The 213,562-nt window shown below is 40.1% G+C and overlaps 2 protein-coding genes across 7 annotated transcripts; both read right to left on the reverse strand.

The window, feature by feature from the left end:
* Positions 1-6,104: 6,104 nt before the first annotated feature.
* Positions 6,105-26,560, reverse strand: BFSP2 (beaded filament structural protein 2). Of its 2 annotated transcripts, XM_021531285.3 has the most exons (7): positions 26,105-26,560; positions 18,715-18,797; positions 16,713-16,869; positions 13,081-13,242; positions 7,819-7,950; positions 7,136-7,356; positions 6,105-6,343 (listed from the first exon to the last, which is right to left on the reverse strand). In XM_021531285.3, the coding sequence occupies exons 1-7, from the start codon at positions 26,558-26,560 to the stop codon at positions 6,340-6,342; spliced, it is 1,215 nt and encodes a 404-aa protein (XP_021386960.3). In that variant the 3' UTR covers positions 6,105-6,339. The 2 variants fall into 2 exon arrangements, with proteins under 2 accessions (XP_021386960.3, XP_077642971.1); XM_077786845.1 differs by lacking the exon at positions 13,081-13,242.
* A 3,075-nt stretch (positions 26,561-29,635) lies between these two features.
* TMEM108 (transmembrane protein 108) lies at positions 29,636-192,354 on the reverse strand. 5 transcript variants are annotated; one of them, XM_021531250.2, is made up of 6 exons: positions 192,216-192,354; positions 184,438-184,568; positions 114,550-114,631; positions 39,866-40,978; positions 31,387-31,538; positions 29,636-29,979 (listed from the first exon to the last, which is right to left on the reverse strand). In XM_021531250.2, the coding sequence occupies exons 3-6, from the start codon at positions 114,587-114,589 to the stop codon at positions 29,857-29,859; spliced, it is 1,428 nt and encodes a 475-aa protein (XP_021386925.2). In that variant the 5' UTR covers positions 114,590-114,631; positions 184,438-184,568; positions 192,216-192,354; the 3' UTR covers positions 29,636-29,856. The 5 variants fall into 5 exon arrangements, with proteins under 5 accessions (XP_021386925.2, XP_021386922.2, XP_021386923.2 ...); XM_021531247.2 differs by having other exon boundaries at positions 31,387-31,541; XM_021531248.3 differs by lacking the exon at positions 192,216-192,354 and adding an exon at positions 191,957-192,040 and having other exon boundaries at positions 31,387-31,541.
* Positions 192,355-213,562: the final 21,208 nt, after the last annotated feature.

Here is a 213,562-nt window from a genome sequence, read left to right on the forward strand (position 1 = left end):
TGGGTGCAGGCCCTTTCTGTCACGACCCCTTCCAAGGAGGCTGAGAGACCTGCTGGAGCAGCCCCAGCAGTCCTCAGCTGGTGCCTCAGGCTCAGGGCATTGCTTGGCCAGCCCATTTTCCCCCAGCCCTTGAGGAAAGGTGACATTCATTCCCAGTGTGGACTGTGGGGACAGAGGCACTGCCTCCCACACCCCAGCAGGGCTTGTGGATTTACACTGTCATTGCACAGGATGCAAGGAAGTCATTTAACTTTCAACTTGGGTCTGTGTGGTTAAGTGAGTAAGTCTTGAAACACCGCTCTGTCTAGGATGTCTGGATGTGTTGGCCTGAGCTTCCTAGCTGCTTTTCTGACTGGCATTGAAGCCTAGGGAATATATGCTGGAAAACAAACTTCACAGTTGGTGTCTGCATCTTGTTACATCTCACTTTGGATACTGTAGTGACCTTTAACTCTGGAAAAAAATATGTGTGTTTAAAATGTTCACTGTGGCTTCAAATCACGTCAAAAGCTTTGAGGCAGGACATTTGGAAAAACATCCTCAATCTGTCATGACTCATAAATAATTACATGAAACACTGTTTCCGATTCCTTTCATCAGCCATCTAAATGAGATAGAAGTTCCTACTGGTAAAGTGTGAGCCCAAATGAGAATTACCCATCAAATATGTATTGATTTGTGTTACAATTGTATAAAAGTAGGCATGTTTGTATTCTGGAGCTATTTAGTATAATTTTCTGCATGTTGTATTTTCACTTTAAATAATTATGTATGTGTGTATTAGCATATAAATTAAAAGTTTTTCCACTCTTTGGAGGTTGACAGTCTCAACTTATGTCCATGACAATGCTGTTAATTACTGTTTTCCATCTGTATTTCTCAGGTTGTTTGAAAGAATAGGCAAGGTGCCATTGACATTGCAGAAAGAGGTTAAATACACGATGTCTTCATGAAATGTTTTGTAGCTGTGAGTTACCAAGTCACTGTAGTGAATCATTCTGCCTTTTGGAAATGTGTTACAATCCTCTTTTTATGTGTCACCCCATATCCTCCTTGTATTTTTACTACCTGTGTGCTTAGAGGATTTGAGCCTGCATAGAGCAGGCCCTAGAGAGCTAAAAGTTGCAAGCATAACAATTCATTTGGTTGAATTGGAAGAATGTCACGTGATCAGTGACACTTTCCATTTGTGATAGGAGTCATTACTGAAGTAGGGAGCAAATTTGGTAGTAACATCTCATTTTTCTGTGCCTCCTGGGTACTCTCTTCCTGCTGTCCCCTTTAGTGAGTAGAAGGTCATGTGGAAGGTGTGACAGGGAAAAATGGCTGGGTGTGGAAGAGTGTTTGGCATTCCTGTTGTCAAAGTGCACATTCCCTTGTGTTCGTGCTCCTTTATTTCCTGGGAAGCCAACATACCTCCAGCACTGCCCCATGCTGGGACTTGCAGGCTCAGCACTGCGGATACCATTCAGCTAAGCAGACAGTTTGTGTCCCTCAGCTTTTGTGGTAGATAACATAATAGTGTACTAAGCACAGTGCTGTGCCTGATTCTAAGCCAATCATTTCTTGAAGTTCAGTAACTGGTAAAATATTTTCATTGTATTATGACGGATAGTCCCATTATCAGGGTGGAGAATGTAAACCCGACGCCTTTTTGCAGCTTTTAGCATCTGCGTCACTTTTCTCTTGCAAATACAGTACTGTAAGGCTGGAATGCCCAGCTCTGGATTAGAAACTTAATACCTGTCAGGAGCAGTGCACCAAGAAACATTTCAGCTGTTAAATCTGGAACAGACTCAGCAGAAATAATGGAAAATAGCAGCAACATCTTATGCCTCGGAAGGCTTAGATCCCGATTTAAAGACATATCTCAGTGCCTTAAAGGAAGCATTAGTTATGCAATTATGCTTGTATTTACCTCCCACCTCTAGTTTTATTTTTATTTAAAGTTGTGAAAATGTGCTGATGCATGACATTTGTATTTCTATGCAAATGCATTGCATCAGCTTTTACCATTACAATTTTTATTGTGTACAAAAGTTAGATGCAGGGAAAAGGTCATTTTTTGTGGTTTTCTTTTCCTTTCTCAAATTCAATATTCCTCAGTACTTGCACAGAGAACACTTGGCTGAAGAATGGCTCGCAGGCACAGACTGGCAGAAGTGATGTTTGTAATGCAAGGAATGAATCCAGAGCAGCACACTGCTGTGCCGGGAGCATGAGCTCAGCACACGGCTCCCTGCTGCGCTGTACATCACTGACCTGTATGACCTGCCTTTGGCAAGACACAGCGCTCTGAATGCCTCTGCTCAGGTACATATTTACCCCCAGAACTCCAAGGACTTTTTCTCTCCTCCCTGTGAAATGGTGCTTGCCCGCCTCTTCTCCATTCCTTAGCTATAGCAAGTCCTGCCAGGATGCTGCTCCCTGTGCATTTTGGTGCATTTTATAAAGCCTGAGGCATGAAGCACTACTGCATGTAGGGGAAGTGATGCAGCAGCCACTGTTCACTTGGAGGAGCTGAAGGAAGGAAAGTTGGAGTGAGCTGTGGGTGATGCAAGAGTTAGGATCAAAATTCCATTTCCATTTCCCAGTGTTTCATCTTCCTTAGTACCCAATTATCTCCATTCTGTGACAAGAAGGTGACAGCACTGTGAACTGCTTTGACTTTTTCAGAGCACAAACAGAAGAAAGTTCAGTAACTCCTGGTCTGATGCCTGCTTAGGGAAATTGGAGAAGGCAACCTTAGGTGCAGAGCAGCTTGCAGAAGGGTTCTGGTAGAGTCCTTGTCACGTCATGAGCCCACTTCTCTTTAGGAGCTTAACCTTCCTTTAAGCTCAGAGTTAGCTGTAGCTTCAGACCTCTACAACCAGAAGGAAGGAGTTTTATCATGCTCATTTCTCCACCACTGATTGTCATATGAATGCAGGCACTGGTGCCAGCAGTGCATGGTGGTTTGTTAAACTGTTAAATTTTAGACTATGCCAGAGTGAAAGTGACCTTAAAAATAATCTTTTAATCACAGAATCAGTATAATAGTTCTTATACTAAATATAAACAGTAGAATGATAGCTAGAATACCAGTTTTTAGCTGGTGTGCTATGTTGCTGCTCAGTGTGAAACCTTAAATGAGGCAAGGGCTCACATAGAGCTGGCACCCTCTCCTTCCTCCAGAGATGCAGCAGTGTGGGTTCAGGCTGTGGTGCAGAAAAAGCTTTGCCTGGCTGGGAGAAGTATATAGTACACATCTGGTTTGATAGCACAGTTCATCTGACCTAGTGAGTAGCTATCACCAAGGGGGTGGCTGTGCTTTATAGTCTGGACTAGTTCCTCTCCCCCTTCCATCCCTGTGCTGTCATTGGTACATGTCTGTCCCTTCAGTGGCTGGATTCAGGGAACCAAGTGGCAGGAAAGTTTTCCAGCATTTTGCAGGGCTAATTTTCTGCTGATTTTGAATCTTAAGCTGTCTCCTGAGACATCAGACAGATGTTGGTGCTAACACGAGACAGTGCAGTGGGAATGCATAGAACATGAAGGGGAGCAGAGATGTCTAACAGCAACTGGCTGTTAGATTTTATTATCTGTGCTCTCTGATTGCATGCTGAGTGTTCATAACAGCAAATGCCACAAATTCCTTCACAGGAATATAGGTGTGAGAGATACTGCAGTGAGAGATAATAAAATCTATTTTCTGATGCTGATTTTCTGAGGAAAACCAGTTGGAAATGAAAACCAGTTGGAAACATGTTTATGTGTATTTAATAAAGCAACTACCAGACCAGAGGATAAATATAAAGCTAAATCAGTTTATGAACTTTAGTGCTTACGAATAGTTGTGAAAGCCTTTAGTCTCTCATATTCTCAATATCACATCTTGCACAGTGAAGACTGTCAGTGCTTAGAGAGCATTCAAACAGCCTGGAAGGGCTGCATAGCCAGCTAGGCACTCACAGGAGTCTGTGTAAAAGTGCAGAGAGCTTGCTTCAACAAGACCTTTAGCACTTAATATGAAAGCACTTTGATTTAGAAGGGCCAGATGTGCTACATTTGACTTTTGATGGACTATTCACAAAAATAATCTTTTCTGTGGTTCTTGGTCTGTGCTAGGAATAGAGAGAAAAGCTGCTGGAAATTCATTATTTATGCTTAGATGCTTCCTCCTTTTCCAGACACTTCTCCATGCTGAAATACCTTGATGATTTAGAAAGCACTTATTACCATTCCAATGAATAAACATCTTAGTATTAATCTAATTTATTTTTTTATGGAGAATAATGGATCATGGCATATAAAAAACTTTAAAAAAATCTTTATTTCACATCTGAATATAACTGTAGACTCAGAATTTCATCACGTTTATCTCTATGAGTGACATTTATAAAGAATAGTTTCACAGTGGGAAAGTCAGTTGCTTTTCATGCCTGAAAAGCATCACTAGAAGATGGCAAATGGATCTGAATCGAGATTGCATATTGTTATGTTTTTAAAATTCCCTCTTCACTTTCAAATCAGAGGGAGATTGTTCTCTTGTGTGTCAGGAATGAATGGGAGGTTATGTTTTGTTAATGCCAGAAACTGACCATTCCTAGACACCAACCAGTTAACCCCAACCCAAGGGTGTGTGCCATCTAATTTCTTGTATCACTGTTGTGTGTATTTTCTCTCATCATCACTGTCCTTGATGGAGTATCAGCTTGGTAACTTCTGTCTGCATCAATGCATAAAAAGGTATTATTGCTGCTCTGAGGAGCCTACATTATATGAGGAAATAAACCCAGAATCTGCCATCGTCTGCCTTTATATTTATTTTGGTTGTTGTTGGATAATCTTTTAATCCAGTAATTTTTTATCAAAATCTTGCAGGTGGTATATGCCAGATGGACTTTCTGCAGAGATTAAATGAAAGATCTTTTATCAGGCAGCTGCATCAGGAAGGATTTTTCCTGTGTGTGGGAATGTACAAGTAAAGGCATGACAACACTTGTGTCCCTATTCCTGTAATTCACTGGTGGATCAAGTTTAGTGGATTTAGAGAGTATTTGATTTTCAGTCATTACAATCTAAGTAGCTTTTTTAGCTAATGTTTCAATTGAAAATTGAAATATCTAAAGTCTTCCTCTCATATGTGCTGTATGCCACTGTGTTCTCTAATATATGCCATTTCTCAGTAGTCTTTGAGTCCATTCAATGAACTGTGTTGTCATCTAGTGTAACTGTTGGTCTTGTGAAGTCCCAATCCAACAAACACATGTATGGTTAACTTCATCGCTGTGTGGAAACCTATGAAGGAAAGCCAACCACCTGCCTAAAATTTTGAGTGATAGGAGCTAAGGTTCATTATGTTTCTCTCAAAATGCAAGCTCCATCTTGGCATTTTATGTAACCATACTGCACATGCAATACAATGAGGTTATCGATGTTTAAAATATTCAAGAAAGTCAAAAGTGAAAGATAGAGAAATCTTTTCCCTCATGATGCCATCAAAATACAGGCAGCGACCTAAGGTTAGCCATCAGGTTGATGCTATGTGGATTCCTGTTCAAAGGAAGTGTGGCTGACCTGGCTTGGAGGGAAGTGATATTAAGAAACAGCAACCATATAAAAACAAATATAAAAATAGATCAATATATCAAAAAGTGTCAAATTTTCACAAACTGATACCCTGGCTTGGACTTTCACTATACAGTAAAAGGATGTAACCTTCATGCAGGTAGAACTGCTGTTGCTCCTGCACCTTCATCTTTTCCAGAAGCTTAGTCTAGACTTAAAAATGTGTTTGTAAGGTACTGTTAGGATGCTTAGATTAATGATTCTGCTGGTTTACATATTACAAAATTATTCACGTTGAGTTAACAGTGCACTTAAACTCCTTTGGCATTATTTGAATTAGATTTCACGCTACTGAGCTGATGGTCTTGTGACACAACAGAGCACTCATCATCTCCATCTGGGTGCTGTGTGGAAGGGTAGCTCAGTCTTGATATATTTGTACTGTGAAAAGAAAGAGTTTACTTGGTGGGAAGTGGAGAGTTGATATTCTTAATCCAAACCCCTCCAGCTATCGCAAAAAAATACTGGAAGGAAATAAAAAATGAAACAAAAGCTTGATATTCTTTATTTTTATTATAATTTTAACACCATGAGTAAATTGAAATCTGTAAGCAAAGCAATTATATGAAGAGGGTCTAATAAAGTTGTTCAAGCTACAACCTACTTTGATTGTTGAATCAAACTGAATAAAGCAGGCTGCTTTGATGGGTTTTTAGCTTCCACGAACATAATTGGCAGTGACATCTTTTGCTTTAATGGCAATGATCTTCTGTGGGCTAGGAGTAATAATCAGCTGAAAGTCAAAATAAAAAAAAAAAGATAAAATTTTACTAGAAATAGGAAAATTGCTGAACTAAGTCCTATCCTCGGTGAAATCTGGTGAAATCTCACCAGCTTCAGCAAGATTTGTTTACTTTAAAATTCTCCCTGTCCTGAGCAGAAGAGCAAGTCAAAATCTGTGGATCAGATTCTCAGAGGTTCCCATGGCTAGGAGGGATTAAGGATTTTAGGAAAGCCCAACCAAGCAACCCAACCACTGTAAAGGTGTTTACAGGTTATTCCCAGAGGAAAAATCTTAAGAGTCAGAACCACATTTCTTCACAAAAGGTACAGTCAGCGGTCCAGATTCTGTCCTTGGACTTCAGGGCAAAGTTACAAGCGTAGAAAGTGAGTTTTCCCAAGATCTCAGCTATAATACTCAGACTGTATTGAGGGAGGAAGAGGGATGGCATAATGTATTCAAATCAAGAAAAAACAACACATCTACTTTGCAGCCACTAATGTAGCCCCTTGTAGTAGTTTTTTAATATCACATCTCAAACCTCCAGAGAAGTGAAACTCATGGCATGTTCCCAAACCATGTCCTTCTGTAGTAGTGGTGGAAAGTACCCAAGTACCCATTTCCAATACATTATGAGTCTCTGTTTGATGGGATTTGGTGTGTTCTCCCCCTTTGGCAGCTTCTCCAAACCTCATGATCTGCCAGCCAGCCTTATGAAACATGAGAAGCACCCCAGTCCTGCTTCCAGCATCCTCACAAGCCCTTCCCAGGGAGCATGTTCTCCACCCTTTTAAGGACAAGTACCTGCTTTGCTCTCCATCCAGGAGGCAGTGATATGCAGCAATGTCTTTCTCCAGCTGCTGTTTGCTAGTCAGCAGATTTTCACGATCCCTCTGCTGCTGCTCGGTTTCTACTTTGATTTCTCCCATCTCTGCCTCCAGCTTGGAAATGACAGAGCCTAGGTTCTGCAGTTCGATGTCGTGCCAGTGCTTGGCATCATATAAAGAGTTCTCCAGACCCCTCTTCTGCAAGGGCAGGACAGCAGACAATAAATCAGTCAATTTCCATGTGCTTCATAGTGATTTTTATTCAGGTTTGGCCAATATCTCTATTGACTATATGTATATTTTGAGAAATCCTTTCTTTTACCTTGATATTAGGTATTATCATTACAAAAGTTGAATATCTGCACTTTTACAAGGTGCAGATATTCCTCACATTGTCTATACTACACTACCAAGCAATCTTGGTGAGACTGAGTACAAATACACTGAAGATGGAAATTTGGAGCCTGGTTGTCAAATGTGGTACACTTAGAACACTATTTCAATCAAGAGGAGTCCAGAAATGTCTGGTACCTCTAGAAACAGTATCTGGTGGAAAATGGGATTCATTCTTAAATCTGCATCCCAAACCAGGAATGTTCCCCTCAGAAGATGCATTGAGTTCGCAGAGAATACACCCACTGAAAACCCAGCTTTCCTTACCAAGGTTCTCAAAGATTCAGTTTCTGCTTGCAAGCTCTGTATTTTGCAGGCAATTTCATGGAACTCGGTTCTGAGGCCCTCCACCAGCTCTTCCTCCTGGGTTCGCACGGCAGCCATCGTCTCAGCCTGTTGCTGGTGAAAGAAGGCGACTGTCATCACAACCTACGCAAGTTATGGTCTAGCTTCCTTACAGACCAAACTGACAGTAATATCTTCACAGTCTGTGGCAATTCTGACTATAAGTTTGATTCCTGTGCATTAAATCCCTTGGTTGAATAATTCTGGATACTTCTTAGTGTCAAAATTATCATATTTTCTAGGCATTTACTGTAAAATGGCTTATACATATGAGCATATTTATGTTATCTGTGTCAACAACAGCTGTTCAGAATTCATACTTGTATGTTTAAGATTATCTCTAAAGAGAAAACATTGCTGTAATTGTTCATTTTATAACCATACTATAAGATTTCTTAAAAAGTTGTGTGTCTTCAGAACTACTCACCCCTTAATTTTGCACATAAGATTCTATGAGTCAGAGAGCAAATCATATCACAGGGATCAAAAAAAAATTCCTGTTAATTAAGTCCTAAGTTAATTATGCTATTTCCTGCTCTTATGGCTTGGGGGATTTTATATGTGTTTATTCAGGTTCCTTGAAAATAGGTGAAGGAAAAAATACCTTAGTAAAAATAGAATTTCTGTACTTTTTAATAAGGGCTGAGATCAATGTTTTTCAGCCCAGAGCTGGGCTCTCTAGAAAATACAGTGCTTCAGTCAAAACCTACATTTCTTGTGGCTGATGCTAAAATTAAACTATGCAAAATACTTCCATCCCACTCTGAAACTTCATCTTGACCCTGCTCTGATTTTCTTTTCTTTTTAAAAGTAAGATTGAATTTTAAAAAATCTAGGACCATCCACCAAAAATAGGTAGGTTTTTTTTTGTTGTTTTTTTTTTGTATTACCATGTGAAGCCCAGACCTTGCACATTGTGAATGAAATAGCCTCAGAGGAAAAAGGTCATTTAAGACCAGTTAAGACTGGTCATTTAAGACCAGTTAAGTCTCAAACAGAAATTTAGATTTAAGAACCTGTGTTGCAGAGGGCTGAATTTCAATCCAAGCACCAAACCTGTCCTTTCCAGCAAATTGCAAAGAGCCTTTGTTTTCTGGAAATGCTTTGTTTGGGCTTGTGCTTCAGAGAGACATAATTCTACCTGACTATTCCTGGTAAACCAGTGATCAAGGACCTGCCACTCTTCAGTGAATTGTGTCTCCTAAATTGTGCTGAGAGAGTAGTCTGCACCTTCTTGGGCTATGAGGACTGCAAATGACTCTTTTTAAAGAGATACACAAGAAGAGAAGGTGCCTTTGCATCCCTATTTACAGCCTACACTCATTACCTGAAGCCTGGCTTTTGCATTTACCCTGCTGGTGGCCCAAATGCTACCGATAAGTCCAGCTTGCCGTCCCCACAAGTGGCATTGAAACCCTTCCAGGAACTGTGAACCTGCTCGTAGAGTTGTGAACAAGAGAACAGGCAGATGGAGTAGATGGAGATGGCTGCATCAGATCCTAAACATTGAGGAGGACACACTGAATGTGCTCTAAAACTTTTGGGACATGAGAGGTTTCCCCACCCTCCTTACAAGGTTATCAGCCCCAAGTGTCCATGTGTGGGGTGCTGATGGGCATGACACTTGGCCTCAGCTTTGGGGTTCCATTTGTGGAGAAATGCAGAAGTAGTCTGTGTATCCTCTTCACTAGGTAATTCATGTTTTCTGGGGACTTTTCCTGTTCCTGAGATGCTCTATATGGGGATGGCTATACATATGGTGACCACAAAAAATTGGATTAATGGAGGGAGAGGATGAAATCATCTTCCTAAGTCTTTATCATGTCAGTGCTTGAGTTTCCTAGGAATCTGTGGATTTTGAACATCTGTACAGCTCCGAGTCAAGCATTGTGCATGAGTGCAGAATTCCTTATTGGTCTGCTTTTCATGGAATCCAGATAATGAAAAAATGGTTAGGAATGGAACACCAACACCCAGAGTTGACCAATGTGGTATCTAAATAAAGTTACTTTGAAAAGCTCTTGAGTATTGTTGGAAAGTTTTAGCAAAGTAGCAAAAAAGGGATAAACAACTGGCATAATTCACAAAATTTTTCAGAACTTTTTATGTGGTCAACTAAGAAAGCTGCGTGTTTGTATGCTCAGGGCAGAACTTCTTCATGGATCAACAGCTGTTCAAGAGACAGAACATGAAGATGAAAATGGAGGTCTAGTTACAGTAAGACAGAAGCTTAACAGCTTGATGCCTCAAGGTCTACTGCATTGGGAATAAAGCATGAATTAGAAGGATTTATGGATGACAGATTAGCAATGAGCAGGGGTGGATGTTTGGAATCAAACTACATGAATGAACAGCACATCAGTAAGTAAAGTATCTTGCCAGGAAAAAAAAAAAAATTAAATAGCATGCATATTTTGCAAGGGTTTGAATTACTTGTGTCAATTTGGGGAAAGATTTTGACCACTACAGACAAAAATGTGCACAGGTGAAACCAATGGACTTGAGTTTTGAGGTTACTCATCTAAAAAAGGCTCATGTGAAACCCCATTAGGTATGAATGTAAATTGGTGTGTTTTGGTGCCTAAATATCCTTGAAAAATTGAGCCAATACTGCTCAAATGCAGTAACAAGGCAAAGCAAATGAGGTAAGGTAATTAGTCAGAAAATAGCAAAAATACTAAAGTAGTGCCATCATGTCTAACTCAGTGCTAGGATATAATTTGAAACACCTTGGTCTGAGCTGGTCACAGGTACACCAGAGAGTAGGTGCAGAAAAAGGAAATTAAAATATTAGGGGCCAAGGAAAACCTCACAGAGAGACACTGAAAAAATTGGTAATGAAAAGCCAAGGAGTGCAGGGAACTGCCCTCCCTCCTGTGATGTCACAAAAGAGCAAGAGGAAGTTTTTCACTGTGTGGATAACCAAATGATACAACTTAACCACAAAAGATGATTTAAAACCACAAGCTTAGCTGGTAAAAGCTAAACTCTTGTCATCTGTATACATAGTAGTAATCTGAATTGATCTGTTGCTGTAGGAGGTAAGGGACACAAAACTGAATTATCTGGGTTTAATTTGTGAAAAAAGCCCCTGAAGTGTCTTACCAGAACCTGTGCAGAACCAGAACTGATTGCTCCAGAAATCTGTGATATTCTGTTTCTTTGTTCCATTAAAAAAACCAACCAAAACAGGAACAACTGAAAGTAGTAAGATGGCTGAGTATCGGTGGGCTGCATATCAAAGACATGATAGAACAGTGTACTAGGAGCTGTCAAGTTTCTCCCAAAATGGTATCTCTGAGCAGCTAAAAGACCAGATATTGAAGGTATGAAAGAAATAGGAAGAAAGAAATTGTAAGGGTGTTTTTGCACAGGAGGAGAAGAATGAGGAACAAGCAGGACAGGGGAGTGGGAACACTGAAGAATTTGGTGCCATCAGAGTCATGCTAATTTTGGAGAAACCTGGCAGTGGGCCAGGAATTGATTTTTCTGGGGAAAGCTAAAGAAGCTACTGAGGATGCCCTAGCTTTTCAGGGCTACATGTGCTTTCCATGGAGGCACTCTCCAGGCTCATGTAGTTTATTAATGTGTCACTTACTTCCTTTGGACTATATGAGCTCAAAATCAGGCTCCACAGACTAACTTTATGAAGAAAAACTTTATGAAAACTTAATATGTCTGGAATTTTCATAGACTTGATGGGACCTCTGGAATAACCCCTTCTGCTTGGCTTCTTGTATGTTTCCTAGCGCTTTTGGTATCACTGTTGTCACAGGATTTTTCTTCTTTATTTTGAAAATTAACTCGGAGCTTGCACATGTGTTTACATATGAAATATGTGAACATATGTTGCATATGAAATATGCAAACATATTTCTTGGTTTTGTTGTTTTTTCTTACTGTATGCCTTCGATACCCCCTACACCTCTCATGGCAGCTCTTTTCCTAGAAACAGGGGGGATATATTTATATGGTTTTGCTAAGTATTTCAACAGCACTGCTGCAATTATGATTTCACAGTATTACAGAATATGCTGATTTGGAAGGAGCCCACAAGGATCATTGCATCCAACTCTTGGCTCTGCACAGGATCATACCCAAGAGTCACACCATGTGCCTGAGAGTGTTGTCCAAATGCTCCTTGAACTCTGTCAGGCTGGTGCTGTGACCACTTCCCTGGGGAGCCTGTTCCAGTGCCCTACCACCCTCTGGGTGAAAAATCTTTCCTGATATCCAGCTCAAACCTCCCCTGACACAACTTCAGGCCATTCCCTTTAGCCCTGTCACTGGTCAACACAGAGAAGAGATCAGTGCCTGCCCCTCCTTTTCCCCTCACGAGGAAGTTGCAGTGTGCAGTGAGGTCTCCCCTCAATCTCCTCTTCTCCAGACTGAACAAACCAAGTGACCTCAGCCGCTCCTCACCAGGGTTCCCCTCAAGACCCTTCATCATCTTCATTGCTCTCCTGATTTACTCTGTCATGCTCTGCTGTAAGAGCCAGCTCAGAATGAGATGGCTTCTAACATACAGGATTATTCACTGAACTTAATGCTTCAGCTGCGCCAAAATACTTGCTTTGGAAAATGAGTATCCTTCATGACAGAGAAAAAGCTGTATTAAAAGGCTGTCTCAGCCTCAGCCTCAGGAGAAGAGAACCCATATTTAAAGGGAATGGCTATTCTCAACACTTTTAATTTCTAAGTTAATATCTAGTTTTCCCACTGCTGCCAAAGGAAACAATATTGGGGAGAAACCAAAGAGTCTGTAGTGTAGAGGGCAATGTGTTTTGCTCTTATTTATAGACCCCTGTAAATTATTAAGTGGAGGAACAGCCCTAGTAAGAAGGGTAATAATAGTGGCTTATCCTATACAGAAGGTATCAACTGATTAAGTTTGTTTTCCTTAGCCAACATTGCAGAGCCCTTGGAAAGCTCCCACAGATACCAGCGATATGAGCAGGGCCATTTCCGCCAGTGCTTAACTCTGTGCATCCCAAGAAAGCTTTAGAAGTGCATTCTCCTTTGGACTTGGACCAAAATACTTTAATATCTTTTAATATCTTCTGTTTAAAAACTAAACAAAACAGAACAAAAAACACCCAACCCTCAAAGATGTTGCAGAATATTTGAAAGATTTTGTGTTTTCTTGGTATTTTGTGATGTTGGAGTGGGTTACAGAGTGCTGACCTTGGTACGGAGCAGGGCACCAGTCTCAGCACGATTCTTTTCAATGTCTCTCTCCCAGTGGATTCTGATTTTTTCCAGAATGTCATCCAGGCCACTTCCCAGGGGAACATCAAGTTCTTCCAGCTGAGATCCAGCAAGCTGCTTGTATAATACCTTCACATCCTTGAACAAAAATAACAAACATAAAGAAAGTGAACTGGACAATTGAATGGTATCTTTAGAGAAGCTCAATGAAGAGCTCTTTTGGTGCCACAAACAGAGAGTAATTAAATTAAATCCCAAAAGGTGTCTCTACATTAATGATTTAGTGCATGGAAGGGTTTCTTTTTCAGATGTGGATTTGCCTTGCTTCTGCATGGGGTCTCTTCCTGCAGATCTAGAGTACTGGAAGAGTTTTCCCCTTGGTGGAAGGAGACTGAAGCCCTGCACCAAGGCAGTGCCTGGAGCAGCCCTCTCAACAGTGGCAAGTTTCTCCAGCAGCCAGTGCTTGACACGTGCACGCTGCACAACGGGGACCTGAAATCACTACAAACATTGCCAGTAAAGCTGCAATGTGGACTTTGGGCCAAGGAACTAACAGCTTACAGGATATCAGAAACTCTTCCCTTGCTGCTGCACCATGCAGAAGCATGGGCCTTCCAGCAACTACTGGAAGCTACAAGATATGCAAAGCAGTAGGGGCTCTACAGCCTCGAAGCTTGTGTGGGACAAGTGTGTTTTATGCATGTGCATGTTAGATGAAGTGGATTCTCCTTTGTGGCAGCATTCTGTTCCTTCTTTAAATTTAAGTGCTCCAAAAACATGTAACCAGTAGAGAATTAGCAGGTTTAGAATTGCACACTTAAAGGTAGTTGTACATTTTGTTCAGGAATGCAAGAATTAATGAGATTTTCACATGTATCTTAACTGTCTGGCATTGCAATCCTTTTGTATCAGCCTGTTGATCTGTGTTATTGGCACACACACAAAAAAAAGGTAGTGTAAAATCATCTGTGAGTTATTTTTTTAAGCAATGACCCCTGACAGTGACAATACTGGAAAAAATAGATGGGAATTATGTGAATTATGAACCTGAAAGAATGCAAACCTCAAAATGTGCCCACTCCAAATTCACAAAACCGTTGAAAGGACCTGGCATGGATTTGCTAGTGGAAGCATGAATGGAAAGAAAGGTTTGTTAGTTCAGGAAAGTTCTTGGGACTGTATTTTGTCGGAGTTCAGCAATAGTTGCTTCTAGCCTTTATTCTGTGACTGGTCTTAAGCAGCTTCCCCTGGTCCTGATGCCATGGGAAACCCAGGCCTGTGCTGAAGGGGTTCTGCAAATACTCAGGTACTCCCAAAAGGTAAAGAAAAAAGCATCTTTCCACTCTGAAAGGCCTCCTTACTGGCTACATGAGGATCAAGATGGAATAAGGTGGTGTTCTTACTATGCGATAGACAGAGAACAGCATCAGCACCAGTTTTTCTGGTTTCACAGCAGTCATTGCATTACTTGGAGGTTTAAACAGGATCTTGTTTATTTCTATCATTTTTCTCTTTACCCTTTTATTTAAAGCAACTTCAATCTTCTCCTGCCATGCACTGGTGATGAAGCCACTGGTTATTTTCTGCAAAATCCCAGCCTTGGAATTAGACTGATGCAGGCAGGGAGCTGGTGTTGCATGCAACCTTATCTTGGCAAGCCAGTGTTGCAGAAATCTTGTGGTTGGAGGAACAACTGGTAAGAAATATAAGGTAGGATAGTACCTTGCTTTTGTGAGCCATCACAATTCAAGCTCTATCTTACTTTTGAGGCACCAGCACAGTTGTTTGCTCTCCCTTATGAGGGATTAGCAACAGCTCCACATTCAAGTCCTCATGAATAAGGATGCTGATTTGTGTTCAATCCTGAAATCCCTGCTGAAGGAAGTAAACCACCTTCATGCAAATAGAATAGTGTTGGTGAATGCAGTGAGTAAGTGGAAAAGTATTGCAAAATTGGATAGTGTGGGCTTCTCTTCTGGCTGCCTGTCTGTGGTGGTGCATCCTCCCCACCCACAGGGGCCTCCCTGTGGGTTCAGGAATTCTTTATAGACCTCACCCTTAATCAGTCAATGGTTCCTGGGCAATTAAGCTTGCCTTGAATTTATCAGAAACACTGTCTGTTCCTAGGAGCTTCTGGTGCCTAACAAAGGAAGGGGAAGAGACAGTCAGCTATCCTAGCATAACCTTGGAATATTAGTTGCCCAAATCATAGATTGAGTGGAACAATATTTTTGTTACCAGACTTCTGAGGATATCTCTGGTAATTACCATTTTGGATTGCAGCCAGGATGGAGATTGAGAGATGACTGGAGCCAATCATCTCAGTACTCTATAAACAGTTGTCCTGAGTGAGGACCTTGAGATCTGGACTGCAGAGGGTGTGAGCAGCAATCTCCCTCTGACTGGGACACCTCTCAGAGCTAACAAGCTCTCAAGTTTGCAATACTCAATACTTGTTGCCAAATGCTGATTGTGGGGCTTGGGATATCCCCACTACTCCTCAAGGCTCAGCCCTCACCTTCTGAGAGATGCAGAAGCATCTGACTTGAATATTGCACTGAACTTGAGGGAAATTTTTAACAGGCACTTTTTTACCAACTCCCTCATGTCAGTTTGTGTGCTAAATACCCTATAGCAAGTATAGTATGAATAGTGCCATCCCAGATCTACAGTTAAGTTACTGCTGTGCTTACAGGAAACCCTATTGGATCATTTTGTAAATGTTAAATTAGTCAGTGATCAGGTGCTGACAAATCCTATAGCTATAAACTGTTGATAAACTCTGAGGTAAAGTTTGGGCTCAGCTGCACCTAATCTCCATCAGAAGTTTAGAAAACAAGGAGGTCTGCTCTGAACCTCTTGACTCAAGGGGAAGGCCTCCCCTAACCCTTTTGACCTTTAGCACCCTCTGCATCCCCAATTTCCATGTAAATTATTTTAGATTCATTCTAATCCAATTTTTTTTGTGAACCTCATTATATAGTAAGTCATAAAATGAACCTTGCCATCAAAGTTAAATTGCACTTTCACATCTCATACTAAACCTACTTTTGCCAGCACCTTTGATGATGATTCTTTAGAGCCACTCCTTCTTGCCACTCTCCCTGTGACTTGCTTCAGTGTTGTGCTTCTCAAGAGAGACTCGGTTTTGGGAACCAAGCGCCTTGCTAAGCCAAACAGGGTATTTCCATAAGAACCTGGTTAATGCTCAATATTAGTAGTGCAGTAGGACCAGAACTGGTGCCCTGCACGTGCACTTTCTCCTTCCATCAGATCTCACTGTTGAGATGTCCACATGCATGACTGTGCAGCCCCTTGACCATCATGTGGTGTCTGACAGGAAATGAAGGGATGGTGTCTATTCCATGTCACATTTATCAAACACGAAAGGGCTAACACCTACACGTAGGTAATTTGATAATGTCTCAGGGGTTAGTCCTCTGAGTTAAAAGAGAAGGAGGAAATAGGAGTACATCTCAGGAAAATTCCAACCTCCTACCCAGACATGGCAGGTGGAGTTTTTAATATTTGCTTTGCACTCGATATATGATACCAACCAGATGAAACAGGCTCACATTGGCTTTGCAGTGTCCTGAGTCTGCACTTACTTCTTCATGATTCTTTGACAGCAAAGTTAGTTCTTCCTTCATGCTTTCTATCTGACTCTCCAGATCCATTTTAGTTAAATTAGCATCATCAATCACTTTATAAAGGGAATTAATTTCATCTTCCACTGCCTTTCTGAATGGCTGCTCATTTTCATATCTGCAGAAAAAAAAAAAAAGGCCAAACTTCAACACAGCACAGCTCAGCAAGTAAAACCTTTTTTTTTTCTAAATGATGCTATTTCTGCTAATTGGCAAATGTGTCCCAGAGGCACAGAAACACAGACAGTATACTTTGCTCTCACCTTGTCTACTTGAAGTTGACTGCCTGAAGTGCCCTGTCATTAATTCAGAATGTAAGAAAACAGGCCAAGTTAGCAGTATGTGCTATGGTGGTTATCAACCTGATAGGATTCCAGAAAAAGCATGGAGAGGCTCATAGTTTCTTCCTAAATCTGATATTTATATACAGTATCACCATGGGTGGCTTTTTCTCAGTTGTCTTGGCTGTAAAATGAGAATACCTACTCACTTGTCTACATAAAAACCTTTTAGAGCAATTGTAAAGAAAAAACATCAAGCATTACTTAAGGGCATGGGAAGTCTGGGCTATGTTCCAGAGTCCTGGCCCATCCCTAAGACCAAATCCCAGTAGTATCAAAATAAAGAGGAAATTTCTGTGGTTGGTTTGTCAGCTGGAAGTGCTGTTGGAACAAACGCCTCATTTCCAAACCATGGCTGCAATGGTAGGGAGATTTTGGCAATCAATTTCCAGAGCACTGCTTGATGCATTGCTCTTGTTTGTAAATTTTTGGTTTGGGCTTTCCATTGAAAATGTGCATTGCATTGTGAATCTCCTTGGATGGGAGACATGTGTGACAAATCTGTCCAACCTGGGGACCTGGAGGGGCTGGCAGATTCATTGGGAACCTGCTTCATAGGCACTTTGCTCCTTTATAGCCACCTTCATTGCTGGGAGTTTAAAGCTTGGGAGAGTGGCAGTTGATCCCAGGAGCTTTCACTATGCAGTACATTAGTCAACATTGTTTTTGTTATGTAGAATTCATGTCCAAGTCAGCTGACACTTCTAAAAAGTATTTTTTGAAAACTACACAAAATATGAATGTAACTTGCTGGACGTAAAGCCAAGTGAGTATCTCAGAGTTGTACCTTTCTGAAATAAAAGGCAAACTTAAGAATGATTAACACATTTTGGTTTTATGATTAAATAAAATAATGCTAGAGAGATAGAAAAATAATTTTAAGGGATGATAAAAAACCATAGGAGGTAAAAATCAATTAATTTGAAGTATGGTTTTTGTGTCAGAGCTTGCAAAAAGCTATTTGTAAATGAATGAGACAATTATGAGTATAAAAAGCTAGAAAGATCACAACACCAGAGTAAAATCTAAAGAGCTCAATGCACTCATACACATGACTATCAGGCTTTTAAAACAGAAAGGCAATAAAAAAAGTAGTTTGCCAGTGTTTAAAATCTTCTTTTATTTCCTATTCTTCTCAGTAAAGGGAAATCAGCACAGCCCATTTCTGTTTTCTTGTCTAACATTTCCACCCTGATGTCTGTAGTGGTGCAGTTTTCACTTTGTGGCTGTAGCAGAATGATTGTTACTTCCAAAAATCACTTAGTTTTGGCACTGAAGTACTGAAAATTACAACTACAAAGCACATGGAATTTCACCTTTATAAAATGCCAACTCAATTTTGAATGAATACCGGCCTCTCAGTGAGAGACCAATGTCTGTGTTAAGACTAGCTTAGGTCATTTTGCTTGTGCTTGTGCACATTTTTGTTACTATGAATCTTCAAAATCTTCCAAAATAATGTTAGCACCATCATTATTTTTCTGCCAAATCAGGGTTGAATATGAATATGCTACTTAAAAAACAAGCCCATTCTACTCCCTAGCATTACACCCTTACAAATTAAGTGTTCACAATGGCAAAGTTTAAAGAAAGTGTCCAGCTGTGTGTCACCACAGGACTACCTGTCTTTAAAATCTTCAGCACAGGCTTGAATATTCTCGGTGTGCAGCATAAGACGAGCATTTTCAAGGACTGCTTCACCCACCTAGAAGAAAAATACAACAGAGCTCAAGCAATGAACAGCTTCAGCACATGTATCTTAAGCTTTGATTTTGAAAATAATCCTTCATCTTAGGACTGTTCAAGTGACTCCTTCCACATAACTTAATCAATTATTTTTGTATATATAAGTTCACAAATTCTCAGCAAATAGGCGGTAATTTGTCATCAAACTGCTCATTCCTCCTAAGCCCTCATCTTCTTGTAGCAACACATTTATTCTGATCATCAGCTCTTTGCAAGGGGAAAAATTCATTGCTGTGCTCAAGGTATTTTCATCATTTAAGTCCCACTTATACCTTCTAGATACAATTTAAGCAGCACTTATGCAGTTCCTATTCTACTCCCCATATTAGCAGTCCTCTTCAGGGTCGTCCTCCTCAGGGAGCCACGGAATACTTGTTGCTCCTGCCGCCTGCGAGCCCTCCTCAGCTCCCAGAGCGTCGTTTTCCTTCTCCTATGGGATCCTCTAGGCTCTTGCGATAGATATGACACCTGAGAAGCCTTCAAAGATTATTACACTGATTGGAAAGATTGTGCAAATCAGACTGTGGTATCATTGCTACGGCTCTGGGGTGTATCTCTAATGTCCGAGAGGTACTTGAGAGGTAAGTAAACCTGAAAGGCTTGTGACTTGGCAGCTTGTTGTGATTCAGGAAGGTTATATAAAATGATAAAAAGGAAAAAAACACCGCTTCCTGCTCTGGAGTCACACGTGAACTGAGTTATGGAGATGACCATGCAGAATTCAGTACCAGGCTTAGAGTGATCACCTCTGCAAGTAAGTGTCTGGGAGCTCCAGTTACCCCATGATCCATGCTGTCACTCTGGAAAAGCCGAACTGAACATTTCTTTGGTCTTTCTCAAGAGACACCCATGAAGGTTTGCAGTGAAAACTAAATGACCTCATAAATAAGATCAGATTTTTAAGCTGGCCAGGAGAGTTCTTTAAGCAGAAAAAAATATTTCCTTAAATAATTAAGTCTATAACTAAAATTGCAAGTCACCCAAAGCATTCTGCTCCTCCAAGGTGAAACACACCATGCAATGTGGAAACATCAAGGATGCACCCAGACAAGTGAATCTCAACTGGATCTCAAGTGGTGTTGCCCTATGTTCCCACCTGCCCTGAGACTGCTTGGTGATGGGCTGGAGGTGGGCATGCAAGGCTGAAGCATTTCTGGCTGGTAATTAACATTTACCCTCATGGAGAGTGTCTTACTGCTCCAAATGTCTTACAAATGTTTGGACCAACAAGTATGTAATACTTGAAGGCACTTGATAAGGAGAAATGTGGAGAAATAACCTGTTCTTCACTATCCATTATGTCCATAATGGATCAGGAAGTTAAAAGCACTCTACATCTTTTCAATCTGATTAGGAACAACAGTTAAAAAAATGGTTTTCTTCATTCTCACCTACTGTTAGGGAAAAACAGAGCATGTGGCTGGGAGTGGAGCTTATTTCACACCATCGCATAGGAAACCTATTTTTCTTCAATAACTGCGGGATTTTTTGGCCAATTCCAAACAATATGATAGAGGGATAGGCCATCTCAGAGACATCCAGTTCTAACACATTTCATGAAAATAGCATCTGGACAGAGGAGAAAGGTTCTTTAAATACTGTCACTCACGGGGGGCAGTATTTACATGCCTCAATTTTGGCATGGGAAAGTTGGGGAGTACAGCAAAAGTGCAGGACTCAGAGATGTCACAAAAGCCACAGGTGTGGGCAAAGAGATGGTCACTCACCACCCTCCAGCCAGCCCTGTTGTGCAGCACACAAGTACAGAAGAATTCTCTGTGCTCATTTGCGCACAGAACTGGCTGCTATTCATTGTTCAACCCCTTAGTTCCTTTCCCCCAGTTTTTTTTGCCAACCCACTTTGCCAGCACTATCCTAACTCCCCAAACCCTGGGTTGTCCACCTGTGGCATTTCAGAGCAGCTGAGCAGAGCTGGGGCTTTTGGGGACATGCTTCTCTTCTGTCCTCAGATTCTCTTGCAGCAGGATGCCTGAGTTTCTCCTGAAGAATGGGAAATTGGCATTTAATCAGCACAGAAGTAGAGGGACCTCTTTGACACAAGCTCTGGAATCTTGGTTCCCTCTGATTTGCATGAGCTGTGGATACCCTTTCCTAAGCTCCAGAAGAAGAGATCTAAGTCTTCCATCCAGGGGCTCTTTTGTTTGATTTAACTCTCCTATTAATCAACAGCTGGATGCAAACACACAGCATTAGTGAGATAGATTTGTACCCACTTTGCTGACATGTGTACTGAAACACATGATGCAGCAGTTTAGGAAACACTCCCTTCTTTGTGTCCATAGGGAATGAAAGGCCTTGCAATGCTGCAAGCACTTAGATATTGCCTCCTCTGCTTGTAAAGCAGAAGGCAGAGCTGTTCTGCCTCACAGAGCTTCTGGGAGGCTTAAATCACTGATGCTCATGTGACATTCAAAGAGCCAAAATTGGGAAAGTTAAAAAACTGAAAATATTATTGCTAACAATAGCTCCTTTCAGTCACACATTGTCTTTCAACACTCTGTTCTGTGATGCACATACACCTTTTGATCACGATTTTTTTCAGCTCTTGAATTAACAGTGAATATTCATGGTATTAAACATCTTAACCACAAACCAGGACCAATTTTCTTTGATTTCATTGTGATTTTGTGAACATGAAAATGCAATGCTATTTTTTTTGAAGAAAAGTCTCATAAAAATCTGCATCAACATGCTGGCCCATTTGCTGTGTTACAGCTGGCATCAAGGATAAAACAGCTGCTTCAACAGAGTGATCAGATGCCAGACTGAAGTGATAGAGACACTTATAGAGAGAATTTACTCCTTATCCCTGGTGACTAACAACTTCTGATTTTTAACAGAGATTTGGCCAAGTTTGGCATGGCAAGATTTACTACGCCTTTCAAATTCTTAGCTGTGCTTTGTCTGTAGCTTTGTATATTTTTGCTATTCTTACAAAAGTCTAAATCCTATCTGATTGCTACTAAATTAATGGTCTCATGTGTGGCCTGTGATAATGAAGCTCATGGTTTAATTATTCATGTAGTGGAAACTTCTCTGGCTTTTAAGTTCACTTCGGTAAAGCAAACACCTCCATGGGGAAAGATCAGAAGATGTCGATCTAGTCTTTCCTTCCACACACACAAGGAAATAGTTGATATTAGACCATTGTTTCCAACAGGTTTTAATTCACAACTACAATCAGGCTAAAAGCCTGCAGCCCACTGCCAAGCAATAAACTCTTAATGGTCTTGGTCATGCTTTCCATGGTGAACCCTTTCTCAGAGCCTGAAGGAGGAAACCTCAAAGGCAGCAAACAAGCCATTTGTTGCATGGCCTCAGGAAAGGTAATACCTGGAGAGAGGATTAGATTGATGGCTCCTTTCCTGATTCCTGTTGCATTCAGGAAAATTCAACTTCATGTACATATCAAATATTTTATAAGTACACAGGACTGCATCAAAGAATGCCTGGTTCTCAAAGCAGGAGATACCTCTTCAAGAAATGATCTGTAAAACTGTAATGTTGCACAAGCACAAGGAGAAAACCTCACACTGCCTTACAGCTGCCTGTGAAGGCAGCCCAAATTTATGCTATTGGAGGTGGCTGAGAGAACATGATTAAAATTAATTCACTGCCATCCTCTGTAGGGCAGTTGATCAAGCTTTGTGCCATTTTGTGGGAGTTTGTTATACCCTTAGATGACTAGCAGAGTGCTATTTCACCCATTTACAGACACTGATCATGCACTGTATTGTGCTAGAGTGTATCACAAGTAACACTCAGAGGCTCTTCTGACCCTGCAGCAAATACATTAGTGCATGTGAGTCCAAATGTGGCAATTCCTCAGCTGTTAGACCTGCATATTCTCCAGCCTTAATAATCACACTGATTAAATGCTGCTAGAAAGGCCAAGTGCAAATAAAAGTAGCTCCATAGGAAAACTCTGGAGGTCTTTCAAATGCTCCCAACCACACACAGGATGTCATGATCAGTCACAGCAGTGACAAAATTGGTCCAGGATGTTGATTCCTTCTTTTGCTTGTGTGTTTACTCCTGTGATCTGAACTGCACTATGTGTCATCTCATAGACAAAATAAATCTCTGTGTCTCCCATCAGCTGTAATTGAGCAGTCATGGAGGCTGATCTACCCTCTTTTCTCTGTAAACTCACTCAGATTGTTTCAAGCATCCACTTCTGCCAGGTGCTGCCCTGTTCCCTGGGAAGGAATTGCCATTGTAAAGAGTCTCCTATTCTGCAGAAGAGACACATTTGATTAGAGAGAGAATTTTACACAAGAAGACCAGGATGAAGCCTGGAGAAGAGTATGCACAGGGTAAAGTTTGTATTTCTGTCATGAATCTGTAATTCTGTCATATGAATTCCTCTTGGCAGGGATTTCTCATTTCCCTCTTTTTCTGCAAATATCTTCTCACTTTGTGCCTGTCCCAATTAGTGTGTGTCCACCTGCTCTGCTAAAAGCCAGCTGCCCAAGCAGATAATTAACCCTGTGAGCTGGAGAGTGGCTTTCCATCATTCAGCTCCCACTAGTGATCCCCTGCTGCAGCCATAGCTCTGACAATTGCAAAGAAACACAAGTGGTTTTTCTTGAGGGATCCTGCACTCACACACACCCTCTGAGTCACTTGCTGACACCTTTTTTCCCTTAGCTCTGTGTTTAGGAGATATGCTGGCACCGAGCTGGTTTTGCTGGCAATGCAACTACCCAAAATTTGGGATGCTGGAGCACATTCCAGGAAGGGCAGGAGGGAAATAGGACTTCAGGTCTGCTGGTGTCTCTCCTGTGCCACTGCAGAGATGGGCCTGTCACATTTGTGATTTTGAGACCAGGAGAGTCCTTTGTGGCCATGTCCTTGTCTTCTCATTAGCAGGGAAAGAGGAAAGGGCTCCTGCTTAGACCTCCTCCCAATTGTGTAATTTTCTTTGCTGTTTCTTGTTAAAAAACTGTTCCTATCATGAGTGCTTGGGCTAATACAGGTGCCTGCTTGAGTGTTTTTTTCCCCCAAAACTTTCATAGCCGCTTCATGCAAATGGCACTGAGGGGTTTTATGACTGCTGGGCATTTCTCCCCACTGAACCCATGGGCCTGGCATCCAAATGAGTGCTCAGATTTTACAAGAAGCTTAAAATGAGGTATGCCACTTTTAAAGAAATCAAGGTAGATGTGTACATCTGCAGAAAATCTGAATACATTTACAAAAAAATACATTTAGGAATGTATCTGCCAGGTTTCTCTCATTTCTGCTACACCTTGCTCTGAATGCCTTTTCCTTTTCTGTTTGGGATGTGTTGTGGCAAAAGGGTTCGGATTTCATGTGATTTCCGCTGTTTCTGCCACAACTGATTTTGACATTATTTTAATATATGTGGTGGTTTCAATGTTGATGCTGGCAAAATTTTACCAATTAGCTCCAAGACGAATGAGCTAATTGGTGTTTGGGCTGGATAGGGTCCTACTTTCATTTCTGGTTAAATGCTTAATAAAAAAAGCAAAGAAATCTATTAATCAGAATTGAACATAACAGCTTGGATCACATCCGTGAAAGACAAAACCCACTAAGTGATGCCTCTTTTATTGATTTAATTGAAGCAATTCAGAAGATTTCATGTGTTCTCTGATGTGTTTTGATAGTTAAATAGATACGGATGATGCTAATCTTTTTCTCTTCTTTTCTATGCAACTCACAAATGCTATTACTACATGGCTTTATTTTTCTGATTTTCATATGGGAAGAGCCTGATATTCAGGCTAGATTTCATTATGAGATGCTCTTATTAATTTATAAAAAAGAGGTAGAGGCAAGGATGACCACAAAGGAAGGTTGAAAGGAAAGCAATTTGGATGAAAAATTAATACATTTGCAGGTTCATCTGCACTGCAATGCTGGAGGTTTATGTAATGAAAAATCAAACAGTCCTTCCTAAATGGTCCTTTCCTATGGTCCCACATTTTTGGGCTTAACCATAAATCCTGGTAGGATTTACAGATGAGGTCTACAGCTACAAAATGCGACACTGGTCTGGAGAACATGGGATGGCAGCTGCAAAGGATTAACTCCCTGTCACCTATCAAAGTCCCTATCTTCCCCAGGGAGGGAATAGGTTCAAGGAGATGGCTTTTTGTACCCCAGATTCAGAGCACCCCTTTACTTCAGCAGCTGCTCCCTTCAGGAGGCAATAATGTCATTTACCAATAGCAACTTTAAAAGCTGGTGCTTAAGTGGGTGTTTCTGCTGACACGATCTTTGTACAACAGCTTATGCCAACACATTCAGGGTTCAAGCAATGTTTGTGGTGTTCTGGGAGAACACCTGCCCTAAAAATGCAAAGTAAAACTGGCTAGCCCAAGTTTAAACACACAATTGTCCCAGGCAACTTAAAGTTGGCTTTCAGGCTTTGTGAAGACCCAGTGATGCCATTTTCTGTGCCTACAAAAGCGCTGCTGGGAGAGGTGTGTGAGATGCCAGATTCCAGGTCTGTGGAATCCTGTCTGCTCCCACTGGATGGGAGTTGGGAAGCCAGGCTTGTGTGGTGCACCAAGACCTCAGCAGACAGAGCCTTGTGTTTGCTGCAAGCAGGACATCAGCCTGTGAGGCCTTACTGACAGCAAAATTAAATTTTTCTTGTCCATGAGGTCAATACAGACACTATTTCACTATAAAGATTTGTGCTGTATGGAGAAGGTGGGAGTGAGGGATGGTGGGGGTGATGGCAAAGGAAAGGAAGGGAGTCACTCATTTGTAGCAATGTAATTGCTATTTTTAAATAAATAGAGCTTTTGAAAATGTTATTAAGCCAACAAGGGAATGAAGTAAAAATCTGAATTGCTGATTAAAAAACAAAACCCCTCAACGTGCTTGTAATATCATGTTGAGAGATAACCTAATTCAGTCCTAGTAGGTTTCTTTCAATAATTTTGATACTCAGTGTAATAATCACAGACATAAAATTAAAAAAAAAAAAAAAAAAAAAAAAAGGAAAAAACCACCACCCGTTCTAATCAACCCAGACTTTGGCGCCTTGGGGTGTATTTCAATCGCTCCCATGCACATGACGCCTGAGGCAATTCTCCCGCTTAATAGGCATAATAATGCTAATTATCATGAAGATAGATTTTAAACGCTCTGTCTAGGCTCCTCGCCTCGGAATCAGACGGCATTCATGGGCAGCCTGGTCCCTGGCCGCCCGGAGCTGCTGATGACTCCCTCCCGCCCCGCCGGCTGCCGGCGGCGCTCCGCGCTCACCTGGTGGTAAATCGCCTCCCAGTTCTCCCGCAGCGCTCCCCAGCTGCCCACGCTGGCCGCCTTCTTGTCCAGGTAGACTCTGATGTGCTCCTCCAGCTCCTGGTTGACCTGCTCGAGGGCTCGCACCTTCTCGATGTACTCCACCAAGCAGCCATTCAAGCTTTCGTAGGAGAGACCCCTGCCCTTATCCAGCCCCGGGGCCAGGGGCACGGCGGCGGCGGAGCTGCGGAGACCCTGGAGGAAGACGCTGCTGATGCCCAGGGCCCTACGGGACACTCGGGTGCCCAGGCTGCTCACGCCGCCGGTGGGAACGGTGCCCACGTAGACGCCGGGGGGTCTGGACAGGCTCCCTCCGCCTCCGACGCTCACCCGGCGGCCGGGCGGCCCCGAGCTCTCCGCCGTGGAGCTGGAGGGCTGCTGCCCCAGGAAGGAGGACCGGCGCCTCGGCAAGGGCATGCTGTCGCTCCAGCCTGCCGAGCACCGCCGCTCAGCCCGGCCGCCTGGCCCCGCACTGGCGGCAGCGATGTGCCGAGCCCAGCAGGTTGGGGCTCGCCCGGGATTTCGGCTTTGTGCGGCGGCTTTCTGGAAGGGGGGCTTTGTGCCGCCTGGGAGCACCCGTCCCATTGTCCGGACGGCTGCTGGGTCAGCAATCCCATTTCAGGCGAAATCTCCCTGCTGCTGCTGCTGCAAACGTGGCAGATGAAAAGCACAATGGTGTTTACGGGGACAGCGGGACGGGGATTCAGTACAATGCACGTGTTAAAATACCAGCAGTGTTTTCTACGCTGACACCCGGGCGATTTCCTTCCCTTATAACACAGGTATCCAGTTATACACTACAAACGCGTCTGCTTCTCACGCCAGTGCTTGCTCCAGACATAGTCTACATCAGCAAGATGTTTCCTAACTTAGCACAACCCAAACCTCCGTGGAGTCAACTGGGCCACAGCTGAGCAGAGCCGAGCCAGCCTTTTGCCACTGTAGAACATTGAATGTTCCCTTGTGTCTGCTGCAGCTTCTGGGTTTCTCTGCAATTTGGCTTCACCACCCACCCAAGGGATATTGACACAATCTCAGCAGATTTTATAGGGACAAGCACCCTCATGTCCACCCCTTCTCAGTCAGTTTAACTTCACATAATCAATTGCACTTTATGTGCTCAGCAAGGACATGTTTCCCTTCTTGGCCTGTGTAACGTGGTGACAAAGTGAGGCAACTGTGAATTAAAAGAAAAGGGCAAAACAATCCTAGAGACTTATTGCAAGGAAAGAGGGATATTTCCCTTGCTCTTCTTTTTATGTCACTATTATTTAGCTACTAGCGATCAGGTGGGTTTATAGGTAATAATAAGTAATAAGTAGGATGTGGTCCTGGTACAGCGCAATCCTTCACAACACAATGTTAGGTCTGGCTTTTTCTACGTACACACAGGGATACTTCACATCAGGATGCTGTTCCAGTGCAGGATCACCATGTGTGCATCTTTGTAGGCACGATTGTAATGTGCTGATGTTGGGCATTGCCCTAATGCAGTGTAGGTTTGTGCAGGGGCAGTGGTGAGTCTTTGGCGAGACAGGATACAATCAGAAATCCCTGTCTTCCACTGGTGCCTAATCCTGGCTCACTGGGTTGATAGCTGAGTTTATTTTGCTTGTTTTTTTAAGTTGGAGAATTGAAAGGCTGCTTAAAGTCAGGTCACCATTTCCAGGTTGTGTGAAGACTGGGAACAGCACAGCATCTCTCAGCTTTGCAAAAACTTTTGTCTAGTTTAGGTATTCTGCCTTTAGATTACCAAGCAAACTTTTCTGGTTAAATGGGAAGCATCCTCCAATATTTCTTACACAGTATTTTCAGTGTAGTTGCTCTGTGTCAAATTAGAAAATCTCCCTTGCAAAAGTAATACCATGTACAGAAAACAAATGTAATAATGTGGACTCTTTTTTCAAAGAAATTAATTTAGTTTTTTGTAACCTTGTTCTCTCTGTCCACTTCCCTCTTTAAATAAAAACAAAGATCCTTGTGGGATTGCTTTTGCTCTTGGCAACACTCTCCTATCAAACAGTGGTTTCTAGGAGGTTATTTAGTAATTGATCATGAGGATCACAGGTATCATATTGCATAGCACTTATCCCATGGTGAAAAGATACATTCCCAAAGTGCCCATCCATGTTCATACACAGTCCTGTCATCCTGCCTGCCCCATGACCTCATGAGAAAGGCCTGCATTACTCTCTGATGCTGAGCAGAGAAACAAATACACAGGAGAGTCCCTGTAACATTTCAATCTTCCAGTTTCCAGAAGCCTGTGGTCCACATTCAGGTTTGTGCCTTGGCACAGCAGAAGTGCATGTGTGGGATGGGGAGAGGGGAGGAGCAACGAGGCCTCTGTGGCCCCCTCAGCCAAGTCTGGGTCTGATTCCAACCATCATTTAGTCAAGTTGTCATGTTGCTTGACAGTCACTGGGACCCTGGCGGCAAGTGGGAACAGCTGGACCAGATGTGCCACTGCTGTAAGTCTCTTTTCTAGTAGCAACTGTGCCTCACCTTGAACAAGGCATATGGTTAATGATGCTACACTAACCCTGTCCTGCTCCAGCTTCCCTTTCATGCAGCCAAGTGTTAAACCTGAGCAGCCAGTGGCAAGGAGCAGCCAGCTGGAGCAGGGGCTAAAGTGCCCCTCACTGTCAGCCTGCTCCTGATGAAGTGAGGAGTGACGGCAGAAAATTGTCTAGCAGAACTGGTGGCCAGAGGTGGGGAGAAGGAGGACGAGACCTCAAAGGACAGGAGTAATTTCACTTGCTGAATGAAAAAGGCATTTTGAGAAGCAAAACTGAGAATTGGTCCCACAGTAACAGTTCTGGATTACTCAAAGAGAGAGCATCGATTTGGGCCAAGTCATTCCATGTTCTATCTTATTCTTGCCTTGCAGCAACCTATTTTTAATCCATCATTTAAGCTTTGTTCACCCTTACTATTCCCCTAACGCTATTAGAGTCTGCAATCTAGCTCTTAACAGGGTAGGAAAGAATTGCCATTTTGCTCCAAAATGCTGTGTTTTCCTTCATAAGGGGGGAAAGAAAGTCCCAGAGAAGAGAAGAGGGTATGAGGAAACTTGATTCAGTGGCACCAGCAGTCTAAACACAAAAAATAAATAAAACAATGGAGAAGTGGAAATGTGGTCAAAGCCACAGCATTCAATTGGTGGTAGTCCCTAGTCACCAGATTGCAAGATTTTTGATAAATTGAAAGGAATTTTCTGTTCTTTTGAAGGGAGCACTCTACATGCCTTCTTTTGAGGCTGTTTGATGATCAGGAAATAATTCTAGGCTTATTGGGCTGAAGTGTAGCAGCTGTGAGTCCAATGTGTAGTGTGGTTAACATATTTACACAGGAAAAAAGGGCCATTCTTGTTGTTGCTCGTATAAAAGAGTTTTGGAGCTCAGACTGGAAGTGGGACAGTAAGGGGCTCACCCCAGCTGGTGCTCAGGCAGTACTGGAGTCACAGAAAGGATTCAGTCCACTTGACAAATGTTTTGCTTAGAAATACCTTTATTTTATAAAGCCACAGTTTGTTCTGTAAAGTTTTACCACACTTATAAAAAAGGGGCTGACAATTCTGAGGGACAAAAGAAAAGCTGAAAACATTTCTTGTAGTTCAGGGTTACACAAAGGTTATATTTATAATATATATATATTTATTTATAATTTGGAGACAGTAGAGATGAAACTGCAGTACGGGGGCAGGTGGGGGGTCATATTTCAGAGACTTGCTCGTGTCCCACAAACAGCGTTTCCTGACAGAAGGGGTTCACCAGGACCATCCCACTGTCACGGTAGTCACCGTTGGCCGGGGAGCGCGGCTCAGACAGGTGGTCCTGAAGGAAAAAGAAAGAAGCAGATTGAGCATTTCACACCCTTCAACCTCCAGGAGCACACAGGGCATTCCTCTCGATCCCCCAAAGGTGCCTGAATGTCGTGGTCTGTGACTCTGGAGAGCCGGGTTTGGTGAGCTGGTTTTTCCCTTTGTCAGGCAGGAGGAGCTGTGAGTGAAAAGTTCCTCTGAGGTTCTGCTAATTCTCTGTGAGCCTGGGGACCCAGAAGTCAACTGCACCAAACTTCCAATCCCTTTGGAGCTTTCACATTTCTTGGTTTGTTGCTTTTTTGGTTTGGTTTTTTTTTTTTTTCACTTTGTTGACTCATTGCATGTGTTTCCTATCTCTCAGCAGGGCTTGACTCCTCAAAGATGCATTTGCAACTTCTTTTTACAGTTAGAAAGCCACACATAAGGGTCCACCTGAGTATGCTCCAGTTCAGTCATATTCTGATGAGGTTTAAATGAGTCACCTTTTGAAGACTATCCTGTATGTGAATAGGCCTGACATTTGATTCTGGGCAAGCTAGACCAGGTCCTGCCTTAGTTTGAGCAACGTGATTGCCAGCAAAGTGGGGTTAATGAAGTGACTGTGACTGTCTAATCACATCTTAGAGGTTCCTTTCTAAACTTTTTTTTTTTTTAATTTAGTCATATGAGCTAGTCAGATAGCTGATCTGAAAATCATTTTATCATAAACTCAGACTCTCCACTGTTTCTAGGTTTTAATTATCTTTGAATGAAACTGAATTATTCTCTGTCTCTGAAGCCAAGGAATAGATTTCTATCAGTAGGATCACCTGCTCATGTGTGAATAATCCCACCAAACCAGTCAGATCTCTTAAATAAAGGCTGATGAGTGTACACCACACCACCACACTCCCTCACATACTGATGTTCTGATTACTTTTGTATTGGGAACACTAATTCCCTGAACTGGTATTTGAGAAGTTGCAGGCAGCTCCTGAGACATAAATGTACAAAATTTCTTTGTTTTATTAACTTCCAGCAGCCTCCTATTTTTATGCTGTGTGGCACATGCACAGTAGACTGATTGTCAGTAATAAGCCAGCCTAAAGAGCTCTCCTTAAGACATCATGGCATGGCTTGACATTGGCTATAGGCTCACAAGGAAGAGAAGCCCAGGAATAAATTCACCTCTTGGTGGTTAACGCCCGTCACCACGCAGCAATGCAGAACACATCTGCAGTGGCTGGGAATAGGATGGCAATCCAGCTTTGCTGAGATGTTTATCCCATCCAATACATGTGTAGGAGTGAGTCCTTCCCTAAAAGCTGTACCCCTGAACATCTGTGGGGATTTCAAGGCTTTATTAATATGACTTCCTCTCCCCTCCTCCCAGCATGGCATCAGTTACATTTTCCAGACACCAGTTCTGCAAGCGAGGTACCTCTGAAGTCTCCAGTGACTGGATCTCTCTTGGTAGCTCTACAGCATGCCTGTTGAAGTAGTCCATGGTAATAGCATTATTCCAATAGCTCAGATTGTTCTCTGGGTTAGATGTCTTCTTCTTCCTTCTCATGCAGCAGACTGTCAGCAGAACTGCTGTCAATAGAAACATGTCAAAAGTCTGGTTATTTCCTTTCAAAAAGAACTCATCAGTACCATGGATTTGTGCTTTTTGTTACTTATGGAGAGGGCTGGTGACCTGCATTCATATACTTCATTCTCAGTCAGTCCCATCTCTCTGCTAACAAACCCTACACAATTATGTCAGAATCTGGGCCAAGCAGATGAGGCTTTGGGCTTGGCAGAATATACAGTTTTTACTTTCTTTTTGATGTGAGTGTATAATCTTCAAGATGTGGCTGCCTGATTAATGAAAAGCTTTTTTGTTGCAGCTGATGGCAATTTAATACCTAAGCAGGGATTGCCAGACCCTCTAGAAGAGAGGGCATTCCTCAGGGACTAAGATGCTTCTGTGGGGACCTTTGGTGTATCTGGTGTGTTCAGAGGCTGCAGTGTTGAGCACATTAGCAAGTGGGCAGTGAGAGATACCTGTTCTATTTCAGATAGAAAAGTCATAAATGCCACAGTTGTGTGGCTTCAATACCAAAAGCTTCTGTCCTGAAGTGCCACTGATCTCTGCCTCTGTTGTCTGCCATTTGTAACTTGGATTTTGTTTTGTGACCATGTTCCAATGCATCAGCAAACAGCCAGAAGAACAGATGGATTCCTGAGTAGGATGAAAGAGGGGTAGGGTGGTGTGGAGATACCCTGTGGCATGAGTCTCACACACCTTACACTTCCAGGATAGTGTTAATGCCAGAGCTGGGGTTTTTCTGCCTGTCTCCATCAGCCATGGGATGTGGAATCTACTGATAAGGGTAACCTGTTCCCCAACACTTGTCTGGGCATTGGGTAATGTCTGAGAGTGGGTTTTTTCTCTCTCACCTGTGGAGAACACTTAAGCTTTTACAATCTGAAATATCTGAACTTAAAGCAGAGCAGTTAGGCAAGGCAAAGTGACTAGCAAGTGAAACTCCTGATGTTCAGGAGTCTGTCTGGTCCCAGGGTCACAAGAATCCCCGGGCCCCAGAAATGCCCAGGTAATTCTCTCCCAGCAGGCAGTTGAACACAAAGCTTTCTGAGTGTTATTTTCTGGAATTGCTTTTAGTTTATTCATCTCTGTTGGCATTCAGATGGGTAATCTTGGGAACTTTACAAGAGACAGGCAAAGCCACAGCAGCAGAATTACTGCTCCCACTGGACCTTGCTCAGGCACAAGCTGGGGCTTGTGCAAGGGTTTGCTCAGAGCTGTAATGTGTGAGCTCTGTCTGCTCCCCTTACACCTGTGAAATTCATTGACCAGTTGTGTTTATAATCTACCTGATTTATACGGACAGGTAGCTGCATATGTACTTGTACCTGTGAAATAGGAAATACCTGCTGTAAATTCCCTATATCATTTTTAAATCCCTCATGGTAGAAGAGAAGAGAAGAGAAAATATTCATGAAGCAGAAAAATATATTATTTCCTCAGCTACAGGTAAAATTATGTATTAGAATGATAACTCAGAGGAAAGAAAATATTGCAGAGAGATCACTGCTGCTATGTATGTTTTGACAAACATGTATGTTTTGACAAACATTGCAGCTATCCATGTGCCATGGATCTAATTCCTTATCCCATCTACCACATGAAATTAGCAACACAGAAGTGCAAGTCTAGAGCTCTACTAAAAAAAAACCAAAACAAAAAAAACCAAACAAAAAAAAAAAAAAGAAAAAAAGAAAAAAACCCCCACAATGTTTTTCAGTTCAGGCAGTTCTGTCACTAACAACTTAATTTTCTCATAGCCCAATAGTCTGAATCCTGCTGCTGCACTTCATGGCCCCTCAGAACTGTTCTCCCTGCCTGGGGAAATGCCTCTCCTCCTGAAGGGCTGCACCTTTTTTCCCTGCTTTGGCTGCTGCCTTCTCCATGTCCCAGCCCAGCCTGCAAGATTGGGAAGATTAGAAAGTGATGCAGGACTTGCATTTAGTCCTCACCACTGCTGGTGAGACCCAACAGTCCTGGAGCTTTTCAGTACTCCAGCAAAATGAGATCCATCCCTAAGGCACAGAATATTTCTGAAGGTGCCTGAGGATGTGAGAGCCCCAGTAAAGTCAACTCTATGCAAATATTTTTTCGAAAGCCTGAGGTTTTACAGCTTATAAAATATTGTGGCTGCTGACAGAGAAGTATCAAATTTGGGGTTTAACTTCTTCCATCAGGAAATGGCCTTGCCACATGTAGGTACATACAGCAATAATTCTCCCTCTCTTAATTACACTCTTGGCCTCCAACTATTGTGCACACACAAGAAAATGGATGGAAGAGCATGGAAAATGTGTTCCTGAGCTTCCACAAATATGTATTTCAGCAGAAGGATGTCTACCTAAGCTGCCCCAATTCAAAGCAGAGGAGATCTTATTTAAGAGGGTGGCTGAGGACAGAAGGGCTGGAATGGTGCTATTTCCTCTTCATCTTATATTAACTGCCCTTTTCACAGAATCATAGAATCATTTCGGTTGGAAAAGACCTTTAGGAATGTTGAGTCCAACCATTAACTTAACACTGCCATTAACTTAACACACCACTAAACAAAGGCACTAAGTGACACATCTACCACATAACATACCATATTTGGGGCATATTTTAGTGAAATTAAAGTAGCCAGCTTAGGACATCCCATTTCCAGAATACTAGGACCAGGGTACAGCTTTTATATTCCTAGATATACTTTTGTTCCCATAACTAGAATTACATGTATATCAGAAAAACTTTTCCAGACAGACAACTCTGATGGCCAGGGAGGCCATATTAGGTGAATGAAATACACAGAGGGCTGAGATGGTTTGGAAGGCACAAATGGCAGTAATGACAACAGAGCTGAAGAGAGAACTAGTAGCTGCAACACCCTGCTTATCTATCCTATATTATGTGGTTAACTGTTCCCTGGTTTTCAAGCAATCCTCTGGTTGCTTTCTGTGAGTCAGAAAATCTCAACTAACTTTCCTTTGTCTGCTCAATGTTCAAGTCAACAGCGAGTGCCATGAGAAGGACATGTCAGTGTTGTCCCTTTGTCAGCCTGCCTTGTACAGAGACTGTGACACATGTTAGGAAATATCAGGTGTCTCTGGAAGTTCAGAAATTCTGGATGCATCTCTAACCCATGTCTTTTCATATGTTAAGGGGCTGAGCTGCTGGTGAGCTCCAGCTCTGACACCGGACATTTTTTGGCCATAGGGCAAGTTACATCTGCATTATCTATCCCCACACCTATGAAACAGGACATAAAACATCCCACAAAGGGGGGAAACAAGATTCTCACAGATTTATGAGTTCTAGGCTGGTGGGAACATGTCCATCACCTACTGTCACCCACCTAGCACCTGCACACCAGGAGACTTTAACCCGTCACATTTACCATGATCTGTACTTAAGATACAGCACATCTCATAGGAAAATACTCAGCTTTACTTAAGGATACAGAGTGACCAGATATGAATCCCATTCCCACAGATTTTGTTGCGATGTTTAATTTCTGTTGTGGGGACATGCTTACATTATTCTTGTGTAAATACTTTCACCTTCAACCATAATTTCCTCCATGTTCTTTTGCCTTTTTTATTAAAAACTTCCACCATGCTGTCAGAAATCTCTCCTATATATGTAGGCTTCAGCCTCTTTTTGTGCTACATCATGGCACAAATGGAATTATGCCGCATTTCCCCACTCCTAAGTAATTCCATGTCTCTTTTCTAATATTCTAGTGGTTTATTTAAAAAAAAATATATAACCCACTATGATTGTATACCACATTCAACCCAGCTTCATTAATGCCGTGTAATGAGATTGTACCAATTCCCTACAGTTTTCTGAGTATTTCCCTTCAACTCACTAAAATATGTTACCAATCTCACACTGCATGCTCCTTTCCCCCACTTTTGAAACAGTATTAACAGATCTGAAATTGTAAGCACTTAGAAGTCATGCAATATTCAGGGTGAAAGATCTTCATTTACTACTCCCTACACCTGCAGATCAACATAAATATAAGTTTCAACATCAACATAAACTAAGTTTAAAGAAACTTTCCCTCAATGACCAAAAGTGCTTTTTCCATATTTCTTTTTATTTCCCTGGTTTCCTATATGTAGTAGCACATACTTAGCTGTGATAAAGGTATCAGGATGGATTTGGTTATTGACTACAGTCACTTACATCTGGAGACAGGAGACAGAAGCCTGAGTTCACACCTGGGGATTAGGCTCAGGGCTTGGGATCTCTCTTGCTTCAGACTGGAAAGCAAGCATAGGTTTTGTGATGGAGAAGGTGAGTGAGGTAATTTTGGAAAGCGTTCCAGTGCATGAAATGTGAGCTAAGTGAGGTTAGGCCCAAGGCAATTCTTTACATATTCTCTGAGTTTTGCTGATGCCTGTGTTGAGAGGCTCAGTCTTTCTCTCATGTTCTCCTGTGTCAGCAGAACTGACTGGATAAATCGACTTCTGTGCATCTGATTTGCAAGTTCCTGTTCTTCCACATTTTATTGTGTCATTCTGGAGTTACAGTGACGCAAGGACCAGGAGCCCAAGGACTGGAACAGTGGGTTTTAAAATGAGCTCATATTGTTCTTGTTCTGCATTGCAGACAGAGGCACCTACATATGTACAACAGCACGTGCACAAAAATGTTCAAGGCTGCCTGAAGGACACTGCAAACCCAGCTCAAACTGTGACATCAAGAAAATAATGACATCACTGTTATATATGATTTTGCTATTCTGGGAAGGGAATGATACAGAATCCTTAATTTTTGCAGCCCTCCCATGGCATTAGCAACATTACTCTCATTATTTATTTAATGAAACTTAGCTGCCAAAAGGTGAAATGATTTCCCTAGGTTCATGCAGCAGACATAGCTTGTGCATTTCTACTCAAAGCATTACTCTTCTGGCTAGCAGTGTCGGGGGCTAGCAGTGGGATTCAGAAATTTGACAGGTATTGTAAGGGTGGGAGGCTAAATCCCAGCTCTTATTTAAGCAGGGGAGTTCTTAAGGCACAGATCATCAGGCTTGTGTTACAGCCCCTGAGCTGTGCCACCAGCAAGGCTGGTGGGACCTGCCAGTCCTCAGTGGGGTCAGAAGTCAGGGCACAGTGATGCTGAACAAACACTCTGCTTCATCCTGCTCTTTGATGCAAATACCCACGGCAGGGGTGGGCCAGCAAAGAAACCCCAGCAGGGTCTGTACTCTGTGAGGAGGAGTGCAGCATCCCAAGCACTTCTTCCAGTGGTGCTGAGGAGCCAAAAGCTCCTGTGATTGCTCTCTAGAAAGTCACTTCCCCTGCTATAGAAGCTGAAATGCCCACAGGTTTTCATGTAACAGTTGCCTATCACTAGAAGGTGTGACAACAAGCAGCATGTAGGGATCAGAGAGGGACAGAGACATCTTTGCAGTATCGTGATATGTTTTCCCTTCCAAGGATTTTTGAGGAGCACAAGCTGTGCCCGGAAGTCCTCCAAAGAAAACTTTTCCAGCCTCCTTGTAACTCCTCACACAGAGGAGAAATTATATAGAAAGACAAAGGGCTCCTGGCAGAGGAGAGATGGTCTGGACACTGCACAGCTCTTCAAAGGCTCTGGGAAAACAGCCCGGAGGTCAGCGAGCTGCCTCGGCTCAGGGGCACCCCTCATTAGCAGGGCAAGGCAGCTGAGTTAATTGGATTTCTGCAGCTCTGCAGCCTCATGCACAGGCTCTGGGCTGCCTCTCCTCACCTCTTTCCATGTCTTTCCAGGGTGTGTGGCTAACTTCTTCCCTGCCTTGAGGCTATCACTCTGCCGAAAAGTGCCAGCCTGAGCGCAGAGCCACCAGCCCCCAGCTGTAACCTCCCGTGCCAGGGGTCCGCAGTGACTTTTCCTGTGGCTTGATCCCTCCTCAGGCAGCTCAGACATTCAAGAGCACGGGATTATGTCTCTAAAGCCTTCCAGCATCCCAAGGCAGGAGCGCGACAATATTTTTTCCCTCAACCCGTGCCCACAACAACTGTGAGAGCCTCTCTTGGAAAACTTCTTCCCTGTTTGAAGATGAAATGAACCCGAAATGTCAGTTCTTGATCCTTGTCCCGGCGCCAGCCCGCCCTGGGGCAGAGGAGAGGAGCGTGCCGCGCTCAGCGCTGGTGCCGGGAGGTGGCGGCAGTCGCCTCCGCGCAGCCCCTCCGGAGCGGCCCTCGGGCAGCGGAACCCCGCACTAAATCAGCTTCCGAGGCACTAAAGCCAGATCGCCCCCCAAAAACACCATTGAAATGCCTGCCCGCCGTTCATTTCCACTCTGAAATACATCCGAGGATTCCCGGATTTTAAAGGGAGAGTCTCGATGAAGGCCATCCTCAGGAATCTTGTCTTGAAAGCAGGACTTAAATACCTGAATCGTTTAAACACTGGATTAGAGCTAATATAGATAACTTTCAAAATAGCATTTGGCTTTTTAAAAAAAGGTGTAGCTTATGGACACAAGAACCAGAACAGGCAGTCGCATGAACACATGGTACAAATGAAAAGAGGAAAAGTGCTAACACCTCTAATGAACAGTGGGTTAGCACTCCTGCTGTCAGACTTCTCATATTATTATTACTATTGTTATTGTTACTGTTATTATTGTTCACCTCATCTATGGCACTCTGCGTGCACAGACCAGTTTACCCACTGGCTGTACCTCCCGTGCTTGTGTTGTATGGTTTTACACTTCTTACTTTGTATTTAGATACTTTCTATCCATCTCAGCTGTCTTTTTGGATATTGGCCCAAAACGTAATTCTTGGAAGAATTTATTTGATCTTGTAGTTCTACTGATGGTCACACAAGGCATAGTTCATCAAATCATCAAATATTGCTGCTTCTGACCACATGCTTGCTAAGTCCCACTTTCTCCTCTACATCTTGCACAGAAATGCACATGCAAATTCTGCTTTGGTTTCTCTTTGATTGCCCATTTTTTAGCCTTAAGCTTTGTTCTCACTTGTGGTTTTAACCATATTGGCAATAGCAGAATTGATAGTCCCGGAGGTGTGAATCTAACAAATATGCTGACCCAACCCAATAATTTGCAGCTGCTGAAAGGATTAGTATGGTCCTCTCTCCAGGTCTGCATTCCTGCAGCCTCATCCTTTCTGGGTCTCATGCTCATCTGACTCTGTGGAGAGCTGATTCAGCTCTCTGGGTGGACAGAAAGTACCAAAGAGTAAAGTGAATAATTTTTGGCTACTTTAACAATCTGAAAGTGTCTCAAGGAGGTGAAAAGTCAGGCCCAGGCAGAAGGAGAGGGGCAGGATTAGGTTCCTGCACATGAGAAAGAGCAGGAAAGACCAGCACTGTCCTTTTTGGCTGGAGTAAGCTGGGTGTGAGACTGTATCATGTAGCTCATCTAGCCTTGTCCTCAGTGCAGCTCATAGCCATAAATAACAGCATTAATACTCAGTATTGTTAGCTGCTACCCCTTTATGTTTCCTCAGGCAGCAAAGGCTGGGAAATATTGGGTTTTGTTTCACTCCAGACTGCTCAGAATAATCCCACCCCATGATAGTGAGACCCCAGAGAATATGTTGTCCCATCAAGCTGATAAAACCAAACTAGGCGCTGGACATCCTGGGAAGCATTCACAAGCTTGCTTATAATTTCCCATGTGTTTTTTGTAATTGAGTCAAACAACAAGACCCTGAGCCAGCTCTGGAAACCCAGCCTGCCCTGGTCCTGCAGGTGGCTGACTCAAGGTGTCTGAAGCCCAAGGTTTGTTTCTCTTCCCTTGGCAACTGTAAATTGGAATTATAATGGAGGAAACCAGCACTTTGGTCATCAGATTTTTAAATTGGATAGTTCACGCACTACCTGCAATGAAATATTTTATTGCACTGGAAAACTGGTGTTTCCTGAATTATTAGTCATTACAGATGTTATTAATCCTTTGGGTTAGCAATGGGCTTTTAAAATCTAATTTCAGGGCAGCAAATACTAGTTCCTACATAAAAAAAAAAAAAAAAAAATCACTGTTTGAAAATATCACTGTCTTTGTTCAAGTTTTTGATCACTGTCTTAAACACTTTGGAGTAAAGCTGCTTCACATTCTGGAGTCGTTCAGGGTAGTGTTACACCCGCAAATGGAGAGTTACCCCATAAGATTTTTAATAGCAATAGAGCAAGTGTGCTTTGACTGTAACATTTTAGTCCTGCATTTAGAAGTTAAACACTTTGGTCAGTAGATGTGATGCCTGTGCATCTCATCCATCCCAAGCTGACCTGCCTCTGTTAGGTCTCCAGCTAGCCCTTGAAGTGTGGGCAAAATCTGAATATTAAGGAAAGAGAAAGCAAAATAAAGTGGCAATTAACTTACAACATGAGGATATAGGGACGCTGATAGCCAGAATGATCCAGGCAATGTCCATCTTGCTGAGACAGATGGTTGCTCTGTGCTGGGGTTTGTCCCCCTCGGTGACATGGGAGATGTTTCCTTGCACACCTGGTTTCCAGGTCCCGGCAGGAACCAGTCTGTTCAGGAAGTTCCCAGTGGCGGTGGAGCCAGCTGTGGAAGTGGAGCTGGACAACCTGGTGGCAGGCACTGAGGAGAGGGCACTGCCCGGCGATGTGGCATTGGTCACCGCGCCGTGCTGCGTCGGAGTGAATCCCTCAGGTTCTCCCGCTGCCGGGGACGAGATGCTGACGTCAAAACTGGTCTGAACTGAGTGACCAGCTGCTGCTGTAGCAGATCCAGAGCCAGCAAACAGAGGGACATTTGTACTGAGATTCAAGGTTACCCAAGAGTTGTTTTTGCTCAGCATATCCCACATGCCATAGCGGGTGGGTTTAAAAGGCACCGACACTGCTTCAGGATCAGTTGATGGTCCAGCAGTTGTGGTGGCAAAATCTGCCTCCTGCACTGCTACCTCGGTCCCATCCCCTCGCTCTGCTTCCCTAAGGCTTCCCGAGGTGTTGCGGTGGGGAGAAGGGTCTGAATGTGTAGTTCTTGCCAGCCCCATTCCATTTGGATCGCTGGATGCTGTGGTCTGGGACTGAAATGGGTGGTCTGTGAAAGGGCTTCTCAGGGTAGGGAAGGGAGAGTGCAGGGTCGTCTTTAGGTAAGGCTCTGATGACTCTGAGAAGTTGCCTTTGAAAACCTGGAATATTTTCCCCTTGGGGCGAGACCGTCCTGAGTACAAAGCACTCTGGTTGTACAAATGATAAGTTTCCTTCTCGCCGATGCGAGGGCCACTCTCTTGCTCTTGCCCGATGGAAGGGGCTTTCTCCACCAGGCTGATGGGGTGGGACATGGCTTTAGCAGACGTGGGAAGGGGCTCTGCCGTGTGGTGGTCTTTGTGGTGAGGTGTTGTTCCCATGGCTGTGATAGTTGTAGCGTTCATCGGGAAGCCCTGAGAGGAGGAGACAGTGGGAGACAGTACCTGAACAGAAAACACCAGCTCTTCTGTCAGTGCCAAGATCAGTAAAACACCTGAGGAAAAAGCACAAAAAGAGGATTAGATACTGGGGAGGAAGTGGTGGATGGGGACATCATGGCTTGTGTATCTGGCAGGAAGAAATACCTCCCATGTTCTGCAGAAGGACAGAAGAGTTAACATCCAACTTTGTCTACTTCTCTGCAAAAGTAGGAAGAGAAAGACAAATCTGCAGGGGCTGTGGTGACCTTATGGCCATGAGAGCGATGAGCAAGATTACAGGGAATTTCTGTGGCAAAGAAAGAGTAGTATTGACCTTGCAGTATTGACTCGTGAAACTTTAAAATGCCATAGGCAAGTGATTTCCCTGGAGAAGCTAAAAAGCATCCTGCATTTCAGGGGCAGAAACAACAGACGTCCTCATTTTCATCATGGCCAGGAGGTGTCCAAATGAATGTCCATATCATTATGGGAAACCTTACTCTGCTCGCTCCTTTGGATGCAAAATCCTAAATTTGGCTGCCTCCAGTCTTGGCTGCCATTAAGCAATCTGTTTTTTGAAAGAGCAGCTGCTTAGGCCTTGCTGAAAATTAGGTCAAGAAGGGATGTCTGATGAGAAGGCTACTTGGGTTATACATGCTGTGCTTTACTTAGCAACTTTGGAAAATCTAGTCACTCCAAATGTCAAAAATTAACATGAAAACACAGCTATTCCAGCCATTTTAAAAAACATTGTGATCATTATGATCTAACACAACTGCCCTTTGCACCCATAACCAAAGTTTGGTTGTAACCTGTTCTGTGCTGTTCTGTTCTGTGTGCTGTGGGGTTGAATTGTGTGAATTTTGCCTCCCACCTCCCTCAGCGCTGCAGATGATTTCACGAGGTGCCAGATCCACACTGCTGGGAACATCAATTCTTTCATTTATTCCTAGTTCAGATAATGGAGGTGGGCAGCTGCAGTAGCATAAGCCTCCCCGGGATGCAGGGCTAATACGCCGTGAGTTAGTGTGACCTGCAGGGACCACATCAATCACATGTCACCATTTCCATATATTGAAGCTGTCGAGTGTAATGTGGATCTCTGCCTACCAGGAAGCACATGGAATAAATCCATTTTGCACAGTCCACTGAGCATCATCAGATGGCACCATTAGCACTGTGCTAGTGTGAATTTCAACCAGCAGCGTCGAGGTGAAAAATGTTGTCATGGTCTTAACAAATCAGGAAGATGAGTTCGTCAAAACTGCAGGACTCCAAACTGGGTGATGGTCAACTTCCAGCCAGGACTGTGGAGTGCCTTCCTGCCCACTGCTCTACCCTTCCTACCTGGCCAGCTTTCCCCATGAGTGTTGTAATGCCATTTAGTTCTACACTCTTTGGGAATGTCTCTTAAGGGACAAAGAAAGACAGGGACTTGGGAAAATGAAATAAGATATCTGATTAGGTGTCTGCTAGTCCTGATTCTGTTTCATGTTGGGCAAATGCAAATACGATGAAATGAGTTTATTCTGAATCCTGAGTATTGTTCACACCCATTCATGATCATTGCAATACATGTGGCAGAAACTCAGCAAAAGAGCAGTATCTGTTCCTCTTACCCAGTTAAATGTTCTACTGTGATCACTACCCATCATTTCTGAACCAGACAAGCGTGGAGCTCTGCAACCAAAAAATTCAGCTCATCTTGCCCCCAGCAGCCTCCTGTTACTTGAAGAGTATCCAGAAGATGTAAATACTGACTAAATTACATGGTGAGAGCCAATTACAAGTAATGCACTTTCCACTGCCTGATGCTAAAATTAGCTCTCATTTCTTTCTTTTATTTCTGGAATAAATATCTCTGCCAAATAAACCATCATCTGGGATACTGCTTCCCAGTTCGTAGCCAGCCATAGACAATATGCTTTTAGCAGAATACCTATTCAAATTAAAACTCATGAATTCTCTACACTGAGATGCAACCAGGAGAGCAGATTGGGCTGTACCCATGGAGCATCACTCTTGGAAATAAAAGGCAGGAGTTGTCCTCACATATTTGGCAGCACTTATTCTGAGGTCAAGGTCAAAGCAGATATTCTAGTGTCCATATGGCTAATATTTCTTGCCAAGAGAAGTTGCTGCCACAGAACAAATTCAAAGAGGAAAGGATGACGATTTATTTTGGATTTGGTGTGTGGAGATAATGGTCCAGGAAACTTTGGGCCTGCTGTTCTGAGGTAAAGTGCTTTGGCAGATATTATGAGATACTAGATTATAATGATTGTACTGCCTATTAAAATTTTTGGATGTTCTTTGTGTAACTACCTCTCTCACACCTCACACACACAAAAGACCCATCACTATTGGATTAATGTTTTTCTCCAGGATATTCCTGAAAGAATAAAGAAGTTGTCAGCTTTTCTGCATATCATACCCTGGGGCTAGAAACCCTGATCTTTTGCTGAAAACCCACCTAATATCCATCTCCACTTCTTGAAATACTGATAAATCTGAGGCTTGCCCCTATAAACATTTATAGTCTCTCCAGGGCAGTCTGTTGTGGTGGCAGGTCACCACACATCAGGCGTGGGAAACCAAATGCATTTATCTTGTACCTTTAGGTGGATAGTAAAGTACGAATAAATATTTATAGGAAATACTACATCAGAAGTAATTTATCTGACAATAAACAATAACTCCCGTGACATTTGGCTATCTCAGGTTGTGGCAGTCAGGTTTTGCTCATCTGCTACTCTTGCTTCAAAAGCCTCTGCAGAGCCACTGTGGCCCTATAAGCTACAGTTTTTTAGGACATTTTTTCTGCTGGTTGGATGGCTCACAGAAATTCCTTCAGCAACCACCAGAGCTAATCTTTTCCCCTAACTACTGGAAAAAATATTCAGCTTAGCAGATAATTGTAAAAATAGCCAGTGCTGTATATTTAGAGAGGAACAGCTGATGATAAGGACGTCACAGTGGGTTTTGTTGGCCCTTTTAAGTAGAATTAATTTGCTGGAAAGTAAAAGTAAAGCTGGAATTGGTATTTTTAGATGCTCTGCATCATCACCCAAGCATACTCTGTCTGGATTTGCAGTGACTTGATTGCTCAGAGCTCCCACTTACATTTCTATCATTGAGGATAGGCAAAGTCTTACAAAGTGGGGCTCTTACTGAATTCCCTGACACTGGACTGCCCTTATCAACAACTTTGGCTTAAGCCTGGGAAAATTACCTTCTAAATTTCTGTAATCAGGCACAGGAGGTATTTGTCCCAGAAATGGACTTATCCAGCACCCGTGACGTTCTTTCCTTTCCCCTGCTCTGTCTGTGCTTCACAAATGCACCTGTACTAAGTGAAGGACCATGGTGGGTACACTGCCAGTTGTTCTCTGGTGCCTCAGTTTATCTTCAATTCTACTGCCATTGAAAGAAAGCCTTCCGGTTGCTATCAAGTCCTCCTTGCCAAACTTTGATATTCCAGGTAAGATAGCAAATGTTCTTGTTTAGTTCAAAGTGAAGCCCTGCAGTCTTTGCCTTAATTTTTGGTTGCCTAAGGCTCTTAGAGCTGATTTTACTTAGAGCATGAGCCCTTTGGAGTAAGAACTGGCAGTCCTTATGATCTGCTGGCACAACAGTAATGCAGACTGATGCAAGCACATTATAGCAAACAATAATATTTTCAAAGGTCAGCTCACACCATTAAGTTTTTTCATAAGGGGCCATTTCTAAGGTACAGGAGCTCAGGGTCAGAACAGATCAAACTGGTTTGTGTTTTAAATGCTATGTGTCAAATTCATGCTTTTAGAACCTAATTTTATGGCTACATTAAATCCATTCAACCCTAATAAGAAGGCTGATAGACCTGACATCTCTGTGGTGTGAACTGTGGTCTTGCATAGTGCACAGTGCACCAGGAATGGCATATTAGGTACAAAATGAATTAACTCAAGGATGAAACACAGCAGAGTGACAGCAGAATGTAGATAGAGGGTGTGGATGTGCATTTAGCCATAAAAACTTCTTCCTGACCACAGGGTGCAATGGTTCCAATCTCAACAGGACCTCCCTGCAGTGCTTATTCCCACTGTACACTCACATGAGGAGCCTGGAAATGGTGTGTATAGTTGTGTATTTGAAGGAAATGAAGTTCCTTTACAGCAGTGTTTTAAAAGACTGTTTTTTTATGTCTTCAATGAGTCTCAGAAAAGTCTGGGGTTAGGAGTACTTCACTTTCCTAGACTATGAAATCCTCAGGTTCTATCTACCACTTGGAAACTTCCTTGTGACCCTTTTATTTGCACACAAGTGACATAACTGTGTCCCTCCTTATCAGAAAAAATAAGCAATTCAGGCCTCAGCAGCTTATTTGTTTTATCTCTGGACTTCGGGAGGCTCCATAAGGAGCCAGTGTCCTGGCACAGGACAGCATTAGAGGATTTTTTCACTCAGGAGTTAATACTGCCTGGTGCTGCACGGGACACTTGATGGGCACTTCGAGAACAGCCTTTCTGCATGACATGGCAGAGCAGGCATGTGGCTGTCGAGTCAGCTCATGCGTTCAGCCTCCCTGGGGCACCCCCTTTAAACAACACAAACTTACGTAACTCCTGTTCTAAAGCCCATGGAAAGGTTCCCAATGACTTTAGTGAGTTTTGGATCAAGTCCTAATTGCCAGAGATACAGTGGAAACTGTTGAGCTGCACATTTATGTTTTCTACAGCAAAAGAAAGTGCACAACAAGCTCAGTCTGTTGTTTGACCCTTTCTGGCCTCTGCTACCTCGGACCTTGCAGCAAGATAAACAGAGCCAGCCTGAGCAGTACTTGGCAAACATTTTTGCTCTAGGAAGTCAGGGAGAGCTTTTTGTGCAGAGACCTACTGCTGGACTCATTATTTCAGACTGCCGTGGGCAAGGAAAGCAACGGGAGCTGTCCTACAAAGGACCCATTATCAACAGACCCAGGGCTTGGGTGCACATGGCCACAGTGAGGGATGCTGAAGCCGCTCCGTGCTCCTGTATTGACTTAGTAATAGCGAGACAAGATCGTGCAAAACCTCTTCAAACAACAACAACAAAAGCTTTTTTGCAACAAAAGCTTTCTTTTTCTCAACACTAATAACTTCTCACGTGTCTCTCAACAAACCTAAAATATTGCAGGGAGCAAAATGAATCTTTAATAGGTGGAAACTGTGTACAAAGTGTATATTATTACTTCTGTTACGGTCATTTCTTTGTGGTCTGTCTAAGCAATACAATTTTCACCCACAATAAAGCAGCCTTTGTACAAACAAAGAGTTAAGCAAATTTAAACTCCTTGATTGGTTGCAGAACTGAGGGGGAAAAAAAGTAGACTACTCTGCATAAAAAAATTATCTTCTCTGAAAGTCTATTTGTTATGCCAGAAGTCCCAGATATTAACTTACAAGTTATTGTCTGTTTTCCTTGGTATTAGACAAGTGATCAACCTGAAATTCAGCACACAAGCATTTGGTAAAATGCAGGGAATGAGACACACAGAGTAACAGCTCTATTTACAGTAACATTAAACAGCATCAGCAGAAGCTCTGGAAATCACATGTACAAACAGAAATTAAGCAGCTCTTGCTGACACTCCCTGTGCAACAACAGTAACAGCACTTACGGTTTTCATGTGGCAAGAAGTCATGGTCCTTTAAAGATACAAAAGCATTGCAGACTACTATTACTGCTTTAAAATGCACTTACACCACAGGTTTTGAGAGAGTGAGCCTGTGAAACAAAATTAATTTCTGGCCCTCCAGAGAGTTAAACAATAGGTGATACAAAAAGAACAGTGTTGAGTAGTCACAGAGCAAACAGTTCCCTATTCGTTCTCACACTGCACTAGAGACTCACAGATACTACAGGGATAGGTGCTTTAGAAATAATTTAGATCCCCTATTCAGCTAAATACATACAGACATTGGAGCTGTTCAAGCTTGTGAAAAGGCTACTGACAATCAGGGCAACAGTAATTACTGAGAGGAGGGTAATAAAATGAAAGAACCTGACTCTAGTTGCTCGTTCAAGGTAAGCACTTACCTGAAAATATCATTTGGACTTGTCAGCAGACATCCTCACCTGCTCACATCACAAGGATTTGGAAGCTTCATCTCTCAGTGGAAAAAGGAAAAATACATCTCTCTAATGAGGCAGTTGCATGCAGGAGTTGCTGTTATTGTTGGAAGTGGTTTGAAGGAATGAGGACAGAGAAAGCCCAGGCAGGCGTGTCTTGCAGGGCTGTGCAGCGAGAGGGCTCACTCCTTTATGGAGTACCTTTGCAACTGCAAGGCAGATTATTTACTGAGCCAGTCCCCCTCTCTGCCAGCAGATCGAAGGGCTGCTTGGTATTCCAGCTTGGTTTCCCATCAAGTCCAGATACAGTTTGTCTGACACGAGTCTATTCAGATGCCAGAGGATTGCTGGCAGTCCTCGTTTTCCGGGAACAAAACAGCAACAAGCACCCCAGCTGCATGCCCTTGTCAGGCTGTTCAGTCCCTATTTCAAGGCAGAGTGCCCTCCCTCCAGAGCACTGCTTAGCTTTTTGTGTGTGGATAGATTTTACAGATCTACCTCCTGCTTCTGCACCTCCAGCAGACTTTCTATTTATTCAATTATCTCTAATGATATTCATATTTCTGTCAGAGGAAAATACAGGGAATGAAATCGTGATCACCCTCTCTCCTTCTCCTTCCCTGGCATCAAAATGCTCACTCTGTATTTTATTTCTTCACTCCTCAGTGGTGAATGGGCAATTTCAACTTGTAACCATAAAGAAGTTCACAGATCCTGTGATTACTGAAGTCATAATCCTGCCTCTCTTTTTCAATTTATTATTTTTTTTATTTTATAAATTTGTTTAGTTTCTCTCTGTCTCTTTGGCACAGCTGGTTGTCTGGAAGAACACACTGCCTGAAGAGCGCAAAAATGTGTCCTGGGCAGCAAAATACCTATCCCTCAAAAGGCACAGGAAAATGTAAAGAGAGCAACAAGTTGGGGGCTTCTTGAGGGTTTTTGACTCAGAGTTCCTGCTACACCCAAGGGTGCTGCAACAGCCCAAGCAGTTTGTTACATGGGCTCCTCACAAAATATATTCCTAATACTTTTCTAGAGAGAAAAGGCAGTTCTTTCTTCTTTCTTACCATACCAGGTGAGAACATCCTAATTTTTTCCAGGCCTTGGAAATAAGTATGTTTCCACCAGACTTCTTTTTTGATGCTGTGGCCAAACGTGTAAGAAGTGATGTGGTAACAATAGGTTTGAGATCCGGCAGCATTAACAGCTATGGGGACTCTGACAGAGATGCCAGTGCTAATTTTTGAGGACAAAAGTCCCTATCAGGAGAGTAGGCAGGTGCATAACAAGCATATTTCACCCACAGTTACACAAACTTTGTCTTCACAGGTTTGCTAATTTCATGAAGGATGTGGAAAAACAGAGTATGAATAATAATCTTAGGTCTGCTTTGCATTTCTGTGCTTTTGTGATGATGCTCCTTTTCTCCCTGCCATTTGCAGTTCACTTTTTTCCCTTACTGTTTCCAGTCTGAAGGTTTTTCTAAATAAAGGTATTTAGTGCATTATAAAAAAGAAAAAAGGTCCTTAAAAATATCAGCTTGTTTAGCAGTTTCTAGAACTCAGGGCTGATTAAGAGCTTGCTGCTGAAACAATGATTTAGCACGAAGCTGCAGCTGGCGTAACAAGAGAACCATGCCACGTATTTTAACCTTTACTGGGGGATTTGCCACATCTGTAAGTAGTAATTCACCACAGATTTCTTCCCTGTGTGCTGTCATGGATGGAAACATATGGTCCAAAACTGCAAAGACTGTCATCTGGAATTTCAGATGAAAACTCTTCGTAAGGACAGAGGCGCTGTGCATTCCCTTGTCCAAAAACACATGGAACAAACCAAAAATATTTTTAAAAGCACATGAGCATTCCTTGGTCTGACAGCTCCCCCCTCACACAAAGCTTGTCCAGCCCCAGCTTTGCAAATGCACATCCCTTCCTCTCCAGCCTTGACTTGGCAGCAGTTTTTGTTGGCAGGATGCTGTTGCCAAGGGAGACAGAAAGGATGTGCAGCTGGCTTTTCTTTCACCTGCACTTAGTGCTGCTGATCCTATTTATGTTACTGCAGAACCTTTGGCTTCTAAGAGACCTACCATCAATGTCACCGGACCTTTTGACAAAGACATTTGACAATGACACAAATAGCTGTGGACTCTGATGAAAAGCTTAAAATAGGACCTTGGCAAAGTGGGGATATAGTTGGTGTCACTGATACTAACTCAAGTCAGGGTGTCCATTTCCCAAGCAAAGAAAGGGGAAAGGAGGATTCAAAGCCATCCTAAAAAGATTTCCAAACACTCCCCAAACAGTGAGTAACTTCACATATGTAAAAGTTACGTGCTTGGTTGAAGGTAGCTGTGGGTCTTGGCAGGCAATTCACTCCATCCAGAGGCTGACTAGTACCTCAGAGAGGCGCCTCTCCTACATTAGAAAAAAGAGGTCACATTAAGGATGATGAGTTCAACTTGATGTCCATTCTTCAGGTGATGAAAACTAAGTGAGAGGAATCTCACCTCATATCCCTCTATCTATTTAGATTGCACCATCATATATCAAACCATGAAGGGATAAATAGGAGTGATGTTTGAAAAGGTGACATACAGTTCCCATATTGTGATACTTTCCAGGAGATGAAATCACACTGCTTTAGACATTCAGAACCAGATTTTACAGAACACCAAGTGAGCAACAAGCTCTATAGAGCAACACTACATTGGCATAAAGAGTGGACTAGAACAAGGCCTGACAGTTTTTCCATGGTGATGCATTAGGAAGCATTTTTCTTTCACATATTAGAGGGTAAGTGGGCAAACACTAATTCAGCTGAAACTGGAGCAGCTGCCTCTCAAAGAAACAGCACACTGTGGATCAGCTGCTCCTGGCCCCTGCAAGGCAAGATGTCTGGTGCCTGCTGAACTGGAAAGTGGTAGGCAGCATGAGGAAGTAGAAGCCACTTCTTCATGCATAAACCTTTTTCCAAAACCACACAGCTCTTCTGCCTGCTACACTCCTTTCAAAAGCCTTCCACTTGCTGTTGGAGGCAACCAAATCCAAGTCATTTGATTCTAGTACCAGATGATATGTCTTTTCCAAACCTAATTTCTTCAGGACTAAACCTCCAGCTCTAAGTAATTTACACTGACTTACCTATCAATCAAGGATGCTTATTCTGGACTCAGGATACTCTTTCATTACAGCACAGTCATTTCAACTTGTCTTTTCTAAGGAAACATTTAAAGGAACAGACCCTATCTATCCTCTATCCACCCTATGTTTATCTTTCCCACTAACTCCTGATCGTGATTTCAAATATTGTAACACACTGTATGACAATTGGTGAAGCAGACCAGAACACCCCTCTGCTTCAACAGTGCAGACCTTCTTCTCCTCTACTTGCAAAAGCTTAAATTCTCCAGCCGCAGGTACAGAAACACTGATATTGCAGCCAGGAGGAATACTCAGTAATGCACAGGCTGACTAACTTCTATAAACCCTGAAGGTATTTCTGTCATTTCATCTGCTCACTGAAAGTAATTTGGATGATTTATTACTTATGCTCCCCTTCAAACACATTATTACTTCCAAGTGCCTGGTTATCCTTGTGCTTGATCTCCAATGAGAGCTGGTAAATGAGGAGCATGCACTGATTTGCTATATGAGCAGGTAAGACACAATTAGAAAGTAATTACTGTATTTACCTGCAGAAAAGCTTTATTCTAATTTTTTGATCATTCCCAGTTAAAGAGATACTGCCTCAGAATGAGTAAATGGGCAGGGGACAGGGGAGGAATTGTACAATTATTCATAGTCCCAGGTTATTATCTGGGCAAGTGAAAAGCAAATCAGGTCAGGATCAAGGAAGTCAGCATTTCTGGTATGAGGAACTGGGGATTGGTTTGGAGATACAAAGGGTCAGATGTAAATGGAAATTATTCCCAAGATGGACTTGGGATATAATAGGGGAATGAAAGTTGCCATGTCCAGATTTTCTCCTGTGAGAATAGCACAAGGATGTAAGGTTGCACATAAATCAGACAGAAAGGCTGTAACGTGCTGTTTTTATGATCTAATTTTATTATCTGCTGGATTATACAGGCTAGCAAGGCCTCTGGAGTGGATGTAAAGTTGCTAGGGAAAGAAGTGAGCTCTTACTTTTCAGTTCTATTCGTCCTTCCTACAGACTAGAGACAGCTTTCCTTTGGCTTCTGGGACAAAAATTTGTTTTGCCTCTTTGCAGTCTTGAATTGAACCTGGCTTCAGCTAAGGCTTATTTCAGAGTAATCTGATGTTCATCATGGTCCATCCACACTGAGCCACACGGACGATCTGTGAGCCACTCTCCAAGGTGCTCTGCTTTGTGCAGCAAAGCCCCTGCACAGAGGTGCATGCCTGGAACTCCAGAATGTCAGAGGTGTATGTTACATTAGGACATACAAAGATAAAAGGGGAAGATCAAATTCCCTTCTTGAAAATATCAGCTGCTGGCTGCAGAGATGAAGAATGGGGTTTTTGCTCCATTAGGTGAACTGCAAGACTGCACAGGTATTGAGATATGGATTTTTTTGCCATGCTTTGGAGCTGGGTATTGGTCTGGAAGGAATGATGGTTCAAGTTGGTGTAGTAAATCATATGTACTTATAAGTAAGGTCACAGCAGGAACTGGATATAATTTCTACTAATGAGAGCAGAATTCCACTGCTTGCATTTCACTCAGTATTATTGCTTCTGAATTCAAGAGGTGGAGATATGCAATATCATACATGAGGATCAGAAGGGTGAGATGACACAATGACAGAAAATATTTGATTAGTCAGGGGATGAGTAATGTAAATGGAAATATATGTGAAGTTAGGAAGAGGCTTTCACGTTATAAAAATCTGCTCTATCAACCCTGAAGTTCATTCACTTCTGTAATTCGTATTTGCAATTCAGCATGAATGCAGTTACACAAGAAAGTAAAATGTTTCACTTTTCTGTGTGGATGGCATCTTTTTACATTTGCATTAAAAAGAAATAAAAGATCCACCACCAACTATGTGTGTGCTGCTTTGGAATGCAGTTTTGAACATGTGTTGGTCTTGTCTTTTCACAGAAGTATATTGCATGTCTGAAGCATCATTTACCTTTAACGTTTTAAGTGTTCATAGTGGACTAAAGTCATCCTGCCTTACAGATGGCTGGCACTTGACACCGTCAACATAGAATAACTGTTTGCAATTACAGCAATAATAATGTGCAGGCACCTACTGCATTATTATTCACATAGTACTTTACAGGTAAGATATTATATTTGTCTCTCCTTTCTGGTTAAACCTGCCTCTATTTACATTCAGGAAAGAATTTACTTTAGCCATTTCTGAAATGTCATCACCTCCACACTTAATTTTATTTTGGAAGGAAATTGGACTGACAACCCTAACAACTTCTGATTATTCACAGAACAGCCCTTGTGAAGAGATTAAGTGTACCAGCTTTTCCGTGTTGCCCTGTCAGCACACAGCCCTTGGGGATCTTCTCTTGATGTGAAAGTTAGCTCAGCCCCAATGCTCATTCATCCTTGACTTCTGTTTTGTTAATACCAGTTATGTTGTTGGTGATACGACGTGGACATCTTATCTCTCTCCTTCCCCTTCCAGAAACTACACTCATTTAATTTCAGTCAGGCTATAACAGAGTTCCCAAAGCACAGTGCTTATTTTTCAGCTACTGCTGATGTGAGCTGGCATCAGAAGGCAAAATAAAGGGCAGCTGCTCTCCTATCTCTCCCCTACACCATCTCCCCATCAAGAGCATGGTGGCTGTGCAAAGCTGTGCAGCAACCTTGGGTGGCTACCGAGAGCACCAAGTGCTCAGACACCTCTGCCTTTACAGTCCATGGGTGTCCACGCTGAGATAGCACTGCAGGAGCCAAGTCCTAGGTGCTTGTCCTAATGCTTTGCAGGGAGATGTGCCTCTGCCCTGTGACCCAGCTGCTCTGCTCTTGAAGGCTATTGATATTTTTTCTGGTGGGAATGCAAAAATGCCAGCCACAGAACAGGAACATTCGATTTCTGGTAGTGACAGTGCCTAACTCAGTGGTAGCACCTGGCTTCACTGCACTTCCCTTAATATATGTGACTGCTTGGGCCTCAGAGAGGGCTTGAGATTTGCTGGTGCATTGGCAACAAACTTCCAACACAGCTGTGAGTTGTTTCCTTAGAAACAGTGCAAGTGCAAACATACCCAGAGGTGTGTTTGGAAAGACAAATTAATCTCTGAAATAGATAATAACATGTTTTTACTGCCTACACTTCTCTTTTCCAGGCTTTCCTTGGTCTGGACCTAATTTATTAATATGCAAAACATAATCTTGAAACTAGGACACAGTGGAGCTGTTGACAAACAAAGAACTTTCTGTTCAAGCACTTTGAATGAACTACAATTAAACATCACTCTGAGTCCTCACCAGACAGATGCTGGAAGAGCTGTGTGGCACTCAGATGTTGCATTTCCATGAAATGCAATGATAATACTGACAGAAGTGTCTTGTCACAGTTTTGCCTTATTACATTTTCCCCCTCGCTCTCTTTTTAAGCATTCTCAGCTGTCATTGTACCCGAATAGCAAAATCACTCCCACAGTAAAGTGCAGTATCAGGATGCAATTCTGTTTGAAGACAGAGCACTAAGTGTGGCACATCAGTGTTAAAGCTGAGGAGAGCATTAGTGCTTGCATTAGCATTAACTACGGTGGCTAAGAGAATGTACTGGCAATAGCCTTAGCCAAGGTCAGGACACCAAGAGGAAGGAATGTCAAGAAGCATTATACAAAGGACATAATTTTAAGTGCAGAGGTTCAGCCCTGTTCAGTATGGGTTCAAAGGACTGGATGGAAATATAAATAACAGAAGGCTTGCTTGAGGTACCCAATTCCAGGATCACAGAGAGAAGTGTCAGGAAAAGTCCCCTGGGACTGATGGTGGCTTCTACTGCAGCAGTGTAAATCCAGGACAACTCCTGGGCAATTAGGAAGATTATTCAACATATAAATGACTCTCAGAGGAGAACAGAGGAAACAGTAAATGGACCTGAAGAAGTAAAATACAGCTGGGAGTTGAGGACCAGTGACCGAATTAGGAGTAAGAAATAATATGAAGATAAAGGACAATTAAGAATTTCAAGTAGTAGTCAAAGGAGTGGAAAGGCTCGTCTTTTGTTCTCTTCAAAACTGGGTGCTGGGTGGACCATCTGAAGCTATTGTGATAGCTTAGCACAACCTTGGTTTGGTGCTTGGGTGCTTAATTTTCTACTTTACCTTGTTTGTTGGAAATCAGTGTTTCAGTCAAATAGGAGATTTAAATAAGATGTGTAAAACAGCTGCTCAGCCCAAGATTACTCACAAACAGTAATTTGTATATAGTGGCTAAAAACAAATGATCTGGCATGAACCAAGGTCAGTGGCTGAAATCCCTAAGATAACCAGAAACCTGCCTAAGGTTGTATCTTCATGCAATCAGAATCTGACTTCTTGATTTGAGCACTGCCTCAGAAAGGCACAGGAGCCAGAGCTGCTTCCATCTGATGTCAATGGCATCAGCCAGATGCCAGAAGCATCACGCATGATCACACTTTGCTGAACTGGGACTGGGGTGGGAGCAGGCAGATAAAGCAGGGGGAGCAGCAAAATTGACATATACCTCTGCTCTTACAGGCCTAAAGAAGAGGCTTTGGGGAGATGTACAGAATACAGCTCTTTATGGAGACACATTACTCTCCCATCCCTCTGTGCTTCTTTATTGTATATTTATTCAAAAGTGTCCCTGCTGGGAGCTTCTCCTGCATGCTCACTCACTGTCAATTACATTGCCAGAAACACAGCAGCACCTACAGCAATGTTTCTATTGCATTACAACTATTTCCTGAAGATGACCTTGGGTCCAAGATATTTATCAGATGTGTAATAAAACCAAAAGAGGAAAAAATGACACAGCAACAATTTTCAATGATTTGTTTGTGAAGGTGGTGTGATTTGAACTTGCAAATTACAGGCAAGCACTTTGTACTTGCTGTGGTAATAGAAAGCATCTCTTACTCAGAGCTCCATGTCGACTTCTGCCTCTAAATTAATGCTTCCAATTAGTCTTGTGTTATTGTGCATCCATCATAGAACATTCACTGTTTGGGCTTTGAACAGTACAAATCCATATACTGGTAATTATGAAAAAATACATTTTGTAAGACACAAATGTTCCATATTTATCAGCAGCACCTTGGGCACTTTACAGGCTTTTTTTCTGACATATTTTTAATTTCTACAGTCAGATTAATCTTTGGGTTTAGTTACTAATTGAAGCTCAAAGGCTTTATAACTCTTTGTACTGGGTTCAGGCTTGGCTAACTCCATTTTTCAGCATGTCCCTTGAAAAATCATCAAGCTACCATGCATGTGTCCAAGGCACTAAATGATCTTCCAAGCTACGTGGCACATACCATGCAGGAGGAAAAAAAAATCCAGACTTATTCCCTGAAATTACATCATATTACCTAACTTATCCAGTGCTGTTTCCAAACATTCTCTCTTTTCCTATGCAAAATTTTTGGCATGTGTTAAAAATGTATGTGGAATAGTTTAGGAAGGATTCAAAGGAGGGTAAAAGGGAAGAATGTATCTAAGGCACAGACCAAAATTATGGTTCCCTTATAAGCCTGTGGTTTCAAGAGACATATAACTGTCACAATAATTATTTAACAGGGCTAAAACATTTCAGGTTTGGAGTCAGTCCAGAGGCGATATTTCCAGAAGAGAGGAAAAAAAGGAGCAATGCAAGACCCATTTCTGAACTGACACAGAGGCAGTGCTGTCTCTGCTCACTCACTGGGATCTTGGAGCAGTTGGACACAAACACCCTTTCACCTCTGGAGCAGCTGCTCTTGGCAGAGCATGATTAAAAGTGGACTATGATGACAATTGTTACAAGCTACTGTAAAAATTATCCCTGAAAACAAAAGAGATATTTTTTTTTAATATATATATGGTGTTAATGAAAAGCAAAATATCTGACATCAAGCTTTTATCTGAGCGGGAGATTTTGGCTGATTCTTTACTGCTCTGTCACCTATACAGCATCTCTGGAGACACAGGAGGAGCACAGCCTCCCTCAACAAAGCCCTTCTGATATAAGAGGACTGTCTACTTAGCACTGATTTATCTGAACAGCTCTGTGGTGCCGCCTATGATGGACCTTGATGTGAGTGTAGGACAGGGATGGGGAGGCTGGGGAGAGGATGCAGCTGGAGAGCTCTGCCACATCTTTTCTGGAATGGCAGCAAAAGCCATGTGCCCAAGGGCAGGCTGAGTCACTTTGCAGAGAGCTGCTGTGCTTCACTGCTGCTTGAAAGGAAAACATTTTAAATCTTGCACCCTTTGTGGCTCCCAAACAACTGTCTGGTGAGAAAGGGAGGGCATCACAAGCTCTGGTGCCAGCTGCACATTGTATCAGGGCTTTCCTGCTTGCTGCCATGCAGCCCATATGGGACAGAGTCACAGGGAAACTTCGCAGGGATGAAACCAGAAGGTTGCACCAGGAATTATTCATTAGAGTCCTTTAAGTTTTAGTGAAGATTCAGATCTTTCTCTATAGCAGGCTGAAACTTGTGATTCCATGAATGCTATTTAACTCTAGAGGGTATTAATTATTCACAAGAGGTGGAGCTAAAGAGCCAGCGGAACACAGTTCTCTGTCCTCCTGGATGGATGAATGGATGGATGGAAGTGGTTCATTTGCATCAGGACCTCTGGGATGAGCAGGTCCCCTGACCCTTCATTTTCAGTGTCTGATCCAGTCAACACACATATCAACTGTCTTGCAGGCTCTGTAGAGCATCAGACCTGACCCTGAGCTCGTGTGGGTCATCTGGCCCTACTGAAACACAAAGGGCAATGCCAAGCTGGAGCCATCCAGGGGCTGGCTCTGCAGCTGGACAGCTGCAAGGCCAAGAGCACTCTGTCATTACCACACCCTGAGAGCCAGCAGTGCAGACTGGCCCCTCCAGAGCTCCAGTCTTATCTTGGTGGCACAGTTCTAACAGGACTATGTCAGTGCATGCTTCTCCCTACACCTCCCTCCTGAGACAGTGCTGCCACTAGCCTCAAACAAATGAGCTGATTGCAAGGGGGAAGAAAGGAAAGGGAGGACACAAGCGGATGGCAGAAAGGGAATAATATTTTTAGATCATAGGACAAAGTAACCAATTGTAATCTGTGTTTAAAAAAAAAAGAAAAGACTCACCCATTCATTCATTCATTCGTTCACAGGCATGAATATGATCAAACTCACCCTGCAGACACTAGGAGTTGCTGGTGGCAGCTATGGAAATCCATTCCTAACAGTTACCTCGTGGGATGTATTTACATGTCTTTTCATGATGTCTGTATGATTATGCTGAAGAGTTTTCTCTGCCCCTCCTGTGCACCCACAGGTACAGGCATGTTATAGCAGCAGGTGTGAGGGAATAAGTCTGGGCATGACAGTGTTAGTTATAATTAACACACACATTTATATTTCATGTCTATATTTTGTTCATGTTTTTATCAATAAACAAATTGGGAAAAAATGCAATCCATTGTAGTTTAGTGTGGAAGAGGTTTTCAGTGACTTCTGTGAGCCAGAGAGAAGTTTGATAAGAGGATCCATGTTTACTCCTGAAAGAATTTTCTACCAAGGTCGTTAACATAGAAACCAAGAAAGAAAGAAGGATAAATAAGAGAAACCTGCAGCTGCCTATTCCAAAGAACACTTTGTTTACCTTTAGTGACCAATGAGTAAACTTCTGAGTTTTGTAAGAATGTATAAAAACCATGCATACTATAATAGAAACTGGTTTGAAGCCTTCTGAAAATGGAGTGTATTGTATTGTTTCTGTCTCAACTCTGACAGTTTAGGTCTTACCTCCTTTTACAGTGCACATATGAAGGTCTTTTATTTGTTGGAAGTTAGAAAAAGCTACTGACACAGGGTGCCCAAGGAAGGCAGTACTGTGAATCAGATGGAGCATTCTGAGGTGGGTCTGAAGTGTCCACACAGCATCATCTCCAATAAGAAGAGGAGATAAAAATCCAGGCATGTGTGTCTCCTTGTCAGTCTCTATTATAGTCCCTGAGAAAAATTACTCATTTAGAGGCATTATCTCTACATCTTCAAAATCTTCAGCCATGTACACATGGCATGCAGCCTGTGAATATAAAATCAATTTAAAAGGATGCCTCCGAATGCAAAGTGATGACACAACATTTGCTTAACCCCAAATATATGTCATGACAACTGACACCCAGTTGAGGTGTAAGAATGGAGTGTCTGCTGAGGGACATCTCTGTCACACTAAGCAGAGATTTGTGTCATAAGATGTCAGAGGATGGCTGGGTCATTTGTGGAGGTGTCTTTAGACACTGGTTTAGGAGTAGGAAGATTTGATTTCATAACAGCTGTTCGTTTGCAGTTTGCCTGATACAGCAGGTGACAATTCAATAAAGGCAGAAAAAATCCACTTTCTGTAAATATGTTATGGGTTTAAGGGGTTTTAATATGTCTGGTTTCTTGAATGATTTGCAGTCTATAGTGGTTTTCCTTAGGTCAAGAAGCTTATTTGAAGATGAAGAGGGCAGATCTGGTGGAATTTTATGTGGAATTTCACACAGGTTCTCAGCTTGACAGAAACAACAAAATTCACCCAATGAAAAACCCAAGTCAAAGGCTGATTCAAACTTACTCAATGGATTTATGTGAACAATGCTTCAATATTTTGATGAGATGTTACCCATACCCGTGTTCTGGGTTTGCAAAAATGGAGTTTGTCTCTCTCTACTGCCACCAACATGTGGAGTCAAAGCCCCAAAACGACACTTGAATTCCAGCATTAACTCTTTACTACTCCCTGGAAGATATTAGAGAAACCTCTGAAGATAGCAGCCTTAGAGAATTGCTCTAAGGAAGAAAAGGAAGAAGGAAGAGCACAGGAGATACCCCAAGACAGGGAGTAGGGAGAAAGACAGAGGAAGGAAAAAAGGGAACAGAATAAAGAAAGAGTGGAAGATGGCATATTTTCTTGACAAGCAATACTGGATGTAAGAGCTATGTTCAGAATACATAATGTTATCTGAAAAAGCTAATTGCTTGTATATGTCAAAATCCTCTTTCTGATCATTACACAAACCACCTATTGACATGGCTGAGATATTTACTCCTTGCTGAATGAACATTACTTATACATTGGCCCAGAGTTTGGCATCAGAGCTGGAACTGGGCTTTTCATGCAGAATAAATCTGACATTCCTCCCTTCAACCACTGTTTGACATTCTAGGAAAAATTAAATTCTTCATCAATATGTACAAACTGTGCCAGGATGAGCTGTGCCCTCAGACTGGCATTTCAGAAGGGCTGTGCTGCAGTACTTCAAAGCAAAATTTGGCCTTCAATTCTAATTGCTCCCAACTCTAGTAATATTGAATTGATTTTCTTCAGACATGAACTGTTTTCTCCTTCATCACCGAGGTCTATAAAACAAGCTGGGTTCAAATTTCCTAGCATCAGCTCTTCTTGAGTTATGAGGTCAGAGAAGCTGCAACTGGAACAATTAGGAATAGCTGGTTTCTCTTCAGGCCCACATATCGTAAAAACAGCCAGGCTGCTTTTGCTGAGCGTTCTCAAAATATTCCCCTTTAGACTGAGCCAACCCTGAAAGGTACATTGCTACCCTTCAAGGAACTTTCTTGAGAAAATTAGGAACAAGTGAAAACTGGGGAAGAGTCTGGAAAAAGAAATGTATAGGAAGCAGTAACAGTGGTTTTGTTTCCACAGAAGTAGTAAACAATTCCCACATCTCCATCATACCTTAGCTTTGGAAGAGCCTACATGCTCCTGAGTGGGACTGTGGCTTTCTTCTTTCCTAGAAGAGACATTTTTGCTCTTAGAATTACATAACTGTAGGTTGTTTAGGGAACTTTAATCTGTTCCTTATGTGTCACAGATAGGAAGCCTGCCACGATGACGATTGGGAACGTGTGTAAGACTTCCCTCAGACCCTTGCTCAACACTTGCTTTGGCAACCCCCTCTTTCAAACTGAGCCTTGAAGCCCATACCACAGCCAGAACTACGCTCACAAAGCCTGCCCAGGGGCTTTAGCATAAAACACGTTGGTTGGATGAGAAGCCTGCTCCATGTTAGGCATTGCAGGGACATTGTAATCCTCTGGTCATTCTCCCAGGAACATTTGTACCCGTGTTTGCTTTCTGCAGCTTTGATAGGATCAAATGAGATTTATAAAAGTCCAAGCCACTGGAAGCAAACCCCACAGCTCCAAATGCTGTTGGAAGGTTCAAGGAGGAATTTGAGTTGGGTGTTTACAAACCAACTTGTTTTGTTGCATGTGAGATAACAAAAAAAAAAACAAACAAAAAAAACCAAACAAACAAACAAAAAAATATTGTTTCCCTCTAGTCTCTTTTTAGCTAAAAAATTCTTTGCACTTGAAAACCTTCTGACCAGCCTAACTGCATGCACATCCTTAGCCAAAGGCAGTGGTTATGAAACACCAAGCAAGTGCCCTGTTTCACATGTCATTCCCTGGAACAGGGAATCTCTAGTACAGCATGAAGATGCTGTGGACATCACGCGGGGCCACCATGTGAAAACGTTATTACTCAGTTGTCACGCTGTCAAAAGCTGCAACCACTCACTGCTCTAGTGAGCCATGAATGACTTGTTTTGCTCCTTCTCAAGCTCTCCTGACAAATACAGAAATACTGAGACACAAATGCCCATATCTTGATCGCCAGAAGGAAGGGTCACTGAGATGCTGAAATACATTTTTTATGATGATGAAGGGCAAGTGCTGTGGGCAAAAGCCAGCTATTTCTCGAGGATGCAGGTACCTGCTCTGCCATTTTTGCTTCATGCTTCTAAGACAAAAAGCCTGTGCAGTCCACCTGTGCCACCAGGCTTCCCATCAGTTCAATCTCACCCTGGTGCTCTGACAATGATCAGGGCAAAACAAGACACGAAGATCTGCCCATCCATGAGGCACCTGCAATGCACTGAAATCACAGGGGTTACAGAAACAGTGCTGAGGACCACCTGGACCCATTATCTTCTGGCTGTTTTGAGAAAACAAGTGTAATAGTGCAGCTGTTCTTCTTTAGAAAAAGGTTACTGCGTTTGCATGTTTATGGAGATTTGCTCCCTAAGGTGCATCACACAACTCCCATTTAGCTAAAGTGGGGGACATGGGAATGCTGAAAGGTGGAGAGACAAATTAATAGGAGGTTTGCCATTCAGCCTGTTTCAGTGAGAGTACAGCATTCCTATTCAAAAATAATAGGATAGTAGCAGTTACAAACCATCTGCAATTCAGCATTGAAGAAAACAGTAAAAATTTGAATAGAAAAACATTTCAGACCCTGAAAATAATGGTACATTGCAATAGTATCAATGATTTTGTTGTACTGTATATGAAACAAGTTACATTGGTGGTCAGGTGAGCCAGTGCTTCTCCCTGCCTTTCCAAAGGGCAGGTGATTTAGCACAGGCTCCGCTGCCTGGGATGTGCATGTGGAGTAGCTGTGTTCTGGCCAGAACTAATCCTGGAGTGTGCTTTTGCTGTCCATACTGCAAAAGTAAGAGCACAGGGCTGATGTCTGCACCATAAGGAGCACGGATGCATCATTCAGGGTTAATGAATTTTATGGATCCACTTCCTGAACATGTAGTTAATGAGTCCAGAAACTATAAGCACCAAGCCTCAAACATGCCCTGTTGCACTGATAGACAGGCGACTGTGAGGAGCCAGGCTTGGACAAGTGGATGTTTCTGATTTACTTCAAAAGGAACCTCAAGGCTGCATGCAAAGAACATCAGGGAACACATGGAAGGTTACCCAAGTCTTGACATTAGTCATGCTGCCCTGCACATCCCTGCCTTTCCAGGAGTTGCCAAAGGAACCTTCTTATGAAGCTGCAGAAGGGCTGTCTGCAGCTCCTGGGAGCGCAAGGACAGAGTCTGTTGTGCCCCCATGGTGTCCTGTCCTCTTCCCACTCAAAGTGGGGCAGGACACAGCTAATCCAGCCTGTTTATCCCTCATTATGGCCCTGCCATCAATAGAGCAGGAGCTTAAATAAAGGGTCTTATTATGGCGTGTTGCAACCAAGTGGCTTTGTAAGAATATAATAACAGATCTATTTGTCTGCCTATCTATCTATCATCTATCATCCATCTATCTATCTATCTATCTATCTATCTATCTATCTATCTATCTATCTATCTATAACATATTCTAGATAAAAAAAAAAATATATATACACACCACTCTAAGATATTACGTTGTTACAGTAGTTCAAAACATTTGATGCCAAATTTCACTGTTGCTTTGCATAGCCAGACATCCTCCAGTTGTTCCAAAATATTTTGATTTAAACAATTTTGTGGAGAGAGAAGTTTTCAGGCAGCATCTTTCAGGAGCTTCTTTTCACATACAGGCACAACCAAAGGGGAGCTCACAGTGGCATGGCAAAACAACTTCCCTGAGGCTTCTGCTCCATTTCTGTCCTCTAAAGGGTTGGAGCCCCTGCTGACAAGCTTGCTACTGAGTCATAGCTGGGATGGAAATTAAATAGCTAGAACATTTGCCTGTATGTACAGAGGGGGCAGATAGGAATGGAGGGGGAAGCTTTTGATATATAGCAATTGTGTAGAGCAGTAAATATTAGCATTCATTTTGCTCATCACAACTGCCCATTCATTACGGTTTTCCACATACCAAATCCATAAGTCTATATGTGCTGAGCCAGTGGCATGCCATAGCAAGCAGCAGATAATGTATGATGTATTACCTCCCTTATAATGGGTTGGTTATTTCAGCCTTGATGTGATGAAATAAATGACAGCAATTTTGCTAATACATGTGTTTTCAGCTCTCCCCCTCCTTTCGAACAGGGCAAAAAAGGTGTCCTTTAACATTTAGAGACATGGAAGAACACAATATGTATGATGGTAAGTGACTATAATGTAGTATGCCATAAACTCTAAGCACCATCTGGTTCAAAAAGAAGCTGATATGAGGCATAAAAAAGGAATTTTGCATGCAACAGAGGTAATAAATTTGGTGTTTGCTGGAGGATTTAGACCCAACTGGAAATAAATCCATTGCAAATATTTTGAAGTATTGTATAGATAAATTAGGAAAAGATTCTGCCACTGAGCTGAAAGTTCTTCTGGTTCATCTGGTGACTTTAGAGCTTTGCTGGTCAAATGCTGATCATATCAATCCATATTCTGTTTCAGACTGATGGTGGAAAATGTATGGCATGAGCAATGCATTGCATGAACAATGTTTCTACATTCTCCATTAAAATACCAAATCCAATAGCACAGGATTGCTGGTTCATGTCATCCTTGCCATAAAGAAGAAATTGGATGGGGGCATCGTGGTCCTCTTCCTTCCCTATATTCTGCCTGCCCATGTTCTGCTTGTTTATGAGGCCAAGCTGTGCCCAAGAAATTGGAAAAAGCAGCCAGAAGCAAGTTTCCATGAGCCTAAGCCCCTACCAGCACATAGCAACTGAAAAGCCTTGTCCCAGGGAGCTCATAGCAATTCCACCAATTCAGCCTGCACAAACCCAGAAGAAGCAGGTGCAGCTGGAGACTCCAGAGTACAGTTCAGGGCTGGGAATACTGGCAAATTATTAGGATGAAATAAACCCATATTAAGAAAGATTCGTGTTTGTTCAAGGCACGATGCAAAGATTCAAGGCCTGATCTTGGGGCTACTGCCATCAGAGGAAGGATTTCCACCAGTCTAAAGTGGCTTTAGCCAAAACCTTTAGCTTGGCTCTCATTTTGTACAAGCTCCTATGCCCTTCTCTGTCCCTAGAGAATGGCAGAGACCCTGCACTGCTCTAATCCTTGGCATGAGCATAAAATCATTCTGGGAACCCAAATAACTCCCACAATGTGAGGACAGCTCTGCCCTTTGGTAGGGCTGGATGTTAAACCAGCTGTTAAACATTTCCTGCAGCCAGATGCATAGTCTCCAGCTGTTGCTACTCTCATCCCTCAGAGAAGAGGCACCACCTCTTCTGAGATATGTCAGCTCCCCCTTCTTTTTGCTGGATTGGACACAGAAGTCCCTGCCACCCTCAGGCTTCTTGACCCTCACTGAGTTATTATTTTTCCAGCACTCCTGTCGCTTACTGGGGAGCTCCCAGCTCTCAAAGATTTATTAGATCAAACAGACTGTACCCAGAAGTAGTGGGAGTTGTTCCTGATGTTTATAATCCCAAATATTACTGTTTTACATCACAGATACCTCTTTCCCTGATGTATGCTGACTGGTCTCTTTCCCTTCTGCACTTTGCTTAAGTCACATTTGCCCTTAGAGGAAAATGTGTCAGAGTCATGAACAGGAATGGAAAGCTCTCTCATATGAAGAGACTAGGATGCAACGTGATTATCATGTTAACCAACTCACTGCTCTTTGGATGCTTGGCCCACATCCAGCACAGTGACATCAATACAGTGCTCTGGGCACACGCTGCAAGGCATCAGATTGTACCAAAATGTCAAGCAGCGTCCTGGAAGCTGTGGGATTCTAAGAAGCTGATCAGCAAAGTGCTGCACATCTGGCCCTATCCATACATCCTTTTGTTGATGTGCAGGTGAGTGCTGCTCACTCACCCTCTTGGAAACCCACTGAAACCATCATGTAAACTCATGGGGCCAAGCATACCCTTCACAAATTTCTACAGCAAAAGTTAGGTGCAATAAGACAAAACATTAAATGGATGCTTGGCCTTGCCTTGCTAATAGATATCTTCTTATTGAGGATTTCCACATGACCTTCCACTGAAAAGCAAGTATTTCAGAGAGCCTTGTGTGCTTCAGCTTGGTTAATCAAGAATTTACAGCCATGTAGACCACTGGAGCCCTAGTAGTCCTGGGTCCCAGCAGGGGCTGATGAAATTCTGGCATCTGTCTGCAAGCTACAGAGATGTGACCCACCTAGAGTGGGCAAAGGCACAGACTGAACCCTCTCCTCCAGTACTAGGCTGCCAGGTATACCACTTTCCTGGTGCAGTCACATATGAGCTGGTCAAGAGCTCAATCCCAGGCATCATGTAGCAAATCCAGAGTCAGGACTTGGCTTTCAGCAGCTTCCTCAGACTTGGGAGCAGCACAGCCACAACTGGTCTTGCCCTTCTAGCAAATGACAGTTCATTTTGTTGCCAGATGAAGAACTATTTGCTGGTAGGGAAAAGACGATAATTATTTTGCAAAACCATTAAGCCTCTGAAACCACACAGTGAAGTTTCATGTTAAATGTTAACCAAGGAGAGGGACGGGAGAATACATTTTGTTGATCAAGGGTCCCAGAGTCATGAACTAAGCTAGTTGTGCCACCTCAGCTCTGTATTTGGGCAGTAATAAGGTCTCATCAGGCAGTGAACTACAACTTCAGGGTCGGTGACCACCAAAGCCCACCAGAGAGACCCCTGGGATGAGAGAACACCTGCACTGAGGAGGGAGGAAATACACTGATGACTTCGAGGAAATTATTACCATATGTATGTTTCTTCTGGGAAATCAATGAATATGTATGTAAACTATAGTAGATAAACAAGAGCCATTTCTGTACTCAGCATGGGCAACATTTTGGTGGAAATATCCCCTCGCACATCTAGCACCAAATAAAGAATGCCTGCTTATTAATGCCATGTTGACGTAAAGAAGTTTTATTTTATGGATTTTTAGTAATTGTTTTCTATCCAGTCTATCTTTTGTCTTCTGCCTAATCCATCACTGAAGTTACCAAGCTGAATTTCCATGGCAACAGACTGTGAGGTCAGAGAGAAAGTACTAGGCTGGATCAAGCATCTGATGTGGAACTGTGAAAGGGAAAGAACAAAATTACTTAGAAAAATTAGCTGTCATAATAAAGGGAGTAAGAAAAAGACAGATCAGATAATCTACTAGTTTGAAGACTCCGTTTGGATTCTGACAAAGCTGTCAGCAGTGAATACACCCTCTTATACACACAGAAACCCAATTTGTCTCTTTGCTTCCTTTGAAGTCAACAGCAACTCCAGCAGGTAAAAATATGGAGATCCAAGGAACTGCAGGGGAATTCCCAGTCATCAGGAAAATTTCTTGGTATCTGCTTCTTCTTGCTTAGTGAGAGCCCATCACATATTGTCACAGGCCTCCATTGAAGGAACACCTCCACCTCCACATATGGTGGGACAGACATGGAGACTTTAGACATTTTTTCCTAACTGAGAACACACCAATGCATATTTTCTTTAATCCTCTTCTCAAAGATGTAGTGATCACAGCCTACAGCCATTTATAATTAGTTGTTTGCTCCCTGGGATAGCCCTAATGGAGGCTCCTACCTCCTGACTAGGAGCTCCCAAGGGACCACCTGCCAGTTCCCCCAGCATCCACATCAGACACTCCATAGAGACAGTGGAGTCAGTGGGGTGATTGTAAAGATGGACGGCACAACTTCAGTGAGGGTGAGGAACTGGGGAGCAAAGTGGGAATGTAGATGTCCCCCAGGGATGCTGGCATCCCTCTGGGGTCAGATAAATCGTCACACAGGATGTTGTGCAGTTGTAGGAAGACTGGCTGTTTTCTCCTATTTTTAATAGGGTCTCCTGCTGTGCCTGAGATGCTGTCACTGACATGGGCTCCATCATATCACAGCAGCCACATGAGGCTGGTGCTGAAACTGTCTCCAAGCCAGCAGCTTCCCTTTCCTTTAAGCCACATCATACCTTGTCTGTCCACATCTGTTACCACTTTCCCCTTCCAGGCAATGGTCTAGGACTTGCAGTTCTTGAGAGAAATCCAATTAAGGAGTTGTGCAAGCCCCTCTTCAGATGAGGGCTGCTGATTCATTAAGCTCCAGGCTTGCTGCGTTACCCAGGAGTGCAGCACGCGCAGCGCTCCCTCCCTTCCTTCCCGCGCCATCGGCACCTGCTGCACATCACAGGAGACAAGAGGCTTTAGGGTCTCTGCTCTCCACCCACACGGGATTTTTCTCTCTTGTTCAGGAACGATAAAGGCAGCAGGCAGTATCAGACCCTGAAAACATTCTGGTGATGTTTGTGGGGGGAGGGAAGCAGATATGGAGAGAAACCTCTAGTGCCTATGTGGGATTTATAATGTGACTTAAATTACTGCTTTTTTTCCGCTGCTTGATCTGAGAGCATATTTGAGTAAATCTGAATATCAAAGAAATTCAGAAAGACAGTGGGGCAAGGAGTAGGGCAGAGACTGACAGGAAAATAAAGAAACCAGGAGGGCAGTAAAAAGATGATATTGCAGATAGACCAGATTAAAAGATGTAAAAAAGAGGTGACCTCCCTGGCCACCAGGAAAAACCACTCAACATAAACACAGGGCTTTTTTTCCACCTAGTTTTCTCAGACATTTTATGGGTTGTTCATAGGTTACATGTACTATCTCTCTCTCTCTTTTTTGTTTGTTTGTTTGTTTTTGTTTTTGTTTTCTGACAGTGGGTGACAGAAGGACCATGATACAGTTTTACACCAAAGTACTATGGACAAAGCGCTGCTTAAGTCAGTTCCTTGATGCACATTAGAATAAATCCAGAGCTTGACCTGGATCCTGGGGGTGTGAATCTAGTGCACTTGGCCAGATAAAAGCATAAACAAAACCTACCAGACTGAATGGTCCTCTGGCACCCTGAAAACTGAAGGGGAATGTACGTGTGCATGGTGGGACAGAGCAGAGCTACCGAGACTCTCCAGCCTTCTTCATGTGCTATCAGAGGTGGAACACATTCAGCTCCTTAAAAAGAGCAGGGAAAGAATGTCCACAACCTTTCTTCAAAAGGACCACAAAGCAGAGCTAACCATGCCTGAAACACCAAATCACCACTGCTTTTATTTTGTCCTTTAACTAAGAAAATACTTGCTGTTCACAATGTCACAAAAAACCTAGGAGATAGTAAAAGAGAGCATGCCATCTCCACAGCATCTTCCCAATCACTCTGATTCTGTAGAAATCCTTCCCTGGAACACAGAAGCAACTCTCACACATGAATAAGGCCCACAGCTCATGTTTAACACCTAGGGATTAATCAGCAATAATGGAAACATTGCCAAGAAAGGGATGGCTGTTTGGAATCCTTCTTACCATTGGATTAAAGGGAGTAAGAGACACTTGCAGCTGTAAAATTTTATCCATGCATTTTATATGTCTGTGTGTGCAGATATGTACACATGTACACACAAACCTATAATTGGTATTTTCACACTCATAAATTCTTATTCTGCCCCTACAATGTAATTATTATTCAAATAATTACAATATTTTGCTATCTTTAATTTTAAGGTGGCCTGTATTACTGGAGAATAAAATAATCAGCCTTTGTTTAAGTCAGAGCTAAGATTCAGCTCACTTTTCCCCACATGCCGTTTTGAGGATTAACTTTGCTGTGATTTCCTTCCTTCCCTTATTGGTATTGAAATATTCTTTCTTCTGATTCTTCTTTCATTGCTCCTATTGTTTTCACACATTTTCTTCACATGTTCGCAGGTACTTACTCTTTTTATAATTTGCACATTTTCACCCATCTATAAATTGGCTGTCATAAAAGCCAGTCTGAGTTGGATTTTGATTAAAAAAGACATAACAATGTAATTTTTCCCATCCAGTATTCAGACTGGTTTTGCAATGAGTCAGTTAATGAAATCTTGACTTGCTTTTATGTAGTTTACAGGTTGGGCTATAGCTGCATTTGGGGGGCCATTTTCTGCCTCTCAGTTTTGTTAAAAATCTGCTCCAAACTTGGCAGCTACTGAAAAGCTGTGTGCTCTTCTAACAACTTGTCATCTTCCATCCTTATTCAGGCATTCAACTTGGCTACTTCTTAAGGCTTAAAATTAACATGTTATTATTGTCTCTGAAGACCCTTCAGGCTTTGATTCCTACCTATTGGAGAAATTTTGATTTCTGTTTATGTACTTGCTCATAATTTGGGTTCTGTTTCCAATCTGTCACTTGCAAAACCATCTGTGCCATCTGGAATATGCCTGGCCTGAATTTGGTGGAATTCTCTTTCTTATGAAATTCATGAGATGCAGCCTGCAGATGCTTTCACTGCTTCCCTGACAAATTTACTTAATTTGGCAGCTTTGAGGTTTGCATTTTTGTCAGTTTCTAGGCCTGCATCTTGTTCTTATTATTGTGCCATAGATGGTGGAGGTATATCCAACATGGATACATATGGCATGCGAGAATCCTTCCAGTTTCAACAGCTTTGACACACAAGTGAACACAAAGATTTGGATACCCAAGATCTTTATGAGCCATTTTTTCCTCTAATATACCATAAAGTTACAGGCACTTGAGAGTGCAGGGGTAAGGTAAGAAATTCACAGTTGCACAGAAGGTCACCATCAGGTTTATATTTCAGGGGTACTGCAGAGAACAGCATCTAGGAAGAACAGGATTAGCCAATACACTGTTTCAAATATTGCACTAACATGAAACCACATCTTTGCCACCAGTAGATAAGCCCTTCTGTTTGTGAGAATTTTTATCTCCTCAGAGACAAAAACATCCTAAAGATTTTGGTGTTTTCTAAAAGGACTAGGTGGGTGCAGTAGGCTCACAAAGACTGATGAAACTGGACAGACTTTGAAAGGATTATCTGAATGATCCCTGGATAATCAAAATATAGCTGGCTCAACCATGGGTAAAATGAAGGCAAACAGGGCCTATGTGCTTCTAAATTTGACATTATGAAGGTTAATCACTTCTCAATGTCCAGAATGGAATAACTTACAAAAAATACCAACCTATTTTTTTATTTGCTAACTCCTTTTCTGAACCAAATTCAGCTTTGAGGAACTAATGCGTTGACATACAGTGATGAAAAAATTTGGTCCAAAGACCACAGGTCTAAAAAAATGGCTGAAATTATAAATGTATTAGATTTTATGTGAGAGAGAAATGAACTTTTCCATGAGTTTTCTCCCACATCCATTCAAACTGTGAGTTCCTAGACACAGATCACCAAATGTGAACACGTAAAAATAAGTATGTTAATATGTATTCTAGTACCTAACAAAAAAGAGCTCATTTCCAGGGGGTAGCCCCTCCTTAGCAGAAGTAATTTGGAGAAAATGAGAAAACCCAGGTAATGAAGAGCTCCTGAAGCCAGATGGTACCCAAGTCCATCCTGCTGTGCTTACCTGTTTTTCTCTGTCACTCCCCATGGCTGCTGGGGCTCAATTAGATTCATATTATGGCATTAAACTAAAGTTTTGATGGTTAGCATTTATCCTGCTAGACTGTCATCAGAAAATATTCAAAGTGAGCAGGTGGTCAAGGAAGAACCCCACCAAACCAGGTGGCTCTACACTGAGAATGAGAGGACACCATTCCCAACAACCTCCAGTGAATCATTTCCTTACAGCTTTGTGTAGCAGTAGCAGATCTTTGGAAAAAACCCAATACAGTTCGATAACAACAAATCGAGAAAAGGAAAATAAACAGCCTTTGCTGGCTATGTTCTCTTCTTCAGTGTAGGAGTCATGAAGCTGTAAAGTTTTGCATTATTAAACAGCAGCCCAAATGCCACAGCTTGAAGCTCCCACTAAGCTCAGATGATCAACCCGACACAAGGCTGTGGAGGTGTCACTGTATTTCTGTGTCCTATCTTTACTTCAGATACGTTGTTATTGTGATTACTGTTGTGTTTTGTGATGTTAAACCACACAGAGTAAGGCTAAAAGGTGCTATCTGAATTTATATTTGTTAATGTCATTAGTGTAAAATACTCTTTTGGAAGACCCAAAGCATGGTGGTCTTGATTGATGCTAATGGGCAGCAACCCAGCAGGAAAACGATGCTTGCTTCATCAAGATGCTGGAAGGAGTTTGTCTGCTAGCCAGAATCTCTCTCCTACTGTTTATAAAGCAGCATCTCACTGAACTATCCCACTTTTTACAGCTCATTACTGAGTGGTCTTTTAAAGGGATTGGCTGCTGTTCAATTTCATAGCTTCAGAGTTGCAGAAAAACACCTTTCAGGGTGTCTAACCTTCCCTCCAATCTCATGGCTACTCAATGTGCTCATGGCTACTCAATGTGCTCATGGCTACTCAATGTACTCAAATATTTCACTAAGTCTCTCACTCAGGAACAGCCAGTTTGTTGCTGCTGTGAAAATTCCAAGTGAACATAAAATCCATCTATCTGCAAGTACTTAGATCTGTTGCTGCACATCACCCCTGTGAAGTTGTTCGAGTCATGATTTTAAACATTAAATGGTTTTTGGTGAATTCAGCACTTGTTCTCTGAATAACGCAGTCTATAAATGAAAAGTGCCTTCAAAAGACTTTTTTTATTCCTTATTGTCCTCAATCAGTGTTGCTATAATTTTTCAAAACAAAGCTGGTAACTCTGTTGTTCATTCTATACTAAGATTGTGGTGACAGGAATCACATTGTTTGTTGTAACTTTTTAATTCCCCTAACAAGTTTTATGATTCCATTCAAACAATGGATCTCCCTTGTGTACTCGTATTTTCACTTTGATTGTAGGCAATGCATTTTTATTACCATAAAAAAGCCCTCTGAAATTCTTTTATTGTGAGGTTGTTTTATTTATCTAGTCATTAGCCTGTGATGAAAGTGGCACCTCTAACGACTCAGTCAAAAACCTTCCACTGGCAACATACACAGATCTGCTGTGATGCATTAATCTTTTATTAGATTACAGTTATTGTAAAAGCTAGAATTCAATTGTTTAATAGGTTTTCTTAATTCTAATTTTCTACACTCTAAAAAATAGCTAGAGGTAGATGCTAAAAAAGGTCTGAGGCTCTATTCCAGTTGAATGGTTTCCTAGGCATGAACTGGTAATTACTTACAGGCTTTTTAGAAATTAAAAATACTTTTATTTCATTTCCAGTCAATGACATCACCATTTTAATAAAACATTTACACATTACTGAAAGCAACAAACAATTTCTCAAATGAATTGCAAAATTCAGTTAATAAAGATGTAGATGTCTCCCAGAAGCTGGTGCTGGCCACCAGCAATTTCTGCCACACCTCTGGCAGGAAGGAATTTATTTGAATTCACAAGGTAGCTTTGAATGAAAAGAAAATGCACATCCTTTTGGGATACCTCTCAACTGCAGATAAAGACTATTCTGATTTCTGTGAGCGCTGGTGAGAACCATTAATAGTCTGCCTGACTCGCACTGGCATTGAAACACCTAATACAATTAGTTCCATCTTTACAAGATGGAAATTTTGTTTGTGAGAGCACGTTTGACTTGACAGTGCATGCTGTTTCTGGGTGGACTCCATCCTGGGCCTTGAGTTCTCAGCACCAGGTGGGACTTAAGAATAGATGAATCAAAAATCTTTGCTGCAGCCTGCTGGGAGTGTAAATTCAGGAGTGTCTTTTTGTGGCCTTGGTAGCTGCTGCAACAATAAAATATTTTTGCTTATTCACGGTTTGCAAATTTTGGTTAACACTCTCATGTACTGCAGCATGAACACAAAAGGACACTTGTGGTTGTGGAAAACATAGTAAAGAACCCCAGAGAAAACAGATTATAATTTCATAGAACAGAATATGTTAAGGACTGAAAAAGAATGCTGATTCCTGAGGAATTTTCCAATTTTCTTTTTAAGCTTTTTCTAATGCACTTACAAATGCATAAATTGTTCTAATGTTCTTTAGGTCATAAAAAGCAAATTGGTAGGGTAAGAACTGTTTTTCCTTGTCAAGTTGGGCACCCTACCTAGTTACAGAAATGAAGACAGTCTGCTTCCTTCTCACCATGCTATCATGATCAAAGGAACAGGATGCAAAAATTTCCCCCACCGAACATGCTGCTGTTCTAAGCCCTTTGTAGGCACCTCAGAGCAAAACACAAGTGTCTGGTTTGAGATGAAAAGAGAGAGCTCATGTATTTATTTATTCAGGATGGCATTTTGCAGCCCCAAAAGAAATGTAAGTATGCATGTATGCATGCGTGTACATCTGTAAATGGGGGTCAATATGGAGGAGAGAGCTGTCAGTGGGGCTCCCTCTCTCCCCTGGGCAAAACCTCAGACTTGAAAAGGACTCACTGGCTCCTTGTGAGGCTCTGCTACCCCTTCCTCTGTTACCAGGCAACATTATCAGCGACGCTGCACATGTGCACTGGACACTAATTACCACTTTCTGCTCACTGTTTGTATTTTCATTTATGCATTTTCCTTTAGAATCATGAGGCATTCTTGAGTGAGTAAGATTTTCATTTAAAGGATGTCTGCACCCATAAGCCAACTGGCCCAGTGGGTAAAACAATGCCCCAGTTCAGGGAAAGAGGAAAATGCCTGTGCTCCTGTTCATCTCCAGACACTCTGGATGCAGCCTCAACCCCAGTGTGGCTGGGAACAGCTGTGCCACCATTGCCTGCAACCCAGGGCTTTCTGGCACTGGCTCTCCTGGCTGCCACCCAGTGTTGCAGCTGTTTATTATGTTAAGAAATTAAACCTTCATACTCCCAAAGAAGAGTTGCCTTGGGATCAGTGGCAATTTTACCTCAGCTGAGTATTTCAGCATGTGAATGCCTCACCATTCAGATGGCTAAGGTGTGATTTGTCTGGCTTTGCAAAAACAGATGTCAAGAATCAGACATGTGAAAAAGCAGGCGTAGTAGTTAAATAGTTACTGAGTATATGCTGCAGAGAGTGCTTGGTGGTCTATCCTCCTGTGCAGGACAGACAGGCACTTGAGGAGCAGGAATGGTGTCTCTATAGGAATATCTTGCACCTCAGTCCTGATTCAGGAAAAGGCTGTTATTCAAACCAAAGATATGGGCAGGAGACATCAGGGCTTGGGTGAAGTGCATGGTGCCCTCTCCATGCAAGGCAGAGCCAAGGCACTGGCCAGTCCCTTGCATCCTGCCCAGAGACCTCATTCCTCAGCTCTTGTTTCAAAGCCTGATTTCTGCCAGCTTTATTTACACATTGCTGTTCCAGGGAGAAGTACTGGTGATCAGTGGAAGTTGCACTGGTGTGGGTGGGCAGCACAGAGCTCAGCATGTGGGGAATAGTGGCACTGAGCTAACTTTGCCTGTGGCAGACACTGGCAGGGGGCTGAGGGCAGGAACACATGGCATTGCCATCACCTGGCTCCTCCACTACCCTGCACAAGTCTACATGCTGAACAGAAACGCTGCACATGAAGAGACTGCAGTGTGTGAAGAAAAATGTGGGGAATAAAAGTAAATTAACTTGACAGGTACATCCACCAACCCCTTATCTGGATATGGATGCCTCAATTTCCAAGCATCAGTGTCAGAAACATCAGACCATTCTGATTTTGAACAGGCTGCTACTATCTGTCCTCTAAGAAATTACTCCCCAACCTGCCTACTTCTTTAGATTGAAGTGCCCCAAATAATTATTCCATTTCAAAGGCAGGCAATATTTTACTGTAGGAGACTCTCCCCACAGTAAGCAGCATCCCTTTCTTGCTTCAGAAACACTCTTCCATCATTCCTCCATGCCAGTGCAGTCTCTGTGTCTATGGGCAGCCTGTGCTCTCTTTCCAACCATGCATGAAATAGATGTAAAAATGTTCCAGAAGACAAAGGACATGATTTCAGAAAGGGAGAATCATCTCTCTGTCATTACCTTGCCTCTGGTTTTACTACATTGACACAATACTTTCAGTCTCTTACAAGAACCTCCAAGAACAAATTTAAGGTATATGGCTCTTTTAATCCTCATAAATCTGGAATTACCCTAATTACCAAGAAGAGACATCATTAAAAAGGAATGACTGTGCAACTACCTTCTCAATGTCACTGTCACCACATTGACAATTTAATTAAAAGTGCTGTGAGTTTGGTTTGTATCAATAAGAAAGATGCAGAATTTTAAAAATTCTTAGCCTGCTCTTATCAAAATGTACCCTGGTGCTGCTACTAAGAGATTACACCAATTAAAAGATTTTATCTTTCTTGAAGATACATTAATATCTCAAAAGAAGATACTTATTTTCATATGGGATCTTCATGCCAGCATACAAATGGATTGGCTAGAAATAACCACCTTTACTGTAAAACACATGACACTGAGTATATGAAGGGCATGTTCATTACACAGTAGTCCACATTTTTTGTCCTGTGCTTTGCCACCTGACATAGAAAATTAAGATGTGTGTGAGGTAATTAGAAGGCAACGAAGGAAAAGACTAATCATAAATGTATTGTACCATTTTTTGTCAGCTGAAGTCTACTTTGTCTTTGGTCTCATACACTCAAGTGTAAATCTGGAGCGGCTGCCTTGGCACCTATGGAGTTAGAGGAATCAAGTACCTACCCATTGAAAGCTGATGCTGCTCTCCTCCCCAGATCAAAAACTGAGGAAAGCATTTCAGTGAGTTCTGCCACATTTTATTAATTTTTTCAAACATGGAAGCAGCCTAAGTGAAAATCCCTGCTTCACTTTTTAATAAAAATATGTTTGTAATCTACATGAGCTCTTAATGTTTCAATATTGAAAAGCAACTACATGAACCCCAAAACCACTTTCTAATCTCATATTATTTAAGCCAATTTCAGAATTTCTTGGAGCCTGACTAATGACTTTCAAGCACTTAGGACTGCAATAACTCCAGCTGGGGATGTGATATCCATTTATTTTATTTACTAAATTACTTTTTAACAACCACTTGCCTTTTCACATGTCTGATCCTTGACATCTGGTTTTACAAAAGCAGAGCCAAAGCCCACTGCAGTGGGAAAGCTGTGGCACTCACTTCAGCCTGACCCTCTGCAGCTATTTTTTCAATCTGGATGCAGAGCACTGATAATATCCTGCCTTCACAAAGCACAGCTTAAGATGACTGTAAGGCACACTTGGTCCAAGGTAGGAAGATACTGGCAGAGTGAAGGAAAACCAAGCAGTGATGAGAAAAGCCAGATCTGAAGTCAAAGATCTTGAAGCACACTGGTGCCTTTGACTGCCTGCTCTTTTCTGAAATGCTGGCCTCTCTGGAAAGATAAAATCTGTATATGACCTCTACCTATTTTCTTGGCATGCTCCTGATCTGCAGTCCTTAGCAGACTGAGGGGAAGCAGGGGAGCAAAGCAGCTTGACTAGTTTGCATACAATTAGTGGGAGGAAGCAGGCAGTGCTTTCAGCATCAGCAGGTTGTATCTGCTGCAGCAAGCCCCAGCTCACAGGAGCTACTGTCATGACACCTAGGAAACAGAACATGCACTGTGAGACCTGGATGCTGTGCAAAAAGCCACTGCTAGGTGGAAGATCCAGAAAGGAAAGCCAACCAGCAGGTTAGGCTGTCGTGCCAGCCTAACAGCCTAGAAGGATGTGGCTTACAGCAGCATACTTTGGCCACTGCTCTCAAAGCCAGCAGCCTGTGTTCCAACATCCCTTGCTGTGTATGCAGAGCATGGCTGCGTGTCCTGGCCACGGCCCTGAGCTGGTGGATGCTGCTGCCTTAGAGCTGTTGGACTGCTGGATCTGACTCGTAGTAAGGGCAAAGCAAAGATAAGGTGGTCCTGGCACCTCTTTCCTACAGGATGGCAGCATCCAAAAAGGCCAGCTTCAGGCTAGACCCATGTCTGTAGCCTGCCAAAAATTTTAGTAAATGGTAAGGAATTACAGTGGAAGATTGCTGAAGAGAAAGCTTCAGGGAAAAGGGAAGGTTTTCCACAAAAATAATAATAATTTGGGAGATTGATTCCCTATTGTGCTTTGTTTCCATATGGAATTTTCGTAAAAATGTGTTGTTGCATTCCAGAATTATTATTTTTTTTTTTTTTTGAAACAGCATGTGTTGTCTCCCAGCTGTGTTGTTTATGTTCTCCTCAGCTTGCACACCAGCTGCATGGCAACACGCTGCAGGTTGCCAGTAAACACAACTGGAAGCCAATGAGACAAGATCATCTCTGAAGATTCAGGCACAGTGTTCTCCTTGGGATGACATGCCATGCCAGATTAAAAGTTCTCCATACATCCAGGCACTGGCAACAACATGGACACTTCACAAATGTTAGATTAGTGTGGTCACATCCTAGTGCAGGAATCTTGAGGTAGCTCAGCTTATGGAGCTAAATAATGAGTACCATAATTTGACTTATATTCTCTCTCAAAGCACCATTTCTTGTGAGAGTTTTCAAAATCATTCAGGGTTTTGTTAAAGTGCTGTCTGGTTTGTTCAACTACACATGCCATCTATAAGGCCACCCAGTCATTTCATGCACGTACCTGTATCTCCACCTCAGACTTTCCCTTTCCCAGTTCTTCTCTTCCAAAGAAAGCAAGCAAAGCCCTGTGACAGCTTATGGCACTAGATGCAAGCTGGATTTGATCTTAGCTAGATGTCTCACTGTGCTGGGTATCAACACTAGCCTGTTCCAGACTTGCAACTGTGCTTATGATATTCATCCATGTTCAGGAAATTGATTAATTAAATAAATATACAGCTCATGTAAAAAACATATCTCAGCAACTCAAAATAATTATGGAGTAATCACAAACTGATTTTTCATGTAGAAAATACAAATAAATTTGAAAAGACAACCACTGTTCCCTCAGTCTCATAAATCTTACTGCCACAAGCAGAAGGATCAGATATAGAGAAGACAAAAATACAGAGCATTTTGATCTGACAAAATACTCCAGCCACTGAGGAATATACCTGGCTGTGGAAAGCCTGTGCAAAGCCATGATGGCATTGGGATTGGACCTGGTTCCTGATTTTAGCATGAAGCTATGCTCTGATGATTGCACTCGGCAGCATAAAGCCAACAATCCCTCACCAGGACGTGCCTGCTTTGCAGTGCAGCCTGCTGAAATCTCTGGTCTGCCAAAATGTAGTCCATTGCCCAGAACACAGCACTGGCATCCACTGGCATCTTCAGGACCTTGCTCTTTTCTGGATTTAATCCTGAGCTTCCTGATCACAGGAACTCCTGGTCAGATGCTGGCAAATAATTCCTGAAAGAAACTGGCAAATAATTCCTAAAAGAAATGGGGGATTGGCTTTGAATTGCCACTGCATGAAATATGAGGTTTTTTGTGCATTCGTTTGTTTGAATTTTAACAGTAAAAAAGCAACTAGATTTGGGGATCTTCAAACATCATAACAAAAATCAATTTAGTTTTGGTTTCCTTAAAGACAAACATCCCCCACATTTCCCTATTTTTTCAAAAACCAGTATGTTTTCAGTGTTTTCAGTTTTATATAGATCAGTACATGCTTTTGAAGTAAATCAGTATTTTCTATTAAAAATATGTTCAAAGCCCCCATTGCTATGAAAGAAAGCTATCTGAAATATAGGCCTTTGCACCAAAACACTAGATTCTCTGTCCACCATTCCATGCTTGGTTTGAGGAGAATGAGAAACACTGCTGTGGTTTTCATATCAGGAATCAAGATACAATATAGAGTAACACAGGGATGTGTGCTCTCAAAGAGCACAAGATCAGTAGTGGAGCCTCATGCAGACAGGTTTGTGTCACTCCCAGAAGAGGTCATCAATCATCCACCTGTTTTTCCTCTTAAAGGAGGGAATTCCAATCACAGTACAACTGCAGGTATTCAGATTAATCTGGGTTGCAGCACAACTGTATCTCTGAGCTGCAGACTTCTACTTTTGCTTCGTTTCCTCCAAATTTCACTAACATTGCTCAGCCTTAAGAGGCAACATCCTTCACTTTATTTTACCCTAAGTAATCCCAAATCAGTCACTGGGATAGCATGTGAGGTGAAACCATGACCATGGTCACCATTGCAAGTCAAACCCAGTAATGGCCATGAACAGTTAAACTTTATATTTCCTCTAGTCCGGTGTGAGTTCCTCAGAGCTTACTCCTTCTTCCTCCAGTAATGCCCCTGCCTCCATTTTTGCCCCTTTCCAGTACCCCCTTCTTACAGACTGGTGGATCCAGGGATAATATAAGGCACACAGTGGATCTATTCCAGCTAAATCAAGACTCTGAGAAATAAACATTTTTTTCATGCAAAACATTTTTTCTCGTGCCTGCACTAATTCCTCAGTGTTGTGGAGGAGCAGTGTTCAGTGTTGTTGGTTAATTTTTATTAATGTGTTCTCTCCCTCTTCTTTCATTGGTTACATATGGGCATGAAGTTGATTAGCCAAGGGAAAAGTAAAGTTACACATCATTTGTCTTCTCTTACATTTCCATTGATCAATCCATTCAAAATTATCCATTTCCCATTAATTTTCTATTTGCAGCACACCTTATTTTTAGAACTATAGTTAGCAAATTGATTTGCTGCTCTTAATCAGCAGTTTCCATTTCCAGCCTGGGAAGTGGGATTAGCACAGCACACTTGCCATTTCATCTCTGTCAGTGATACCTCACACTAAATAATTGTTACAATTGGTACATTTGGCTGATTGAGTTTGCTTTCTGGAAGAAGAACAAGCTATATGAAAACTCAGCCTACTCACTAGATTCTAGGCCAAGTCTCTAGCATTTATTACACAGATTATAGGTTGTTCCAGTAACATTGACAGGGTGCATAAAAGTCTAAGGAAGAAAAAATATTTCTATTCAAAGTCACAATGAAGTAGTGATAACAACATTGCCTCTGACATTCACACTGCCTTCACCCCTCAGACTTTAAATGCAATGAAATTAGATAAGAAACTCTGATTACCTGATGTTATTGTTCTGAGTGTCAGGAAGGTAGGATGGGATTTTTTTTAAAGCATCACAAAAACTGTTTGACTGAATTAGGAGATAATCTGTTAATTCATCAGATTGTTCAGGCATAACACCCACAAATGATAGAATAAGAAACATTGCTGTTTTTCTATTAACAGTTTCACATAATGCTGCCTTCCCTCCTGAGAGTTGATTAAAATGTAATTTAAATTGCTCCTGTCTTAGAGCTTCATTGTCTATTATCTTGAACGGAGACAGAAGCTCCCTATTGAGAGGATGTTTAACACCAGAGCATTAATGATCTCCTCATTTTTATTTCATTGCAGAAAAATTTTCCACCTTTCTCAGCTGATCTTGTTTATTATGGAAAGATGAAGAACAGGTGACATAAATGACAACATCCAAAAGAGATGAGCTGATCAGAGCAGCTTTCTTTTTCTTTATTCGGCAGAAACCACTACCAGCTCCTGTTACCATATATTTCAGCGGACCAAAAATGCAACACAACAGAATATGATCCATTGCTGCTCTTGCAATTTTTTTGCCAGATTAAATAAATATCAGTTGATGTATATTAACTTCAAACAGGAATGCGCTTTATTACAATACATCATGCAAAAATAAAAAAAAAAATAAAAGGAGTCAGAACTTTCTGTCTCACAATGTACTCTTTCATCAGTGGAATCTATTTCTAAAAAATACACTGTATTAAAATAGTGGAAAGGGAGAACTATTTGCCCTGATTTATGTTTAAAAACTTTTTTTCCTCTCTCTACTGAAAATAAAAATTATTTGACAACTAAAACCATTACTTAAAGAGACCGAATGAATGCAACCTTTTTCTCATTATCTCAGTGCAAACTGCCCATCCAAGAGATAAATTTTTACGTGGAGCTCTCTTACCACACATTCATTCAATATCAAAGGTGATCATAGCACTGCAATAGAAGACAGCGAACAGAGCTCCCTTATAGAAATCAGTGAAGTTTATTATATGTTAATTTCTCTTCATTCCTTGATTCTGGAACAAAGACAGAAATTTTTCTGTCTCTCATGCTGCGTCATAGCATAGTTCATTATCACAGAAACTGGGACTATAAGTTAGTTAGAAGGAGTAATTCCATACCCATTTTCTACAGCGCAGCACTGATACTGATCTCCAAGTCTAACGTTTCTGATTTTGCTCAGTACTAGAGTGCTCCACAGAACAGCCATGCAAAACCTCATCTCACTTCAAACCCCTTTACACCATTAGCACTTTTTCACTTGCATGACAACCAGGTAGTATGAATAATTTTAAATGTTTCTTTTAGAAGTGCTGTGAAATCTCCCCATCTCAGAAAAAACATGATTCTTAAACTGTAAATCTGACTTAGGAACTTGTATTTGCTAACTTCCTTTTAAGACAGCACACACGCCTTGAATAAAGCTATGCCTGTATTAGTATATTAAGTAAGAATTGGGAAGACCCCCTGGTCCTGGGTTGCAGTTGTCCATGTCATCCAACAGCAAAAGGATTCTCAGACACAGTACTGGCACTGCTCCTGTGGGGCTACCAAACTGCTGCCCAGTGCAGTGGGGACCCAGCCACCTTCTTACGCATGCTGGGATAGTTGCCCAGCCTAGGGATGTCAGCAAACCCCAGCAGCCCACTGATTCCCACTAGTTGGCATCAGCTCTTAGGACTGTTCTTGGGAACACGTAATTTACTAGTGTAGATACCAGCATAAACAGTTTGAAGTGCCCATGAGAGATGTGGAATAAGATTAACACCAGCTGGAACCACTTCCAGAGGTACAATGTCAACCACATGCTGAGTGGGAGCAAGGCTGGGGAACACAGGACCTGCTTGAGAAATCAATTTCACAACTATTTACACAGCTTGAGAGTATGCAAATTCTACACTTGTTTATTTGTAGCACAAAAAGATAACTGAGAACTGGACACTCCATCTTGCAAGGGACTTAAATACAATATCAGTGAAAAGTATGACAGGGTAGCAGTTTTGCTGTATACTCCAAATGCATTTCTTGATTAAGAAGGGATGCTATATTTCCAACAGCATAACCACATACATACAAAACATTTCTTTTTTTTTTTTTTTTTGACAAGTCACAACTGAGCTGTAAGCCATTATGCATGAAAGAAAGCTTACAGAAGCAAAGATGTGAGAGGTAATCACACAGCCACAAGCACTGAAAGAAATCTGTATAAGGGTAGAGTTGTGTTTATGGTTGACAGAGCTAGTAGAAATCTGTTAAGTAGATTAAGTAGAAATATGCAGTCAGATGAAGATAAATTATCTCATTTGGCACAGTATTAAATCTCAATTGTGGTTTAAAACATAGAATGATGAAAAAATCAGAATTGCTGCAAGGGAAGCTGAAAGAACCTAGAATTTCATCACAATGAAAGGAAGTTTTTTTCCCTGCTCCTTCAACACCCATTATGTTGCATTTCTATTTTGATCACTGGATTTGAAACCATTTGCTTTGAACCTCTGTATTCTGCACTTAAGAAAGAATTTTATTCAAGCATTTACCAAGTCAGTTGTACTGCATTTCCTATCATGGGCAAAGGGATTTGAAGTACTGTGTCAAGAGGGATATTAAAAATGTTGTGATTTGGTTCTTCTGACCGAACCTTCTGAAGTAATGACACCTGACAACAAGACACTCAAAATCTGACAGTATGGGAAAACTGATAAAGAAGTAACTTAAAATAAATGTAACATGGGCTAAATGGATGTTTTCCCCACTTGGTGGTAATTATGACTTTAACATGAGTAGGATGACTTTTGAATTAGGCATCCAGTGTGTCAGTAAGAGCTGCACGTTCATTCATTCATTATCTTGTCAACCTGCTTTGAAAGATAAAATGGTAATCTTCATTTGACTTTATGCACATATATGTAATAAACCTCACAGCAGCAATGCTCTTGCTATGGAATGATAATGGGTTTGGTGTAGACATGAAGTTAGGGACTGACTTATTTGAAGTCACCTGGCTCACCTGGAAATGCTGTTCAGAGCAGAGAGCACACTCAGTCCAATGTGACTCAGAGCAGCAGAGGACTCCAGAAACAAGCACCAACATCCACACTAGCAAATAGTGAGGAGCAACTGGTGGGAAGCTCTGGAGTGGAGCTGGAGCTGTTGAATACCCAGCACCTACACTGTGGATGTGTTTCTGGGGGCTGCTTCTGATGTTCTCTAGCATGCATCAGCAGCTGGGGCACAGCAGTGTGCTCCCAGGTGAGGACTTCAGCCTGGTTTCACCCACAGGGATCAAACTGCTGCATGCTGTTAAAGCTCCCTGATGTGAACCAAAGTGTAGCTATCAGGACAGGCAGGAGACTCACTTCAAAAGTATCATTCTAATCTGAGCAAAAATGCTGACCTAGCGCACACTGGCAGGCTAAATGAGATTCAGCTGCTGAAATCCATAGTTCTCTTGGGCAAAATAAGAGGACACAAATTAAATACAGTACTTTGAGGCCACATTAATGCAGTCACTTAGGCTTTAGGCACCCAAGAAATTAAGAAACTGACAACACTACTTGCTTAGTTAGAAGACTTTATAGGTAGACTAAAGAAAAATAGACAAAGGAAAAGATACTAAATAACATGCAAGAATTTTCACAGAAACTACCAGCTTTGGGTATTGTCTGGAAAGGTGACAGCAGGAAAACTGTAATTTCCTCTTCCCACATAAAGATGTCAGCAGATCTGGTGCCTCTTCATGTACAAGATGTGGGATGAAAAGCTACCTGAAAGCAAACAGCATTCATCCTTAATGTTTATACACTGCCCTATGTACAAATTTCAAAATGCTTTGCATAGTTTCAGGCATGCAGCACTGAGTTCAAATGAGTTGTGCATGACTGAACGACCATGAGCTTAAAAACCACTGCCCAGGGTCTCAAGCAAAAACTCATTGTTTAAGTGTTGACTATTATTTTTTCTCCACTGAGATAAATTAAGATCTTTAAGGATCACAAGGGAAAAGAAGAAAGAGAACTTGTTCATCAGGTTAGTTTTTCCATGTATGTGCAGCTGATTTTCACTTGTGGCTGAGATAAACTGAGGAGTCATCAGACACGTGTGCTGGTACCCATCTAACCAGTGTGCTTAAGGTATATCTATCCAGCTAACAATGTTGGTTACCTGGGAGAGAAATTAGAGCTGAGAAATCATCAAGGCATTAGTTACAAGGCTCACAGACGCTTCGATGAAAACCACTAATGTCTCAGTGTCAGGCAGATGGACACTAAAAACCACTTAGAAAGTAAGAACTTATGTTTTAACAGAAATATATTCATGGAACTGCAAACTATCCTTTGCTATCTGCAGATCTACTTTCCCTGCAGGATGAAGTCTACCAAATAAAGCAAAATGAAAGAACAAAATAGTTCTTTACTGCAGTATAAAGGAGGCAGATCTGAATTTACAGCATTCCCCTAGACATAGCAATCATGTAGTTTTAGTCCATCTGAGGTTCTGATTATAGAATTATACTTCATGTCTGTAAATCAGTGCCGGAAAAACATAATTTAAGCAAAACTGCAGGTTAGAAATCAGTATCTAACCCTTTTTCCTCCCATAGGGCTGATTTGCATGAGACTGATTTAAAATGCAGAATAATACATGATCTGTGAACAGTTTAAAGGTTTATAAAAGATCATAATTCTCTCTGTATGTAGACAGCTAATTTAGAATTTTGCTGTGGATTAACTCACAAGCAGCCCAAACCCATCTTTCCATTAACCCATCTTGATTAGCCCAATCCTGACCGCCATATGGGGGCTGAGCTCCATCTCAGACATATTCATTTGGATTCAGAGGCTGAAGTTCCATGATTACTGTTCTCTTTTGTGACCAAGAGTCATGTTAAATGGTTTTGCTAATCCAGTGGATGTGTTAGATGAGGAGAAAAACCTTCAGTCATATCAGTTTAAGAACTAACCATCGTGATTTACATTAATTCATGTGGTGCACACTGTTATGGAGGCAAAGTCATAGTCCCAGACAGACCTGGAAGGGCTACATCTCCTCCCTCTTCCTTAGATGCAAATGCTTGTGATATGGCGTAGTCAAGCAATGAAAAAGTCCTCTAAATATCCAGTGGAGGAGAGTTAAAACAATAAAATCCTATTGAAACAGCAGTAATGGCTGCTTACAGGAGCATTCAATTAATCAGTTCCTGTGCACCTGAAGTAGCATTAAATAATGTCTCAGCAGGGTACCCAGTAATTTGTTGAGTAATAATTACAGCTCCCAAACAGGACACAGCAGGAACATTGTTTATCCATCAGTGTGCTACTGTTTATACGTGACCATAGGATAAGCTGTCCTGGGCTGAGGAGGAAATACTCAGGGACAATAGCTTCAAAGCTGGTTCCAGTGCTCTGATAACAACCCCAAGATTAATAGTAGAGCTACTTTCACCCTTATAAAAAACGCACCATCTATCCGTAAGTTTCAAAATATTTTGATATGGGCCTGACCAGAACATAGTGCTAAATGGATCATTATTTGGAGGCAATATTGCCATTTTATCTGATGATACAGCATAGTCTATATGAAGAATATACAGCTGGCAGCTGTGGACAACTGGTGAAATAGAGACCAATATTCAGAAGCACTCCAAGTTTCTGGCAATCCAATTTGATAACAGTCAACACAAGTAACAAATAAAATCTTGTTGTCAGTTTTCCTATGAAGAACTGCTTGGGTATTTTCTTTTTCTTATTTTGAAAGAAGCCAAGGTGACACTGGGTGATGAGTGGTCTACCTGTTCCCACAGCAGACCTTCTAGATTGCTATTGAGATTAACAGTGTCAGGAGACTGTGCATCACTGCCTGTTAGCTTTTCACTGTAAAGGTCAGGAAAGCACGTCCTTCTGCAGAGGTGACAAACAGGTATGCTCCACAAAATACTGATATGAGCAGGGTCTTGAAGAATCAAGCAGAGATTGGGATTCCAGACAACTGGCCTCTGTTTAGTTTGATGTTCGAGCACATCAGTGTTGCTCAACAGTTCTGTCAAGGGCTTTGGCTCCTCTGAGATGGTTATATTCTTGTAAGTCTGCCTTGCGTTTGCATGGCAAGGTTTTGGTAGCAGGAGATCTACAGGAGTGGCTTCTGTGAGATGCTGCTGGAGGTTTGCCCTATGTCTGTTAGAGACAATGCCAGCTGGCTCCAAGACTGCTGCTCCAATGCCACTGCTGGCCAAGGCTGAGCACATCAATGACAATGGCAGTGCTTCTGAGAGAACACATTCAAGGTGGGAATACAAGGCACAACAAAACCTGCAGTCAGAGAAGAGAGGAGTGAGAGTGTGTGAGTGAAACAGCTCTGCAGACACAAAGGTCAGCAGAGAAGGAAGGGCTGGAGGTGCTTCAGGTGGCAGAACAGAGATTCCCCTGTAGCCTGTGATGAAGACCATGGTGAGGCAGCTGTCCCCTGCAGCCTGTGAAGGTTCCACTGAACAGCAGAGATCCACCTGCAGCCCTTGGAGGGACCCACACTGGAGCAGGTAAATGCTGAAGGATGCTGTGATGCCAGGGGATGCCTGCACTGTGGCAGGTTTGCTGTCAGAATTTGTGACCCTGTGCAGGACTAATGCTGTAGCAGTCTGTTCCTGTTCCTACTCTGATTTGATTGCCAGTAAATTAAACTCATTTCCCTAAGTCAGGTCTGTTTTGCCTGTGACAGTAACTGGTGAGTGATCTCTCTGTCCTTATCTCAACACACAAATCTTATGCTATATTTTTTTCTGTCCTGTCCAGCTGAGGAGGAGAGTGACAAAGCAGCTTTGGTGGGCACCTGGCTTCCAGCCAAGGTCAACTCACCACAAAGTCAAACTCTGATTTTCAAATACTCACATACATTCAAATTCTTCGCCATAAACCTCACCATAGACAAATTTATAGACATGCTACAGTCTTGACTGCAACAGTTCAGTGGTGGCATGGCTCAAGCTCTACTCAAAGTTTCTAGATATACAACATTTGTGGGACAGATGTACATTATTTAAAATAAATGACTGTTGTACAAAGTAGGAACAATAATCATCATTATTGTTGTTTATTTTAAGAGACAATCTGCTTTTATTTATACTGCACTGCATTTTTTTCAGTGTTTCAATTTGTGCTTTTGTTCCTAAACATGTAAGTAAGGTGGGCTATTTGCTCAAAACCAGTATTTCAGGCAGAGATAAAGCCCACTACACAGACCCTGGAGTCAGTTTTGAGTTGTCTCAGTTGCACATTTTAGCTGACATTTAGTTGACATCTAGAAGCTGTAGGGTGCTAGAGCAGAAGACACATATTATCTCAGGTGTTCCAGAACCACTTTTCTAACTGGCTTCCAAAATGTAGATCAGACTGGCTTGGAAGGACCTCAATAGCTGGTTCTTAATGGGTGATGAGCAGTGAATGGTGGCTCAGTTCTCTTGGTTTAGGTCTCTGGCCCTCAGGAGAAGCCGGGCACCTTGGTGGCTGCTGGAAGCATTCAACTCCAAATGAGCACAAGCCCAGAGCACAAGCCCAGAAACTGAGCCACAGCACACCAAGGTGCTGCTGGGAGATCCTGATTCTGAGAGGTCTGGATTTTGTGAAAGGAGCTGTCTCATAGCCCCTGGTAATTCAGGAATTCAAAGAGGGATGGAAACTGGAAATAGCTGCGACTCTCAGAGGTGAGATCTTGTGAAAGTGAGAAAGACAAACACTGATTGGTGAGAGCCATTGGCCAGGAAACCTCCCTGGTAAAGAATAGTGAGCAAAATGCACACATGTGCATCTGTTGGAAAGCATCTGCATGGGCTGTGGGGAGGCTGCAAGTAGGGTCAGCATGCAAACTGGGAGTGCTTCAAAACATCCCAAAACAGAGCAAGAGATCAACCACCTAAAAGGCTTGTCCACAATGAGGTGTCCTGTGACACTGAGGTCACATTCTTGAGCTTTTCCCACAATTTTTAAGGCTATAAAGTTTATTGGAGAACTAAGTTGAGCCCCAGAAGGATAATTTTTTGTGGGTGAGGGGAAATGCAGCTGGTGGTGAATTTGCTCACTGAAATGTATGCTAAACTTAGAAAGAAACTGCCGGCTGAGACATGGGTGTTTGGACAAAATCTCACTACTCTGTCTATTGTCAGGTATCACCTGTTCCTTTTGCACTTCCAACTAAAAATAAAATAAAATAAAGAAAACACCTGAGAGTAGAGAGTAAAATGAAATTAGTTTGCCGCTAGTTTAGAGAGGATAATAATTTCATAAGATGTATCTGTTTAATGATTTGGGAACAAAGAATTGACTTGGCATGGGATGCAGGGCACCTAGCCACACCTGACTCCTGTTTGGGCAGCATTTTGATATAAATGTGTGCATTAATTGCCAAGAAGATGGAAATATATATTTAAATTTTACTGGTGTAGAACAGACTTTGCTGAGGATTAAATAAAGAATGCAAAAATGCAAATTGGGCACCCCCAAAATAATCTGTTTTTTCAATTCAACCAGTAGCTGGCACTGTTTTCTTTTTTCAGAGCTCTGAAGGATTATGGCCTATAATATGACAACAATAGCAGAACTTTTTCAGCTGATATTGGTGACTTTGCAGCAGGCATCAGCAGTAGCATTTACTTTCAGCAGAGATGAAAGTGGCTTAATAAACTGTGTTTGTGTCAGTGCTTCATGATGCATGTGTACAGTAATGCCATCCAGAGAAAAACAGGCAGCTTGGGAACTGGTGACTCAGAAAGCAGAATTATGGTTATGCTGAAGGAGCAGGACATTCTTCAAACAGAGGTCATACATCCCCTGTTATTTATAAGTTTAAGTTCAATTAGCTGATGATGGTTAAAATGTCACTTCTTGGAGTTATGGTTTGTTTATATAATTATCAAGTAACATTACAACAGGCCTGGTATTCCTTCTTAATTATGTAGCCAATATTCTGCTACATAGGATGAAGCAAAAGTATAGATGTAGGGTTCAGGAACAGATACAATCAAAAGTATTATGTTGAGCCCCAAAATTATCAATACCTTTCCTGGCATGAGCAAAATGTGAATGATGTTAAAAGTAATTAAAATTGTTCAGGATTATCTTTATGGATAAGTTGAAGAGATGAAGATTTAAGGCTTAGAGATGACATGCACAAAAGGGATGCTGAAACAGTTCTCCACACTAATAATGATAAAAGGTAAATCTGATGTGTCTGTTTGCTGTGTCTGGAAATCCAATAGTATCTAGACTTGTAGAATAGTGAGATGTGTGAAAACAGAAACTGTAGAAATAAACTAGTTTGGTATATGGTTCTGAACAGGAGAGAAGAACATAAATTGGTCTGTGTTATTATTGTAGAAAAAAATTAATTTAATCAGAATCATCAAAAGCCAATCTATCTCTACCTAAGGAAAAAACATAAAGAACAGCACACTGCTAGTCTAGCTAGCTTAAAATGGAACAATAAGCTCTTTTGTTTGAGGACAAAAATTAAGCTAGCAGCTGTTGTCTAGGGAACCTCCTGTACTCTGGTCCAACATATTTGTCATTCTCAGTAAGATAGTATCAGATTAAATATACTCATATCTAGGTGTTGGATGTGCCAAATTGAATGAGCTGGTATGTTCCTGTGACATAAGACCTGTTCCCTCATTGAAAAGAGAAAAGGGGAGGGGAGGGGAGGGGAGGGGAGGGGAGGGGAGGGGAGGGGAGGGGAGGGGAGGGGAGGGGAGGGGAGGGGAGGGGAGGGGAGGGGAGGGGAGGGAAGGGAAGGGAAGGGAAGGGAAGGGAAGGGAAGGGAAGGGGAGGGGAGGGAAGGGAAGGGAAGGGAAGGGAAGGGAAGGGAAGGGAAGGGAAGGGAAGGGAAGGGAAGGGAAGGGAAGGGAAGGGAAGGGAAGGGAAGGGAAGGGAAGGGAAGGGAAGGGAAGGGAAGGGAAGGGAAGGGAAGGGAAGGGAAGGGAAGGGAAGGGAAGGGAAGGGAAGGGAAGGGAAGGGAAGGGAAGGGAAGGGAAGGGAAGGGAAGGGAAGGGAAGGGAAGGGAAGGGAAGGGAAGGGAAGGGAAGGGAAGGGAAGGGAAGGGAAGGGAAGGGAAGGGAAGGGAAGGGAAGGGAAGGGAAGGGAAGGGAAGGGAAGGGAAGGGAAGGGAAGGGAAGGGAAGGGAAGGGAAGGAAAGGGAAAGGAAAGGAAAGGAAAGGAAAGGAAAGGAAAGGAAAGGAAAGGAAAGGAAAGGAAAGGAAAGGAAAGGAAAGGAAAGGAAAGGAAAGGAAAGGAAAGGAAAGGAAAGGAAAGGAAAAGAAAGGAAAGGAAAGGAAAGGAAAGGAAAGGAAAGGAAAAAAATAATTAAGCACATTCAGCTCTTAATCATGTAGTTTTAAAAGTGTCCATTAAAAATAATGAATAGAAGCAGTCAGGGGAAAAAATGGAATGGATGGATGTGCTAAGCCTGAGGGTTTGAGGGCAGTATATCCAATATGACTTGACTCTTTTCATTCAATACAACATGATTGTTAATGAGGAACAATCAATAAATGTTCTTCAAATAAAACACCAGAGAGCTGCACATGAGATAAGCAAACAACAGTAATTTGCCAAGAGGGGATGCACCTTCCTTTGTTGTTACAATAACCATTGCTAATGCCTGAGACCCAAGGGACACCTGTAAACATTGTTTTCCCATTCGTTGCATATATTAGTTGTAAATCCTGTTCTAGGCATTCCTATCTAAAGGAGATCCAAATTAATTAAACTCCAAATGTTTCAGTGAAAACAAGAATCAGGGTGGATTTTCAGTGTAAGTAAAAAAATCAAAATTCCAATTGATTACCTGTCTATCCCATAATTACAGAGAGATTATAGAAATTTCAAACTGAAAGATGTCTCCATTTTGTTAAACAGCTTCATTTCAAATCCATATGGAAAATATGAGGTTTTATTGCTCATATTATTGTTAATTTTTTTTTGTGGACTTGGTGTGTTGAGCAATTTTTATTTTATTAGAACAATTTAATCTTGAAAACTTACATCTTGACTCAGAAGTAAGCTCTCATTCTTTAAAATATGTAAGGACTATATATATACTTCTAGACAGACAGATGTAATCCTTTTCTTCTGTATTCAGGGATGTTTAAGTGAAAGTCTGCAGATAAATCTCTGGCTAAAAATTAAATGACTTTACCAGCTGTCCACAGCAGGGACAGTCTGTAACTCATCTATTATCTCATCTGGTCTCACCAGCTAAGTATGGTTTAGTCTAGTGAATTCTAAGATGATAGACCTCTAAAAAATCATAGGTTTTGGGTACTGCTGACAGTTTGTTATTCATTCCCTTCCCACTTTATCACTACAGCATGACTTCTAGATGCTACTAAGGAGGCTATTTTTTTTTCAGATGAAATATAAAGCAGGAGAATAAATATGATTTGCAAGGGTGAGACAGGGATTTTCTTTCAGTTTTCGTCAGCAGTAATAATTAACAATAAATCTTTGTTTGAAGTTCAGGGTTTTTTCTCTTCATATCTACTTGTGTTTTAAGTCCCTCCAGATGGAGGAACTGTCATGACAGACATCTAAAATTTTTTGAGCTGTTGGATTGCTCCAAAACAACAGAAAACTCTGTTGGAAGGGCACACCGACTATTGGGTGAATACCAAAATTTTTGAGAGGTTCTGGATGGGGACATTAAGGCAAAAAACTACCTGTTCTTCCTTGTAATGCAGGCTGACAATATCAATTTTCAACATGAACATACTCCCAGGAAGTACATAGAAGATCAGTCTATAAACTCTTCCAGTGCCTCAGACTGTACAGAACATCAAGAAAAGCATTCAACATTCATAAATGGATGCAACTCAGCTGGATTTTTTTCCCCTCCTCGGTGGTATATAAGTTGGATCACTCAGCAGTACTCAAAAATATCAAACTGGTGCACACACACTACCACAGCCCTTACCCATGTGATTAATTGCTGGGCTTTTGGGACTCAGCATGCAGAGCTGGGCTGTGCTCAGCTGGGCTCCAAGTGCCTCAGCACTGGGGAACACTTAGGACAGCATGCCATGCTGCTTTTATTTTAATGTGGATTAGCACCATGCCATCATTTTTTTTTTTTAAGTCTAGAGTGGCACCTGCATCATTTCAATGACATACTGCCTGCATGATTTCACAGGTAGGGTCAGCCAAGCAGGTCCTGTCAATGCAATGGTGATTGGTCCTACTGAGCTCTTGCTGTGCTGGGCACCATCCTCTTCCTGCCACTGGTGGAAGTCACTAAGAGCCAAACGGCAGTGCTGAGCTGTGCTGGAGTAAAGCAGGAGTTCTCCCAGGGCAAAATGCCTCTTGTAAAGCCTGTGACTAGCTCACAAGAGAAGTATTAGGTAGGCATGAGTGCCTGCATGCACACAGGTACACAAGGAGCCCTGTGGTTTGTCCTGTTGTGTGGTAAGAACACAAATAATTTAATCTACAGCAACAGCAGATGTGGATGAGAATTTTAAGACAGCACTTGAAATCCAGGAGCAGCTGGAATCCACCCAAAAAATCTCTCCAGCATATCTTCTGGAGCTCTGGTGATTTGACTCCAGAGCTGCCATTCCACCCAGCACCACATGCTGCTGCTTTGGAAACCTCAGCCTTGTCATTCACATGAAAGGGAAGCTAGTCCTGGTTGTTGGAAATACCTTTCCCCATGCCCACCATGACACAAAAATTTTTAATGTTATAAAATAGGATGATTTGCAGACTGCATGGAAAGCAAAGTAATGGGATTCCTTGGGGTAAATGATGCCATATTTTATCCTACACATCCATGCTCAGTAGACATGTCAGTCTGCAGAGCACATGATTTAGAAGTGCCAGGACTCAAAGATTCCTTCTTGTTAGAAAACAACAAATCCCACACATTTAGGGGCTTTCAGGAAAAAGAAATCTACCAACTTGGTATTGACTGTCATTTAACCTACAGGCAAAGCTGTCAAGACCTCGTAATTACAACTACCTGAATTATACTGCAGGTATTGATCCTCCATGGTGTGGAACAAGGGTTATACTTTGACCCCACTATTCCTTTCCACAGAACAGCTGGGGTTTGACAGCAACAGAGAATCAATGTCTGGGTAAACCATTGAGGAGCTTTTTTCCCTTCCAGTGATAATTCAATTTAGCAGCTATAAGGAAGAAGTTAATTCTTTGCCTGATAGTGTTTGGGTTTTCAGAGTCTTTCTGCCCCACTGTTTCAGAAAATATCCCTGTCTAAAATGGCCAGAGCACTTCATTCAAAATCACCAATTCCCTCCCATCAGTCTTCAGTGGGCCTCATTGTTATAAGCCTCTCTAGGATATTTAAACTGAAAAATCATATTTCTATTCCAGTTGCCATGGAACAGACAGTCTCTCCTGGTGGAAAGAAGAGCTGGCACTACATTGTGGAAAAGAAATGTCTCATAAATGTATTCTTTATGACTCATAAGAAAAGCTTGATTCTGACACGTTAACAGAAATCAACTGGCTGATTTTTATGGAAGTACTCTGCTTGATGAAGGAGGGGTGAACTGGTACAAAATAAACAAATAGTAAATAATAATTAAATATAAAATAAAAGTTCTAAGAATATTGAGATTTCAAATTTAGACTCACATCCTGCAATCTGCTTTGGGTATACTTCAATTTGACTCCATGAGGAACAGCTTGGATGACTGTCGCCTTAAATTGGACGTAATTGCTTTGCTATCTGTGCAGGGGAATCTGTCCATGTATGATCCCCCGTTCCCTTGCCAAATTCCAAGATTATTTTCTTGAAATGTCTAGGAAGATGGGAGGTGAGGTATTTGGATGGGAATACAGACCACCTATTTCTCACTGTAGAGGCAGCATTTGGTGCCAGGGACTGTGCTCTTGTTTGGCCTGTAAAGAGGCACCATGGTCATTTTGGCAGGTACACACAGCACATTAGACAGCAGTGAATCCATTAGAGGGATTTCACAGTCTGATCATTAAGTGTGCAAGGAAATAAAATAGTCAAATTCCTCTGAATGTAGGGCTATGAGAGAATGGAAAGAGCCATAGAAATGTCTCATTTTTAAAAGTTCAAACCTTAGATTCATGCCCTTCTGAGATTTGATTTAAAATTGCTAGTGCTTCAAGTATAGAAAATGTAAAAACACATAAACAAACACCCCTCCTAATTTCAACCAGCACAATGCATAAATATCAGTTCCAGATCTAGAAGTGGTATTTTATGATTTAATATGAAGTTCTGTTCACTCTGAATACTAATACTGACAAATTAAACATCTTCATTCTACCATGTTCATGGTCTCATCAACGCAAAGTGCAATGTGCTTTTTCCCTGGCAGTAGGCAGCAGTAATCATGATTGTATATTAAGCAATATTGTTATTGTGAAAGGTTCCCTGAGCATACTTTCCAAGCCACCTTCAGCTTTGTGTTAAGAAGGAACAAAAGGGAAGATTCACTCCAATCAGGTTTTTGATCAGTGTCAGGAAAGACTGCCTGACAGAGCCAAAGCTCCAAAATATGTATTCTATTTACTGGAACCTTTCACTTTCCCTGGACAATTTCTGCAGTGCACTTGAGTATTTGTCATTTGCACTGGAGTATTTGTCCATTGCATTTTACATCCAAACAAGAACAAGGCACCAGGAGTGGAACATTTGGGTTAATGGGAAATACATAAAGCTCAACCAAACCAAAGGTATACAGACAAGAAAAGGAGACAACGAAAAATGTTGTGGCCTTTCCCACATAATTCTAGCTCTGCATCATAAAAATTAGGTTTCATGTCCTGTGTAGTCATTAGGTATTGGGAGAGATAAAAACAGACCTTAATTGTTATTCCTTGGTAATTTCTAGATGAAAGGTGTGACTTAAGAGAGGACTGCATCAGGGCTAGAAAGTATGAGGTGGGAACATCTGGAGATAAGTGGCAGAGTAAAAATAAACTGTATGAAAAAACTAATTTTTTTCTGTTTCCAGTGTCTGTGATTATTTTGTGCTAAACAAGCAGTTTTATAAAATCAGCTTTTAATAGCAGAGTATCAAGTGAATAAGTGTGACTGGGCTTGGCAAGCAGCACTGAAGGCTTTGTAAGCACAAGGTTAGGAGCAGCATCCCTTCCCTCACAGGTATAGTACATGCTCATCTCCAGTGCAGACAAACATTTTACACTCACATATTCACCATGCTAAGCATGTCCCCAGAAGTCACAGACAGAGCAGGACACCCCTCCTGAGCTGATAAGCCAGCTCCTGTTTTTCTCAATCTCTCTCTTGCATGTATATATGCAAAGTCTTAATCATGCCGCTAACTCTACACACACATGGAAGAAAAAACAAAAAGTCTATTCTTTGGTTTATAAGGTGATTCCAAAAGTTCAGTGTGAAAGCTTGTTTAACTGCAATTTGCAAACCAAAATGAGCAAGAGAAATAGGGCAGGGCTGAGTCTGCTTTGCAGAGGATGGTCTGAGTGGACGAAATCAGCTCTTGTTTTCTTCAAATATTCTCTTTCTGAGAAGCCTCCAAGGCACACTAGGGCTCACACAGAATAAATGGTTCCTTTCTTGCTAAAGCTCACCAGCACTTAAAGACCTTTTCATCTGTGACTGCTGCTGGAGGCATTTGGCTTCAATTTAAAAAAAAAAAGAAAACCCACAAGATGACAGTAAATCACATTACTTATGGCCATGAGTTCTGCTATGTTTGCACATCTTGGTCTCGGCACCGGACATGGGCTAGGCAGGGAGCAGGGATGGGGAAACAAAAGATGGACCAAGTCTTTCAAGGTCAGCTGGGAGACTTAAACATGGAAGGTGGCAGTGGAGCCAGTTATTCAGAGCAAGATCTCAGCCCTGCTTTGCCATGTTTGAGACAAGACATGGGTCCTAGCTCCTACTCAGTGACGTAATGCCACTGGCCATGTTCAGCAACCTGAGTAAATGCTAGAGAACAAGAGAAACTGCACAACGAGTACAAAAATACATAACAAATAAAGAAATGGTTGAAAAAAGTACATGAGACAGTAAGAAAATCCAACATAGCCGAAACCACTCAACATAAACAAAGAAGATTTGGATCTGTGATCTTAATAGAATGTGCAATCTCACCTCTTCCAGGGAAAGTGAGTAAGGAATAGGTGCACACAAACTTTTCAGTGTATGCTCAGTCTACCCACTGAGTACTATGATGATATGAGACACAATGTGACTATTCCGCATTCTTGGTCAGCTTCTAACAAAGATGCCAAGCAAAGACAAGGGGCAGAGGTTTCAGTATATACTAAAAAGTGAAAGAAATACACCTATTTCATTGTCCTGTGGAAGGAAATTATGTCCTACCATGTGCTCCACAGGCACTACCATTTCACTGTAGTTTATCCATTTGGGGGATAAAGACTCCCTTTATACATATATCCTGCGTGTTGGTTTTTTTCCCTCCCAAAACCACAGTGATTATGGGGAAATAGGGGACTTCTGCCTCCCCTGAAGATAAGTTCCCTATGTGAGCAGAGTGCTTATCACACAGCAACTATCTGCAGAATTTACAATTACAATGCAGTTCTGAGTGAAATAAAGATCAAGTTATTTACTTTTTGCTGCTATTTTTAATTTCTGTGATATTGAAGATCAGAAAGAAGAGAAATTAACACAGGATCAATTTTCCCCCTAATTCAGTAAGCTAGCCTGGTTAACAAACTAAGTGAAGAACATGCACTAAAGCACTGAGTGGACCTTGAAAGTAGAGTTTAGAAACATCAGCTCTCCCTACAATCCTGAAGAAGCCAGTTCCTACATTGTTTCAGTTTTCCAATGCTAAAATAATGCTTTTGCTCATCTTCTCTCAGTTCAGATTTTAAACACATTAGGATCCAGGATGGTATTGCACATATGTGCACAGGGTTTGAAAAATGAGTCCTTCTCCTGCTTGAACACAAAAAGGCTATTATTATCATCAGAAATAATAAGCTGCAGAAAGTTTTCCTCAACTTTTGTGCCTTTGACCCTGGCATTTGAGGAGTACAACCTTGACAATGGCTGTATTTGAGAGAAACTCTACTGGTAGCAGTAACTTCACCCTCCTCACCTTAAATAGCCTCATTTATCTCTAGATACCAATTTCTAGTGGCTCCTGAAAGGTGTGAGAGGGAGATTGATGGATCTGTTCATAGGTCAGAGGAAGAAGCTTCCCAAAATTAGGGTTTAGAGATTAGACTGGTCTCTATACCCAGGCTGTGCAGTCACTTTGCTGTATCTAACTTTTAGCTGCTTGCTGGCTGAGGCCAAAAAAGGAAGAACTGGGACCCTACCTACAAACCACTCAGCTCTTTCTGCTACAGAAGAAGACATAAAAGCCTGGATTCATTTTCTTTCCATTTTCCTGTTATATGAAATGTTCTCCATGTAGAGATTAATGTCTATTCATGATCAAGCATTACTTCATCCAAGAAAGAAGAACTATTCAGCCATCACTCAGAGAAATAAAAGCAATCTCAGGTCAAATCATCACTCTCCTGCTTTAATCAAGTCACCCTCTGAGCTAAGACCAGTCAAGAAAAAACAAATGTTTTGAGGAAAACTTCAGAATCTGGGCAATGTTTACCAAAAATCTTCCACAACCAGGAATTACACAGAAAAGGTAGCACTCCAGCTCTGTTCTACCAATGACTTTCTCAGGGTCTTCATATAATTTACATAGTAAGTAATCTCAATTAGCAACCTACCATAACTACCCCTGTACAGATTTGGCTTCTCACCTGCAAAACAGTCAGAGAAGGTAATTATGCACATGCTCACAGTACCTATTTCTACCCACAACAGGTATTTATAGCACACGGAGCACAGAAACAGTTACAGGTGATTTATTTCTGGATCTCACTGAGTTCTTCAGTTTATCCATGCAAGACACCACAAGACCCTCAGAAGAAGAAATAATGGACAGCATTATTCTTGCATAACCGTTCATAACTGTGTCTGAAGTACCAGAGAAGCACACTGCACCACGTAAAAGTGACTCACAAGACTCCTGTCTTAGTTGCTACTGTACACAGTTATGTTGAGGGTCAAAGGTACCTAAAATCCCATGTCTGGACATTACCCTGCCTGCCATCTGCTCCTCCTGCACCTACAGCGAGGTTAACCAGAGGCATCCATCTGCCACTCCACTCAGCTTTCCTCCCTGCACTGTGCATAGCTGCAAAATCGGTACACTTCAGGGCATCATTTTCTTACAGAGCATCCTACCCCAGCCAGATGTCCACTATTGGTCCTTCACGTGACAACCAGCCAGTCTAGATAGCTGTATACCACAAAAAGGCAAAACTTATAACAACTACAGCAAAGAAGGGATATGAAAATATTAAAATAGTTCAATAGATTGGTTTTCTCACTGGAACAGATGTTGAGTGAACCAGATCACATTTAACATTAGTATAAATCAAAAGATGAGCTATTGAATTAATTTTTTCTCCTCAAAATTAAATTATCAGAGCAACCAAGATGAGAATCTGAAGCTGTGGTCTGACAATGTATAAATGATGTATTAGCAAAAGAAATAAGTTATTAAGAACCAGAAAATAAATGAAGAGATGCTTGATGGATTTAATTTACAGCATTTGTGTGAATAGCTGCATGCAAAAAAGGGCTTGCACAGACCTTACATATATACTTCTCTGAGACTACACTAATGTGGAAAGCAGTAGGAACATCCTTAAAAAGATGTTTGAATGAATATCTACTAGCTTTAGGTTTTGCAGATAACTGTTCTACTAAATCTATGAGTTTGAAATACAGTATCAATATTTGATTAATTGAAGTAAAGTTGTGCCTAAAAGATCAGTATTACCTGACCAACTCCTGAAGAATAGACAGTGTTCAATAACGTGAACTTCAGCAGAAGGACACAAGAAAGCCAGACAAAACTCTCATGCTTGCTTTGTGACTTATTTCCATGGAGCAATAATGACTTAAACCAAGGTAATCACACCCTTCTCTCTGTCCACTAAGAATCTGATTCAGTGAATTAAAGAAATGCCAGTGGTCTGACACTGCTGGAAATATAGAGTATGATATTTAGACTTGATAGAAGTATTGATAATAAAGTACTTTTGTTTGTTCCTTATGACAATTAAGCAATTTGGTATCAAGAGGCTCACCTACTGAAAGATGAACATTTAGAAAGAAACCTGAAGGTGGTACTGAGAGCAGCAGAAATCCTAGGGTGATGTATTTCTTCTTGTTGTGGAGTAAGTGCAGCATATTTCAGTCTCTTGCATTCTTGTTCATTTTTGTGAGGTATTTCTTAAACAATACTAAGAACTAATCCTCCAATGCATCCACAATTTTGATTTCCAATGCATCCACACTCCCATTATGCATGCATACTATTGCCTTGTTACTGACTTGTACTTGCTTGCAGGTTAATGATTTTAATCTTAATTTTAACAATGACCTTTAGAGAAGTTCAGAACTATTTTTTTTTCCTTCTTCAAATATTCTGGACTTCTCTTCAGCTGGAACTTCTGGTCTCTTGTTCAGGCTAAGTATTTGATGCAGTGACTGCCAGCATAGACAAGGTCACAGAGAAATGGACAGACATTCTTTTTTTGAGGGAAGCAGCTTGGGTAGCCACAACTCTACTAAACCTTGCAGCAGTCTCCTCACAGTCTGATTAACTCCTGTTCAAATGCTAGGAAATAAAATTAAAAGAATGAAAACTGCAGGTGCTCCATCACTGCCAGCAATGTTTTAGAGTATTGCAATCCCAACATGCATTAAAAACAGCCTAAAGGTTCTTTTAGCATACTGACTTAGAACTAAGCAAAGCTCCTTTAAAAACGAGACCCATTAATCCCCTCCATCACAAAAACTGGCTTTAGAGAGGAGCCATCACAAATATAATTCCATTCAAATCTGAGTAAATAGCTAGAAGGCTGCTGATATGAATAATATAGAAGCATAGCAGTCAGACATACATTTCCAAGGTCTCTCCTTTACATCATCTCCAAACTGTGCCACAAAGCACTCTTTTGGGGTGAAGATTACCCATCCATAACATAGTTTAGCTTCTGCCTCTTCTATGAAGGCTATAGGAGATGTAGTTTGGTAACTTCAGTGTCTCCTCATGAAATACTTGAGAAGTTCTGCAACATTTTTGTGAAATGCATTACAGCAATGTTTTCTCGAGACCACAGAGCAGTAGAGGATACACTTCACTTACACATATCTAGCACCTCTATGTTTGTAGAGCAAATTCTCATATGTTAAACAATGGACAAATGGATTAGAAAATGAAATAAAAATAAATTAATATTTTAAAACATTGAAATATGTGGCAAATTCAGTAGAATAGGAGGTACCTTTCTCCCTCTGACACATACAGTTCCGAGTCCATTATTCTCACAGTTTATTATAAATGACAAAGTCCCAGACTTGTCAGAAAAAGACATCTTCAATAGTGACCAAAAGCCCTATGAATATCAGTGAACATTTAATACAGCTACTGATTTTACATATGGAAATAGCAAGAGGTGCTTATGACTGGTGATTTTTGTCTTCATGAAAACACTGTCCCTCAAACCAGACTGTAAAATTCATTGAAATTAACAGGGTCTTGAGATTGGAATGCATATTACAAATGAATGCAGTTTTGAACTTACATAACACTATTGGCATCCTATCTTACCTGCACAAAAAATATTGCCTCTGCACAAATATATATAGGCTTTGAAAAGCAAACATAAGGATGTCAATCTCTGAAGCTCATTTACCAGAGGCTACCACAGTGTCCTGCCATAACCCAGTGCAAAGCCAGGAGTTTTGAATTTTGCAAAACTGAGACGCTCTCAGTTCAGTGGCTTGTGTATTTCAGGGCTGTCAAATGGAAATGTTGCAGCTAATAACTTTATAAAGGCAAAATGTTCTCACTGCCAAATTCATAACTGTTTCCTACTCTTGCACAGATGCACTGTAGAAAACATGTTCTGCTGTGGAAGATCAGCCACAGATGACTGGCCTCCTGGAACAACTTCATTTTCTTTCTCACTACAGCTTTGAGGTGCAGGGTGCCACACAGATCTGAAAGCAATCTTCCCCTTCCCAAAACTCTTGCTGGGGGATACACCCTTGCCCACACCACTCTTCTCCAGTGGTAGTTTCCGAAGGATTCCAAAAGGGACAGCTCTGCCAGACTCCTTTCTCTGAACTTCACAAGGACCATTCAGAAGTGCTGCAGTAAAAAATTCAAGGTAAGGGTCCTTCTTTAGTGGCTGTAAAGGAGTTAATTCTTTTGGTAACTCATCCCTAGCTGTAGATGCTGAGCAACAAAACATATGGATCTGCAAGCCTGGGCAGGAGGCAATGTCAGCGTGGTCAGCTGGTGGATCTTGTGAGCATGAGGGGAGCAGCTGAGGAACTGCCTGACACCGTAAAGCAGAGAGAAGAACTTTCCTCATGACAGAGAAAACCACACGAACCCGAGTCTTTTCTCACATGATTGTGTTATTGCTGACTGTTCTTGGACTCCTCCTCTAAAAAGTCTTTTTGGTTTTGGTTCCCTCATAGCACAGGAACTTATGGATGCAGAGGAAAACAGAGTACTTAACATGAAATTGTGCTTCATTTGTTTCCTTATTTTAGCTTGCTTTTGTCCACCTGTCTTTTCTACAAATTGCACCTATTGATGGAAGCCTCCAAAACAAGACGACAGCCCCGCAGGCAAAACTAGAATAGTAAATTTTCCTCCTTTGCTTCTTTCAGAAGTCTTTTATAGAAATTTCCATTTCTGATTGTCAGGCGCTCTCAGTTGCAGAAAGGCTGACTGAGTATTTTTTATCAAATGTAATTTTTAAAAGTATTTTTCATGTTTACTCAAATTTTATTTTTTTCAACAGCAGAAATTTACTGCAAGTTTTAGAGTTGTGTTCAAAATCCATGAACATGAAGGATATTGAAACTATACAAAACCGTGCTGCTTTCTAAAGTAACATTAATAATACATTTGTAGGTATTGAGAACCACTCTACACTAGCTGAGACAGAGTATGGATGTAATGTATTCACAAGCACTGTGGATAAATCACCTCAATAAATTCTCCATGCTATACTGTAATCTCCAGAATCTCTCTGACTGGTAGGAATCAGCCTTGCTGATCCAACTGCAGTTCTTCACACAATCTTGTTATTCATCTGCCAGCGACACCTGGCATTGAAACAACCAATGTCATTATACATCTGCTACCACAAAACAACTTTACTTCACAAAATAACATCTTAGCTGTTTTTTAAAAAATACTAACACAAACCTGCATTCTTCTACACATCTTTCCTGTGTTCCCCCTCAGCTTATCAGATCACACTTTAAAAATATACTTATCTGTGCTTTTATTCTCAAAAAGGCAGTAATCAAAGCTTTTCAATAATTTCTACTTAATATTTAAACAAAATAAATAGTTCTGATATTGTCAGTGAGACAGCCACACTATGTTAGTCTTCTCTTATCAGCAATAAGCATCATATTACACTCACAGCTGAATTTTAAAGAAATACACTTCTTTAAGCTCATTCATAACTTTAAAAATCTGCTACTTTGCTGATTTAGGTACCATGGTGACCCAAGTCCTTGGCTGTGTTTCCTGTTGTTTCCTGCTGCCCAGTACAAACACACATGGATGCATGGATGCATCCTTTGCACCAGATCAAGGGCTCAGTAACAACTCTGCTGTCAAAATATCACTGAAGAGAAACAGAAGCTTTTGTCGTAGCCTGTGACAACAGGCCTCCAGTCCAAAAAGTGGGACACACAGAGGCAGTCTGGAGATACACCAGGACCATGTGTGATCTTCATTCCTCCATGGATATAAAGCTTGAATCCCTTCAATCCATAGGACAAAAGAGGCTTTACACTTGTCTATGCCATGCTAAAAAGGATCATCTGTACCAGACCTAAAAATTTAATCTTGAAACACTGAAGACTGAGATTTCCCAGTCTCCCATAATTGACAGATGAAGTAAGAGGGATTCTATCATATTTTGCTACACTGTATGAAAAACAGAACACAACCTCGGAACTGAATTTTGAGAGTAACATGTCTCTAGTCCATAAATTTCACATTTGTGGTTAAAGATGGTAAAACCATAATCAAATACCACCTGATGTCCAAACAAGAATTTGGATTCATTAATTCATTTGGATCCATCTCCCATCCTCTCACATTTTGAAAGCAGGCACCTGAGGATGCAGAGAATGTTCCCCTTGGGGGACACATCCCTTTGAGGATTAAATGTAGGATTATTCAACCAGAAAATTTAATTTTAGAAGACAAGTACTAGGAAACTGATTTCTTTTTTATTTGCTCTTCACACTTCTTGTAATAATCTGAATATTACTAAAAATAAAAGCAGAAGGATGGCATAACCAATGTCTGTTAATACAAAAATAATTGGCTTAAATGATGCACACATTCATATGCACAAAAAATAAATGGTCCAAGAATTCTTTTGAGAGTTACAATATTTTTAGCCATATGGTATTTCTTATTAATTGTTATAATTACTAAATAAGAGCCAAAAGTATGTTCAGCACTGTATAACACATCCAAATACTGTCAACCTCTAGTCTCAAATGATTAAAGTTGAATAGAAAAGACATGCAGGAACAGGAGATACTGAGAAATTCAGTGACAAAAACAACAACCCAAAGTCCCCTGGATATTAGGAGGTGCTTTTGGCCCTATTCTTCCAGCTGCATCAGCTACATCCCTCCTCTGAGAATGACAAAAATGGGCTCTAAACTTCTCCTCCACAGAGTCAGCAGAGAAAAAAGAAGCGAGAAAAAAGAAGCATGAAAAAGGGAACGTGTTTGGAGGTTTAACAATCCACACTGGCTCTGCAACATATTTTGGGCCCTTAGCAATTTATGCTAATTGACTGTAACCCTCAAGCTGTTCTTTCTGTGATGGGGCTGCTCTGGAGCACAGCCAGCCCATGGTCCACAGAAGCACAGGCTGCTGTGCTGAGTTGTGCTCTGCAGTTCTGGGCTGCCACAGAGCCTGGGAGCCAGGAGAATGAATCTGAAAAGTTTAGTGCAGCAGTGAAAGCCACTGTGGAAAAGGCATGTTGCTCTGGTAGAACTGAAGTGCCAGGAGCTGGGAACATCCACAGGTGGGGACAGTGGCTTCCTCAGGGCTCAGAAGAGCTGACAGAAGTCATTAAATGGTGTCACCATTTTCTGCAAGAAAGAGGGATTGTTTTCATGTTGGAAAATACTGGTGAAGGCAGGTGCCCTGGAACTGAGAGAAGCTTATAGCTAGGAGCATTAAGAGATGTTCCCAACAAAAATTCAGACCAAGACTTTTCCTTGGAACTGCCTTTCATTCCTGAAACAAATTTTCCTGAAAGAAAAAGTTAGTCAAGTTTATGTACAGTGAACTCCACTCACTCCAGGTTTTCTGCAGCTTTGTAAACTACAAGAGGACCTTCCTTTTTCCTGTAGGAGCCCTTTCTTTGACGATGCACACTAAGCATTCTCTGTCTTATCCTGTCTCCAGTTCATTCACTTCCACCTCAGAGGCTAGAGGATTTATATCTGATTCCCTGTCAGTTGCATACATGCTCAGCAGTGACTTTGAAACTAATGGTCCCAGTCATAAATGTCCCAAGGGCAAGAACAGATGCACTGCAGTGTGCATAGCTGAGGCCCAGGGTTCTATAACTCCTATCTTGTAGATGATCTCTCCCATAAGGGATTGCTCTGTATGAAAAAAAAGGAAAAAAAAAAAGAAACCAAGAAGAAAAAAAGAGCTGCTACTGTCCATTCCTAATAAGCTGTAAACACTACATCTGCACATCCACCTTATTTGCTCCTGGGAATCAGCCTTGGAGGATCCTCCTTCTCTAAGCACCTATTGCCCTTTCTGCTGCACAAACCTCATCCTTAATAACTTTCAGGGCACCTCTCTGCAGTACAGACTGTAATGTGATTAACTTTATGCTTCACAACCTCAGCATTAAGAAGTAGGTCCCGGGGCAGGGATTTAATGTGAGGCTTTCAGACATGTACAGAACCTTGATCAGAAAAACAGCTCTTCCTTCCTGAAATGGCACAACAAAACAGCTTTGAACTAGGTGAAATGGCCAGGTTCTCTAAGGAAAAAATAGTGTCAAACCTCAGCACTGTTGAAGTGAACAACAAAAAATGGGAGATAATTGATCCATTCTACCCCAAGACAAAGCTGAAAGTTCACAGGATTTTAAGCCACTTTTCTTTCTCTCCCTGTGCTTTAAGGCAAAACTAAATCTGTCTACACAAACACAAGTGTTTTGCCCTGCAAGCATGCTGTTATTAATTTATCAGGTTCTCTCCTTGTTTGTTATCTTTACTTTCCTCTCTGATATCTTCATTGTGGTGTTTGTATGTTAATTGTTAATGCCCTCAGCAATGAGAAGGTGCAATAGCCTAATGAATTTGTAGCGTCTACAGGAGCCAGTGAAATCTAATGCTTTAGAAGATACTTCAAAGTCATCATCCTTCCCCTGCAATACTAACTTTACCAAGCAGTGCCTTTTCCAAATGCATAAAGAATGAGAAACTTTATATTAGAAAACTGAGCATCCCTCACAGGCTGTCTGCATGGGAATTCCAGCAGCAACAAAGCCATGGGTTTTACAAAATGGATTTATAATGTGTCCAGAAATCATACTGCTTTTCACAGTTTTACATCAAAGTCCTGTCCATAATAGTCACTTCTTCACTCTGAAAGTCACAATAAAATGTGATATCAAGTCATCTGTGAGTGCACAAAAATTTCAAACTCTTTCAGGGTCTCCTGCAATGACTCATAACAACTGATGACATTGGTCATCACCTTATTTAAGACCAGTATTCCTCAGGGATGAGAAAATTGCTGGTTCTTTTTCTAGCAATAAGGAAGGTCTATGGGTTAATCTCATGAGACAGAGTTTGTTGTGTGGTCTGAACATTTAGCTCTAAGCGATATTTTAGGTTTCCATGCAGAGCAGGCTTTATTCTGCCACAGCACACACATTTCTACTGATGATGGCAGTGGCTAGAAAGATATTTACATGTTGATGCAGTAGAGAGTTAGGGAAAACAGTCCAGTGAATACAGAATAGGCACACAATAAATCCAATCAGCACAAGTGTTTCAAATGGGTATGTGAAGTACACCTAAAGATTGCAATTAAACCTGATATATTTACTTTATTATGAATATATTTACTTCATTGTTAGGAATATCCATCCATCTCTCTACTCATCCACACTGTTTTACTTCCTTCAACACGCCTTCTTTTTTGTTTTTCCCCCTTCCTTATAACTTGGTCTTAGCAAGCACTGAATATTACTCATCAATTCTGAGGCAAAATATAGTATTACATAATTTTGAAACAAAGTCTGCTCCCTTAAATTCGAGGCAAAGGGCAAAATATCTTAGCACTCTGTATTAGAAAGACATGCCTCATGCACTTCTTCAAGCCACCTGCAGAAGATTCTCCCTCCAGCCACCAGGAAGAAAGTAGGTTAATCTGCTTAGGTACTTAGGAAAATTCACTGAGTGCCAAAATCAGTTATTAAGATTTGCTAATATGGGAAACCTGGCCCCAGAAATCTTGTCCTTGGCCCTGGATATGACCAGGAGCCTTGTCTTCAGCAATTGGAATAGTTTAGTAATGGGAAAGCTGGCCAGGCTACACTGCACTATTCCCCCAAAACCTGAAGTGGTGGTTCCTCCTGGGCACTCGTGGTGCACATTATGACATACACACCAGCCAGAGTGGAGGCCCAGCACCTCAACCCCAAAGAAACATGGCCTCAAGGTCATGGTTCCCTAGCCTTCTCTAGCTGAAACACTGTGACCTGCTATAAACTTTTTCTCCTCATTTCCAGAACCTTTTGTGAACCCAGAAGAGGGATAGCTATAAGTTACCAGATCAGGGGTGGAGTACTTTTCTTGCTAAAATCACTTTTCAAACCTCTTGTGTAGGACATATAACAAACAGCTTCCTCTTATCCAAAAATAATATGGGGAATAACATAATATGAAAGGAAATTGTGGCTTTTCCCAGACTTTGAGAGCACATCCTGCCCTTGAGGTTGCAGACATTAGAGGATACACAGTGTTTAAACCAATAATGTACTACAAAACAATACATTCATACCAATTATGTACAGGGCCTTGATTTGTCAAGGAAGTTTTGTAGATGCCTGTCTTCAAATAAAGACCAGATAGATGCACTGCTTCTGGAAGCAAAGGCTTTGTTCCAAAGGCTAACTTGGATGATGTTTCACACCAAGTTTTTTCATAGGTTGAGTTTTGAAGTCTTCCATTGAATTGAATGTGCTTAAGTTTTGGTACAGGCTCAAGTTCTTTGGAGAATTTTTGTAGATCCACAGAGGGCATTCATATATTTTCAATTTAGGGAAGGGACAGGGATAATACCCATTGCATGCTGCTGAATTAGATGACACTTTGATGTATGTGTATTTCTTCCAAACTTTCCACAGCCTGCAACAAGCCTGGTTTTACAAGTAAATTATTTACACAGCCTGCAGTGAGCTACAATGGACACAAAACTAAGCAATGAAAGATGCCATAACATCCACAGTTAGGTCTTTCCTGCTCAAAAATAATGGAATGTAGCATGCCAAAGGGTGGCTGGAGGGAGAAAAGTTCAAAGGCATTGCAAGTAGTCAAAGGCACTTGTAACATATGAAAGTTTCAGCACCTAAACACGGGAGTCTAAATATTGCTTTGGTACTGATATAAGTGATACAAATCCTTGTGCAAGGCAGTTCCCAGGTGGGGAATATCAGATAACAAAGTAACAGAGAATCCAACAGCAATTTTTCGGTCTTTCCCACAGGAATACTGTCACAGGCATTGGATAATTCATGTACATGAGACACCAGTGTGCAGGTTGACATATAAATTTTCTTATTTCAAATTATTCGAACATAGTTCAATGGCGATTCAAGCCCAAGGCTAGTGGCTGCTGTCTGGTGCTAACAACTCAATTTACATATTTAACTGTCTTTGCTGAATTAGGCCTTGATTGCAATATTATCAAAAACCATAACAATGTTTCTTAGGCACAGCCAGGAAGAAAAGAAGGCTTTGGGGAAAGAAATAAACATTTGACAGGATATTTTTGTTTTATACTGCAACATATCAAAGCAAGCTGGGAACATGAAGGTTGGGAATAAAATCCCAATTCTACTAATGTCAATGGGAGTTTTGCCATTGAATTCAATAGAACTGATATTTCATGGTTGCTAGACCGGCAACATTTCTTCCTCCACTTGACACTGGGTCTCAAAACACACACATGAATTTGCACAGGCTGCTAAGTCTTTGTTCCTGAAGTTTCATTTCTGTTAAGAGATGGATGAATAGAGTTTTGAAAGGGAAAATAGAGGAAAGTCACATTTGTACTCCTGCCTATTCACCCTCCCTCTAAAACATCTCTCTCAGGGCTTGAGGCAAACAGCACTGAATCTAAAGCAGATTAGACAGATATGGTGCCATACAATGGGGATCACTTCAGGTCCAAAACACAAACAATTCACAATGTAAGATGGAAGTAATATTGTGGGTTTATATCAGATTATTGTTTTAACAAGGTGGTAAGGAATTTTAAAACCAAATGCAGCATTTTCAAATTTGGTTAAGCATACATATTTATATGTATTTACTTAATATCTCGGTTTTTTAGCATACTAATCATGGACATTTTTACCTGAATGTCACACAACTGGTGTGTGAATGCTTGATGAATATAAACACTGTTAAGAATCCGTACTCATTAATTTTGAAAAATCTACAGGGTTCTTGTGCAAATAACACCAATATAAGCTTAAAATTGAAGGTGCTTAATAATAAGAACATACTCAGACTATCAAATGATATGTGCAAAGGCATGAAGCACTTGTTCGCAAATACAAAGAGCAAATATAATAATGTAACTGCCTCTTGGCTTTTTATCCCAAATTCAGTGTCAAGGATCTAAACCATGACTTGAAATTCTACAGCCCCAAGCCTATTGCACATCTTTCTGTGTTTCAGCAAATCTGCAAGAAAAGTGGAGAACTTTACACAATATGTTAGTTGTTTGTGTTGCTATGTCCTGAATTTGTATCTGCTCTTGGCAAAACAAGGCAGAAGATCCCCACCCCACAGATGTACCTCAAACTCATTAAAGAGTTCACATTACTTGTAAAATCCTAACAGACTGTAAAACCTTTAAGGGCACAGTTCATGGAACGAGCAAATTTTAAATAAATACTGCAAGCTATTCATGGGAACAGTCTCAGTTTTGGAATGGCAAAAGCCACCCGATTCACAGAGCTTTGCTTATTCTGGCAGCAAGCAGGAACCCTCTCTCTTGTGTGTGTGTGTGCAGCTGAAATCTCAATAAAGGGCACATCAAGGACATTGGAGCCTACATCTGATAATAAAATGTATATTCTATTTAGCTTCTTTATAAGGTGCATTGGTTTGCTTATAAAGTCTCCTTTTATACAGTCTGTTTTCCAGGACAGGATTGCAAAATGGAAGGTTGCAGCTTTTTTCAAGAAGGCAGTTTTTGCTGCGAAACTGAAGCAACAACCTTTAATTGAATTCTGGGAAAAGAAAGTGTTGAGGGACTGCTCGCTGCGAGCTGCCCGATGGGCAGGCTGTTACCAAGCCACGTGACTCTCAAATACAAATGCCTCAGCCCAGCGAGTATCCCAAAAAGCTTTGTACATGATACACTGCATAGCCAGAGGCTGTGTACCTTTCTAATTTTTAAGCAAACCAGATGGAATCTGTTGCTGGATAACCACTCCCTGCTGCTGTCTTTGCTCAAGCTAATACCTGCCAATCTAAGAGAGCACAACAAAAATGCTGTTTTCTTTCCTCTCTGTGGGTCCTTGTGAATGATAGGAAGACACTCTCTGCTGATGTGTATCAAGTGATCCGCTGTACTTTTAAGCCCATGTCAGCTATGCATCTCTAGCAAATGGATTAATTATACATGGCTAGTGCAAGCTGAGAGCTCTCTGTGGAAGCAAGCAGGCTCATTTGCACTAAGGACACAGTACCTAGTGGCCACAGGAACAGCGGGTTTGATGGGAGCTTTTGAAATCATCTAGATGACCTCTGTCTCCCCTGAGAGATGGTTTTTTTTTTCCATTTGGTGCTTCAGTGGCAGACTTAAATCCTCCTGACTAGCCTGTTCTAAGGTTTCAATACCTTAACCTGATAAAGCATTTTTACCTGACACCTAATGTCAAGCTACCTGCTCTATAAATCCATTTCTTCACGTCTCATCTACTACTCTGGGCAGAGGAGAGGTTATTCCCCTGCATCTGGCAGCAGTCTTTCTTGTACTGTTACCATGCCTCTTCACTTGCACTAAATGAGCCATGTGTAATTGTATAAACGAGCCATCAGTGCATACCATCTTATTAATAACACATAATTATTCACAGACAGCACTTGGCAATAGAAATAAAAGCTGGTAGGTATGGGTTCCTACCAGAGGCAAGAGGCATTAGGAGGCTGCTCAACACCTTTCAGAAGGTACTTAGGACTGGGTCTTCTTTAATACAGGAATTTTACAAACTCACATTGCTTATCAAATATTTACAAGAAGAGGGATGAGCCCCTGGACTCACTTCAGACTGGAATGGAGTGCAGGCTTGTGCTAACCCTTTCTACAGGGTGAACTTCACTGCAAAGACCTGACTGAGAGGCAGCCAGGATGCCAGTTAACACTGGGGAAGACGAGCTGCATCCACAGGAAGGGGATGCGAGACTTGTGACCCCCTGTGTTACCAGGCACGGCCACTCGCAGCCATTTCTGCTCATTTTACTACAGAGAGGGGTACATACTTGCAAACAGGAAACTCTTTCTATTGATATTACTGGGCATTGTGCCAGGCTGCTGAGATGAAAGAGTGATACTCGGGAACGCACTAAGTGATAATGACATGAAGAAGCACTCAGATGGCCATTTATTTCAGATGCTGTGGTGACAGGTCCTCACACAGATCCTAGTGCTGTAAGTAAACAAGAAATAAAAGTCCTTGCATTTTTTCAGGAAGATATATGCCTAATGAAGAAAGCCTCATATAAAGGCTGTGCACCAAGAGCCTCACCAGTTACCTGTCCCTGCATTTTAGCTTATATGCAACTTATAAGCCCTGATGAACAGTGCATGCATGGCAAATTATAATGTGCATGTTTTACTACAGAAAATGCAGACATATTGTGGCTCATGCTGTAGGGCCTAAATCATCACATTAGCTCTTTATAAAAAAACAGCCTCATGGGAAAGACATTTGCATCTTCATCATTACAGAGGCAACAAACTTCATCCATAAAGATGTGCCTTGAACAAATGGCAGCAAATTGTGGACACATGTTTTGCTTTAATTGGTCCTCATCAACTCAATCTAGCTAGTGACTTCAAAGAGCTCTTACTAAGAAATCTTCCAAATTTTTTGTTTCAATCTTTTTTTGGGTTTTTTTGTTCTTTTAATGTCTTAAGAAATTTCAGATTAAATTGAATCTTTGAAGATACAGTATGAAAGCACTACTTCTTTACAGTTTTATGTCACATGTTTAATTACTCATTCATAAATTATGAATCACTAGAGGTAAAGTAGCATCGCCCGGAGCCCCTGTCCTGGGCCAAGTGTAGTGCTACAATTTTCACAAACTCTACCCCTTGACAGCTGGGATCAGATTTAAGCCAGCTACAACTCTATTCAAAAGAGCAGCTGTTGCTAGTGCCATTTTCACATGCTACTCTTGATCAGCATGAATGGATGGAATGTGCTCTTTTTGGAAAGCAAAAGAGTATGGATGGCAATAGAATGCTTACATAACTCATGTGAAATTCACAAAAAAACCCCAGACATAAGCTACAATAAAATCTTATTTATATATGGGTCTGATTTTAAAAATACAGATAACAAATCCCACTGTTTTGACAATCAAACCAATATCTACATAAGTCTTTTCCTCCAGCCCCAAAGCCAAGAAGCTCTCTAGAGTAAAGAGTCCTACTGTCTCAGACACTGCACAAACACAGCTGAACACAAATGAACAGAGGTGGAAAAGAATTCACAGATCAGTGCAGCCACTACTGGTCCAGTAGTACAGCTGGGACTCCAGCAAAATGTGGCAAGCCTCATAACAACACACCAGTTAGGAGGTGAAATTGCTTCTTCCTACATTTCCTTGCCACAGGCACATCCACAGTCATGTCTCTCCAGATGATCACTGTTTCTATAAAGCCCACCAACACTTTGTTCCAGCTATCCTAGATTTTCTATGTTTATGCATTTCCTATGTTCCTATTTGCAAGAATGCATACATAAGGCCATTCTCTCTATAGCCTTGCACCTCAACCATTCACTCACGCCACAGCAGACAAGAGGAAAACACTGCCACGTTACCAATGCAGCACCACAGACCCACTTGTTGCAGTTGCAGATGAGGAAGGCAGGCAGGTGGAAGACATTGGTGAATCAGCCAAAAGCAGAATATCCTCTTTTGTTACTTTCTCTGAAAGTTTGTTTTTTCTTCAGCTGTATAGTAGCAGCAATTTTCCTCTTTTGTCCAAATGAAACAAATAGGACCATGCTGCAGGCCCTTCTTATACCATAAAGAACAGTCACAGGAAACACATTAAAGTAATTTCCTCTTCCTTGGACAGAATGCACTCTCTTGGAGTTTGTTTTTAGCACTGTGATGTAACTGGGGGAAAAGTGAGCTTAGGTAACACACCTCAGTGCATCTAAAAGCAAGCTGATATAATAGAATTTAGTAACTTGCCATAGGCATTTTATAAACCAACCAGTGAAAAAAACACATTCCAGATGCCCAAAATACCTCTTATATAGCTACAGTTGCTGCTGCACTTGTTAATGAAAACTACATTTATTACAAGTTTTTCCTGCACTCAGAAAAATAAAGCAGTTTTTTGCCTGTATTAGAAGTAGTAAGTTCAGAATCCATCTTTCCAAATTACATCACAGAGTTGGAAATATTGCTGCATACTCATACTATATATATGTGTGTGTGTGTATACATATAGTTTTCTCAGTTTTTCCCTCTTTATATTCAGTGTTCCTCTATTTACCACCTATCCTGTCAACATATGACCCTGAAAAATACAGTCTAAACCAGCAGGGATAACAAAGGGGAATGCTGCCAAGCAAGGAAGCATGGTATTTAAAAAAAAAAAAAAAAGTTACAGAAAGACTCAACACTGTGACTGGTTGGATGAACAGTATACCTTCCTTATTTTCCCTACATGTTGGTAGAAATGTATTTATACAGTTCTGCTTCATATTTTATTTACAATGAACCTAATGTTGGTCCAGCAACCAAGTTAGTTTTAGAGTTAAATCATATTTCAACATGGCAAAATGCAGCAACATATTCTGGGTCCTTAGCTGTGGTGAAAATACCACAGCCCCCACCACGATCAGTAGGTTTCTGGTTAAAATTCTCCTTGAGGAGCTCTTCCTACACTCCTGCCAGGCACCAAATATCTGGGAGCCAAAATCGTGCTGCTGGGTAGGTCATGAAGGCACATCTGGCCTAGCTTTATGCTCAAGCAAAATAACCTTGGGTGCACCTCTGGAGCCTCCCCTCTAATGCCATGAAGACCTCTCTTTCTCCTGTGTCATAGGAGAAGCTGTACATGGGAATAAGAACATCAACCAATACAGCAAAGCAAAACTAAATCTCTCACTCTATACCCTGATGATCATGAGTAAAGCAACAATATGATAGTAACCAGATTTCTGTAACAGCCCACAAAATACTCCTTAGATTTAATTTTCACACATCCAGTAAATTAACAGTCTTTCCATTGCTCATTCCACGCATACTAAGCATGATTTTCTGGTTTTTCTCTTGTTTTGGCCAGAATAAGAGAAATCCATACAAAATTGTCTATGAAAATATGTGTATTTGAGGGAGGCATTCTGCTAAATTGAAGTGACAACATCAAACTGTGGGATTTTTTTTCATTTTTACTGGAAATTAACAATTTCCCTTGTAAAACATGACAGCAAGTAGTTATACTTACATTGTGCCTAGTCCTGCTTTATTTAATATCTACAATTTTGAAGAAAAGTTGTTGCTTGTGATGCTTGCACTGAAAATTGTCAGTTTACAAAAATGGCCTAACAGTGTTGATACTGTTTTACACCTAAAACCTCCCCTTACTTCCATGAACAGGGGAGCCACCCTTTGCCCACACAGTACAAATTCCACCTGATGCTTTTGCTGGGCTTTCATATTCGATGGACTCTTCTGAAAGCCAAAACTTAGAAAAAGAAAGAAATTTGTCATCTCAGGAAGAAACACAGAATCTAGGTCTGTGTGAGACTAGACTTGTCCTCACTCACACATCTTTTATGGAATGGCAACCACCAGAAATGACAAGTGGGATGGATACCTCTTCCAAAAAATGTTGTATTATTTCTTCCAGCCACTATCCTCTGTATCTACATCTCATTTTTCTGAGGGTGATAGTTGCCTCAGTTGCAAGACACAGCAAATCAATTCTTTTCTTGTACAAAACTGCAGAATCAGCTGATATTTCATTTTTAACACATCTCTAAATATCGCAGACAACAGGGTAATTTAACTTCCATATGGTTCCTCTAGGTACCTGAAGCAAGACACATGATTGAGTACTTCCCTGAATTGTACCCTGCATAAATATTACTATCTTACATAAGGATTTGAATAATTCCTTTCTTACAGAATAAAAATCAATATTTACTTACTAAACAGTTGGCAATAGAGGACCTGTAAGCTTCTCTTCATGGTATCATGTGGTCCTGCTGGTCTGCCAGTTTATTCATGATTCTGTCAAAAAAAAGTTAAGAGAAGGAGAAAATTATATATGAAAAATATAGGCTGCCTTTTTACACATGTTCATTACAAAGTCAGATGAAGCTTCACAGGAAAATTATATTTATAAGCATTGGGAAATTACCTAACTGCACTATGCTTGCTTTAGCCACACTTTCCAACAGCTTGGCAAGGAAGGATAGAGTTATGGCCAAACAGGGAAAAATTTCCCAAGAGTACGTGAAATAAACACACTGAAAATTACTTCCATGCCATGCATATGGCTTGATAAAGTTAATTTTATAGGAGCCTTTTTAGTTTAGAGGAAGGGTCCTCAGTGGAGAAGCAAACACAAGATGCAGACACCACCAGGCAGCTGTGCTGGGCACATGGGGCTGTAGTTTTCTCCCAGAGCCTGCCTTTTCACATCCCTCAGGAAGTACAACACTGAGAAAGCCCACTCCTTCCTTTCCCAGTGAAAATTTCAGTGGTGCCAAAGCAGAGGAGATCCCAAACTCTGCTGAAATATGCACAGAGGGCAACTTTGTCCTGGCATTTTTAGCTTCATTTTAGTCAGCTATTGTAGATCATATTCCTTCCTGATATACCCCACCAGCAACCTGGGCTGGACGTTCTCTATGTCTCTAGACATTTTCAATTTCTTCTAAACAGAACTGTCTTGGAGCAGAAGGGGATCTCATAATTCTTGTGGCTGCTGTCTGAAAATGTGATGTGGCAAAAATATGTGAGCACCTCCCTGCCTTTGCCCATCTGGGGAGCAACTAATAATATTTCATGAGTTCTCAGATGGCATTTTCAAATACTTGACATGGATATTTTTTCACCTTGGTTTAAAAGATACTATGAAAATATAAATCCCAATCATGCTGATACTAATTATTCACATTGTGAGGAAAATAAATGTGTAAATCAGAAGTGAAAAGCAAATGTGGTCCCAAAGCACTGCTGTGAGTAATGTCTCACCAAGTACCCAAAGACAACACAACATTCAAGCTCTTTTTTCCAGAAAAAAGAATTTGCTAAATATTCAGAACCAACTGTGAAAAGCAGAACACAGATCTCCTCCTTGAATGTCCCTTGGTCGATATTAAAAAGCATGTAGTATCCTCTAGCTTTCAGTTCAACACATTTTAATCTTCTGAACTCCTAGGGACATTTCTGAGTTATTTTAACATGCATACAAATCTTTTAGAGCTTATTTAAAATGCAGTCTTGAAGACATAAGATAAACAAGTCAAACCAATGAATAACACCTTTGAACTGCATAAATGCTGCAGAGCTTGTGAAAACAGAGCTATGTTTGACTTTTATGTGGAAAACTCAAAGGGATCATGACTTCTCACCCATAACAAAAGATGCTTGGGTTTTGTGAAGTTGTTCCACACAGAAATTTATGCACACAAATGCCGTGTGTTTGGATTCCTTCACGCTTTCCATTTAACATTGCACCTTAAAAGCATCTCTGTAACTTGCAGAAATGTCAGTATTTGCAAGGTGTTTTCTCCTAAATGGAAGCAATCACCTGTGAATTAGCCTATAATTTTTAATCAGAATCAGTGTTATATTCATGTTATAGTTTTATCATGGAAACTTGCTGAGGGATTTCTGTTTGCCCCTCTTTCCCTATGGCTCACCAAACGATGAAACAGATGTTGTACAAGACCTCAGTCTTCATATACAAACAGACATCATATAATCTATTACAGTACTCTTTAAAGATGCATATGCAATAGGTCTGTGTTTAGCAGACACTAAGATATTAACAAAAATATACGCAGTAAAAGCAAAGAACCAGATAAGCCACTGACAATGCAGAAACCATATACCCAAGTACTCTTACAAAGTACAAATAAATTAAGTTTTTATCAAAACAGGATTTACAAGCACTGACCCATGTGAAGTCATAAAAAACAATGGAAAAAAGGGAGAATCTAAAATCACAACCCTAAATCCACATTATTGACTGTATAATTTTAACTACGCCTTGCAATGTTGATGTGATGCAGTTCTTGGCAGTGAACCACAAATTTTCTTGTATTTCTCTTCCACCTCCACATTAATGCTGCCCATAATAGATAAAGGTATTTGCTCATAAATTCTAGTATTGTGGTTGAAATAAATTGCATGCTTTTGAGTATGTATTTATTTAGATCAGGAATTTACCCTGTGCTAAGAAATATGAACTAGTGTACATATAGGCAAAGAAACAAAGGTTATCACTAGAAAACTTAACTATGTTCTTCTGTTGGTCTTTTCAGTTAGAAGATTTATCCTTTTTACCAGATGGCCATAAAATTATACATGGAGAACTCCATGAACATATGTAAATGAAATGTTGCCATGAATTTACAAGGTCTCCATTTCTTCAAAGCCCTTAGTGTGACTTGGGCTTAATAGAAGAGATCATTTCAGTCAGAAGGAACCCACAATGATCATATAGTTCAACTAATTTAAATTTTAATATTTTTAAGCATTTTTTAAACATTTTTTTCCACAGTTTTTAATACCTTTTTTCTTGTGTACAGGAAATATTTGCAAAACAAGGATTTGTTTTATTGTGAGGTAGAAGACATCTAATAAGAGTTATTTGTATAGCTTTGGAATCCTAGGAAGACCAGTGATGGTTTTACAAAGGCAGAGACTACTTGCAATGACTATCAAGGCTGCACAACGTTGAGGCAGATGAACCAGCCCATCAAGTCCTGAATCAAGACCTGACATGAGAACAGAGAAACCACTGCTGCACCCACCCAGCTGAAAATTCCAGCAAGCCCATTACCCTGACTTAAACATGAGCTGCCAGCAGGACAACAGGGAAATGATTTGTGAAACAATCTCAGTGCAAGGTAATCTTTACACCCTGGCATAGATTGCTATATCTCCAGCAAGCTTGAGTGGAATAAATTACCTAAGGTGCCATTTTTTTAACTTGAGAATAATTATTCCTTACTTATCTCCTCCACATCATGCAATTTTAATCTTCCATTAGATCATTTAGAATCTCTTTTTCAAGCTGAGGAATTCCTGTCTCTTTTCTTTTTTCAAAAAGAAGATACACCTAATGTCTGATAATTGTCATTGCCTTAAGCTGTACTTATCCACTCCAGTTCAGATTTGAGAGAAGGGAATAAAATTGTATGCAGCCATCAAAATTTGAGTGTGCACTAGAGTTTCATATGGCACAGTGACATTTCCTGTTTCTTCTCTAGTCTCTTCCCAGTTGTGCTATGATTCTCTCTGCCTTCATCAGTGCTCCTGAGCTCTACTCCACTGTTTTATAGAGCTGCCTGCTAAGTAACAACAACTCCTCTGGAGCCTTTCCTCAGGTAGTTAGAGCTTGGACTAATTTTTGCCTGTGGATGTGACTTTGCACTTATCACCACGGAATTTCATCTGCCTTTTTTGCCATACAATCATTCACTACCTTGACTTTTCTGAAAGATGGCAATGAAGGGCTGAATTACTATTGTAATTTTTATTATTATACTACAAATATATACCTATAATATATAAAGACTTCTGAAGCTGCCACAGTTTCTACAATAATACCTTCCTATCATGGAAATAATTCTGTACCACTAAGAAGACAAAGCAAAATCTCAGACATTTCAATAGCTGCTGAAGAAATCTCCTTTCTGAGTATTAAGCCATGTCCAGCCATCACAATACTCTTCTCAGGGCCCTGTAGGTACATTTATTTATCACAATCAAGGAAGGTTACAGATTGGCTGGTAGCTGAGAATACTTGAGTTCACCAACTCATGTTCTTTTAGGTATTTGAGAATGTAATTTTAGGCACTAATAGATTAGCAAAGTTGTGCGTAGGCAGATGGAAAATGCAGACACTCAGCCAGTTTCTGACTTTGGACAGTTTAATTTAAAACCAGAGTATTGCCACCTGTTTTAAATACACAAATTGACACTTACAAGAACAAAAAATTATAAAGAATGAGTAGAAACAGAAGTGATCTTGGAGAAATCATTTAGCTGGAAAATGTGTGCTAAACTTCAATAATCCAAAATTTAATGTGAGTCTCTGCATTTTGTATCCATTTTATGCTCCTCACTCATTTCTTCAACATCTCCTTGAGGTTTTTTGGGAGTACACTTCTCCAAAATATTAATTTAAAACACTGAAATTTAATGTTTGAGAAGCTATTCTGAATATTTGGGGGAATTATCTTATATAACTATACCTGATCCCTGAGGTTTATTTTAGTTGTTGTAAAGTTAATTTCCTAGATTTTGGTCTTGAAGTGAAAGGGCATATTCCCAATTCTTCTGAACTCCCTCTGAAAACCAGGAAATAAAGGTGTAATTATGACTTTTGTTTCAGTTCTCTATTGCAGTTCATATTGGTATACCTACTGACATACTTTGAAACAAAGCAATAAAGTTAGTGCAAGTTTCTAGTCAAATCAATGTCAACTTTGAAATAGTCATCTTCTATAGTTAAGTTAGACAAAAATTGTATCCAGAAAAGGTGTCATATGCCTAGCCACAGTCACCTGTGTTTAAAAATACTGGTTATGCATTTGGTGTCTGAAATAGACTTAATGTATTTTGCATTTTTTAGTACACAATATTTCACATATAGTTTGTCTTACCAAGATGATGAATAGATGTGTGAAATCCCTGTGGACAGCTAGCAATATTGTCTTTCACAGTAAGTGATCCCCTCAACATCTCAGTTAAATTAAAGAGGACAATGAAGACATCATGATGGATTGAAGACAAAAGAGTCCAAAAGAGCAGACAGCTCCCAGCCATTCATTATGTCTGATGGGAAAAAAAATGCCAGCCAGGCCTTAAATTAATGAAGAAATAGAGGAGAAAGAACAGAAGATGCATGTTGAGGCAAAGCTAACAGTCAGTGGAGGACTCTTTTTGTTGTCTGTCAAATGGAAACCAGGAGACTAATGAAAATGGTGATGAAAAGAGGAGACAGGTGAAAGACATGCCACTCCCATCCATGAAGCACATAAACCTTACTATGTTATTTCTGACTGCCTTCTCTCTGCTATGGATCATTCTGGAAAGAAGAAAATGGTACAACACAGACAGTTTTCAACAATAATATTTCTCCAGAAAATGAAGGAGAAAAAGCAGACAGACTCAGAAGTACTTCCATCTCCAATCTTTTTTGACTCCCCTATCAAGGAAACACAGCCTTGATCCTTTCAGTACAATATTGCCTCAGGATGTTCAGTGAATTTCTCATAAGACACTAACAGCAGAGGCTGCTCACTTACAACTCAAGAGAGCTGAGACTACCCCCAGGAGTTACTCCCCCAGTGTAAATTCCACCACCATGGTCTTCATCCACTACATACCACAGGTTAGTCACAGTGGGTGTTTCAATGTGCCTCATAAAAGGAAGCAGGTGTCTTCTTCTTGACTACCCATGGCTCAAGCACAACTCTGTGTTTTCTTCGTGTTTGCTTCTTAATTTTATGGCCTGCTTCCACAATCCAGATGTTATTTTGCAAAATTTATATCCAAAAAAGCTTCAGGGCATACTAATAAAAAGATTGTTAATTTGCAGCACTAAAATTTCTCTGAGCAGGAATTCTCTGTTCTTGTTCAACATGTGCCACATCATTTACTGTGATTTATTTCCCACTGCTTGGAACATGCAAACACTATTACCATCTTTCTTTATAACATTCTGAGTGCAGAATTTTTTATATTTATGTCCATTTTGTACTTAGCTCTTTCAGCACTTTTTGAAGTAGATTCCTCTTTGCAGATGTAAGAATGAGCAATTCACATCTACTTCCACTATTACCCAAGAAGTGTACACCCTTTACTTTCCCAAGGTCTCCGAAGAGTAGGGTTTACCCTCAGAATATCACAACTGATCAAAACCAGTTGTGGTGGTGGAGTGCAGGCCTGTCATATGTACATAAGGAATAATAAGATGGGATCTGAACTAGAGCTACTACCATGCTTTTCTTGCATCCTATGTGACATGAACTTGGAAGCAGAGAACCTCAGAGCATCCAGAAAAAAAGCAAAACCAAACAACCTACCCAAAGCCTCTCCCCTCCGAATTCAGATGCAGAGCATCTACAATCCCCACTGGGCCTGAGGATGGCTGTGGTTTTTCTTTTATTGGTGTTTGGATCCATACCTCCCCACTAGAACAAAGATAAACACCAGTCGAGAAAGCAGTGTCGATATACAACGATATACAGCAATTGTTCCCTCTTCCTCAGCTTCCCTGCTTCATCATTAACTATTGAAGTCCCCAACTCTCATCTCTCTAACAGTTCCAATAACAGTTCCAATTCCTATGTTCCCACAGCCTCCTCCCAGCTGTGACAGTGTTTCCATGAAGCACTCTAGGCAAGATGATCACTTAAAGACTACTGTCATTCCTGTGGCAAGGGGAGGACATTGCCAGCTAGCTCACCTTTCACCATCTTCCTTTATGCACATGTCAGACTGGGGCATGCTGATGAAAGGGATAATGAAGAAAGGAACTCTTAGGGTTCACTGTCATAAAAATAGATGGGCATGAAGAACCTCACATCTAAGTGACCGTGGCCAGGAGAAGGACTTAGCCAGAAAAGGCCAGATAAAACTACCTTTGCCTTTGGCTATTTAATGTCTTGGCATCTATGGTCATCTCATGAGCAATCACTGAACAGCAAAAGGCAATCATTCAAAGGCTAGGGAAAATTGAGAGGAAGAATACCAGGGTGGAAATGAAATGCCATTTCACAAGAAACATTACCATTTTGGAAAAGCTGTGATGGCTAGGATTACTCTTTTGGCTGATTATACCTGAAAGTCCCAGAGATGGAGATAAGAAAAACTCTAAAGCACTAGGCTGCTAAATGTCCTTCACACTACATCAGTGGTGCAAGGGACTATTTCTTTACTATTTCTTTGTTCCTAATTACCTACCATTAGCAATTCTTATGGCAGCTCCAGTGGGAGAAAAATCTGAACAGTTGTTCTGGTTGCTTCTTGTTCTCAATGCAAAGACATGACTGTGTGTGTCTGTTTGTTCAGTTTTAGAATAAGAAAAGAGGAAGCTCTTCCTTTACATCATACATGTCTGGGGAGCCCTTAGAAGCTAACATCTTCATAAAGATCAAACTGACTCAGCAGCTGTGAGGATAATGAAAATTTGGTCATTAATACATATTAGGTGTGGGCAGGGGAAGACTTCTGTGCTTATTTTAAAACTTGTGTATGGCTGAATATAAAATATCCAATGATGAAACAGTGAAATATTTTTGTAAAATCCCTGTGGACACCTAGCAATATTCTCTTTCCCAGTAAGCAATCTCCTCAATACATGAGAATATATGGGCATTTGCAACTTTGATAATGAAATTTTATTGCATACCTTGAAACATGCTGTTTTGGGTAGCTGAAGGAAAAAAGTCCAACTTTACTGAGTTTTTGGGAGAATAATCTTTCTCAATGCAACATGAAAAAAGAAAGTGGAACAACTGAGTCAAGAAAGTTGTACGGAAAAAGTCCATAGTGAAAAGCACTTTTCATTATACTCTTGAAAAGATTTTTTAAAAAATGAAATATGACAAATTTAAGACCAAGTTGTGTAATTTTTCAAAATTTTCTTTTTATGACAGCCAGACCAAAGAAAATCTTTTAATATTCATTTCAAGCTTATGATGAAAATTTCACAGGCTGCACTACATCAAGGAAGCATTCAGCAGTGTAAATTACCTGCTCTTTGACAGGAAAACTTTATAACCACTGGAAGCTCTCCTGCTTAAATACTTTTCTAGCACACAAGACTAGGTTAGTAAAGATGTCTCTATAACTTCTGGAAAAATAAATAAAATACAGCCTGGTTATTCCTCCCACTCACAGCAGGGAATGGATGTAGAAACAAGCTCTACTTCCACACCACTCTTGTGATGGTGGGTTTTTCCTGGAGGATCTCCTATGGCATCTCATGGGCCTCAGGATGTCCACACTGTGGATGTGACATTTGATTTACACACTGAAACTCCCTCTGCAGTGAGCAGGTGGATATGCTCCTCTGAAGCCTGATGTCTGTGCCCTGTTTAAAATGCCTCTCTTGGGAGGAAGAGGCCCATTCCTTTGGTGAGGCTCTTTTTCTCCACTGAGTTTCAAGGGGCTGAAGGTCAATCAATTGATTTCAGACCATAACACTGAAAATGAGGATGGTAACATCTGTAAAAGGAATCTCACCCAGAGTTTTCTCCAGCTACAGGGATTTCAAGGATTATGGGGTTAACTTCTCTGCAGCTGTGTTAAACTATTCTCTTGTTCCCATTGTGTAGGATATGCAATAAAAAAAGACTTAATGTAAAGGACAGGCAAGCAAATAGCTTTGCCTGCATTGTGAAAAACACAGGAGAGTCAAAAAAGGGTTTACCTTTGTGAAACAGCTGAAATCATGCTTTTCACATTATTCAGCTTGATTAAATGCCAGTATAAAAAAGCATGCAAAAGAGAAGGTACTATTTTCCCTCTTTTATAATATGGCACTGTATTTCTAAGGTGGATTGACTGGGTCAAATTTTCAAGAATGGAATGCATCAGTGGTATACAAAGATGAATACCATGCATGCTCCATGTGTCTGAAATTCAGGCCAAATTATCAGTTTCACGAAGATGCTTAAGTACTCCAAAATGCAAGCAAGTCCTGTGCTGTCAAACATGCCTGTATTGGAGTCCTGAAAACACTGTTATACAGGCCCCAGATGACTTCAAAGGAAATCTATAGTAGAGATGGAAACATCTCAATATAAGATATTAACTGCAAGATCATCTTCACTTTAGTGAACGTCACAATTACCCAGCCAAACAAATAATCCTTAAGACACCACCACAAAGGAGGCTCAATATTGTGCATCAGCATTATCTGATTTACAGTGAACTAAAGACGCAAGCTAAGAGGTGAAAGTGCCTCTAATGGTTTTGACAAAAATCTCACGTACTGGGTTTTGGCTTTGAAAAATTCATCTGCAAAAAAGATCACTCGTACTAACTTTCCTCAAGAGACTGTAAAGATTAACGTGATTGAGGGATATGAAAGTAGAAAAAGATCAAGATAGGCTAATTAAGTTTTGGACCATCTCTAGGGGAATTTCAATTGACCTGCTCTAAAATAAGCACAGCAGACCTGAGTCCAAGACCCATCCACTCTGCCTGCCTCTCAACTCCCTAGCCTGGTTTGCATCTACAGAGCACAGAAGAAATAATCACCACTGAAGGATGGCAATGTAGAGCTCTTCTGGCTCCATCAGATGCTGAGCCCAGTACACAAACCCAGCCTTTCTGAGAATTGAAGATGGGTGAAACACAAGAACTTTGAATCAGGTCAGAGTGCTCTGCCTGCATATTTTGGTTGTGGCCCATCCTATTGTACCAAACAAGATGTCAGAGTTAAGGAGAACACAACTACTTCAGTTGTCAAAAAATTATATAAAAAGCAATGTATTCATTATTGTAATTTTGAATTGCATATATATATATATTTGTTTATGGCTAGATGTATAGATGATAGCTATGTTTTCTGTTTGTCTTTCCTTCTCTATTTATACTAGCATGCCTCTCCTAGTGACAAAAGGTAAAAAAAAAAAAAAAAAAAGAAAGAAAAAAGAAGAAAGGAAAAAAATTTAATAAACCTCTACAACATACCTCCTTTTTCTTTTCAGTCAAAATAAAATAATATTAAGTTTTCCATCAAAATACATGTTCAAGATTATTTCCATGTCAGTTTTGGATTGAATGTTTTGAACCAGCTCTAATCATAATGTATGAGTACAGCATAAGGATCTAATTTCACAATGACAGGTTATAATAGACATATACAAGTACCTAAGATTGAAAGAAATATTTTATTATAATTGAAAAAATCATGGTAGGAAAGCATAACTGGCTTTTGAATTCTTAACTATTCAATGTCAATAGTGCATTAATGTATTTGCTATTTGCTAGCTTTTTTAATAGACTATAAACCCCAAGAAAACCGAACATGGTTTATATAAATATTTTTAGTAACAATATCAGTATGGTACACAGATGTGAAAGTTTGGGCATTTCTAAGATCTTCTTGTGCACTCTGCCAGATCCCCTTGCCCCTGTGACAGGGTGTTAGTTCAGGGGCAATCCCAACTGCCCCCAAAACTGGATTGTTTGCTGGTTTCCTTTGCTCAGCTATTTTAGAGCACACATTCATCTAGAAATGAAGTCTATCACTTCAAAGACAAAGTATGTCTGAAGTAGCTTCTTCTATGAAATTATAACAACTTTAGCTCTAAAAATAGGAACATCTTTGGCAGATCTGGATGGATGGATGCATAAATGCATAATCATTTGATACAGAAAGTAAGATGATGTCTTGACCTACGTCTCTGGTTAAACCTCCTTTTAACAGAGCCATTTACTACCTCCTTTATAATCAGACATTCAATATGGTAAGAAGAGAAGGGAGATAAAGGGAGCTCTGAAATATGACTGCACTGCTTTAGTGGGCTGATCAGCATACACTGGAAAGTAGAATAGTACACCTGCTTAGACTTGACATTTCATCTCAGAGTTTATCATAATTGTGTCCAGCTCAAGGGACACCATTTATTTATCCTCAACTTTCCCAGGGTTTGATGTCAGAAGAAATGGCCACAGGAAAAATAGGAAACTACCAACAAGTGACCCAGACTTTAGTAGAACCCTTTTTAAAGAAGACTATTTTGAACACCATTTTGAGACAGTGGGTGGAAATTAAAAAAAAAAAAAAAAAAAAAAAATTAACATTGCATCACACAGAAACATAGCCACATAAAAATTTAGGTTTGAAGGAAGGTGGCAGGAAATAGGCTCATGGTGATTTCCAAATTATTCAATCTTCTGCCTACAAGGTTACTGTAGTGCAAACACTGAATTTCATTTGAAAATGCATGTAGTGCTGTCTGATTCAGTAGGAAGAATTTCCAAGAAAATTAAATGTCAGAGCAGCACGGCTTATTGGTTTTACTCAATGTAAATTCACTTTTCATACAACTCTGAATAATAATAATACCCTAGTCTGTGTCAACATGATGTCTACAGCTTGAGGCTTTGGAGAGGGGGACTGAAGGCAAAAGAAGGAGAGGTAGGGTAAGATGATTGGGCAAGATGCTAACCTGGCACTGACAGAGATTTAGCTCTACATGACAGGTCTGTAGCTTTAGAGAGGATTTAGCATACAGATCACTGTGTCTTATTTTCTTCCTTTCCAGTTTGTGCAGCCTGCAAGACTTCTACTGGCTAAAAAGCTCATCTTCCCTCCTTCAAAAGGTTCACTGGCAAGTAAGCCAGAAGGAAGCGCATATATAAAAAAAAAGAGGGAAATCTCAAAACACTAGCATCTAAAAACACATTATCATGTCAAGTAAGATTATGCTCAGATGCATAGTTTATTCTAATAGATTAGTGAAAACTCTATTTGCTGCTTGGGACTGTGAAATTCTTCCTCAGGTGAAGTCCACTGACCCTGACAGGAGATTTCAGTATATTCACAGTACCTGGCTCAAGATTCATAAAGCACTGAAAGTAAATGCCACCATTTGAAGAAGGTTGTTCTTTTTTTCCTGACAGGGGTAAGGAAGAGCCTAGACAGGGAAAGAATAGGACTGCTTAGGTGAAGGACTGATAGGTGGATTTAATAAATAAACATGTGCCTGAATAGCTGACTGCAGCTAAAGTGCAATGAGGACCATTTCAGGTGTATCAGATACTTCTTGCTACACTGCAACTGAGGTGGGCTAAGCCATGCTCTGAGCTGCTGACTACAAACCCAGAGTAATTCTGTGACTCTGTCCCACCACAATAGGATTCAGCATGAAAATGAACTGATAAAGGAAAATGGGGAAGAGTGGTCTTGAACAGAACAGGAGAGGATGTGGGGGAGATTGGATTATTACAGCAGAATTTTTGCAGGTACAGACTTCAGTGAGACACTCTTGTCATTGTGAAAGCTATTAGAGGCTATCTTCTATTTGTGCACCTGAAAAACATTCTCTGTAGCTTTCTATCCTTCTCTTTTCCTACTAAAGCAAAATTTTTAATTGAAACAGAAATTGAAATTTTCCATGTTCTGCTTGATTGCACCATGGCTTTTATTCTGCAGGCTGTAAAAAGTTGGGGAAAACATGTTGTGTCTTTTGGGTGCAATGCACTTCTGAGCCATGAGTTCAGCCTTGCAGGGACAAAGCCAGGAGATGTCCATCCATAGGTGTATTGTGTGGCATGGTTCCCACCTTATCCCCAAATCAATTCACACAGTCTGAGGCCACCCAGGGACACAATGAAGGATCCTTTTCAAATAAAATTGCAGCTTCTCTCTGCTTCAGGAGCCCCTACACCTGTGTGCTAAGATTGTCACAACAGAGTTACAGAAGATATGAATCAATATGAAGGAATGAGAGCTCTTTTGGTGTATCTATCCCAGCAGTGCAAGAAATCTTCACTGGCTACAGCCTGTGCACACTGCAACCATGTAAATAATAAACTCACATACTTTGGTTTTTAGTCTAATATCCAGCCGCACTCAGTGTAAGAGTAAGGACTGACTGCACACATTCAGTAAGTCAAGGTCATAACAAGAAGGAACTTGCTGCTGGCTGCATCTCTGCTTCACCACTGATGGCACTGGACAGTCCAACAAGACTGAGGGAGGGGATTGGAAAACCACCATGATTGTGCCTAGGGCAGTGGAGAGCAGCCCTGGCAAACTGGATTCTGTTTCTGCCTCAGTGCTTAATGCCAAGGAAGTCACAAAAACCAAACTTCATGCAGGCAGTCATTAATTGCATCTTCTTTGTGTGCTTAGAGCAAAGCAGAAGAACACCTGCGTTCTGAATTGTGGAAGCATGGAGCAATTCCAACTGTGATGGACCCAACAGAAGCCAACTCCAAAACAAAGAGAGGATGATCCAATGCTGTTTCTTGAAAGTCAGGGTAGGAAGATCTCAAGTTAGGCATCTAAATTAAATATGCTTTGTTGTCATTATGATTCTGTGTATATTTTTCCCCAGTGCATAATGCCATTTCACCTTATCGGAACACTGTGACGATAAATTCATTAATGTTTTTAAAGTACTCAGATGCCACAATAATGAGAGACATAGAAGTGCTCCCCAGGAAATTAATAACTCTGGCTTCAAAGCTGGCTTTGAATGATGTACAATTATGGCAAGAAGAGGTGACATAATGAACTACTGTGATAAAATAAAATATTGATTCATCTGAGCAGTATTGACTGAAATCTCTCTATATTTAAGAGAGCTTTGCTTTGTACCCTTAAAAGGGCTCTTAATGTAACTTACACAGCTTAAAAACAAAAAAAAAAGAAAATCATAAATTTAAAAAAATTAAAATAAAAACAGTCCTCCAGACAACTGGAGCCTTTTCTGTTCTGAGCCCAGACTTTAACCCTTGAGCTGATTAACACCTGACCTTGCCTTACTGCTAGTCTGGTCCATACTGCCAGAATCCTGCCCACCTCTCTCTCTTTCTCCTGTGTATTGGTTTCATCCTTTCTTAAACGTCCCTGCCTTTACTCCTCAGCACCCCTCTGTGCTTTCTCTCTCTGTCTCACCACATTATTTACACATATTAATAATCTCTTTGTCCCTTTCCTAGTCTCCCTTCCATGGGGACCATACCCCAGCCCTGTCCTTTCTTAATCATTTCAATACCCAAGGCAACCACTTAGGACACGGCCACAACCTTTGTATCTCCCCCATCTGAAGCATACTCCCTACTGACAAAATCCTAGGACAGCGGAACTGCAAAATTTGAAGAAACATACATGGATAAGGATTTTTCATACTAGAAAGCAGTCTAACGTGGCAGTTTTCTGCTAATATAAGAAAAGCTCTAACTTTGACTTCCACTACAGAAATCCCTCTTCATTTTTGTTCTGCATTGTCCTCTCTCCCTGATAGATTACAAATTCCTGATCTGTGATATGGAAGTCCCACATGATAATACAAGGTACTGTAATGAGATCAAACATGATTGTCCATCCCACTGTTTTGTTAGTTTCTTTTTCTCTCAGAGATTAAATCATTCTCACTGTAATAGGCATCAGGCAACCTTTACCAGACTCAAGGTCAACAGAGTCCTTGTCTATATTTTTCTGCATTGAGGAAGACTCTGAGCCACCAAATCAGGAGGCATTCAAGTCTTTTCAAGGAGACAATAAAACCATCCCCAAGAAGGGGAAGTCCTGATTCTTCATATGCTTCATATGCATTCATGTCTGATTCTTCATATGCTTCACTCCGAATTATGTGAGCAAACTTTCTGGGTTCTGCTGGACCATATACAGAGAGGTGTATTATGATTTGCAGGATTTATCCCTGAAGCATTCTTCAATCTCCTTCATATGGAAAGATATGCAAATCTTTAACTGAAATATATTTAAAGAAATTAAGTAAAATAACATATGGAATACTTTTGCAACAAATGCATTAATTGTATGCAAACTGAATTAAGCCTTTTATTAGTATGTAATTGGAAGAAATATTAATACATTATTTTAATTTGAAAAAATCATGTTAGAAGCTTTGAAACAGAAAGCTGCATAATAGCAGCTTTAACATTAAGATGTCATTGTAAAAATGAATGTATATAATGAACTCAGAAAAATAGAAATATAACTGCCTGATCCTTTCCTTGTTTCCTGTACATCTGCATTGGAGTTTGTCTATTGTTATTCAACTAGCTAATCATCATCTTTTGTGTGTTGTGCCTGTGTTTTTACTCTGAGAGGCTAATCTGTGAAGACATCTGTTATTTGGTAGATAATAGGCCATTTCAAGTCTCAAAGCCCTGCAAGGCATTTCTGAAGAAAGAGAAGTAGATACATCTGTTCCCACCAGGTAGGGGTACAACCAAGCATGCTGTAACACAGCAGAACAAAACTTTTACTCGCTATTCACCAGAAGGCTAAATACACGTGGAACAATGCAAACAAAGAGCAATTCTGGAGTAGTTTTTTAGGGCTGGGAGTGAGATTGACTTTATATAAATAATGTTTTCTTGAGAAAACAGTGTATCTCACACCAAAGAACAGTGGGATTTGTCATAGTGATCCTGGATCTATAAGCCAGGCACAGTCATAAAAGCAGTGGTCCAATGAATCGGATGTTCTTTTGTTGGAAAAAGTCAATATTAGACATTTTGAGGGCAATGCAGAAACTTGATTATTCACTTGGAAAGAAAATCTTGTGCCATTCCTCTCTAATAATTTATCTGTATGAACCAGTTCTCTCTGCATTCCAGTAATATACTATGTCTGCATTATCCATGAATCAACTGCAGCTTTGAATAATCCTTCTTATCACAGATTCAGGAAAAAACAGGACATATCTTTATGTTAGAATGCCTAAGTAACTTAGCATGCAACACCTGAATGGTGCAAGCTTCCATTTCTTAAATCTTCATCACTCTGTCAAGTCTTTCCCATTGTGCTCTGAATGCAGATGAGGCCCATATATTCAGATTTGTCTTACCTAGGGTTTGTGATGCTTTTACTCACATCTGCTCTGAAAGCAGGCTGGCCATGCAAACAGCACTACAGATGTCGGTAGGAAGAAAATTGGTATATGTGAGTTTAACATATGTGCAAGTTAATTCTATTTACATTTTGGAACTGCAGTAGCCACAAACTGCAAATTCAAGGAGTAATGTGATTTCTTACTCCAGTTTCACCTACTGTTGCATTTGGAGAATCATTTCTTACACAGGAGTTAAAGTTTTGGCTTGTTTTTTTTACTGCCTCAGCTCACAGGCCTAGAATATGCAGTGATGGCAGAGTTGATGCAGTGTTGCCCCAGCCTTTGATTTGTCAGCTGTAGAAATATTAAGCTGAGGAGTGACATATGATGTTGACACTTTCTGATGGTGTGTACAACTGAAAGTACTATTCAGTGAAATGAGTTAGATATTTTTCCCACCCCAATTTTTTTTTTTCTTTGATTGAGGTTTTAGATATTTGACCACTCTTCTTGGATGGAAAAATGGCCTTTCAAGTCTTTTCTCAGAAAAATAGGTCTCCTTTCAGTTTTCTGGTTAAGCTAGTAATCCACAGCCTAGATAAGTACTTTAACCATCATTCTGCTGAGTACTCTAATATAAGGCTTCCTTCCCTGCCCTCCTAGAGCTATTTTTCCATTTTGTATAAATAAGACACAAAACCTAAGTCTCCTTTCCATAATGAGAATGCCCTAAAATCTCCACTAAATGGAATGATGAGTTTTTCTGTCTTCCTCTCTGGCCATAAACACCAAACTATTTCTTTGAGACAAAACAGCTATAGCCAGACTAAGATGCACAGATTGATTGTAGCCTGTTAATTTACAATTTAGGTGAAAAGAATAAAATTACACACATAGATTTAAAGCTCAGATAATTATTTCCTCTCTCTATTTCTTGACTGAGACATCTGTGTACCGACATTAACAGCCTAAGACTTGTGATCAATATTAAAACCTGTTCCAAATGTAGGCTCATTTTATCAGAAATATTAAGCACAGGGATACAAAGCAGCTGAGCTAACTTGTGTTGAGAATATTTTGGCTGTAGCAAGAGTCAGGAAAGACCACAGATGCTGTAAGTGATTAGCGGGTGCCTTGAAAGCCTCTCTGTGTGATGGGATGATTCCAGTCAATGCCACAGTGTGCTTTCACCTTTAATATATGCCATAAAAGCATCTGAATGCACACTCAGTCTGTTTCTCTGTACGAAGGGCAGGGTTTCAAACATCCTAAAGGTTTGGGAATGGCAACAACTGTTGCTCCTAGATACCATCTACATATAAAGAAGTAACTCCCCAAGGAGCCAAGAGACACATTCACTCTACACATCAGTGTTACAGCTACAAGGCCTTTTGCAGATAAGCACAGACATATTTTACTGACAGTGTGAGCTGGCTGAAGGCAAAAGCCACACAGTGTGGCACTATGCTCTAGGGAATAAATCCAGCCTCCTGAGAGAGCTTATTGGATCAAGCACAGCTAAGGTAGCTGCAGGGCTTCACATTCATTGGGGAAGTCAAGATCAAAGTGAACTCAGATTGGTCTGCAAAACTCCATCAAAGAACAATGAATAGGCAGGAAACCCTACTCCTGGTAAGAGATTTCTCTGTAAAACATGAAGTAATAGCTCTATGTGCAAAACAGATTCTGGAAGAACTGCACTACACATTTATAGCATAAAATGCTCTGCAGATGAAGAAGAAAACTTTAGAAATGTACTCATAACAAAAAAATATCAGTAGTAATGATATAAAACACAATATATCACACACAAGTTTCCAAACAATGCTGCAAATACAGTTTATAGAGTTGTGACCTCACCAGTGGCTATTCCTCTCTACCAATGCAGGACCCCTGCACATTAATTCTTACTTTGCAAGACTCCAAATATTTCCTCCAGGAGTCTGGAGGAAATATTACTCTGTCTAATGGCAGATTTGAGTCAAGGCCCTATTGGTGCTGGGATATTCGACTCAGGAAGAATGATGCACAGAAGTCCAATGATTTCAGAAGGCTAATTAATTACTTTATTATACTATATTACGCTATATTACACCAAGAACTATAAGTAACTAGTAACTAGAAAACCTGTGACTCTCTCCTGAGAGACACATGAATCCAATTGGTCAAAGAATCCAAACAACCATCACCAGAATCCAATCAAGCAATCACCTTGGATAAACAATCTCCAGAGCACATTCCACATGGGCACAAACACTGAGTGAGATAAGAATTGTTTTGATTCTCTTTTCTCTGCTTCTCTCACAACTTCTCTCAGGAGAAATCCTGGGAAAGCTAAGTCTCTCTCTGTTCAGAGAGCATGTGAATACCACAAAACCCATCTTTGGGAATCTCCTGCAAGCCATTTACATAAACTTCTTTTTAATCTTAACAAAGTTGGGACAAGGTTCTATATTAAAATAGGACAGGTTAGTGCAAAATCAGATCTGGGAACTTGAGCAAGGTTAGAAATCAAACAAAGCCCAAGTTTCTCTTCCAAGTGGGTGCTGCAGTGGAACACATAGATGAGATTCCTGCCCATGACATATCTAGAGTGACTGCATGTAAAATAATGCCACTCAATCCTTGACACAGCACTGCTAAACAGATGCTACCATTGAAGTACATCGAGGGGAAAAAGCTGATCAAAGACCTGATAAAATTATCTATAAAGAACAATTTTAATAGTGGATAAACAATTTATGGACACATGAACTATTGAGATGGTGGAATCAAAGAAGAATCAAGACAAATTAAAAAAGAGAAAGTTTAGAGAAAATATCATACAGGATTTCACAGCACCCAGATACATTCTGTTATGGAACAATTTTGTAAGACAAGTGGGGTGAGTAGAGCCAGCACATTACAAATTAGATAGGCAAAACATTTGGAAACATATTGCCAGTCAGAATCACTTCACAGGCATTTGGTGCCTGAACAGCCCATGTGTCTCTGCAGCTTCCATTCTTCTATTTGATCACAGACAGTTCAGCTCTGCACTTGATTTTCAGTCCACAGGAAATATTAAAATGAATTCTGGAGACACAGCTTGAAATTGCAAACAATGATCAATTAGCTTCTCTCACCATACAATTTATTACCTTTCTTTTTCATGGCCTTTGCCACGCCCTTAAGTGCCACACTGATTTACTGCACTGTTCTGCTTAATTAGCTCTAGTGCTTTATTTCAGAAGCAATAACTATTCTTAGCTGTTCCTTTACTGGTAGTATTGCACATGGAGGACCCATTCCATCACCTGTTTCAAAGCAGCAAGACCAGATCTGCAGTTTAGAAACAAGGGATACCTCTCAAGTATTTGGGAAAGAAGAAATTGCTTCAAATTCCAGAAAGCAAATTCCAAAGTTAGTTTACACCAAGAGGCCTAAGCAAAATAAAACTGGAAAGCAGCCGCCTTCTCTCTGGAAGATTATTCTTTAGGATGAGACAAGACAACATTCAGACATCTGGGAAATAAATATTTTCTGAGTTCTGAATTCAATTACAGGATCCTAAAAGAAGGCTTTCACCTATCCCACCTAGGAGCACAGGAACATGCAGACTGGCACATGTGAGGACACAGTGACAGCCAGCTGGGAACACATTCAAAATGGAAATCAGAAGACAGTCAATAAATAGCAAAGATTTTAGACCATTGTAGTATAAAGAAACCAAGAATCCTTAATTTTTAGAAAGAAGCTCAGTGTGTCTGTCAAAGGGTAATTGATACAGCAGTTCAGACAGAAGGGGGCTGGATTCCAGGTCTGCATTTCTTTGTTCCTGGAAAGGCTGTTTTGTTAAGGCCAAGCCAAATGACAATGACATTGTGATTTCACTATTTGTGCTCCTAGTAAACAGTACTTCACAGTATGTGTGAAAACTACATGAATTAAAAGTGGAAGAGAAAGATACAAGTACCTAACTTCTATTAATAAAAGCAGTGTGTATGTTCAATCAGACAGAGATTCCTGCAATCCAAACCCAACACTGACAATAGAATGTAGACTCTTGTGGTATTTCCTCTTAAAAATCCAACTCAGAACTGAACTAAAAGTTACATAAATAATGGTTGAATAGCCTCTCTAGCACACATTCATGCTTAAAAGTCAAGATTTGCCAAAAAATAACAAGATATTTCTGTGAGACATAACGAGAAAGACCTGTTTTAACAGCAATGTAGGATACCACTGAACAAAGGTTGGTTTTTTACTACCAAACCTTGCATAAGGAAGAGTAATAGGATATGTGTTTACTCAGAATAGAAAACATATTAGGTAGCTAACAACAAAACAGCTTTGAAGGAAAATGTGATTTTGTCTACTGTCGGAAGTCATGGCAAATACAATGCCATTTCTTAAATTATTCCTCATTTCCACATTCTTTCTTTTTCGTGCCAGTTGCTGCCCCTATCTGTAAAGTGTCAGTGTCAAAAATGAGAGACATAGTGTAACTGAAAATAAAAGTTAATTACTGTGGAAATTCAACTCCAGAGCTTTAATTAAAGCCTGACAAATGTATCATGGACCCCAGGCACCAGCGTGGAGTACACCCATTACAGAGATTACTCCTCTTTCTATGGCCTCCCATGCTAACACAAAGGAAATATCAATCATGCTAGAAAATGGCTTTTCCAAATCAAAGATGCTGGGAATTATTCTATTACCTTTCTTGTAGATAATTTTCAGAGCTGCTGAGAGGGATTTTTATGCAAGAAAGCAGCATGTTAGTGTAAATTTTTGCTTAATTGCTAGGTTAATGTGAAATTGCAGCTTTTCTTTCAGATAAAATGGCAGCTGATGAGCCCCTTTCTATAAACCTACATTTCCTCTGTAGCTTCTCAATATGCAAGTAGGTATGTGAGAGACAAACAGCTTCAAAATGGCATGTGATGAAAAGAAGCAGAGGACACTGAGATGCTTGCAGCAATCCTCTCATGGTGAAAACTGCAGTGGACTCCATCTAGAATTCTTCAGCAAGCCCATGAATGTTTTTTCTGCCCTCCAACCAGCCTGCTCAGAAGAAATATTTCCACTGGAGTCCCCATTAAGAGCTCTTTGGGATGAGTTACCTACCACAATGTGGACAGTATTGTGTTCTTTTTTGGGGTCTAACCTTCCAGCCAGTTGCTATGAGGACACTGCTGAAAGAAGGAAGGGATTTCTTTTAGATGTACTTTATTGCTCCACTGCAATTATTTCATCATCTGTTGAGCACTCAGAAGCAATGAACTATGCTGACAAGATAATAGAGTAAGAGAGATGAACATTTTTGCTTTTATTTGCTTGATATTTAAGGCTTGGGTTTTTAGGTGATCAAGAAGTAAAAGCAAAGCATGCTCAAATCTCAAGAGTTGTTTTCTTACTCCTTCTGCTGCTAAGATAGTTAAATAAAGGGGTGTACTTTCACAGCCCAGGTTCTCCCCTCTTTGATCCTAAAGCAATAACCCCACATTTATGAGATTATTTTTTGTTGCCATGGAAATTGACAATGTAAGAAATTCAGCATTATCTTTTCTGTATAGGCAGGCAGAATGCAGTTCTTTTGAAAGACAGATATTTTCCAGACACCTCTCCCTACCCCCACCATCCTACACCCAAGAGAGGTCACAGTACAAGAAGCAGAAGACATACATGCTGTGCACAGTACACCACATATGGCAAGATTCCTCATACAGGTCAGACTCGCAGTACTTTTAGGACTATAAGGCATGATCCATCCCTTCCCAGTGCCGCAGCAGTCTTCATTTGTGGTGCCATGAACTCCTGATAAAAACTACAGACAGCAGTTTGTGGTAGTTTGGGATTACAGGACCTTATCCTACAATGCATTAGTCTAAAATATCCCACTCTTTTCCCCAAAAATCCCAATTTGAGATTATTAAAAGCCCTTTGAGATACAGCCTCTTTGGTGTTTGCATAGGCACCGAACAGCACCATAATCTGTGGACTTCAGAGTTTCAGCAATCTTCCCACTCATCCTGCAGTGACACACTACTTACCAACCCTGACTGGCAGGCATCTCAGGCTTTAGTAAATCCACAAAGCCACTCAGGAACAAAGACACCCCCAAAGCATCCTGCTCTTACATCTTGCATATGCTGGTGGCTGATAAGATACAGTACCCACAGAAAATCTGAAGTTGTTCCTCAGTAAATATTTGTCTAAACAACTTATTTTGTCTGTAACTCTACTCTTGGGTCTTGAGTTGTTGTTATGCAGAAAAAGGATAAAAAGTCAGGATTCAGGAAATTGCATTTTCATGCAATCTTTGAATCTGAAAAACATACAGCCAGATCCCAGGCATATCCAATGAGTCTGATTTACACTCTTACAGGAGTCAGTAAAAGAATTTGCACAAAGCTTCCCAAAATCACTCCACAACACTCAGACCAACTCCCTGTTCCCTCCTTCACAGTGATCCAAGTGCTTCTGCCAGGACTAGGGATAAAACTCAATTCCTGCTCCCACTCCTTTTGCATTAAATCCTTAATGCATCCCCCTCCTAGGCTCAGCATGGTGTGAATAAAGCAACAATCAAACAACAACATTGTCTACATTTTTTGGTTATAAGTCTCTTAATAACAAGATATCCCTAAAGGACAGCAACAGGAATCATGGGATTCCACAACCTATAATACATAATATCCAAAGTAACAAACGGATTTCTTTACTCTCAGGCCTGACCTAGAGAGGCCAAGAGGTGTAAAATTCCTTGTCTCATCAGTCCTTAGATGCATTTATGAGACAGGAAAGGTTTCAAGCCAACTGTGATGATGATTGTTATGATGTGGACATCTGTTTGCTGAAACTGGCACATTTGTTTCCTTACAAATGAAAGGGCCGAGAGGAAACCAGTCTTTAAAGTCTTTATGGATTTACTTGACAGTAATATTCAAGAAAATAAAACTTACACAATCTACATTCAGCTTTATAATTTTGGTGGTACAAAAAATGTTTTAGCTACAAAGAATTTATCTCTTGAAGCAGGAAACAGTTTCTTGAGCAAGTTTCCTATTATTTAATTCTTTAGTGAAACAGTTTTAATTTTGTAGGTCATATCTGAAGGGTAAACAGGTAGATATGATGAGTAACAATTCTTATTCATTACTCTATTTATGTATTAATATCATACTTATCCAGTTTTCTGACCATTAGCCATGAGTATGCATGTAAAAGTACCTGTCCTGCTTCTATTACAGGAGTAAATTGTACCTGGCTCTTGTTGATGCTTTAAGCCAGATATCAGCATAGAGGTAATGCTTACAATTGATGAGATATATGCACAGATTTACTTTTCTACTTCTCAATTTTCTTCTTTACTTGCATGTTTATTTCTTGCTGCTCTTTCAAGAAAGATGCAATCTCCAATTCAATTTACTCAACAGCAGCTAAGAAACTTACAGTTAAGAGGTTCATGTAGAATGACCACAGATCACCTACAGCAGCTACAGAAAAAGGGCTTTAGCACCTAAGTGCACCCATTTGTGCAACTAAACAGATATTACAATTCACTATCAACAGCAGAAAAACTCATGTTCTTCTCTACAACCACCACTCAGATTAAATCTACTGAGTTATTAATAGTGTCACAGAATTTCTCTGCCCATATGGACATATGTAGATGTGAAGAACTCTGCACTGCTGCCATACTTCCTAGGTTTCCTTCTCTGTGGACCAAGTGCTGATCTGCTCATCACACATCAGAAAAAAACATCTTTCTCCCTTTTCTAAGGAAAAGCTGTCTAGCAGAACAAAAGCCCCGTGGTTGTCAAGCCAGAGCTATTCCCAAGTGCTGAAATCACAAGATGTAAAGAATTTATTTGAAGTGGCCAAATAGCTTTCCGGAAATAAAAAGACCCCTAATATTTAGAGAAGACACATTTGTCTGTGTTTACAAATAAAGCCCCAGCCAAGCTATGATACCTGAACAGGAATACACTGTAATTCTGTCAAGAGATAGAAAGATGAATGTACTTTAAGTCCAGAGGGAAATCCCTCTAGACATTGTTTCTAAAAGCTTAGAAATCAGCTTGTTTTTTTCCCCGTGGTTGCCGCTATTCCTTAGCAACAAAGCTAGTCTGCTGAACATGGCTCTGCTATAACACATTCCAGAAATAACTCACAGGGCTGGCATTGTTTGGACTAACAGGGGAAAACTAATCGGGTCATTTGCTGTGTGCTACCGCTTTCCACCTGCTGACCACCTGCGTGTCCCCAGGGCAATCCAAGGAACACCCACATGCACTCACACGTGAGTGTGTGTGTACCTAAACATACAGACATGTAGCTGAAGAGTATTTTTAAGGGGCGATTTTTCACAGCTCTTATATGGGGGATGGAGAGAAAGATGGAGTAGGACAAGACAAAGACTTTCTTCTGTTGCTAACCAAAGACAATAAGAGTTCTACTGAAGACCCAAGCGCCTTCCCCACCCACCCAAGAGCTCCACAATGGCCAGGAGGAACCTATGTCCTTGTCTCCAGACAGCATAAGAACCACCCTCTGTCCCAAATCGCAAACTCCACTCCCCATGAGTGGAGACAATGCAGAGAGCAGCTTACACTCTGTTTCTACATTCCTTCAACTTTACAACAATGTGGGTATAGCAGCTCCCAAAACCTCTGTGCTAATGCAAAACCTCCCTTGTGGCAATAGGGAATGTTTGGCGACTTCGTTTCTCACTTTTCAGGGCTTCCAGTGAGATGGAGTTCCACACCAGCACATACCACAGAATCCAATAAACTGGATTGTTTGCTGTCTTAATCTGTGCTATTTTTCACACTTGTGCTAATTACACATCACATAAATAAAGAGTTCCTTGCAATCTATCATAAAGGGAAGAGTTTTATTTTTGTTAAGAAAATTGCAAACATTTTGAATATTTTTCTGTTCCACACTGGGGTAAGGAATCTGCACTTATAATTGTAGCTGGCAAAAATGAAAAAAAAAATCAAACCAACAAAACCCAAACTAAAACAAAAACCAAATCCAAAATAAAACCAAAGAACCAAACCAAAAACCATAAACAAAACCTCACCTAGGATCTAGAAAATTACAAGCTCAAATTGTTACTTTTCCTGATTCAACCAAGGACTTGAATATATACTTCTAGCTTCTCACATAAGTGTCTGCATCAGGAAGGAATTACATACCCTAGAGAGGGACATTCTTTGTCTAACACTAGACTTGACAGAGATTAGGTGAACTGGCTGTGTGTTTTAGTAAAGCAACACTTTCCTTTCAATGCAAAAGTATTTTCTGACAAAGTATATGTCATTTTGAACATTTGAGCCTTGCTGTAATTAATATCTAAGAGGTCCAAGCTTGGTGCCAACAGGAATACTGACTGCACAACACTTCACATGCACAGACAAAATTACATCAGTGGCAAATGCTCTGCCATGAAGTAGATGTATCCAAACCATAATATTACACTAACAAAGTATGGACAAAAATGACAAAACATGTCCAAAATTCAAGAGAACATAGGCCCTGTTAAGTAGTGCTTCATCTGTTCTAGCTCCTAGCACAACCTGAGGATTTTCTCTCTGTTTTCAATGCTGTCTTTGCTGTTGCTAACATGCTACCATTACACTGAAAGAAGGAATGAAGGAATAAAATTTAGTAGATTTCAACTTTATGTGATTTGTTTTTTAAAGGCATGGGATAATTTTTTTTTCTCTCACCCGCAGCCCAACAAAAATGTCTGGAAAGCAGAGAGAAGCATAAATCATACCTATGAAAAGTTCAATATCCTGACACTACCAGACAGATTTTCTTTCTGCTCTGACTCACACAATGCCTCAAGGTGCAATCCAGCCTACTGCACCCAAACCCCTTCATTTTGAGTTTTACACATTTGCCTTTTCATAAAAGAGTTTGATACTTGAGCACAAATGAACTGAGCACATAAGTAAACTTGGGTTTGTAAAAATGATTGAGCCTTTCACACCATGCCTCAGGTGAGTTCAGTGGGCTGTGATGCACACCAGCAGCCAAGTTGCTGTGTGTTGTATATTTTACATACCCTGCAGTGCTTCATGCCTGAGACAACAGTCTCCAGTGTGATGATGACCCCAGGGGAGAGGCACACAGCTAAACAGAGCAGCATGTTGAGTGCCCACACACTCAGGTGCACCCAAAATTGTGGCAGCCATGAACCAGTTAACAAGCAAATCACCTTGTAAATTAAAAGATAGCTGTTAAGAGTCTCCTCTTTTGACAACATTCAATTACAAAGACTTGCTCTATTCGGACACAAATTAGATGTAAAAATCTGACTTTCAACTTTTAATTAGCAGTAGAAGATAGAGTTATATTTGTTACGGCATGTTATACTTTCTGTTAATTTTTATTTACTCCCACAGTTTAAAAACAGCCAATTGATATCTAGCAATGTTAAATGCCTTTTTGTAAGACAAAAAAACTCCAAAACCAAACCAACAAAGCAGTCAAGATTCACACATCTCTTTGGAAGAAAAGATACAGTAAAATATGGTCAAAATCGGCATATGTCTGCTGAAGTCAGTGGGGCCACAGTGGCTCCCAAACATCCTGGAAATCCTCCCTGGTACTACTTATACCCATTAAAAATGAGTCAGGAAAGGAGTGGAAAGGACAGAAGAAGGAAGATACAAAAGTGGTTTTTTTTATTTAAAGAGATGACAAAATCCACTAAGAATTTAACTTCTGGTGACCTTTTCTTAATTGAAGCTTTGCCAGTTAGCACCAAAAGGGTAAAAACAGCAATAGTGAAAGAAACATTTATATACTTTCTTGTGTCACATGCAGCGTTATTAACATAAGTAGCATTAACATCTCCTAAAGCCTACTTTTATGTTCTGATGATTTACTCCTTGGCTTGTGTATTTAACTAAGCCAGTGCTCAGCACTCTACTACCAGTGACTCAAAGACACAGCTCTGTAAACTGGACTGTTTGCTGTCTTAATGTGTGCTACTTTTCACCCTTGTGCTAATTACAGAAATAAACACAATTATATGTCAGTGAAATATAAAGAATGCAGTGTATCAATTTTTTCCACACAAATATAGGATTTGCAGGGGTCTTAATTTGCTTCAACTAACTTAGAAATTCCTAGATGAAATTCAGGTTCTTCAATATCTTATACAAGGAGAAATTCCTTCTGATGAAATATGATAGGTTTTCAATGAAAACCAGTATTTTGCTTAACTGATCCTTTTCAGTAACACTACACTTCAATATACAGTAGCATAGATTCTCAGAAGACTTAATACTATCAAATTACTGAGTACATTAAATGCTAAAAGCTAGCAATAGAGGAAAATGACCCTTAATATTTTCTTTTTAATGTAATTGAACTGGAGTAGTGCTACAAATAATTTTTCCAAAGCTCCCATATCTATCCAGAGGTGCTTGAGGTCAAATTTTGCCACTTACAAGATCTCTGGTATAATTGTCATTGACTTCAGGATGGTCAGATTTTGGATTTACAGGATTTTTGTGTATAAAATACTATTTCTGTTTCCAATGAAATCAATAGGGAACGTACTTATGGTAGACTTGGTCTTTAAATATGAATCAGATCATTAAATGCACATCACAACAAGAAAAAAAGGATTATCCCTCCTTTTTCCATTCTATGAGTAATAGCAATTGAGGTCATGAAAATCTGACCTGTCTGAAATACATCTTTTGGGGGTGGTTTCAATGAAGAATGGATTATTGCAACCCACCCCTTTCTTTCATAATGTAACAATCAGAAATCTACAAGCATCTTAGCTTTCTTCTTGAAGGATGGCTACCAAAATTCCAGGCATATTTATTAGAAATGGAAAGATAGCGCCTGTCAATTTGAGAAAATGGATCAAGTGCTTAACAGGTTACATTTAACCAGGAATTCAAGTGCCATAAAAATGTCTAAACTGAACACAAAGGAAGATTTTAAAACTAATGGAAATGTAATCAGTTCCTTTTTTTATCCTCCAGGATTCTGTTATATTGCTCCAGACTGCTCCCGCTATCTCCTGTCTCGTAAGCTCAATCTTCTCATGCAAAAGCTTTGATCTACATGTTCTTTGCTAAGTAGTTTCAAGTATTAAAGAATTAATAACCATGCAGTGTATTTCCCCTCGCCTAATTCTGCATGCTGTATGGTTCTTCAGAAAATCAAACATTATCTGTCAGACAAATGGCACCGTGGTTATTTGGAACATTTGATTTGGCAGTCTTCTAGCAATTCAGTCGTATTTTCAATTATGGTAATGTAATACTGAAAACATTGGCATTGTTTGGCTACCACAGACACTTTTCTGGTACAGCATGAAAGAAAACAGGCCCACCCAGTTGTCCTGGCAAGAGTGAACTGGACTGGTTACTACCCAGTCCACATGGTGGGAAAAAGCTGCAACTCTACTCTTTTGTTCAGCTGCTGTGGAGCATCTTCTGAACTTCCACAGCCTCCATACAAAGTGTGTTCTGTTAATAATTTAACAACTATATAAATACAATAATCTGTCCTGTTTCATGCAGAGAATAATAGTAATAAACATTGATACTCAGGAAGTATTTGTGTCCTGTGCTGTATTCAGCAACTTTTAATTAACAGCTTGTAAAATGAAGCAGTCACAATTGTTCTTCTATTCCTCAACAGATCCGGCATCCTGGTGGTGGCATTTCATTACAGCACTGAGGAAATTAAACGAAAGTGGAGTTCATATGGATCATCCATCTTCAAAGGACCAGAGTTACTGTAGGATAAAGGAGGCATTCCCCCCCTGGGCAGCTGGGAATCTGATGGTGTCTGAAGTCATCTCAGCCTGCCCTGCTGTGAGTACTCAGGAGCTGATGAGAAAATCACCATCACCACCTCCATCGAGAGAGGTTTTGAATATGGAGTCTTCTACATGGGAGTAGAGATGCATGAAGGCTTGAACTGAACTCTATGGAAGGAGTTGCTCTACAGAGCTCAGTAGTTCCAGCCTACATCTATTAAGCAAGTAGTGTAGCCCAACTGGAGTAGTTTTATATTACAATATTGCTAAAGATCCAGCAACCACATCCTGTATGTTTCAGGGCAACTTACTTGGGACTAGCTTTGCTTTAGTCTCCTACAGATTGAATAAGAGAAATTTGCATGCTTTAGCAAGGGTATCAAGAGCTGCACCTTCTGTTATAGTTTTATCCAAAACCACTCCAGTTCACAGGCACCAGGACTGCTGTGAATGAAAGCATAAGAAGTGCAGACAACAGGGGAGATTTTCATCAAAACAAGATTCCTAAACCAAACTCAAACACTAGTGCAGATGTATCCTCCACTGTCTACTTTTTTTTTCAATGGGGTTGATCACTGAAAACACTGATGTGAAGTCACAACAGAAGCACACCCAAGAAAGATGTTTATAGCTGGGTTAGAATGGATGGTTTTTAAGCTTCTGCTCAACAAAGGTAAGGTTGGTGATTTTGTGCAATGACTGAGGCTTCCAGATATACCATGAAAATGGAAATTTCCCCCAAATTTACTCTTTATGTCCCCCCATAAGCATAAATAAACTGAGGAAATTGTACTAGCTGCTGAGCAGAGAGCTGTAGAGCCTGCCAAGCAGGCGACCCAGCATGCAGTGATTGCTGCCGCTGGCTACAGAATAACTGCAGCTGTTTCTCTCCTTTATTTTTCAGTCATAGCTGAGGGACATATACAGTGTCAAAATGCACTCTACTATTGGGAAAAAGAAAATAAATTCCTGTTATGTTCAAAGGATGAAAAGCAGAATACATAAGAACAAATAAGGGAAAGAACTACTTTAATGTAGTCTTTGAATTTCTTACGTTAAAGCAATATGCCCTTATCCTGCAGCTCTTGATATCCTTGCTAAAGCCACTAACACAAGAACAAGAAGTCTGGGCCTCAGGACATATATGCAATTAAATACAAACTTTCAAAAACATTGTTGTAGAGGACACTAGAATAGTTAATAGCACAGCAGAGCCACATGGATGATGCAAATAACCTTGCTATTTAACTGCCTAATCATAACTTGCTGTGGCATGAATCCACTGCTAAATGCCTGGATTTTCTCTGCCAGCCACTCTATCTAATAGTTATCCTTGACCTTTATGTATCAAAATGTTTGCTAGTTTACTGACTTCTCTCATGCTAACTTCAAAGCTCTCAAAGGTAAAACTCCTTTCCAAAGAAGTTAGCAGGTATATTTCACTTTTGAAAATATTCTCTCCTGTTATTAAGTGACAATTAAGTTGCAGAAAAATCCCACTGATGTAACAGCAGTGTTGCCTGAACTGAAATGCTGAAGAGTATCAACTCACTAGGCCATTGCCTGCATATGCTATATTTCAAGAGAGAAAGTGCACTTATCCCATGTAAAATCACAGCTTCTGCATAACACTTTTTGACATCCAGAGGATTTCTGAATAGCAACATCAAAAACTGCATGCTCACACTGTTTTTCATAATAATCCCATTAAAGCTGAATTTTGTGCTCCTTTTTAGGTCTTTCCTGATGGTCACCATATTTCAGTCATTCAACCACAGCTGACACGTCTGCAACCACTTAGTTCTCGCTGTCTCAGACAAACACACTGTAATGTCTAAAAAAACGGCACTGTTGCTTTCTTCTTAGAGACCTCTGTCAGGAAGAGGCCACCTCATGCCAACCAGAGTCAGACACATTGTGAGGAAAGCAGATCATGGCTCTTTTCAACCGCCCCTTTTAATGCTCCCAGTGCCGGAGAACAGAAAGATCCACAGCACCAGAGCTTTATTAAAGTTGGATGCTGCTCCAGGCCTTAAGGAATCTGAGTAACAAAATCACTTCACATCCTGCACCTCTGTGCAGCTGAGAGTGAATTATTGTTCTTCACAGCCAGGTACTGCCTGCAATACCCGAGCATTATGTCAGGGAATGCTCCTCTCTGGCAAACCATCTAATACTGGCACAATTCAGCTCTCCATGCCATACCTTCAACCTATGTATATGAACTAGCACTATCAATTTTTTCACTCTGCTCTGCCTCCTATTCCAGCATAATTTATGGAAAAGGTCTCGAATATAATCACCTGAGTCTTGTGCATAAAGGCATCAATTTCAGGCTCCTTTCCTGCAATAAGTTAAGCCTTTCCAACTCCCACTGAACTCCAAATGGAGTTGAAGGAGCTCCCTAAAAACCAAAATATTTAAATGATAGATCATTATTCCGTATAAATGTTCTGGGTAAAAGAGAAATCAGCTCCTTCTTACAGGTTGGTTTAATGAAATATTGTCAAAAGACAGCCCTTTTTGGTACTTGAGATCTCTCCATTCAGCTTTTTACCTATTTTACAAGGGAAAAAATACCAAAAGTCTTTTCTCTGCCACTTTTACATGAGTATTGCATGCCATCTCCTAACTTGACAGTCTGATGGCAAGTAAAATCAGCAAGAATGTTAACCATTCACCACTGCTGACAGCAACCAGCCTTGCTAATTTGAAGGGAAAAGTCAAAAAGGAGACAAGGTGTTTAAATATGATATTTAAAGGTTCTATCCACACAGGGTAGCACCTTTTAAAAATTATGTTGCTGATATGCAAACACAGAGGAAAAGAACTGGCTGTCAGTTAGCTTCAGTGCCACATGGCTAGGAGACCAGATGCATGAGAATATTTTCAATTCATGGAAAATATTAATCCTCTTATACATACATTTGTATAATTCCAATAAAATAAATATGTAAATTTTTAAGTCCTTAGCAAGTACATACAGGTCATCTATTTGAGACCCTCTAGATTTTTCTAGGATTGACTGTGGCTTCAGTCACAAGCTATAATGCTGGCTCAGGATGCTCCATCTTGTAATTAAAGCCTTAATCTCTCCTCTTAGTCATCTGGGCAGTTGTAATGAAATATGCCAGTTACTGCCTACTCTTGTTTTGGAAAAATGCCCAGCAGATTACAACAGCAACAAAATTAAATTACCCATTTTGTACGTCCACTTCACAGCACACTCATATTGCCCTTTACCAGTCTTGCATTAAAGCAAGATATATTAAACCAAAACAGCTTTCTGTTTTTCAGATTTCATTAACCTTCAGGAAAAAAAAGAAAAGTCTTCTTCAGGATTCAGTATGTCACTTTGTTTTTCTGACATGTTGCTTCACACTTTAGTTGGGACAGCTTTCTGCAGCACTAGGAAGAACACATTTTAAGTGTTATAAATTGGTGACGAAGCAATATTAACCACAGACTCTTATGTCATTAAAAAAAAAATTAAATAACAAGGGTATAAAATATTCTCAGAAGCCAGATATCTTTCCCCAAACATACTCTTATGCCATCTGGCTTTGACCACACTGCCAGTTTCTTTCCTGTTCCTTTCTCCCTTCTGCTTTTCCTTTCTTCCTCCATGTACTGCAGGCACCAGTGACAAGTCCGAGTCACACTTGGGTAAAAACAAGGCTGAAACAAAATTAAAGTAAAAAATTACAAAGTGACTGAGAAAAAGGTAAGCATCAGCTTTTTGCTGGTTTCTGAAAATGTTCAACAGCCCAGCTGAACTGAGGGAAGTAACATCTTATACAACCATCAACACTTTTACTGGTCTAGGCCAAGAAGTGCTCAGTCACATCCTGCTGCAATGGGTCTGGAAAGGCAAAGGGTCCCATCAATACCAAATGCTACAACTGCCTCAACAGAGCATACCCAGTATCATTCTGGAGCATTGCAGGAAAGATTCACCTCTTTTCACACTGACCAGAATGAAAGTTTTTTGGTACCACTGACAATCCCTGAATAGATGTGGGATATGAGTTTCAGTGTTCTTCGTGTAAGAGAGTGGATGGGTCAGGCTGAAATTTAGGTGTATATTGAAAATCCATTCTACACTAACAGAACACATTTGTAGCTGCCTTTCTGCCAGCAGCACCAAGAACAGAATTAGTGAACTACAGATAGCTGTTTTTATTAAGAAAAATTAAAAGACAATCATAAATGCAATAAAAATCTAAATACAAGTGGTATTGATTAAGTCTATTTTTGGAGCAAGGGTGTTTGCATTGTTTGTGATCCTGAGAAAGGAGGAGCAGGAGGGTATGTATCAGTAAGCCCTCCTGGACTGAGTGCAGTGTCACTATTTTAAGGGACTTAATGACCATTTTATTTCTGATACTCTGCATTAAGGACTAAATTATGCTTTCAATTAGCTTAAGAAAAAGATAAAATAAAACTGTATCATTTGTTCTGTATTTACAAAAGATCAGAAACCATACTGTTCTGAAAATTGTTCTGACAGCACATGCATTTACGCAATAACAGGTTCATGCAAAGCCCTTGCTCCAAAACCTTCAACTCTTCAGAAGGACAATGTGGGGAGACACTTGGCATGTGTACTCTAATCTAGAATAGCTGCTGTCTCACAGCCCATCCTCAATGCCATGATGAAGTGCCAGTGTGGAAAGAAATCGATAAAAACCAGATGGACCCATATATCTGCTGTGAACCGTTCACAGGCAGAAGTGGGACAGGCTTTTCAGCAACGCTCAGCTCACACAAACCCTGCTGTTAACAAGGAACCAGGCTGCAGTGCTGTAGCAATCAGACGCCTGCAACACTACACCAAAACCTCCAGTATCAAGTTAAAAAGTTGCTCCAGAGCTTAATCTGTTAACAAATATTCATACATATTTACATTCCAAGTCTAGTCTTTCCCCTTTTCACAGAGATATTACAAACAATTTTAGCCAGCACAGTGTTTGCAGAGTATGATTTTAACCAGCAGAGCAAAACCCTAGTGTTTACACTCAGGTCTTTGTAGATGCTTTTATGTGACAAAGATGCCCAAACTCAATGACTCATTCCTTATAAAAGCAGACAAACATGAATACCCTCGGGAGGATCAGGGAGATGACAGTCATTAAGCAGACATACATCAAGATACAGAGACAAAAGGAATGCCTTAATGAGAATAGGAATTACCCTTCCTTTTGTGGGTTTTTATAACATTCGTGCTCAGCCTCCACCAAAATGACTTCGATGATGTTATTAAAAATCACAAGTTCTTACAGAAAATGAGCTCAGTATGTCTCAAGGCAGCTATTTTGACTCCTGTAGTAAGGGCCAAATTACCTTGTTACAAAATAGTTGCTTCTGCAACCAATAAAAGTGACTGTGGGACTGATGCAACAAACAGCAGTTCTGGAGAAGCCTCCAAAAAATTCATGTTTAATTTAGGAATTTGGACAGTGAATTTGACATTTGATTAAATCTGAATTTCCAAATTAAACAATCTAAAGAGCATGAAATTAACAACAGCATTATATCTTGCCAGTGACATAACATCTCCCAGTGCCTCCCTGGGTGCTTTTAGGCACCAGCAGTTGATCAGAAGTCTTGATAAAGCTCAGAGACAACTCTCCCCAGACTGATTAAATGCAGGTGCTTTTTACATCTGGTTTTCAGAGTCTGCACAAGCCTACCAAGCATCACAGCTGAGGCTCACTTCTCTTCTGCAGCTCTTTTTAAATAAGCCCACTGATCACTCCAGAGGCAAAGGTATTCAGCTTCAGTTTTTGACTCCTGACACCCTGCCCCAGCTGAATTTGGCATTTATCTCATATGCAAGTGCTCACACAGACAGGGTCTAGCAGCAGATGCCCAGTGTTTCAAATGATAGGATGCTCAGGCCGGAGCAGGGGAAGCCAACAGACAGGTGCTCACACTCCTCCCTGCTGCCAAGGCTGGCCCATTAAGGAAATGAGGCTGAAGGCCACCAGTGCAACAGTCAAAACTTAATCACCAAATCTGTCTCTGTTCTAAATACCCCTCACCAGCTGGTTATTACTTATCCCCTGATGGTGTCTGGGCACGTTCCCTCCAAAAAAGCAATCAAGCTCCTCTGATGTTGTGTGAAAAGCCAAGTCTGTTCCTTCCTCAGTGTATGAACACATGATCCACCTACAAGAAGTTCACAGAGCACCAAAAAGAAATGCTCAAAAACTCACTTTCCGTGTGTGGCTGGGAACACCTCACAAGCAGTGCTAATGTTTCGCTTTTGTCATCAGGAAATTTTTCTGGTGAAGCAGAGGCAACATTACTGCCCTCCTCACCTGCCCCTGAAACTGCCACATGACATCACACCAAATTCCTTAATACAGGAAACTGGGTGCAGCTCCACAGATTCAGTGGAAAATGTAGTCCAAATCATGGACTACATGTCTGTGGTCCTGCTACTGCTTCTGCATATTTGTTGTCTGACTCATAAACAAAAGATGGGTAAATAATAAATAAACCATGTTTTGTTAGCTTCTTGAAAACCAAAAGGTTTGTGGTTTTTTTTTTTTTTTTTTTTTTTTTTTATGGTTAGACTTGATCATCTTAAAGGTCTTTCCCATGTAAATGATTCTATGATTCTGGTTTCTTTATGAGAACTTATGGGTTTAACAGTGCTTTTGTACCTTCTCTGCTGGAGTCCCTGCCTCTATAGAAAAATACCTAGACTCGGGCTCAATTTAAAAATAAGGATTTGAGTTTGCTGAATAATATCAGGGAGGGACTTTGCTTAAAACATTCAGTCCTGAGTTAGGGAACAGTCCCTGCCAGCATAGGAATGCAGAAAAGTGATCCAAGAGTGTAAACAGCAAGCCTTGGTGACAATTTTTGTTACTAGGAACCTAAACAAATGCTTCACCTTTTTTGTTCCTTCTTATACAAGCATCCAGATTAACCCTGAGTGCTAAAAGGAGATATTCCAGCTATGAGGTAGTTCTCAGAGTCAAATAGAAGTGATATCTTAGTACTGTGGCTAAGATATCTGTAAATTATTTAGAGGGGGAAAAAAGGAAAAGCTAATTTATTTTTATGATCTCTGTTTGCTTTTTACACCTTCTCTGCTTTCTATAGTGCTTTTTCTCATCTACCAGAAGAATGTTACTTGGCTTCCAGCCTATGGGAGATATGCTTGAATTTTGCTTAGAAATCACAAAGCAGGAGGATTGTCTTTTTATCAGAGTAGTATACTGGGACTCAAGAAACCTTGGCTTATTCCCTACTCTAAAAGAAATTCTCTTTTTGACATTTGGCAAAATGCTTTATTTCTCCACACTTCTGAAAACAGCATTACTGTTCTGTTATCCTGTTTGAATAATGAAACCCCATCTGAAAAAGAGAGATACCATTTCCTTTTTGTTACCCATCTTCTTGCCTGATTACACTGCAGTCTCTGCAGGACTGGGACTTTTCCCCACGATAGGTTTATATAGAGTCTGTGACACAATGGAGCTTTGGTACAGCTCAAAACCTCTAGACACTACCAGACTACTAACATTAATTCAACTCCTAGCACTAAGAAGCCAAAATTACTGGGGGAAAGTAATCTTGGAGTGAAAGCTCTAAAATCAAGTCCCCGAATCCTTGTCCTGACAAAACACTTCCTGCTACCAAGATGTCAAGCTTCAGCCTGACAAGGAAGGCACTGTTTTAGCAACCAAGCTAGCAATACCTTCCCAGTAATAAATGCAGAGGTGGAACCCAGTCTGGAAACAAATCTGTGACAAAAAAGGGCTGTAAAGCCCTGCCTGACTGACAAATTCAGGTTTTCCATTATTCACACTAGAGGATTCCATCTGAAGAGAGCTGCAAAGGAGGGATCTTAATTTATCCTACATTAAGATTCAAAGTGTTCAGAGATAGACTATCACTGATTTAACTCCACTCTACAAGTTATCATGGCCTATGATTTAATTGGCCAATTACTTAACCCTGATGAGGAACTGGCGAGAATGCTGTGCCTCATACATGAAGCAGTGGTTGTAGTAAAACGTGGATGAAATGTGCAAGTCTAACTCAGAGCATTTTATCAATCATTTGCAAAGCTGACAGGTTAAATGGGTTTGGAATGGTGAATACATTGGCATTTTTTATTTGTCACAAACTAATAGAAAAACCTATTAAAGTTATGCAGATTTCTTGTCCAGCATAAACAAATGATGATTCATATTCATATCTGCCTCAGGAGGAATAAAACACATACATTAACTCATTAGTTGATTTTTCTGGCTAATACTTTGCACAAAGTGTGGGGAAATATATTTTTGCAAATGCCAAACTACTTCCCAATTTTTTACCTAATGTGTTCAGGCAAACCAAATCTCCCTTAGACTTTGAAGTCAAGAATTGGACAAGGTGTTGCCATTTGGAGCACACAACAAGCTCTTGGGCCATCACCATTCTCTGGGTGTCTGGCAGTCAAGGAAGAATTCATTGATGACTGAATGAAAAGCTGCAAGGATGACTGAGAGAAAGTGGAAATTTTGCAAGGAAGAAGAGCATGTTTCAGTTCTGAGGTAATTTTCTGTCTGTCCTGCCCTTGCGAGATGCAGTTCAAAGGTTGTTGCAAAGGTACTTTGCTGAAAGGCCTCGTACAGGATCACTGTGCAGGACTAGGCTGGTAGAAGCCAAATTTTGTCTGTGCATAAGTGAGAAAAGTGGGTGACATGAACACCTACAGAAGAACACTGGAGCATACAAGCCCACACATGAACAGTTATTTGCTTTAACATACCCTCTTGAGCAATAGGTTCACCCAGCATGAGCTGATACCTTTGTGCTAAAATGCATTATTTGTTCAATCCACTACAAAACCTTTTGTTCTCATTCCTGTGTCTATCCAATTTATCTCCCTAAGGGATGAGGACATTTCTATATCTTATGCTTCACTTTACAATGGCTGAGCAATTCCGGCTCCATTAGGAGTTCACTGCTCATGCAGCCTTAGGAGAAGGGCCACAAGTGATGACTGTATGCAGAGAGAGATGAGGCCTCTGCTCCTCGGGCTGTAGGAAGTGAGCTGGGGACAGTGGGTTTCCAATGTCCAGGCAATGCCAAACTAGCATAAAATGCATGCTGACCTTTGGTCCTTGTTTTTCTCCATTGCCTTCTGATGGTGATGGGTTATCTGATTTACAGTGTCTGAACAGTAGAGCATTATCCTTCCTAAATCCAAAGGGAAAGATCTGCAGGTACAAGAAGTTTGCTGCTTTATCACTGAAGGGGAATATAACACACTTTGGAATTGAGTGCTTGCAGTAATTCATATCCATTTCTGGGAGAGCAAAGAAGAAGAACTGAGCATGTGATCTACTTTATTTTTCAGCTGGCATAGCTGCAAACATTTCCATTGCAGATAACAGAAAATAATAATAATCCTTAATATTCTGAGGATTCACAACTTAGACATTTTTGATGCTTATCTCCATCCTGCAGTGCATGATATTTAAGATTTTGCTTGAAACAGGTGATACCATTTGAAATTATTATACAGAGGAGACAGTCCAAGGAAAACTGCTAAGGAAGAAAAGCCTTACAGAGGATTTCTAGATAGATGTGCAGAATATATCAAGTGAAATGAAGCTTTTAACCATGCACCTTTGGCTTGTTCAGTGCCTGGAAAAGGAATGTTTTAAAACACAACGGGTGCTAGTCTGGTAATGATCCTTGTGTGTTTAGAGATAGTCAGCCTCCTCACCATCCTCCCACACAGGCCCTCTGTTGACTGTGCAAGAGAAGCCCCTGGAGATTAACAAAGAATATTCAAGGCCTCTCAGCTTAGCTGAACTGTTACAGTCCCACTGCACTGGCATTCAGAAAACACTACTGAGCCACGTGGCTTCAAACAACCTTGGGCTGTGGTCAGTTCACTTCTTTAAATGAGGGACTCTTATTTAAAAGTCCACTGCATTCTGCAGAGGATCCCCATGGGCCTTGGAGGAGGCTCTTAATAAATCTTGAAATGCAAAAATAAAATTTAAAATTTCAAATATTGCGGTTATGAGATTTCCATATTATCAAACTATTAAGGTGAAGTGGTGTCTAGGGAGAAGGCAGAATTTCAGAATTGCATACTGCCAGTACTTTTAAAATATTCTGCTACTACTGTGCAGGGTATGAATCTCATTACACTTGAGAGTATTCCTGCATATAAATGAAAGCAGAGAGAAATCATTGAGAAGAATCAATGAGCTGAATGGAAGGGGTTTTTTCTTATAATCATGTTCCAATTTTGTGTTTTCTGAAAGTTATTCTTATCTCTTTCTTTCTATTATCCTCAAGTGCCTGAAATTCCCTTTGATGGAAGACAGCTGCATCCTACTGCAATTGACAAGCCTGGAAAAATGCATCTGACAACCATGCTCTGGAAAGATGCATCTGTAATGGCTTCTTTCAGTGCAAAAAGAATCAGTGCAGCAAGGTAAGAGCTCTTGCTCAGCTGCTGCTTTCTGACACTTTGATCTCTGCTTGCAGGGTGATCTAGCCTGAGGCATGCCAGGGAGGCCTCCAATCTTGTCAGATCTCATAAACAAAGCTGGACTGTCACTGGTCAGTATTTAGGTGAAAAGCTAAATTTTGCAGGAGATAATGTAGATTCAATAGATGGCAGTCTTACCTCAGAGTCAAGACTGAGGAGACAAACGAATGTGATATCAAAGGCTGGAGGTGCCATCTCTCAAGTGCAAAAATCAGGTACCAGGCTGAAAAAACTCCAAGGTACATTTCGTAGATCATGACCAACTGGTAATGCTCCACTGAGAAATGTAATTTACCAGCCTGTAGACATTCTTTCATCATTTCAAAGCCATACTCTTGTGGTCTCCCATCTCCTGCTCCAGAGATTGCTTAGCTTAATGAAAAAATGATCTGTGTATATGACACCAGAATTTCTCTGTACAAGACACTGAACACAGTGTCAGGTGGGTAGTAAAGATCACAAGAGTAACACTGAAGTATGGATTTTTTGAGTTTCAGTGTTGAATCTTTCCTGTATTAAACAGGTAAGAGATGACTAAGCTATAGTGACTATAATCAGAAGGGAGAGAAGCAGAAGAATCTCACTTACAACCCTGTACAATTTATAATTTTCTTAGGTCTGTGAAAAAGTACTTCTGAGCAGGGAGAATATCAAAATTTTCTGCTACCTCATGCATGCCTTTGCTAGCTAGCAGAAATCAACCAGCATCAGACATGAGTTGTCTGGACCAACAGCAATATTCCATGCCCAATTTTTAAGGCAAAAAGAAAACATGTATCAAGAATTAAAGTATTTCTAACTGCCCTATCTTCATTGACCAGACAAAAAGGCATTATTATATCAAAGGTTCAAGGCACCTGTCTATGTGGGCTGTATACTATTTTCAATCATCTGATCCTAAACATGAACTGACTTTGAGCTGCTGTCCAACTAAACCTACACAAATAATTGAATACTTTCTTCATATCAAACTTCAAGCAATTTTAATACTTCTGGATCAGCAGGTCTTCTGTTGTGTTTATCAAGGATGTGTGATGTCTGTCTCCCTTTTTTTTTTTTTTTTTTTTTTTTGGCAGAGTGCTGCAGGGACTGAATTCCAGCTCAGAGAGACTGGAAAAACTACAAGCTAGGAGGACCTTATGCTTTCAAGGAATTTATGCCACCATTCAACCATAAAACCAGTACCTCTTCTTTTCTGAACCCATCATAAAATGTCAACTTCATTTCAAACCATTTTTTTCCCTGACACGGGAAAAATAAAGTGTTGATGTACATGAGTTGACAATTTCATAAATACAATTGTGAACAAGATGCATCTTGAGCAGCTGTAGTGACTTATCCAAAGCATGCATGGGTTTTTATCTATACTTATGTATGCAGGTATATTAACATGCTTAGATATATGCACAGTATTTTTCTTTTTCAAAATTTGTACACTTAGTTGTTTGGATTTGTTTTCATATTTTTCTGAACTCAGAGAGGTAATATTCTACAGTGTTCTTTATGTACAAACTATTTTGCCTTGTTTGCAGAAAAAGCAAAGTAACTTTTAAACAGTAAAAGAAAACAAGGCATTGAACAATGACCAATGGAGACAAATACTGAAAAGGTGTAGACAAATACTTAAAAGGAGCCCTACTAGGCACAGATAACTATTGCAACCCTTTAAAGAATTTAATCCCATTCCATCACAGGTAAGATTTACTCTACCAAGAAATCAGCTATTCTTTGGTACATGCTGCAGAGGTATCTGTACCCAGTGAAGAAAAGGCCTCAAGAAGTGGTTTAGTGAAGTTGACTCTTGCCCTTTTGCTAGCAATTTATTACATTCTCAGTGTACTCAGAGTACTCAGAAAACCTGAGTTAACAAAAATATTAGCAAATGGTGCTGTTTAAATGACTGGCATGAGAAAACCATCAAGAAATACAGAACACAGCATTCTTGTTCACTTGTGCAGCTACCTGCAAATTTTATGTGCATATTATCCTAGCAGTATTAGGCAGCAGTACTAGGGAAGGGGAAGCTTAGGATTCTTGACTACATAATAGACCTGAAGCACTATCATCAAAAATAACCCCTTTAACTGAAAAAAATTATGATGTGCATTTCAAGGGGTTACAGTCTTTTTTATTGATTCATTTCTTACAGACGCAGAAAATGTTTAACCCATTAGGGGGAGGAAAGAGAGATGGAAAGAATCACAAACATCTCAGCCATTACTTTTCAATGCAAGAAGTGGATGCAACAGAGCTGGCAGGGGATTGCAAGGGAAAGCCATTGGTAATGGTACCTGTACAGCTTTAAGATCTGGCATACCTGTGACTGCACATACAATGTCTGATCCCTATTCACAGTGAGAACAAAAAGTTCTCTACCTAGGTTTTTTCCTGAAACGGATAGTTTGTGTTCTGTGACATTTACGCTTCTCAATTTTAAATGAACTGCTGTTCCCTCTCTCCTGCTTTTGGCTAGCAATCAGGAGTCATCAATATTCTCCTCCTGTTTTCACTGTAAGTCAACCTCAGTGACCTAGCTGCCTCATAACAAAATCTTGACTGAACAAAGAAACCATTTCTCATCCATTTCACATAATGCAGCACAAATGAAAGCTCTGGAAATGTCTTATTCCTCCATATTACTTGTCACATCTAGCTTTCAGCAGCACTTCATTTGTCTTCTATCCATTTCCACACAGTAATTTTATTATCATCCAGCCCCAGAAGGTCAGTAACTGGCTGTTATCAAAATGTGAGAACACATTTTGAACTACTTAATGCCCATGGCAACCTGCAAACTCAACTGCAGCAAGTCCATGTCTGGACAGGCAGACCTAAGCAGCAGGGAAGTGGTGTCCAAAGAAAGACCTGCCCTTGGGCACTCATCTCTACATCAGATGTATTCTTGAAAACTAGATATGAAATCTTGCTGGACTGTTGGAATAAATATTGCAAATTTTCAGTTGTATTCCATCATCCAGGAGTTGTAACTTAAACTGATTTCTTGTTCTTGAAATTGAAGGACATGGGCAAATTTGCTCGCAAAATGCACACAAAATTTCCAGTGGGAAATAGTTTGAAAGAATCTTGAAGAGTTTCTACACACTGCAAAACCAAGGGTCAAAGGATCTCTATAACTGTTATTCCTACACAGTCAGTGTTATTTCTAGCAGAAATCAAAATTACTTCTGAAAGTGAGTACATTTCTTTGCCTCAATTCAGACTTCAGTGGGTTCATTCCAACTTTCAAAAATATTTTTAAATGAACAGCTGTGGTATGTAGTTGTGTCCAGCTTGACCTACTCTGTTCTTTCCCTTTTTATTGAAATCTGTAACTACATCATTTATCAAATTGTTCCCATAGTCCCAATAAGCAAAAATGACATCACATGAACCACGAGAGATGCTCATCTCAGTGTAACATCTTACACAATCACCTCTGCAGTTTACATATTTTGAGAAAGCCTATCTTACAAGCCAATGAAAAGGGTTTACAAGCAGATTAAAGGATAAAACTGCCAAATGCACTAAAATACCTGGTCGATATGCTGCTAACCACAAATCCATAACTGTTTTGCTGATAAAGAATTGCCTAAGCTGCCGTTTGTTCATATTGCTTCTCCAGGTTCCTCCTGACATCATCAGCAAAATGAGGAGTAGCAATTCTGCTATTACCAAAAGAGATGTGTTGGCATGCAGTCATGTCTGTAGAACTGATTTTCATATTCCTCTGTTGAGCTTTGAAGTGACTAAAGGAAACCAGCATAGAATTTCTCCTTTATGCTTTCTTCAGCAAACCTTCTTATGGAAAGTGTTTTGATTTACAGTGTAGGTCCTTTGGAGGTTTGCAAGACTCAGCAAGGCAAAGCCACACTTCAGCTGATCTACTGCTGGCAGTAGCCCCCTTTGAGCTGGAGGCTGGACCAGGTAGCCTCCAGAGATGCCTGCTTATCACAAATTTACACAGTTCAGTGACTTTGTATTTGGTCAGTGGTTAAGATGCAAAAGGCACTGCTCCTGGAACAGCTATTTCTAGAGCATTCCTCTCTCAGTGGAGAGCCTTCAGTGATAATCAGAAATGGAATCCTCTGCTTTCTCATATCCTCAGAATGATACTATCTTGTGACATTAGAAGAATGTATGCAAAAGGAAGAGATGTTACAGGCAATGCTCTCTCCATCCTGACCAAGGCTAAGAAAATTATCTTCATTGAGCAAAGTAAGAGATAACCATATGGATGATTAAAATAGAGATCTGTAGTAATTACAAAGTCCCCTCCTCCACCACAGACCCTTTCTCCAGCAGAAAGTTGGTGAATGAAGACATAGAAGAACTTGCAAAACTCCTTGTAGCGCTCTGTGCTCTTCACATATGCAAGGTGCAGAGTTTATTGGACTAGCACCTCTCAATATTATAACAACCTATTTCTTTAAAAGGAAATTAAGACAGAGCTCAAAAATGCTCTTTGTTCAGACTCAAACATAAATATAAAATAATCAAATTTTAAAAATCATCCCAGAACATCAAAATGCATTTGCTAAAAAATGACAAGAGGTACCTCAAATACATTAAAGCCAAGCTAAAACAATAGATTGTTTACCATACTCATATCTTCTAAAAATTTTAGTCCATTAAGTTGTAGTCTATCTTATGATTTAGAACTAACCATTCACTTAATCCACAAATATCTACAAATATGATCACCTCAATCTCTAGACAAAAGTAAGTATGTAATACCTAAACATGAATTTATGCGTGAAACTCACCTCAACTGCATAAAGTCTGCTTTAAAAAGCATCCATATTGTAGTAACTAGTCCCACCAATTAGAATTTGGTCTATGTTAACCATTCCACCCTTCATGCAAGCAAAACTTAGTAGAAATTACAAAAAAACCCACTTCATTTGTAAATAGAATTGAGTATGCAAGTATTATTGTTCAAGATATGCACATTACTTGAAGCATGTTAAATCACTTTAACAGCAGAGAGATATTTTCATTTCTCTCTGGAGAACAATCTACTTTAAAAGTCAATGCTTGAAGATAACAGTTGTGCCAAGGTAGTATTTGATATCTGAATAATTGTTTTTAAATTCTTGTTAGTTGATGACTGACTATAAAAGCATTCTGTCTGCTGGCTAAAATACTTCCAAACAGACCAAACACTGGTGAGAGTGTCTGGTTTTTTGGTCCCACCAGATGGGACAAGTATGCTTTAACACTTAATCATTCTTCATCTGAAGAAATCAAAAGGGCAATTTCTTTTCCAGTTTATACACAATGCCAGTTGTTAAAGCAACCCATACTGAGAGCTTTCACCTGCAGTTGAGTCCCTGTAATAATCATACATATGTAATTGTGTAGTCTAGTGATTTTCAATCTTTCTCCAATTGCAGACTTCCCCTAGGTGTTTTTTGATGGAGGTAAGCCTGTTTCAATCAATTTTAAACCTCCTGTAGTAAATTTACTTTACTGTGCTCTGTGCTGTAGAACATTTAGGAAGTAACTCAGTGTCACCCAAGCATCTGTAGACTGAGCTCCAGGACCACAGTGCTGCCTCCATGAGTGTACTCATACTGCCATGGGCATGCCCTTGAGCAGGGAAACTTCAACTACTACTTGAACTCTGTTTTCCTAGTAGAAACAATTTCACAAGCCTTCCTTAGCACACCTCACAGCTATTGAGGAAAATGCTAAGTCTCAAATCTCTTTGTTTTTGGGAGATTTTTTTCAAATAAAAGAAAACCAACTTAAGATTAAATTTTTTTACTTTACTGTGTATCTTATATCTTAGCTTTTTAATATTTACGAGACTCAAAAAGAACTTAATGTTCAAAATACGATCCTCTCATTTTAGCCTGATCAGGTGTCTCACCTGGTCAAGGATCTGAAATCAAACCCAGTCAAAGGCAAATCATTAGTTGTTTCCAAACTGAGGATTCTTCTTTCAATAGTCTCTCCCCCAAAACCAGGAGTACTAAATTATGTTGAAGGTAAGAAGAATTGCACTCCTTTCACTGTTCCTGGCTGGTGATATTAAAACAGACTCCTTCTTTGCATTTCAAATTTGTGTTTACAGCATGAATGCTACAGAGCAGACAGGGCACTTTGCTAAGTCAGCTCAAAAAAGGAAGTTTGCTTCAGAAGACATTTGAAGTTCATGCCAAGAAATACTCTAATTTTTCTATTTTTTTAAAGCACAGCCTAGAAAAAGATAAGAACAAAATTTAATAGGCCTGCAGACAATTTACATCCTTTCTTCAGTGGCATCCATGCAAAATCAATTCAAGTTTCTGTGTACTAATGAAAATGAAAATACAGTATCAGTCCATTAGGCTATCAAATGAAAGATCAAGTTTTCACAACAATGTCCAATAACTACCTGCAAAAGTGCTCATGCACTGCTTACAAGAACAAAAATGTCTTATCCATAGACAAGCAAACATCTGGCTGTGCATCCTGAAGGCTGCTATCTGCTTGTAGGCACCATAATCCAATGTACTTGTTCAAATGTGAGCTTGTCTCCTTGCAGCCATGAGCATAATTTTGCTAGAAAAGCTTTATTGTTTGCCAGCCAAATACTAGTAATACTCCTAGGGACTACAAGTTAAGTATATTCCATCCCACCTTTTGACAGAGGGTGGTAATGACAAATGCCTATTTGAAGTTTGTTTTTAGCAACTTATTTTAGAAGTTGCACTTACTTTAACAACTTATTTTAAAAGTTGCACTGGATACAATTAGATATAATTAATTCTACTCATCTATCACATTATTATATAATCATATGAAAACTCCTGCTTTCACAGCTTGCCATTTTCACAAATTATTACATTAACTTACATATTTGTAAGGTGTTTTTCTAAAAATTATGGCAATTGGCTTTAAGAAAAAAATTGCCCCTGACTGTGTAAAACTTGATTTTTATCCCATTGTTTATTTATGTAGATTTTCTTATTTAGTCTATTCTTTACCATTTATTATTACTTATTCGTATCTCAGGGAGACAGAGATAGAAGACCTGAGAGGTCTGTTTAATTTGGTACCAGCCCAGCCCTTCAAACTCACAACATGAAAAATGAGGCAGAAAGCTGAAAGGAAACCCTTTAAGAACATCATTATACAGGACAGAAACAGGCTCATAATAATCAAAAACACCTTAACATTGCACAGAAATTACAGGGATAGTTTTGGTGGCAGAGTTATATGATACTGTGCTATCACTTAACCTTAAAGTTAAGTGTTTTGAGCAGTGAAATGTCTAGAACTATGCCACAAAAAAGAAAAAACCTTCAGAATTTTATTTTTATTTGTTCAGAAATTATTAAAAATATACAGAAGCAGAAAAACCACAGAATACAAGGCCAAGATTTGAAGTACAATACCTACTTCTAAAGATTTTCTCAACAGAATGTGCTTTTCAACTACAGCCAATGTTTTACACAATTTATTTAATATATTGATCTTTCAGGCCCACAGGTGTCCTTTGGACTTCATTCACAGCTGTCTCTTCTTTTTCTTGTAATCAACGAAACGAAAACTAGTGCAGTATTCACTTTTGCTAAATTAGTTCATACAAGTCTGGTTGCCTTTTCCTTTTTTTTTTTTTTTTTTCCATTTTGGCAAAAACATTTCATTTCTAGCCTGGTGTGAGATGCAGTCCAAAGTTTCCTTGATTTGCCTCATGACTTTCGCAAGGACCCTGCAGACCCCTGACAGGAGCTCTGGCTGGCCGAGGAGCATGCGTCACTTGCCAAGTGGCCGTCAGCAGGTGTGCTCGCTGTGCTGCTACAAGGACGCGGCATTCGAACAGGTTGTGACAAGTGGTGGCTTGTACCTGTACCTGCAGGCCTGCACCTGCTTCACAGACCAAGGGGCTCTACACAATGGCCCATCAGTCTTGCCCACATTCTGGCCAGATGCCACTTGCTTTGGTTAAACACTATGTAAACTGTAACTTTTTGGGAAGACTTCGGTTTACCCCCACAGACGACGGCAAATCCATATGGCTGGACCATTGAGGACCTCGTCTCAGCAGTGGCAGCTATAATTCCCCTTCCCCTCTTTTCTCTCTATTTTTTATTTTCTTTTTCTGTCCCCTCTATCGCATTTGCTGTTGGTGCCTGAAAAAAAGTGCATTTGTTGTGATTAAACTGATGGTCCCCTGCCTTTTGCCTTTTTGTGCTTTTGGGATCAGTTAACGAACCATCACAACACCCCGCACGAGCGGATCGTGACACCTGGCTTCAAAGTTGAATAAAAAGTTTTGCCTGTATCTCTCATAACTAGTTACTGTATATAAAATAAAAAGCAATCAAGTCTGAATGACAAAAGTAAGGATAATCAAAACTCTGCATTTCTCAAGCATATAATGAGCTTGTTCCAAATAATAGGGATTTACTACCCTTGCAGAGCATTCCTTGATGCCAGCATGCCAGAGCTTATATGCATCTCTTCCAAAAAAAAAAAAAAAGGCTAAAGTCAATGCGTAAGAGTTACATTTTATTTATTTTCCTCCACTCAGCAATAGGACAACTCTCTAAAAGGGGTGCTCACTGCCTCTACAGGTGTCTCTTCCATTCTTCTTCCTTCTTTGAACCCCCCCAAACATGGCATTAAATTCAAAGCGTTGGAGCAGGCCCTACACAACTAGGACATAATTGCACATGTGAATGTGAAACAAAGCTGTTATAAATGTCACTGCAGGACTCCTGGACTTGACTATATTATTGTAATGAGTTCAGCATCAATCAAACATGCTCCTCTTGTCAGAAATAAAGCCTAGTATCTGACTTTTAAAAATAGCTATTAACGTCAATCATGATTCGTAGTCAATCGCACCAGGAGAGACATGGTTGGATCTTGAAAATTATAAATATGACATGACAGATGGTAATTGGAAGCTTTTGTTACTCCTGCAGCAGCAACACCATCTACTCTGCTGCCAGGATATACAAAGAGAAACATAAGCGAGGCTTTCGGTCAGCATTTCATACTGAGATGAGACGCAGAGCAATGAAGGGCATTTTGTTGTACAGGAACACGTGAACCTCTAATCCTCAAATCTCCACAAAAGTGAGACCTGCATTTCAGATACCTGGGTTAGTAAAGCTGCCATGTAGAAGTTACTTTAAAAAAAAAAAAAAAAAAAAAACAACATTTTTCCTATGATAAGAGATGCATATAGCAAATTCCCAAAACAGCCCTGGAAGTGAATATCCCCTGCTTAAAGACTGTCTACATGGGAAACCAGCACCAGCTGCATCCATGTAAAAATCACTGCACCCAAATAAGTCAAGCAAACAACTCTTTCATTACATCTAGCCTTGTACTTTATATACCAAGTGTTTACTGAAGTTCCCCTGTGAAGGACCAAGACTAAAAAGCTTTCCATCTTTAGACATAAAACAACAATACAACTGAAAAAGGGTTTTACAAAGATAGCCAAACAGTACTCTGAACAATGTGCTCTGTAAGGCATAAACATGACTGGCAAGCAAGTTAAACAAAAGAAACATATGCCTAAAATCACTCTAGCTGCATTATAAAATCATTGAACAGATTTCTGGCAATAGTCTAAATTTATGTTTCATCACAGGCCACTGTACATCTACAAAAGAAAGGGTGGGCAGGGACAGTGACTCCTTTCTTGGGGACACACAAAAACTACAGGATCTCGTCACTGAATTGGTGGCTGCTAAAGAAACTACCCAAAGTAACCAAGATACAGCAAGCCTTTTTCTGTTGAAATAAACATACTGCTCCTGAGAGCAGCCTGGCAGCCCTGCAAAGGAAAATAGCAAACATCACTGTATTTACCCCTTGCAACAACAATGCACCTTGTGAGGTGCAGCTGGCATTTCTTCTAGTTCCCCTTTCTCAGAGGCTGCCATCTTAGGTGAATGACAAGGTAATTCTCCATTGGGCTGCTGCCTCCCTTCTGTCTCCCCTCATATGACAGTCATTGCCATCACAAATGTTCCACTAAAACTGATGCTTGCTTTCTACCCTAGCTGATACCCTACCCACAGCCTTGCAAATGCAGAAAAGCTCCAAAGAGGAAAAGTTACCTTTTGTCAAAGTTTTTCACTCAGCTGCTTGTCTCAGTGGTGTTCCCTTTTTACACTTCCTGGTGAGATAATAGTTTCCACTGTCTGTACTTCTGGGTTTTATGCTATTCATTGTGCCTATTGTACAGTGGCTTGTAAAGCTCACAGATACCTAAAAAACTGATCTACAAAGCAGTCTTTGCAGACCTCTGCACATGAAAAATCAGCCTGTTCAGGTCTTGAGGCTTAGCCCTCTCTTAAATTAGCAAAGATCTACAATTTGTACAAAACTAACACAACACAGCTTAGAATTCCCCAACAGCACATCAGAATTTTTTCCTCTTCTTCAGGCCCATGCAGTTAAGATGCATATCTACCATTCAGCCCTGAGTGAGGCATTTCTAGGACTGCCATAGGACTGCCAATGCTTTTTTTTTTTTTTTGCAGTCTCTGAAACTGTCCTAGTTCTCAATGAGACTTTCAGCCTTGATCTTACAGATCTTGTGCAGAGCACAGCACAAGGTTATAATTCAAGGCAGATACTGCTCAGTTTTCAAAGTCTTCCAATTAGTGTCCATCATGTACTCTTTTCCTCAAAGGATGCACTCCAACACTGCAGCTGCTTAAGTGTAAATAAACAATTCTTTGTCATCCAGGTGTCCAAATTAATGCTTTCTAGTCATAGGTACAAGCAGATAAGCAAAGCTTCCTGGAATAAGAGATGGAACACAGAGATCATTAAAGCAAGAAAAGGTCAGTAAACAACTTGCTTTACCTCAGACAAAACAGGTGAGAACACTTAATTCTATTTTCTACATCTGCTTTTTTACCTTCAGTTTTCTAAGTGAACCCACACCAAGCTTGCCCAAAGCTCAGCAATGGAGAGCACAATCCTATTTATGAACGGCACCAGCCACGCAGGAGAACGAGCAAAGGGACAGCGCCTGCAGCCAATGTGACTGAGCAATTTTTTGCAGTAAAGGACATCAGAAGCCTCAAGATTATTAGCCTTTCTTTGAATTCCAAGCCTATTACAGAAGATAACTGTGATTAACACTACTCTGTTTTCCTCTTCTCGTCATTTTTTTTTACTGCTTGAGGAATTTTACAGACAAGGAAAAGAAGAAAGTTTCAACTCTTCGTCTGGAATTTCTGAGACACTGAACAGCCCTGGTCAGAGGGCTACCTTATAACAAAAATGCACTTGACAGCTGTACAAGACCTCACTGTTTATGCTCTGCTTGTAAAGGTTGAGGATGAGATCTTGGAGAACACTAACCACTTTGAAAAGGAAAAAATCAGTCAGTTGTTTTTTCCTAGAAAAAGCACTCCCCCATCTAGCTAGAAAGATTATCTAACTTGCTCTATTTTGTATCCCACCTAAAACTAAATTCTGACTGTAAATTCAGTAGATTACCAGACTAAAATTTCAGCCATGAAATGTACCTGACATTTATAAGTGATTTTCCTATCCAAATCAGGTTTCTTTTCACAAAACATACAAGTAACTTCCCATCCCAACAAAGAATGCACCTTCAGCTGACATCTCTAAAAAAATTCAATCCACTAGCTAAGACACAATTTGAACAATGGGGGCATTTTTAACATGAAGTAATACATAGTTCAGCATTCAGAGCAAGTTTTCTTCAGGCAGCAGCCCAATCCAAACAATTTTCCTTGGTTTTCATTTTAACCAGCTTTCAGATCTCTTCATTCCTGACAGGCTGCAAATAAAATACGACTTTTTTTTCCCAGAGGGACGCTATTCACACAGTATTTCCAGCTTTGCAAGAATAAAGATGGAAAAGGTGCCAAAATAATCAAAAAACCCCTATTCCTACTGAGTGTTTGAGAGAGCTGATTTGGCTTCTCTGAAATTCAACAAACTTTCTTTAACACTGCCTTTGGCTGACCATAGTGGAAATGGCTATTTAACCCTAAGTTTAGTGCAATTCCTCTAAAGGTACAAGGCAAATGCTCATATTTTTCAAATTATTTGCATTCAGTTCATTATCAAAGCTGAGATCATTCCCACATCTTTACCAAGATGGATTCTTTTTTTCTTGCTATGTAAGATTGTGATATGACATTTTCTTCCCATAAAGGTCTATGCCACATACACTTTTGTGAAGGGAACGGTAAGAAATGTTATAATTCCATCTTGTGGTTTTAACCTATGAGTGATGTGTTTTGTTAAAGCAGCTAAACAGGTGAAATGTCTGAATCCATCTGCTGTGGAAGTTGCTGTGGATGTGGAATAGGAAAAAAGAGGGGTGATGTCAGTTTGACAACACAGTTGCAAGAAGAAAACATTTTATATAGGTAGCAAGGGTCATTAATAAAAATCATGGCCATCGTAAAGCACTGTTACAATATAAATGTGACATCCATGCTGAGATAGGGTTGTTGGGTGTTTAACTGCACCATGAAATATGACATTTCTTAATGTTTTATGTCAGTCAGCAGTGGCAGGGACGTGCTCATTGTGTGTCTATTTGTTTGGTTGCAATAAAAACATTTGAGATCCACTTCATTATTTAAATTGTAAAATTTACTTGTTCAGAGCTGCAATAAGTTTTAAGATGTGCAGCTGGGCCGTGACTGTCATAGTGGGATTTTCCAATTCTCCTTGGAAAAATCTGCTGTGATGACATGGCTGAATTACAGTCAGCTCTTCATACAGATTCATCTTGCTGGATGCACAATAAATGAATAAATATATGCATAAACAAATAAAACAAGCAATCCAGAAATATGTGGGGCAAAAGGAAAAAGTTGTTTATTAGAAAGTGAATGTATAGCTTGGCAATACCCAATAGGTGGATAGAAGGACAGGTCACTGGAGAGTTGGTACCTCAAAAAATGAACAGAAATAAGAATCTCAGTCTTCCCAACTCAGAGCCATGCTGATCCATATGCTGGTACAGCTGCCATCAGGTATTTATTAGCACACTTAGAATTGTCTAACCTTGATGGAAATGGTACTGTACTGTTACTAAGAAGCAAGACAATAATGCAAAGTGTCTTTTTCCAGTGGTTAAGGATGATGCCAATTTTACCAGATTCTACTGAAATCAATTCAGATATGTTCTCAGTTGACAAAGAGACCAGAGTTTTCCTTTCCTTCACAGAAATTCCTTTGTCATCAAAGCAAAAATTTAATCAGGGGCCAGTTCTTTTTGGACAACACTTTTCAGGACTTTTGCCATAATTCTACAAACAAAGTAATAATTTTAAAATTCTCAGCCTAAGAACAGCAAAGTAAATCTATTAACTTCAAAGAAAGAAAGAAAAAAAAAAAAAAGTGAAGCTTCCTATGCTTGGAAGACAGTGAAATAACCCTTATTGTACAGGAAATAAAAAAGTGCCATTAGGGAAAATAGAAAAAAGCCTTCTGTAAAGACCTGAAAGAATAAGCCAATATATAGTCAGTAACTAAAGAAGAAATCTGGGACTATTAGCTCAAAAAGCAGTCATTCTACCAAACTGCTTTAACAAGCAATCATTTCACTGGTATCCTGTTCCCTAAACAGTAATTTTCTTTCCCCTCTACCTTAATAATCTCAGAAAAGCTCCCCACCCACGCACCCCAATGTCTTTCCTTGGTACTGTGGCTCACTCACAGTATGAACCAGACAGACTGGGCAGCTGACTTGAGCCAGATGGAGCCTAGAACAGGAAAGCTAGGGAAATTAATTCATTCTTTCCCTACCAACCAGTCATGGAAGCTCTTCTGTTACTTTCATGGGGTATTTTCCCCCTTGGTGAATTTTTGGAGGGAAAAGTAAACAGGGAATAAGATGAATAGTTTGTTGTGCTTAAGCATGACAGTGTAATGAGCACAGACTGAAGACCAGTAGCTTCAGTACCGTTGCATGGCCCATGTAAATTAATCCCTTGAATAGTCCAGAACACACAGCATACGTCTAACACACCCCAACCAACCATCACACGGCCACGGAACACACAGCTCCAGCTGCTGCTCCTGTGACATTGAAGTTGTCAAGGGTGTGCCACACAGGCATTTGGGGATTAGCCAGCACTTTTGGAGAGAGCATTAACTGTTCATCAGACTGTGTGGATTTCATAAACCTAACAGGTACAGAGGAATCTGAGGAATGGATCCAAATGATTCAGGTTATGCGAGTCCCAGGGCAGCACAAGATACTGACAGATCAATCTTTTTAGTAGCACACTCTAGAAAAAAAACCAGCTTGTAATTACCATCACTGAACTCTCTGCATTTGCTCTCCATCCCTAGCCAATAGGAGTCAGGGCCAGAATGAGTTTTTGGGACAAAAGAGTGAGTGGTCTCCTTCCTGTGCTGCTATATCCAGCAACATCTTCCACACCAGGCTGTGTCACTTTCCTTTGATACCCAGACAATAAGGCTGATATCTTTTGTGACATAGACTAAACTGGTTCTCATGAAGCCTTGTACCAAAGGTAATATAAAGATTTCTTTGTTCAGCTTTACCTAACAGCTCAAGTGGACCACGTGGCTCTTTCTCTGCTTGGGCCCTGATTTAAGAGCCTGTACAAACTATGTGCTGCCAGTTTTGTGCTTGTCCACCAGAAAAATGCCCTCAGTTTCCTCCTCCACAGAGCACTAACACCTGCTCTAGCAGCACACAAGCATTCCCAATGAAATCTGGAAGCCACCAGGCTTATGTAATGCTGGACATATTTTAATCTAAAATAAAGAGCCTAGATAACCGGACAAAAGTGTTTTAAATGATGACTGCTTTGAGATGTTATTAACTGTTTCTCAAACTCCTCTGTGAAAGAAGTGGAAAAAGACCACAGGAAAGCCATGTTATGATCCTAGACTTGAGGAGCATAAAATCTTTCTTACTAACAACTACCTTTTAGACAGTGTTTGCTCAAAGATAAGCATATGTGAAGGGGGCCTGCCTGACCACTGTGCATCTTACAGCATTATATGTACAACTTCAACTCAGTAGAATTATCTTAGCATGAGACTGGTATAACATAGTGTCTAATCAGTCTTATTATCCTACATTCTAAATTGTTTCCTGGTAAGCTGCATTTATGTCTTAGCTGATTATCCACTTAAACTATCAAGTACCAATTATAAAATGCAGTAACATTAACATCACAGATGCTTGAATTCACAGAAGCAAGCCCAGATCATTTTTAGGATAAAAAGTTGCACTGCAGAGGTATCAGACCTCAGTATGAAATGCCCGCCTCTGTGATATTAAATAAATAAATCTATAATTCTGGTGTACAGATTACTCATTCCTAAATAAGACTTTAATTAGTTAGAAATAAACTATGGTATAAGTTTGCTTACAGCATTGTTGCAAATGGGCATTAGGGCGACATCCACATAATGGCATTGGCAAGTGTAATTCTTTGTGCAGTCAACAGAAAAGTGCCTCTCTTTAACCTTGTTTCATAGCTGATCCTCATGAAATAAAGTCCCAATAATCTTGTTCTCTTTGTACAGAGAGTTCTGAGAAAAACTGAAGCAGTTCTGTGGAATAAGACTTTCAATCTGTCCTTGTTCACTTTTCCAACCAAGCTTCTCAGCCTCAAACAAACTTCAGACATTCAAAAGCAAAACCTGTTCAAAATATTCTCTCAGTTCCTGAAGGTGGAGTAAAGTCAACCCAAAACACTTCACACTTCGGGTTGTCAAGAATGTCAAACTCAATGTGATTCATTGTGCATCCTTACTGCCTATCTCTGGCCTTCCATTAACATTATAATGTCAGCTTTTCATTCCTCTCTATACCCTTCAGAGAAAGCCAACCTATGGCACTCTGGCTGCTGGAAATCAGTCACCGGTGCTGTTAGATCACTTAAAGGATCACTGTCCTGGATTTGACAATTCCCAGACACATTTTGAGAGTTAGCAATCTACAGATACTACACCAAGCAAGCAGTTTACATGTGGCTATCATCTAAAAACTAAAAAATGTTTGATTATATAGAGCTGAGCTGCATGTAGCTAGCTGTGCTCAGGGCCTGAGTGACCCTGGGCATGCTGGCCATATTTATTAACGTTGATGCGTCCGTACTGGTTAGGCAAAATAAATACTTCCCAGCTGCAGCCCTTGTAGCTTTTTCCCTTCCTGCATAGTTTAATTGTAGAATCACAGAATGTTAAGGAATTGGAAGGGCCCTTAAAGATATCTAGTCCCAGAATGGGCAGGGACACCTCTCAGGCTGCTCATGGCCTTATCTAACCTGGCCTTGAACAATGCCAAGGCTGGGGCATCCACAACTTCCCTAGGCAACCTGTTCCAGAGTCTCACCACCCTCACAGTAAAGGATTTCTTCCTAATATTGAACCTAAATTTCCCCTTTTTCAGTTTATACCCATATACTCATGGCACAGGAGACTTTCAAGAAGAAACGTTAATCAAAGTACTTAAGAGGTCTGTTTGTCTTTTGATCTAAAAAGCAGGGTCTTTCAGCTCAGTGTGAAGAGTCTAAAGCTTACCCCCCAGTAGTCAGGAGGTCACCATGGGCCACTCATCCCACAAAATGCTCTATCTGGGAAGAATGGTGTTTGTCCACTTTCAAGCTCTGACCACCTTTACCTTAGGTCCCCAACTGTCTCCCTTCCCTGAACATTGCTTTGACATTACTTATCTTTCTTTGACAACTACTGTTCCCTTGTACCTTCATGGCTTCTTACCATTCCTTTCATGCCATCTGTTACCTCTTGCCTGCATCCCTGCTGACACACACCAATAGGCTTCTCTCTCGGTGTAGCAAAAATGCTTTCAGGGAGCTCTCCCTTCTTGCTTTTTACTCCATCTGAACACTACTGCCACAAGGACACCAGAAACTGAAGATGAATCTAAAGGAAAAATACATGGAAGATACAAAGCAAGGAGAATGAATTCTATAGTGCTGTAGAAGAACAGGTTGGTGTTATTTTTGGCAGATCACTACAGCTTTAAATAGTTTTTAAGACAGAGTCTTAAAATGTGCTAACCAGTTAAATGGTTTAAAAACTGGGTGATTTGCAAATTGAACTGATGACCTACAGGAGAAGCAAATGTTCAGAGAAGAGCTGCTATAATCATGTAAAAATTGCCATACTAAAGCTGACCAGGGAACCATCTACCCAGTACCGTCTTCAAGAAAAGCATTTTTGAAAAAGCCTTTTTATTTCTCCTCAGGATATAATTTTTGGATATTGAAATTCTTTCATTTTAAATGCCAGTGACTTAACACTCTAGAGCTCTATGAAACGTAAACTTTAAGGAATTTAGAGATTTTGGAGGAGCTAAGATTTTAGTTAGAAATAAGCCTTACTAGAGTTAATTAAAATAATAATAATAAATGAGTAGGCCTTGATGAAGTTACAAGTTAGTAGTTAACTAATAACTGATTGCTTGTCAGCACAATGTTTAGTTAGCTGGGTTTATAATGAAGAATATAGAAACTGACAAATAGCGTTTAGGAACATAAGACAATTGTGGGCCTCCTCTATTCTGAAACCAATTGAAGACAAGAAATGGGAGTTCTACCAAGAGTTCATTTGTCATATTTGCATTGAAAAGGTAGAAAGGTCAGAATGAGGAACTCTTCATTTACTTCCTCATTTTGGGACCCCTCCCCATGAAAGGGACCACCAACCCATTTCAAGGGACAAACTACGCATGCTTAATAGCTTTTGGAGTGATTAGCATACGAAGCGGGAAATGGGATGTACCAAAATTATGAATATGTATTTTATTTTGGGTATTCAATACTTGTATGGATAAAAAGACTCTGTAATCACCTGGAAGGTGGGGTGTGTATTTGGGAGCTATACCGCACACTGCCCAGCATTGAATAAACATACACTTTCTAACTTTAAACTGTTAGAGTTTTTGTCCGTCACAGTTGGATATCGTTACTAGATCAATATCCATATTTTTTAATAAATCATCTAGAGGTGAGAAACAATGAATTTTGCTTCTAATGACAAGTTACAAAGGAATTAAAAAACCTCAACAAATGATCCTTTCTCCTCACACTTCTGTCTCTATCCATACAACTAAGTTGCATATCACCTCACATTTGTTGCTAGACAAAAGCAACATCTAGTGCATGTGTGACAAGATTCAAAGAATTCTTTAACTGCTTCCAGGGAATTTCTTTCAGTCCTTTCCACTGGTAGCAGTAATGCTGTGCTCTGTAACTGCAGTAGACTAAGATGCATTTATTTATTTTTACATCTGTATTTATTTCTGCATCTATACCTATCTAGCTATAAATCTTCTCATTCAATTTTCCCAAAGCATTATACAAAATAATCTGCAGAACCCTTTATTAAATCAGGTAACATAACCTTCTTATGGATGGGCATACTGAAGAGCCAAGGTACTCTGTCACAGAATAAATCAGTTAAACTGATAAAATCAGTCTATCAGCTGTGAAGTCAGAAACCCTGACCCCACCTCCTCCACTTGCTCAGTTTGCCAAGCCACATGCACATCCTTCAGTCCTATTAATGTTGCCTTGCCTCTCTCCTTCCATTCCACTTATTTCATGAGCAAAGTTCTTTTGTTAGCACAATTCCTTAATGATAAGAACATATGGGAATGAATATCTAACATCTGTTTTCAAAACCAAGCATAAACCATGCTTTTTGCATGTTTGCCTTCTTAGGTTTGTTTGCATTTAATCCTACAGAGATAATTAGCTGGCCAGAATTGAGAAGACCAGGCAAGCAGCTTTACTTTCTTAGTGAAGAAGGGAGAACAAAATTCAGTGGATGGATCTGCTAACCAAGCAAAATAAATGCTGGACTGTACATCCTTCAGCCATCACTTATGGTAGCTGGTTTAAGAGACAATAAAAGCCACAGAGGTTCAAGTTTTATAACTTCTTCAATGTTTTCCTCTGTTAAATAAAAGAGAGTGGAAAAACTTTTTGCTTGAGGAAAGGGCTCACTTGAAGCACTTTCACACTAGAAATTATTTCCGAAAGAGACTGAGTGTAATTTTGCAAAACGTAAAGGAAACATTTTTAAAGTAATCTTTTAAATACAACTAAAGGTTTAGTTGAGGAGTAAGTCTGGTGGGCTGTGGGATAAAAAAGAGAGGATAAAAAAGTTTTACCTGGATTAAGGTGACTTTGTATGAGTAGGAGGGACTGCCAATCCTATCACACAGATAGTTATGAAATAGGAAAAGACTCATACTACAGAGCCATGTCTCTCTAGATTACAAGGTTAGTAATTCTAGTTAAGAACTACAACCACATCCATAATGAGGGACTAAATTCATAACTTTTCCTGGCTAACCAGGAAATCTACTTACCACTGAATTCTCCCAAGAGGTTGGAATACAAATCCAAATGTTTACTGTAGTCTGTAAAACAATCACTTTAATAAACCACCTGAGAAGACCTTCAAGAAACTTCTACTTTTTCAGACCCTTAGAAGTCAAGGGGTCACATGCTTTCTCCTCCAGTTGCACCATCCAGTCATTAAAGTTTATAAACTGCTCCATTATTACACAAAACATGTGGATTAATCTCAGTAAATGTCATTTTACATTGATGAACTTCTGACTGCAACAAAAACTCATTAAGAGACTCAACCTTACCTAGACAGGAGGAGGAAATTAGGGGCAATCTGTCCTTCAAGTTACCAAAAAGTGTACTGGGCAACGCAATGGAAAATATGACACGAGGAACAATCCTGCTTTGGCACAGCAAGGAATCAAGTTATCTATGATCTTTTCATCATCTGCTGTTGAATTATGTGAATTGAAAGACAGTATAAATACACTGTAATTATTAAATTTAAAAATACATTATTAAATTACTGGTATTTGATTTCACATATCAGGACAGATAAATTATTTTGAAACCTGAATCTGTACTCCTGTTCATACCAGTGACCTTCTGTAATAACTGGGATAGAATATCTGAGAGAACAGTGGCTTAAGTATATAGCCTTGAAAGTAGATGGTCCAGAATCAAGAATAAGTACAGAAAGTTGCCTAATTTTTAAGGTAATTTGTTATCTTATTAGACTTCCATGGCACTTTGAAGTTAGCTATTAATACATTTTGAATTACATCTTCATGGAACAAAGAATAATAAAAATATTAATAGTTGAATTTTTCCTTCCTATGAAGGAAAAGGAGTAAAGAGAAAAGCTGTGGAGATTACTAACTAATACTCATTATTCATCCCTGATGTTCCTGGAGTGTTCTGATCTGAAGTAAACTATAATGTGTCAGCTTTTTAAATAAACAGAAATTATACTGGAATCAAGTGATGGTGTTCTTCAGACGATTATAAAAATATGGCAATGTAACATTGTTTTGCTGCAAAATGATAGAAGAAATTCTGAGTTTGAACAAAATATAATTTTCTAATGTGCTAAGTAATACTGTAGTATATAAAATAACAAAAATAAATTCTGAGAGGACTACAACTAAAAGCACTGCATAAAAACATTGCAGTTAAAACTATTATCATTAATAGCATAGGATCAAAAACCCTCACACTGACTCATGAGTAAATGGGAGGAAGAGTAACTGATTCATGTTTATTCAAATCATGCCAAAACAGAAACAAACAAAAAATAAACTTCTTTATCTTGATTAATGACACCTTCTGGAGAAACACATTTTACAACAGCTTTATCCACACTTTGAGGTCTAACTGTTTTGGAGAACAATAAACCAGTCTCATGTTCAACAAAAATCATGCCTACTTCAGTGATCTCTAGGGCCATTGCAGCATCCCACAGTTCCTAATTAACTGTTTTCTTGCTATTATGCTATTAAATCTTCATCATTCTCCTGTGATTAGTCCTGTCCAAATCATTGAAAACAACTGCACAAAAATACCAAAACTAATTTCAACCATTAAGTCAATAGAAAGTTTACTTTTAATTTCAGTAAGAGATCTCCCATAGTTTTCCAAAAATATACATGATGTATTCTGTAATCTGCAGCCAAGATACAGGCACAAATTACTAGAGATTGCCTCATACTAAGCGGGGACTTAATTATTCTCACAGTAGAAAATGCTGCATAAATGACAAAATGCCCCTATGGATTCTCTTGAGGTGGCATCTCCAATACCAAGTTAAAAAGCAAACTAAACCAAAATTAAAAAAAAAAAAAAAAGAAACCTCCAAATCACACAAAACCAAAATGAAATTACAACTCAAAAATAAATAATTAAACTACAGCTGTAACAGCTGCTACCCTTCCCATGCAGCACTATGGTATCAGCTCCTATTACTGTTCCTGACCAGAATTTGTGGTCAGTGTGTTATTCTGGAGTAGTGAGTATGTTATTTTGAATGATGGTGATGTTAAAGCAAAGCAATGGGCAGCCTGGTCCTTAGTAAAAGGAATTGGGCAAGCCCTCTCAAAACACAAACCTAAGCTTTCATTGGCTCCTTTTCTCATCACACTGTGTATGCCAGGAGGGAGATCTGAACAGAACTCACCTCTGCAGCTAGATACTGTATTTAGAATGGGTCTGCAGTGCCAGAATGCAAAGAGATGGATTACATCTGACCTTTACCTAGTTACATGAATTCCCAGCTGTCAGCTACAGCTTGTAAACTCCAGTGATATGAAATCAGCTTTAACAGTCCTTTGGTCGTCATGTTTTGCAAGTTTTGTTGCAATTAGAATGCAAAAAGTATTATACAGTATAGAAAAACCTGATTACATTTTACGTGATAATCCAAACAACAGCAGGATGAAGTTGAGCAGGCTCTCTAAAGACTGAGAATCTTAGCTTATAACAGCTACACAAAAAATTGAGGGCTGTGACACAGGGATGAGTGAAACAAAAAATGGTGTTGTGTTATGGTTGATTTTCAACAAAAAAAACTAACAGAACTCAACTGCCTTGCAACATCAGTAAGGGCATTCCATTCCAAAAAGGTGCTTGAATGTTTTCAATTTTCATGCAGTATTGACTACACAGCAAATAGTTCAGTATAATTCCTAGTATATCTAACTTCAAAAGAAAGACAATGCTAACCCTATGGAAGAGATGTATTATTGCAACTAACTTCATTTAAAATATTATTTAGAGTCAGGCTACTTCTTTGCAACAAAGGTAGAAAGCAGGTAGGTTAAAGCAAATACACAGAAGGTCCTAAGGGAAGAGACACTGCCCAACGATGAAATCACTCTCCTAGGAGTTGAGACTCATAGTTTCTATTTGTGTCATTCCTGTTATCATAGTGTTAAGACCTTGGGAGGAGGATATATGGTATGTGATGGGGCCAGCTTCCATGATTTCACCCAACACTCATACAGCTAAAATAATTAAAATATAACTACTCACTGAGCACTGCCTAACACAGGTCAGATGCTGCCTCAGAAGGGTATTGTAAAGTTTAATTATTGCACGCAAAACACTGGGAAAGCCTGAGGCTAGGTCATTGCATCACTGCAAGATTGTGTGCCACAGCCACTGAACAATATAACTGTAAGGTTGAAGAAAAATTGTTAATGATTCCATTGTTGCAATACAGGTCTGAGTATTTATCATAACCCACTAATGTATTCTATATCAAACAGGAATAATGAAGGCAATTCAGTAGGACAAAGGGTTAAACTGGAGATAAGAAGCACTGAAAAAAAGTGTGTGAAAAAAAATTTCACAGCTACCCTTCCTGCAATGTTTCAGTGAGCTCTCTTCTTGTCAAAGAACAACTTACAATTAGTCTGTGAACATCCCCCGAGGATAGCTATCCATGTCAGATTTCAGGATATTAGATTAAACACAGAGCTTATGTTACTTTTGCAGAGTGTGAAAATTATCTTCCCACCCCCTCAACGCCTTCCCCGACTGTCTCTCCCAGCTCCCACCTCGGCACCAAACTTCCACGGCTGTGCTATCAGACCGAGTGCCAGACTGGTTTTGTACTATTAGTTGCTCATACCTAAAATCACCTTTCCTCTTAAGAAGAAGTCACTGCTGGCAGCCATCTATCTAACCTAATTCTTAGGGAGCTCTGCTGGTACTCTGTACCCTATGGTGCTTGAAAACTAAACACACATTTGGGAAAGTAGCCAATTATTTCTTTTTTGCTCCACTGAAACAGATGCACACCTTAGAGATATTAGAGGCTGGCTCCTCTAATATCTGAGGTAGTTAGAATTTTCTGCAGTTTTGCAGGGAAAGATCTGCAGAATGGCTTCTTCTATGCCTGAATTGATCTACTGATCAGTCTAGACAGTCTCCATACTTGAAAGCAAACACTCTAGGGAAATTTTAAAGGGATATTTCCCTTGTATCAATTTTCTTTGCCTTTTCTACCTGTGCAGGAGAAAATCACAGCACTTCTGTCCCAGCAGCTGCTAATGTGAAGAGAGAAAGGATTGCTATTTCATTAGGACTGCTTTGCTCTGATCTGCCATGTGTACAGCATATGAATTTTGGTCTTTTATTTCTGAGCTTACTTTAAAATACATGGTACCAGTTACACCAGAGAGAAACCAAGCATTAAGTTTTCTCAAACTATTTCTGGCTGGGTTGTTGAAAATTACCACCTCCACTTCTTGCCAAAAATTTTTTAACAAGTTCCAGGTTTCCTTCGCTCTTCTAAGCCTGAAAGTCAGGTGTTCTGCAGCTTGAATCATGAGACTGGCAACATTAAATTAGAAAAGATTCTTTATGGAACAAGACTGGAAACTCAGCAGATACCCAGCTGAAAGTCACTGGGAAGTTTTATACAAGTGTGTGAAGAGCACAAAGCACAGGTTTCATATACATATAAAATTGATGCTGCAAGAGACAGACATGATGTTAGCCATGCCTACTAAGTTTAACACAGGACTATAGCAATGCTAGAATTAGATTAAAAGACACCATGTGAATCTCTTTGATATGCATCTTTTGTCTTACCGAAGTAAGACACAAAAAAAGCTACCTACTAGCATGAAAATGTGTTTGATACTTTTGTGATCGAGAAGCAGAATATTTCTACTTTTTCAAAGAGCAAAAGTTCAAGGGATGAGACAGTCCCAGGAGGGAAACACAAAGAAGATTCCCACTTAGTGTAAAGCTGGATAAAAAAAGATTGATCACCTGTAAGTAGACAACTAAAATTAACCTGGAAAGGTGCAGGAAGCTCAAAGAAGAATTTCAACAGCCTAAGGGGAAGGAAGAAAGATGTCACATCCTCTAAAAGGGAAAAGTCAAGGCAAGACATAAATGATGCCTTGCTTTAATGAAAGATGAAGAAAGATGCAGACTACTACTGAGAAACAGAAGACTGAAGAATACAGTATTATTAAATTGCCAAAGAATGTACAAAATTGAAGTGTGGTAGTGCCTGCCAATTGGTACCTGACAACTTCCATTCTGAAATCTATTAGGTTGTGTGACAGAATGAGGAAATAAAATAAATGTTGTCTGCCTAAAACATCATGTTAAGAGAAACTGTACTCAAAGGCATGAAGATGACATTTCAAAACAGAAAGAAACAATTGCAAATTAGTATATTTATAGTGATAGGTAAAATATCTTTCAGTTTAAAGAAAAGCTCTGAGAATAAGAATTTACATGCACAATTTTTGGAATTGACTTTACTGAAAGATAAGGCATGAGCAGCTATTAATACCAAATGAGAAAGAACAGAACAAGGTGACTCTCTGAAGTCATTCTTGGATTTGAAAATCTCTTCCGGACAATGGTGTGGAAAATTAAAAAAGGTTCAGCATAAAAGGCAGAGCAGCTGAACTACCTGAAGTTTTTAGACAGTATATCCTATCTTCAAAATTTGACTAAGCTGAGCAAGGAAAGTCAGCACTGGATGCAGCTAAATGAGCAAGAAGTACAATTCTTCAGAGTATTCCAAAAAAAGGATTAGGACAAAGAACATAACTTTAAAAAAAAGACCAAAATTTTCTTTGAATAGCTATAAAAAAGAACATGAGTTATGACATTGATGCATACAAAAGACAACCACAATACAGGATTTAGGGAATTAAATACTTATTTGGTAGTTCACTAGGATGCCTAGACAATGCTGCCTGCTGATCATATTGTTCAAATGAGACCGAAGTTGTATAACACCAGCAGTCTACATTTTTAACCATCTGGAGCTTCAGCAACTGCACATATATTTCCACCCTGTCATTTCATTCCCAAAATCAAGCTATTACTCTATTCAACCAAAGGAAATATTTAAGGTGGATAATTAGGAAATTAGCTAAAGCCACACAAAAATACCCCAATCAGATCCTGCAGGTTAGATCATGTTCAGATCATCTTTCATCTCACTTTCTAGCAAAAACTCACCACTGTGGCTTCTTCTGATATAGTGTATGGTATTTAACAGTTTCCCATGTCTGTACACATTTAGAAAGAAGCCAACAGTTTAACTTTGAATCCTACACTGAAATGCATGCAAACAGACTTTTACAGAACATTTAGAAGTCAAAATCTTCCCCAACTTTTTAATCACTTTGATTTGACAACTCAGCAGTCAGCAAGCTTTTCACAGCCATAACCATCCCCAGCTAGTTGCAAAAGAGGATGCTGACTTCCACTTGTGAAATTTCACTTGAAGTGCTTCTCCCTTCCTACTTGCAGGCATTCCCTTGACTTCTTAGCACCACTGTTGGCGTGCTAAGTGCCGAAAGACAGGTTTTTAAAAAGAATGTTACTTTGCCATTTGCTTTTGCAAAAGCTTGTTTTTAAGCAGTTTAACATCTAACTAAATCTAAGCAATCACCACATGCATGTAAGGAGGAATGAAAAACCAGAGGAAAACAAACAAAACAAGAAAAGGTGAAATCACAAATAGAGGTTTAAAATTCAGTTCTAGTAATCTAACATGCAATTAATAGCACAGATACAAAAACAAATACACAAGTCACCCTGTATAGATTTTCTATACTGACTTAATTTCTTTTATGAGGATCTTCATTTATAGAGACCTCTTTAGCACAAAATTATGCTATCTCAGCTGCAATTTTGCCTTTGCAGACATATTAGAGTTTAAAAATTCAGTGTGGCCTGCTTCTTGAAAACTGAGTCTCTTGAATTTCTGTAGCTCTCTGTAGTCCATTTACTATTTTCAGTTCTCTTCCTGAAGAGCAAAGAATTGAAGTGCGACCTTTTTACTCTCTTTAAATCTGACCTAGAAATGCACAGCTGAAATTTAACAGACTGATCCTTAATCTGAGGACAGGTATGATATGACCCACTCATTCTGCAGAAAGATCAGTCCAAGCATGTAAAAGTATAGCCAGGTCTGGTGCTTAGTTTTAGAAGTGGAATTCAGTTCTCTGCTTTGCATGATCCTGAGCTAATCTCAGTGGCCATCTGTATGAGGGGTGGGATAAGGGCATTTCCCCACCCCACAGAGCTGATACAAGGCTGTCCTCAAAACTATGGCTCATTATGGATTGTGAGGAACCTGAGGCTAAATAATTAAATGCCTAAAAGTCTCCCAGCATTCATTTCTATGCTTGGTGAGAAACCAGAAGGAACACTATGACATCCTGCATAGCCAGGTTCCTACTTTCTTTCTGCCAGTACTGATGGACCTTCTTAGATTAGTCTCATAGCAAGTTATCTTTTTATCAGATTTCACAGTCTGATTTTACACAGTATACAAGTTTATTTTCCATACCAGATACTGAGCAAGAGACCATAATCCCAAACTTCCTCCACATAATGGTGAATTCCCCACTCCACTTGACAATATTTAACTGCACCCAAAAGACTTTTCATCCCCACTGTCTCCTACCATCCCAAAAGCAACACTATCACTTACTGTTAGAAATAGTAATCAAACTTGTCAGGGCCAGATCACAAAGTAGAGTGAATTATGTACATTCAGTGTCACCAACAGGAACAAAATGCTATCAAAACAACTTTATTTTCCACCTAATCATCAAGAAATAAATGCTGCATCTTACATGCAGCTTGACTAGATGAATAAGTAGCAACAAGTGTTTCGGTGTTCTTTACTAAAGAATACTGAATACTTTTCTTTTAGAAACAAATTGAAAACAAAAAAATGCTTTTTGCATGTTTCAGTGTGATGTTTTTCATACCATTTTCCTTTTGATGGATTTTGAATATAATATTCTGTGAATAGTGACCAGCGTTAGTAGTAATAGAGGTAAGAACAAACACACCTGATTATTGGGTGGCTCTGTTGTTACTTCTGTGTCTTAATGTCTGCTTTGGGAGGACTGACTTGTGAAGCTGACTCCTTCAGGATTTAGCTCATAAAGGATCAGTGACTTCTAGCATGCTCTTGAGTAGCAACAAGGGAAAAACCTGGCATTGCTAGCTGCTATCTCATCTTTTTACTTCAGGCAGCACTGGGAAACACTGCAAGGCAGCATTTATCACTGGGGACAAGGGATCAAGAGGGCTGAAATTAGAAAAGACATTTTGGCTGCTTTCAGTTCAAGTGGAAGTATTATGAAAAAGTGTTCCAAATTATGTCACACGGGGCAAATGTCACTGCAGTTAGTAAGAACTTACTGTGCCAGCAAGTGTCAGGACAAATTACACAGCAGGACAGGCAAGCTGTACGTCACATTCACTTCCAAAAGGAAAAGGCTTACCCCCATTGCCAAGAACCTACTTCCATTTCCAAGCTGATTTAAATCAAATTGCTCTTATTCAAATCAAAACAGCATAGATGGAGTACTACAGTGACTCGATGTGCAGTTCTTCGGATCCTTCCCCATTTCCATGGATGAAAGGCTTTGATTCTCCAACACCTTAAACACCATCACCTCAAGGCTACAGAGTTGTATATGTAAATGGCTGCCTGCAGGCTCCTGAAGGCTCTGCTTACTATGCCAATGAAAAATGTCTCACTGTCCCTATGCTCCTGGGTCATACCCATCTAATCTTTCTTGCCTCTTTGATCATATATTCTTTGCAGAAAGATGCATTTGAAATTTACATGGGATCCAACACAGTATGCAGAACAACTGAAGCCACATCAAGGCCTGGGCATTACTAGAAAAGTGGAACATAAAATTCAGTGCATGAGAAAGGAGAAAGACAGGACTAAGTCATTAGAAAAATCTTTATTTCTTAAATTTAAGTATAAGAAAGTCTTTCACTGGATTGCAAACTCCTAGCAAAGTGAACTCATTTTGATTCAGCTATCCTTAGTTTAAAACCAAATGTTTCAATTAAAAATTACCAGTGCTTCAATATGGAGAAAAAACATGTTCCTTATGTTCTACAGAGGAAACAAGCAAACAAAAAACCCACAACAAAACTAGAGCTACAAAATAGTTGGATGAGTTAAAGAAAATATTTATTTCATTTTTGACTTTTCTAATCTAGGACTTTTCAGAGCTTTTCATGTTTTCATTTTCATGAAATTAATATTAAATTAGACTCACATAGCTTCTTGTAATATTGGAATATCTGTGTTGGGTATAAACCAGAAGGTCATTTGTTCCTTCAGTTTTCCTTCCTAAGTTCTGGTGTTTCAATCATTTCTTAGCCAAAGCCAGACAAACAAAGCCAAAAGGCTATCAAGAATAATGCCCACAAATAAATCACAATTTAAAAGCCCAAGAATTCAAAGTCTGGCTTCAATTTAAGCCACTATTACCTCCAGTTATTTTTTTCTATCCAACATCTCCACCCTACCATCAAGAATCACTATACAACATACACTATATAAAGTATACCATATATACTATACCAATACCAATAGTAGATCATCTCAGGTGCTTTAAAGCAGGGGGTGCACAGCACAGAAGAGCAATGAAGTTTTAGGTGAAGATCAGGATGGTTCACAGAGGTAGCTGAGTTGCAAACTCACATTTCCACACAGCAAGACTGCAGGGACAACAGCCTTTGGCAAATGAAAAGTAACAAAGCAGCTCTGGGGCTCTAACAACATTTCTGCTGTGAAGCAGCACCAATAAATCCAGTTAACTAAGACATTGCAGAATACTCTGACCCTGTACATTTTTCTTAGCCACTAGTACAAGTTCTTTTCAGATACTCAGATACTCAATTTGTGTGCAACTCTGTCATTGACTGGTGTTCTGAATGGCTGGGCTTGAGCTATGTCTGTGTAAGCACAATTTACCTCCATGTATTCAGCCTGTATCTCCAGAATGGCAGCTGCAAGAATGCAAATCCTATTTGGAAGGATTACTTGCCACGCAACAGCCAGAGGCCCTGTCCATGGCTGGGCTCCCTGCTGTGCCAAGAAGCACAAACTCAGGAAGCTCTGATCCAGAGAAGGACATGATTAAAGCAGGCAAGGTGGCACAGGAAATGGCACTGTCCCTCCACACAGGCAGAACCAAGCTGCCACTCCCCACCTCCTTGCATACACTTGTGTAAACGTGTTCAAGCAAGAAAGCACAAACCAGCAGGCATTTGTGCTTGTGGGAGCTGGCAACAACTGGTGGCAATACAGATTCCACTGGGGCACTTGAGTGTGGACGCCAGGGGTTACACAACCATCTGGTAGAAGAAATAAAACTCTCTAGAGAAATGTCTGCTATCTACACCAGATCCTACAGTTTTTTATGATCCATGTACATTCCTTCCTAACAAGAGTTGTGGAAAATTACCAGAATGTCTCAACTACTCAAGAGATTGAATGTGTTTTTCCTTTTAAGTTGTATCTGCTATTGCTTACCTTTGCATTTTCTGAATACTTTATGCATGTCAGTCCTGTTATTTCAGTATGCAAGGGAGGCCCCCCCTTCCCCCTGCCATATCTACAGGATGCAGTGCCACAGTCTGTTACATTCCCCACCTAAGGATCTCTTCAATTTAGTTCTTCCACAAAAGAAGGAGACTGGTTATCTCACACTTGTGGAAATGGCAGACTGATAACACTGGTGGTCATATTTCCATACAGAATAGAAGCAAAGGCAGAGGACTGCACAGGATTGTTCCCTTATCATTTAATACTGGCTGGGGAAAACAGAGAAATTAAGCGTTGCACTGACTTGAGCTGAAGGTATTCTCTTCAGCCTCTTCAGGTTAAAGCAGAGACCCAGTTGCAGCTGCCTCTTTTTCCAACTGCTCAGTTGCCTGATTTGAGCTCTTGAGTAACACAGAGCTGGTATGGTTTTGCATTTGCTTTGTAGCAAACTTGTTTTGATCCAAATTGGTAAAATACGAAGTCTCACATAACCATTCCCCAGACATGCCAAACTACATCATCTCAAAAATGAGAAATGCTACTTTAAAACAAGTTCAGTTCATGTATTTCTCAAGTGTATTTCTCAAGTGTTTCAAACAGTTTCAAGTAGCTTTTTGAAAGCTTTTTGTACCTTCCCTGAAAACAGCCCAGTAAAGGAAACATTCAGAGTAAGTGAGTACATCTGGGCATCAGGCAAAAGAAGCCCAGCAAATCTATCAAGATCTCCACCACCTTTAGCTTAGACCAGTAAGTAATTATTTTTACTGGTAGGGGAAAAAAAGGAAAATCAAGCAGTTTTGTAAACAATCCATATAACAATCCCAAAAGTGAAACACTACAACTGTACAAAGAAAATGGCACAGCTTGCATCTCCAATCAGAGACATTTTCTGGCATATAGTTTAGAGAATTTTTCTCCTGATTAACTGCTACACTATGTACAAGTTTTAAGTCTACTTCAATCTACAGCAATTAATAAGCACATAAAAAAGATGCCTAAGGTGAGCAGGAAGGTCTTCTGTTAGCACGTGCTAAAAATAGACAACCTATAGAGCTATCTGAACTGATACTTCATATAATAAAACTTTGAATTTTACAGGCTCCAAGGATCCAAATTTATCATTGGCTTTTGAAACTTTACACTTTTTTGGGTCTGCATATCATCCATTTATGTTATTAATAACTGGCCACAGTTATTAGCAGTCAGCCACTAGGCTGAATAAGTTTTGGAGAGCACCTCCACTGCCATCTTGGGCAGTGCCATGAAAGAGAGCTGCGCCACATTGAAGAGACACAACCAGCAGAGAAATCCATTTGTGCTTTACCTTGTAAGGGGAAGAGCAGATGCCTTCAAACATATCTATATCCATACAGTCCATTGGTTCAGATCTTCCTGGTGATCAAAACTCTTCCAGCTTCTTGCTTTCTTATTTTTTAATTTGCCAGCTAGTGCAACCTGTAAATTTACAGAAGTGGGTGTGTTATTCCAAGATGTTTATTCATCTCATTTTATAAGGCATTCACTTTAAATACATGTGGCTCTGTGCCATGTGGCTCCTATTGCTCTCCAGAGCTTTCAGTGTAATGGATTACAGACCACATTGTTCTGTAGGTTATTGATTTTTGGGTGTATAAGTAGAAGACTCTTTAGGATTTCTTTGCAAGCTCAGATTCTCCAGACTGTCACATTCCATATGTGTATATCCTACAGATTTCACAACATGCTCCTAAATTTATGAAATTCCAACACTTAACAAAAAACATGACACAACTTGCATCTCTGAATTGTCTGAATTGTCAATTTCTTTGTTAATTTATCTGTTAAAGGCTGATTCTTGTAGAAAGATATGAAATTAAATTTAAATGCTAGTTTCAGAATAAGAAGGCTACTAATCTGAGAAACTGGAGGTTGACAGAATGGCTGAGATTTATATTCAGCAATAAAGGTAATAAAAAAGAAAAAACCTTCCCAAAAAGTGACCCTAGCCACTGTTCAATGGATTTCAGGAACAAAATGAATTAGTGGGACAGTAGGGAAATTCAGTCAAATATTTTTTTTAACTACTCAGGGAGTCACAGTGAGATTCCTCAAATGTATCTAGAGCTGCAGTGCCTTCCAGGTATCTAAATTTGGTCATCTGAATCAAAAGACCTCTGAAAACCAAGCAAGAAGTTCTCTGTTTATATAGTTTTTCTCCGTGAAAGCTATGAGGCAGTCACTTATATGTGCTTGACTCCCCACAACAGATTGTTCAGCATATAGAGTGTTACCTCTGCACCTGACACCCCTCCCCAGTATTTTGATCCCTATATGCACATTTTCATGGTGGATTTTACAAAAACATATTGCAGTTTTCATGAAAGTTCAATTAAACAATGGAGTGTAATTGTTTGTTTACTGGCAGACAGGCAGCCCATGTTAGTTCAAGAGTGGTTTTGCTGGGCTGTATTCAACTACTCAAACTGTTTCATTATGAGATTTCACCAGACACCCCTGGCTCCAGCACAATGGCACAGAAAATGGGATGCATATTTGCTGCTTTCCACATTTTGGCTCCTGCTGCCTCAAAGCCGTCCCTGGTCTCCACAGAAATTCCTTATGAGTATTTCAAAGGTTAATATAGTTTTGTGTATAAGGAGTTCGTAGTATACACATCCTCTGTAGGTTACTCTCCCCCCACCCCCCCTTTTTTTTATTATGGAAAATTGAAAATTAATTCACTTCATTCAGAATGTCTCAAAATCCTAAATGTTGACACTTTATACTATGTGAACTACTTGTAGTCTTACATCCTGATGTAAATTCTCACCATGAAGGGTGGCACACAAAACCACCCCATTCCTGCATGTCACACACTGATGGCACATGTTACATCTGATTTGATTGCTATTCAAACCTGAAACTCTTGATGAAGCCAGAAAAAGCCTTGATCCTGGGATGTGTTTTAAGGCATCTGTGCCTCTGCCTTGATGCAGACAGATCTCAGACCTGAAAGGTCACACACAATTACTCAAGAAGCCTTGATTTTGAATCTCCGAAAAATAACATTACACAACATTTTACTCCCAACAAGTTTCAGGACTTGGTTTCTATGAAGTAAAAGGTTTGTCCTTCAGTAATACTGGATAAAATGACAGTCATGACCTTACATGGGGAAAAAATACAGCACACACTCTTGCAAATTAAGCACCACAATGCAAACTGCTAGGAAAAAAACCTGAAAATGCCACACTATGCAGGTTATCTGAACATTTGCAGGCTATATTTGTATTCAATTCATGATTTTGGACCTCTCTAATTAGAAGAAATCCACCTTCTTCATGACAGTGGAGCATGTGGAGACTGGCATGAGGAAGCAGCTTGCATTGCAATTCCACTATATATTACAATTGCTGCACCATGCTTGGGCTGGGATTTTGGCATAATACTGTATTACTCTTTCAGAATACAAATCCAACATAATGTCAAATACAATATAAGTGAATACTTGTACTTTATACTTATACTTTATACTTTACTTCACATAAGTAAATCTGGTCTTAGCACATTAAACCCTCCTGCAATTTCAGACCAGTTGGATGGACCAGGGCCTGTAGGTAAGGAGAGGCAACCAGCAAGTCTTTCTGTGATCAGTCTCTATTTCCCTGTAACACCAAGGAGTCCTAAAGCAAGCAGGTGAGTGGCTGCTGTCCTTTGAATGGTGGGCCAGAGGAGCTTCACCAAAACATGGACTAGGACCACTTGACTTGGCAGAAAGAAGCAGCAAATCAAGAAAAGAGACATCGGAGACACAGGCCTTGGCATGTGCCTGAATGAAAGTAAAGAGAATTTTGATCACTGTTCTAACACCTTACCATGGATCACATCTCTGGTGACTTTGAAAAGGAAAACCATACTTTTTTTTTCTTGGGTGACTTTCAATCTTCTGGAAGAAAAAAACAAAAGTACAAAGGGTAGACAGATACTGCTCCATTGCCTTTGAGTGACCTATTTACAGTGGATGTGCATATGGACTAATGATAAGTCCAACCTGCAATTACTTCTGAGCTAGGAAAGACTCTCAGTTTGCCTGTGTGATTTCCAAACACCAAGAAATTCTATGCTCCGGTGTGTATGTGTTATGAAACACCAGAATCAACCTTATTGCACAACCTCCATTTTAAAACCACCATAAAGGACTCCTAAATGCAGTCCTGCAACATCTACTCTAGAGGACTATCACTGCATTAAAATATGAATGCCAGTGACCCTTTAAGTGACCACAGAAGGCTTCTCTCACCTGTGTCTTCCATAACTAAGATATCATGCTGGTGATTTGTCATAAAACTATTGTTGTTCCTTTAGGCATCATGATGTTTTACTGAAAGGCCATTCCTGGAAAAGGCTGCTTTAATAGGCTTGATAAGGCAAAGTGAGCTGCCCAGCCAAACTTTTTATTAAATCACACCAAAACTGCCTGAATTTATGCCATTGCAAAAAGACTGTTGGGAATTCCTGGCTGCCCTGAAAGCGTATGTATCAACCTCAGAGAAAAAACTCACACATCCTTGTTGATTCATACTAATGTCATTGTTTACAACGACAGGATGCATTAAATCCTGCTTCAATTACCAGGCATAAAAGCACTTGTGGATTGACATGTGGTCTTGCCTCAATAGCACCAGAATAGGGCTGAGGTAAACCAGCCTGCTGCAACCAGCATAATGTCTCCAGATGCCTGCATTCCTCTGCACACTCCCACTCAGCTCCTACTCTTTTCCCTTTGCCATTTTTCTCTTCTTCCCACCTTTCTATTTAGCCCTCCCTCTCCATGTGTATTAGCAGAGGTTGGAGGGCAACTGGCTAGCAAAATGGATTTGCAGAGCAAGACCTGGGACTCTCAGTGGACAAGCTGACCACAGACAAGGAGTATGCCCATGTGACAAAGAAGGGACAGCAAAGAAGAGGAAGCCAAGCTCTCCTCAGGGGCCCACTGAAAGAACAGGATGAAACAGGCACAACTGAAAACACAAGCAACTGCCTTTAAACAGAAGAAAACTCTCACTGTGAGGTTGGCCCAACACACATACGGGTGACCCAGAGAGGCAGCGGAGACTGCCTCAGAGACTGGAGACATTCAAAACTCAGCTGCACATAGTCCTGTGCAACCTGTTCTAGATGTTTTGAGCAAAGGGTTGCCTACACAACCTCCAGAGGTCCCTGCAACCTCAGCAGTTCTACAACCCTGTAAACAGAGCCTTGTTCCCAAATGTACTCAAATATTATATATATATATATATTTTTTTTTAATAGGTTCACCATAGTAAGTTACTGACCTGGCCAAATGAAACAGTTGATCCTGAACAGTGGTACAAGAATTTCAGTTGAGGTCTCCACATTTCACAGATGGAATGGACCAATGCAAAAATTACTTTGAAAATGCACCCAGATTTTAGAGATGCTTCTTACTCTAAGAATTGTGCAGCTGCTTTTATGCTTCTCTCAGAAGAAAAGCTCCAGTGGTCACTGCTGCCTGCAGCAAGATCAGTACTCCTACTTTCAGCATTTAATGCATTAGCCACTTGTAAAATTACATTTATGTCTTGCCCTTTATATCATGCTCCCAAATGGTGACTGCCAAGGCAATTTTCAGCAAATCTTTCCCTCAGTCTCCCAGCCCATTGAATAAGACCTGCTTTTCTGATGCAGAAGAATGAAGAGAAAGCATAGAGAATTCACTGCCATAATAAAGAACAAGTTAGACCCTTACCCAGCTCCAGAGAGTTTTTCAAAGGAAAACTGGCAAGCATGCCAGCTCATACACTTCTTTCAGGGAATGCTATCAGCAAACCAAAGGTCATAATGAGTGTTTTACCTATGGATTACATATATCATCATCAATGGCAAGGATTACTCAGTACCAAGAAGAGATGTATCATGTTCTTGCCCAAAGAGATGTCTAAGTGTTTTGCATAATTAATTTCTTCCATTAGCCAGGAGAAAGAGATAGGTCATTCTTTCCTATACCCACCACTCCTTATTTCAACAGTTACGACACTCCTGTTACTAATGATCTATTGGTAACACCTCTAACCTCACCATTCTGAGCCCTAGTATTTTAAACTCAAAGTCTGAAGAACTTTATTTAGAACAGATTACAAAGCAGATCCAAAGTTATAACCTGGGCTCACTCCTGTTTCTTTTTAAGAATAACTCAGACAAGAGAAGTCAGACAAGAGAGTTGACAATGAATCTTTCTCTTTATGGATGTTAAGTTAAAAACTTAACAGAGACTTTCATTCTTCCTATTTTGTATATTTACTGTGGCCAGCACATGCCTCCAGATGAGTCACTCGTAGTTACCCCACAGTAACTGGTCCTAATGGTTTCCTTGAAATAATTCAGGGAATAACAAGATTTTTGGTTCACTTTAATTTCTACTGATTTTAAGCTTTAAATATCTTCAGTATCATAGTCATAAAATTGCTTCCTATCACTCAAAGGAGATCTGTCTTAGACACCATATTGTCTTTAGTTGAGCTCCACAACACAAATGAGCTTTGGATGCAAAAACTTAGTACCTATTCATAAAATAATCATAGGTTGCATATAGTTGTTTAGTAAGCACAGTTAGGCATACCAGTTCATATTTTGCTCAAGCAAGGATGTCATAGAACAAGTCAGGGAAAGTTTTCTACACATATCCACTAACTCTGACAAGAATAAATAATTTGCAAACACATACACTAGAATTTATTCAATTAATTTCCCCTATTTACCTGGCAATCGATTAATCCAATTTATAGCATGGCCAAAATTTCTGGTCTACCTATAATCCAATGAGCTAGACTGGAGCATGTGTTGGTTGGTTTTCATTGATGCAACTGAGGTCTGTTGCATGGCCACCGAGAGGTTCAGCTTAGCAGAACTCTTGCTTTGGGGAAGCTGCAGGCTGTGAAGAAATGTAATCTGTGCTGATTCAGCTTATCTGTTAAGGCAAAACTCAGTCCTGGCAAGACCTCCAGTGCAAGGCAGCACCAGAGGAGATGCTACAGCACAAGCACTTAGGAATATTGCCTGCTTTTGCCAGGAGAGGAAAGATTGCCCAGTGTTTTCAAACTTTTAAATGCAGTGACAACACATAAAATCTCTTTAATGTATGCACAATATTGCAGATATGTCAGCAGTATATTGACACATACATTTTATTAGCAGAAATAAAAGATTTTGTGAATAATAACCTTGTGTTTTGTCTTATTCTGCACTAGGCTGTTGTAACTGCAGATCTTGGGTGCAATCACATAATTGCATCTCTACCATTGTAACACCTATAATTGGCTTCCCTCTTTCTTTAATCTCTCCAGTGGAAAGACTAAAGTTCAAACTATTCCATACCTGGCATTAGTCTAGAGAACATCAGTTTACAAGGGTAGAGCAAATTCCATCAGTTATAACAGGATTAAAGGTGTTACTGCAGTTTTCAAATCCTCAGAAGTAACACATTTTTTTAAAAGGAATAACTGGTGTTCACATAGTTGATTAACATGGTCCACCACAATCCGAATAGCTGGTAAGAAATTTAGCAGAATAATTTCACTGCATCTGCAGGAAGTATTACTTTATGATTCTGACTTATAGTAAGTCTGACATATATTAGAGGGGAATAGGTCACACTGGGACAACAGAATAGTAGGCAACAGCCTAGCTTGCATGTATAGCTTTAGATCTAGGTCTAGTTAAGTTTTTAGGTCTCTAGAATATCTTCAGATACAGGTAGTGTCACTGTTACTATCCTATTATCTATTCCTACAAATTATCTGGTTATAATCACTCTGCAAACATCAGAGCTCACTCTGATGAACTTAAGATAGATTGGAACAGTTGCATCTGTCTTCCAGGGATAGTGATGCAAAGCATTGGTAGAAAATGTTTCTTAAATTTTCTTTGTCTTTTGAATCGCATTCCTTAATCTACTGATTTGCACACATTCCCCTCTCCCCCTATCACCCCCCAGAAATAAAGGCCAAGTGTAAAATGACACCCTCATTCATCAAAAGCACATTCTTATTGCTGATTTACCTTCCCAGGCAGTCAAAGGGTAATTTTTAAACACGAAATTGTCAATAGGATAAAGATGAACTGAGTCTACTTGCTTTAATTAGTGGCTTTTTCCACAGCAGCCTCTCCATATAAAGGACTCCCTCCACAGACCTTGAATGCCTGACCGCTTTCTGCAGTTAAGAGAGGTGAATTTTCACTGATACAGTATATATTTTGTGGTACTGTTGCACAAGCATGATCATTTATTCATAGCACAGTTCAATTTCTTCCCCAGTTTCTCCCGTATAAGTCTGTTCAATCCTTAATTACTTATCCATAGTTGTTTTATGTCTGTTACAAGCATCTATGCAATCTGTGCTTTAAAATATTTTGCTGAAACAGTCGTCTGGCCCCTCCTACTACATGAGATAAATATGTGAAGGCTATCTCTAGTAAACTGCCTACCACTACTACAACAAGCTTTTTCTGTGGTCACACTTCTAGACATCTTTAAAAAATAATGCCGTCTTATGTGCAGTGTTCTACTTTAAATATAACATGCAAGGCACAGGCTCACAGTTCATTTTGATAAGGAGCAGTCGCGTGCCTTTGGCTGAATATTACCAATACACATCTCTGCAAACTGGTCGTGATAAGCACCTGGTCGTTCCTGCTTGACAAACAAAAAAATGAAAAAAAATCTTGCCTTCTACCTGAGATAAAATGCTTTTCATGCAATGATAGATACTAATGTCACCTTCCCTCGCAGCTCCCACCCATTCGAAAAGAGTGGGAATAATCCAAACGCTATTTTCACTACGTACCTGCCCCTGAAACTGCTTATTCACATAGAACCGAGCCCACTACGCCGCAGAAGGACAGTTAAAACGCAATGCTCCTTAAACTACCGGCGGCACCAGGCTGCCGCCACTTCAGATCATCTCTCGTGAAGCAAGAAGAAGACAAACCGCGAAGCGAACGCGTCTCACAGGCGGAGCCCCATCCGTCTCGCACCCCTCACTCCGGAGCTGAACCGAGCCGCGCAGCCCCGGCGAGCAGGAGCCGGCCGCCGCTGCCGCTCACCTCCCCTTGCGCTGCGGAGCGACCGGCGCTGCTGCTGCTGCTGCTGCTGCTGCTGCTGCTGCTGCTGCTGCTGCTGCTGCTGCTGCTGCTGCTGTCGCCGCCGCCGCTGCTGCTGCCGGGCACCCTCCGCCGCCCGCCGCTGCTGCTGGCCCGGCGGCGGGCGGGGCTCCGCCGGCCCGGCCTCCCCGGGAAGGGTCCCTGGCTGCGGCAGGGCGGGGAGGCGGCGGCCCCGCCGCGGGGCGCGGAGCGGCGGCGGGCGAGGCGCGGGCGGCGAATGTCAATGAGGAGCCGCGGCTGCGGCAGCGGCCTCAGGGATGAGGGGCAGGGTCTGACCGGGGCTGGGAGGGGGCTTAGCCGTGACTGCGCCGAGAGGGAAGCCCGGGGTTTAGGGGGCCGGGCTGGAGAGGTTAAATGTACGGCAGAAGCTGTTGGCAGGAATATGTTACGGTGAAATTACAGGTGGCTGCCACAGCGGTTCGCTCCACGCAGTCCCTTCCGCTGCGAGCAGTGGGTTGTTTGACATTCTGGCAGTGTTTTACCACTCATTTACATCGGGGCTCGTGTGCTGTCAGGGCAACTCTTACAGGTTTGAGCCTGACTGGAAGAGACCTCCAGAGGAAATTTGCTACTGATGAGTTAGGATTTATCCCGTAGGCAAGGGAACGTTTTGTAGGGACATTGGTGTGGCTGCTCCAAGAGAACCTGAGCCTCGGAAGTGCAGATCTAGAAACAGCGGCAGCTCCCAGCCCAGGTCTGTTCCAGTTCAATGTCTTACCCAAAGCACTGCTGCTTCCTGAAAATTTCATGCCGTCCTTCCTCTCCGCTCATTAGCCACAATCATTATTGGTTGGTATTGTTCCGTATTAACCAATACAGGGGAAAATGCTACCTTTTTTGGTTAGCTCTTTTTGCCTGAGATTTGCTACTGCTATATAATTATTATCAACCAATACAAACCTGCTACATCTGTCTTCTGACAGTGTAGGCTATCTTACTTTTTATTTCTTATTACTTCAGTGGAAATGTTGAGTGTGTCAGGAATTTAAGACTTAAGAGTGCAAAGTAGTACACAGAGCTTCTGGTGTATAGAACAATCACAGAATGGTTTGGACTGGAAAGGACCTTTAAAGGTCGTTTAGTCCATCCTCCATGCAATGAGCAGGGACAACTTCAAATAGATCAGGCTGTTCCAAGCTCTGTCCAACACGACCTTGAATGTTACCAGGAATGGGATGTCCAGCATCTCTCTGGGGAACTTGTGTCAGTGCTTTGCCACCCTCTGAACCTACCCTCTTTTAGATTAAAACCACTACACCTCATCCTATCACAACTGGCCCGATTAAAAACTTTGTTCTTATCTTTTTTATAAGCCCCCTTTTAGACACTGAAAGGCCAAAACAAGATCTCCCCGTCTGCCTGGTTGCTCAGCACTTCATTCAACAGGTTTAACAATCTTTGCTGACTTCCTTCCAATTAAAGAAAGAGTTGCTGATGGTGAAATATCACCAACATTGAAACTATGGATTATTCAGTGAGATTTTACTTTGTCAGTGCAAAACAGCTACTGCCATGTTTTTCTGGCTTTCCTTTCTTATTTCTTCATTTGCCCAATATTTCCTTCAGGTTGCTGCATGAATGGCTGAGTCCATGTCATACACCATCAACTAACAACATTTGCAGATAGTTGTTGTCAATCGCAGTACAAATATTAAATAAATAGGCTAAATAGGCTAAATATGCTAATGAAGTGGTAATGGCAAAGTAACCTATTCTGACTAGGAAGTGTCACATTTTCACATTCCTGTATGATAAGCAAATAGATATGAGGAGAGTTTCCCAGGCTGGCAGCCTCAATTATGTCTGCCAGTCTGTGGAAACTCTGGTTCATAGTCAAAGAGAGGAGCATCAGTCTGCCTAATCTCCCTGCTGCTTTATAAGTATAAACTAACAGCCTGAAGTTAAATAGACCCCTTTGCTGCATACAGAGGGGGTTTGTTTGGCAGAATGTCCATCAACTCTGCCAAACTTTAATTTTTTTTTTTTTTTTTCTGTAAAAGCCTTTTCTTCCATAGTTGCTTAGGAGGAATTTTTTTCTTTCAGGAAGAAATTTTGGCTGCTAAGAAAATATTATTCCAGAGTTCACACAAACCACATATGAAAATCATGTTTCAGAGAAATAACCTGTCTGCCTATGTTTTTACATACTGAGCTTAACCATTTTAAGGCAGTTTATTTAACCAGCCAGCAATAGATATTTACAGGTTAAAAGATGTTTTATGAAGAAGACTAAAGTTCAGCCACTTCAGAAATCGATGCTTTGAAGAGAGGTTATGGCTTGTCTCAAACACCAGCAAGCTTGGCTCCATTGAGGCACTGTAATTCATAAGTAATTATTAAGGACAAACAAAAAAGATTGGAGGTTCTTTCTCACGGAACAAAATTACTTTTGATGTTATAACTATAGTTATAAGAAATCTTCAAAATCTCATGGGACTGGTAGAAACATGTGTCATTATTCATCTTCTACCTAATGAATTTTTTTTTTTTAAATACTCATTTTCATTTTCAAACCAATATGAATGTAAATCTTCAGTACATAGAGAATCCAAATTGAACTGGTTTAGATATAAAGTAAAATTTATCATTGCAAAATGAATGGAAGTTGTAAAATGGAATGAACAAGTTCTACACAACAATTCTTTGTCCTTGAAGAATTCCTTAGCACTCAAGGGAACTGAAGCCTGATAGATGCCCATCAGCTTCAAAGGATCAGGATGAGGTGCACAAGCAACACTGAGCTGCCAACTCTCAGAGCTGCAGCCACGAGGAGCCCCAGATGAGTCCTCTGACCGTATCCATTTCTTCTCTCTGTAGGTCAGTCGCATGGTGGGTAACCAACACCTAGCAGGAGCTGAGATATTTGCTGTTTTTAAAAATGAATCAGTCTGTAAATGAAAGGAAAAACTATACACAACTTATTACACAGTATTTTTCCACCCCCTTCTTATTCTAGAAGGGCTATAATTATTCCCAGTTGTAGAAGCTGTACAGTAGTAATCCCTCTCCTCCTACATGCTTCATTAACAACCTGAGAGCTAACAGCATAATAAATTTTTAATAAATTATACTAAAATATTGTGGCACTGCTCTAAAAATAAAACCTGGAGATGAGTTGTTAAGACTATGTTCCTTAAACGCATAAAACTATCCCTGAAATATGCAGGATTTTTTACAAAAATGTCTTGACTTACAAACATCTGTGATCATAAATACTTCTGAGAAAAGCACTGGCAGCGAATCTGTAGCATTTGAGTCACTTTTTTAAAGGAGAAAGCTTTTCCCTTTTTACTATTAATCTCTTTTCCTTTCATCTCAAATTTAATTCATCTCTAGGTCTTTACAAAGTCATGAAATTATGCATATGCTAAGAATGATGAGTTAGAATGAAAGAAGGAAGGATTTACAAAGATTCGATAAAAGTAATGATAAAAAATACTGGAAAGAGTAAGGAAAATATTATAGTTTCATTCATTCAGGACCACAACATTGGCCTGAGCCATTTTAGAAAGTTTTAAAAATAATGTTTCTAATTTTGCACCCACTGGATTAATTTTGATTGTGAATTCAGATAACAGCAGGCAGTAGAGTGTTCTTTTACTACTGTAATTTTGTATTTATGCTTATGCTTAACATTGGGTCCCTGAATGCATGGTAAAATATTTAATTACATAGTCTGGTTTTCAGGCATCCTAAATGTCTGCCTGCCTATAGAAGCCATAAATACCTAGCAGCTCAAGGATTGAACACTCTTTTATTAAATGTTTATATAAGGTCCTAGAAATCCAAGGTTAAGCCTACAGACTTCAAAACCCTTAAATTTCATATCTGGGGTTGTCTAACCTCTTTTGTTTCTCAGAAGCATCTCATACTTCCCCAGAATTTGTAAAGAGAAAGGAAAGGACTGAAGAAGGAAAAGTTGATCAGCTATGAATGCCAGTCATTTACACATAAGGCATTCTCATATATTGAATGGTTTTAGGAAAGTGCTCAGAGATTTCGTTTTGATGCATATTGATTAAGATGGGCTCTCAAAAAGGCAGCTGTTACTAGGGGAAAGTTGTTCTTGTGCTGCTTGCATGTACATAACAGAAGTCACCGAGCAGTAAATTAAGCAAGATGGAAAAGAAGAAATATATTAAAAATACAAAATCTTCAACAAAACAAAAAAGTCCTCCTAATGCTTTAAAGGTTCTCCTAGAGGGAAGGAAAAGCCTTAGGGTTTATAGGAGAATTCAAAAGACTTTGAGATTACTTTTCATTGGGTAGAATTGTAGCTGTTCAGGGATTTTTGCAGAAGATCATGGAGTATACCACTGAAAAGAGTAAACTAAAATATAACATTTTCAAAGCTTGCCACAATTAGTTTAGATCTGTATCTAAATATTACATATCAGGCTTTGGAATGGGGATGCTACTCTTATAAATGTGCTGAATAGAGTATTCACAACCAGATGTGTTGAGGATATGTGTATGCTTCACCCATACCTTAATGAAACATGGTTTTGAGGAAGAGCACTGGTAGCTGAAAGTAAATTTAGGATTATCTGGGGTTTTTTTGTACAGAGCAAAAAGAGTAATTCACAAAGAGAAAAGAATTTTTTTTTTTTAAAAGTCAACAAAAAGAAACCTAGTTTAAAGTAGCCCTCACCCATAAAGAATTCCTAGTACTGCTTGAGTGATCACTACTGGTGAGAACTGTGTTCCACACCAGAGCAGTGGAGGCTTAAGTTCCATTTTACCATGTGTCTATCAGAGTCAGAATTAACAACAAGGGCACAGCAGGGAAGAAGCTGAGGCAATCTGGACGGCAGGTGACCGATAAGACCTCCCCCCACAGCATACCTAAGTCTCTTCAACAAGCCACACATATCCCACAAACTGCAGGGAGTCGTTGCTGTTTAGTTGTTGCTGTTGCTGTTGTTGCTGACTTTCCCTTCATTTCAGGTGTTTCCCTAGTTTATGTCTGTATGGTCAACAGAAATGTTCCACCACCAACTTTAGGCTGGGGTGTGATTGATATGTTCTTTCCAGCAAAGACCTCAGGTGATGTACATCTCATGGAAACTTGGTGTGGAAATTAAATTATTCTTCTTATGCCCAGCTCTTAGAAAGAGGAAAAAAAAATTTTAATGGTGCAAGTAAAAGGGTAAATAAAACTAAAAGCAAATGCAGGAAAAGATGAAAGAATATGAAACTAAAAAAAAAAAAAATCTAAGATTATTTTCCTATCTGTTGCAAAATGCTCTTAACTAAGTACTTAATCCTGCTGTTGAGTTTTAAGAAACTGGTATTAAGGACGTTGCTATTGTGTTAGCATTGTGATAAAAAAAATTCAGGTGGCCTTTCCAGACATCATGAAAACACCAAAAAGATAAGGCTTGCTATTTTCTTAATGAACAGCAAATAAGATACAAACTTCTCATGTATTTAGAACCTCCCTCCTGTTCAGAAACTAAATTCATTGCTTCATTATAATTAGGACCTTTACAGATTTCTTTATGATTGCTAATTACTTTTTAATCTCCCTGGCAATTAATAGATGTTCTAAACTTAATTGATTTCACTCACTAGGACTAACAGATTACCCAAGATTATGCTCACCATCTGTCATGTAAACACAGGTGAAGTAAAATTTTCCTTGCTTTTTCTTCCTAAATTACATCTCATTTACTTTGGAGTTGTTGTGACCAGATTTATAGTATCACCAGCAGTTTTTGCTTGGATGCATCTATTTGTAAAATAACTTTCGAGAAGCAGAAAGTATATATACAGTGAGGACTTTCAGTAAGTTGCAAAGGGTTCTATTAAGCTAAAAGTTCCCCTGAAAAGACAGTGCAGTTCTTATTCCTAAATGTAAAAATCTCTAAAGCTACAATCATGTTCCAATTAGCAAGGTGTTGGATTAATTCATTATTACAGTTCTCCAAATTGAGAAGACTAAAATAAGGTGAGCTATTTGTCTTCTTCTGACATTCTTCTGTGCATTTAAGGAGAGAAGGACTGGATAAGGAATAGAAAAGTCATGTTTCCAACCTCAAGGGTTGGGGCACTTTATACTGAAAATTAATTGTCTCATAACTTACAAGTCTAGGAAATGAGACTTCAGAAACAGATGTTTGATTAAAGTTGTTTGCACTGCCCCGATTCAATTGCAAAACTACCCTTCTGCCATCATGGCACTGTTATTTCTGGGTTTTATGAAAATATAACTATGTAGAGACTACTGGATCTCTTCTTTATAGCTGGATGAAAGTATTTGAACTACGGCATTACTAAAACAGTTTTATAAGTCTTTCTCAGGGGCTATTAATTCAGCCATGTAAATATTGGCATTTTGTAGAGATTTTAAAGTGCATTTGGTCAAAAAACATACTGCTGGATTTTGATTCAGTGGTGCATTACTTGTCTGATGGTGTGGCTCCTTGAAATGCCTCAGTCAGTGCAGCTTTCCAGATGGGTTCCACAACAGCTTCCATGTTCTGACAACAGTATTTTTTTATCACTTTTTCAATAAAAAGAAAGAAAAGGTTTTTTGTCTAAATATGACTTCCAGTGAAAGTGTGAAAGTTTTTCAGCCAAATAAAAGATATGGCCAAGGTATGTGCCTTTTGTTTATTATTAAAATAAATGTGGAGCATTGACAAAGCAAATTAAATATGGCTGTTCTCTGTGAAAAAAAAAAAGAGTAAAAATATGTATTATGTGGAGAACTGGAAGGTGAATTCTGTTCTAGTATATTGATTTCTTTTGATTGTTTTTATTCAGATTGTGATTTTTTTTTATACTTGACAGGCAGGAAAATAAAATAATTTTCAGAGAATGCTCTCCTTTCTTTTAGTATATTCCTGGGAAAAAAACCCTCTTTTTTTGCCACCCACCTTGCCATCCTCCTTTTGCCTACCATTTCTACCATTTGTGCTTTTATCCCTGTTTGCAAAAGGTTCTCAGCCATTTTTACAGGGCCAACCTTCTAAACAATCTCTGCCCACCAGTTTCCTGTGGGTTCAGGTGTTCAACTCTTCCGAAATTCTGGAAAGACCAGTCTGTAGCTTTGCAATACAGATCTCCAAATTCTACATTTGCCACATCAGTTTTGATAATACTCTTTGGATATTTACCTCATAACGTGTATGAATTAGTTATATTAATCAACTTTGACATTAATTGTCAGACACAGAACTATTATCAGAGAGATGAGTCCTAAAGAGTTCCATTCCCTGTTTTCCTATTGGGGAGAGTGCTAGACTCAGGTGATGCACTGTCAGGACATTCTTCAGGGACTCATAATAACCCTCCCACTGTCAACCAAATGCAGCCACAAACTGACAGGTCTGCAGATGTCTGTCTGTAAGCAGGTCTTTAGTCTGTTGGCAAGCTCTATCACCTTTGAACATCCAATAAAGCAAGAACACCATCCACTTTTCTAGATTTTAAAGCAATTACAAGTTACTTAGTGCAGGTAGCACAATTGCTAATATTTGCATGGATCATGTAGGGATTTCCCTAGAAAGGAAGGGTCAGCAAATGCTTTGTCTTCTTACTTATGTTCAGTAAAAGTGAGGATCCCAAATATGGGTGGGTTTGTTCATAACGTGTCACACTTCAAGGTGTTTGGCTGAACATCGGCTGAACACACTGAAATGAACAGTATCCAATGCATCAGTATGCCAACAGGCCAATCCTTGGAAAGAAAATAGGTGTATTTCAGCTGTGAATTTTGTAGTAATTCACCCAGCCCTGTGGTAGCAGTGTGAGGAATCAGTCTGGTAGCTGCTGAGCTAGGACTGATACTAACAGGGCTTCTTTCACCTGAGACAACCTGCCCAAGGGATTCACAGCAAAGTATGTCTGAGTGTGAACGTGTATATGTGTGCAGTAGTAAATAAATGTTGTGATTTACAGCTCAATTCCAACAGAGAATCCATGTCCTCTTTCATCAGTGTTCCCAAATAAACCATTTTATCAGCATTAGCATCAAGCTTTCCAGCTCAAAAGCAAAGGAGTTTTCTTAAGCCATTGAAGAGTTTACATTTCTTCCATCTGTCCTGTAACTTCCTCACTGTACATGGAAAATGGAGGTTTCCAATCTATGTGTCTGGTTTTGTTTGTTTAATCCAACCTTGCTATTAACCCTCTAGCAACTCACAGTCCAACACACATCAATCAAGATGATCCTAATGGTTTTACAGGCCCGTGGCCATATTCTGAGACTTTGAAGTTAATCATTTTGCTTGAATAAGGAGTTCCAAAATGTTCAAGCTTTTGGTTAAGAACTGCAGACACAGGAACAAAAAATACAATGTTCCCTGCATACCCCTTTTTCTCTTGAAAACAAAGTGGAAATATTTCCCTCATTCTTTTCACTTGGTCTGCAAGTATCTGCAGTTTCACAACGTTTACATCATTAAAAATTCTCCTCTAAGGCAAAAGTTGTAGAGCCAAATGAACGGGGCTCATTTTCAAGTCAATGAGTTTCTATTTGAACAGTCAAGTCATACAACTTAAGATAGTGGAATAAGAAAGCAATAATCTAGTAATAATGAAGTGGGAAGAAGTGTGAGTACTTATTAAGCCTTGCTCCCTCAGGACTCAAAATTACGTCCGAGTTTTCAAATGTGCTGAGCTTCAACTTAAGTCATGTGCATGTAATGGAGCAGAGAAAATTGCAACAGATTTACAATATTAACAGTTTACTGAATTTTGCACTTGTGTGAGTGGTACCTCAGTGTATAATTTATTTTTCCTAAGCTGCCCTTCAAAGATAAAATTAATTAGAGAAAATGTAAAGGCAACTCTGTGTTCTGTCAAAAAGAATGAGTATGTTTTAGTGCTGTTCTTTTTTCAATTTGTTTTGTCTTAAAGGTGGACCATGGGGACCAATGGAGGACCATTCCACAACAGTTATTGTTGGAATGATGGAAGGAAAAAATGAAGAAATGAACAGAAAGAAAAGGGCATTTGTAAAACTAATAGAATTTGCCCATGGATTTTTAGGACTCATGCAACATATTTTTGAATTCAAATGAACATTTAAATTTCTCTTTCTTTGTCTGAAATTTTTTTGGGACACTGACCACAATTCAGCCTTGATATAACCATTTTTATCCTGGGTAACTTTAGTTCTGTCTAGTATACTAGACAGCTTTAATTATTTAGTACCTGTGTCAGACAGCTAAATCTTCATAGTTATCCTCCTTCAATAAGAAATCTCTATACTCATTCTTCCTCTACCTCTCCAGCCTCATCACAGACTCAAGTCAAACTTCAGCCAATCCATAATCAACTTCTTCTAGCTAGTGGTTTTATTTCTTTGGTGCCTTTTGATTTATAATGCCATTCAGTGTGGCATCTGCCTCATCCCAGCCCTATTCAACCTTCACCAATGTCTTGCTAGGCACTTGCTTATTTATCTCCTCAAGGAAATGCTTTACCTAATGGAGAGTTGTAATTCTCCATTTCTCTAAGTAAGCTGTGAAGGAACCTGTTTTTCTTTGTCAGATGCATGCATATAGTTATATGCCTATATATTTATTTTCATTGCTCACTACAGATTTTTCCAGTCACAAAAGTTTCTCTGTCTGTCAGGAAAAGTTTGAGTTCTTACATTATCTATATTAATATCAGGTTTGACTCCATCAGTATTAAAGCAAACTAGAACTGATTCTCCTCTTTCCTGTTGATTTTTATTTCTTTACTGTCCTAGGCATCTGTCCTAGGCATGGCAAGAAAGATCATATGGGAAACACAATACACTCAGGCAAAAGAAAATATAGTCTAAAGAAACAAACCTGGTTAAAAGTCTGCCAGAAAAACACCAGAAATTATTTTTTAAAAATTCAAAAATGAAATACAGAGTCATGGTTTACATAATGCTAGCCTAGCAGTATTTTTGTACTTCAATTGCTGCTACTGGCTCTCTCATCCTTTTTCACATTTGCAGTGGCATCACAAGACCTCTGGCAGTGGCACCGTCCAGCTGACGTCAGTATAAGCCCTGCTGTTGACTCCAAGGATCAAGTCAGGATTTTGCTTTTGAAACAATGTGGTTTTTTCTAGCTTGAAAAGTGGTTTTACCTTCTCTTTACCTGTTACTTTCTTCCTATATTGTTCAGTTGAATGACTAAAAATAATTACTAGGTTATAAATAACTAATATCCCGGAATGCAAGGGGAAATGAAAAGAAAATGGAGACATCTTTTGCATTAGTTTAAAACCTGTTCAGGATACTCTCCTCTGGAGTGCAATTGTAATTGGTCAACTTTGTGTCTGAAGGTTAGGAAAGACATAGGAATTAAAAGTAAGGGAAATAACCTACATCTCATTTTGAAATGAAATTTGTTTGCCTGACACAAACAGTCTTGGTTAATAACTTTATAGCAGACGTACAAACAGTAAGGGGATATTTTTGTCCATAATGCAAAAAAATTAAAGAGAACTGAGCAATGAAGGTGTAAGGAAATACTAAAAATAGCAGAAAACTGCGCCAGTCAGTCATGGGACCAACAAAAGTGCTAAATGTTGTACAGAAGGAGTAAGAAATAATTTCTTTAGAAGATGCAAATTCCCAAATGTTTTGTAAGTTATCGGACTTTTTTTTGTCTGGAAGGACATTATGCCTTTGCAAAAAACCCCTATGTGTTTATTACTGGCTTTGAAGCAGGCAGTTTCCTCTTGCAGAATTAATTTTTCTTGCATTTTGCTTAAAACGAAATTTTATGTTCAAGAATGTTTTCTAAAGCAGAAAATGATTGTGAAACATAAAGGACATGAATTTTGTGTAGAGTCAATTTTAATGAAAAAGAAGTTGCTTAAGAAAACACACTTGGAGTATGGTCTAGCAATGATTAATCATTCTTATCAAACACCCTTGATTACAACTGAAAATAGATAAGGCACAAGTCATACTAAGTTTCCCGGTCTTATCACTACTCTTTTTAGCAACTGGGATGATTCAAGGGGATGACCTAGGAGGAATTTCCTGTTCATCAAGTTACAGTGCCTGCTGGAAGAAGGATTCTGCTTCTTCATACTGAAAGAGCTGCCCAAGTTCACTAAAATATAAATGAGTACACTTGTAATTTTTTATACACTACTCTTGTTTGAATGGAAAATGTGAGGGAAGACACAATTGAAAAACAGACCTAAGTTTGTTCAAAATGTGGAAACAAATTTACAAGTTTGATATGAATGAAGATAAATTTTGAAGGTTGTGTGTGGTACAGTAGAACAACACAGGGGAGTCTAGAAGCTCAGAGTTTCTTTGTGAGGTTCTGCCTAACTGAATGTACAGTAAATGCCACTGGAAATAGCAGCAACATGATGATAAGGTGAGGCATTCTTCATGCATTTCTTTAACAGAAATGTACAGGTAAGTTACCACTCCATTCACTAGCCAGAAGCAGTTCAATTCCATCTCTCTCATTTTAACTTTGTCAGCCTCTATATCTTGGTTGTTAAAACACAATTCTGCCCCTCCATTCTGCCTTGTTTACATTATTTTAAAAGCTGTTTCTCAGAAATCATTTGCCATGATTAAAATGCTTCTATGATTTGCTTCTGAGAATGCTTCCTATTTGTCATATCTTTAAAGGGTCTGGAGGAAAATGTTAATAATAGTATTGAGAAATGGGAATGAGTTATTCTACAAAAAGAATTTAATTTTTTAAAGGGAAATAATTTTCAGGAATTTGTGTTAAGAAGGAAGATAGTTATGTCAGTCATTACTTGTGATACTAGTTCTGAATTAATTAATGCATACACAGTGCTATTATCAATTTGCTAGCTATCCAGTATGAAAATAATAGTAGTGGATTTCAATGCAGAGAATTATGTAATCCTAGCTTTAATTTACATAATCCTTTATAAAAATTTAGATCAACTGTAATGACCTCCAACTGCACAAAATATTTCAGAGAGAAAGAGGTTGCTATAGTTCAATTCCTAATTTTTTATCCACTTTGCTAAAAATAAAAGATGACGATTCTGACACATTTATTCCCATTGCAAGTACCCATCTGCAGGTGCTGCTCTACTGAAGAATAGAAAGGCATGGTCCTGGTTCATGCTGCAATGAACATCTGATTGCAGGAAAAATTCCACTAAGTCTGCAGGAGCATGGTTATAAATAGGTTGTGCTCAGCATAAGTCAAGCATGCAGATTTTACCCCATCAGGCATAAAAAGAAGTATCGGTTCACTTTATATTCTCCATCTTTGTTTGGATGACTCACTTCTTAATCCAATACAGGCAACAAGCAATTAATATTTTTCCCATGCTCTTATTCCTGTCAGTCCCATTAACAGAGGGCTATGCCTTGTTGTTTCTTTGGATCATTACTGAAACGGATTTATTCATTGCTGTCTCAGGGTTGATGAACAGGTGTATCCTTAAATCTTCATTTAGTTTTCAGTGAACCATATGGATGTTTTAGTGTTTGATCCCTCACATCCATTCCTTCATGTCATTCAAATTTACCCTGTGCTGACAGTATTGCAGTGCCAGATTAATTACTGTATATGACTTTGAGTCATGAGTTGAGGAAACTACAATGCATAAAAATGTATTGTTACAGTTCTGATAAAGAAAGGTTTGTAGGATGGGCACAATCCTCTTACTAGTTCAAATGATTCTGTTAGGAAAAATGGACACATTTCAAAGCACAAGCATCTGGAGCCTGTGTGTCCCAACTGTAACAGCTGATTTAATGCCATTCTTAATAAACTTTGTCTCTCTGTCATGCACACACACACAAACATTACACACACAGACTACTTATTTGTGCCTTGCACATTAATTGCAAAGGAGGATTTATTGATAAGGCCTGATTTCCAGGTTTTGTCAAGGAAAAGGAGGGGAGGAAAATAGGTAAAAGAAACAGTTAAGAGAGAAGACTGAACTTCCCTGAAACGGAACAATAGATTTTGTTGCTTATGAAAATTATTATAGAGTAGGTATTGGTGCACACAATTGGCTGCAAATTTCTTTGTGAGATGACTGTGATTGAAGTTCAAGTCTATAGACCTCTGGGCTTCATAAATTTATATCATGCCAGATTTTGAGCCACTCTGTGTTAATTTACATTCTCTCGGGTTATTCTGTTTTTGAGATGTTTACTGCTTGAATTTATTGGTTTGGTGCAACAGCTGGGGAGAAATAAATGGGAAGTGTTGGAAATGTTAAGAAATTAGTCTGGGAAAAGAAAACACCTGTGAGAAGAGGACAACATCCAAGGTTCTTTCTGACAAAGAAAATGTCACATTGGAGAAACCAGCCAAGAAACAATATATAACTATGGAAAGACAAAATTCAATGCAGCATATCACATCTGAATGAAATCACACAAGTATTTGGGAACACAGAATAAAAATAAGTACTACAGATGCCCTCTGCAGACATTTCCCCACAGTTTTTTGCCCCGACTAGGATTTCAATCCCCATGTATACCAATGTCCTTAGGCTGTCATTCATCTGCCACTTTATCATCAGTGGGTAAGATTTAAAATATTTTTTTCTAAATCTTAAGTAAAAATACACCCTATTTCTGAATGTCACTAGAAAAAAAATCAAGAAATTTGTCTATTATGTCCTTACCCTGACAGTCAGCACAGAAGTTGTCACCACTAAAGACCTATTGCTTTTGATAATGATTTTTCTTGGTGAAATCAAGAAATACTTGATTTATTTGTAGAATAACTGGGGAAACAATTAAGTGACAAAATAGTGAAGTGGGGTTTTTTATGTGTCAGTCTGAGGCAGAGTGTGTGCTATATCAATATTATGTCTAACATGCAGATTAAAGCAGAGGTTCTACCAAAAGAAGAAAATAATTGGTATACAGCAGACTATGATTGACCATTAAGTTGCTGGACACTGAACTGGTGATTCTAAAGGAGGTCTCAGGCTGATGGTGTTATAGAACAGGAGACACTTATGCTGCTAATGGTAAAAACAAAACAAAACAAAACAAAAAACAACAATGAAAAACCACCAAACAACTTGGTAATTTTCATCATAGGATCAGGCAAAATTACCAACTGGAAAATTACTTCAAAGAAAAGTTACTCTGGGCTCTGGGGAAACCAGTCTGTCTCAACTGTTGCTGTTCCAAAAGGAAATGGCACATCTGAGAAACTCAATGCTTTTTGTAAACAAGGCTAATATTAGCAGGACTTATACCACACCACAATAATGCAGTTGACAGAGCCAAGATTAAAAGGATATGCAAAGCATAATTTACTCAATAGGACAATAGAAAATGCTATTTACTACTCACGTTTCTGACCCTATTATTCATTAGAGTAAAGCATGGTGGTTTGTTTGAAGCAGTGAGGGGGAAGAAAGCCTTGAACAGATTTAATCAAAATGTAAACTTCCTGCCTATGTTTCCATACATGCCAGTGTTGCTTTCAGATCACTCTTACAGGTTTTGAGCACAGCCTGAAAGGTTCTTCTTCCATTGTTTCCAAAGCATACTCAGGCTCTGCCTTCCTCCTTTTGCCTAAGATTCTGCTACATCATTAGAACCCTATGAGGAAGGAATGAGATTTGGGAGCGGTTGATCAGCCTGGAAAAGAGAAGACTCTAGGGTGACCATATTGCATCGTTCAGTACCTGAAGGATCTTACAGGAGAGCTAGTGTGAGACTTTTTACATAGGCATGTAGTGATAGGACAAAGAATGATGGCTTTAAATTGAAAGAGAGCAGGATTGGATATTAAGAAGAAATTCTTTGCTGTCTTGGTGGTGAGATACTGGCACAGAGATGTGAATGTCCCACCCCTGGGAGCATTAAAGGCCAGGCTGAATGGAACACTAAGCAACCTGGTCTAGTGAAATTGTCCCAGCTCATGGTGGGGAGAGTTGGAACTAGATGATCTTTAAAGTCTCTTTCCAACCCAACCCTGCGTCTCAACCCAATTTATGATTCCATGATTTTCCATTACTAAATTTATTTGCTAACTCTATGCATTAGCAACATTTACAAAGTTCTCCATATATCATTCCCACACAGCTGCTTCTTTTCCATGTGTTTCAAATACACAAAGAAAATTAAGAATGAAATTTATTATATATGACACAAAGTTCTAGTATTCTGATGTATTTATTAGACTGATCCTACACTGTTGCTTCTATTCTGACCATGAGGAACACAAATGCTGGTTTTTTATGTCCATTAACCCTGTGCTTCTCAGAGCATTCATACTGAGCTGTCTGATCAGCATCCTCCTCTACTTTGGTTGGCCCATGTAGTGCTTACTGCAGATAAGGAATGACAAAATTGTTCCTAAATGCTATGTCCTCTGCCACACAGCAAAAATCTCTAGGGAGAGACTGCTGCCCCTTCATTCTCTAGCTCACTCTCATGTGGAAAACATGAGGCTATGACTTTTGTTTCCACAAGCTAGGGAGGATCAGGCCAGCACCAGCCTGAAATCACAGGACTGTCAACAGTTACTGCACCAGATCAGCATCTACACAGTTCCTCATCACCATGGCAATGGGCATGATTGTCATCCAGATGATGAAACAAAACTAATCCTTTTGGCCTTTGCAAACCACTGGAATTCTCAATTGCTTTCATGAAATTGCTTTCATGTGGGTGAGGGTCTGTAGTGACACAGAGTCCCCAGGCAGGTGCAAAGGAGAGCCCCTTTATTGCAAAAACCAGGCCTTTTTAAGCAGTTAGGACTTTGTATCAGTTACACCATGATGTGAACATGTAATAGTTATTTAATTTGTTTTTCTACCTCTAATTCAGCTGAGTCACTTTCCCATAGTCCTCTTCTACTTAGCTGAAGTAGCAGACCAGAGCCATGATTTTACAATGGGTAACAAGGCCCTTATTTTATAAAGTATTTATCTATATGCAACACTTGTGGTGTGATGGAGATCAGTGATGTGTGCTAAATTTGTGTAGCTATGGAGCTGGTGGCTTTGTGCACTGATAAACCTGAAATGCTGAATGGTACATGGTCTAAAAAGTTTAGGAATCCCTTTCTCAGAATCAGACCAATCTGGATAATTCTGTTCTGGAGATTTAAATTGCCAAAAAAAATTAAAATAGTTATTTGTGGTATATTCTGTCACTCTGTCTTCTAAGCCTCCATCTCTTTGGTATTTCCTATCAAATAGAAAGCCTCATATTTATGTAAGACATTACTCACACATGCTACTATGTTTGTATACCTTTTTGATGTGTTTTGAGATGAAAAACAGTATTTAATGTGAGATCACTATCTCTTCTTCAATAATAAATCAAAGGAAAAAGGGATCAAAATGTACTGATTTCATATAAAATCACAATGAAAAGTCTCTGCCTTAATGTTTTGTCTACCAAGTTATTTATAACCTGTAATTATCCCTGCCTTTTCCATGACATAAACAGGTTGCACATGGTAGATCATTAGAGTGATTATTCTGTATTGGTCAAGCCTTAAGGCCCTAATTAATTCCTAGTACAAATGAAATTATTAAACTCAGTCACAGATTTATCCTCAAATGGAGCAAAACCAGACTATTTTCTCAGCACCTGGCCTAGTGCTTTATTTTACAGTTCTATTATCTGTCTCTTCACTGCTTTATCCAACATGAAGCATTTCCACTGGCTTTGCATGAGAATAACATAGATGTGTCATCCCTTGGAGTAGCTTTGCCAGGACCACCTAAGAGAAACCAGCACAGCCTTTTGGTACTACACATCACTCTTTTTTTCCAGAAAAGGTTGCCTAGGTAAGGGTGAAAAATCAGAAGTGATTTGAGGTTCTTATCCAGCTTTTAGCAATCACCAGAGTTTAAGGAGTAAACTGAGAGATACCATCAAGGGCAAAATGCACTGAAGTGAGACTACATGATTTCCCATGCTTTAAATTCAATATCTCAGTAGCAACAGACAAGTTTATCCCTTCATTAAATATCAAGGTCAGTTTGCATAGCAGATTTATTGAAAATGATGATGGGAAGCACAGCATGAAAAAATGGAATGCAGCTGGCAGGAGCTGCCTAGTTTCTGGGAATCTAACAACAGGGTACACAATGCCTACCTTTTTGAATTGAAAGCTGAAAGAGATAAAGGGAGCCTAACTTAAATCAAAATATCACATCTGAACTCTGAATCTAAATTTGACATCCATATCCATACGTGCCTTTTATTTACAGAGTTTGCTGTTCCAGAATTCATGATTTCAGTGCTGTCATATGTCTTTGACTCATAAGGAGAGTTGAATGTGAAACCAGATTCAGATTTTTTGACTCAGCCCAAACCCCAGTGCATGGCTGGTAAAAACTTAATTCATTTTACCTATTTTAGCTATCTATACAGACTAAGTCCCATATGCATTATAAGTAAAATAATAAAGATAAACAATCAAATAGAATCTCAGAATCTTCTTACACAGAAATACTTCAAAAAATAAATGTTTCGTCTGCAGAGTAGCAGTGAAAAAAAGAGATTGATTTTTACTGCTTTCTCAGTACATGACAAGTGTTTCATGTACTGCCTATAGGTTGCCAGTTTTCCCTTAGTCTACATGGTGAGTAAAATCTGATTACATTGAAGTCAAAAATGTATCACAGGATAGAAATAATAGCTGTAAACCAGAACAGACATCCTTCTGATGAAATTATGCTAAATTACACATCTATCATCTCATGGTCATGCAGACATCAGTGAAAATTGCAATGACCTCCACTACTGTACCCACTAAAAATTATGAGATCTGAACAGTCAGCAGTTAATTTTGAGCAATCCCAGTGCTGTTTTTTTATTATGTATCATGTTTCTAAATTTCTTGTTGTATCATTGTGCAGACATGACTGGCATTCTACAGAAGATACAAATTTATTCTGTATCTCCCTTAAGGATTAGTTTAGTTATGGAGAAAGGAGCAGAGTCTATGCTGAGCAATTGTAACCCAATAATAAAACGTATTGAAAATGTGACTAACTGCCTTGAGTTTATATTCTCTTTGAAGGAGAATGATAAAAAAAGATAAAAAGTCTTAGTGCATTGCCCTCACAGAAGAAAGAATGAGTTTGGCAGTGAGACAAGAAGCAGAAGGAACAGTGGAAAGATTAGTTACGCTGGGGTGCTGAAGTAATGAGTATCATCCTGTATTGAACCACTTGAACGTCTATGCCATGGTGCATATTGCATATGTCACATAATTTACAGAAAATATTTCTATATGATCATTGCATTGTTTAGAAACCTTTTTTGGGAGTGAAGCATTTCTACCTAGATGGAGCAGTAACTATGAAGACAAGGCTCAGGTCTTATTCCCCAACAAATTGCAGGGTTTTTCACATTCTTAGAAGTACTGTGTAATTAAAGCCTATTGCCCTTACAAAGGATGAATACTTTTGTACAACTGGTTGGAAAATGAGAATGCATTAAAAATTCTGAGATTTCAGTCATTGGCAGCTCTTTTTATAAGGAATTGCCAGTATTTTCTTAGGAATAAGAGAAACATGCTGAACAGAGATTATTTAAATCAAGGCAGCCAGATCCTAACACATGAGAAGCACAGATCCACTGTCCTGCCTTTCTTGAATCTCCCATATTCGAGGCAGGAGAGAGATCTAACCATCCATTACAAGGGTTAATATCTCTGCTGCCATGAGAGGTGGAGTTCTTACACAAAGCACAGGAACTATATCCAAAGAGTCTGAGAGACTTCCATCCTGGAAAAGCCAATAATTTTAGTGTAAGGCATTCATCAGGTACAATGGCACTTGCTTGAGCCCTTGCTCCATATTCAATATACTGATTTGACCAGATCTATTTTTAACCCAAATGAATGTCTTAGTTAGTGGCTATTAGCTACTCTGGGGATATTTCTTTTCCTCATATGGCCCTTTTGCAGCAGTCTGTTTCCTGAATCCAAAAAGCTTCTAAAATTTTTTCCATCGAATTTGGTACATTTCTATTTTATTGTTTCTTTCTCAAAAAGTCAGAATTTAAGATCATATTTGTGCCATATTTTCCTTAACAATCAGTTTGAAATAGTAGCAGAAATGTGAAGGAGATGCATTAGGGAGGAATACGTAGTACATTTGGCACCCTAAGACCAGCAGAAAATGTATTTCTCACCTAGTGCGCAGATTTGCTGGGCAGATTGGATGAGTAATCTTTGCAAACTTTCAAAGGTACTGGTCTACCATTAGTGAACACCACCCTAATTTTAAGAGGATGCTTACGTCTCTCTAATAGGTTCCAGAGGGTTCCTGTTTGTCAGAAACATAAATTTTTAAAAATGTGAATGACAGTATAACAGAAGTTAGAAAGGGAAGAGATCTATGAGGTTCCACAACACATTCTCCTACTGGGAATTCATCTCTTTATTCTGATTTATCTGACATGTTCAGATGTGTGCTAATTTTAGCATTTTTTAAGAATATTTGAAGAAATTGATTTGCTTTTACAACAGTGAGATATATTGGAGTGTTTTACCTTAGAGAGAGGGGAGTCTAAACCATCACCAATCTGTTCCTGTGTTTGGAAATCACTTACCTACCACCTGGGAACATCACAAACTGACATATGGTACTGTCATTGTCTGCCTCCTGGAAGCTAGCAGAGAGTATCTACATGAGAGGAAAGTTTAGCCTAGTTAGCACCAAAGAACACTATAAACAAGAGAACTGTATTTTTTCCTAAGTGAAAATTGCGCTCTTAAATAATTCTTAAAATATTGAAGCAATAATTAGAGACCAGGAGAAACTGAGCTTGCCACACTATTTTTAAATGCAGGGACATAAATAAGAAACAAAAGAGAAGAACAATTTAACAAAGGAAAATAATTCAGCAGCGGAACTGATGGCCACAGTAGAAAAAATGTATTAAGAGATTCAAAAGATTGCTAGACAAATTCAGGCAAGAACAACCCTTAAATGGAAATCAAATAGTATTATAGATTGCAATTATGGATGCAAACTCAAATCTAAGAGCTGCCTCTAATGTTTTAAATGACAGAATTTGGGAGGATATACTGATAGTAGTGTCACTGTGTGTTTCTGATTTTTCAGTATTCTCTCTAAAGCATCTGCTATTGGACATTGCCAAAAATATCAGGGAAGGTCACTTTCTTGTCTCACCTGCTGTAGCTCTTCTGTGTAAGAAATGTTATTTACAAAGCCATCGGTCATCATGTAAAAGCTGCAAGTCTAGAAATAGCAAGCCATGTACCTTTGTTATCAATTTAATCATGCACTTCTATTTATGTGCCTGAATATGTGTCAGATTTTAGGCTTTTGCTCTCAAAACCTTTATTTATACAACTTTATAAGCATGAAACTCAAGCTTGTTGTGTAAAAAATGGATGCATGGCACCTTATTTGAGATAGTTGTGACTTAATTTTATGCGTCCAAATTTATTTCAAGACCTTTTAACATCCTGCAGCCTGTCTTTTATGTTTATCTGCCAACACCTGTTCTAAAAGGACATTTCTAATCTACAGCAAAATATATTTGCTAAGCAGCAGATATAAGCAAAAGTTCAGCTAATATCCTCTGCGTCATCATCTGCAAATCTATGGTGGACACATAAAACCTGTTTTTTTTGTTATTATATTGATGGAACTAGTTAAATAAAGTAACTTGCATACATCTGGAGAAGGAATGACACTAACAACATATGTCTGATGCCCAAGTGCAAACCAAAGGTTCCTGTTGGTAACCTTGCAGCCAGTCCAAAATTATACAGATGAACCAAGAATTTCCTAACATTTCAAATGCAAATCTTTTCTTGATCCTGAAAGACTGGATAGAAGATGAATGTGACAATTATATTTCTGGAACTTCAGTGATTTTATTGGTGAAGAGCTCCAAGCCATGGGGCAAAAAAAAAAAAATTCCACTAGAATGGAGTCAAACAAATGTTCCTGCTGAGCAAGCAACCTTTTCTTCTGTATGGCACACCTAGTTGTCTTTAGAGGGAAGAATACTGCAAAGGATGCAGAAAAACTTAGTCCTAAGAAATCTGCATTATTTACTTTTAGTCTGTCCTTTGACTCCCATGTCTTTGAAGGACTAATGAAATCACCATTCTGTTATACGAGAAATTTATTTGCAGCTTGCCTTAAAAAAAACCCTCTTAGCAGGTATCTTTTCTTTGCTGCTTCAGAGCAGCAGTCAGATGACACCAGCAATGGTGACTCCCTCCTTGATATGCAATCCTTCACCATACTTAAATGCTAGCTAGCAGCAGAATAGATCTCAGCCATGTAAACTCCTATTTTGACTGTTTCCCACAACTCCAACTGGAATGGCAGTTCCATATGCTCCAGCCTCA

This window comes from Lonchura striata, chromosome 1, assembly GCF_046129695.1.
Source record: "Lonchura striata isolate bLonStr1 chromosome 1, bLonStr1.mat, whole genome shotgun sequence".
NCBI classification, from domain to species: Eukaryota; Metazoa; Chordata; class Aves; order Passeriformes; family Estrildidae; genus Lonchura; species Lonchura striata.

Coding starts and splice junctions, on each gene's coding strand:
- BFSP2 (XM_021531285.3), bottom strand. CDS start 26,560: ATGCCCTTGCCGAGGCGCCGGTCCTCCTTCCTGGGGCAGCAGCCCTCC. Junction 7,951..13,080: donor GTGCCCTGCTCCGTACCAAG/GTCAGCACTCTG, acceptor TTCTTTCACCAG/CAACAGGCTGAGACGATGGC. Junction 7,357..7,818: donor CTGAATCTTTGAGAACCTTG/GTAAGGAAAGCT, acceptor CTGCCCTTGCAG/AAGAGGGGTCTGGAGAACTC.
- TMEM108 (XM_021531249.2), bottom strand. CDS start 114,589: ATGAAGAGAAGCTTACAGGTCCTCTATTGCCAACTGTTTA. Junction 40,979..114,549: donor CCTCTATTGCCAACTGTTTA/GTAAGTAAATAT, acceptor CTTTTTCCTCAG/GTGTTTTACTGATCTTGGCA. Junction 29,980..31,386: donor AGTCACTGGAGACTTCAGAG/GTACCTCGCTTG, acceptor TTTTTCCTTCAG/GACCACCTGTCTGAGCCGCG.